At 38.9% G+C, this 232,099-nt stretch overlaps 7 protein-coding genes and 1 long non-coding RNA gene across 10 annotated transcripts; 6 read left to right on the top strand and 2 right to left on the bottom strand.

Annotated features, from left to right (window-relative positions):
• Positions 1–25,260: 25,260 nt before the first annotated feature.
• ier3 (immediate early response 3) lies at positions 25,261–26,456 on the bottom strand. Its single transcript, XM_063490399.1, has one exon. The coding sequence runs from the start codon at positions 26,276–26,278 to the stop codon at positions 25,691–25,693; it is 588 nt and encodes a 195-aa protein (XP_063346469.1). The 5' UTR covers positions 26,279–26,456; the 3' UTR covers positions 25,261–25,690.
• Positions 26,072–65,482, top strand: LOC134639277 (cilia- and flagella-associated protein 157-like). The gene is made up of 11 exons (XM_063490398.1): positions 26,072–26,180; positions 30,993–31,104; positions 58,338–58,506; positions 60,175–60,446; positions 60,990–61,143; positions 61,251–61,497; positions 61,759–61,847; positions 62,033–62,183; positions 63,690–63,847; positions 64,216–64,308; positions 65,037–65,482. The coding sequence occupies exons 4-11, from the start codon at positions 60,239–60,241 to the stop codon at positions 65,152–65,154; spliced, it is 1,218 nt and encodes a 405-aa protein (XP_063346468.1). The 5' UTR covers positions 26,072–26,180; positions 30,993–31,104; positions 58,338–58,506; positions 60,175–60,238; the 3' UTR covers positions 65,155–65,482.
• Positions 65,483–88,915: 23,433 nt separating this feature from the next.
• On the bottom strand, positions 88,916–134,711 carry LOC134638762 (phospholipid-transporting ATPase ID-like). The gene is made up of 28 exons (XM_063489635.1): positions 134,602–134,711; positions 115,340–115,430; positions 113,802–113,860; positions 110,276–110,389; positions 109,041–109,139; positions 104,232–104,293; positions 101,903–101,975; positions 101,473–101,543; positions 101,275–101,357; positions 100,291–100,449; positions 100,120–100,208; positions 98,618–98,808; positions 98,291–98,499; positions 98,036–98,079; positions 97,393–97,558; positions 96,988–97,176; positions 96,746–96,861; positions 95,586–95,750; positions 95,381–95,492; positions 95,187–95,292; positions 94,978–95,113; positions 94,369–94,552; positions 93,954–94,177; positions 93,315–93,398; positions 92,913–93,158; positions 92,675–92,813; positions 90,632–90,762; positions 88,916–89,996 (listed from the first exon to the last, which is right to left on the bottom strand). Exons 2-28 carry the CDS (start codon positions 115,380–115,382, stop codon positions 89,667–89,669), a joined length of 3,624 nt encoding a protein of 1,207 aa, XP_063345705.1. The 5' UTR covers positions 115,383–115,430; positions 134,602–134,711; the 3' UTR covers positions 88,916–89,666.
• A 6,193-nt stretch (positions 134,712–140,904) lies between these two features.
• On the top strand, positions 140,905–191,292 carry LOC134638551 (metal transporter CNNM4). Of its 2 annotated transcripts, XM_063489264.1 has the most exons (8): positions 140,905–142,317; positions 160,222–160,365; positions 160,590–160,724; positions 162,780–162,949; positions 175,027–175,123; positions 180,108–180,170; positions 184,590–184,768; positions 187,110–191,292. In XM_063489264.1, the coding sequence occupies exons 1-8, from the start codon at positions 140,916–140,918 to the stop codon at positions 187,365–187,367; spliced, it is 2,448 nt and encodes an 815-aa protein (XP_063345334.1). In that variant the 5' UTR covers positions 140,905–140,915; the 3' UTR covers positions 187,368–191,292. The 2 variants fall into 2 exon arrangements, with proteins under 2 accessions (XP_063345334.1, XP_063345335.1); XM_063489265.1 differs by lacking the exon at positions 180,108–180,170.
• Positions 191,293–200,053: 8,761 nt separating this feature from the next.
• On the top strand, positions 200,054–201,822 carry LOC134638668 (interleukin-1 beta-like). Of its 2 annotated transcripts, none has more exons than XM_063489457.1 (5): positions 200,054–200,132; positions 200,428–200,665; positions 200,842–201,003; positions 201,246–201,379; positions 201,527–201,822. In XM_063489457.1, exons 2-5 carry the CDS (start codon positions 200,449–200,451, stop codon positions 201,746–201,748), a joined length of 735 nt encoding a protein of 244 aa, XP_063345527.1. In that variant the 5' UTR covers positions 200,054–200,132; positions 200,428–200,448; the 3' UTR covers positions 201,749–201,822. The 2 variants fall into 2 exon arrangements, with proteins under 2 accessions (XP_063345527.1, XP_063345528.1); XM_063489458.1 differs by having other exon boundaries at positions 200,091–200,132; positions 200,431–200,665.
• Positions 201,823–210,385: 8,563 nt separating this feature from the next.
• On the top strand, positions 210,386–212,002 carry LOC134638627 (interleukin-1 beta-like). Its single transcript, XM_063489391.1, has 5 exons — positions 210,386–210,437; positions 210,648–210,885; positions 211,077–211,238; positions 211,426–211,559; positions 211,707–212,002. The coding sequence occupies exons 2-5, from the start codon at positions 210,669–210,671 to the stop codon at positions 211,926–211,928; spliced, it is 735 nt and encodes a 244-aa protein (XP_063345461.1). The 5' UTR covers positions 210,386–210,437; positions 210,648–210,668; the 3' UTR covers positions 211,929–212,002.
• Positions 212,003–213,691: 1,689 nt separating this feature from the next.
• Positions 213,692–222,794, top strand: ckap2l (cytoskeleton associated protein 2-like). Its single transcript, XM_063490157.1, has 9 exons — positions 213,692–213,790; positions 215,602–215,668; positions 216,748–216,802; positions 216,972–218,158; positions 218,520–218,715; positions 219,083–219,238; positions 219,982–220,042; positions 220,466–220,625; positions 222,021–222,794. Exons 1-9 carry the CDS (start codon positions 213,751–213,753, stop codon positions 222,328–222,330), a joined length of 2,232 nt encoding a protein of 743 aa, XP_063346227.1. The 5' UTR covers positions 213,692–213,750; the 3' UTR covers positions 222,331–222,794.
• Positions 222,795–224,830: 2,036 nt separating this feature from the next.
• LOC134638890 (uncharacterized) lies at positions 224,831–227,536 on the top strand. The gene is made up of 5 exons (XR_010095294.1): positions 224,831–224,931; positions 225,665–225,781; positions 225,955–226,064; positions 226,200–226,409; positions 226,576–227,536. It is a non-coding gene; the product is annotated as an uncharacterized LOC134638890 (long non-coding RNA).
• Positions 227,537–232,099: the final 4,563 nt, after the last annotated feature.

The following is a 232,099-nucleotide window of genomic DNA, read 5'->3' as shown; positions in this document are numbered from 1 at the left end:
AACAGCTGAAACAGGGGATGTGCTGCATGGGATGTTCCCTTCAGGATACTGTGGGCTTTGCTGTTACAGAGCTCCTCTAAGGACAGCAGAAACATCTAGACAGTCTTGTGAGAACAGCAAAGATCATTGTTGCCACCCTTACTTCCATGCTGGAGATCTTTAACCACCACTACATCTGCAGGGCTTCCATCATCATCATCCAGGACACCCTCGCACCCTTATTATAGCCTGTTTTCCTTCCTACCATCAGGGATAAGATATAGAAGACGAACCAAAACCAAAAACCTTGCGGTTCCTCAACAGCTTCATACCTCAAGCTGTGAAGCTGTGAGAATCTTAACCGTTCTTGCCCCCCATTTCCGTTCACAGAAGCATTTTATATCTGAGTGGACTCTGTGACCCACCTGTGCCTCACACCTTTGTAGCACTTAAAAAACAAAGTTGAATCTTTTAGATGTTAAACATGCAAAGTAAGTTGTAATCCTACATAAGGACTGTATTTTAACAAACATATGTAGTTATTCTAAAACCACTGTGTGCATGTGTGTGTGTGTGTGTGTGTGTGTGTGTGTGTGTGTGTGTGTGTGTGTGTGTGTGTGTGTGTGTGTGTGTGTGTGTCTTTTAGCCAGCAGGTGGAAGCAGAGGCCTGCTTATCAGCATCAGCAAACGTACTGAACTTTTAAAATTCTCTGTTACAAGTGGAAGCCTCTCATGGGCAAATATTCTATTCAATCTTGAACAATACACACAGAAAAGGTCAAATGTGCGCACATATCATGAAGCAGGAAAGAGAAACACACAAGGGAAAAAAATGAGTTAAAAATACAGTTAGAAAGATTTTTGTTGAAATGTTTCTGAGAGAAAATAAATATATAATTGGTCTGTGTATCATGTGCTCGCAGGTATATGATGCATGTTTCCATAAAAAAATGACATAATTTACACTAAATCCAGCACATTGGGGAGCTAGGACATTACGTTTTTTCATCATCTTTGCATAAAACAACTTTCATATAAACATTTAATTGTCTGCAAATAGTTTAAGGTTATTCTGAGCTTTTTTGTTGAGTAATTTATCAAAGAATACAACAATTTTTTTTAGGTCTTTATAACTTATGGATACAAAAATCGTCTGTAGGTTATGTTTTATTCTCTGCTTGTCTTTTTTTAAGCAGCACATCCAGCTGGGGGAGCTGCTGCTTGTTTTTCATTATTTTCCTTAAACTTGTGTTTTGCATTACTTCACACATCACTTCCTCCCTGTGACAAGAGTCCCCTCAGTGTGTTGTGACGTAAGAGCTGTGGTCACTACAACAAAGATGGCAATTAGAGGGGAATCCACCACACACACTCACACACAACCTTGTTTCCGTCACTTCAGGGGACATTCGCTTACTTTAAGGTGAATTCTCTTAACCTTTTACCTAAACCTTACAGTCATGCATTTATAATATAACATATTAAATATTAAATGTAATGTCTACGTAACAAAAGTTTGCTATGTAGACATGGTTTTGTCTCTGTAAATATGTCACAATGTGTGACAATGACTGTGAACGTTTTTACCCCAGCGACGGGAGTAGCCTGTGGAGTTTCTGTAACGTCACAGTTAGTGCAAAGTTGCTGGAAAATTCCTGTGAACAATTTTGTTGAATATAATGTACAGGATATAGTCCTGAATATACTCTTCTTGGATCTCAGAGGAGTATATTCAGGACTATATCCTGTACATTATATTCAATTATATATGCTAAACACAAATGTAATATATTTATGAAGCTTGTTTAGCAGAACCACCTACACTGTGAAGTTGCATCAAATCAATATAAAATCTGCAAATACAATATGAAGCATATAAAATAAGTAAGGATTACTTAATTAATTTAATATTACTAATCTACTATTACAGATATACAGACACAGCTTTTTTTAAAATAGTTTGACAGCATTAGTTTTTTCTTCTGATCAAATTCTTAATAAACTAGAAACTAAATTCTCCCCTTTTGGTCTTTACCATTGGATTGATTATATTTCCACCCAGTTCATATTAACAAGGTAATACATATTTAAATTCTTAAAACCCATAACAAACTATGTTCATGATGTAAATTCTTATTCAGAGGAAGTATTCACTGTTATGAGTGACAAAAAACCCCACATTATTCACCGAGGGATGTTTCCTCATAGTGAAGCTCATCCTGATGACACACAGAGTAAGGAGGGCAGATTATTATCTCATCTGTTGATCTCTTAGTTTCACATTCATGAGTTTCCTAGTCTGTGTGCATTACAGTTCATTTCCAACATAAATCTGCTTGTTCTTGTTTATAATGAGTAAAAAAAATTAAATCCAACATATCACTAAAAATCACTGGAAGGATTTTGTGACTTGGGTGCAATAACTGAATGCATGTAAATTACGGACCCAGCTTACATGAAAATGCTTTAATGCTGCGTTCTTTCTAATGGTCAGAGCTGCATGAGTCTTTTGGCTGTACAAGATAGAAGTCTATGAGAAAATGGCCTTACTGCTCACTTGATCTACAACCCCAGCAAACACTTTGCTGATGATGTGAAGGAGGATAAAGCAAGGTGTGATTTATGGAGGGTTCGTCTATGACTTCTTGTCTCAATGCAAGCTGATATAGAATGAATGGGTCTCTCAGGGGCTAGTCCAAAAATGTAAATTTGATTAGGAAAACATTCAGTCGTGTTTTTGATAGAAAGTTGTTATTTTGTTTTGGACATGCCCTCATGATTTGATGTGTGAGGCAACAGCTTCCTGATTTTCAATGCTTCTGCAGCTTCTTTTATGGAAGTTTATGTTTAACTACAATTCCAACATTTGTTGCTGTTGCAATGTTATATGCATATAAAATATTGCAATATTGATATTGTGTTTTGTCTTGCACTACCATATATCTACTTGTAAGAGTGGTAAATGGACTGATTCTTATATAGAGCTTTTCTACTCTCCCGGAGTACTCAAAGCGCTGTATACAACATGCCTCATTCACCATTTACTCCCACTCATACATGCACTTGTAAACTCAAGTGCAATCTAACCAACATTCACACACATTCATACTTTGATTAACGCATCGGAGAGCCACTTGGGGTTAGTAGCTTGCATGCAGACTGGGGAAGTCAAGGATCGAACCACCAACTTTCCAATCAGTAGCTGGTCTGCTCTACCCCTTTAAAACAGTTACGAAATAACAGCTTCCTCATATTTTCTTGGACCCTTAGGCAAGAGACAGACTGAAACCGGAGTCCAGGTGATGACAGAAACTCCTGCAAGTCATCCACAGTGAGCAGGAAATGCCAAACAGCTGTTAATAACCACAACTTAGCAGAGCCGCCTTCATCTTACTGTCTAAACATTTACTTGCTCTGACTCATGCATGTAAACTTTCCCAAATCTGGCTGTAGGAGCAACTCAGTCCTCCATGCAGTAAAACATTATCGTCATTACTTGTTTGTTTCATCATGAGTTTACTCCTCCCCCTCAAATTTAAGAGTCCATCCAGTGTAAGTCATGCTAATGGCCTCAGCTCGGTCTCACAGCTGCAGGCAGGAAACACTCACATTTTCCACAGATAAGACTGATGGGCATGTTTTTTTGCTCCTGTACTTTCTAAGGCAAATTCATATTTGCTGCATTTTGGCTCTTTGCCTTGTTGTGTATCTTATTCTTATCACCATCTTGTTAGCCCAAAAATAATTCCTTAACAGCTATTTTTAATGTATACTCATACATTCCCAAGCGACAGGTTGGGAAAATTAAGTTTATACAGGCATTTTCACATCACTTCATTAAAGGTCAGAATCAGAAATAAAACAATTATTAATTAAATTAATTAAAACAAAAAGTTTTAATTAGAAGGTAATTTTTCATAGAACAAAATTAGTTTTGTGCTTTTTAAACTTTCTTTTGCTCATATATGAACTACAATGAATAAAAAAAACATTACAAGAAAGAAAAGGAAACAAAGTTAGTTGAGCTCTGTTTAACAACAACATTAGAAACTTGTTAAGTATGACCACATGCTGGTTGGAATGAAATGTCTGGTGTCATGCTCGTCAGGTTATCTAACAGATGGTCACAGTCCAGCTCGCTGTCGACTGACACAGTTCTTGTCCTTGTTTCTGGTCCTCGCACAAAGGCAGAATTCATGCTGGAGAGGAACAAATGTTCTCGCTAAATGTACAGTAAAAAAAAAGGTTTGTTTAAGCATCCAGTTTCTCAGTAAAACGGTGTATGAACTTAAAAGTGTATGAATAAATAGACACCATCAGAGGAGGAATACAAGATGTTTTCCACTCATTTGAAGTTATTCTTTAACCCATGTGATTGTCAGACTGGAGGATTGGTCCCCATCTCAGCAAAACTGAAATATCCTAATACAATCAATATTGATGATAACTTTGCTAACTATGTAATTTGGAGGCAGATCAAATCTTAAAGGTTTTGGCACTATGATTTCACCTCAGCACAATTTATATTCTGCAAGAACAGTAAAGATGAATAGTTTTACTGTTGACTTGGGATTGCAGAGTGTGAATAACCATTTATGCATTTTTTAAACTTTTTTTTAGCTACAACAAAACAATTATTTTCTCCCCAAAAAACAAAACTTTTATACAGCGGCCTCCAGACTGTGTAAAATGATGTGCACCAAGAGAATGAAACTAGATAGGCAGGCCAACGTGTTATTTAGTGCCATTTTGTCTAATTCTGCTTGCATGTTACTTTTATGCACAAGCTGTCCTTTCAGTATGGTGCCTTCCTTTAGCAGATTGGTGGCAGTGCTAGTCCAGCAGAATATTGGTCATATCTTCTTTGGACATTTATTTTTTGCACCTGGGTTTGACTTTTTTTTTTTTTTTTAAGTGCACCGATTTGTTTTGTTTTGTTGAATCATAGCAGCTTGAAATACAAATCTATGCTAAATGTTATCTGTCTGTAAGTCCTGGAACAAATTTGTGTATGTGGATATGTTCACTCTAATGATAAAATTAAAATTATTTGGACTCAAGTGGACCCTACTCTTTTAATTCAGTCACATCAGCGCAAACACAGCTATTTAAATTGGTCATCTATATCATTAAAACACTAAATGAGAGAAATGTTGATGGTACTTATGTGTACTTTTTACTATTGTAGGGTCACTACCTTAAAATATAAAGTGCCTGAGTATTGAGTATCTTTCAGTAAAACAAATCCCAACTTTAAAAGTGAGACATAAAAAACGTGATTACATTCACCTTTGGATTTTCCAAGATGCAGCCACCCACATTCTAAAGTGTCTATTTAAAAAAAAATCTGTTTAGTCATCCCCATATCGCCAGATAAAAACAAGGAGGAGGACAGAGTGCTTATTTTTGGGTTATCAGCCAGGAGACTCCGAGCAGTAGTCGTCACTAATGGATGCATGAGAGCTTCCTGTGGTTTCATTGACTGAATTGCCACACACTCTTATCCTCGTGAAAACAAACTTATTGTGATTCATTCAGACAAACAGAAGCAGAGTGGAGGAAGAGTGGGAGGTCAGGCAAAAGCTATCTGGACACATTCCAGTTGGCTGCTGTCACACATGAAGCATGTGGCTGGATAACATCAGATAACATCAAAAGCATAAGATGATCCATAAAACAATGTGATGCATTAGAAATCAACAACAACAACAACAAAAAAATAATACTAAGTTCAAAACTTTTGCATAATTTTGAGTGGGTTTTATCTGTTTTGTAAAACTGATGTATTTCACTTTTTATACCTTTAGAACTTTTCCCCCTAATAACAGTTACGTTCACATGGTTTAAAAAAACAAAACACCCTATTCTCATTTAGGTACAAAAGGTATTATAAAGATTAGATAAACTATTGTCTACAGCCTAATCCATTTCTCTATGCTAAGGCCTGAGAAAGAAACTCTTAAATGACGCTACCTGTGTGAATTAAACCCTAAACCTAGGTGTACCATTAACAATGGGAATACACTTTGCCTCATATCATGTGATGTCACTTTTATGACAGCTAAGCATTCCTATACTATTCTGGGTTTCAGAGTTAGTTTTTTTTGTTTAATTATTTGAGTTTTCTTTATTTGTGGCAATTCTCCCAGAATCCCACACTGTGCGAGTGTCAATGAAAAAGGTGAAAACAGCAACTCCAAAAACTCCCATTTCCAACCTGTGGCTCTGCTCCCGTGAAACACACTCCCGAACACACAAAACACATAATGGTGACTACACAGTCCCTTCCAGAGCGAGGTTTTCAAACTATTGCTATCACGGCAGTACTGACGAGTTTGACTCTAGGATCCAGCGCCGACTGGAGCTCAGCCATACTCTTAAATAGGGCGCTCTGAACGAGGCCATCAGCTGCAGCTGACGATGGCTCATGAGCGCTAGTGATGTGCGGATCGATACTGAAATATCGATTCTTCCGATACCAGTCATTTATGTTCTAGAATCGATTCTCACATTAAAATATCGATATTTGAGTAATTTAGGGTAAATTTGTAGTTTATCATTAACAGGAACACAGTGGAAAGAAACTATATCATTCGGATCGTCTAAACTGGAAGGAACTACTTCCTCTTACGTCTTTCATAGTCATGTGTGAAACACGGCTGTATAAATGTGTCGCAGCCCCTGGTGTGCGCACTCACAACAATGGCTGAGACGCGGTTTGCGATACATGTGGCAAGACAGTGAGGTGTTGTGACAACACCACTGACCTCGTCAAACACCTCAGAGTAAATCATATCACAGAATATGACGAGCGTATGTTGAGGCGAACTGAAGAGGAGGAGAGGGACAGGTGCTGCTAGGGCGAGACAGACGTCTCTCACTGAATCCTTTAGTGCTGCAGGCAGGCAGCATGCTCAAATAGCGCACAACTTCAAGAATTTTTATTTCTATATGATAATTCTGCATTATTAAGTGATAAGAACAAGTAATCTAATGTCCAGTAATCATTATGAAGCTATAATTTGAGATACAATAAAAGAGTAAAGGTTTTGTACAAAGTATCGGTATCGGATCAGTATCGTCGTTACCACCCTGAATTTTACTTGGTATCGGATCGGAAAGGAAATCAGTGGTATCGCACATCACTAATGAGCGCAGGTGTGGCAGCTTCCAGCGCAGGAACACTTCCGGGTCGCAATCCCTCTGCTACCCAAAACATCCGGGAGTACAAACGTAAATAAACACACACAGGGAGACAAGAGGGAAAAGGAGAGAGAACAACCAAAGCACTGCACATGGAACATAAACATAAATACAGAAATACATGAGCCCTCGGTCCCTAGACACAGGCCATGGCAGACCTCTTGGTTTAAACATTTTCTAGGCTGTTGAGTAGATCAGAGACAGATGTAACAGAGGACTGTCAAAATGTCAAAAAAGGGTAAATAAAAAACATCCAAAACATTCATCAGACACGAAAGGCCAAATAGCTTCTGTTATTCTTACACTATAATAAGATCCACACGTGTGAAGAGAGATAAAATGGTAAAGAACACAATTAGAAAATGTGTGTCATTATGTCACCCTGCAGTGCTAAAACAAATGGAAAATAAAATATTGCCTTTGCAGGGGGATGATAAAATTAAAATACAGAAATCATAAGAATAAATTATCAATGTTTGTACAAAGTGTGGTTTGGGTTAGCTAAGGAGATACATGCAGACGCATACATACACTCTTAGAAAGGATGTTTAAAAAATGACACAAAACATGTGTTAATTAATTATTAATGAGTTAATTTAACATATCATGTGCAAAAACACAGTGTAAATATTTAAAATGCGTAAAAAGCTCAACACACTTGATATGTTACACAGTTCGACACATTTCGTGTGTTATTTTCAAAATCTAGCAACAGCAGGACCTAAAAAGCAGTTCAGTATTTATCTGTTGGCCTGTTTTTTGTCAACTAAATTATACAGTAACTATTATATTCTAACTATTTAAACTGAATGAAATAAATATCCAGTTATTGGTCATTTTCACACCCTAACACACATCATTTTTAATTTTACTATAAAATGAAACAAGTTTAAATACACGTGGTGGAAAATGAATCAAATTCTGTTCAGCAACATGAAATACTAGTGGCGGGAAGGTGGCGGTCTTTCTTCGTGGTGCCATGATGGAAGGTGCGTCGCCTGGAATACTCTCAGACCCTACAGTAAGTATTCGTTACTAGCTTAGCTTAATGTAATAAAAATATGTCAGCTTTGTGGAAACATTTGAAACTTGGAGTTTTTAGAAAGATTATTTTTATTTGAGAAGTTCTGAGTTTGAGCACAGTTAAGCTAAATAGCTAGCTAACCTTAAAATAGCAGTCGATGCTAACATACAATATCCTTCTCTTAACTTTTACTCAACTTTTAGCATTTTTGTGCTTACGGTACTTTAAGTGTTTGTTTGAAATGCTTTGTAAAGCCTCTGGCGCAAATTTAATATTCAAATAGCACTGGGTGAACCTTGGAGTGGTTATATGTTAATTGCTGACTGGCAGGCTATTCTATACTTTTCTCTTGGCAAAACTGAGTAAGCCATATTCCTGCAGGTCTCTGTCTGTCTTTGTTGGCCCTGTGGCAGACTGGCAACCTGTTCAGGGTGTGTCCCCTGCATCTCGTCCTGTGAAACTGGGATAGGCTCCAGCTCCACCGCAACCCTGAATTGAATAAAGCAGTAGAAAGTGAATGAACAGATGGATCTGAGTCTGATCTGAACTGTAGTTTCATTTTGAAAGAAACCTGCCTGCTGATGAAACCCATCCCACGTTTGCTTCCAAGAACTGCACCAAAGAGTTTTTCTGTTTTATTGAGTTCTTTGAACTGAACGTCAGATATGTCTGAGCTTGTTTTTATCCTCCTGTCTCCTGAATTTCCGAACCTCCGCACCACTTCTGATGTTATGTCTCTGATCTGATTCCAGTAAGATCCAAATTTTTCTTCAGCGTGTGACATTGCTGACTCCGGCAAACATGCAATAATAATGTCAGTTTAAGCGAGTTACTTGTCTTCCTTGGAACCCTTGAAATCCCCCAAGAGGTCACTTACATTAAAAATAAATCTGACAAAATTAGATAATATAATAAAGGTATTACAAATTGTTATTTACAGATTTACATTTCAACATTTCAACTTCTAAACATGTATTTTACTATGATTCTTCCTTCTTAGTTTAAATAATTTCAAAGCTCTATGACAGTAATCCCTGCCTTGACTCTTACACTGTCAGTTTTTTTAAATTTTAAAATACACAAGATAGGAAAATAATCAAGGACAGTCATATAAAATTTTTTTAATAATTGCAAAAAACAAAACAAAACATATAAGTAGGTTAGGATTTCAAAAACCCATGTACCAAATATGACACCCTTGTCAATAGGGAAACCTGATCATTTCTATTGTGATAACAGAGTCGCCCCCCCCAGCATATTCACTAATAACCTGGGGGGAATTATCTCTGACACAACATTAAATGACATCCTCCGGATTTCCAAATGTTGTGGTTTTAAACCTTTGAACTTCCTTCCTGTAGTTTTCCATTCAGCTGTCTGCTGTTGCTGGTGAATGAAATCATCTCCAGCTTCACATTTTACAGTAAATCCAAAGCTGAATGTTTGACCCTTCAGTCACTGAGTTTATGGTGCTCTACATGTCTACATGTCTGATCGTCTCTCTGAGTCACTGCCAACATTCCTCTGAGTGATGCTTTTTCAGAGGAGCGAAGTTCTTGAAACTTCACAAATAGTCTACCAGGAAGGATAGAAATCTTTATTGTGTTTACAGAAAGTCGTTTGAGCACATGGCAGTTACAGTATGTCTAAAAATAGTTCATTGATGAGAGCCATGATGGTGGCAAAACATACACATAGGACTCTCAGTTGTAAAATTAATTGTTTATTTGGCTTATTTTATAAATCAAATCAATACAGTGGCAAATTTATAATGACAGGTAAAGAATACATTTGTAATAGAGGTTTATACTCCTACTACTACTACTACTACTAATAATAATAATAAGAAGAATATGTTCTGAAATTGCAATGAACCCAAATGATGTCTGATACAAATACACATTTACTGGTTTTATTGGATAGTCATATTTTGGATTCAAATCCAAATTCTACTATCATCAGAAGTTTGGAGAAAATATTAGGATAGTTCAAAACATAAATAAACAGAAACAAATAAATGAAATAATACAGTGATTCACAAATAGACACTTGTTCAAAAGATTTTATTTTATTCCTGTTTTCATTTGTGCTTTCCTTTGTTCGCTAAAGGTGCGCTGGAGGTTAAAAAAAGAGAAGGAAGAGTTGCAGCTGTCTTTATTTCAAAATGTCCTTCCATTACAGAGGGAAGCTCCTCTCTTACCTTGCAAGATTACAGATTGCAGTGTGGAACCACCCATTGCAATGAATACCTTAAATAGTATAAGCATATTTTACATAACAATGAACTGAATAATGTTATCATAGCCATAGCAAGATCAGCGAGTCACATTTCAGCACTTTTCTCCTTACAATAGGTGCTGCCATATGAAAGAAACACTGTAGTGCTCCCCACTGCTCTGAGAAAATGTTAAGGTCATTGTTGGCGTTTTCACCACTGCTTTTTTGGAGTTGCCAATGACCATATTTAGATAAAAAGCTTGACGGCTAAGCTAGCTGCTAATACTAGCAAACTTGTTTGGCAAGACACGTATCTGCTAATTAGTGCTAAGAAACAAACTAAGTGCGCACAGTTTGTTCCTTCTGTGCAGAGAGGGTTAGTCTCCGAGCACTCCAGCTTCCTGCCACAGTTCAAAGAGGTTAAATGATGATGTGAGGCATGAATAGACTGGCGACCTGTCCAGGGTGTGTCGCGTCCTTTGACCTATGACATTTGTGAGAGGCTTTAGCTCCCTGGATTGGATAAGTGATAATAAAAAAGATGGCTGGATTCATCATATTGCCTTCTCTTCATTGGCTCCCTGTTAAACCTGGAACCATATTTAAAATCATTCTCTTCATATACAAGGTGTTAAATAAACTCATCCCATGACTTTTGTTATCTTAAAGACCTTAGAGCTCTTCGCTCTAAGACTGTTGCTTCCTTGTGGTTCCTAGGGTGTTTAAGAGTAGAATGGGAGGCAGAGCCTTCAGATTTTAGGCCCTTCTTCTGTGTACCCAGCTCCCAGTTTGGATTTGGTAGACAGACACCCTCTCTTCATTTAAGATTAGGCTTAAAGTTTCCTTTTTGATAAAGAATATAGTTAGGGCTGGATCAAGAGACACTGAATCCTCCGTTAGTTATGCTTCAATAGGCCTGGGCTGCTAATCGCTTCCCATGATGCACTGAATATTTCTTCACCTTTTTTCAGTCACTATGTATTTATACACTCTCTAGCCTATCTTTTGTCCTGTCTTCCTCCCCTCATATGGCACTTAAAAAAAAAGGATTTATCACAATTTTTAAAAAATGGAGTTTTATTATGGGAAACACATTTTTATTAATTAATTAACTTATTTATTGATTGATTTTTGGCATTGCTTTATTATGCAAATGTTGCTTAGCACAGCTTGTCCAAAACAAAGTTCCCATGTGGGATAATAAAGTTTGTTCTTAATCTTTTATAAATAAAATTTCATTGAATTAAATTGAACTGAACTGGTCGGATGGATGGACCAAAGTCATTTGTTGTTCTACGTGTTAACCACATGCATTTTAACATAAGGTTTTAAAGAAGACATGACCATTTTTGGTACTATACCCTACTGCAGTAGACTGTACATTAGCATGGACATTTTACAGCTAACATTATCATATGATTTGTAGGGATAGTATGAATATTATGATGTTAGGGTTTTGTAATGATTCTATTGATAACAGTGTGTTTTTTGATTTTGTATTTAATGCATGTTATATTCTTTGTACCTTTGTTATCAAATTCTGGTCACTTCTCTGTGGAAGAAAAGAAAGTCTGTACAGGTTTTTGATATCTCTGAACACAGACATGAAAAATTTTATGGCTGAAAACCAGAAAGAAATGGAGCAGATAAAAGGCTTGGATGTGACTCAGGTGTGTGAAAAGATGCATCAGTCTGACGTCATGCTTTTGGAACTGCAACTCCACAAGAAAGATATGGCAGGATAAAGGAATCGAACCACCTGGAAATGCATGATTCACCTGAGCAATTTAGAAAAGCTCTAAACTGGCAGAGTTGTCAGTTCCCATCCCTAACTCTTATGTTTCTGACCTCAGTAAAAATATACAATAACAAAATTATACAGAGGGAATTAATAAAGATACAATGTTACTTCAAGGTAACATGCAGTATATTTTGTAACAACTTTAAATTAAATACAATTAACAATGAAACATTCCTCTTTTCTAAATGTGGATACATTTCTGACAAGTTTTCCTGGAGGAAGATCACAGAGCTGAACTGTGTGAAGAAGACAAAAAAAGAGTCATGTGCCGTGAATCACATGACTGATATTTTTATACAGCACATTTCTACTCTTTTATGTGAATTAAAGGCCATGGGGCTTTGCTTCAATATTACATTATTATTGATCATATAAGACTCAAAAATGATATTTAAAATGTGGGAAACACCGTTAGAGGGATATTTCTTTAAGGAGATGTAATGTCCTTTTTTTCTTTTCCTTTTTTAAATTCCAAGAAGTGTGACTCTCTAGTGCAACACAGAAATGCAAGGGAGTTGGTCGCATGGGATATTCAGATGCACGAAGCTCAAGTTTCAGGATTCCTAACCATGTTGCTAGGTATACCCTACTGTTGTGGTTACTCAGTTTTCAGTACCTAACAATGTATAATTGTGCATCCCGGTCAAAACCATGATGCTTTGGCAGATATCAAGACCAAGCCTGTTTGAGAGGGTGATAAAGCCTGCATAAAGTAGTGGGAGAGGTGGAATAGGTATTCCAAGCTCATTCTAATTCCTGCTGCATCGAATGCTGCGCTTATGTCATAGCTGCTAGAATCTCGCAGACACACCCAAGCTGTCCTTTGATGTCAGCGCAGTGACGCAATACTGAGATGATTTTGTCCCTCATGTTGTTAAAGGATGGCATCACACGTTTTTTTTCAACCACGTAAATTGGAGGCACATTAACTGAAGCATTTTAAATACTAAAGCACAACACACACATGAACTGGTCCTACAGAACAAAAAACAAACCAAAAAAAGCTGCTGTAATCCTGTGAAACCAGTCGCTGTTGCGTTCAGGTGTGTTGCACTGAATGACATCAGGCTGCACCCTCTTTTGTTGTTTCATAAATGCCGCCGCACCGTCATGGTGGCACAGAATGTGCAGCATTGCTACACTCATGACTGAGGTATGACGGTGACATTTCAGATTGAATGGGGCACAGATTAAATCTCTTGCCTGACTGGTCAGTTACACTGTCAAATGATATTGGTGAGAAAGTGGGAGGTGTGGGAAAAATATCAAATTAGCAACATCGCAAAGTCCACAGTACAGGTGTCCGATGTATGACTCTGCACTCTGCAGCCCCACCTCAACCAGGTGGAGCTGCATTTAAGTGCAGAGTCATACTTCCAGAGGCCTTTCAGATGGACTGTGGGTGTTCCCCACCTCGGAAATACCTCAAATTACTTTCTAATCTTGGATTTATGCAGCTCTGAGGCAAAATTAGTTATGAGCTTTTTAAAATAACCAAAGGATTTAAAGGAGCGGTTACTCAACATGAAGGATTGCTGCTTAAGAATACAAAATCAACATGCATAAAACAGTAAAAGTTTTATCTAACAATGACAGAAATTTCCACCAGAAAGAAGAAAAGAAAAATACTTTTTGGATTTAATTTTTCTTCCTGAGATTTTAGAGTAAGCTCTATCATTGTGAGTTAGCCTAGTATTAGTTATTTTGGATCATATCTTTACAAAAGTCAAATTGAAAGAAGGAAAATTGTGAGAAATCATCTTGATGTTCTCCAGAAAATATCACAAACGAATCAGGATTCAGTTCAGAGCATAGTGTCAGGATATCTGCAGTCAGCTGAGACTGAAGAAGTCACTTGGATGAGGGGTGAAACGTTTCTCCCACTGAAAACGCTACGTCCAGATGAACAGAATCAACTTTTGGGGAGAGTGTCAGGATAGTTGTCAGCCTCGGTAAAGATATTTGGTCTCTGTACATAAATACACTCTGTACATAAACAAGCTGTCATCCCTGCTGGACAGCATCTCCCACCCCATGCAGGAGACTCTGACAGCACTGAGCAGCTCCTTCAGCGGCAGGCTGCGGCACCCACGATGTGGGACAGAGAGACTCCGCAGGTCTTTCCTTCCATCTGCTGTCAGACTCCTCAACAAAGTTGACCACACACATCTTATTGTATATAGTATTTTATTCTACTTTATATAGTATGTTATTCTTTTTATCTTATTCTATTCCATTGTGTTCCTTATTTTTGCTGCTGTAACTTTGTATTGTCCACTTTCTGCTGTGACACAACAAATTTCTCACATGTGGGACTAATAAAGGTTTATCTCTTATCTTATTCTTAATACAGCAGGGTCAAATGTACTTGTGAAGCATAATAAATATCACCTAGTAAAACATACATTATCCTCAAAATATAATTAAGAATACAGTTTATTTTTTTAGAGGTGTTTTCTGTTTCTTCTACCTGCAGCTAAATATAACTAGGAATAATTATGGAGGCCTTACTTGCATCAGTAACTATTTATAGCTGAGTGTTTCTTATACCTGTGACATTTACAGGTGAGTGCTTTGAATGCCTGTGAGTCACTCTGGACAATAAACTGAGCTTTGATCACGACAAAGGTTGTGCAGTGACATAAACCCTGACAAAAACCCTGCAAACAAAGACTCGCTGTGAAAGCTCAAAGCACTTTGTGTTGCTCCACACCTTCTCTGCTGTGGAAGTAATTTGCAACCCACTCTCCTCTATTGTCCCCCCTTCATAGTACGTTAACTCCCTCCAAAGGCAAATTATCTGTGACACGCAAGTGAATGAAATTACAGACCTTGCCACCCCTAACCCCCTAGACGTCATGCAAGCAATCATGCAGGGAGCACGTATGCACCAAGGGGCATGCGAGGGTCGCTGCCACCCCACCCCCTACACCCCTACAGCCAACCCCCATCATAACATCATTAAACAAAACACTCCTGTAATGAAAGTACATGTACTTTAGCACGTTCCTAGAAAGGGAAAAAGGTAAATAATAATAAAACAAAACGTGTCCTGATGTATTTGTATCATTTTACAAGTTCTATATTTTGAAAGAATTATTAATCTCTTTGGTTTCTGGTCCCTGTTTTGCCCTTTTAAGTTTACTTGATGATATAACTCTCCTAAGCTCTCCACATAGAGAACTACTTTTGTTTTTACACTGCTGGTGTTGAAGAAACCTTTTGCAATAAAAGAAGTATTAAGGACTTTCCCTTTCATGATGCTTCTTCACCCTAACTCTGACCCATCGCGTGATACTGAAATCTACTTAGGAAGATTTTTCTTTCCGGTTGAAACGTCACTGTTGACCAAAATTTGTTGAGAAATCCTGACTTGGTCTTCTGCTTCTGCTTCCGCTCTGATACAGCCAGGGAATCTCCCACTGAATACTTGTCTTCCCTTTTTTTTTCTTCTTTACCCTACCCTGGCCTTTCCTCCACTCTTCTCTGTCTGTAAGATCTCAGTGCTCATCCTGCCCCTCCTTTCTGCTCCACTCCAGTTTGAACCGGTAGGCTTCTCAATACGTCCTACCACTGTGACTCAGTGTGTTGGTATGGAGGGAAAAAAAAAGGGAAGTGTAGAAGGACAGCCTTCTTTTCTTTAACCCTTGTAATCATGCTCAGCTCCTTCCTTGGAGTAAACAGTAACTCATTCAGAGGGTGAAATTATGACACAAGTCAAGAAAAAATGGCAAAATGAACAAAAGCAAAACAAAATTAATATATTAGAGTTGCAGCAACTGAGGCACAAGTTTCCATTTATGTATATTAGAGTGATTTCTTTGGGAACATTTCTGTAATTGCTAAGTGGTTTCCATCAAGAAGAAATTCTTCTTGGTGGAATCCATTGGATATTACAGGATATTACATAAATTTGGCGGGAAATGCTCTAAATAATGCAAAGTCTTAAGTGAATGGATAGAGTTTCAGCAGTATATCATGAACCATCCTCAGACTGTGTGAAAGCTGTTGTTTTTATGGGGGTATGGGTCTATTTTTTTTCAACAGATTACACCTCAGGAGTATTTCAGAAAGTGCCACGAGACTGTGTTAAACAGCTCAAAACTCTCAAAACTTTAAACATGCTTTTTCCTGCAAATAAAGATTTCCTGTAAAGATTTCTGTAAAAAAAAAGTTTTCAAGCACGAGATGAAACGGTCTCGCTGACTGCCGCTGAAATAAGATGGATAAAGTGTGTTTGGTTGTTTATGGAGTGATCACGCGATGAAGCAGAGTGCAGAGTTTCCACTGAGGCCAATGCTTCATCCATGTGTGTCATTGTATGTATTTGTATGTGTGTGTGTGTGTCTGTGCTGCTGTTTATTGCACATTTATTGCACGTGGGCTGTTGGCAAACGTGTGTGCGTGTGAGCATCTGCTGAGATGTAAACAATAGATTTTGTGGAGACATGCGATGCTATTGAGTTGTTATCTTATGTGGGTGAACCTCAGCAGATACGACCCATTAGTCAGACAGTCCCCAGTCAGAAGAACTGCAATAAGAACCACAGCAGGAGTAACAATACATCACAATGACTCAGCTGAAAATAACAAAACAGCTCTCAGTAGATCCGTTTACATGCAGTTCTTCCATATGCGCTCATTCAGCCGGTCATAGGGATGTCATACGTCATTTGCAAGCATCTCATGGAAAGTTTTAATCTTATTTTTGATATTTACTTTCAGGAATCTTTTCATTTTCATAATTTCTTTCTTGCATCAATGCCCAAAAGTAAACTTTTTTTTTTTTAGTTTTGAGACTTTGTTAGTTTTATAGATATTGCAGTACTAATTTTAATGCAATCTAACTTTTCATAGGATATTAAAAAAACTTTTAAAGGCTTTTCAGTTGTAATTGAATGCTGTACTGGGATGTTGTGGTAGACAGGTGAGAAGGTGTAAATGCCAGCTGATGATTTACCTGCCAACTACACTTCTGTCTGCATCTATGACACAAGCAGCTCTTGGAAAAATGATGAGGAGTTTGGTCATTCATGAAAGGATCAGACAAAACTGTCTCTGTGCTGAATGTATGCCAATACAAAACAATATTTAAGTAATAAACAATGGTTTATATAATGTTGATATTACGGTGCTTCTCACTGAAATGAAGTGCAACCAGCCCCTGGCAGTGTTTCCTTAGCTTTGTCTCCAGATGTTATCATAAGGAAACTTTATTTTTTACCATTTACTGTCTGAAGCACCAGCTGGTAGTGCCTCTTTTTCCTCATACTACATTTTTAGTGATAGTTATTGTAGCTTGTGTTTATGCCCTATATCGAACTGAAGAATATCATCTGGCCAAGAGCAGAGTGATACTGCAGCTGCAGAACTGCTTAAATGTCAACTGTCACAAATCTACAATTGTTTAATTCAGATGATCCTGAGCAGCTTGCATCATGATGTCAGAGACGTAGCATAACTACCCACCACTTCAGGGAAATAAGTCACGCACTCAGACTCATTTATAAATGAGTCTCTGCACTGATTCCAGAGTGCACCTCGTTCAAGGCTATTATTTAGATTTGTCAGATTTAAACAAATATAAAGTACAGAGAATTTAGTTTTATTTATTTAATGTTTAATAAATAACACTTAAAGTTGGACCATCCATCATCCTTCATCATCAATGACTTTAACGGTTTACCAACAGTTAAACAGGGAAAAGAGCTGCTACCAGTAAATGGCAAAACTTGATATGAAACTATGTTAAAAGTCAGTGTCTTATCAGGCTGCAAGTTCAGACATTAAGTCATACTTTGGTGGGTAAACAGAACTGTTCTGACCTTGGCTGCACTTTTCCACAACTATTTTTAGAGCTCAGGTCAAAATTTTTCACTGCACTTTAAAATACAGATGAAACCACACACATTAGCACTACAGTAAAAAATCTGTTTTCATCAATGTCAGCACAGAGTTATAGATGATGGCACGGTTCTGTTATGGGAATCTTGTTTTCCTTGAAGGACTTTTAATGGAAAGACAGTGAAGCCAAAGAATCAGAGCAGGCATTAATGGCAATAGATATACTGAGACACAACACCTAGGAGTGGCAGCTTATAGATACATAGCAGCTGTAGGCAGTCTAAAGCAGTTTATGTAGTACGTTATATGCCAGTAGGGTGTAAATAAATATATCAGCTGGTGCTGAGATAAGCTAATCTGCTGGAATTTCAGTTAGAACTGATTTAGAAATGTTTACTAAATGCTGACCTCAGACATCGAGCCTGTTTTGCAAGCAAATAACTTGAAAAGCTATGTTTTTTTAACAAACACAGGCCAACAGAGTGTAGACAACAAGCCAGAGGAAGCTTGATTACTGACACATGACATAATAATGAGTAAAGTGTTTGTCTTTTCATCTACAGCACTGTGTAAACGTCACGAGCCACACCTCAAGTCCTTATATTTTGAATTAGGTGAAGTAATTTAGTGAAATGTGCTAACATATCTGGACATACAGTATACAGTATGTTCCCTCTAAGCTGCGCGCGTGTGCAATTGCGCACTGCTGGCACGGTCTCTGCGCACAGAAAATCTGTGTTGCGCACAAAAAAAATCTAAATTGAATTGAAATTAAAATGAATACTTTAACAATTCTGTCTTGCAGTGTTAGCCAGTAAGTGACTGGCTGCTCCCGTATGGGATTACAACGATGCCACCTTATCCCACAGTCCAGCCAGTAATGCGATTCACATTCGTATATACGCAGCTAATCAATGTCTTTGACAGGCTATGACAGCGTCCTTGTGTGCCGACATCGGTGTTTTAGCTCGCAAAGCGGCGTGGCTGATGTGGAGTGAAGCCACATTAATGACAACGTGTACAACCGTTGGAGATGTGAGCAGGACAGACGGAACAATTGACGGAAAAAGTGTGGACTTTTGTGCTCGGCAACAGCTTATACAGTTTAAAGTAATAAACAGAGTCCATTTCTCAAAATCCCGTTTAATCTAAAAAATCTAAAAAATTTCCTTCAATTATAGACCAATGTGACAGATGTCACACCTCGCCTTGCAATCTAAGCAATATGTTTTTCTTCTGTCCAAGTTTGAACAAATTTTGGAGTGATTTCTTTTCCGTACTTTCAGGGGATTTTGGAATTCAGATCCGAGAAGACCCTCTAATTGCCATATTTGGAGTTCCAAAGACCCCTCTTAATATAACTCCCCAGCAAACTGAGATCTTGGCTTTTTGTTCCCTTCTTGCTAGATGCTGTATTTTACTTCTTTGGAAATCTCCCACGCCTCCATCTGCATTGCAATGGCTTAATACTGTCCGGACATTCTTGAGGGTGGAGAAGATCTCACTCACAGTGAAAGGTAGTTCTGCAAAATTTATCCACAAAGTGGACACCCTTTGTGGAATATCTCAAATCTTTTCCTTAGAACAATGCAATTTACCCACCCTGCGACTAGATTGAAAAGAATTTGAAATTGACTCTTTTTTTTTTAGGTAGGCGTAGGATTTAAGCACCCCCCCCTCCCTTTCTACTCTTTTATTTTATTTTTTTATTTTATTTATATAGTGTTTAATTTTAAATATATTTTTTAATTTTATTATATTTTTTATTTTTATTTTACTTTATTTTATTTATTTATTGAATATTTTTTTTCTAATTTACTCACTTTTTTTCTTCTTTTGTTCTCAATTTTCTGTTCTTGTGTTGGTATGATGTTTTTTGTATTTTAATTTGTCTTTTGTTTAACAAGAAAAAGTTAAAATGATTGGGAAAGAAATGTTTGAGAAAATATGTCATGTAAGATGCATACAATACAATGTATATAAGTTTGTATAATCTCTTGATAAACAAAAAAAAAAAGAAAAAAGTGTGGACTTTATACCAGTTTTTAAATTGTGTTGATAGGCCATGCAAAATCAGAGTTATGATAAAAATATATGCAGTGTTTTTTTTTCTTCCTGAATACTTTCGTTGTTTATATTTTATATAGTTTATATGTAATTTGATTATTTTAATAAACCATGTAACTTGGGTGGATTCAGTGCTGGCGTGACCACAGTGCACACGTCTGCTGTTGCTCACAGTGGTCCAAGGGGCCGCTCAGGGAGTTTGTGTGTTCGCTCAGACACATGAAAAATTAGAGGGAACATTGTATACAGGTCAAAAACAGAGTTTTTACAATTCTGACCAGATGGAAAGTGAATGTTTGGTATGATCACATGTATTCTTCAGCATAGCCTGAACATCTCTTTCTTTGTTTGCTTGTAAATTCTTGATGTAATCTTCAGGAATTGTTCTCCAGACTTCCTAATGATATTCCAAAGTTCTTCTTTAACTGTTGGCTCCCTTTTGTTTTGTTCTCTGTCAAAAAGATCCCACACTGCTACAATAATATGAAACCTACATAGTGGAACAAACCAAACAAATTCTGGATTAATGTCCTGCTCATTTGTAAAATCTTTCCTGTGATGCAACTTTTGCTTTGTAAAAGGTGAATTATGAAGCAAAGGACTGAAGACTGAAAAAGAGAACTAAGCCATTTGTGGTAACGTTCCACAGCAGCTCTGACTGGGTAAAACCAGATGAGGCAGTGAGATGTGGGCATGTTCACACCGGTCTGGTCTCCAAGCATCTTTTTATTATGGATTACGCAACATTTGAACACAGAGCTGCACATGAAAAAATCTGGAGGAAAGGAGGCTTTGTTGCTTCTTAAGGGTTACTTAGGAAGTCATATATAGCAAGTTGATTAAAAAATGGAAACATCACCAATTATTTCAGTTACATTAGAGAGATTTTTGGGTTAATTTAGGATCAAAGCGTTTGATAAAATGCGTGGATGTGATTGTGAATATTTGGTACAGTCAGTGCAAAAGAAGAGCTTTTTAATATTTTTGACACACTGGATGTTGGCCTGTATGTTTCCATTTGTGGGAGGAGCTTTTTTGGGGAGGAAAATCTTAGCTGAGGAACCTCACTGGTCGAGACACTGGGAGATTGTATTTCACTCTGGTTTGGTTCCACTGAGCAACTTCCAGGAAAGCTGACTGACCTCAGCTTTTACTGCTCTGAAACATTACATCAGAGGTTGTTTTTTTTTCTCTCCAAACAATCTGACCATCCCATTAGAGGATCAGTGAGTAAATCAAAGTTTTTTTCATGTGCAAAACTAAAGAGCCTGAGTTATTGTAAAAAATTGGCTTTATTTCATCCATCCAGCCATAGATTTTAGCTTATCTAGTCGAAGGTCACTTGAGTCCATCCCAGCTGTCATACGGTGAGGGAGGGTGCACCCCGGAGAGATCACCAGTTCATCCCAGGGCAAGCTTTGTTCCAAATAGCCAACATTTGTCTGAGCACAAGAGCCTTTGTTGCATTAAAGTTGTAACTTACATGAACTGTAGAATAATGATGTTTAATTAAGTTAATAAAGGAGAAACTCAGCATGGCAAATACACATAGAAAGGCTTAATGGGAGGCTAAACTTTAAAACTGAAATTATAATCTCAAAGATATTTGTCAAAAACGTGAATTAACTGCATCATTTCTAAACCAGGTCAGCCACTGTCTGGAAAACCATTGGCTGATCTGCTGCCCATGGATTCTGGTCAATCAGAATTATGGATATTGAATATCTGAATTATGGCTTCTTGAGCTGTCCACTAGTTATTGTTTCTAAATGCAAACAAGCTAAAAAAGACTAATTATCCCTCCATCCATTTCATCCACTTATACAGGTTCCGGCAGTAGCAACAGCAGTCTAGGCAGATCTCCTCTCTGTGTTGACACAGACGGATTCTCGGCCCAGCCAAGAGACGGAATTTCTCTAACATGCCCCAGAGGTCTCCTCACATGACCTAACAGTGAAACATCCAGGAAACATCGTAGTCAGATCACCTCAGCTTTCTCCTTCTGATGTAGAGGAGCAGTGACTCTGAATGGCTAAGTTCCCCACCCATCCCTAAAGGAGAGCCTAGAAAACCTTCAGAGAAAACTCAGTTACACTCCACTTTTTCTTTTGGTTAACACCCATGGCTTGAGGTGAAAGTAGGAACATAAACTGACCAGAAAATCAACAGCTTCGCGTTTGTACTCAACTCTCTCTATATACCATGACACAGTGGCAGAATGTCTGCATAATGGTTTTCAATCTCGTACAGTCTCCTGTCTGTAATAAGACCTATAGATATCTGAAATGTTACACTTGGAGGTAGGCAAAGGCATGAACATCCACCTGAGCTCGGGGGTTAAAATAAGATATTTACTGTTTGAGGCTCACCTTCATTGGATTCACTGGGTTCATGGACTATTATACCAAAGTTATGCCATTGTACTGTGCAAACCTAACTTACTGATCAAAACCCCTTGGAACATAAAAACTCACTTTCCCTGAAATATCCACTTTGACTTTCACGGCTTGCTTTCCGTTTGACCAACAACTCTGAACCAGATCAGGCCGTACACTAAACAGGAAGTGAGTCATTGTTTTGCATCTGTGACTGAATATCCTCGCAACTCTATTGTATATGTGGTGTGTTTGGTTGACTTGGCTCGAGGAATCAGTGTTTTTACTGTACATCCATAACGATTCTTCAGTAGATGTTTTTTATCCGGTCTTGCAACTGACTTTTCTCAACATGTGTAAAAACACAGATGGTGCAGGAGGTGCTGTGCAAAATACCGATCTGTTGGAGATAGAAGAAGCAACTTCATAGTTTACATGCTACGCTCTCTGCTTCTTTAGTATTCTTTTTTTTTCTCGTTTTTGAAGCCTCCCAAAATAACTCATTTTGACCACATAGGTTAAACATGGTACAGGCCTTTCATAATTTTTAATCTCTAAATGATTTTGAGAAGACTTTGGAGACAGTGCTGTGGTCAGATGAAACCAAAACTGAGTATTTTGGCATCAGCTCTACCTGCTGTGTTTGGAGGAAGAGAAATGCTGACTATGACCCAAAGAACACCATCCCCACAGTCAGGCACAGAGTTGGAGACATTATGATCAGGGCTTTTTATCTGCTAGGCGTATACGAGGACTTTACCTCGGGTGATGGGCGAAGCTATGTATTGTAAAACCTTGGACGAGAAACTCCTTTCCTCAGCCAGAACACTGAAGATAGCTGGGTCTTCCAGAATGGCAATGACCCAAAACATGCCACCAAAGCAACAAAAGACAGGCTAAATAATTATTTCCACACTTTACAACTTTATAGAATTTTTATATAAACGTTATTTAATCATTGCTTCAGCAGTGGCATTTTGGACGACTCCAGAGTCAGAATTTGACAAGAGTTTCTGTTCTGCCCTGATTACGTTTAATGTGTTAATAAGAAAAATAAGTAGCCATGGGAATTGTATGCAGAGATGTGCCAAAATAAAAAGAAAAAGAGAAAAGGACAAGGACAAGGACAAGAGAGAGTGATGGAACCAGAAGAGAAATATATATTTTATATTAATACACAGATTAAGCCTGAATACTGAAGCTCTTTAAAAACTACTTGGGTTCAGATACATTTAGTTGTACTTATCGTTATCCGATGCTTTAGTTTTGGATGTTAATACACATAGGAATCTGCTCTTTCAGAAATTGTTGAGTCAAAATGGTGATTAAATATACAGTTCTTCAGCTTGAGATTTATAACCAGAAATCAGATCTGTATTACATTTAGTACCCACATTATATCGACTGGCATGAACAACTATCTAACAATTCCAGAGTTAATATGATGGTTTATTTTCACAAAACCGTTTAAAAAGGCCATTTGTTTCACACCTGGAATATTCTTACAGTGTCCTACAGAGTCTCAGGGTCCTCCACCCCGTGCTTGTCATACTTGTCATATTACGATTTTTACCTGTGCGTTACAGAACAGTGTCAACATGGCAACCTCCAATATCAAACATCAACAGATCTTCCCCAGGTGCCTCCGGGCGATGGTTGCCCTAAGCCGGCGGAAGTAGCATGAAGTCATATAAAGTATAACATTATTGAAGCATATCATCAATAAGAATGAATAATCTCAACACTCTACTGTGTGTGCAACTGAAATGCGTTGCGGCATATTAATCATTACAATAACAAAGTGCTGGGAAGGGTTTTCAGACACGACTCATTGTTGCTGTGATGTAACATGAAGCTGGAACTACTCATGACTCAGCAGCCTTCTGAAGGCTCGAAAGATAAAGCATGAAAAAAGGGAAAGTGGGGAAAGCATTTTCTTTTCCCCCTTAAAGTCTGCAGAAATCACTCTGGACTGAATCTAAAATCTCAAACACCCTTTAGTCTCTAACGTATCTGCCCATTAACAGAATTTTAGATGCAGCTGCTGTACAATAAAAATGTGTTGCTCTAACTGTATCTGGTTCTGCAGACACAAGAACATGAATGTGGCACCCATACTGTTGAAAGCTTTGCAAATGTAAGCACACTGTGCTTACAAGTCATGTTCTTCCACACCATACTGGGAAAAGAATTCCTTTATGGGCCTTTGTCTCCTAATTCAGGCAATGACACTCTAGCATTTTAGCATCTATGACGTTAAAACCAAAGCAGCCTTTGTGTTTTAAAGTGTATATGTGCTGATTTTTCTTTTTCTCTTTCGCTTATCCCAGAATCTGGATCACTGTTGACTCGATATTTCTGCATTTGTCTTGGAGCTAAAAAAGGAGAAGATTTTCTACTGAGTGGTTGAATGCACTGCATCCCATGAGTTTGTTATTCATATATAAAGTGCAATGTGATAGAACCTTAAAGGGTTTGAAAAATGACTGACGTTGATGTAGTTTTCAAACTCGATGGGCGTAAATGGACTACACAAATGATGCATATCTGCAGATATGATCCTGTGCAGGCTGTAAGATATTCAACATCTTGTAAACCACACATGCAACACGTGTTTAGAGAAATAAAAATACCCAATAAACAGCATTTAGTGTGCTTCAGTAAAAAGGCAGGAAACAGGAACGTCTTTTAGACATTTTTTTTATTAAAATTATTATTAAATAAATAGCAAATAATATAATAAATAACTAAATAAAACATATAAACAACAACAACAACAACAACAACAACAACAACAACAACAACGTCAGTATCATTTAACTGGCCTATAGTAGTGACAGTTTTCCTTGACAAAATTAAACATGTAAAACATTCACTTTGCCCGCAGGCCTATAATGCCGTTAGAGAAAAGTTCAAGTTTTTCTTAAAATCAAGTTTCAGTTTCTTGTCAGTATTCACAGTTCCTTGATTCTTTCGAGTGTTGTCTCATTTCTTGCTAATAGTCCTGCTCGGCTTTGAGCGAGACTTGTTAGCCGGCGCAGGGAGATCCTTTCCCGGCTACACCGCGCAGGGCGCACCGCTCTTCTCCAAAAACTACTCAGGATCAGCTCCTGCTCGGTTCGGGTTAGGACCCAGTAGCCCTGTCTCGGGCGGTTTACAGTGAAACCAGTCCTGATAGTTTTAGTTGTCGCTGCCCAGCCTGTGGTAGACCAGCAGTGCCACCATGCTTTTCCCGGCGCTCTGCTCGAAGGACCGGCTGGTGTCTGTCTCTTGGCCGGGCTGGGAGCAGGTGGGCTTCGGGATTATCTGCTCGTTGGATGATCCGCCGTCCTCACAGCTGCTCGGTGTGGCTGACATCAGTTCGGGTTTGGCGCACAGGTCTGAGAGCTGGCAAGCCTGCTCCTCCGCTGACTGGAAGGAGAAACCCTGGTAGTCGCCGATCGGGCTCTCCGTGTTTCCCAGCGCCGTCTCTGTGCAAGGATCTTCGGTGTAGATCTGCCACAGCACCACAAGGCACAGGATGACCAGCCAGCGCTTGGCCTGGCTTTTCTCTGGAGGAGGAAGGTGCATGCGGACTTTAGCGGGGTACATGACCCGGGTGCAGCGCTTCTTCGGCCGGATGGGCACGTAGGAGCGCACGGCGGTTGCCTGAGCCGGTATCCGCTCGAAGGTAAAAACCTCCGGCTCCGTGCTTCGGCTCGTCATCCTGCATGAGGCGAATCTCTCCTGCTCAACAGTCAGAGTCGTGCTGTTTGACCGTGTGTACATTTTCTCGTAGTTTTGAGTTGCTTTCTCTAGGCTTTGTCTGTTTCGCTTGCTCGTAGCTTGCTGCAAGTCAGATATACTCCAGGCACCCAAGACCTCGAATTTATATATTCGAAACCCAGGTTGTTCACTTTAACCACGCCTTTCTACACCGCAAGCCACTCCCTGTATTGCACAAGTGAGGAAAAAAAACTTTTAAAAATTTTTATATGTCGTATGTGCCAAGGCTCTGACCGAGCAGGCTGCGGATTGAAGCTGAATCATCAGGGTTTGGTAGAATGACTACATTCTACATTCCCCACATTAAAAGACTATTCAGTATTTGAACCAATCAAATGAGCGAATTTAATCTTACTTGTATTTAAAATCACTTAAAATTATAATATAAATATAATGGTAAATATAAATGTTGATCATTTAATTTGCGGATTTTTTAAATATTGGTTTAATGATAAACCATTAAACTGTCATATATTGTTGTTAGATATAAAATAAAAAGTTTTTTTCCCCCCAGAATTAAAAAAAATCCCATATTTTCATCAACAAGGTCACACATTTTTGATTATTGGACACTTTATAAAAATGTAACCTTCACATGGTATTCACATGATATCCTGAAATCTTTTGGGACGAGCCACAAGGTTTCAGTTTACTCTAAACACTTTACGCTCTACAGTATGTTGTCAGCAACATGCGACAGTTATGTTAGTGGAAACTTCCTTCAAATAAACATGAGGATGTTATTGTTATTGAGCACTCAAACTCAAACCTGAGCAACGGGAATGAATGGCTGAATGTGAAAATGTGAATAATACTATTTTTACGTGTACCATGTAGATTATGAAAAAGGGGGGAAAAAAACAGACTAAAGGGGAAAAAAAACCACTCTTGCAAATGCAACTTCCTTCCCACACCTTGAGTGACACACACACATTTCATGCCAAAGAGTGAAAACATATCCTGCTGTGATTAAAAGTAAACTGTAATTTACGCAAACGTAAATGCCACTTCTCTAACCTATACTTTCAAATAAAAATAAAAAATGATTCACGTTCAGTCAGACAGTTCTTTTTTTTTTTTTTCCTTAGGAAATCCTCCAATTCCCAAATTACAGTGTTACAGCTAAATTACTTCTCCAAATGCTGACCTGGAAACAGTGAGGCTGACTTCAGTAACTTTGCTGTGGCAGCTTATTTGCATGCAGAAGAACAAAGTTTCATACAAACTCAAACAAATAACAACAAATAACAAAGATTTTGGCCTTTTTTTCTGTTTAGTTCCAGCTTAAATTTGAATTCAGGTGAAAGCTGAATGTGACAGAAAGGAAAACCAGAGAGAGGTCACGAACTCCAGTCTGTGATCACTGTGTTCACACATAACATTCACCAGTATGAGCAAAAATTATTGACTGTTGCTTTGCGTAATGCTATGCCCAGCATGCAGTTCACATGAACAAAAATCAATACAAACAAATACAAATATGTAGCCAAAGAGTCTGCCAACACAGGACAGAGTACACAAACGTGAAATACAAAGGCCAGCATGCTTTTTTTTCTCTCTTTGCACACTAGTTACACAGCGTTGTGCACTCCCCAAACTGGCCGGCTGGTGGGAGTGCACACGGGCTTTTTTAGGCCAAGTCAAACATCCACAATAGCCTTCTGCTTGTGCAGACACTCCAAGCTTATGTTGGTGTCTTAACGTAGGCCTTGGTTTCCAGCAGCCTACTGCAGGCAAACCAGGGAGAGTGATTAGCAAACACAAATCTGCTGTGTTAGGCTCATCTCGCTGGCATCCTTCTCTGAAGTAATCACACTACAACAGCTGAGTTCTGAACAAGCCCTGCTGCCACATGATCAAATCATCCTTTGATCTTGTGTTTTCTTCATGTGTTTGAGAGAACTGAAAAAAAGTCAAATCAAAACTAGGATCGGAGCATAAGACACGTTTGAAAACGTCACTCAGAATTTTTATTCTACCCTGTGCTTCCCTAAAACAGATATCAACGGAAGGGAGTTTTGATGTGTTTTCCAACATGTGATTTTTGTCACCCTGAGCTGTGGGTCATTCTAAGTGGTGAAATTATGTTATGCTGTTAGAGGAGATAGATCCAGTGTGTAACTTTGTAAAAGCTGTGTTGTTGTTGTTGTTGAGGCTGAGTTGTTCTGATTGCTGATTTGTGACTATATTTTGAGACTCTGAGAAGTCTGGATATTTATACTACAGATGCAGATATATTCTGTTTTTTCTTATGGCCAGTTCATTAGGTACACATGCTCAATTGTTTGTTAATGCAAATATATAATCAGCCAATCACATTTACCACATAGACATGGTGAAGACAACCTGCTGAACTGCTTGTCTACTGGAATTTTCACATACAACTATATCTTCGGTTTACAGAAAATGGCTCATAAAAGAGAAAATATACAGTTTTTGTGGGAGGAAATGGTCAGAGGAGAATGGCCAAACTGCTTCCACCTTATAAGAGGCAGCAGTAATTGAAATTGTATCCAATTCAGGATCAAAGGGAGGCTGGAGCTTATCCCAGCTGCCACAGGGTGAGAGTGAGGGTACACCAGATCACCAGTCTGTCCCAGAGCTGACACAGAGTGACAGGCAACCATTCACACCTATAGGCAGTTTAGGATAACCAGTTAACCTAACCCCGCTGACGGCATGTCTTTCAACCGTGAGAGGAAGCCAGAGTATCAGAGAACCCACGCAAACATGGGGAGAACATGCAAACTCCACTATTGCCACTTGCTGTGAGGCAACAGTGCAAACCACCAGTGCCACTGACATAACAATTTGCACAATATTGCTAAAATTAGCAACACCCTGAAAAATCCTCTTTTGTTCCAAGACACTGCAGTGAGAGTACTACCTGGATATAGAAAGCATATTTCTACCACGTTAGTTTCTCTTCATTGGCTCCCTGTTAAATTCAGAATTGCACTTAAAAATCATTCTCCTCACATACAATACAGTGATCATCATATCATATCATAGGACCTTTTTATCCTAACAGAGCACTTTCCTCTCAGACTGCAGGTTGATTTGTGTTGAATGGGAGGCAGACACCCTCTCTACTTTTAAGATTAAGCTCAAAACTTTCCTTTTTAATGAAAGCATATGGTTAGGGTTGGATCCCCTGCTGGAGGCTTTGCATTTCTTCTTTAGTGATTTCTTTTCGCCCCTTCCTGAGCCTGGTTCTGCTGAGTTTTTCGTTTCCCCTGTTGCCAAGTGCTTGCTTATAGGGGGTCATCTCATTGTTGGGGTTTCCTTCTAATGTTGTAAGGTCTTTAACTGACATTGTGAAGTGTTATGAGGTGACTATAGTTGTGAATTGGCATTATATAAATAGAATTGAATTGAAATCGAACTGATTAAAATCTCTATTAAGGTATGCAGAAGACAATCTCTGAATGCACGACATGTTGAACCTTGAAGCAGTTGGGTACAGCAACAGAAGACCACACTCCTGTTAGCTAAGAACAGAAAACTGAGGCTGCAGTTTGAATGAAGCCTCAGTTTCCAAAACTCAGGATTCAGCCTACCTTGTACCAACAGTTCAGGCTGCTTGGCGGTGCAACGTGTGGAGCCCCTTAGTATCAGTTAAGCATTGTTTAAATACCGCAGCCTGTTGTTGACCACTTCCACCTCTTTAATATCACAGTGAACCCATATTCAGGTGGCTGATTTCAGCAGGATAACATCCTATGACAGGAAGCTCAAATCATGTATAACTAGTTCCTTGAACATGACAAAGAGTTCACTCTACTCAAATACAGTGTACACAATAATCAGATCTCAATCCATTAGAACAACTTTGGAATATAGAGCAACGGGATATTTGCATGATGAAGATAAATCTGCAGCAACTATGTGAAGCAGTCTTATCAATATGGACCAAAATCTTTGAGGAATGTTTCCAGCAGCTTATGATCTATGTCACAAAGAGTTAAGGTAGTTCTAAAGGCAAAAGGCAACCAACCCGGTACTAACAAGTCATCCAAATCAGCTTCATTTGCTCATTTCATTCAGGGTTTTTCAAGAAAGTCAAAAAAAAAAAAAAAAGCTTAGTTTTTGAGTCAAAGTGTAATGTATAAAACTGTCTTAAATGGTCAATAGAAACTGAAAAAAAAATCAGATAAAATAATTTTCTTTCTTTTTTCCTGCTTTCCTCTACATGATAACTCATGCCTTTTCAAATGAAAACTGTGTATATTTACGCCCTTTGCAAAGTCAGCAGTTCTCTGGAAGTGGATTGCATCAACCTGCAGTTTCACTGTACACTGCCAGATTATCTTTTAGCATAGCTGATCTGCCCTGTAGGGAATTCCACTTTCTTTCACAATCTAATCCAGAAAGATTCAGCTTAACAAAAAGTAAGGGTTTGTAAAATTCAAATGTGAGCTGTTTATTTTCTGTTTGTATTTTCAGATTTGGCTTCTTGTATTTGAAACCTGCAACAAAATCTTTCCTACACTCTGGTTGAGTCTCAGTATTTTAATTTTAAAACTCCTGTAATTCCTGTCCACTGTTACAGAGGTTAGATGCTGATTTGTGCACAGACTGGGGCATTTAACATTAAACACCATGTTTTATTAATAAATTAAGGGAGAGTTTATATTTATAAGGTGTGAGCTTAGCTCTAATGCAGCCTTAAAAATGTATTTTGACCTCAAGGCTAAATCTGTTCTTCTGTTTTCAGGCTTTTCACCAGACTTTTCAACCTACCTGCAGATTAACCACCGATCTTGGCTGATGAAGGACTTCAGCATGTTTGGAAACTGAAATAGAATTTTGGACACTTCAAACAAAGGGTATGTTCAACTACTAAAATGCTGCAAACTACGTCATAGGATGAGCAGCCTGATGTGTTCAATCAATGAAACACCATTAACAGTTGTGCTTCAGCATAAAAAAACAAAAAAACCTTGCTCATCGTCTTCCACAGAACAGTATTAGATGAGCTTTAGCTATTCAGAACAACTACCGTATAAACACTTGGCATTCACAGCGTAGCTTACAGTTGGCAATCCATTTCTTGCCGAAAGTGTTTAATGAGGCTTTGTTCACGGCTCTGTGCAGGCCAGCATTTCTACACAACACTGAAAGTAGCTTGAAAGACAAAGGGGGGAATTGTTCTTACTAACTGGCACTATCAAAATGATGTCAAATTAGCAATTAGCAACGCTTGCTTACAATTTTAACTTTGAAACGTAATAAAACATATCACAATGGAAGAGGCTATCATGTGTGTATAGACCTGACCGGGTTAGGATTTTGAGGAAGAGTGCAGCTTTCTAAGCAAATAGTGGTAAATAGGTCATGAGATCTACAGTAGCAGATTTTTACACCAAATGCAACCAATGCCACTGGGCTTGGAACCAACAGGGGTTGTACAGTAACAAGACAGTGAAAGCTGAGCTGAAAGTCAACAATAACAGGTAAAAGATGAAGAAAGTCAAAACGCGATGGAATCATAGTGCCTTGCTATTTTGACTTTTCTCATCTTTTTCCTTCTTACAGTGTGCAGCTGAATTTGAAACCACAATGTTTAGTAGAAAACCTAAAAATAGTGTGCCTGAGGTACTTCAAAGCACATGCATTCATTTAGGTACTTCAAGGTCATTTCACTCAGGGAGGTGAGGTTGACGATTCAAGGAGACAATCTCTTTGACTTATGATAATAATCATTGTTTGAAGGTTTCTTATTGTTTACAGCTAAACCGCCAACTGTTTACAGGGGGGAAAAAAAAGAAATCTCTTCCTCCACCTACTCCCATGTACAGTTGGCAAAGGACTGAGAGAGATGACTTCAGCCTTTGTTTCACACGGCTGGTTTGTGATATAATGCAGAGATTATCTTTTTCGAAAGAAACTAGACGATGAGGTTTACGTGCATTTTTCACAGGATTTGACATTGCCTCAAAAATGAGGAAGAAAAAAACTGACAACATAATGAAATGAATAACAAGAAGCATTGTGCAACTTTATTCCCATCTGATGAGTGCTTCTAGCTAGGACTATCTATGTGTATTGTTTGAGCAGTTTTATATATAGTTTTCCTGACATTAATGACATTAGCAAACATCCACGGAGGATGTGCAAAAATACTTTAAATGGTGCAGATTTCTTTGCAGATTTCATTTTTATCTTCCTCATTTCCATCAATTTCTCCAGTCCACAGAGTCACAATAGGCATATTATTTCTTCTACTGCAAAAGGAAGTAGTAGGTTAAGGCTGTGACACAGTTTGTGCCCCATGCTGGCGTTTTGCTTTTGTACTTTTTTATTTTTATTCACTCTTTGGGTAGATGTAGAAAAATTTTCAACCTTTTCCTGTTTTAAGACGCCCACTAACAATGCAAAAACTTACAAAAAGGTTGCTAAAGTATTACTCAAATGAGTCCTGCACAATTGTCCCTAACAAGGAACACAAAAAAGCTTTGCTTTTCTAACCTAACCCTTCTTGAATGTAACTGTAACTCTGGTTTTTCAGAATCACCCATTTTAATTAAATAACACTGGACAAAACTGCATTTTTTGTAAAAGATAGAAAGAAGAATTTGATTTATTTTCTGTCTCTGCTTTTAAAGAAGCCAGAATACTAATTTTAAATGCCAAATCAAAATTTTTAAGGCCAGGAAATCGATACCACCAAAAATAAACAAAACCAACTATAAAGCACCTAAACTTGTTTCTTTACTGAGAAGTTTATAGATCTATTTTGACTTTTTTTCTCTTTAATTTAACAGACGTGAACATTGCAGATTTGTGTAATCGTCTTCAGTATAACGTGAACAGTCAGACCACAGTATGATTATGATTAGGTTATCTCTTGCTTTTCACAATCTGACATCATAGTGATTTTTTTCTTGTTTTTTTTTATGTATTTCTTTGATGTTGTGTAACCTGCACATGCAAAGGAAGCCAATGGTGCCCTGTTACTTTGGCTATATCACTCATTGGCTTTATCTTATTTGAATTTGTCTGGCAGCCAAGATGCCTGTCATGTGTTGTAGATAAAACAAAAGCAATGGAAAAACTTGTTATCATGTCTGCTCCCAAGCACACTAGGGCCACCTTTAAGCACCTGAAGATTGCACAACAAAAGAGGCCATGGATGTGTTCCTCAGCCAGAGGACTTTGTTTGTTGGACTTACAGTGGGATGCAAAAGTTTGGGCAACCTTGTTAATAGTCATTATTTTCCTGTATAAATCGTTGGTTGTTACAATAAAAAATGTCAGCTAAATATATCATATAGGAGACACACACAGTGATATTTGAGAAGTGAAATGACGTTTATTGGATTTACAGAAAGTGTGCAATAATTGTTTAAACAAAATCAGGCAGGTGCATAAATTTGGGCACTGTTGTCATTTTATTGATTCCAAAGCCTTTAGAACTAATTATTGGAACTCAAATTGGCTTGGTAAGCTCAGTGACCCCTGACCTACATACACAGGTGAATCCAATAATGAGAAAGAGTATTTAAGGGGGTTAATTATAAGTTTCCCTCCTCTTTTAATTTTCTCTGAAGAGTAGCAACATGGTGTTCCCAAAACAACTCTCAAATGACCTGAAGACAAAGATTGTTCACCATCATGGTTTAGGGGAAGGATACAGAAAGCTGTCTCAGAGATTTAAGCTGTCTGTTTCCACAGTTAGGAACATATTGAGAAAATTAAAGACCACAGGCTCAGTTCAAGTTAAGGCTCGAAGTGGCAGACCAAGAAAAATCTCGGATAGACAGAAACGACGAATGATGAGAACAGTCAGAGTCAACCCACAGACCAGCACCAAAGACCTACAACATCATCTTGCAGCAGATGGAGTCACTGTGCATCGTTCAACCATTCGGCGCACTTTACACAAGGAGATGCTGTATGCGAGAGTGATGCAGAGGAAGCCGTTTCTCCGCCCACAGCACAAACAGAGCCGCTTGAGGTTTGCTAAAGCACATTTAGACAAGTCAGCTTCGTTCTGGAATAAGGTGCTGTGCACTGATGAAACTAAAATTGAGTTATTTGGGCATAACAAGGGGCGTTATGCATGGAGGAAAAAGAACACAGCATTCCAAGAAAAACACCTACAGTGAAATATGGTGCTGGTTCCATCATGCTGTGGGGCTGTGTGGCCAGTGCAGGGACTGGGAATCTTGTCAAAGTTGAGGAACACATGGATTCCACTCAGTATCAGCAGATTCTGGAGACCAATGTCCAGGAATCGGTGGCAAAGCTGAAGCTGCGCCGGGGCTGGATCTTTCAGCAAGACAACGACCCGAAACACTGCTCAAAATCCACTAAGGCATTCATGCAGAGGAACAAGTACAATGTTCTGGAATGGCCATCTCAGTCCCCAGACCTGAATACTATTGAAAATCTGTGGTGTGAGTTAAAGAGAGCTGTCCATGCTCGGAAGCCATCAAACCTGAATGAACTAGAGATGTTTTGTAAAGAGGAATGGTCCAAAATACCTTCAACCACAATCCAGACTCTCATTGGAACCTACAGGAAGCGTTTAGAGGCTGTAATTTCTGCAAAAGGCGGATCTACTAAATATTGATTTCATTTCTTTTTTTTGTGGTGCCCAAATTTATGCACCTGCCTGATGTTATTTAAACAATTATTGCACACTTTCTGGAAATCCAATAAACTTCATTTCACTTCTCAAATATCACTGCGTGTCTCCTATATGATATATTTAACTGACAAACAACCAAAGATTTATACAGGAAAATAATAACTATTAACAAGGTTGCCCAAACTTTTGCATCCCACTGTATATATGTACGTATATATACCTGCAGTCTGTTGAACATGAGAAAGATTTCATCTAAAGTGGCTCATTTTTTGTGCCTAGTTTCTACACAAGGTGAAGAAATCATTGACAGTACGTTTGACCAAGGATGTGAGTGGCTGCATCAGTGACAGACCTGACTGACTCTGCATGTCTGAACAATGGTATGGACACAGGCAACAGCTGCTGGATCTGTAGCTGGATCCCCCACAAAACAGATACTTTAAACACTCGATGGCATGATAAAGCCAATGACCACAGAGGTAATCCCAGCCCAAGTGACCATCACTGAGGGGGTGCCAGTGTAAATGCGAATGTTGTTTCTGGCTGATGGTCACACAGAGCCAAGAATGTACCCTATACTGACTTGTGTCAGCATAACCGCCAGTGTGACAAAGATGATAATTCCCAAGCTGTGATAGACAAAGAGAGGATGATGATCATTGTGATGCGTAGACTGTCTGAAGCAAGAGACTGTTTAACGATAATCATGCTGTGGTCTAAACTTTTACTGTATATGATGCTGAAGATACTTTGGCATTCTAGCTCATTTAGTAGCAGAATTATTACAACATTAATTTAGCATTGGACATTTTGTAACATTCACAATGGCAACTGCACAGGCGTCATGGATAATGGTCTGTTTATACAAAGTAGGTTGATTCTGTCATCTGGATGTAACATTTTTAATGGGAGAAACATTTCACCACTCATCTAAGTGACTTCTTGGAAACGTTTCTCCCATTGAAAACGCTACATCCAGATGAACAGAATCAACCTTTTGGGATGTACTTACCTGGATGATTGAGCATGCATCAAGATTTCAGGTTTCAGCATTGGCTCTGAGTATGTCAGGACTAAAGGACATTTCTGACTCTCTTTTAAGATATTAACTAGCTTGCCATAACAGGCCAATAGTTGGGCCTCTAACTAATCTAACATGACATGTCTAGGACAAACCTCAACCCCAATGTTTATTGGATGTTAAAATAAGTGGTGAAAGTGAGAAGATTTTAGCAGCTAACCAGACCAAACAGGGAATGCAAAAGATATGTTTTTACAGTTAATCATCTAGGTCAAAATTAATATTTGATTGTGCCAGCACTTCTCTACTGTGTCCTAATGTAGACCATCACACTTTTAACTGATTTAATTATGTTATTCCAAAACGTTTACATGAGACATTTTAGATAGTGGCATCTTGGAAAAGACCATATTTAAATCTGGGTTAGAAACTTATGATAGATCCTGAAATATTCTTTATGAACCATCTCACTCTTCTTTTATTTAAAAGGGAAATAGACTGCTATTTCATTTTTGTGTTTTTATGTTTTTACTCCACTATATTAAGCCCATGTGCTTTAATAGAAGTACCTTGTCTTGCCGCGTCTTGAGTACTGGCATTTTTTATTCCTGGATTTGCAAACTGTGTGGGCAGGAAACTATTTGCACCTACACTCCCAACAACCACATTAAAGCTTCCATTCATTACTGCCTGCACTTTCCACGTGCAGTATCAGCATACACGTGGCTGAAGCCAATTAATCATCACAGATTCCCATCAGTATTACCTTGAAGTGGCTGTAACTTCCTCTTCGAAGCTGAAAAAATGCCTGGATTCTCTTCACAGTATTCCTTTCATTGCAATTATGCTGTCATCACCCACATAAAACAAAGCAAGACTAAAAGAAATGTGAGAGTTGTTCAACTGTCAGCGAAATTGACAGTTGCACAACTCAGACATTTAGGTTGGTTGGCGATCTGAGTTGTAAATGCCTTCATATTTAGGGTCAATCTTGGAAACACAAAATTTTTGAAGGTACTTTATGAATTCATGCAGGAACTGCTAAATGGCACGGATAATGATATGGATTTTGATTGCGATATTTTCATAATTCAGTGCTCAAACATGCTCAAAATGCTTTTTGCATTTTTCTTCTGTCACATTTTCTCTGGGTTTCAGTCTCAGCAGACGTCTAAAACTTGTTCTGTACACTTCCTGCATGTTTCAAATACGTTTGACTCCTTTGCTTTTGCTCAACTGTGATCTTTGGTTGGAAAAAATCAAAAGAACTTTATGCATCTTAGGCATCAAAAGCATTAGAAGCATCTGAGGCATTGATCTATCAGAAACTGAGAACACCATTAGTATTATGTCACACCGACATATTTGTACTTACTGCAACCTAAACCTGATTCTGCACCTTCATTTTGCAGTCAGTCCCAAAAAATTCGACTATACTGGGACTAATATATAAGAGGAGCCTGTGCAAGAACTTACTGTTTTACCCATGTCTTTGTGATTTAATGTTAGTTGACTAAAGATGTATAAATATCTTTGGGAGTACAGATATCCACTTATAATTAAATTCTACTGCAGGGTGTGCCTTGATTTTGTGCAAACGACTGAATTAGCAAGAGCCAATAGACAGCTGATGAACCTGAGTCCTTATTGCAAAATGCCTAAACACAAAGGCAAACACTCAGACAAGCAGTGGGAACCTTGACTGAATGTCTGGGTGAATAGAGGATAACATGGCTGAGAGATGTGTCACAACAAGTTTCACCTTTTTCATCAGCAGGGTGTGAGATTCCTGAACACATTCATGCTGTCAGAATCTTTTGGACCAATCTTTCCAAATACGGCATGCGATGAGGCAAACCACTGGTCATCTGATGAACTGTTCACTAACAGCAAAAATGACTGAAATTAGACCTCACACAGAAATATCTTGGTGGCCAGTGGGCTGGTCCAGCTCTCTGCCCCATACTCAGTGTTCTGTGTCCTTGGGTTGGTGGGTTTATCCACAAAGGCAGATTATGTTTAAGAGACATGCAGATCTTAAAGCGTTTGAAAGTGTAGACTGAGACACAGTTTGAGAAAAAGTATTTATTTATGAAAACTCAGGTATTATGTCAGAGAAAATCCTGAAAAACCGTGAACCCGAGCACCCAAAGAGCCACTTTTATGTAGTTAGAATGGAAAAGTAAGATTAAAGTAACATCAAATTTGTTTAATAGGAACTACATGCAAGATCTGATCAAAAGTCTCCTGGACTCAACCCATACAACTCAGCATTATTTCAATTTTGGCTGATCTCCCCTTCAAGGTCATCTTCTTGTGCACCGCTAAGCAGATCCCTCCATGGCTGCTGTTGTTTGTATCCTCCTTGAAAGTCCTGTTATTACCTCTTTTCTTTTAGCTGTGATCTTTACATTGGGTGTCAGCATTGTTTAGTGCTAAAAACCAGGATTATGAACTTCAGATTCATCCTCTAGGATGCAACTGTCCACTTGGAGTTTTGCTGTAACATCACTGAAGTGAGAACATTTAGCTGAAGCAGCCTGAAACCCTGTGCCGCTAACAAGAGTTCCCTTTCCTCCACTTCCAAAGCATGAAATTGAAGTTGAAGGATATGCTCGATGACACAGGTACATTTCAGAGTCATAAAGAGCAGGACTTCTATGTTATATGCTTGTTCTGCTATACTGTGGATTGTTTTTGGTCAGGTGTGATGTCATTTCCTGTCTTTTCAGTAAATTATGGTTTCATCAGTGACTGTTTTTGAAAAAAGTGTCAAATAATTAAATGAACTGAAACATCAAGAACACCCTGGTCAAGAAATGTATGATTAAAAATCATGAATGGCTGTTTAAGTTTTTGTTTTTTAAAGTGAATATACTATCTCTAAATCAATCTTTCTCTATTCTTTCTCTGCGTCAGTATACAAGCCTAGTCACTAGTGTTCTCGGATCAGTGATAAATAAATACAAACATACAGAAGTTCCTTTTTTCACAGTAAAAGTAAACTTTTCTTCATTCATCATGACTTCTTAAGCCAAAGTTGTGTAATAATTGTGTATGTGCAGTTTCATCACTGAAACCAACTCAGATATGAACGATTCTCAAGAACCCGAAAAGGCAACAAAGACAGACAAACTGGCAGAAACATGCAGCATTTCCAGCAAATGCATAGCCCACAGCTAAATCTCATCCACCTGTGGATGCTTCACTCTGTCTTGCTGCATTTGCCGGCTGTACTTTAAAGTGGACACGAAACACTATATCTATAAAGGATGATTTACACCATGGAGCCCTACTCTAAAAAGCTGTGTTCTATATTTAACAGTGCCAAAGGTTGCTGCTAAAAGTGTAAGTATAGTGATTTATGTTAGGAAACTGGTAACAGGTTCAATATCTCAGTGAAAATCAGGGACACTAAAACCTGTGTTTAAGGAATAAAATCAGTTTAATTATCATGTTAAATCTTTTGAACTCCTGGCTCCACCCAGAGCCTGCATCCTCGTTACTGCCTATAAACAAAACCTGTGTGTTAACATGAAGTTCACATTTGAAACTCAGTTTTCCCCGCTGTCCTTCCCTCATTGTGATCCAATCTGTGCTATAAGAAACAAAACTTAAAACAGAACAGTTATCAGTCATGTGCTCTCCTATCAGTACTCTGTGACTTTTGGCACACATTCTAACTCACACGGGCGTTTTCCTACACTGGGCTCTATAAAACAATATAAACAGAAAATAAGCATTAAGAATATATATTTATTTTGTAACAAAATATATATATACTGTCTACTTTCTCTCTCTCTCTTTTTTTAATGCTCACTAGCTGCACTGAAATGGGAGAATACACCTTTTAACTGTAAATCCGGTTTCCAGGGCAGTTTATAAATGAAGACTATGTGGAGGGAAGCCTGTTTGAGTTAGGTGCACTGTTTCACCAGACCAAAAAGCTGAAGTCTATGATGTCTCCTCTGTGTTTAATCCTTCCCCGTTGGGTCGGGTGTAAAGGCCGAGCAATGCAATCAGTTAGCAGACCAGATGTTCACAGGATGCAGTCAGCACTGTTTTATGGATTAAAATATTCTCTTTGCTCAAGCACATCCAAACAGTTACAATATAACAAGTTAATACATGCACATCACATCGCCAACATACCTACTTACCTTCTTATCTCTTACTTAGCTTCTTACAGATGCATGATAGGAAATCCTTACTTCTATCAGCGTTTCTGCAGCGAAAACAAATTAATATCTGCAACAATCAGGAGCCCCCAGTGCCTTATTTTTTTGTAAACTTTATTTCCTCGTTTTTAGTTAGAGATTCTGATCTCACTAAGAGGAGTATCACAATGACAAATCACCAGATTACTGCCTGGTGCTTTCCATCTCTTAAAGCGTGACTGTTCCTGCACCTTACATGGCAGCTCCTTTTGTAAGCGTTTTCTTATATTACGAGGTAAAAAACAAAGACACAATTTTACTGTGTTTCTGAAAACAAATAAGACTCAATCTGTTAGTTCAACAGACTGCTGTAAATTTGCATAAAAATGCACATATCATTATTTTTAGTTAAATGTAATCCAACAATCATGTGAAGAGGTTTTATATTACAAGGCCAAGATGATCAAACACTTGGATAGAAGAACTGTCTTTCAACAGTCAGTGACCTCCACCAGAACCTGGCTTAGTGGGGAGGCGCATCTGCTGAGACCAGGTGAGCAAAAGGTGAAGAGAAAAAACGAGGAACATAGAGACCCAGGTCTTTCCTTGTAAGCAGACAAACAGGACAAACTGCCTGCAAGCTAAAAAAGCTAGATGACATACAATAAGAAAAAGGCACAAAAACACCTGGGTTTTCCTAAGCTCAGCAGAGTCCTGTGCAGCTGTTTACACGGCATTGCAATCACAGAGCTAACAGAGACGTATCGTGTTTTTTCTTTTCTAAGATTTATATGTGCTAAATTGCTAACGTATGAAAGTTAAACCTCAACGATGGCTGACTAAAAACTTGAAAACGTGTTTTAAAGATCATTTCATTGTCTGCTCAGACTATGTGAGGTTGTGGAAAGCCAGACTCGGATAAAATTAAAATAAACTTAAATGCTTTGAAGACAAAATCGCACAAAAGTTCCCGTCTTCACTCAGGTCACTGAAGAAGCGATTACTTTATACTATGTTTTTTATTACATTTGGTAGCCATCTATGCAGTAAATGGGGTTTTGATCCTTTTTTACAATGCAAAAGAGAAAGAGGTGAAAAAAAGTCCAAATATTTTTTCTCCGTAAGCTTCCTTTGACTCAGTAGTGTAATGTCTTTTCCACCCTGACAGTAACACTGCTGTGCAAAACTTCCCACATACTATTCAAATCGTCTGCTGCTCATGTTTTATTTCCGACTGAGATGACCACACAGCTCTGTCTGCTGTCTGAACTCTTTGACAGTGTTTACATATTTCCACTTTTACTGTAAAATATGACCCAGCAAAGCACAAAGTTTTTTCTTCTTTAAACAGTTTTGTTTGCACTGTCGACCACATGTTTCTTTTAATGTCTGCTCGTGCTTTCTCATTGTGTTTTCTTTGTTTCTGACCCTTTAAACCAGGAATCGTGGTCACTCTGCACACACATCACATTATCCGTCATTTTCTCCAATCACATGTCCGTCAGACTGACCATGTGGGTCACTGTGATGCAGTAATGCTGATCAAAGACGCTTCTAATTGACACTGCTCCCCCCGTTACTGGCGTGCTGCCATGTGAACTGGCCTACGTGCCGGACCGAGCAGCGTCCAGGCGACAGCCGGCTGCAGGGGGAGGAGGGAGTGATTTAGCACACAACCCCTTTTTACTGTAGCTCTAACAACAAATTCAAAGGATAAATCCAGTATATTTCAGCCCAGGCTGTTTCCCATGAATGGGTCTATTGTGACTACTGTACTGCTGACTTTGCAATCGTCACCTCCTGTCTAGAAATTTTGGGGATTCCAGCAACAGGGCATCCTACAGCTACCAACACTGCTTCTGTCATCACTTTTGTCTGCTTAATCCCATAAATCCATCTTTTCAGGGCAGCATCGTAGCACGAAGTAAAAATATTTGATCTTTCTTGTACAACTCACCCACCTATGGTTATCTTCTTTCTGAGGATTTGTGTATTGCAAGTTTGCTACGAAATTTTAAATCTGTAAAGAGAGACAAAAATTGCAAGAGAATGCATTTAGTGAAAAGCGTGCACCGATGATAAACTTTATGAAAAAACACTTTAAAATGTATTATTGGTAGTAGTATGAAACAATCTCTCTGTCCCTGAAAGTGTTAAGTTTGGACTATTTTAAAGCCAAAAAGGAAGCATCAAATCTTTTTTGTGTGTTTGGTTGTTTGTTTGCTTTTTTCTCTTGATCTGATTGGATGAGCACGTGTGAGAGGGAGGAAAGACTGGGTCCGGGGGGCCTCAGCGAGCTCTGAGTAACCTGCTCTGACTCTGAGTAACCATCATTAACACAAATACCCAGACTCATCTTAGCTAGAAAAACTATGCTGCTGTGTCACTCATTTTTTCCCCCCTTTTCCTGTAACTGCTGGACTAACATCAGCACCTGGAAAATTTCAGAGGTGTCTACACAGGCAAATTTGATCATACACTGTGACAAAAAGATTCCTTCTAGGAAAATGTAGCTAAATGTAGATGAATTTCTCCCCGTCAGGAAACAAAGACAGTTCAGAAGAAATTATGACTGTAGTCGTTTTAAAATAGAGTTACTGACATCTTTGAAGAGCTATAATATTATTTTGTAGTTGTATGAACAATCTTTCAGTTATCCACAGCAGCTACTTGACTTTCCAGGAAAAACTGCACAAAGCTTTTCAATAGTATAGCAGCTGTATATATATATATATATATATATATATATATATATATATATATATATATATATATATAAGATAGATATAACTGTTGTTGTGATTTGGCACTATATAAATAAAATTTAACTGAATTGAATTGGATTCCAAACCAACAGATCAAATGAGTTTCTCCTTTCGAAAGCTGCAGAGAATAGAAGCAGCCACTCTTCATCACCTTCATAAACCTTACAGCAGGGACAGTCGCTTCTAGAGCCTCTGCAAGATTGGTTGGCAAACCAGCTACTCAACTTCATCAAATGGAAAACTTTAGACAAGTTCGTTATCCACAGTGGAGTGAAAGAGGGCCACGTCTTTGCACCAACAGGACAAACTGGTACAAGGTATATCAACGAAAAAATGACAGACTAATGACAGACTATATCAAGATTGAGTACAAGTATTCTCCTGTAAGACAGCGAAACCTGAACACTGATATGACAGAAACTGAAGTTCAGCACTTTTCATATGTGCTGCTGCAAGCATGTATTGAACATTACAGGGCAGAAAAAATTGCTTAACTACACCGGAGTGTAAGTATTCAGCACCCTGCTGAAACAGAGGTGTGCTGGCTCAGGCATGTAGTGACAATGGATGATGGCTGTACTCCCAAGCATCTCCTCTATGGAGCTGGCATAGACAAAATGTTCCAAAGGCAAACCTCAGATATGTTGCAAAGATTTCTGCAAGGGAGATGTGAAGGTGATGTGCATCTGAACAACTTGGCCAATCAGCTAGGTAGGTAAAATAGAGATAGTACACCACAGACAAATCTCTACAGTAAAGCAGAAAAAGGGACTCGAGTCTGTCTTTAAAGAAGACTCTGTTCTGAGTCTGACTAGTTGGGACATGCTTTGCAACCTGTTTACTTATTTATTATTTGGCTAACAGTGTGTCATCCTGATGCAATTTCCTATTATACAGAAATACTAAAGTTGACTGACTGGCTAAATGAGGGAATATGAGAAGAAAATTTCATTTTGTTATGTTAAAATACCAATTACCCATTTGTACTGTTATGTTTGATTACAGCCCCCTCATGATATTACAAGGCCTTTTAGTAGAATCCTGCAGCTCTTCTTGGCTTTCTGACAAACTCAAATCTGTCCGTCTTGTGTCTATTGCTTAGTTATGATTTCCATCTTACCCTTTACTTACTATCAACATGGTTAATAGGATGGTTGCAGATAGCTTTCATCAAAGGATTTCCCCAACAGGAAAAACATGAGAGTTTATGAGATAATCATGATTATTTCTGAAAAGAGTCATTCATACACAAACGTGCAAAAAAAAAACCCCAGAAAGAAAACCAGGAAGAGGAAAATATGTTTTGCATACATCCTTAATAGAATTACTGTGTGCTTCCATTAGTTCTGGGCATTAGTACACCCACAGGGACACAGGCATTAACATGCGAAACAAATATTTTCCGTAAATAAAGGGCAAACCCCAGAGCTGAAAAACACGGATGCCCCCCCCCCCCCCAAAAAAAAAGTGGCTTATCTAATGGCCACTTGAAGAAGGCTCCTGAGGTGAGTCAGTCGCTACATAATCTCATGTTAAAATGCTCTTTGTTTACTTTACAGTACAAATAAACATGTGTACAGCCGGGTACACAAATGGTTGTGGTCTTAATGGAGATTTTCTCCACTCACAACAAATGTCAGATATATTAATTGAGAACCACACAATGAGAAAAGTTCAGTAAACTAAAGCCAAATCAAGGTTTTAAGTCAACAAATCGGAAATAGAGTCCAGGTTTTACAGAGAAGAGTTACCTGCTGCATTTATTATTATCTCTAGTGTCTAAAAAAACTTCCTGTTCTGATCTGATAACCTTTCTGTGTTTATATGCCTCGTACAATAGGGGTGTTTCCTTCTCTCGGTTAAGGTTGTCTGCCAGACAATGTGAGCAGTGTCATTGCTGGCTGATTGACAGCAAAATCTTCACACAGCCTATTTTTAATTGACGAGCTTGCAAATTTTCCAAGCCGTGTCAAGTTTCTGTCGGTTACAGAGATTAAAAGTTGACAACACTTTCCTGTGTCATGGTGAACTGCCATGGACCCAGTGCACATGGTCTTGTACAATAATCTTTGCACACGTGTGCATTCTTGTTTTCGGTTGCATTTCATGTTAAACTGTTTTATGAGTGCCACTGCACTTTTTGAGCAACGTCTGCAAACTTTGGTAAACTAGATCCAATAAAATTATGTGTCCCACATAATTGTGGGGCATGTGGTTACCCTACTTTGCTGGGTTGGATCAAACTCTGTACACTGGAGTCACCTCCACTTCACATAATGTATATCCTGTCCACAAGAGATGTTCCAGTGGATGACGGAAAAACTTCTGCGTATTGGCTATTGCCTGACTAATGTGTATGTGTGTGTCATATTCCATTTTTCCTGGAGCCATCTGTGATGAGTTGATCCAACCTTGCAATGTTTTAAGTGTTTTGGTTTTTTCATTTCATTCCATCTTTAGTCTGAGAAAATTCCTTGGTGTAAATGTGAATGTGGGTGGTTATCTGTGTCTCTGTGTTAGCTCTATGATCGACTGATGACCTGTCCAGGGTGTATCTTGGAAAAAGATGGATATATGAGCAGATGAATGGACACTCCCTTCCCCCGGGCCTGCATGGTTATTTTATCTAGACTGGATCAGAGGAATGCCCTTCAGGATGCTCTCTCAGGGATTTCCACAAAAAATATGCAAATTTTAAAACACCAAAACCAGAAACCAGGCTCAGCATTGAGATAAGATGCTCCCAAATTTTGCAACCTTACTGAAAAGATAGGGCACTGTGTCAACTCACTGTAATTATCAAAGATTTTACTTTGTTTTTCTTTGATCAAATGGGTAAATAGGGCAAAGGAGAATTGCAATGTTACAACAGTTTCCTTTACCGGAGTCTGACCAACTTACTAAGTGTATGTCATCTGTGCCTTAATGTGACACTGTGGGAACCAAACGAACAAAGACACAGTCATACACCTGTGCACTCACCTGCACACACGTACACACCTGCAGTAAATATTTTATTGCTCTTAAGACATCTGTGAATCATATATACACAACAGTCAACACACACACACACACACACACACAATTCAATTCAATTCAGTTTTATTTATATAGCACCAAATCACAACAGCAGTCGCCTCAAGGCGTTTTATATTGTACAGTAGATCGTACAATAATAGATACAGAGAAAAACCCAACAATCATATGACCCCCTATGAGCAAGCACTTTGGCGACAGCCAGAAGGAAAAACACACACACACACACACACACACACACACACACACACACACACACACACACACACACACACACATTCTTGGAATCCCTGACAGAAACTGACGTTCCAGCTCATCAAACTGTCATCCTGCTCTGAGGTGACACCATGTCTTCTTCTTCTTCTTTTTTTAAAGGCTTTAACTTTTAATCACCTCAGTAGTCACACACAATGCTATAGCTGAATCTATCACCTCAGCCTTTAGCCACATCTCTCTGTGTGTTTGTCTGTCTAAATATGGCTCTGTTTAGCTCAGTCATGCCAGCTGAGTGAGGTTTTATAGCTCCATTGAGGTCATAAGCTAGTGTGCTTTTAAAACACCTATGACAAAAATGTCGCATGTCAATGTTTAATGAGTCTATTGATAGTTACTTACAGCTTGCCATGTTCCTCTTTGTTTCTTCTTTGAGATTACGTCGCATGACCTCATCAATAAGCTTGAGTGTACAATTTGTGAAAGATTTTTTGTCCTCTCTGTAAACATCAAACATGAACACACTACGTAAGCGTATTCTATGATAGTTTATGATGCTTGTGAATTTATTATATGTATGCCCGATCTTATCTAAACAAAGCAAATTGTACTTTTACAATTTCACACAGAGCACTAGACCTGCTCTGCTTTTCCATGTCTTTCATCTATATACCGTTACAATGGTAGGTGTTCATACTCAACCTGACCAAGTTTCACATAACAAGGTCAGTGTATATACAAATGCTCTGTATGAGCCAAAAGCTCAGGCTTCAGATTACATGCCTGGTTTCAGACAGTTTTTTCTTACTCTTCACATCACTGACAGGGGATGACCTTAATATGGGAATCTCAGTCACTTGAACACTATAACATGAAAAAGGTATTTCAACAGGTGACCTTCTTTCACACTTGACAAAGTGATTGGACTCAATGTGTCTGTATTTCCTCAAGGGCTGTTTGGATATCTTACATTTTGTTCCTGTTAAAGGTGCCAAATAAAATCAGCAACAAAACACTTATGCAGCAGTCACACGGGCACACTAACTCACTCGGCTCATCTTGTTTATATGATTTATGGTACATTGTGGTAATAGCTGGCAGACTGGGGTAGATCTGCAGCACAGACTTGATGCGATTATTAGCTCCAGGGGGTTATAAATGCATTTGTGCACTGGTAAACATGCTCCATGATCTGCTACTCCAAACCGACAGAGTGTTGACCTGCTGACGTGAGGTCATGCACATGCTCATATTGCTGAATGACACGATGAGCTCATGCACTCACTAATTTTATGAGATCGAATGCAGAGACATGTAAAACAGCAAGACACAAATGCTAAATATTTCAAATCCATACTGACATCATCTTCTTGAGGCAGATGTCTTCTTTCTGTCTTTTCCTGAGGCCGTCTCTTCTGACTACTAATGTTTTGAATGTCTAGACATTCTGATATGTGACGGTTTATGATGGTTTTTGCGTTAGTTTTGCTGTTAGGTTATCGTTAATGTACCCAGTCACATAGAATCTCTTCTTGGAAAGAAGTTTAATATCATGAAATTACAATTCATTACCTTTTTTAAGCTAAATGATTAAACATAACACATTTGCTTTAATTACACCAATTAGGCTTTTAAAACTCCTTTTTGCACAAAGCTTTGCACAAATATTTGCATTTACGCTCTTTATTTTATTTAATTTTAGCAGTTTTCTCTGTCTCACTGGTCAGTTTTTGTTTCTCTAGCATAATCTTCCAGTCTAAAGTTCAAAAGGTAATCTAAGTTAATGTAGAATATAAATTATATATAATGACATCAACACTGTATCAGAGAAATCAGCTGGTGTTACAACTCAACACAAGTAGACACACCGGGCATGTGCCAACACATCTACTTTCTCACAGTGATACCAGCCAGTCGCGTATTCCACCTGACAATCTCAGACTTGTGTGTGTTTGTTATAGCAGCCTGCGTGGGCTGATTGAGGGATTACCTATGAGTCAGTGACTCAAAGACCCCTGTGCTCACAGTAAACACCCACACAGGCATTGCTCAGTTTACCTCACATAGCAGTTAGAGTGAAGGTTGGTTTGAAAATGCCTCTTGCAACAATGCTCAGTTTCGGAGCAGAGAACAGGTCAAACCAGAAACTTGTCATCATACAAAGAGTTTTTACTGCACACCAGTGGTGAAGCAAGCACTCACATACTTTTAGTCACATACATTGAGTAAAAAATACATAATCTTTTAAGCATAAAACTAACGGAAAAAGGTACTGTAAGGCATGGTCGTATTTATGGAGGCATTTGCATAAACAATTTATTCTTTATTTTAAAAAAGCAGATGATACGTGTTAAAATGAGTGTAGCAAACAAAGTACGGATGGTGCTGCTATATAAAAATACACTCTCTGAATAAATATGTACTTTTTACCACAGGGTTACACACTCAGACAGAAATATTCACAAAATAGTTACATTTATTTGAAATGTTAAAATGTAAGCCTTTGACTGAACATTATTATTTACTGTAGGTCATCCTGTGTTTTTGACGGGCACTACTGATTTGCTTCAAGTCTTTGTGCCACATTGTACACCATGTAAGCTTAGGCCTTTCTCATTTCTGTTTCTCTTCTGATGACATCTATTTCATGCTTTCGTCCTTCTCCACATTTCCTTGTTTGTAATGTGGTCACACCAGTTTAACTTTGAGATCTGCCTGACACATCTTCAGTGGAAAATATTGCCCTTCTTATCAGTTTTGACTGTACTCATTCACGTTTCACTGTCTCACATAACTGCTGTTGTCGAGCTGGAGTGTCATCTCAGTGACGGTGGCAGTGGCAGAACAGGTGGAGCACATTCTTTGGAAACCACCACTGTCTACCTCCAATCAAACTAGCATGTAGAAATGTTTTTAAGAGGAAACCATCTCCACACAGTATTCGAACTTAACCTTGTCTGTGTGGCTATCCCTCTCTTTTACCCTTTTCTCATTCACTCAGTTCGCATTTAGGTTCTTTGTCCTCCATCATGCCACCACACACTCCACCTGTGTCTCTGATCCTCGATCCACTGTTTGAATCCTCCAGGGCTCCTCCCCTGTCCATCCTTGGGATGTGCCTAGGCTCCCATCACCAGCCTCAAGTTGACACACTGCTGGATCTGGGCATTGGCTCTCAATTACTGTAAAATAAGGTTTTTTTCATATAAAGAGAGTTCATTTTATAAAAAATAATGGAGATATTATATTTTGATACATTGGCAATCACAGTAATCTTGGCAAATATTACTCAAGTGATTACTCATGCTTTTTACTAACTAAAGTTCGACACTTTCTATAAATGCATTTAAATTCCCCTTATTTGTGGTTAAAACATATATGGACATCTTGTATAAAATAGCCATTTAGCCATAAGCCCATAACTACCCTTCGCCCAGACACGAGTAAGTGCTCTACACTAATTTTTACTGATCTGCATCAAATTCAGTCATAAAGGAGACTTTGTAGTGACTTCTGAAAGATAAAGATATTAACGTAATGATTCATTTATCAGTGTGTATCAGTATACTCAAACTAACCTGTGCAGGTGTGTGGCTCCTCTGTGTAGATCTGCAGGAAGACAAGCACAGACAGGAACAGAAGACAGCGACAGGCCTTGTCAGGAGCTTCCCTGAGTGGGGGCCTCCTGCTCTGAAAGGCTGGATACAGGACCCGACGGGGACGGCGAAACCGAGTTGGAGAGGGAGGTGGAGAGGAAGAGTAGGATGTTGTTAGGGCACTGGATTCTTCCAGAGGCCCCAGGGCAACAGGCACAGGTTTGCAGCAGGAAGAGGAAGGCATTGTCGACCCTTAAGGTTCTTCTTTGTCCTGCTAGTCTTATGTTTCAGCTTCTCTGTGCTTTGGTATTCTGATCTTAATACCTTTATATCATTATCAGGAAGTCTCTGTTATAAACAGCTCCTGCTTCTCTTTGTCAGACTTCAAATAGTTTTTGCACGCAGCATATGCATCTGTTTTGCCTTATCTATCTTCATCACCAGTCTGGTTCTAGGTCTGAGTTGAAGCACACACTCTTTAAATATGTGCAGAGTAGGTGTTGTCAGTCTGCCTTTGGCCAGTTGGACGCCACCCACCTCGGGAATTATTGTTGTTAGGAGTTAAGATTATTTTTGGATGCACGCAAACTCCTTTCCCCCCCAAGGAAGCTTTTCTGCCTCCTCCCTACAAATCCCTCCTGTAGGGAAAATCCATGGTGCAGCTGCATTACCACCTCAAGTCAGAAGGCAAAGTTGAGGATTGCTGGCTCAGTTAAGTACTCTCCATCATCACCATTCTGCCATGAAGTTTAATGAAATGTGTCTAACAGTGTCTTGTTGATAATATGTTTGACTGAGGCCTTACACGGAACATTTTTACTCACGGACTCAACAGGTCCACGTATAACGCCACAATTCCTTAGAAGGAACTTTATTTTTCAGAAGGATTTCTATTTTTTAATGTTTTTACATATCATCCCAGTCTGATATGCTCCTTCAGTAGCATGAACATAACACCCTCTGGAGCTCCAACTAACTGATTTTTATCAGTTAAAAGTACATTCAAGTCATGTTTTATGATCAGCCTCTGCAATAAAGGTGAATGCCACAGAAAAAAGTTGCACAGTATACAAGGACACAATTCTAGCAAGAGCTCAAAGGGTAAAGCTACAGGTTTCCTCACCTCTCCTTGCGTGTGGGCTTAACTTGTGTCTTCCCTGTCTCTCCTCAGGCTTTGACCACAGAAATTTGCTGAAATTTCTGGAATGTTTTCAGGGTGCTTTGATTAGCTTCTTGTCTGTATTTTTTGCACGCGACACACAGTATATCATCAAATGCATTACAGTAAACCCAAAGTGCTGCATGCAAGAGGCAGTAAGTGGACACCGACTGTCATGCAGAGGTGCCACTAATTTTGACATTATAAGTCACATGCACTTGAAAGGTTGTTGTGAGAAAGACAGACTTTTTGCTTTTCTCTTCATTTCCAGCTTCTTTCGGTGCTGTTAAAACTCGCAAATAGTTAAATCTTAAGTTACCTCACAGAATTCAAACATTTCATAATCCATATATTCTTATTTATCTGCTTCTCCAGTCAAGATTGTATTGATTACTCTTTTCTGTATTATGATGAATCAAACACATTCACAAAGGCTCTGCACAGAAGACTTTGCATTTGCATTTGACATGTATAATAACTAGACAGCAAACCTAATAACTCAATATAAATATGTTTTAAAATCATTACCCCATGCTCTGCAGTGACCTATTGATTAAATCATGCCCGATGTTTCAACTTGTTTCTGTCTTAGTAAATAAATAAATAAATAAATAAATAATAATATAGCTTGGTGGCATGTCATAATAGGTCAAGGTGTTCATCTAAGTGCATGGCTATAATACTAGGACTTGGTGCTCAGAGGTTTAGGGACTGAATTTCTTCATGAGGGGCAACAAGGAAATTATTTAAAACATTTAAAATATCTATCATATAGATGTGCAACTCTTTTCTGCATTGTGTTGGACCATTTGATCCCTTGTTGGGTCACCAAAAAGAAAAATCTACAAGTTTTCAGCTCCTTAATGTGCTGGTCTTCTGTTGGGTTCTTTTGATTAGCTGGTGGTTAAACAAAAAAACATGTTTTGATGTTACTGTTATGGTTTTGAACTGATCGCTCATTTTGAACAAATTGCAATTTTAAATCATAAATTCTTAAAATTACTCAAACCTTGACACGTAATCAATCTCATATTTTGGAGCATTTACTGGAGATTTAATCTGTTTATTAAGTAGGTTAATTATATCTAGTTTGGATTTAGTATGTCAAGTCAAAATCAATGTGTGGTCAACGCATCCTCTTAGTGGCATCCATTGTTTCAACTTTCCAGTTTTAAAATCTCGAGAACACGCTATGCAATCAGGAGAAATACTTTCCAAGCTTGGAAAAAGGGTAAATCCGAGGAGCGCGTGAGCGTAAGCTGTGATTCACTTAGGGAGTGTCAGCGGTTCAAGCCCTGACCAAAGGGAACAAATATTTCACTCAAGTATTGTCCTTTAGCCTATTTATATTAAGACTCATGTAATCTTTCTCTCCCCACCCAAAGCTCATGTTTGATCCACAAAGAAAGTGAAAAGGATATAGAAGACAAAAGAAGAAAAATACTGTTGAAATCCTTTTGCTGTGGTTGCAGTTAGTTGCATCAATTTTAGACTGACAATAAAAAGCAACAAAGATGCAAGATGTTAACACACTCAGCTGATCCCACAAACCACAACTGTTCAATAACTGTTAACATTAGGGTAAAATAATATAAATATTATTTTATAAATATTATTTTACAATAAATACTGTAATAAAACCAGCACCTGTATAAGTAGATTTTTAAAAAAAAACGTAACAGCTTTTGTCGTCAACATTGTTTAGTGTGCGCAGGAATCCTTTGTAACGTAAGACAAAGCTCATTCATGTGCACGCGTTGTGCTTTGGAAGCATTAACGTCACTCTTTTGTTCACATAATATACCAAGTAAAACATTCTACGGTGAATGGTTCACACGTCACACAGTTGTGTGAACACACGGTTGTATGAACACACACTACTGTGACAAATGTAGTGTTTTACTAAAAACAAGAAGCACTCTGAAAACACAAACCTCTACCATAGCAGGTCAACTCTGGACAGTATTTACTTTTAAGCGACTAGTACTACACTTTGTGTGTATACATTTTGTTTTCTTTGTTTTTAAATGTACTTTGTACAGAAAAATCCAATGAGGCTAGCATGGTAGATGTTGAAACATAATTGATAATAGGTATTGATTTGTTAATAAGTGGACATGAATAACTTGCGGTTGTGATATATTATTATAGGCAGCTTGTTCTCTTTTTCTTGAAAACACTTTCCTTAAAGATATAACACATTTTGGGGGTCAACGTGAATGTTAATCATCGCGTTCTCCTAGTTCAGATATAAACTTATACAGAAACCTTACTCAGCACTGTGCAAATGAAAGGAAATGATTCAGACTTTGTAGGACAGGTACTGGCATGGCTTTGCCGAGTCTAGTACACACTGCTCGTCCTCTTGTCTTAAAATGAAAAGGTAAATGGGTGAAATTGATGTTAATTGCAAAGACTCCTTAGTTACATTTTTTGGAAAATTACATATGGGTATAAAACAAAGAGAAAAGCAGAAACCAATACTATAAATGGCATGGAAAACTACAGACTGTATGAACTATGTGAAGACCTGGGTCTTAATCTACAATAATATAAAATGACATTAAATCGAACTTTCTATAGTTCTGTATTCATGTTCTGTTTCTTATGTTATATCGTGGTTTATTTTTTTGTTGTCTGAAAAAATAAAGGGCAAATGTGATTTATTTGTATTTGAAGTTTAAAAGAAAAAAACTTTAAGGGTCAGAGCCACAATAATTTTGATTTAAAAGTAATAGAAATGTAACACACAGCAGGATTAAACGATTTAGAGAATGGGATCTTTATCATAACCTAGTATCTAACAAGGCATAAATTTATTGTGAGTCATTCATTGTTTGTAGAAGGGTTTGGTTTTTTTTCTTCAAATTACTGAAAGTGCCGTGATTCAAGGAGCTTTTTGCTTAAAAAAAAAAAAAAAAAAGCATGTTCTGGTAAAAGCTGCGTTCGTTTTTAACTTTGCAACACTAAAATTCGAAAGGAGGACGACGTGTAGGACATGCCCCTATCGTACGCTCAAATGCTCTTGCCCTCCAGGCTAAACCCACCGGAGGAGATTTAATGCCTCACATCCTTTACCACAAATACATCATTTTTATGATAAAGCACGCTTACTAGTGAATACTAAAACTTGGTTGCCTAATAGCATATTCTTCGGCGCAGGAACACACAGGCACGCATTCCAAAAATTCCACTCCATACAGGTGGTTTACCTAGGAAAGGGGAGTCAATCCTGGTGCGGTGGGATTACCAGAAAGTCTTTGTGTATCAGAGGGGATGTAATTGGCATAGACAACCAATACTTCCTCCCCTTCATTCTTATTTTAATCCTCCATGTTTGTCAGCAGCCCTAATGCTGTGTGATGCTGCAGACTCAGCTACACATCGGTTGTACTGGCATGGAGACAGAATACCTATCTCCTGGTTCATACCTGAGAGGAAAAGGCTCGGCCTTTGGGCTGCAGGAAACAAAAGGTTGAGGCAGGTTAGCGCTTGAAAATCAAAGTTATTACAGCCTAATGTTACAGACAAATGTTTCCCCGAGCAGTAATCACAGCAGCTAACACCCTGCCCAAAGAATTCAGCTTCATTATTTAGGTTTTGTTTCGAAAGAGGGAAATTCCAGTTTCAATTCATCTAAATTGTGAAGTGGGCCTCGTTCCAACTCTTCTTATAATTGGTTTAAAATGTAGGTGGATAATAACTTCATCCAACAATATTATGGTTTGGATATTAGTACATTTCTACCTCCTCTAAATGAAACCCTCTCAATTTAGTGCCAAATTCATTTTAAATTTAACCAATTTGAAATGTATCCTTTAAACCAGCTAAGTTTTATCCCTCAGACCACTGAAGCCATGTAAAACAAAGAGAGGCATCCAAAAAAATAATTATAAAGCACACACAGCCTACTTTGATCTTAAGGGGGGCTGAACCAGTGAAACTCTCCTTTCTGTGAGTATAAAGAAGTTTAACTATGCATTTAGTCCCTGAGATATCTTACAGTATGGTACACCTCAGTGTTTCTGCATGATAAATGTGTAAATTCAATTTAAAAGTTCTGTTTCTCATTGCCCAGTTGTTTATCTGTTACTTAATTACGTTGGTGTGATATGCATGGCCACCAGGGAGGTCTTTTTCAGTAGGAAGAGTTATAAATCATATGCAAATACAGTTAAAATTCCAAGATTTATACCTTTACTCCTTTACATTTTCCAAAGCTGGAAATGTGAGTGGGACAGATTGGAGTCCAGGTCAATTTTGGTCCCGGAGTCTGTTTGACACCCGTTGTCTAAACCCTACTGGTTGTCACAAAGATCACTGCAACATTATTACTGTGATGTGATTAGGCAACATCTGTAAACAGTCGCTACAAATAAAAAAAATGGTTCTCACTCTCCCCAAACATGTAGATTGCATCCTTTTTATAAGCGGGGCATGTGAGAGATGTACCTGCACTACATTCATGCAAGGGCCTACTTTACATGTACAGAGTACACCTTTATTTACAACATTTTCCTGCAGTGAATAACTTGAAAATATTGTAATTATTGTGGGAACATCTAAATGTTTCTGAGCTGAGATAAGCGAGCAGCATTCTAATATCCTAACGACAGCAGCGGTGTTCAGGATGTTGTAAATGGTAAAGGTCAGGTGTAATTTGAGTTGGTAAGTGGTTTCTAAAGGTTTTGTTCTTCTTTGTCATGGCAGTTAAAAGGTATCCGTTCATATTTGTTCCAAAAGCACAACCTGTAATTTGAAGGCTAATAATAATAATCACAGCAGCAAGTGGAATTTATTAGTGAGCACACTGGGTTTCAATTGAACAGCCTGTCCGTGTTTGACTTTATGGTGTTATGACAACTGATGAATGCCCCACCTCCACCACTGCCACCACCTGCCACTCTTTAAATTTGCAAACATCCACCACAATCTTCTACAATTCCTAAAGGTTTTTTAGTTTAAAGTAATTTAATAAAATTCTACTTAAGAGCATTAGATAACCCATGGCCTCATGCTTTAAAGCAGTGTGACTGGATTTACTGACTAAAGGAAAAGTAAACCGAAAACCTAAACGAGCCATGTTATGTTATGTTTGATGGTGCTGACTGTCCATCTGTCGCCAGGTAAAACTGTGTTACTACAGCAAGCAAATGAGCCAGTCTCATGCGCTCCATGTCTTTAAATCTCTTTGTGATATTGTCAGCCAGTCAACACTAACAAAATATGTGAGACTAACTGGAGGAGGAGCAGAAGCTGATTGCTGTGTTCAGCAACACTTGGTGTGCTTTTAGGTTTAATTACCGGCTGCTATGACAACTGGGAAACAAACAGGTAGCATATTCAGAGACAGATTGGTAAAAACATTGTTTAAGCAGCTATTTCGATGTGTGCCTCTCCCGTGCTCTGCAGCCCGAGGCCTGCAGCAGATCACGTTCTCGTCTCTCATTCTTTTTACCTGTTGTTGCTGCAACTAGGACAGAAACTCCAGCTAATGTTGATAGGACAGGGTTAAGGTTTAGGTGCTCTTACTGTGGCAAAGTTCAGGAGTAGTCAAGAATTTAAATATTGGTAATCAAAAGGACAAGGGGAGAGGTATAACGCTGGCTGTTGTAGCCAAAGATGGTTTGGGACCAGCAAATACCAGAAAACAAAAAATCTTTGCATAAACATGGAGACATAACTGTCACTGCAGACAGTCCTGGCTAAAGGTTTTAATATTGTGAGATATGACAAGACATGCAAGGATAATGAAGATTTTTGTATGTTTTCTGTACGTGTGTGTGTTTGCTCGACATTAAGTTTAATATGCAAACAATCAGTGATTATTTGCCAAGAGGAAGAACTCAAAAAGCTTTTTGCTTCTTGGTGGATTAATTGACAACTTATAATTCATTGGAAAAAAATAATGAACCTTTTCTGAGAGTTTGATTTGTCTAAAGTTTCTATGAAATATCTTAGTGCTAAAGTTGGAGTTTTTCACAAAAGGAAAAGATATTTTTAGAAAATGAACTCACGGCTCGTGTCGTGAGAGCTGAATGTCTTAACCTCCACACCCTCACTTTCCACCACAAGCTGTTTTGTCTCTCTGCTCATGTCTTCCACCATCTAATCCTTTCCCAGTGAGGAAACATATCCATCTCACTTTTCGTGCAAAGAGCACATTATTTGTATTTTGAGGGCATCGTCCTCCCAGGGGCAGATGCAACAGAGAAAAACAGACAATAACACAGAGACAGCTGAGTTACAGTATACCGGCCTCGGGCTGAATATCTGTGGGTGGTGGAGGTAGCGTGCAGGACACTTCACAGGTTATGACAATGTGCATCAGAGAAACCTCAGCAATGAAAATGATTGACTGTACCTGAAGGTATGCAAACACAGGTGTATGCTGGGTTTGAACTCCTGTTCGAGTCACACGCAGCTAAACAAACATTTTACTTTTATAAGGTCTGACTGAATATTGGAATTGATATTTTTACTTTGTGCCAAAAGAAAGATCGTGCTCAATCTTCAGAAACTGAAAACACATAATTAGTTATAAATAATATAATTAGATATAATTAGTTTGTCCAGCTGTGGTTGTCATACTGTAACGTAGCTACCGAGGTCTGTTATTTCATTAAACTTTAAGTAGTAGTCTTCACATTAGGATTTTTATGAGACTTCACGCTTCGTTACATAGAAACTTGTAAACATCGCAAATGTACGCCTACCGTTTCCTGCAAAAGACCTTTGTAGATCAAGGTTATTATAGTTTAGCAACTGAAATGATTTTGTAAAACTAACTAAAACAAAATCATATCACCCAAAAACTCAAATACCCTAAGTTTTAGTATTTGTTAATTTTGACTTCGGATGTCTACAAGCTTGTGAGTCAACTGCCAAAAACTAAATGAAGACTAAACATTTTCAAACAATAAAAACTACACTGGAAACATAACCTGAAACCCAGAAATGAAATAAAATTAAACCGAATCAAAATCACAAATTCAAACAAGTGATATAAAAAAAGAATAAAGTAAATGAGTCATTGAGATCAACTTGGTTTTGTGAACTTTGTGTGTCTGTTTGAGACCAAACAGAGTAATTAGAGAAACATTTTGGTTTGGCAGCCACATGTTCAGGGAGCACCTCTATTTGTATGCAGGTATTAATAGATCCGTGGGTTGGACGACTCTCATGGTGCGCCTTTTGTGTTGAGGGAAAGTCGATTTTGTCAGAACTGAAGAAGAGAAAAGAAAAAAAAATCTACTGACTGATTAAAACTTCTGAAGTCTTCGTGTAACCTTTCATCAACCTCTGCTCTCTGTACAAAAGGTGAACAATGCAGTAAAACTGTCAAGGCTAAATTATATGCACACATATTCAGTGGCAGTGAAGTGTTCATAAGTCCTTCCTCTGTTGCGATGCATCTGCTGTGACTGCATAATTTGAAGGTGTAGTTATGCTTTAAAAGCCCACAAATGTAAGCCTCTTGATAGTCAAAGACCATGCATTTGTGTTCTTTACTTCACAGAGCATCACTGAGCTTTTGTCATGGGGAGTAATGAGATCAAACCCAGAGCAGACTGACTGTCAGCCAACAGACAAGCATGTACAGCCCTGCAGCTTGAGAGGCGCTGTGTTTCCTCTGCATATGCAAGGTGGCTCTGTAGATAGATAAGAAGCTCAGCATGAAAACTAAGGTCAGTAAACAGTTACAGTGATTATAAGTGTCTATAAAACCATGCAATTAGTAATTAGGGGCTTCAGGATAATCCCAATACATATAAACACTGATATAAATGACTAAACTAAACTAAAAAAAAACAACAACCCTAAAATATAATATATAAAATAAAACAGTTATTGTTATCACAATAACTGTATAACTGGGGCATTGCTGCTCTAATTGCTAGATTGCCTTTCAGATAATTCATTAATCTCATTAATGTGACTACTAAATTTGTAAACTGAAAATCAACTTTGCAAATAAACAAACAAAAAACAAACTGAAGTCTTAAATGAACCATAACAACCAGCACAGTATATATACATTTGCATTTAGAGCAAATACATGAAGCGCTGAATATTTCAAGCGGTCCCTGAATGCAGCGTTTCCTGGCAACAACTAACATCGTTTCTCTGTGCTATTTGAAAATGTGCTGTTAAAGCAGTGGAGATAAAACACAACACCAACAAGTTTATCGAAAAAAAGGCAGAAAAAAACAGCAACTATGGCAGATGAGACAGTTCCTGCTGACAGAGACAAAGCTTTATATTTGACACAAATTCAATTCTTGGATAAGGAGCTGGAAAGGTAAGAAACTGTTGCACTATATAGCTGCTCCTCTGTTAGGTTAACGACTTTTAATATTATACAAAAATGTCCCAAAATTTTTAAACATGTGATTATAGAACAACTTCATAGGTTACATGTATCTGTGTGTGTCAGCTTTTGGATCAAATCGCAGCTATGTTGTGACTGACTGCTTTTATCTTGAAGGTTTCTACAGTACCGGCTACAAATAACATGGTGCCTAACTGCTATGCAATTCTTCTTACATGTGATTTTTAAAAAAATCTGAAAAACATTAAATTAAATGAAATAGTGACAACAAACAGCCTCAAATCCATAATTTGATTATGAAAGCTAATAAATCTATTTACTGTAAAATATAGAAGAATAACTTTAGCTGACCTGGGTTTGAATCCTCCGTCTGAATCTGAGCCCGTACTTTCCTTATGATCTTTACCTCCTGTGTAAATTAGCAAAGGAAGCAACATTACAATCCTTTTTCAGAAACAGAGTCAAGCACTTGAAACTTTCTTCAGTGTGGCAATGACATAGCATTTATGCATAAAATAACAAGCAAATTTTCTGTATCACCATCTGAATATGATTAGACCTACATGCAAATTCCAATGACAATACAACACATATTTCACAACAACAAAACTTAACAGCTACATTTGCTATAAATGCATTCCATCAGCAGAGACTCTATATCTCTTTCCAGATACTGTAAATAAAAGAATTAGTGTAAACGTGGCGCTCCCAGATGATTTTAAAGCAAAACTCTGAACATGACATGATCCGGACCAGGTTATCTGTTCAGCAGAAGTTACAATGGCAAAAAGATAACCGTCTTTCAGACTCTAGGCTCAACTCACCTCCTTAACCTGTTAACCTCACCTCACCCCTCTGTAAGGACCAAAAATTTATTATTTCCTCCTCAATTATAAAATCTTAAAACTTCCTTTTTCACTATTCTGATGTACCAGCTACAGCCAAGTCTTATTAGCAGTTTCAGCTCAGTATTTCATTTTAGGTTCATAACTTCTAAACCCATATGTCCTTTTTTGTGCTGCAGGTGTCAGCTCAGATGTGACGAGCTGAAGAAACTGATAGATGACCTCAAATTTTGGTATGGAGCAATGGGGAGGGACAGGGACGATATATGTAATTACCTGACAGACTCCTCAAATGCAGTAGCGATAAAGGTTGTGGAGCTGAGTAAGGTGTTGGAGCATCAGCAGCAGGCTGACAAAAAGGAAACCGATGAGCTCAAGCTGCATCTCAACCAGCAGAAGGAGGAGCTACAGAAGGAAGTGGACAGACTCAAGTCAAAGAACACGATGCAAAGTGAGATAGACGCTGAGTCTGACCATTTATTATTTTTCATCATCTTGTGTTTGTTAGTTTCGGTTAAGTCAGCTGGTCTAAACATGGGGCAGAAGTTGGCCAGTCCATCACAGAGAAACACACCACCACATGCCCAATTTAGAATCAGCAGTTAACCTAAGATGCGTATCTTTGGACTGTGGGGTGAAGGTGGAGTAGCTGGACCCACACAGGTACAAGAAGAGCACACAAGGCCCAGCCAATCGGGAGTTTGAAACCAGGAACCTTCTCACTAAGAGGCAACAGTGCTAATGAGCTAGCTGCTGCACCACTGTGCACATTTATAGCCAGACCAGGAGAAAAATATATTAATTTGATTGTGGGTTGAACCTTAAAATTGTTGTTTTAAATTTCTGCCTTTTTGAGAGATTTGCAAAAACATCATAACCACAGTCTCCAAACCATGATTTTTGCAAAACCGTTGTTGAGATTAAACCGTGTGAAGCTTACTCTGGGATGCTTCTTGCTTCCTGTTTTCATTTGCGCCTCCTTTCCACCACTCAGAGGAGAAGCTGGAGCAGCAACAGAAGGAGAGGGAGAGGATGACACAGCGACTGGCCTACGTGGATTTTATTGAGAAGCAGCTATACACTAAGAGGGAAGAATATGAAGCTGCCATTGCCAGACTGCAGAAACAATTGGATTTACAGGGGGCAAAGTAAGGTCTAGTGCAGAGTTAAATTCACAGCTACAGTTATAACTGCAGGAGGAGTTGTTCCCTCTGGATGCTGGGTCGACTTACTGTCCCCTGTTCTCCAACAACAGAGTGTTTCAAGACTGTGAGAAACAAGTGTGGAGCTCCATCAAAAATAAAGTTTCAGCAAATGTTGAGGAGGAGAAGATTCAGCACGCAGAGGTGCTTAAAAAAGTCGAGGAGCTTACAGCAGAGAGCTTTAAACTCTTGAAGGAGAAATCCATCCTGCAATGCCAAGAGAGTGAACTCTGTCTTGAAGCACAAAACATGAAGAGGGACAGCCACGCAGCTAGCCAGGACATCATCCAACTCAAGGAGGTACGATGTCTGCATAGAAGGGACATAAATGTGCCTGAGTAATTTCTAGAGGCTGTGGTAGCTTGTATTGGTACATCTGCCTTCTGTTTAAAAAGTTGATGTTACATTGCTACATGCAACATACAAGTCTTATTACTTTTTCTTATTATATAGAATGAGTCATGTGGATAGATATATATTGCCTTAAAATATTTTAACACTATTTTAACTGATAACTCATTTTCATTTTTCATGTCTCCACATTTATCACTCGATTTACAGAAAGAAGAGCACCTGTCGAAGAAGTGCCAGCAGCTCAAGTTTCAGCTGAATAACTACAGCCTCTTGCTGGCCAAGGAACAGGACCTCAGGTCTTTACTTCTTTACTTTTTATTTATTTCTGTTTCTCCAAGATTATTTTTTTAACTTCCTGATAGTAGCAACATACAAAAGCTTTAATAGAGACTTTAACAGAGACAGCTTCTCTACAGTCAGATGCTCTACCACTGAGCCATACCCACATTGGGTCAACTTTTATTCTGTGTTATAATTTCAGACAGCAGCTGACCTTGGATTCTGAAGTGTGTAGTCAAAAGAAAGCTGAGGCAGCTCAGCTGGAGGCCGAGCTCCAGGACGAGATGAGTAGGAGGAGGCAACTCAAGACAGACATGGAGAAAGCAGCGAACATTCTGAGACCTGCTGTGATGGTAAGAACACAGCCTGACAATGATTATGGCCTTTAGCCATTTGATTGCAGCCACAGCATATCATAATGTTTGTATGGGAGATAGTTCTGTGCTTGGTGGTCCAGTTTGATTAGTATTAATTGAGGAGTGCTGGAAATCCTTCTTATGTTCTGCTATTGAGACAGGCATCCAAGAAACCAGATATCCAGATATTCCACTACAGGTAAAACTCTGGCATAAAGCTATAAACGTTGATTCACAAATGATACAATGGCATCATTAGACATACACAACAATAACGATGGTATTGTGAAACAGTTATTCTGTGTGTGATACATTAGATCAGGAGTGGGGGAACTTCAGGCCTTGAGGGCCGGTGTCCTGCAGGTTTTAGATGTGTCCTTGATCCAACACAGCTGATTTAAATGGCTAAATTACCTCCTCTACATGTCCTGAAGTTCTCCAGAGGCCTGGTAATGAACTAATCATTTGATTCAGGTGTGTTGACCCAGGGTGAGATCTAAAACCTGCAGGACACCGGCCCTTGAGGCCTGGATTTCCTCACCCCTGCATTAGATCATCTAATCATCTATAAATAGATTGTTATTGTTATGCTCCTGAGTCTTTGACCAAGGTTTTTGAGATTGTTGGTATCTGAGTTTTGTTACTAATATTTCTAGTTTTTGGTTCTTTGTCTCATTTCCGTGTTCAGTCTTTAGCATCTCCTGGTGTCGTCTGGCTGATCTCTGTTTTGAGCTTTTGTCTTCTCAGTCTGTCTTATTATTCCCCAGTGTCAAGTTCACGTGTCTTAGTCTGAGTCTCAGTGTGCATTATTTCTTGTTTCATTTTGTTAATTCCTTGTCTCGTGTGTGTATGTTCAGTTCTGCTTCCCGTGTCTCATTAGTTAGATTTTGTTCACCTGTGTTTGCAGTTGTGTTCCAGCACCCTGATTATCTCATGTGTATTTAAGCCCTTAGTTTTATTCAGTTTGTTGTGATTTCTCCTCAAGTGTGTATTCCTGTTTGTCAGTCTTCTCCAGCTCTGCTCTATGTTTGTTAAGTTTGCTACTTGCCTGCTAATAAATCTGAGTTTTCAGATAAGTCCGCCTGCCGAGCCATGCATTTGGGTCCACACTCTGTTTGCCACACATTGGAATATATGACGCGAAAAAAGCCCCTAAAATGGCAAAAGCAAGAAATTGTTGCAAGTTTGTTTACTTCCATTCACATTAACCTCATTCATTTTAGGTGAATGATCATATAAATCTTTCACCTAACTAAGATGTAAGATGCAATTTGCCAACTACTGGTTAGTGCTTTGATTTTTTCTGAACACAAAAAGAAACTCAAAATCACAACACTTTCACAGTAGGTGGCCTAGGATGAAGTGAACACTATTAACTGATTAGCCTTATTGTCTTTTAACGCTACAGTATTATGAGAACAAAATATTATTTTGTGGCTTACCCGCTAATGTGTACACTGTCTCATCCACCGAGATAATGGTTTTGTTCTCTGTCCTCTGAAGGGCTTAGAGAAATTCTCTGAGGCTCAGGGGAAGATCCAAAAGCTGCGTGAGATCCTGGAAAGCAACACATCCCATGGAACAGAGTCCGCTCTTTATAATTCCCCAGAGAAGAGCAGTCGAGGGCAGAAACTGCAGACATCTGGCCCCAGAACAGTCAGGTGCTTGGAAACACTTTGCTCTGGTTTGTGTATGTTAGTGTAATGAGTCGTGAAAATGGTGGTCTGATATCTGCTGAAAGCTGGCAGGTTCTTCACAGCAGCGAAGTGAACTGGATTTTTGCCCGACTGAGGCCCATGAGAGCCAGATTATCTCCCAGCTGGCCTCAAAACAGTCAAAAAACAATGTACGCCTCTATAAATAAGCCTTTGCTTAGTTGCTGTGACTTTTGTTTTGGTTTCAAAAACACCATGATATGTTTTTTTCTCAAAAAGAAAAGAAAAGGTGCTAAGGTAAAGTAGAAAATGATAACACGCAAAAAAATGGTAATTAATAACAACAGTCCTGTCATTCCATTTGTCCTCCTCAGCCCAGAGACTCTGAACCTCAGCGCAGATCCACTGTTTTTGTTGAGCCGCTACAGGCCGGGCGATCTTGGCTTCTTACCTCGACCCAGATGGAGGTACGTCTCTGGTGCAGGACATCAGTCCACCAGCAGCCAGTTGCCACTGGCTTACAGTGTATTAGATGGAGGAGTTGTACAGGGAGATGGCCACAGGCAGGAATGATTTCCTGTGTCGTTCAGTGGTGCTTTTAGGTAATCTCAGTCTCTCACTGAACGTGCTCCTGTGGCTAGCCAACATGTCATGGAGTGGGTGGAAGGTATTGTCCAACATTGTCTTTATCTTGGACAACATTCGACACCACCTTAAGGGAATCCAGCTCCATCCCCACAACATTACTGGCCAATCAGTTTATTGAGTCTTTTTTTGGTATCTGTGACACTCAACCTGCTCACACAGCATGCAACAGCATAGAGAATAGCACTAGCCACGACTCATAGAAAATCCTGAGCATTGTCAGACAGATGTTGAAGGACTTCAGCCGCCTCAGAAAATAGAGACGACTCATCATCATTGTTCAGTTTCATGTTCAGCAGGCAGCCATTTGCTGACAAAAAACTCTTACGAAAGGGAATAAAGTGGAGCATTAGGGAGTTCAATATCCTCAGTATGGTTTTGGAGTGGGTAGAGGACAAAAACAGAAGTAAAAGGAGTGTGAGATTAATTAGGTTGTTGGTTGTGATGTCAGTTCTCAATAATACTTTTGTGCTTCTAAGAATTAGAAGTGCTAAAAAAGAAAATGTGCGGTTGGATTTTGTTTCATTATGCTTATTTATAAATCTCTCAGGATACCCGGCTGTCACAAGGCATCGATCGCAGCCTCTGATGATAGGTCTAACCCATCTGACCTGGCTTCTCAGGACACTCATGCAGAAGCAGGACCCTCCACCTCATCAGTCTGCTGAACCCAAATCCAGCAAGAAAATAAAAAAACCTAGAATTCTGTTCCTGCATTTCCTCTAAATGCTGATGTATTTGTCTAAAAATATACTGACTTGAGAGCACGTTTAAGCACTTAACACGTCCACATCTGTATGTCAGGTCATGTCCACATAAAGAAAAATATCAGCGTTTAAAAATTAGTGTTTGTCTCAGGAATTATTAATGATTAAAGTTTTATTTTCACACGCGTCATAATCTGAAAGGTATAGTCATCATCCAAATCTGGCAATTAAACCTCACTGTTGAAGTTTTAATCATACTGGTATGTATCACGACAGCCCGCATAAGCTGATAGTTCAGACGACAACCTGTCTATGCTATTAAAAAATCTCACATGGTGTACACTGTTTAAGCTATTTTGGCCTGCACACATTTGCTGCTACCTCTGCAAGTACCTCCATTTATTTTTTTCGCCAATGTGCGATTTCACGACTAGATAAGGTGCACACAGCCTCAGATTTCACTATAGAAAATTCCTAGGTGACTCTGAGTACACAGGAAAGCACATTGAATGGTCAGCAGCAGTGAGTGTTGGAGAGTGATGCAGCATGACGTAGCAGCAGTGTTACAGCTGTGGGTGTGAGTCTGTTGACTTAGGTCAAACAGGAAGTTGAGGCCAGTCTGGAATACCCATACTCACACGCACACGCATACACACACACGTACACAAGTCATGAGGCTCTGATACACTTGTGGGTTTTACAAGCTTTTCTGCAGCACACATAGACATAATTAATAGCACAGACATCTGTTTTTAATAAACTGGCTCAACAGTGTTTTTCCTGCAGAGGGTCACTCTCCCCTCACAGTTACATTCACCACTCTGGATCCAAAAGCCAGAGCATTTTAAGCAGTATGAGTTTTTTATGATTCACACACAGTTTTCATGGAAATAGACAGTCATAACTATAATAAAACAGAGTTTAAAAATCTTTAAAAAAACTGGAAAATATATGTGAAATAAAACATATTTCTTCCGGCGCCCCCCATGTGTGGCAGCCTGTTACAGCAGCTCCGCTCATTCTGAGTTATCTTATATATATAATGAGTAAAACCATACATTGCACAAATGTTTGCTTCTGTTACATCAGGGTATTTCTGACAGAGGTCAGAAAAACTTGGGTTAGCTTGAGTAAGGGCAGAATTTTACTTTTTCTGGATTTCAAACCCAAGTTTTCTCTATTTTCACTAATATTGAAACTACACTTGGCTTCAATATGACTGGCACAACCATACCCAAGCATGGATCTTGAACACTCCAAACAACAACAGGTACAGGTGCCTCCATGACTGAAAATTGCTGTTTTTAAATAGCTGATAAAAAATAATGAGAAAACTGCCCAAATAAGCCGCCTGTCTGTGCTTCACCACAGTTTTTCTTTAGCACAAACTCAATGAAATTGAATTCTGTTTTATTATATAGTACCAAATCACAGCAACAGTTGCCTCAAGACAGTTTAAGGTAAAGACCCTCCAATAATACAGAGAAACCCCTAGATTGGAACGATCCACTTTGAGCAAACACTTGGCGACATTGGGAAGGAAAATCTCCCTTTTTAAAGGAAGAAACTGCCTGCAGAACAAGGCTCAGGGAGGGTCAGCCATGTGCAGTGACTGGTTGGGTGGTGGGGGCTCTCAGATTTTAATGAAGATTGTGCACGAGACACAGGGGACTGTAGACACGAGGACAGTCACAACCATGCCTGGTGTCCATATGATCAGGAATGGTTGTGCATTAATCATCAGATGATTAAGGGGACAAATTAGTTTAGAAATTTGAATTAACAACTGACTATGTGGGTTTATTTTGTTACTGTAAGTCAGATCTGATGAAACCACAGCTTTACTCTTTAATAAGACTGATTGTTTAGACTCTAAATGAAAAGCTATCAATGATACCTACTTTTCTTAACCTTAACTTTGAATCCGTATTTGATAATAGTTAATGAAAAAAATCACGTTGCTGAAAACACTTTTCATTTAAGAAATTTCAAAACTGATTTAAATGTTTATGCAATAGAACTCTGATGGATCCAATGCCAAATAATTAGTTAATTGTATCCAATTACACAGAATATTAACTATAACGTAACAAAAGCAGTTTTCTCCTTTGTGGAGCTCCCATTAGTGGCATCAGACCTGTTCTTTCTGAGGAAAACCAGACTAGCTGACCATCCAGTCCCGACTACGTGCCCACGTACACCATGGAATCCTGGGAAAGAGGCAAATCATCATGAGACAATGTGGATGTTCTTTCGTCCTTCGTCAACAACAAGCCTTCTATCATACAAAGAAAATGTGTGTGTGTGTGTGTGTGTTGGGCAGAAAAATGAAAGTGTTCTGAATGAGGTCAACGCACCAAAGAAATGTTGCTGTCCTCTCCTGTCCTCGCTTACAGAAAATGTCAGACTGTTCCAGCAGCGACTGAGTGAAACGGTTATTTCTTTATTATATGGGTCTTCATATTGAAGGCAAACAGTGCATTGTAAAAATATATAAAAGATTCAGAGGGAAATTAGAAAAATATAAATTGTTGAAAAAGGAAACACCTGGAAGAAAAGTGGGGATGAAAAGCTTCTTACTGTATTTTTATTTGTATAACTTTTTTCTCTTTTTTGCACATTTGTGTCTGCTGTACGTACTTGTGTCTGAGGAATGAAAGAGAGAAGTTGGAAAAAATTCAATGTTGGAAGCAAACTGTTACTACAAAGCCTTATATATCAACTTTGTCTCTACAGCTTTTCTCTTAAAAGCTTTTCTATTTGGTTCAAATTGTGTCGACTTGAACCCAACCAAAAACCCTGGCCCTGAACCGACATGGACTGATGGTGACCTGGTTCACTTCCTCCTGCAGTTCCTTTGAAATTCCTTGAGAAAATTGTTACTGGTGATGTCATCACTCTTGGTTGGACAGTCATTAACGAGGTGTTGAAATGTGCATCACAGCAGATATTTCGTGTGGGTCTGATGAAATACGGGCAATCACTTATTATTACTTATTTTGTTTTGTATCTCTGCTTGCGTGGTTTATTACCTTCTCTCCTTTCTGTCTTCTCCTATGTGACCTGAATATGAATCTCAGTGCACTGTCATCAAGGATATCTCATTTCTAGGAAGCATGAAAGAGGAACTAGGAGTGAAGATGCACAGACATATCCTTCACAGAAGTCTACTTACTAAGACTTAGTCTTTTACTAAGAAATTACAACACAGCAGGAACACATGAATGAATATATTTAAATACATAAGAATGATGCCATACAGCAGCACTGCGTCATTTTCTGAACACAATTAAAGATAAATAGTTTAATTGTTTAATTGACATTTCTTAAAAGTGATCGCTACAAAAGCATGGTGTTTAACGTGATTGTACTTGTTGCTTCAGCTCCTCTCTCCTTGTGTCTCCGCATAAGGTAACTATGTAAAGGAAGGACTCAAGGGTGTAGAAACTGAGAAATGTGATGGGCCTGATTATATACCTCTGCATCATGCATTCCAGCTCATCCTCACCACATTTCATGTTATTCCTTTTGTTGTTCTCTTTTTTGATAATAAGTGTTTTGGATCACCATCATCACACGTCACAGGAAAAGTGATAGCGACCTCTGCTGGTTCAGAATAGACCTTTGACCAAACCAAGCTGCTGTGGTGTTGCACTGTGATGCTGGAGAGCTCAGGGTAGCGACAGGGCATGTAGCACCAACCTGGATTTAATCGCTCTTATGTATCTGGGATTTTTTTTCCCCTTCAGATCTTGCGAGACTGACAGGTGGACACTTCCCTCAGATACTTTGAGGCAAATCTGTGCAGGATGACTGGTCTCTATGGCTACAAGGTTGTTTCATTGTTCAAGGTGTTGTTAAGGTGTGTGCACTGATATCAAGTACGAAATCACCTCTTAACACACCTGTGTTCACACACCCACCCACACAGTCATAAAGGAGATATTAAAGACATTGCAGCAGACTCACTGTGAGAAACTACAGACAGTTAGTTTCACATCACGTGTTTGAGTGGAGACTTTTCAAACAATCAACCCTGATAAGACAGCCTGAGCAGGTGATTGCTTCAACTTTCTAAAGCTTTGTTTCAGCTTTAAGCCATTTCAGCCATGAAAGTGTAGCAGTGGAAGAACTGTAAAGCTGATTTTTGCACGTGAACAACATTTTTAATGCTGTGAAGTCTGGATTATTCATTAATTATGTAGAATTTTATGTTATTCAGTCATGGCCAGTTCATCAACAACCACTAATTAAGCTAACATCCCTGCCTTTGGACTGTGGGAGGAAGTCAAAGTACCTAAAGGAGGCACAGGGAAAATACCACAGAAACCCACTACTTTCACGCTGGGTTCATTTCCCAGCCCTGGAGGCACCCTCGTGGTTTGAAGTTACCTCTTTAATTCCAGGCCACACAGGTGATTCTCAGGAAATCTTGTAACATGGAGGGGGTTTACTTTTCAAATATTCCTCTGAAAATTAGAGAGACATAAATTTATTTCTCTTATTCTGAGATGAGTGGGAAAATGAAGTAACAAAGGAAAAATTTCAAAGGAACCAGAGGGGATGACTTCGAATGATTTAGGATGAACAAGACAAATTAATCCTCAGGTGCACAGGACTTCTGTCTCCTCCTGGGGTCAAAGTAGGGTTGCCAACTCCCTGAAAAATAAATAAGGGACACCTCGTGGCCAGGGCCGGGCAACCCAGTTGTCTTCACCCTTCCCAGTGTGGTGAATTTTGTAGCTCTTTTTTTTGTGTGTGAAATTTTTTTTTTAACCATTTAACTTGAATTTGATTTAAGTAGATGCATATTCTTTGTGATATGACCATATGGGAAACAAATGATCATTTAGCCATTTATTTTTAGCTCAAAATGACAACATTAACACAATAAAAAAGGGTCTCTGTCTTAAACAGAAGCCTGTCATGCTTAACTTTTGAGAATATAAGTAAATCTTTCTTTAAAAGAACTCTGTCCTGCTTAACTTAAAATTATATAAATTAATAGAAAACAATAGAACGAAAAACATTCTTGTAACAGTGCACATATAGTGCTTTTAGTACAATTGGCTTCAGTTGAGGTGTTATTTCAGCTTTTCTAATGCTAATCAGCTGCTGCCGTTTGTAAACCCGCTTGTTCCCATGATTACGCATCATAACTCATCATCATTATTCATCTATGTATTACTTTTATGTATTAGTCATCTATTTGTTGTAATCATCTATCCTTGCAGTTGTTTATTACACAAAATAAATTATATTATCACTCTTCTGGCCACATAGCGCTGATATTCACTGCACATGCCCATATTAACCTTAACCAGAGGGTTTAAAAAACAAACCAGTGTTTACATACCATATCTGCTTCTGCCGTGGCCTGGTGGACAAAAAATTGGTTAAGGGTTCCCCGAGCTTTCACGCCCCTCATGTTCTTCATGTGCCCACCATTAGAAGCATGCCTATGGAAAAAGTGCGCCGGCACACAGTGCAGTGCGCTTTATAGGTGTTATCCTGCACTTTTCCAGCCAGGTGTTTTCCTTTTCCCATTCCTCCCTGTACTTTTGCAGCCTTTTTTTCTTTCTCTGAGGGGAACAAACATTGCTGGTCTAATGTTGGGCTTACACTGTGCGATTTTTGGCCCATTTTGTGCCGATTTTTGAGTCGTGCGACTGATTTGGTGATCGGCCCGATTTTGGCCTTCATCGTGCATCGTGTAGTACACGTGGGGTAACAAGAAGCGATTAACACCTCACGACCAGCTCCCGATCATCAATCGCTCGTGAGGGTGTCACCTCAGCCGCTCACACTGCTCACGCGCAAACACGTAAACGTCGGTGAAAAAGACGGAGCAGCACGGCTGTGCAGCGTGTGATCTGGACACAAGCGATGGAGGCACAACATGTAGAACTTTGGAAAGCTCATCCGAGCCTTTTCGATGTGGCCTCACAAAATTATCACGACCACAACAACCGTGAAAATAGTTGGATTTACATTGCTGCTCAATCACAGCTGCCTGATCAATGTTTTTCTTTAGCAATTTAGCAAAGTTGATGGTGGTGTTGTGTGTCTGTGTGAGTGAAAGACACAGAGGGAGAGCGAGCGACAGAATTTCTGTTATAACCTTCATTTTATGGAGGCACAGTGTGAGCACTCAGGTCGCATCAGAGCATCGGGCGGTATAGTGTGAGACCCTGCATCGTGACCTACCAACTTATAACCCCTGCGAGTCAATCGTGCAGTTTGAAAATCGCACAGTGTATGCCCAGCTTTAGGTGTACTGACACTGCACCGCAGTGTCGGCGTTTGTTTCCCTGTTGGCCATGCTTCTTGTTGTGGTCATCTGTTGTCTTCCGGTATTTTCTCCGTAAGCGACCTTTCCTCGACCAATGAGATAAGCGATAATCTGAATTGTCATACTCGAATTGTCATAAGTGTGCCGTCAGCTCATTGGTCACAAAGCAGGAGAGGGGCTGGGAATTATGTTTTCAAACAAAGCGTTAATTCCATTAACATTTATAGACTACTTTTGATTCTCACTGTATTACGGGACAAAGTGCGTCCCTTATCAGCTCAATACGGGACGATTCCGTTTTTTAAGGGACGGTTGGCAACCCTAGGTTAAACAGAAGATCTCTCGCATGTTAGGCAAATGTGTAAACCACAACAATATGGCCCCACTAAGCTACTGAATGAGTAAGATTTGATTACTCCTTTTCCTAAATAAAAAAATAATTTAACTTTTTTACAAGCAATTTATATATATTTTTAGTCTGTAAATAAGGCTGTGTGTACATGGTATCTTTGCCTCTGAGCATATTTAATTAGAGAATCTTTCCCAACCAGGTCATTTTCATCGGTGACCTTATCACTTTTCCACATATGTGGAAACCAACATATCAATGAAACGTGATTCCTTCTCTCTTGTATGTGGCCAGATACATATTGTGTGTTAGTACTACACCTTTGACTTTATAACTGACATATCTGTCCTGTTAGGTAGATTTCTGTTCCAGGTGTTGTGTAAACGCTTCTTCTTTAGGCACAAACTTACTTCATATGTTGGTGCTACAGCTCCACCTGCCGAATCCAACAGGTACAACAATAGAGAGGATAATTAGCATGGGTTATTTTTCATTCAAAATGTGCCAAATATAAATAATAATAATAATACTAATAATTCAGATTTAAAATAAGAAGGCTTGATCCAGGATCACGAGCATCAGATTGGTAGGTTTGATCGATATCTCCCTTGCTAATTTTCACTAAATAACAAACTAATAAAATATCAGACTTGCAAATCAAGAGTGGACACTTACTTCCGATTACAAGTAGAAGAATTATAAAACAGTTCACCCTTAGCAGAGTTTTGAAAATGGAAACTGTCCAAAGAAACCAAAATCGATTTTTGTACCAGAGTGTAAACATGTTTTTTTGTTTGTTTGTTTTTTTGGAAAGAGACTGGAATCCATTGTATTAACTTATTATCAAAAACTAAGCTAGCATGCATGTCTTTGGAGTGTGGGAGGTAAAGTAACCCGAGACACAACAGAGAAAACATGCCAACTCTACACAGCGGTAATTTTTGGTCCTTTGGCAATGGAAGCTCTGCAGGCAGGCGAACCTCATGGTTTGATGTTACCTCTTTAATTTCACTAGCTGGGCCCACGTCCTCATTTTGGGTTTGACAGCATTTTAGTAGGTAATGGTGAATGCTTGGACATGAATTGAGCTGCGGTTTGGGGAAGGCCTCGAAGGGGACTGGCGACGGCTCCCGGGCCTGGCAGATCCCCATGTACTAAATAGGAGTGAAGAAGTTAAAGAATTGAGAACAAGGAGGGAGGGAGGGTGGGGCACGTAAACGAGAATGAACAGTTTGCAGAACTGGGGGAACCTATATAGATGACAACAGGAAGGAGCGTGTTTGGAGGCGTGGTCCCGCTCCTGAAATTCCGATACATAATCTCCAATTCAGCCCACACAGATGATTCTGAGGAAATTGTGCAACATGGTGTAGGTTTACGTTTCAAATATTCCTCTTGAAATTTTAACAACAGAAACTTATACATCTGATATTTCCAGCTGCCCAGTTTTCCAGCCACATAACTGACTACAGATAAAAATATGGACTGCTCTATTTATAAGTGTTTAACACTTTGTTGCCCTGTTCAGAAGTCATCTTTTTTTGTAAAACAACAACCCTTTAGCAGTCTGTTATCCACATTACACTAACTTCTGCATGGACCAAGGCATTGCTGGAACTGTTCCTGGCTTTTTGATGCCGTAAAGTTGTGTCTTTAGTACTTTTATAATCTTACTGATCAGTCAAGTACTTTTAGCAAACCACATTTAACATCCATCCATCCATCCATCCATCCATCCATCCATCCATCCATTTTCTTCCACTTATCCGGGGCCGGGTTGCGGGGGCAGCAGCCCAAGCAGAGAAGCCCAGACCTCCCTCTCCCCAGCCACCTCCTCCAGCTTATCCGGGGGAACACCAAGACGTTCCCAGGCCAGCCGAGAGATATAATCTCTCCAGCGTGTCCTGGGTCTGCTCTGGGGCCTCCTCCCAGTGGGACATGCCAGGAAAACCTCACCCAGGAGGCGCCCAGGGGGCATCCTTGTCAGATGCCCGAATCACCTCAACTGGCTCCTTTCGATGTGGAGGAGCAGTGGCTCTACTCGGAGCCCCTCCCGAATGGCCGAACTTCTCACCCTATCTCTAAGGGAGAGGCCAGCCATCCTTCGGAGGAAACCCATTTCCGCCGCTTGTATTCGTGATCTCGTTCTTTCAGTCACTACCCACAGCTCGTGACCATAGGTGAGGGTAGGGGCATAGATCGACCTGTAAATTGAGAGCTTCGCTTTTATGCTCAGCATACAGTACATATTCATTTTCATTTATTTACACCTTAAGCACTTTACAACTCACATCCGTGGGCAATTTAGCACCAGATACTAGTAAAACTAACATGCATCTTTCTGACTCTGGGACGAAGCCATTAGGAGGGACGTGGAAAACATGTCAACACCAGATAAAGGCTGTTTTTGGCACTTCCAGATCGGGTTGGATGGTTTATAGTTATCTTTTGAAATCCAGCCTACACACATGATTCTAATAAAATCTTTGAACATGGTGTGGGTTTCAGCACATTTTAATATCATTGTAATATTTCCCAGAAAGCTTCAGTTTGTCAACCATATCACTTACTTTGATGGACCGTATAGACCAGGCCTTGAGAGCAGGTGTCCTGCAGGTTTTAGATGTGTCCTTGGTCCAGCACAGCGCGTTGCCCACCCCTGGTGTAGACCCTACATTTTTTCTACATTTAAAAAAAAAAACTGTTCTGGGCATTCAGCCAGAGACGTGTGTAGCGGTTGCTAGGCAACAGTTTAGTTTCTCGTTTTTTCTTTTAGGGTGGGTGAGACTAAACGCACTTTGACGTCACAACCAAGGGATATTATATCTCTCTATCGCTATCTCTCTCTCGCTATATATACATATACATATATATATTTATATATATAGCCTGACACACACCACTTCTGTCTGGTTCAAACACATTTACTTGCGTAACGTCTTCAGAATCGTATTTATAGCTACTAATAGAATTTAAAACTCTACCTTTAACAAACCGAGACTAAATTTTCATGAAACAAAGAGAAATTTAAACACAATGAAAAATAAAACAGCTGGGAGGAATCTGGACTATGCCAGGAATGATGTCACAGCGCTCATAGGCCAATTGTTCAACAACATTACACCTGAGAAGTGGGATGAGTTTCTGTCAGGTAGGCCCAGACGACGTCACCACAGAACAGCTCTCTAATTTTGTAGGAAACATGGTGGACCTGTGCTCGCAGTCGACAGCTGCCGATTTGAGGTCTTCCCAGGGCACCCCTGCACTCGACGTCTCCTCTGTCACTGCCACTGCTGGCAGAAAAACAGTCAAGCCAAGGCAGACGGCTCCTGAAATTGCATGTTGGTTCAAGAATGTTGGTTCAAGATGTTGGTTCAAGAATATACTCAAAAACCTGTGGATGTGCTGCAGGCAACAGTCAAATCCTGCCAGCCCCATAGATGCAGTTGACTGTGCCATAGGATATCCAATCAGTGTACCAACTTGGGAATTTCCTAAGGATTACGCCGTACACTCATACATTGATGGTGTCATTTTACAGGCCAAAGAAAAGCAGTGCTCCTCCCTGGTGAAACTTTCAAGGTACAAATGTTTGACAAACTCTGGCCTGAAGTGGAGTCTAAAGAAATGAAAATCACTGAAGACAATATCGAAAATGTATAAACAGATATCGTAATTACAAAAATCCATAATTATGTGGATATGCATATTAGATAGTTTTTAGTGAAATATAAGTCCTCCAGAAAGGCAGGAAAATCCCTGTAACTTACTTTAAAATGAAATATGTTCCCTAAAACGGTAGACAGAGCTACAGACCCAATGGCATCCTTACCCAGTTAACTAGCAGCTATGACCAGCACTACTTATATTCCCGAATGCTACAGTCTATAGTCTACACTGTATACCCCACTTGATGTTTTTGTTGTATCAGTCTGCGTTTCCCAAATAATTTTTGTTTCTCCTGCACCGCTTAGATGGCAAAAAATGCGCGTGCTCTTTGCGAGCTTGTTCCGGGCTCGTAACCAGCGTCAGGGCGATCATTGGTTAATGGTAGTCATGTGACTGATGCAAGCCAGATCCTTATGTTCAGCAAAACTTTGAATAATAGTTAAATATTATTGTTGAGGGGCACAGGCAGGACTCAACACGCACACACATTAAAGAAAAAAAATTGCCTCAAGAAAAGGGCAGGTGCTCAAGCCCCTTCCTCTTAAAAGGGAGTTTTTCCTCCCCACTGTCGCCTAGTGCTTGCTCAGAGGGGTTTGTCTGTTGGGGTTTTCTTTTTAATACATGTAAGGTAAGATTACTTTACAGTGTATTACTGTAAAGAAACGCCTTAAAAAGACCATTTCATTTTCTTTGGCGCCTTAGAGATTGAAGTGAACTGAATTGAAATGACAACATAAACAATTCAGCGCTTCAAGTTAACATCAGTAAATGTTTTTAAAATTGACACCCTGATTTTTGTTGTCATGGTCTGTGAGTTGAATAAATACATTTTATTTGTTATTCGGTTTAAATCCTGTGCTGTCATGTGACCGGCTCTCCCAACACACATGAGAACAAACTGATTTCAAGGGGAAAAAATGCTCAAATTTTAAAAAGTTATTTTTTTCATGTATTAGCTCCTTAGTCATTTTATGACAAGATGGATGGTGTCATTATATTTTAGTATACTTTTGAACTGAGGAGAATAAAGAATATTTTACTTACCAATGTTGTGTACTAAGCACAAATTAATTTAAAAAGTTTCAATTTGAGTTTCAATTTAAATTTGCTCAAATTTTTGAGCAAATGTTGTATTAGGTCATAATTGTATATTAATGTAGGGTTAAGGATATAAAGAAGTACATTTAGTGAGTTACAGTGAAAGGAATTGCCTGTAATATAAACAGAACTTTTTCTATTAACGGAAAATATCTGTTAATGATACAGAAAATATACTGTGAATAAATGGAATTTTCTGTTTTATAGCTGAAGGAAATGCCCGTAAATAGTACAGAGTATACTGTAAATCTACAGAATTTTCCATTTTATCATTTATGGAAAAGTCTGTCAACTTCCTTAAAACAAACAAACCAAAAGAAAAAAAAAAATGTACTAGTAGAAAATTACCAGGACATTTTGCATTTCCCTACAGAATTATTTTTACAGTGTAGAAATCATTCAAACTTCTGGGGCGTGTGAGTTGTTTTAGCAACACTTTGGTTCACTATTGCATGGTGTTGAAGGCCTTTAATTTTAAGTTTTTGTTTAAATTCAAGCAATTCAAGCATTTAAAAGTGTAAAAAGTGAGCTTAAGTGTGAATCAAAGTAAAATAAAATTTCAGGTCACCAAAAACTGAAAGAAAAAAAAAAAAAAAAAAAAAAAAAAAAAGTTCCTGGGCTAAAACAATTCATCACTGAAATTATGTTCACTGCTGTCTTGGCAAATATCGTTGGAACACACTGTGCTGCTCCACTTCTGATATAAAATTATGAGACACTATTTTTGGGAGGCTACTGGATATTCTGAATAGAAAAGGTGAGAAGAAGTTCCTCCAGCATTCCCTGCCATCTCATTTTCTATATCTGAATATAGTACATCAGAAACATTTAATGTCTTGTCTTGATTTTCATAATTTGAAAGTGGTTTTCCAAATAAGGTTGATACAGTCCACTTACTAATTTCCCCCATATTCTACTTCTTATACAGTATATCACAAAGTGTGATTGATACTTTGTGCTCCGTATACACTTTAATCCAAAATGTTTTCTGAATCTAGTACTAGATTAGAGTTTAACCTAAAAAGTGTGTTCAAATAGCCAAGTATTCATTGATTTAACCCCCCCCCCCCCCAAAAAAAAAACCCACCACTAAAAACAAACCAAGCTAAAAAAAAAAAAATAAAATCCATTGTATTTAAAATAATATAATAAATGCATAATAAGGACAATGGCAAATTAAAAACAAAGACATTTATTTTAGTATCACAAACAAAACAATGATATTGCAAGCTTTCCCTAAACAGTTACATAAAATGTATAAAATTGTTTATTTTTCACTTCACAATTTAATCACAACAGAACCTGAAACAAATAGGAAAAACAGGATGGTAAACTTTGAAATATATTCTCGCTGTCAGTCATAAACAACTGTTCGAATCTGCAGTTAAAACTTGGATTTGGGGTATACATTTTAGAAGGCATGGCCGAAGGAGGGAGAAAAAAAAAAAAAAAAAAAAAAAAAAAAAAAAAAAAAAGCAGCATTTTCATCTTTGATTTGCAAGTCAAAATAGTTTTACAACAGGTTTTGCTTGATGCCAGAGATGTAGATTAATATAATATCAACTGGAGTGAGAATCTGCAGTATTAGAGCAAGTATTTTGTATATTTTGTATAATATTTTGTAAATATTTTGGGGCAACATTCACCAGACATCCCACAGCTCAGCCGCTTGCTGAATGTAACAGAATATGACATGCAAACCCAAAGTTCACACATTTGAAGGCGATTTTACCCACATACCCCCGTTTTGCCTTTTCAAAAACAAGCTGCATATCCTTGGATAATTTATAACAGTTTAGTTCATAGTACTCACAGCATAGAAAAACAAATATGTATTAAAAAAAAAAACAATTCCTTGTCAAAGAGGAGAAGAGCTAACTGGATACAGACCTAAAACTAAATGGATAAGCCTTCAAGTCATTCCATTGTGGCTATGAAGAATTAAGCAGCAGATATTTTGAACCCCAGACACATTAAAGTAAAACTACGTGCACGGAAAACCCTACAGTGGTGATGCTGAAAACACAAAAATGATCCAGCATCTATGAAAATGCAATGTGCGCAAATTGCGGTTCAGGTCATTTGCATGAAACCCAAGCTGCAGCTCCAACTAAATGAAACCTGTTGTTAGCAATACACGTATGAATCAAACGTGCAACATTCACACTTCAGGTTTCACCTTTTTAAAGTGCTCAAAGTTTCCTGAGAGGGGGGAGACTAAAACAACACACATACACAGAGCAGAACAAGGAAGAAGGCAATAGCTTGTGGTAAATTTAAAGAATCTCGTAGTTAAAGTGAGGCAAGCAGACCAAAACTATAGTCTATAATAATGGGTCTCACTTATTAAATGATAGTAACAAAATTGCAAAACAATTCTTATTAGCAGTTAAATGTAAGCCATGAAGACTTTAACATGCATTTTGAACCTGACAACCAGTTTTTGCTCTTAGTGCGTCATCCCTCATCTTTAATATAAAGCTTTTTTTTTTTTAAACATCAAGACAAAGATTTGCAAAAATGGTTTTAAGTGCTACAATGAAAATCAACTGGATCTACTTTCTTTCCCACTACTGCCATTTCTTGACCATTTTATGGCTTGAACAACAAGATGTTATGTTAATCAAGTTATCAACAGCAAGCTGACCATGTACAGCCTTTGGCACAGGGGAGGCAGATAAAAGTCCATTGATAGTTTGTAAAACTAAGGAATAAAACAAGAAGACATACCTGGGCAGTTATTAGAAGCTGAAGTGTTATGTTCACGATTAAAAGTCCACCTTCTTCTAGTTTCTCAGTTGTCTTTATCCAGTTTCCGCAGTTTTGTATTTAAAAAGGAGCTCTTTGCTTTGAAGGCCATTGGCTAGTTATAAGCTGTTTAATCCAACGCAGCCTCAAATAGTGATGTTTATTGCACATCTGGATCAGTTTTTAAATAGCAGCAGGAAAAGCTGTTGCTTCGTGTAATTAAGGAGAATTTTTTTTTTTTTTTAAAGTGACATGACACCAATTTTTATAAGACTTTACAGGACAAGATGTCACTCAGTTATTTGCGGTAGGTGAGGAGGAAGATAATAACACCAGTCAGAAGCACCATCATCATCACCACAGATGTTAGGAGTAAGGCACGACACACCGGGTGGCTCGTCAGTCTGAACACAGTGCCGCGTGACTGACCGTGACCTTCTTCGTTCCCACTGGGAATGCCCACATCCAGAGAGCGGTGGATGGATCTCAGAGACGTCAGCGACTGCCCCCGCCACCTCCGTTGTCCATCAGTTGACCTTAAAAACAAAAATGAAATAAATTCAAACTAAATGTTTTATGCATTCATTCAAATGATTTAGTTCTGCGCAGTCACCAGTGCAAAAATATTTAGAAAAAAAAAAAACAAAAAACACAATCCATCTATACGCACACCTTTTGCTGATTAATAACTGATATATTGCTCCGACCCAATTTCACAGCTCTACTATCACCAGTAAAATACATTTCTGATCTACAGCGTGACTTGTTGATTTCACTCCAAAACAAAATTAAGATTAATATTAGTATTAAAATATTCCTGCTATTCAGTTTTTCCTTTGCAATACTGAGTGAATCCCAGTAAGGAAACATTTGAACTTTCAAAGAACCACTTGAACAAAAAGGCAAGGAGAAGGCTTTCACCCTCACCGACCTTTTGACTTCCAGCTTCCCTTTGCTGCGGAGGAAACGGATGCTGTAGACTCTCTGCATAGCAGTTGGAAGGTAAGACAAAACATTTGGGTCTGTGGCCAGTTTCGGCAGGCCGAGGGAAGGCAAGGGTGTAAAGCTGCGGCACAGTGGACACTGGATGGCGTTGGGCTCAGCCGACTTGACGTTCATGCGAGCCAGGCACTCCAGACAGAACGTATGCTTGCACTGCAGCATCTTGGGGCAGCGGAAGACATTGTTGAATTGACTGAAGCAGATGGCGCACTCCAGGTCTGGACAGTTTTCCTCAGAGCACTGAGTTGGGAGGGGAATGGGATGGAGGTCTGGCGAGGGGATGATCACAGAGACCTGATATGAAGAGGGGGTGCCAAACGCAGAGTAGGGATTTGCTGTGAAACCAGGTTCTGGGGTAGAGACTGAAGCTAGATCAGACTGAGACCTGGCTCCAACACTGAAGTCTGGATTTGAGGCTGGAAGCGGGAATGTAGAACTTGGCGATCGGACCAGGGTTTGGGGACCTTCTTGGTCTGATGAGGCCTCGTGTGGAGGAATGTTGTGGCCTGAAACTGTAGCAGAACTATTATCTGTGTGGATGACTGGAGAAGACTGACCGTACGACGGAGCTAAAGCCAGTTCTTGAGGTGAACTTTGAGAGCAAGATGCTGCGGCACCACTCAAATGAGAGTCAAGATATTCATTTCCGTAGGGATTCATGTCTCATGTGCTGACGCGCTGACAAGCTGACAGCACAGGAACAACAAAGCTGCAACGAGATGAAGCTTGAGCCTTCAGCAGTAACCAGGGACGAGGCGCATCAGTTGTGGATTAACAGACTGGACAGAGGGATGATGCTGCTCCCTAATCTTCAGATCATCACACCCTTTCCACACTCTAAAAAGGAAACACATTGTCAATAACCAAAACTACCACTATTAAATCTTATTGCCTCAATTGAATCTAAACACTGACATTAGCATTTCCCATCTGTGAACCATTAAAATAAAGTTATTCCCAGTTTGATGCCAATATTTCCTGCCCTACACTAATATCTTTTTAATATAATTTATAATAGAAATAACATTTGGACATTTTCTTCAGTGTGGTTCTACCAGCAGAGCAACAGCCAAGGTCAAAGTCAGATACCTGTAATATCGATTGGATATTTTGTAACATAGCAACCAGAGTGTCTCAGCTGACAAGATACTCCAGATTCTGAAGCACTCACAGCTGGCCAAAAAAATGTTTTTGTGTTAATGCCCTCTTAAACTGAAAGACCAACTGTGACCCAAGAAGCGAGGTTAACACAATATTTATGTAAACACAGGTATCGAGGGGCATAAATGTGTACTGGATACTATTGTTTAAATACTGCAATCTGAAGAGGCAGAAGTAGCTTACACGTCATATTTATGGCTGTTGTGGGCACTTAACAATTTTGCTCACCTATATCAGTGCTGCTGCTGGTGAAACAGACACAAGAGTGCTTCTCCTTAAAACATCAGATCTGCATAAAACTACATTCAACTATTTTAAAACTACCAATTTCCAACTGCCTGTGCATAAAAAAAATAATAATAAAAAAAAATACGCCACTTTCTTAGAAACTACAGAAAAGGACAAACTGACAGTTTGTGCAAAAAGCACAAAAGCTTTTCACTGAAGCCATTTCAGCTTTGCAGGCAAAGCACACTTCTACAGTCACATTCATGCTGTCTCAAACACAAAGTCCACATACACTTCTCTACCAAACCTTTGACCACACGTTTGATCTTTAAGACCTCACAGTCTGAAATTGACACAAAGGACTTTAATATATACATATAGGATGCTCAAGATACCTGGAATAGTTTTAATTTTCAAAATTAAGCAGTTCTAGTAGTCAACATTAAAAAACCAAACAAACAAAGCGCTTACCGGTACCACCTCCTGTGGTTCTCTCACATCAGCGCTGTATTAAACTGGCAACATGTTTCCACTGGTTTGCATACCTTTACGTAAAACTGAATTACAGTCTGTGTTTTAATAAACAACATGGTGCTAGAGCCGCGTTCCACAGAGTGTCCAGCTGCACAGAATTTTGCATTGTCCGGTTTATTTACAAAAGGCAAATGTCATGCAAAATTAGATCGGCCTCCTCGCTGTGACAGTGTAAAGCACACCGAGCAGGAATCACCTCAGACGCTCTAACATGTAACTGAACTCCAACAAAAACTCTTACATGAGTCATTCTCTATGAGGTTAGCATTTTTCCTATTTACATAAAGACTGGCATTTCCTAAAAGAGTGGACACAAATATGAATGCGTCACAAAAGTCAGTCTGTGTGGCGTTTTTAAAATTACCCCCATAAGGAGTTCATCACTATGGATACATATAAATAATGGTGCGGCATTTCAGATGTTTTCTTATATTGCAGTAGGCCAAGTTTTCAAGATGGAAAAGATGATCCACAACAAGGTGTTAGGTGAAGAGTTAAGTGGGGCATAAAGCTAGCTCAGAAAACCAAAACAAAACTTGAATCTTCATCAACAACAAAATCAACACAGTAGACTCTTTAACCATAAAGAGGATAAAACGATGACACCATTTACTTCATGTAAAACAGCTGGAATGGGAATTAAAAGACAACAAAGATCAGAAACGATCAGTTCTTGCGTCACAACTTTACACAACACAAAGCCGAATTCGACTTAAACCTCTCTCGATGCGTAAAACCTCTACAAGTCGTTCTGCCCAGTGTATGCGCTGGTGTATAAACAAAAAACGTAAAATTGTTTGATTTATGAGTGAGGTGTGGTGAGCGTGCAGAGAAAACTGCTCTTACCGCTCATAATCATCCCTATTTGCAGCCTTTTCTTGCCCCACGCTTCACCATTATGAGTCGGTGCCTCGGATAAAACGCCCCTTCGGGTTTAACTGTAACTGCCAAAGTTGGTTTTGACTTCTGTCCAGCTCAACTTCTCGCGTTCGTATTTGAATGAAAGGAGGAAACGGCTTTAGTCAAATCACCCACTGGCCCAACACTGCGGCTAGATTATTTAAAAGCTCATACACACCTGAACACAGTGATGCTGATTAAAGGATCAACGGAGAGGAGAAATTTTCCACCTGATTTCACACCAAGTTTCAGCTTACACTCAAACCCATCACTTGGAAATCAGTGTATTTCATTTCCTCCATCGTTTCCAGGTATTCATTAAAGCGATTTTTACTACCCACCTTCGTAAACGTCATCATCTTTATTCACTGTAATATTTAACTTTTGGGTGACGGCACAAAGGCAGAGGGAGGAGGGGAGAGAGCAAAGAAAGACAGAGCAAAAAGAAACGGGTAAGAGTGGACATGTAGTCAAATTCTCCAATTATTATAAAGCCGTAGCTTCTATTTCACCCACATTCAGTTCTGATGATTTCACATAACTTAGCAGTGTTTTGTCCTGTTGTCAACTGTGGATCCCCCACTTGCTCTTATAATCATAAGATTATATTTTTGTTATTTTCCAGTTTGTAGCTGAGTGAGGAGGATGAAGAGAGGGAGAGGACAGAGAGGTTGTACGAGGTGAGGAAGAATGAGGGAGGAAATACTGAAGCTAGCTGGAAAAACAAGAACTATTTTTCACAATGTAGTTTTTCATGTGTTCCATGGATACTTTGGGTGCTTTGCAGTAGCACACTTAAAAAATGCCAGTGGACACTGCAAACAGAGCATATTGATATGGATGGCAACATTTAACAGGATTAACTATAAACATGGCTGCCACTACATTGATGCGACGGACTACAAATCTGTTCTCCATGTGTGAAACTGTGGCACATGATGCTCTGTGCTGAGTCTGTGCAGTAAAGGGAGGGTTTGCATCAATTCAAAAACTTTAATATGAATCAACTCTGTTACCAGTTTGCTTCGTGTGCATGTATGTGGAGTGCCAGGGTGATTTTCCAGTGTCTGTACTGAATAATGCTACTTTAAGTGCTTGATAATTTAGTGGACTGCCTCTGTGTGATCTCATCTCTCGTCTTATCTGCTTTGCCACAAATGGTTCTTTAACTTTTTCCTCTGGTTTGACAACTAAAGGCTCCACCCTAAAACAGGTGGATTAGATTGAAATCTGATTATTCGCTATGAATTATTCTTAGACGCTACGATATCCAACTAATTATGTTGCTTTTCAATGTAACATTGTTATATTTACCCAATTGAATTGAGGTTTGCAAATGTGAAAAGGGTTGATTACATTTGCAAACCACATATTCCATTAGTATTAATGACAAGGTACATAGTGTGGTTGGTGAATGACATAAGGAGAAGGATTCATGTTAGTGTGTGTTTCGCCCTCTATCACAACTCATCTATTCTACTTTAAAACTTTTAGAGAAAGAATTTGAGGGCCACTTTTCAGATTCAATGTACAAAATCTATAATGCTGTTGAATGTTATGGAACTAAGTGACACTGAATGACAATGAGGGGAACCATTATTTTGATTTGGAGAGGGGACTGTCCCTTTGAATGATGCCCTGCAGCTTTAGTTAACTACCTTTGTTTTCAGTTTTTTATTGTAACTTCTCAGACAGTGTATGTTGGCAGGAGCACACTGTGGTAATTTATTACCACATTTATTTATTATTTATTATTATTTATTAACAAACGCAAAACAGGCTGTTAGTAGGTCAACAAGCAAAACCAGAAAGTAGGCAGAGATCAAGGTTCACAAAAATTTCATGACATCAGAACAGGTCAAAAATCAGCAGGTTAAGGAACATTTGAGGCGGTTGTGATAGAGCAGTTGATGTAGACTGAAAGACGAAAAACATCTTCTGCTTTTTCTTATGTTCCAATTATGCGCAAGTATAATTGGTCTAACTGCAGTGGAAGAAAACTCCAGCTATAGTGTCACTTTGCAGCATTTTTATTACTTACTTAACTTACTGAGAAAGTAGTGCAATGTATTAATAACAAAAACAAGTAAAGAGTGTAACGATGAAGTATGTTGATCTTTCATATCTTTTTATTGCAGTAAAAACGTTTTAAGGTACAAAACAATATGAAGGAGATATCAGAAAGAGCAGTGCTAAGCTGATTTTTGTCATGTCTGAGAAACAATTGTCAAAAATCCCTTATGTTACACTCAGTGTTCAAGGCAGCAGATGCAGTAATAATAAAAACAAACTCATAAATGCTGGAATTTATGGCTACCATTCATTTTTTTTAATGTACCACTTGGAAAAGGTGTTTTGGACTGCGACTACCCTTAATTAATTTGTTATGGATCAATAAAACAGACAAAACTCTGTTAAATTATGTTTAACTGTTTATTTAAACAAGATCATTCCCTCTTCCTAATTAAAGATGCTGTCCAAAATAAAAGCCATGCTTGTGACACATGCCCAAGCATCAAAGAGCTCCGGAGGACTTGCATTTTATTTATTTACTAGCTGTCAGAAAAAATGGGAAGTTGGATCTAATGTAATGAAATTAGAAACATCTGACTCAAAGCTCGACTTGCTCTGTTGATTTTGACTTTTGGCTAAAGGTCAATTGCAGTGTCATTTTCCAAAACAACAGAAAATGTTTTTTCCGTTTATACAAACACTGAACTGTTTCTATACAGAATGCCTGTACTGTAAATAATGTAAATTATAACAGTGATATAAACCAGTTTCACCACACTCACTTCCAGCATTAATTTCTGTGTGACTTTGTGACTTTAGATTAAACTACAATGTGCAAAGCCTTAAAAAAAGTATCATTGGGGGTTAAATTTAACAGAGTCAACGTTCACAACTGGAAAAGTATCAAAAAGGGGAAATCGGACATTAAACATCATTAATTTACAAATACCAAACCAGTTTTGGACCACTGTTTAAGCTTTCAGTGATCATTAATATAACAAATAATTGAAAATCACTGTATAAAATAACATTTTTCCTTTTTTAACTTAAAACATCTGCAATCAGCTTTGATTTTGGTTTTTTTTTTTAACAGCTTTATCTTTGATCAAACATTCCTAGTTGCATAAAATAAGAATAATAAGAAAATATAATTTTATCTGAATAGTAAGGCAGCATGTGCGTTTTCTTTTGCTCCAATTTTTAGCAGGCTGATACAACACTTGAAGAATGAGATGGTGATAAAGACAAATGCAGACATACATTACAGCTTAAAGCAAATACATGAAATTCAAATAAACGTGATTACCAATCACGCGATCTGATAAATACAATGAGGTATAAATATTATTATTTATACAGCACAGTCCATAGGAATGATCTGAGCAGTGTTTTTAAACCCTGTTCGCACTCACTGCAGGTTTTAATGCACGAAAAAGACAAAAAACAGAACAGGTGCTCAGTGACATGAAGACAAATGTGAAGCCAAATGTGTCCCTGAATGGATTAAAGGATTTCTTAATCAACTCTGTAGTGTGTGTACATTGTGATAAACCTCCCAAACACAGGTAGATGTTATCAAGTTTCTACAGCATGTCTTACTTGGATTAGATTCTATACAGCCATCAGAGCCCACTTCTCTTGTTCGATGAGACGAACAGGTTCACCTTTAGGTTTTGTTAGTTTAATGGCAGAGGAAAATCGGACATTAGTGAGGATGCACAATCTGCCACAGAAGGTGTGTTTCAGACACACCGGAATGCCCGAACTCAAACGCAGTCTGTTAGAAACAAGCTCCAGACAGGATCTGGATGCATCAGCTGCTGTAACCAAAACGTAAATCAAAACACAACTGAAGGAATATAAAGTTGCACTGCAGAAAATTGAAGACCACTTTGTGGAAACATAAAGAAGAATCTGTCCTTTAATTTTTGGTAAAAAATAATAAGCCGGTAGACCGGAAACCTTTGGGTTGGTATCCCCGTGCTGTTCAAGGAGGATATGCCCTTTAACTTATTTACATTACCACTATGCTCCACATGTTGCACCATTTGATGACTACAGCACAGCCACATAAACATGAAAGGATTGTTATTGTATAACAGCAAAAGTTATTTTTGGTCCACTCTCTTATAATGAGATAAAGTTTGGGTTGATTTTGATTCATAAGATATTGACGTAAAAGCCTTGAACACCATTCCCACATTTGTCACCAAGCTGGGAATGTTTGGAGTCATTCAACCAAGGAGTCATATCTTCTCGTTAATTCTGTTTACACGCTGATGAATACTGATACAAAGTCCAAAATATTTGCATATTCTTTTCACATATCTCTTCAATTATCTCATGAGTTCCTCACATTTATTTTGCAATTTATCCTTAAAAGCAGCAGACTGGGATCATTGAACAGGTGTTTAATATCAATAAAATGTGGCAGAAATCAAAAACAGTCAGTGGGCCGTGGGCTTTCATAAGAAATTGACCTTTACTAATAATTTGCTTTAGGTAAGCAATAACTTACTTGAAGCAAAGAGTATACCTCATTATACTCCAGGATTTATTTTATTATTTAAATATCTAAACAGTTTGGATGTAAATCAAAAATAAGATATTTTTTGCCAAGCTTTCCCCAATTCAGCAAGTTTGGTGAAATGTTTCAGCACACAAGAAAACAATAAACACAAATTAAAAAAAAAAACAAACAAAAAAAAAACCCACACAAAGTGTAAACCTTCGTTAAAAGCGGAATATTATGGCCATATAAACATTGTTATCATTATTGCTTTTTATTTTGGTGTATTATGGGGTATTCACAGTGGTGGGTAGTAACTAATTACATTTACTCAGTTACATTTACTTGAATAAGTTTTTGGAGGAAAAAAATGCTTTCAAGAGGAGTTTTTCTACACTGTACTTTTTACTTTTACTCGAGTAATAATATTATGAAGTCTTGCTACTCTTACTTGAGGAAAAAATTCTTGCTACTCTACTCAGTGTAACTTCATTTAATGAATAATAAACAATAATAAACAAAATAATAACCAAAAATGCATGAGACACAGACACAGACCTACAGTTTATGTCAAAGTGAGGTTTGTTGTTTTAATGTTATTCTATCTGCTGAGCCTGTTGTGCCATTTGGAGAAATGAAGTATCACCATGTATTGTTACTGGAAGTACTTTACCCAATTTTAGCAACATTTATATTACCTTCTCTAAATATTAGTTTCATAATGATTTTGAAAAGATTAGATTTATTATTTTGTAATTATGTTTTTTATATGTAGTATTTTTATTTTGCTTTTCAGTATTAAACTTTATATTTTTGTCTGTCTGATTAGCTCATTTTTAAACATTAAATCTGATGTTATTATCAGTTACTCAGTACTCAAGTAGCCATTTTCACTAAATACTTTTTTACTCTTACTTGAGTAATTTCTTGGACGGCTACTTTTTACTTTTACTTGAGTAAAACTATGTTGAGGTAGTGCTACTATTACTTGAGTACAATTTTTGGCTACTCTACCCACCTCTGGGTATTCAGGGTGCTCAACTTTAATAAAATAAATAAACTCATTATGGGGCAGAGACCTCACAAATTTAAATTTTGTACAAATGTTGCTACAACGGCAACGACATCTCTCTCCATCGAAATGTTTTCATTCATTTTTGGATCAATAAGAGTGTTAAAAAAAGACTCAACTGACTCTATCAACATACCAAAATCTACTTTCTGTGACTTTTTGGTTTTACCAAACCTTAAAGTTAAGTGATGCGATTCCTCGACATTTTTCTTGTAAAGTTTTCTTCTCTAAATATTACACCCCAATCCACCCCTGGGCCCTTAATATGGTATTGTATTAGAAGAAGCAGTTTATGATATGTTTGGTTATTCCTCACTGCCACTGTGACACAGCCAAAGTGCTGACGGCTTGTACAGCTTTCAAATTAAGAAAATAAAATGCTTTAAAAAGATTTTAAAAAGTCAATATCTTGTGCAACATGGCTTTGCTCGTTATGTCCTCTCCAAACACTGCTTTCCAGCTGGACTCCCAGATAGACTGGGTAGCCTGTAAACATGATGACATATTGTTTCCTGTCCTATTTGAAGACAAAGCACCCCGTTGTTATCTATATTGACAGAAAGCTTTCATTAATCACCCTCTCATCCGCTGGCATCTTAAGAAGACGATTCATATACCATCATAAGTGGCTACATTTGTTGCTGTAGTTCCCTTTGATGACACCATTTCAGAGAAAAATGTAAGGAGCTAAAGTCATGTACTCTTCAAACCTCGTCTTCTGTGTCGGGCAGGTATGAAAAATCTTTGACATGAACTTCTCTGGAAAGCCCAAGCAAGCTCTTCATTGCAACAAATAGGACCTTTGAACACTTCTGGCTGCCAACATCATGTAGCTCTCCAGTCAGTAGTTAATTATTTTCTCCCAAATTTCTCCAAAGAGTCCTAAATGTGCTGTCCATCAGGGAGCAGAATCTGTGATTGTCCTATACATCTGCAGGGAAGTCACCTCCACGTCTGGGACCTTGTTATTCTGAGGACGTCCCGTTGGGCTGTAACCGGCCGATCGTCCCATTGGACTGAAGCTAGTAGTGGTGCGGCCTGCGTGGGTGAAACCGGCAGATCGTGTCAGGGCAGGACGCCGCAGGAACCGACCCGATGTCACCAGGTCCCCATAGCCCTGTGCGTGCGAGAAGGCGTAGCCCGAACGGCGGGAGCTGGTGCGACGGATGCGGGCACGTCGAGTTGGTGGAGCAGGTGTTGCTTTGGCCTGCCTCACTTTGAACATAACCTAACATTTGGGGAGGAAATGAGACAGTTATGATGCAGGAGTGGGTGTTTTAAGGAAACATTTAGTTAAATAAGAAGCCAGAAGGTTAATGAGTCCATCTTAAACATATTGTATATGTGAGAAAACCTTTAAAAAGACAAATCCTTTGAGAAACTCCTCAGAGAGCCGTGGGTTTGAATCTCAGGCGTAAACACATCTATACAAATAAACTAGTTAAAGGATGAATCACGTCTTGTATCTCAGGTAGACAGAATTCAGGTTGCACCCTCAAACTGCAATTCAACATACTGACCCTTGAATGAATGATCACATTGATTCTCAATAAGCTCTGCTTTTTAACCTGTACTTGTTTTTGGCAAGTTAGCACTGTTAAAGTAGGATGAATTAGTTTCGAGTAGTTTTCTATGCCATGTTTCTAGATTCTGTTTTTTGACACTTGTTTATTGGCAATTGTTTAAAAAGGACACTGAAGATGATTTCCTCAGAAACCGAAAGTCACACTGAGAGGAGGAAGCGTCTCACTACCCTAAACTAGCTTCCTGTCAGATTCTTAAAAAGTCTAACACCTAAAAATGGAGGTGTGAGTTTTCCATGATAGTCAAGCACAGCAGGTAGAGCTGCATCTCCTCTGCTACCTTATCATTGATGGTAGGGCAGAGCTGAATCATCAGGAAACGGTTGGTGATGACGGGAAGGACACACAGGATGGAAGTGAGGAAGATCGTCAGCCAAACGTTGGGCTGGTTCAGGGAGTTTCGTGCTGTTCCTGAAAAAACACACACACCCATACATAAGCTTTGTATTATTACAGGTGTGAAGAGGTTTTATTTACAGTACTCCTATCTGGCCCAAACTTTTATCCCTATATATGAATTCTGTTCTATTTTATGGATATCAAATTAACCTGTTAACCCTCAGAGCAATGAAAACAAGAAGAATATTGGATTATTCTCCTAACAACAGATGAGTCATTAGAAAGGATAATTAGTATTAGTGGAGTCCACAAGGTGTAATAGCTCCACTTTACTAAAGGTTACAAATGTTCATGTTGAGGCAAAATAATCAAAACAAAAAGAAAATAACTTGGGATGAATATTATTTTAAATGTTTAGACACACGTGAACATTTAGTAAGACCAGGTTGTCCTCACATTGAAATACTCATTTTAAGAGATTGTATTACAGGTGATGTGTTAGAGTGCAGTATCTCTGTTCTCAAATTTATCCTTTCCCCCCAAAGAGGTTTTTTTTTTAATTATCTCTTATAAATATCTTCTTATTAAAATCATTGTAAATCATCTTAAAATTATTTTTCCTAGACAACAAGCCAGGTCGCCACAGATCATTGTGACCCAAAAAGGCTCCATTGCCTTGTCATTTCAGACCTGAAATACTGACACCTCAGTATATGGAGGTATCTACTGTAAAAGACCAGTGTGAAACAGTAAAAGCTCTTAAGCTGGGCATACACTGTGCGATTTTTTTCAGTTGCGTTATTCAGCTCCTGCTCAAACTGTACGATTGACTCGCAGGGGTTAAACGTTCATAGGTCACGATGCTCTGATGTGACCTGAGTGCTCACACTGTGTGTCCATAACATGAAGGTTATAACACAAAATCTGTCTCTCGCTCTCCCTCTCTGTCTTTCACTCACACAGACACGCACACCACCACCATCAACTTTGCTAAATTGCTAATGAAAAACATTGATCAGGCAGCTGTGATTGGGCAGCAATGTCCATCCAACTATTTTCATGGCTGTTGCGGTCGTGATAATTTTGTGAGGCCACATCGAAAAGGCTCAGATGAGCTTGCCAAAGTTCTACAAGTTGTGCTTTCATCGCTTGTGTCCAGATCAAACGCTGCACTGCCGTGCTGCTCCGTCTTTTCACTTTCATTTCTGGGTTTGCGTGTGCGCAGTGTGAGAGGCTGCGGTGACACCCTCACGACGGCCGACAGGATTTCAAACAGGTTTGATTTTCTTACGACCAAACGATTGATGATCGGGAGCTGGTCGTGAGGTGTTAATCACTTCTCGTTACCCCACGTATACTACACGATGCACGACACACGATGAAGGCGAAACTCGGGCCGATCACCAAAACGGTCGCACGACTGAAAAATCAGCTCAAAATGGGCCAAAAATCGCACAGTGCATGCCCAGCGTTAGAGGATTGTGTGTTACTTTAAACGGTGTCTCAGCTTTTCCCAGTCTAAAGACACTCAGACTCAACTATTGTTGCACATTGTGGTAGCCTAAAAAGAAAGACCTTTAAATCAAGAAGGAGATTTTATTTTAAAAAAGTAATGTTTTAACATTTTAAAGTATTAAAACAGAACTGTTTCAATTTAAGAAAAATTGAATGTTGATTAGAATTTTGTATATAGAGAATAAGCGAAAAGAAAAAGTATTTTATCCCAAATTTTACAACTTTCCAAGACTATGTAGATAAATTTAGTGAGAAAAACAAACTATCATGTGACCTCATAAAGCAGACGTTCTGCAAAGATAGCAAACACAATTCAAACAATGTTAGTCTTATTACAATTACTTGAGATTAACTTTAGCCTCATATAGAAGAGTGAGCAGCCGGAGCAGACATGCAGTCAAAAAAACACACCATTACATTTATGGATTGGATACTCAAAGCTGTCAGAGATGGCAAGTTTGCCACTCACCTATGAAAGGGAAGGCTGATGGCAATATGGTGAACATGCCGTTACTGTACATGGTGAATGTGACAGCAAAGTACATCGCCAGGCTTCCCAACACGAAGAACGTGTTAACTGCCGTCCAGTAGGACATCTCAAACCCCAGCTATGGGCAAAGACAGCAAGCAAGTTCTATAGTTATATACGTTTTATAATAAACAAATAAACATTTGAAAAATTATGCAAAAGAAAGGTTTCTGGATACCTGGATGCTGACGGCAAACAGCAGACATGTCTGAGTGAGGAGGGCGAAGGACTGGTAGTCAGCGATGTCCTTCCCATCATCCCTCACTGTGTCATACATAGCAGCATAGGGGATAAAAAAGAGCACCAAGGAGCTGTAGCAGCTGTGGAGGGCACATTTGAAGAAGGACTTCTTGCTGAAGTACAGGTTGAGTTGACCTGGAACATAGAGCTGAGGATGCTGGAAACTCCACACGTCATTCACATCCTAACCAGCAGGGGGAGACAAAGACAGATCCTTTTTTAGTTGGTTTGGGTTTGTTTTGGGGGGGTTTTCTTTTTCTTTTTTTTTGGGCGGGGAGGAATTCATTTGAGCTCAGATTTATGGCCATGATATTTTCATACATACAGATGATCCCATTACCTGATCAAATAGACTCATTCCCAGTACAGGTAGTGCTGTGTACATCAGATTGTAGAGCGTTATAAACCACTCATCATACACAGTCTGAAAAGCAAAAACAGAAGTGGACCTTCAACCAACTTCTTCAATTTTAGACTCAATTGAAATTAAGTACGTTAACAGACTTCACATTATCATTCAAAATGTGCAGCATCGTATTTGAAATTTGTAAACTGATGTTATTTGTGGTATCTCTTATTTTTTTCTTTTCTTTTTCTTATTTACACTGACCTTACCTAGGCACTGGTGTAACTGGTGTTATTCTGCTTCATGTCTCATTTTTTTAATTACTGTATAAACACAAATCATTGATAATATGTCTGCTGTTCAGAGTTTTAGTACAGTTTGGGGGGGTTTCTACCCCTTCCATTCTCATTTACATACTAAAATTCAGATCTCACTATGACTTCTCTAACTGGTTTGTTCTGCCTTTTCATGACACACAATGAAGTGAGTGAGTGTTTATATATAATTATTTACAGATTTAATGTCATATTATGTTTAGTCTAACTTTTAAACCCCACTGACTACAAGAAAAATGCAGGTTAAAGGCATTTCTGCAGTGGCTCGATCATAATTTTGTAACTAATCCTCTCTCACCTGCGCAGAGAAACCACAGAAGAAGGCAAACCAGAAATGGACGAAGGTGAAGGTGAAGTTTTTGTAGAAGAAGTAGCGCAAGAACTTGCACATGCGCAGGTAGGACCAACGGCCGTGCACCAGCAGGAGGCGCTGCAGGAAACGGAACTGGGCAAAGGAGTAATCGCTGGACAGCACAGCCTGCATGCCCTCCTGGCCTGAGATGCCCACACCTATATGAGCCGCTGTGTAGGGAAAAAAATGAGAATGAAGACAGAGTATTTTAGTTTTTCTGAAACAAAATGAAGATACTATATATATGTAAGGGATAATTAGAGTTAATGGTTGAGTATAGGGGAAAAGTTTTCCAAACTTGGGAAAGCATTGGAGAACAAACAGGAGGTTCATATGAAGCAGTTTGAGTTTCTTCTGCTACCTTTGATCATGCTGACATCATTGGCTCCATCTCCAATTGCCAGTGTGACTGCCTTCTTGTACTTCTTGACCAGCTCGACCACCTGAGCTTTCTGCAGAGGAGTCACCCTGCAGCAGATCACTGCTTTGCACATGCACGCCGTCCTCAGGAACTCCAGCTCCAGGCTGTGCTCCAAAGCGTATGCCTGAGGGACAGAGGGGGTAAGAAAAAGGTGAGCTTAGAAGAAGACAGGCAATAAAAACGTGTGACTGTCAGAGCAGCCATGAATGTTAACAAAGACTGGAACATGAGCACAAGAAAAAGGTCGGGCTTTTTTTGCACCGCTGTTTGATGATTTTAAATCATAATGTCTTTCAAAATAAAGTTTCATGGATAGAAAAAAAAGTTCCCCACTGTAGCTACAGTACTTTTATTATATTGGACTTCCAGAAGAGCTTGTTTCATCAAATAAACACATCTTTCATACTCAATAAAAAATTAGGCTCTAAGTAAGAAACTGAGGACAGTATTTGCATACGGCAGCAACTCGCCAGTTACAAAGTAAGCACATCTTTTAAAGTTTGAAAGTGACAGCATGTACATAAACTGAAATTTTATGCATGTATGTACCAAACTGTGTCCATTGATGACCAGGCCATACTCCCCATTCACCACCTCATCTGTGACCACTTTCACACCTTTATCCATTTCGGGTAAAAACACTGAATTCTCAGCTGCATCTGGCTTCATGGAGGTTCGGGCATTTCTAGAAAAAAAATCAACGGTATATGAAAACCTGTCATAATGAGATAGTAAAACATGTTTAGTCTTCCTCTGACCTCAGTTCCTGCCGGACATCCTCAAGTGAGTTGCCCGAGATGATGAAGACATCATTCATCTCTTCCCGTAGCAAGTTGCATGAGTAACCAATGTTCTCTGCGGTTTCTGCAACACAGACAATCAACATCACCGTGTGTGGACTGGAGTCTGTTCCCCATACGCATTAACTTTCATCTTATTCAAAGTTATGTACCTTGCTTGTCACCGGTCAAAACCCAGATTTTAATGTCAGCCTTAGAGAGCTGCTCAATAGTCTGAGGTACTCCATCTTGCAACTTGTCCTCTATGGCTGTTGCTCCAAGCAGCTGAACACACACAGAACACACACATAATCAGAATGCTGTTCATTTTACCACGCAGTTATGTTTTTACAGTATGAGCTGCCTTTATCGTCTTACCAGGAGATCCTTCTCTATCTCCTCATACAACTGGTCCAGTTTGCCCTCTCTATCCTCCAGTGCAGTGTTGGCCTCATGGTGGCGCTGTATCCACTGGTTAAAGTACTCCTCATCCAGATCCTTGTAAGCAAGAGCCAGAGTCCGCAGCCCATCCCCTGCAAATTCCTGCAGAAATTCCACATGCATATACTTATATGGATGAACGCTGGATACTTGAAGGTACACACACACACACACACACAAATTCACAAATGCACACACAAGCTCAAGGCATTTGCACATATAAACAAAGGTCAAACTCTTGCTCAGCTCAAGATTAGAGGAGCAAAAATGACAGCCAGAAATTAATCAGATCTTTCCCAAAACTTCCCTTGGACAAAAAGAACAGACATAGAAGAAGGAGAAATAAAGAAAGGCACTATGAACATGGCAGCTTATTCTGACGTACCTGCACTACAGCTCCACTGTTGTCCAAATACAAATATTTAAAACAAGGCAAATAAAGTCAAATGAAGCTGTGGTGGATATCTCCCCATTTATGATGACCTTGAGAACTGCAATTTATCTTATGTCAAACCCACACAAACAAACTCCTTCCATAAAGCATGAATTTAAATCTTTTATTTCCTTTCCTGTCAGTAAGACAAAGAATGTACCGACACGTTTATTTAAAAAAAAAAATAGTGCTATACTTACAGCACTTTACTTAAAGTATTATGTGAGAGGTTGTGCCAGTTACCTTTACAGCCTTATATTGCTCAAGAATTAATGTGTACTCAACTCCACTTAACAACCCACTAGTTTGAACTGCTGCTTTAAAATTAACTTAAAAACATCTATTATGTTATGTCTCTTTATTCTGTCAGTACTGCCTCAAATTTGGGTCATTAGTGGAGATTGAACCTGGTTATCTTTGCACACGCTCAGACATTTTGGACAGTGCAAAGTATTATACAAATTAAGGTTTTTCATCATGATTATCAGACGTACTTGTATGTAAATTCAATAATTTGTTGCTCCAGGGAAGCAAGTTCATCCCAAATGCAAATGCATGTTGGGATGAACTACGTAAAAATGCAGTTGACATAGACTAGCAGAGTCAAATATCTCTCTTTGAACACACACACATACACGCACACACACACAGAAATACTACTAACATTAAGATGCTCTGTGGTGACATCCATCAGCTTGCTGCAGGACTGGTGCAGCCTTTCGTAGATGATTGTGTCGGCACCTTTGCAGTAAAGAGACAGCTTGCCCTCTGGACTCCTCACTGCATACAAAAATGTACATTCATGAAACAAACAATGTTTCAAATTGCAGTGGAAAAAAGAGCAGTCTGTATGAGAGCTAAATAGGAAAGCATATACAGATATATAGATACATATATAGTATGTACCTATGACTGACATCCTTTTGCGGACATTGTTGAAATCCAGGATGGCCAGGAGTTCATAGTTGCACTGCTTTCCCATTTCCACGATGGAAATACTGTCTGGTGTTCGTGAGCGGAAGACAAATCCAAAGTTTCTGGCTGCGGTCACCAAAGCCCCCTCATCTGGCGACTGGGCCTGATAGAAAAGCTCTCCTGGAGAACAAAAAGTTTATATTTAGCAGGGCAAATATGATTATTTATTAAAGTTCATAATTCTAGCTGCAGCAAAAAATGCTTTCACGCTGATCATTTTCAAGCCAGAGCTTTTTCATTGGAGGACCTCTACAATAAACTACTGAATTAAAAAAGGACTGGAAAACACACATACTGCCTTTTAACTGCTCACTGAAACACTTGTACCGTCCTCACCTTCTTTCTTCTCCTCGGCCATGACAGTGTGGCAGAGAGCCAGCAGCCTGAAGAAGGCGTGGACCTCCGGGTTCTCCAGCTTCACCGCCTCCACCAGAGAATGGTCGTGGAAGACGAACCGAGAGTCGGCTAACGGATTGAAGGAGAAGTCTACTGTGTCTGTATACTGCAGGAGTAAGTGTACAACAAGAAAAAAAGAAGTAAGAAAGAAAGAAGGATAAAACAGAGAGGGAAAGAAATGTAACTGGACCTGCTTAGGCTGATGAGGTGAGGTGAGAGAAGTGCACACTGAGTCTGTTATAAGAACACTAAAATGTGTCAGAAACTTTAACTAATTTAATAATATAATGCTGTGAAATCACTGTAAACCTTGTAAAGAACTAAAGTTGTTTAACTGTCTAAATATAGAAATCACAGAAAGTAAAGGAGCAGCAGTCTAAAAGGAAAACTGTTCAACATACCAGGGACCAGGAATTCTGTCCAATGTTTCTCTTAACTACCTTCCTTAAACCTATCCAAAAATTCTATTTCAGGGAAACCAAACTTTACCACTGCATTGGAGACGCCATCTGTCAGTCAGTCATATGGACCAGTAACCTATTTTTTATTTATTTAATTTTTAAATCTGCACATGTAAACTCACCTCATTAATTTCTAGTCTTTGGCCTGTGTAGTCATAAACATCTCCTGCAGAGCAGAATAACATTTTTAATCAAACTTTATTATACATGAAGAGAATGTATTGAACAAAGCATCAGCTGACGTAAACCTTTGTGTGTGTGAAAAGCCATCCAACTTCTCTGAATAAGGAATCCAAAAATGCATTTTTAGAAAGTCTCAGTAGATTCTTGTTTCAACTTCATTCAACTGAAAAACACTTTATGACTAAAACTCTTACCATAGCATTTGCCGTTAATAGTGCACTTGTTGAAGATCATGATATTCTGGGTGAGTGTTCCTGTTTTGTCACTGAAGACGTATTTGATTTGGCCGAGCTCTTCGTTCAGAGTGGTGGTACGAGCCTCAGCAGGGGTGTCATTGCGGGCATAGTACATTTTCCTGTCCCAGTCGATGTAGAAGCTGTTCCCCAGACGGATGATCTCCACACTTCAAGCAGATATTGAAAAGAGGCACGTGTAGTCATTTTTTTTTTTTGCATTCATTTTGTTAAATTCACTGTAAAAGGTAGCACAAGGTAATAAAAGCATCATTTCAAACTTATTACCTCACATAGAGAGAGATGGGCACCACGGTGTTGAGGATGATGACGTAGGACCAGAATGTGAGGAAGGACGAGAAAGCAGGATCATCCTCCAGCCTTGGCAGGAAGACAGTAAACTGTGAGCCCTCATTTTTTTCCCAGATGTAGTTTCCTATCGCCAGAACAGTGCACATGAAGGCTAGGAAACCAAAAATCTGCAGAAAGAGTAGAAAGAGGCTTTATTTTGTCATTTAGGAATACAAAAAAACCCCTGTGTTGGTGTATAAACTTCAGCTACAACTCAGAAACACAAATGTTGTAGATCCAAAACAGAGACAACCAAGATCTGCTTAAGCTCTCAACATTGAGAGCTTGAAATAAAAAGACGAATGAGTTTGTGATGATCTCATCTGAGAGGAGTTTCAGATCTAAAAACAAATGGTGGAGAGTCCCAGGTACTCTATGACCCCTACTAGAGGTCATCCTGAGGGTCGTTGACCCACTATTGATCATGCGAGTCATCACATGAGCCATGGTGTGAAAAAAAGATGTGGGTCATTACCATCACCAGGAGTTCAAGGGGAAACCACTACGGGACCTTCCTCGACCTCATCATGTGACGTTGCGCATGTACAAGCTTGTATATAGATTTATAACCATCTCTCATTGCCGGTAATGATAAACTACCAAAAACATGATCATTTTTTATTTTAATCAAAAGTTTGGAGTTACTTTGAAATACCATTATTAATTTTTAAAAGAAAAGCTCATTTGTTTCCATTTAATAAGTTTATATTTATCGAACTACCTCAGCACAGATGAAAACTGTTCTGTTGTTTAAAGAAGCATTTGACTAATTAAGCATGTGGAGCATCAGCGTTTGTGGGTAGGATTACAAATTTAAACTGACCGACTTAAAAATAAAAAATGTTTAAGAGGTTAAAGTTATTTCATGCAGATTTTGCACAAATAAAGGGAACATTTCATACAACCATGTACAGAAATAAATACATTTATGGATGCTTTATTGATTCCACAAGGCAAATTGTAGTACTTAATGCAATTTAATTATGCGGTTAAAAAAGGACAGACTGTAGTTTAAAGTTTGGTTTAAAAGTTTTATATTTTTAAGAATGAGCGATACTGATTTATCCATCTAAATTAATGGCTTTGTCTTCCTTTGCTGTGTTAGTAGCTACTCCATTGCACCTTGAAGCTTTAGCAAACTATGCATGTATCCCCTTTACGGTCTCGGATACATCACCAATTTTCTTGCTTTCTCCTGTTTGCGCTGCTCTACTGCATCAGATCTTTTGATTTTAAATAAATCGTTAGTGCTGGTGAGGAGAATGTCCAATAAAAAAAATTGTGGTGCATTAGCAGAAGGGAAATAGTGTAATGAACTGATTTAACTGTAAACTTAGACTTCAGTACCTCAGCAGCAGTCAGCTGATTTCTTCACAAATCTCATTAAAAAACAATAAATTATTGATGACCCTGAGATGTGATAAAACAAATGCACTCACAAAGATGACTAAGATATTCATTAGACGGTCTATACTGGTCCTCTTGAACGTGCTCTTCCCACAGTTTTGCATCAGCTTTGTTTCTGGACCTGCAAAAGAGAAACAGAACGATCTGAAGTCACAAGTTTCATAATTCCCACTACAGTAGTTCCCTATTAATGTGTGTCTGACCTCCAAATAGCACCAGTCCAAAGCACCACTCAGTGTTCCTCAGGGTGCAGCCTCGCAACAGGATTTTCTCATTGTCAAGTGAATATTTCTGACCTGCGAAGGTCAGCACTCCTGTGAAGCGGTCGAGGCGGTTGTTGGGGGGTTCACAGCGGACCTCCCCTTGAGGAAAGGAAAGACACAGCAGGTTTAGATTTAGAAAGAGTATGACCACTACCAACTCTAAAAATCAAAATACCTCCATAACGTTCACAAATTGTCTTCAGATGAATTAAAGTTAAATGAAGGTTAAAAAAAACACATGGGTTAGAAAATACATGAGCCTAACATGAACTTTTTCTTTCTTTGCATTTTCGCTTATTCACTTTGATCTGCTGACCGTTGGTTCATGGAAGCTAATTCTCAGCTTTATTTCTGGCACTTGGTTAATTTTAGCACTTTTTTACTATATAAGACGAGTTGAAGATAAACCTTGATGAGAATAAAGAAACAGTGTAGAATAACTATAACTGTAATGGTAACTGTTACATGCCTTGGCTTTATTTAATTTTTTCTCTGTCTATTGTTTTGGGTATAACTGGTTTAGAAAAATACCAGCGTTAATAAGCGTTAATGGAAAGAGTGGCATTGACTAAATTCATATAAAAAAACGTATTTTGTGTAGTCAAAACATGTAAAACTACAAGGAGGCCATAAACAATAAACAACATTTCCAGATTTCTTTACAGAAATTGTGAATGAGGTTTCACTTATATATTATGTCTTACGTTGAGTATTACAGTAGGTAGGTTGCCATTTATTTATTATATAAATAAAACCTTTTATGTATACTGTGAGGAATAACCTTAACAGGGTAAGTCAATTTTATTTATATAGCACATTTACATTTAACATCAAAGTGAAAAAATTGTATGTGTGTGTGTGTGTGTGCGCGTGCGTGCGTGCGTGTGTGTGTGTGCGCGCATGTGTGCGTGTTTACAGTCTCACCATTAAAATCTGCCAGTTTTTCAATATCATCCCCCAGGTCTCCCGTCACTGGGAGGGCCTGTCTCACCTTTAGGTTAGTCTCTCTGAGGAAGAGAAGCCGAGAAAGTAAAAAAGAGGAAGAAGGAAGACGGCTGCATAAGCGGAAGTGAGAACAGAAGGATGTGGTTAGATGTGAAAAAGGAGGAAAAATAGACTAACCCATCGAGTTCTGCAGTCTCAATGTACACAAGGTTGAGTGGTTCACTGCTGGAGAGCAACAAGAGGTCTGCCTGAAATTACAAAGAATTTATGAATGGTAAAAATGTGTGTGATCAATGACAGAGGATTTTATTACTCAACTAAAAACTTACTTTAGATTTACTGACATTTCTGATTGTTCTTTTGTCTTTTAGAAAACATCACAATTACAATATAAAAAACTTCCCCAAAACCTAATTTGGTTATGCGTCTGTTCCTTTGAACAGACATGCTAAAAGTTCACTGAGTCAACCCACAAGAACAAAATAAAACATCCAGAGGAAGTCAACAATAAACTGTCACACAATGAGGTACAGTTTATATTCTATGTGTTGGGGAAGAGAAAAACGAACGAATAAGAAGTACTTCCACCCTCTAATTCTTTACTTACTGTAACAAACTGGTTGTTTTCTAGTTTGATGATGTCTCCCACTTGGACATTCATCCATTTCTCACTCCGTAGCCTGAGAACAGGGAGAGGTTGGTAAGTGTGTGTGCACAGTATCACTTTCCCTTTTCTTTGAAGACTGTCAGGAAACAAATGCTCTGAGGGCTCACAAATAACCACTGAACACCAAGGTCATCCTAATATTAGTCATTTTCTTTTTGCTGGATGTTCCTGCCAGTTTCCTGTATTATCTCTCTGTGTATTTATCTGCCAATAATAGTGAGAGTTTTTCATAGTTGGCTGGAACTGGATGCTTTTCCAAGTTTCCCATTACATGTTTCTGCTCATGTTGGTGTTTCGGATTCCCACAGCTGACATATTTTTAGGATGATCTCTTTCTAGTTTGTAAGTTTTCTTAATATTTGCAGTAATCTTTAACATGTCAAAACAATGTAAAGGAATACTTTTCACATCAGTTTTTCAAAGATTGTAAATAATTTTCATGTATTTTTTTCCCAGCCAGGCTTTGTTATCATTATATAAACAGTACATTTGCACATAGACTGAAACTAGCCTGCTGAATGAACAACGGGCTGTGAGGTCAGTTCCTTGATCATTAATATGCAAATTGTCATGACCATTGATCAGCAACCAATGATCAGTGGACACCCAGTTTGTACTCCAGTGGATGATGAGTGTTAAAGCTTAAATACTGATACATATGCGTAGGTTTACGATGGGCTAGTTTCAGTCATTGTGCAGATGTACTGTTTATAAGATTGGGGAAACCTGCAGTCAGCTGAGACTGAAGAAGGCACTTAGTGACTGAGTGACGAAACGTTTCTCCCACTGAAAACGCTGCATCCAGATGAACAGAATCAATCTTTTGGGGTTTACTTACCTGGACGATTGAGCATGCATCAAGACATTCTTTCCAAATGTATTACTCAAAATAATATTTATTTATTCCAGTTCTGCTTTTGTTTTTAATCACATTTTAGACAGTGCTGCAATATTTTTGTTATCAGGGTTTTCTGTGTTCTCTGAATTACTGTAGGTCTTTACCTTACAATAAAAAGCACCTTGAGGCTACTGTTTTTGGGATTTGGGAGCACAGATATAAAATTGAATTGATCAAGTTAAAGTCTCTGGAGCAAATGGAATAAAGTAAAAGACCTTGGATCCTCTTTTGAAGCTCTACATTTCTGATAATGATTTATGTATTGAAAAGGTTTCTTGGATACTAATGGCACTATTGAATTTTTTAAACCATTATTACTATTTATTGTATTAATAAAGTGATTATTACAACCCTGTAATCGGCTCTTTTTAATAGTATTTGGCATTTCCTTTTTCTGATAGGATATTCTTCATTTTTCCTAAAAGTTGCAAAAAACTGAAGTACAGGAGCAAATATTAAACACAACTTATAAGAAAATAGAGCTTAGCAAATTACAATAAAATATGACAAGATAAAAATTACTCAGTAATTTACTGATAATTTCTAATTAAACAGAAAAAAGTACACAAAATATAGCAGAGCAAATCTAAATGGAAAAATAGAACAAAATGTAAAACACAATAAATACAGGTACTGTGGTATGAGTTTGGACATTTTTTTCTGAATCTCTTCTTGTAGCAGCACAGCTGCTTCCCCAGTGACTAAACACAGAATAATGAACGGGACAAACTATTTACTCCAGTCCTAAAAATGAAGTGATCTTTATTTTGCGTATTTAGCAGAAGGCTAAATTGTGTCAGCAGGAAGTAAACTTTTTCCTGCAGCTGCTTGTGGACTAAACAGTGAGTACACGCAAGGCAGCCAGGAGGAAATGAAGACATATATGTTAAAATATTTTTATCCACCACACCTTTCCTAAGTAAAAATACAAATGGGGGCTTTATCTCTTCTTTGATTATAACATCATCACATCATGGTATACAGGCCTTGTGATAACATCCCATATGGCAATTCTGAGGCCTTAAAACAATTCGAATCTCACTTGATGTATAATGTTTAATTATTCTGATAATAGCCAAGCGCAGTGGATATTTTTGAACCTGTATTTTCCTTTTTGCGCTCCAATATAGCCACAGGAAGCAGCTGCAGGATGGTGGGCAGCACTTGTTTTGTTGTTGCTCTTATGTCTACTATTTCAAATATGTGAGCTATGCTCTATTTGGGATCCACTTGGGATCTCACGGACACATAAGAGACATTCCACCTTCAGAGCTGAAACATCAAATACTTTGAATCCGTGCATGAGGATATGATTCATAGCACCCACCCACACACACACACACCGCTGTGTCTAAACACACACAAACTTACTTTCTATCAATAAGGACTTGGACTTTTCGGTTGTTAACTCGATTGTCGCTCCTGTGGCGATTCTGGGAAACAAAACAAAATGACAGGACTGAGTCAGAAAAGGTCACAGGAAACTCAAACTCAGTTCACTGATTTGTTAATTTTTTTATGACCAAATTTCCCTTTAAAGGTATCGGTCACCAACTAACAGACAGAGTGTGCGAGAAGCGATGATAATGCAGTGACTGTACAAAATGGAGAGGGTTTTAGCCGAGTTAAACCTCAGACTCTTAAGCAAACGTCTACTTCCCTCCATGACGACACTTCTTTGTTTCGTCTCATAGACTTACTATTTATTTCTGTATGTGAGACAGCGAGTCTGCTACTGAGTTAAAACTGAAGGGTGGCTTCCCTTCTGAAATTATATTCAAATTACAAAAAGGTTAAATGTGGTTTATTGATTGGAAACATTTACTGTTACTTGTTTCAAATATGAATAAGGCCCAGCTCAGATACGGCAAATTCATTGAAGCTTTGCACAGAGCAGAAACTCTCATCTGTACGGCAACACATTAAAGAGATGCTGATCAGGCTGTTGAAGGGAACATGAAGGTTCCAGCCACAATAAAATAAAGTTAATGTTGAACTTGTTCTTTCTGTGTTACAACCTGATGAGGTTATGTCTGGATTTTATGTTCTGCTTTCTGGGAAGTCAAAGACTTTCTTTTTTCACCTTTTACATTCCACCTTGTTATCACCTGACCTTTTTATTCTAATTCTTTGTGAAGAGATCACATCAAGATAGTGGTTATCCAAAACTGTTAACTTCTGTTGTCAATTCTCTGGCAATTACTGATAACTGTTGATGAGTTGAATTTATGACAGTATTTTTTAAACAGAAAAAAACCTGTCATCAATTGTTTTAATGTAAGTCATTTCTAAAACCAACAGTTAGTTTTCTAGCAACAACTCATATGTGAATTATCTCATCTCCAATTATCTCACATTTCCCTTGTGACCATTCATATGGGTAACAAACACCATCAAACCTGTTGGGCTTGAGCAAATAAATGAATAATTTTTTTTTAACAATTTCTTGTGTTATTTGGAGTTCCCGTACTTTCTGCCGTTGTCTGATATTTTTTCCTAATGTCTTGATTATCTTGCTTCCTAACTTTAGCTTTTTTTTCTGCATTTGTAAGTGTTTGCCCTACCTTTAATTAGTTTGTCTTGTGTTTAGTTACTTTTATTGTTCATTTACACGCCTTTGTCCCTTTGCTTTGTCGGTATATCAGTTTTCCCTCCTCTGCTTGGATTGTTTGAACAAGTCTCCCTCAAGTGTCATTCTGTTGGGTCTTTTCCTTTTGTGAAACATTGCATGTCAACTTAAATGATTTAATCTCACCAGTATAAAGCAGGAAGAGCTAGCAATAATTACTCACTATTGGGATGTAGTATTACTTTAAATTCATTCTTACAAAGTTTGAAATCTCTGCAGCTGACTTGAAACTAACTTGTAAAACTCTCCTTTTACAACTGCATTCCAAACACCAGCCATAGTTTGCTTTTGCAAGGTCATCTACCTCACCACACTTGGTCACACCTGGAATGCTGAGATCAAATTAACCCTGAACCAAGTGACCCTGTGAAAGCAGCAGACGTTTACCAGTCAGGATCTCCTCTGCTTAACAAAAAGACTTCTGTTTCGCTTCCTTGAGCCAGTCTTAATGGTTTGGCATTAAGTCCTTTTCCACTCACATGCAAACACCGGCACACATGCACATTTGTCTGGTTGACCTTAACTGCTGAAATCATTGTTTTACAAGTGCTTGTTTTCTGGTTTGCTTCTCACAAATTGATAAAAGAATAAGGAAACATTCTGACAATTAAATAAAAAGCCGTATCCCTTTTGAACTTGCAGCTTTCAGTCATTTGTGTTAAGCACATTGGGTTTCGTTTAATGAAATGTGCTGTCATTGTTTACCTGACTGGTAAACTGTCATTGCCATTTGCAGAGTAGGCGTAGAGAGAGGGGAAGTTATTTCTTAATCAGTTTTAACTCCCAGATGACGAAATTGGCTGAAATTTTCGCAAAAATGTCTGAAGAAATATTCCATTGAGCAACAGTTTGGACACGCGTCCAATCTCTTGATTAAAAGACTGACTTGAGTGCAGACAGCTGAAGGAAGCTGAAATAATGAAAACGAGTTGGCTATGAGAATGTGAAGTATAAACCTAATCTTTTATCTTTCCCTGCTTGTTTATATACAACTTCACAATACAATTTTATTTATATAGCAGGGGTACACCAAAGTGCTTCACAGTAAGAAAACTCTCCCTCCTTCATTAGTCCAAAATGCGGCAGCACGCCTCTTAACCGGCACTAGAAGGCATGAGCACATCACTCCTGTCCTCGCTAACCTACACTGGCTTCCCGTCAAATATCGCTTGATTTCAAAATCCTTCTGCTCACTTTTAAAATTCTAAATAACCTGGCCCCTAGCTACTTAACTGATCTCCTTGATCCGTACAACCCAAAGAGAGCACTAAGATCCTCCAGCCAACTGCTCCTAATGCAACCAAGGTCTCATTTAAAAACCAGAGGTGACCGTGCATTTGCCATCCCTGCCCCTAGAGTCTGGAATAATCTCCCAGTCGAAATCCGTACTTCGGAATCAGTTCAATCATTCAAATGCCGTTTAAAAACACACTTGTTTAACTAAGTTTTTGAAACAAATTAGTTTGACTTTCATTTGGCCTGCACTACGCCATGTAAATGCAATTTTAAGTATAATTGTACTATTTGTTCTGCCCGTGCTGCGGTTTTATTGTGAAGCACTTTGATGAACACTAGTCTTTTAAATGTGCTATGTATATAAACTTTGACTTGACTTTGACTTGAACAAACACTAAAATGATTACACTGAAAAGTCATTAAAACAAAGTAAAATAGAGAAACAAACAAAGGCATTAGTAAGCAGAGATAGGGGGAATTCATGATAATCCAGAGAAATGAGTAACGATACAGCAGTTAGTGAGCGGTGAGAATTAGCAAGTCGGAAAAGCCAGGTTGAATAGGTTGAGTTTTCAAGCGTGCTTTAAAGGATTGAATGGAGTCAGAGGCACAAAGGGTAGCAGGCAGAGGTTTGGTGCTACAGAGGCAAAGGCACGATCACCCCTAGTCTTCAGACGGTGCCTGGGCTGGGCCAAAAGTAACTTAGCAGCTGCAGAACTTTAAAATCAATACAAAATTTAATAGGCAGCCAATGTAAATCAGAGACCACTGGAGTAATGGAGGCAGACTTTCCGGTTAGGAGACGAGCTGCAGCATTCTGAACAAGCTGTAACCGTTGGAGGTGAGCGAGTTGGAGTCCAGAGTAGAGAGAGTTGCAATAATCATATCTACTCTTCTCTCAGCTTCATTGGCAGCTCCCTCTCCTCACTTCTTTATGTTGCTGCCTTTATTCAACATGTTGTTGAATGTATGTCTTTTAGGCAACAGAAGTGCCTGGATAGAGTGGAGGCCACACAATAATGTTAAATTTACCAAATATTAGTTGCTCTAGTCTCACACCAGTACTATCTAATATCACACAGACTATGCACTAGAGAGATGGTAGATTATAGTGTGAAAAAGGTAATTTTCTGGTAGGACATACAGCCACTACAGCAGTATTAAAAGACAAGTTTTAAAAAATCGAGTGAAACACAGATAAATAAGTCTTAGACAATATTTGTTTAATGACAATATGTCAGGTGTCCTTTTTTTGTTAATGATTGATGCAAAGTCTGAAGTGAAGGTGGGGGGTTGAAGGAGATTCCAGTTAAAGTTTGACATTGGGGGGGGGGGCATAATGACTGACTAACAGTTAACATCAGATCCAAAATCCTATTATTAAAAAGACAGTAGCATAAAAGTTGTTACCTGAAGAGGCATTGAGCTTGAGATGGGCTGTTTGATGTTTATATAAATTGACTGAATAGAAAATCCCAATATGATGGTTGTATGGTCTTCTTGTGCTGTGCTCGCTTTTGGGTGTTGGGGTACGTGGGGGATGTGTTTGCATCTTCTGATGCTCTTGTGTTTTTACTCTCTTGGGATAGTTTTTTATATTTTTCTTGGCTTTGAGAGTAACTGAGAAAAACGACATGCCTGTTTTGCATTTGGAAGGTCTATTTACTCCAGAGGAGGCTGTAAAAATTTGTGAACGGAGTCCAATACGAGTGGATGAGTCAGTGAAGCTCACTCCTGTCTGATGACAGTGACAGTGAGGTGAGTTGCTGAGGATTTCGTAAGCTTTATTTTCGGTAAGTGTTGTGCTCAGCCTCTGCTAGCTGCTGTTAGACGGCTTTAGTGAAACTCTCTTTGAAGTGGATCTAACATTGTTGGACTCAGAGGGAAAGTGTGATTTTTAGGACGCTTCAGTCTAGCATTTGCTGCCAAAAGTTAGCTTATAACCAGCTGTTGTCTTTGTTTAGCCACTCGTTGTTAGCTGTCTGGAGAAGGGAGGGTCGCATGTCTAATCTACTGACAATAAGTAACTGTGACAGTTAGAAATGAATTAATTCTAAGTTTATGAGAAGGATAATAACAACTGATAACATGTCTGTACTTGAGGTTTAGCAGGGTGCAGAATTTAAAATGTAAACTGGGAATTGGGAAATTTGTATTGCAAACTTAGAAGATTCGGATACAAACGTAACATTTTTATTAGTTTCTAATTTTTCTAATAGTATAATAAAGGACGTGAATTATTTTGGTTGTAGATGTGGCTTTTTTCAGTGCTATCTAGCCTTAAAAAAGCAGAAGACATTTTCAAATGTGCTCACAATATCATCAGTTCCATCCTTGGCAGCGGTGACCGTCAGCACGAGGATCAGGGGGACGACAGTGGTGAACCAGGACAGCGAGGAAATCTGAGGAATCACCTGAAGAACACAAAATGCAGAGAACAAAAACATTACTTTATTCCAACCTGAGTTTAAATAAAGCACCATGGGCGTATGTTTACTTACATAATGAAAAGAAAGGTGTGTGTAAAAAACACTGTGTGCATTATGCTCATTTTAAACTTGAAAAGAGGATCTTACTTTGTCAAGACAACTTTTTATTAAACAATATTATTGCTATTTTTTTTTTCTGTTTAATTATACAAGTGTTTTGTGTTTGCCGAGTAGTGTCTGAGTTGCCAAAATCTGCTTCCCATTGGAATTTTGTTTCAGTGGGAAATCTAAATAAAGCTATTTTCTGTTTTGTGTACTTTGGTGGATTTATAAGATAAGATAAGATGACCTTTATTAGTCCCACATGTGGGAAATTTGTTATATGCACTTATTAAGAAAAAAAAACTGATTTTAAAAGTGTTGTTTATTAATAAATTTAAACTGCAGTGTCTAAGTTCCTTTGTTATGGTCACAATGGTCACTTTAAACTCTGTCGTGCAACGTGACTGTTTAACACATAATGAGGCAATTTCCTGTTTTTGGATTACTGCACACCCTTAAATATCACTGCAGTGCGAACCGTGGACAAACTTTAAGATTCCTTTGATGTTTTAGGAAGTGATTCTGACAGTAAAAGCAAAACTGAATATATATCAAGTTACTGATTAGACGTAAAGAAGTTGTTTCAGAGGTTTTAATTTTTTTGGTTTCTGGGACAAACTGGGAGAAGAGTTGGAGTCTAAGAACAAAATCCTTTTTCGGGAATAAGTCATTATATCACAGTCTTTGTGTTATCTGCGGTTCTGTTGATTTGTGCGGTTGAATATTGTTTCCTGGACTCTGAATTCTTTGCGTAATTATTCTGTTCCCCTTTATTTGCATCACGCTGTCTCTGTGAGTTTGGTGTTGTTCCCTCTTTCAGTTTTATTTTGGACGTCAGATCCTTATGTGGGTTTTTGCATTTTTAATTCCTTCTGTCTTTCTTTTCCTTCTTTAGTGAAAATTTTAATTCATGTATCCTTCATTTTTTTCTTTGAGAAGTTAAAGATTAAAGTGTCATCCACACTCAGTAATTAATGTGTCAGGCAACTAACAGTGAGACAGGTTTGCTTAAAACTCACCTGGAGCACCAGCAGGAACAGGAAGTAAGCGTTAGCAATCCTCTGGAACTGCTCAAACAAGTTGAGAGGTAGGAAGGTGAAGAAGTTGTACTTGGAGGTTTTGATGGCATTTGTCTGTAAAAGATGGAAAGAAAAGGAGATGTGACGAAAATGTAAGAATAAAACTGACAGCAGAGATACTTTCGAGAAAATGGAGTTTGTTGAATTAAAGTATTTGTTTCATTCTTTAAGGAAGTGCAAACTGTTGAAGTAACATTTATTAAAGTTATTAATACACCTAGGAAACAAAATTAGCTGTCCCTACTGTGAATTTGATGGTGAACCTTCTGTTTAAATGAGGGTTGTAGTTGGAGAATGATGGGTGGAGGTGTCGGGTAACTCTGGACGAATGGTTAAACAGCCAGAGCGTTTTGTGAATCGGGTGAGTTTAGGTGGGCTGATCTTGTAATTCCATATTGGGCTTCCCCGTACTTGCTATGACATTTCTGCTGCATGGGAGCATGAGACTGAAAGTCTTCTGATGTGGTGGTCTACACAAAGTGCAAATGGCTAAAATTATGTTTGGGTGCAAAGACAGGTAGCATAAAGGAGAGTGAGAGTACAGCTTAAATATTCCTGAACAGATTCTCAGTAGTACCAACTAATTTAATAATCAGAGCACTCTGTAATCAGCCTGGGAAAGTAATAAAGTTAGAAAGCACTTGTTCTGAGTGAGACCTTATATCCCTGATGCAGTTCTGTGTCTACTCTTCTCAATAAGATGTTCTCCTATGTTTTATTCAACAAACTAAAAAAATGAGTCAAGCCTCTCTGCCATATTTCAACAAACTTCAATGACACATCGTACCACAGTCGCGACACCAACAGAGAATGTTTGTCATGGATTATCCTGTTACTCTGGATCTTTACTGAAAGAGCAAGTCCGGCAACATCTGCAAACCAATGTGAAACATTATATTGACTTTAAGCATAGTCAGACTTTGGAATTATTGACTAAATTAGTGACTGAAGATGAGATGAACTCATTACAAAAGGGTAAGATTGAGCAAACAGCCAAACACTTTTCTATAAAGGTAAAACATATATTAGCATTCATTAATTTGGGTTGTCTTACTATTCAGTTCAGTTAAGGTTTATTTACATCAGGGGTCTCAAACTTCCGGCCCACGTCACCCCTACTTGCGGCCCGTATATTGACGTGAAGAACTATAAAGTAATTTGGCCCTTGAAGTTACATTTTTGTTAGAGAGGATTTGTTTGTTGCTGAGTGCAACATTAAAATAAGTTCTTTAAAAAGCAAAAAATGATTTATTAGGCAGGCAATATGAGCAGAGAGCAGAAACATGTTGAGGGATTGGCTGTGTTAGTTCAGTGAAAGAGATGTTTGTAAAAAAAAAAAAAAAAAAACATTAAAAAAAACTATTTTCACTAGAAGTCAAAAACTAATGTGTACACTTATGTCTGCATTTTATTTTCTTAAATACGAACAAAATGATAGCAGAATAAACAGTCTTTTTTATTTGGTAGTTCAATGAAAGGCTTTGTGCGTTCACGTTTGCAGTTTTTTCTTGTCATACAATATTTGAAATTTGAAAAAACAATCAAAACACTATATTTTCGGAAATATATGTGGGTGTTTTCTTGTTTGTTTGGTTGGGGTTTTTTGTACTACTTGAACACTAAAGTGGCCTCACGTGAGATGACAGTGCCAGCAGAGGCCCCACAGCTCATTTAAGTTTGAGACCCCTGATTTACATGGTGCCAAATCACAACAACAGTCACCTCAAGGTGGTTTATACTGTAAGGTAAAGTCCCTACAGTATTTAGAAGGAAACCTTAACAATCCAACGACCCCCTATGAGCAAGGACTTTGTGACGGTGGGATAAAAAATCTCCCTTTTAACAGGAAGAAACCTCCAGCAGAACCAGGTTCAGGGAGGGGCGGTCATCTGCTGCTACTGGTTGGAGGGTGATGGGAAAAAGAAAAGGAAAAAAAGAACTTTCAGAAACAGGACAAAACACAGACTAAGGGAAAGAATGTAATTACATGTTTGCAGTGGTATATACAAACACATGGTGAATGGTTCACTGCTTAATGGTTTCCTACCATGTTTTTGTCTATGTGATTACAGTCATCTGTGATTAAGTAGCAGCATACACACAGTAATTTACTTATTAGTAAAAGTGACGTGACTGAGGCTGAAAGCAGAGGTTCTGCAGAAAAATAGATAAACAAATAAAATAGAAAAATGCTTTGCCTCACAAACGCTCGAGCTTCTATCGCTGGTAAAAACAGATTCCATAGCTGCTTAATGGTTATAAACTTTAGTGTATTAAACGATTAATTTTGCAACCTGTTTGTGGCATTAACCCCTTTCAGCGTTGCTCAATTTACATTTTTTTGGTAGATATTTTTAGGTCGTTGTTGGACAATGTCTCACTGATAAATGTGAAAGATGATTCCCCGAAAGTGACTGTACATTTCCTAGGAGCATCTCTCAGATTAAGTAAAATTAACCCATTTAAAAATGTTGAGGTTAATCTGTTTGAACCAAAATACATACACAGGGTTAATACTCTGGGTTAAATATCCTTAGAGAAGTCTTTGTCTACGGTTTAATCAGATCAGAATCTGTAATGAAACTCCTCCTTAAGTATCACAGGGTTTTTCTAATGAATGTTATGTGACTCTTCTGAGGTCCCTACAGATATCTGAAAGAGTGAGCGGCATTTTGTCCGCACCAGGTGGATGTTATCAAGAGGTTGAAAGCCCCACCGCCTAGCCGGACTGCAGCTCACGTGTCACGCTATCTCTGCATTTCTTCCCTAACAGCAACCACCCACACGCTTGAAAGTTTGTTTTGACTGTAAAATGTACAAGTACGCAAACAGAGGAAATGACTGTTTATGTCTGTTTTCATTTATTTGCTAATGGCTGTGTCCTCTTTAAGCCGAATGTTAGCATACAGCTAACACACAGCTTAGCGTTAACAACATCTATTTCAATCTCTAGTGCAATAGCCTTTTGAAAATTTATTTATAAAGAGGATTCTAAATTCTAAAAGAACACATTTTATATTGTGTCTGCTTTGGATACATTTTAATGATTACGTTCACAAGACTAAAAGAACTTCTCCTTGTTCGTATTTTGGTTTTTAAAGCATAACATTTATTGATACACTGGTTTGGCCTTGACAGCAGCAACTCAGAGCAGAAAATGAAGGCATTTACTCAACAGCAACCTCAGCTCTTTGGTTTTGGCTGACAGCCCATATCTTGATAAGATCCAGACACATAAACCTAGACACAGCCCCAAGGAGGTTTTTTTCCTGTTGTTAATATCGAGACTGACAAAAATTGTGTTTAACAGTGTTTTGTCTAAAAGATACGTGGGCGACAACTGTTGTTGATCTCCATCTCTATTTTAGTCACATTTGTAGTGGACAATAGAATTTCACTTTGATGAACTGTGAGTGGAAAACTCTCCATTAACACACACGCAGTGTATCCTCTATTTAGCACTTACCGCATATTTAAAGGAGAGATTGTACTCGCGGTCGTTTGCTCTGATTTTCCTTTCCAGCTCTGTAAAAGAAAAGGCAAAAATGAAAAAACAAAAAGCATGACCATAACTGATTTGTATTTAAATATTTTTTTTAACTGCGAGTAGATTTTTATCTTTTTCTGGCATGAAAAGAATAAAAAATAAAAAACTGTGTAGAAACTATAAATGCTGTAAATCTGTGAAATGCAAATAGCAGTGATTTTTTTTCCCCCACTAGTATTTTGACTTGTCAACAATGCAATAGGTCCTTGTTTAATGATACACTGCTTTAGTGCCAAATTTAGAAATTCTTTCAAATTCAGTTATACAGTATAACTTGTTATAGAAAAACTAACTTTTATGCCCTCTTTTTTTACCCCTGTTCCTTTTGTTATGATGAACGCCTGTAAAATTGGAGGCAGGTGCTTTGGAGTCTGACCTGAACCCCACTGGAACCTATTTTATGCTGAATTGGTGCTTTTGGTGGTGCAACACCAGTTCTGTCCTCATGCCATAATGGAACCAGTCCATTCAACAGGTTTGCAGCATTTTATAGCATCTCCTAATCTTTGCTAATTTAGGAGGGGAAAAAAATTCAAACTGAATCTGTGAGCTGCATCCACCCAGTCTTCTGTATGCTTGTCAATAACCCAGCTTCCTTTCAGCCTGCCCCGAAGCCAAGCTAATTGAATAAACAGTCTCGGGACCTGTTTACCTCCCTCAGAGACTCAATTAGGGTTCACCAGAACGATCTGCTGTAAAGCAAGTTCGACATAGCTGGGCTATTTTTGAGTTTGCTGGCTCGAGTATGCAATAGTAGTTATCAATTTCTTAGTAAATCCAGGCTTTCTGCTTCAGGCTGTGGGCACACTAATGTGGAATATTAATGTCTATATTCCACTTTTGTCCACACAGTCTACCACCTTGTGTCTTCCTTTTATATTTTATTTTCCCTTGCTGTAAGAGCTCTGTAACACCGAAATTTCTCATCCGTGGGATAATAAAGGTTTATTCTATTGTATTCTATTCTATGCCAAAAAAAGTTCTTTGTACTGAAAACATGTAGAGAAATATATTAGTGAAAATACATTTTAAAGTGAAACCTTCAACCTAACTCCAGTATCATTTGTGAGACTGAAATCTCTGGCTTTTGGCTTAACATACCTCACTAACCCGTTACTCTTGCTTCCCTGACACTAACAAAAACAATCCCAGGTCATCAGCTGAAGTTCTGGAGCTTTCACTTACTGCCAAGTTTTTCTCTGCTGATGAAATAAAGTTGCTGTCGAAATGTTGTCAAGCACTGTATATAAAACAACAATAATGTTTAGAACTCTAAATATTAGAATTATTTAAACACTATTATAAAAACACTAAATCTGCAGGGGACGTTCTTCCAAAGCTTTAGGCTGAGACTGTTTTTCATTTTATTTTTTCAGAAATGTCAGTAGTGAAAATACAGACGGTAAATATTATGGCGATCCGCTGATATTAATAAACTAAACCTGCTCAAACCTTACCCCTCTCTTTCTTCCTGACACAGTCCAGCCCAAAGAATGACATCTTCTTTTCCTCTTCTTCCTCCTCCTGCTATCTGCCCATCATACCGATCTGTTAAGATCAAGAGAAAACGTCATAATGTGGCTTACCAAAAGATACAAATGAGTCACTAATTATCTCCCTTACAGGGAAATAAATTCACTCTCGAATATATTACTGCCTTTCTCCTGGAAACTAAGAGTTGAAACGTAAGTGCTGTTAAAGTAGGAATTGCTGCCAGCCGTCATTAGAGCATTTTCCCGTAATGTGCTCTATGAGGTAATCGTTCCTCAAAATGACCTTTAAAAGGCATTTTGTTTCTTACCGGAAACAATTTTCAGGCCAGGGAGAAAAGGTTTAGACATCTAAATGGAAGGTGTGTTAGGAAATGGTTACTACATAGGGGAAAAAACTGAAAAAACACAGCTCTTAGGCTATCTAATCAAGGAAAAGACATCTTTTTTGTGCCAAAACCCCTTGCTCTAGGTCTACATCAGGCCTCTTCATACGTTTCCCATGCTGGGCAGCTTGACTCAGAGGGACACTCCCCTCTTACGCCACAAATCCACTTCTTCTTTTCTCACTCAGGGCAGGAAGAGGGCAGAGCCAGGAGCCACATCTGGACGTAGCATCTGTCTCCGCCAAGTGAGGAACACCATGTGTAGCTGTTAATGCCAAATGCCGAACCTAACCACATGGATTATGTAAGAGGATACGCAAATCCCTTTAAACCAGTAACTTGTCAAAATGGATTTAGTGCAAAATAAATAGAAAGATTTTATATGCAACAAGAATGATATGTCATTACTAAATCATAGAAATTTATGTAGATTTAAAAAGGGTTTGCTGCTATGACAAAAAGGTGTTTGTAATTCTGGTGGGAGCACATGGCACAATTTTAAACTCACTGAAAGAAAATTATTATTAGGATTTAATATTATTTAAGAATTTGATCAACAGCAAATGCGTAAAACTCTAGGAATGTTTCAATAAATTTAACATCCCAAATTGAATTGCAAACTTGTAAGAGAGACCCATGATTACAGAAGTCGAGATTATTACCTCTGCCAAAGAGCTGAGGTTAGGGTTGGTCGGTAGGGTTGGTAGGGTTGGTTGGTTGGTTGGGTTAGGGTATGGGTAAAACACTAAAGATTTTTCAATAAATTTAACATCCCAAAACTAATTGCAAATGTATAAGAGAGAATCATGATTACAGAAGTCAAGATTATTACCTCTACCAAAGAGGTGGGGTAAGGGTTGATTGGTTGGTTGGTTTGAACTAGAGCCTTGGCCCATCTCAGGAATGATTAACTTTTAAAGTCGATCTTGAGCTAGATTCTAGGTCAGGAGCTCTAGATCCCTAGATCCAGGAAGGTTTTGAAAAGTTTTATTACCTTGGCAAGGTAATGGAAAAATTTCCATCAAATCCTCATAAATAAATATTAAATAAAAATAGTAACAAGAGCACAAATTTTAATGGAATAGTATTGCATTTTGTATATATTCATTTTGTTTTCTTTGTTCTTTTGAAACATGCTTAAAAAGTTTATAACGCAGTAAAAATACAGCATTTTGGGGTCAACTTGAAAGAAAAACAGATGTGGAATGCAAAAGTTAGAACTGTGAAATCTGTAAGGTGATATTTAGAGTCCCTTTTTGCAAGTATCGTGTCCCAAATTTTGCCAATACAAACAAATGCAATAGAACTTTAAGTGTGGTTTTAAAGAGAAAAGTTTGACCTTATTTGACTTTAAAGACGCAGTCATAGGTCCAAAGTAGTGTGATATTTAGAACCCCCATTTATCATTTCCTGACATTCCCCGCTAACATTTTTTCTAAATATTGTTTGATGTGACATTTAAACTCTCAAAATGCTGAAACATTCTTAAAAAGACAGGATTTTAAACATACAACTTGATGCAAGTTAAAAAATGTTATGTGGAAACATCTCATACAGTTGAAGAAACCATCATGTCAGTTAGACAGGAAATTATGCAACTTCATTTCTATAAGCAGCAGTAGGAATCATAGAGACAGTCATGATGACTGTTATCAGCTATCTCACAGCCTTGCTTATGGTAGAGCTGGTGTTTGTCAAAAGCAAGGCGGCATTTGCCAGAAAGGTTTTGCTTTTTCTCACTTCTCAATGTGGGACTGCATTGCTGTGAGGATGTTGTGTTTTAATGCACTGAATAAGAAAAAATCTGCTAATGTTAAAAAGCAAATATACAGCTTGTTGTGTAGTGTTGACGTGTGACAGCGACAAGACTGACACACCCACACATACAGTGCACAAAACATTTAGCAGGTTCAAGAAATGTACAAGAACAGAGCATAAATGTGGTTATGAGAGAGAAGCAAGTGTGTGTGTCACAAAAGTAGTTGTGGTTTTTGAATCCGCCTCTCAGCTTTGGTTGCCAAGGTGACGTCAGCATTGGAGCTATAAATATCAACCATATGAGTTTGTCGAAGAATGTGAGGAAAGTCTGGAAATACATACAGAACACACAAACACAGACACACACACACACACACACACACACACACACAAAGACACTAATACAGTCGGGGTTGGGCAATTTAACATGACGAAATACAGTGTTCACATGTTTTTATTTTCTTAGCTAATGTAACATAAAAACCATTTGTAAGCTATTTATTCACTGATTGAATAAAAGCTCTAACACCTCTCTTATTATCACAGGATTTTCTGTACTGTTAACAATCACAAGATTGTGATTGTTGTTGCCAGTAACATTGTCACAGTGTGACCCCTCTGACCACAGTTCTTCACAAATGAAGGTGTCAGGAAGTGACTGATGTGCAAAGCTATCTTGACAAAAATTTACATTTCAGTTTTGATCAGATAGCCGCCCATCATGTTGTATTTTTATACAAAAACAATAATGACATCAGCAGCATGCATGCTGGGAAATATATGAAAAGTTAAGTAAAAAAAAAACATCCACTGGATACTTATGCAATGTATTGTGAAACATATTTTCATCCCCAAGCATCGCACGCTGATGCTTTGTTAGAGGCATCGCAACAAAGAGCATCAGACGTCCTTCGGCTTTGGTGATTCGTAGCATCGTGAGAAGCAATATTTGATGCTGTGAGCTAATGGTCTGTTTTAAGAAGCCAGGGCCTCAGTTTTCACACAGTTTTGGAGTTTTGTGTTCTGACTTTGTTTTAGGATACTTTTAATTTTGCTTTTGCTCGCTGGTTATAGTTATGTGCCTAAAGCGGCTCGGTGTTAGTGCAAAGCAGTCTGGGTTAATCCACTCCCCTTTAACAAGATTACCCTGCAGATTAATGTTGCACATTTTAATTGCGATGTCCTTAAAAGTGTTCATATGTGACAAGACTCATGGCCCTGAGGTGATATCGATAAAACAGAATTATTCAAATGAGAGTAGGGTAGAAAGATGAAATTAGACAATGAAACTATTTGGACGAACTTAAATCTGAATGTTTTCACATGAGGCTGTTTTTCCCACTCTACATTTGGATGGTCTCCTAGGCTGGTTTATTTATTTTTTTCATCCATCTAAGACAAAAACATGGCTGATTTACTACTGGTAAATCCCTTTGCTCTCACTATGAAAATCTGGTCACTGCTGGTCTTCAGTGTCATTCAGCTGTCTTGAGTCTTGAGTCCCAGTGTCTGGCAAACTACCTCCATTAACTTGGACTGTAGCTCATGGTAATAGACCTTGTTCTGCTCTGTAGGTCCACTGCAACCCGGTGGATCACTCTAACCAGAACTTGATTCATCTTAGAAAGAGTAGTTCCTCCTTTTACACACACAACCTTGCTACAACCACAAATGATATATCTAATTCTACGGAAAACACTGTGGGGCGGCACTCCAGCACCTAAATCTGAAAGGTCTGTTAATGCATACTTAGAGATATTTGCAAAATAACAAGAAAACAGTGACATCCCACAGTCCGCTTAAACCAACAAGACATTCTTCTTTCTTCTCATCCTTGTCATGGTGCAGATGTGAATTACTAAATTCGACCTTTCAGATAGTTCGACGAATATCAGCAAACACACAAACTGTTTCTGCACAGTTTGCCACAAAATGTGTCTGCTAGCTAATGCAAAGGTTTAGTATTTCTCCTGGAAAGAAAAAAGCTTTATGAGCAACACAGAGACAGAAAGATGTGAGAAAGACAGAACTGCAGAGGAAAATGAAGGGAAGTGAAGACTTTTCAGCAAAATAATTTTATAGAGTGCATATTTAAATTTACATGCACTGTCCTAATTCATTTGTTCTGAAATCAAATATTAGATCTATACATGATGTGCTGTTTGTTAAAATTTACAGCAAAACAAACTGAAGTACATTCATTTTGTGTTTTTCAAATGTGGCATGAAAATACTGTTCTAGGCAGTCTGGGACGGTTTAATCCAGGCTAAACTTGGTTTATAGCAATGTGGTAATAATGCTCTGTAATGCAGTGGTACAGAGCAAGCTGTGGTTTTCATGGTAGATGTGAGGCACACCAAGGGTAGCAGACATTTATATTTTAGGTGATATTGATTAGACTCGCTCACTGAATTCTATCTGTTATTCTAGCTTTAGGGATATCTGCAGTTTTGGAAATCATCCATGTAGCTTGTGACATATCTGGTCGTATCGTGTGGAAAACTCCACAAAGAGCAGTGAATCTCGGAATAGCAGCACAAGTGAATGGATCACAGCCTGTACACAAAGAACAATCTACTGGAGCTCACAAAATGAATTATGTCACTTATTTATAAATAATTCTTTAACCCCATGGTGGACCAACTTCCAAATCCCACTTTAAACCCTGCTTACAATCTTTTTTAAGAAGAATTTGATAGGAAATTTTATGGTGGAAATGGTGCCCTGGAGCGCTGAAGTAAAAACTGGGTTTGACGCATTGCCCAACTAAAGTCAACAGAGCTTACTTGCTTTGTAATCAATGATAGTGTTGTTTCGTAATCTATCAGGACTCACTTTCACTGAGATAACAGACTAGTTTCATTTGATGGAACAAGTGAGGTTTCTAAGGAAACTTGTTATGTCATTATTTAAGGGAAGCCAGAGTTTCTCCACGTGTGCAGCTGTGGAGAAACACAAACACTTATGTGCACTTATAATGTTCTCCCCTTAAATGTTCTAAAAGGTTGATTCTGCTCATCTGGACGTAACGTTTTCAGGGGGAGAAACATTTTGTCACCCATCCAAGTGACTTCTTCAGTCTCAGGTTTCCCCAACCTTATAAACAGTACATTTGCACAATAACTCAAACCAGCCTACTGAAGGAACAATGTCTGTGAGGTCTGAGAAATGTTTCTCCCACTGAAAACGCTACAGCCAGATGAACAGAGTCAACCTTTTGGGATTTACTTACTTGGATGATTGAGCATGCATCAAGACCCCTTAAATGCTGGGAAACAAACCCCTCATTCATTCACTAAGTGACTCAGTTGAATAAAAAAAAAATCAGTCTATTCTGCAGACAAACACAGAAGTCATGTGGGTCGACAGCGAGAGGCGTGTCCAGCCTGGTGAAAGAGGAAAAAAAGTTTCATTTTATTCCTCTGCAGCCATCAGGACGACTTAACAAGATTTAAAATGTCAAACGGCGTGGATTGTTCAAGTTTCTCTGATCCATGCAATCGGTTTAGCAGACTGTGACTTTGCAAGTTTTACTGCTGCGTTGACACACCACAAAGACCAAACTGATTCCACTGAATAAGTTAAGGATGGTCTGAGAGATTTACCAGCTGTTTTAGCTTAGAATGTCGCTAAGATCTGATAAATTACAACGTACAAGTACTGTTAACAAAATATAATAAAGGTTACTTGTACTCTGTAAACTGTTCATTTTTTAAGGATATTACTGCAGATTTTCTTAATCTAGGCACTGGGAAATGAGTCACAAGATAAATATAAGGGTTTCTCCTACAACTATACACACCTGTATTGAATTAGTGATAAGTTTAGAGTGAATTTTCTTGTGAATTATTTTTTATATTAACTTTTTCTGATCTTTAAAAGAGATCTGGCACCAATATGATGTTTCATAAACTTAATTTTTTATGTAGTGACGCATAATGTTTCTGTATTATTGTGCAGCGATATCAGAAGCATATTCAAGAACTGCAAAGAGCTTCACTGGAATAAAAGTACAAAAACAAATTTTAAGTGTATTTTGACATTGACAGTATCAGCACAGGAGAATGTGATTGTATCGTGTTTGCTTTTAATTTTCAGAGCAGACTTATCAGTATATCCTTATCCTGTGTTAGGTTATATGCAAAGAAACTTGTGCAGCCATCACTGCTGCACAAAAGTCTTTGCATTTAGTTTTGACTATGTCTTGTAAATTCTTAAAGAAAGCCCCAAAGGTATTATATACACACCTCCTTTTTCCAGAGGAGCACAACATTTTCCTACATTCACTTCTTCACAGTTTCATGGAAATATTATAGTGGTTATAGTTTTGCAGAACATTTTTTAATGTAAGTTTGCAGATTTTCCATGTTTTTATGGATCCTGTGAAGCACCTGGCATCCACTTTTGTTATGTGCATTTTGTTATATGACACATAAACAAAACAAAACCAAACATTCTTTTGCGTTTAGTTATGTAATTCAACCTGCAGGCTCATGAAACATGCTCGAGTTGTGTAATCTCTTACTGTAAATATCACATGTTCACTCACTGATAAATCATATCAAGCACAAGAAGAGTCTGATAATTGCTTTTTATACTGTACAGTGCAGATATGGAAGCCAATAGTTTCCTGGTTGCTGAAATTTCAGGTACACGGGGGCATGGATTGCGAAAAGCTTAGCTATGAAAGCAAATTCTTACAAAACCTAATAACACAAATCAAGAACAAATCTTTCAAATCCTTTAAAAATTCATCTGTCAACAAAGCCAACCAAAGAGTCAAAAAGTCAAACATTCTTAAAAACTACATTTCACATTGGAGTGGATGAAGACTTCCTCCAGTTATGGTACTTGTGCTGTTTTAATAATTTTGAGGCACAAGCTGCTTCACGTTTGGCTTTAAAACCAAAGTGGAAAAGAGATAAGTGGGTCAAGGGGAGACTGAATATAAACATACTGTGGTTTAAATAAAACCACTTTCACAGATGAATGGACTACTTATTGTCTGTTTTTTTTTTTATTATCTTCAACGTGCACACACACAGACACAAACACTCAAGAATCAATTACACTTAATCATCATTAACATAACTGCTACCTGCCAAATTTTAATTTACAATAAAACTTTGCTAAACTTAATTTTACCCTAACCTTCATCAGATCTTCCCACTAAAATCTTCCAACATAGATCATACATATATAACGCACAACAGATTTATGCATCTACAACACACAAACACGCGCATGCACACTTTCTCTGTGCAGTTCTCCTCTTTAAAGTGCAACAAACACCATCATCATGCAAACAAAGGTGTGTAAGAGTATCCAAGTTGTCAGAGTCACCTGTGGCCGGTCAGAGGTCACACAAATGAAAGGCTGTCTTGTCCAATCGGTGATCTCTGGTTTCTGAGCTGAACAGAGCTCTATTATCAAAACTGACTGCTTGATTGCAGCTGAAAGAAAGACCCTTTTCCTCTGTGTGCATGAATCCAAATTACAGAAAAGCTCCCTTTGTATTTGTCCAGTCTGAAAAAGGATGGTTTTCTACTACTTAAGGCTAACAAAGCAATCAAATGGCTAATTACAAAAGCGACCTGTGGATTAACAAAGGTGGTGTCTTATTTTAAAACTTCAAAACATACTTTTTAAAGGTTAGAGGAAACCAAAGAATTCCCAAGATAACATACGTCAGGCTTAAAATGCATTTCAGCTTAATTGAAGAGCTGTGGTTATAATATTTATGTTAAATTGATAAAGCTTCAGTAAAAGCGCTCCAACAAGCTATCAACATATCACAAACATCAAATGACACTGCCATCCTGAAATAGACATCAACTCTGCACACAGTGATGCACTGAGATGCAGATGAGAGCTGTTGCAAAACAGTTTCCATAGAAGAGCCAATCAGACGATGACCTGCAGTAACAGATAAGCCAATGAGCACAGCTGCTGTTTTTTCAAAGCCCTAAGCATGTTCCCTCTCTTTGTGTTTTGTCTAATGGCAAACAGAGCTTTGGATAAATGGGCACCGTTTTCACTGTGGAGAAAGGTGTGTGTAGAGAAGAAGGAAACATTTACAAAAGTTTCAGCAGTGGAAAACTCCTAATGGCTATTACCTCTGAGTCGCACAAGGTAGACTTTGGTAGCAGTACGTCACACAACACACTGCTGTTTAAAAGAGCTACAACGTCTCTAAAACAGAGACATTAAAGATTAAATGAAGAATGTTGGACTATTTTGCACTTTGTTCGACTCATTTACATCCAAACTCTTCTTAGCTTTATATACTAGTGTATCTATGTGGTTGAGACGTTTGCCTAATAAGCAGAGGATCCCAGCATCTGGTGTAAAGATCGGCCAAATCAAAAGTGTGGAGTTATGCTATGAAGACCCCATGTGTATGAAGAAGATGTTGAAAGTAGCTGTCAGATTTATACACCAATAAGAAAAGAGTGTGCTTTTGGTTCAAATGCATCCCACTGCAAGAGTAACACTGACTGATGAAAAATGATGCGTTGGAAGTGACAGAGCCTTCTCATGAATATTATAATCCAGTGATACTTTGCCACACCAGTAGTTTGACAACACTGCATTATCTGACACACAGCCCTGAACAATGATGTGTGAGATGCCTGAGCCTTCCTACATCAGCTCCTCTGAACAAACCAAACTTTAGTTAGTTCCCATCAGAAAGCATCGTGTAACTCTTCCTCTAATCGCCACATGGTAGTGGTTTCATTTTAACGCAGTAAAAAAAAAGTGAAACAAAAAAAAAACCCAGCAGACTTTTGATGAGACTGGAGTTCAGGTCTTGTTCTGGGTTATGTTTAAGTTTTGCTTTCACTCACTGTTTTACTCTAGTGACTTCCTACCAAAATAATGCTTAAAGCATAGCTACACATCATAAGAGCAGGATGCACAAAAAAACTTTTGGATTGTTTTCTGGGGGAAGACTAGTTTGCTTCCTACACTGGATGAATTCAGACTTAGTAAAGACACACAAAATGAGTCTGTTGGTTTCTCATATTTGATGCAATTGTTTGCGTGTTTGCGGTTATTTTTTTTTCTCACCTATGTATTTTTTAATCAGTCATCTCTCTGACGTTGTTTTTGTCTCTTTGTGGTTATTTAAATCTTTGAAATGATAGCAGAGATAATGGTGAATTATCTCTGCAGTCATTTCCCACCTCTTTGTATTATCTTCTGGCTATATTTGTAGTAGCTTTGGTGTCATCGTGTTCAGTTTGCATCTCGTTTTACTCTGAGCTCTTTGACTTTGTAAAAGAAAGTCACTGTGAATTATAATCTCAGAATGATTAACAGAAAAACTGTTTCATTGGTGATCCTGGTTTTCAGGGGTCAGCATTCCCAAACCTCCACCCTAGGTTTTCTGCTGTGTCTCTATCAGCAAGTACTTGTGTTATCTGGCTTTTTGCTAATAATAGCTCCCCTACAGTCTGAATGTTTCAGTACACTTCAGCCTTTTGAGGTAAGTAGAGCTGCAATATATAATTGAGTCAAAAATTAGTCAATCATCTAAAACTATTTTGGGGATTAGGAAATTATGTCTGTCTTCTTCTGTTTAGCTTTCATTGTATTCATTCATATATTCAGTGGGTATATTTGTTGGTAGGTAACTTCAGTCATTTTCATGCCATGGTAATACTCTGGATGGCATTACCTCGGCCTCCATTAACATCGTGAGGAATCTTGGAGACATTTTTGACCAGGACATGTCCTTCAGTGTGCATATTAAACAAATATTCATTCCATTTGTGCAATATCGCTGAAATTAGAAGCATCCTGCCTCAAAGTGATGCTGAAAAACGAGTTCATGCATTTATTACTATTACTATTATCAGGATGTCCTAAAAAGTCCTGAAAAGCCTTTAGTTAATTCAAAATGCTGCAGTGAGACTAGAAAGAGACAGCATATTTCTCCTACACCGACTTATCTTCATTGGTTTCCTGTTAAATTCAGAATCAAATTTAATTTTATTGAATAAGCAGAAGCCATCTTATCTTAAAGACCTCATAGTACCATATCGCCCCAATAGAGCACTTCGCTCTCAGACTGCTGGTTTACTTGTGATTCCTAGAGTATTTAAAAGTAGAATGGGAGGCAGAGTCTTGGGCTCCTCTGTTTTCATTTGGAGACAGACACAGTCGCTACTTTTAAGATTAGGCGACCCTGAATCCTCCCTTAGTTACACTACAATGGGTCTCTTCTTCACTAACCTTTTTATGTGTTTATCCACCACTCTGCATTTAATCATTATTTATTATTCATTTCTTCCACAGTGTGTCTTCGTACTGTCTTCCTCCCCTCACCCCAACCAACCACAGCAAATGGCCGCCCCTCCCTGAGCCTGATTCTGGCGCCTGTTTCTTCCTGTTAAAAGGGCATTTTTCCTTTCCAGCGTCGCCAAAGAGCTTGCTCAAGAGCTTTCTTAATTTTTTTGTATTACTGCCGGGTCTTTTCCTTACTATATAAAGCACCTTGAGGCAACTGTTGTTGTGATTTGGCACTATACAAACAAAATTTTATTGAATTGAAGTAAAGCGCTTTACCAAAGCAGAACTATACAGTGTCAACTACGCTGTGCAATCCCATGAAAAACTAAGTACATCCTTACTACTTCTACAGGCATTAAGAGGGGAAGTAGCAGCCAGTGCTGTTAACAAAATGCACTTGATTAACTGATCATCAGCAAGTGTGCACACTTCTATAACAGCCATGTTGGAGAAAACCAAACACAGGATATAAACAAAAACCCACACTGCGAAGCACGGTGGTGGAGGGGTGTTGATGTGCGCTTGTTCCGTAGCCACAGGACCTGGGCACCTCACAGTTATTTGACTTCTAAAGTCAAATGTGAGATGCGATTTACATTTTTAAGAATTCGACCTTCTCTCTGTTTTCTTATTCTGTTCTTATGGCTAGAAGGAAAGGCTCCATAGTATTATGTTTTGTCTTTATAAAATCCTCTGTGTTAAGATATACTCATCTGTACAAGTTGTCATTTGCGTGGAATGTTCTGAGTTCATTCTGTGACCAAGGTTGGTAGATAACTTTGTTATTCTTTGTCAAATACCAGTAGTGCTGCTGTACTCAGTATTGTTATTTGACCCCTTTGCAAAGGTAAATTATAACCTTACAAAGACAAGCCAACTGGTTTCAGCAGATGCCCCACCCTGAGCCTGGTTCTGCCGAAGGTTTCTTCCTGTTAAAAGGGACTTTTTCCTTCCCACTGTTACCAAAGTGCTTGGTCATAGGGAGTCATATGATTGTTGGGTTTTTCCTCTGTATATATTGTAGCCTTGAGGTGACTGTTGTTGTGATTTGGTGCTGTATAAATAAAATGAATTAAATTGAACTTATTTCTGTAGATAGACATATCAGATTTTAAACAGCAAAATCTTTTCCAAAATGATGTCATGCAACAGGGCAACGATCTCACCCCGGCGAATCTACAACAGAATGACTGAAAATGAAAGGAATCAGGGTGTTGCAATGGCCCACTAACAACCCAGACCTCAGACCTCGAAAAGCTGTGGGATGTCAAGAGAACCCTCAAGAGAACTGAAAGAAAGAAGAGTGTGGCAAATTTCCTCCACACAAATAAGAGCCTCATAAAGTCAGACAGAAAACAATTAAAGTTATGGGTGCCAGTGGTGGTGTATTTAAGGGTTGTACTTAGTTTTTCAGATGGAAAAGGAAAGTGTTTTACGGGACTATATGCAGTCCTGTGACAACAACATTCGTTTTCTCCATTTCCAGAAAATGAGTTCAGTAAATTAATTTGGTCATATTTATTTGTTACATTTTACTTCACACAGAGTTAAGGAAGCCATGTATAAATCCAGCCTGATGTTACGCTACACACGAATGATCTTACCCTAGGGTGAAGAATAGTGCTTATTAACTTAGCCCACTACAAGTAAGAGAAGCTGGGGGGTAACTCTGTTGCAGTAACTCAACAATTGCTGGAAGTAGTGCGATCTTGTTAAATGCCCTCAACAGCAGAAGATGAATTCCAGCAAAAGATGACTATAAGCCAAATCAGATAAATTCTGAATAAGTCTTAAAGACCAACACCCTTTCATGCTTCTACACACACTGACAGAGACTGCTATTTGAATCTTTCACTCGTGAAGTTTTTAACAAAGTGATTCAACAAAGAAAACATTTGTGCATTTTTTAGAAGCCAGTCACCTCACAGTGTTTCACACTGGTCATAAAAACCAGGAGATATCAAGAGATTTATCAAAACAAAGGGATGAAGTAGTGATAAAACAATAAGAATTCTAAAATGATTAGCAATCTTTTTTCCCCACTATCACTTTATATCTGCAGGAATCAGCAAGGTTTTTGGTGATTAGATTCTGAACAGTACATTTGAACCCACTTCCTGACAGAATGAAACCAAAAAATGCTCATTAAAATGTATCTAGATCATTGAGTACAGCAGTTTGTAAAACTTTCACTCGGGCTCTGGATGTCACCTGGCCGCAGTTAAACCACAGGTTCAGTGAAACTGACACTGAGTTTGATGACTCTGACGCATGGTGGTCTGGATGGAGTTGTAGAAAACTATTGTTTGCTGAGTGCATTCAAACTGCTGCAGACAACTACTAGGAAAAGTGTGAAATTGCTGTTCTTGTATGTATCAGAATTAGCAGGACCTTTGGTTACGAGTCTGAGTTGTTGAGTGACAAATATTGACCGACTGACCAGCCAAATACAGCATTCACATTCATTTATAGTTTCATTTACAAGGAAAGAGTAAAGAAACTACACAGTGAGTGAAATTAAGTGATCCCCTGCTGAATTTGTAAGAGAAATGAACAATTTTTTATGGCAGCTTATGTTAACATCTCAGGAGAGATTTTGGCCCAATAATCTTTACAGAAACTCTCTAAAGCATTCAGGTTGCTCGTTGACTACTCCAAACTTTTTACAGTGCATGGCACCTAAATGCAGTGAAGTCACTCTGTACCCTTATCACCCCTAAAGCATAATGTTCCACCTCTGTACTTGACTATGGAGATGGTCATACTCACCATTTCTCTTCCTTCAAACATGGCAGGAAGAGCTGATTCCAAAGAGATTGATTTTGGTTTCTCCCAGGTCTTCTCTGAGTCATTTAGATGTTCACTGGCAAACTTAGGCACATGTAAAGGCCTGGTTCTTTTTAGAAAGGGGACCTAGAGGTGCCGCAAGATTTCAGTCCATTACAGCATATTGTGCTGCTAATGGTGTTTTTGACTTCTGGTCCCAGCTGGCTTTAGATCTTTCACAAGCTGCTCTTGTGTAGGTTTGGCTTGATTCACCACTTCCTCGTGGAAGTGCTCTTGTAACCTATTTTAGCTTCTAAAAATCAGTTATGTTTCTGTGGAACAGCTTGTTCCAAAAACTTTATTACTAAAGTTCTTTAGCCCTTTGTTACCTGCATTTCCATCATGGGCTGAAGCCCCGTGAAGATTAAAGACATGAAATAGCTGATCTTTTAAAAAAACGCTAATCTTTTTGGTATTTTATTCATGCAGCAATACAGAACTATTATGGCCAGAGGAAAAAATAATGTAAATGTTAAAACGCTTGGGGAAACCACTACCATAGTGGAAACATTTAGCAATCTCTCGCTTTAATTTCCCTTAGATGCTTATTCCTTAGCTGCAAATGTTAGCTGCAAATGTCTACGAGGGCAAGCGAAACCACAAGTAACCAGACACGTGGAAATAACTGTTGGAAAGATTCACCATTGTAAATATCCAACACCAGCAGATGCATTTCTACTGTAGAAAGCTGTGCATGGTGAGATGGCATGAAGTGTTTAATTGAATGAAATCCATCCATCCATCCTCTTCTGCTTATCCAATTCAGGGTTGCGGGGGGGCTGGAGCCTATCCCAGCTTAGGGCGAGAGCCAGGGCACACCATGGACAGGTCACCAGTCTGTTGCAGGGCTATTGAATAAAATATATGACCTAAAAAAGTTTTTAAAAAAATAAAGAAAATGCATTTTTATGCTATTTTCCTAATAATATGTTTTAATAATATTTTGTGTATTTAATTATCTAGGCTGTATTTGAATTTTTTTTTTTAAAAGAAAAGAAAAAAAGTAACCAGAAGATGCTGAACCAAGATCAACTTCTTGGGTGGTGACTATTGCACCGTTTCCCTGCAACCAAACCACAAACATCTTATCTGAAAATATTGGTGTCTGCAAATTCTGAGAAAATAATAACAATAACGTCAACTTTATACATAGCAAATACTAGAAAATAGCACCTTAACAGTTTTATTTACAAGTCATTTCAATATGGGATATAGAACTTTAAGTTAGTGTTGCTACACAAAAAAAAACTTTTTTTTGTTTTTTACCTGAATTAAAACCCTGTATTTTAATTCTGGAACAGTTCCTTTTTGCAAATAGAATTTTAAAAAAAAGAGAGACTTGTACAGTGCAGCCTGAGTCGGTTCCGGGCTATTGTTTGTTAATTTCCCACTTATCAGATTTCTTTGTTCCTCGTACAGTCAGTCACGATGTGGTCAACAGACCAAAAAAAAGAAAATTCAGTATAACCGGGAAATAGGTTGAATAAACAAATAACAAACTGGGTTATATGTTGGTTTATTCAAGGTTCCTGTCAGTTAATGATTAACATCACTCTGCTCAGTAGCTCTGCATGAATCTGTGATCACATTCTCATGACTGAAAACGATCACATCTCTCTGACTTACATTTTTTCTTTTTAAAAATACAAAAAACCTTTAAACAACATCCCTCCATCTTGAGACAATGATGCCTTTAAAAGCCTTAAAAACTGAACAGATTTGTTGTTTGTTATTTGGATAGAGGTGCATTTACAATGCAAGCGTAAGCAGTGACCTGAAAAAGACCCACTGGTGACAGACATTAACAAAGCAAGAATGGGAAAGTGTTATGACATAAGGACACAATACAGTATCTGTGCTTTGAGCCCTGAGAGCTGCACCAAAAGACCCAAACAATTAACCTCTGAATTATTCACCTGACCTCTCAGGCCACCGAGCCACTCCCCATCTCCTCTTACATGATAAAACACTGACATTATGACTGACCTTTTAAACCTGATAAGATTCTCACTGTACCATTAAGACTCAGATGTTTTAACATTAAAGACCTTCAACATGTGACAAAATGGATTTTCATGCATGATAAATGCATTTGCATAAGGCTGGACATTACTGAGACCTTACGTGACCTCAGTCAAAGTTTAGCCGGGGCAGCTGACGTTCAATCACAAGTTTCACATCTCGTAACATTTTCTGATTAACCAAACAGCTTCAGTTTTCTCTTCACACAGAATCAGTTTGTAAAGTTTTTTTTAAATCACACTTCTGTTCATGACCAGCTTGATTAACTATGTTTTGACACCGATTGCTAGCATCATCAGACTGTTTATAGACACACTTCTTTGGCTCAGACAGAAATTTTTTCAGCAACTTCTAAACATTTCGTGAAATGTTTCAACAACATTTTCTCGTCACTGTGTCAAATATAGACTTTATCCAACATTTTCACACATCATATATTAACAAAACTCACCAAAGCTTCAGATCGGCTTTGTTGATATTCACATGTTCTCATAAAAGTTGTTAAATCGGGCGACTGTGAGGTGGTAATGGCGGGGATGTGATGTAATTTAACATTGCACGCAACATTAACGCTAATTGCTCATTTGTTTTGGGGGAACAGAGAGCACAGCAGACCTGATTTTGTGCACGCATACAAGAGTACGAAAAAAGAGAGCGATGGAGAGTGGAGAGTTTATTTTCCACTTCATTATAATGAGAAAAATGTATTGATACCAACAGGAAAGCATTGACTAATACTTAACCTTGTTTACACACAGCAGTGAATGATTAAGCCTACTTTGCTAAGTAGAGTATCAAAGGATAAAACACATAAAACAGTATGAAACCATAACTTCTGCATGTTCCTTTTTTAATTTTTTTTATAGTTTTTTCCAATATGTTTTATATGTAAAAACAGTTCACATGAACAGTGGACCAGCAGGGCAGTCATCTTAAGTCGTGCATGCCACAAGACAGTTGCAAATATTAGCGTGTCAGCACCATGTATTTGAAAACATAGACAAACAACATTACATCTCTTTATCATCAGCATTTAGCTAAACTACAGAGTCACGCAGTCATGCCATCTTTCCTGTTTCACATTTGAGTCAAAATTGTTATTAGCACCAGAATTAATGGGATCAGTGTGGCCCTCTGGGTTATTTTTCATCTGTAATAAAAAGATGGAGCAAACAAAGCATCGTTGTAGTCTCGTGACATCTGTTTAAGTGAAGAGAGACACTGAATAAAGCCTGCGCCCACTCACTCATTCAAACTGCAAATGGCTAAATGGCTCAACTTTGGTTGATGTCCATGGCTGTATACTTTTCCTACAAAACAGAAGACTAGAGTTAGGACATAAACTAAACGCACTTAACTTGATTACATAAGTAAATTGCAATATAACTGCAACTACAGATGGATTTGGCAACCTGTATGAAAAGAGTAAACATTTAGAATCTGTGACAATTTTTAAGTAGCCAGTCGGAGGATGAACCCGCTGGTTACAAAATAGGCCTGGTTATACAGAAGTAGATGTGAAATTAACCTTAAGTCTCACCACATGTATAACCTTAACAAATCCTTTCCCAATGAAGTCTTATTTGATACAAATGATGTTTGGTTTGTGATTAGTGATTTCATGGAGAGCAAAATAAACAATAAAGCCTGATATGCTTTAAAAGTGTGATCATCTTGTGACTGATTATCATCTCTCTTTTCAAAACACCAAGATGACTATGACTAAAATACTTAGTTCAGAACATTGGGTCAGATAACTGAGGCCAATGCAAAAGACCTTAAACCTGTTTTTTTTTATCTGAACGCCAGCAGTTGGCGATAGCTGTTGTTGCAAAAACACTTCCACCCAACAAAAAATCTGTGAGAAAACGTCTTTCTGTCTTGACCTCCGTAAATACTTTCCTGTTAAGTGTATGGGCTCTGTCACTCATTTTTGGACACAATGTATAAAAAAATAATAATATCCATCCATCTTCTTCCACTTATCTGGGGACGGGTCGCGAGGGCAGCAGCCCAAGCAGAGAAGCCCAGACCTCCCTCTCCCCAGCCACCTCCTCCAGCTTGTCCAAGGGAACATCAAGGCGGTCCCAGGCCAGCAGAGTGATATAATCTCTCCAGCGTGTCCTGGGTCTGCCCTGGGGCCTCCTCTCAGTGGGACATGCCCGGAACACCTCACCCAGGAGGTGCCCAGGAGGCATCCTTGTCAAATGCCTGAACCACCTCAACTGGCTCCTTTTGATGTGGAGGAGCAGCGGCTCTACTCTGAGCCCCTCCTGGATGGAGAAACTTCTCAGAAATTCTGTCCATAAAAATTATGAACAGAATCAGTGACAAAGGGCAGTCCTGGCGGAGCCCATCACCCACCAGGAACAAGTCCAACTTATTGCCGACTATGCGGACCAAGCTCTTGTAATGGTTGTATAGGGCTCGAATGGTCCGTAGCAATAGGCCAGACACCCCATACTCCCCATAACAATATGTCCATCTTATAAATCTTTGTATTACTGTTAGCTGTGGAATGAAACCAGCTCATTTGCTAACAGCTTGTCAATCACAATTCGTTAGCCAATGAGCGTGCAATTTGACAGTCAGGCCCATCCTTCCTTGTCACATTTTTTTTGGTAGCCAATTGAAGCCTTCAAAGATGTCAAAAACCAGTGGATAACATCGCACTAACTACATCCATCTTTTACACCATTTATGGTTTGAAATCAAAATGAAGGCGACATCGACCATTGAACTGAGAAATCAGCCTGTTTTATACAAACACATTTAGCATGAGGCAGCGAGCTTGCCTCATGCTAAGTGCTGATCAAAGCTTTTTTTAAGTTTCCTTTCCATGAAAGTGGTTACACCCTAAAACATCAGACAGGCCTACTGTTCAGTGTTGAAAAGTGTTTAAATGCTTTCGTTTTTATCTTGTATTCAGTATCAATCAAAACCACACTTTAGTTTATCCTAATTCAAAAACTGAGACAGGATGGCTGAAATCCAGACAATCCAACAGTCTATTTCTAAACCAAAACAACAGTCCTGGTACAACGTAAAAAAAAATGTTAATGTGCCTGCTGTAAAAACTCATTTTTAGTTGTTTGTTTTTTTAAATGGGAACTCCATCCATTGAGCCAAATGTTGTTTTTTGCTACGCCTCTGTGTTTTGAACATACACCTCCTCAAAGTCACAATTAACACTTTAAACACCTCAGTGTTTGGCTGGGAATAGAAAAGTAATGCTTCTGCACCGTAAACACAGGATGACTTCGTCGCAGTCTTCCGCTCTAGATGATGAACAAATTAGTCATCACTGACATCAGTGCTAAAACCGCAAAAGGTGCTGACACACAATGTACACCCATATCTTCTCGAATTATCAGTGTCACTACAGTTCCCAAGAACAAGAAACAATTCTTATTATACCAGGTGGTTTCTTTCTGAAACCAAAGAGGACTAAACTCGGGATCTGACAGCTGAGCAGTGCTGCAGTGCTCAGACGCCGTCTACAAAACAACACACTCTTACGAGGAGCGCGCCGATGAAAAGTTGCCTCCTGAAACAATTTTCGGAAACCGCTTTTTGCTAAACCGACACAACACAGAAGTAACCCATTGTTGTGGAAGCTTTCACGATGACTGCTACAGTAGTGAGGAGGGGGAAAGAAAGCGAAGCCGATATTTTCCCTTTCTACACCCAAGAATGCCAAACTTTCCTCTCCCACCAAAATCTTTCCGTTACTTTTTTGGGTTGCTTTTCCCTGGAGAGCGCAAAGGCAGGAAAGACAGTGGAGGGACAGCTCTCGCATGTTCACTGCAGCTTCCCGTTAAGCCATCTCGCCTTTCTTCTCCATCTCTTCCCCCAAATTCATCTCAACACTCTCCCACCCTCCAGCGTCTCCTTGACTCCCAGACAAGGTCAGCAATACTTGAGCAGCGACACGGTACTTACCGTGCGTCCTGGCTTGGTGGAGGTGCAGTCTGAGCTATGGCTTCCCTCCCTCTTCGACAGTGGAAAAAAAGTATCCCAACTACGTGAAGGATTGAGAGATAATGTTTTCCTCCTGTCCACCAACTCGCTCCTGCCTCATTCCCCTCCTTCTCGTACGCTCTCCCCTCCTCTACTTCCTCCTCCCTCCGTCTCCATACAATCCTCTGCGAGGGCGCACTGTTTACTCGCTCAGATTCAACTCACCAAAACACGGAAATTTACTATGACAGAAAGCTCTGAACGGAGCAGAGGCAAAGCAGCAGACTGGTCACGTTGTGTGAAAATTTAGTCAATCGTTGTGGCGCAATTATGACCTCTAGTTGGCGAGCCTGAAACAAAACTTTTAGAAAGGAAACAGGATACTACTTTCCTAAAAACCCACTTCTTCTAGAGGCAAAGGCAATTTAATGGTTTTCTATATGAACCTATAGGCAGCAAAACGGTGTTACACCCCCGAATAAGGGCTAAGGGACCAGGAACCAGGAAAAGAAAAGGCCAAAACACAGTAAAGTGTAAAACAATAAAGTTTTATTGACAATGACTCAACTACTCAAAGAAATACACCGCTATTTCGACCAAACAAGAGAACCACAACCTAAAATATCCTGCTAAACAATAAGGAAATGATTCTCCAAGTAAAAGGGAAACAGTCCTGCTGCAAGAAGAGACTAGCTATTCACTATGCTTGTGTAGTCATGGTAGACTAGCTAGTCACTAGTTTCAGACATGGCCTGTAAGCCAACACTACAAGCTGACCCACTCACTGACTGAGCAGCTTTTCACCAGCTTTTATTCTGCTGGGTGGCTGATGGCTGAATGAAGCCAGCTGTGCACTGGCTCCTCAGGAGAAATGGGTGGCAGCTGTGCTCAGGAAGAGATCCGGTACACCCTCCCAACACACAGGCCTGCCTGCTGGGCTGTAAGAAGCAAAACAAATGAAATTCACCTTTCAAAGAAAAAACAAATATATATCCAAAAATGCTATTTTATATCAGTGTTTATAAGTCAAAAAAAGAAAGAAAGAAATAACACGTCTCTTTAATGCTGTTTAAGGATGAGTGCTCTCATTTTAATCTTTATTGAGATATACTTTGTAAAAATAAATGCTAATAATAATCTCCCCAAACCTGTGCTGACACCTTTCAAATGCTAAAGGGGTTTGAATAACTTTAACTGAAGGAGAGTTCAGTTAAAGTTCAAGAAGGAAGTGGTGGGATGAGCAGCCTCTTAAATCTGCACACCTATGACGCTCATTTCCAGACCTGTTTTTATTCTTGATGTGTGGAGTATCTTTGCCTGATTCAAAGTTCAAAATAATCCTTATTTATCACCTGGCTGCTTCAGACTGCTTTCCGTTTAAGCCAACACTCTGACTTGCTGCAACTTGCAAACACAAGGTTTGAACAGCAGGTGGGTGGAGCTTCACGGCCTGAGATGAAGATTCAAATATCTCCTTCGGTTTATTTACTATGATACAAAGTGAAGAGTAGGAAAACGTGAAACTGAACTTTTAGAGCAGAAACAAAAACATCTTTATTTTATCATATTTGATAAAAGCACCCACATATCTGGCAGGCAATAAGGAACAACATGTCAGATGCATTTTAAATGTTTGTCTTTTTAAGGAAAGCCAAGTTTTCTCACAGTTTGCTAAACTTATCTGACGTGTAGCTCCTGTAGTATAACAGTGACACATTTAACTGTTAAAATACAGCTTTTATTCCAGATTTGCCAGCTTTAACAGTTATTTTACTTTTATTCTACTGCAGCTGTGGTAAAGAATGTTTCATTGTGGTGCTGTACAAAGTAAAAGCTGACCACGTTTTCTATTTGAAAACTCGTATTTGTTAAACTAGTGCCAAACAAATATAGTGTAAAAATGACAAACGCTATCCGAGTAGTTAAATTGGTTGTCTTTCACTTTCTTTAGCTGCTGTACAAATCTGTTTAGTACATTATTGAAATCTTCAGGATCTCTTGACAGTTTCTCAAAGTCTCTTCTTTCTTACACTTTCATTTCCTGAAACTGGCATTTACGACTTTGTTTCCTTTTGTTTTTACACCACTGACATGTTCCTTTCTTTTTCATCTCAGTTTTGTTTGGTTGAAAGTTTCTGCAGCATTTCTCACAGCTCCCTGTCTGAGGTTTCAGTTTCCTGAATACCAAAGGAGGAAACCACTACTGCTTAAACCCTAAAGTCTAACGCAACTCCAGAAAACTCAGAGAAAGGTTGCAATGTTCTTCAGCTGCAAATAAATGATTTTCATCAGTAATTGATTATTATAAAGGTGAAACGTGCCACGGTGATGACTACATAGAGTATATGTACCAGTAGGAAAGGCTGAGGACAGCATTTTATAAGAATGTATAAAACAAAGAAATTAAATGTTGCCATATATTGTAATCTAACAACGTATTAACACTGTTGTGTTCGTGTGTGCTTCTGTGAACTGAGATCTCTACTGTAACACCCTTCTCACATTTTGGCTTTTTATGGAACGAAGGCTTCCAAGTCACTTCTCGTCATAGACCGCCTTGCACAATGCTGTTTTCGAAAGAAGATGTGGCCACAAGGTGTCGCTAAAAACATATTTTTAAAAAGCGCTGTTCAACGTTTCATATGTTTTATTCTTCATTTGTTTTCAGTAATCATCCTTCTCAGATGGCTCGCTTTTACTTTACACGCATAAATTATTGTTAAAAAGATAAATATGCATTTATGCTCAGGAAGCTGATTAAATATGATTAAAGAAATTAATATCTTCATGCAGTCTGTGCATCTGGATTTTTTCTGTAAACCCAATGTTTAGATTAATACAACTCTTTGAATTAAACTTAGAGAATCACCAACAGTCTTTCAGAAAACCTATCTTGTATTTAGGATTTTAGGATTTCAGCTGGTGGGCCGAAATTTCTCTTAGATGCCTTGTTGAATGTTAGCGGCTTATTGAATAGCTGTTATCAGCAGATATAATCCCCAGCAGTCAGTGACTGCAGCAGGGAAATTCTTAACCACTTTGGTCATGGTCTTCCTCTAATTCTTCTTTGTCTTCTTACTCTTTTCCAGGAGTGAACACGTCATTCAAATAAATCATTTGGACAAATTTGAGTGGTTAAATGTCTCTTTAGGTACTTTATTACTAGCAGCTTGCCACAAAAGACAAAATGTGTTCCCATTTCTTTAGTTGAATCTGAACAAAATGCCAAAGATAGTTTGACAGGAATACATTAGTATTCTTACACCACCAAGGTGATTCCCAAATATTCACAGAACATCCTGTGTCCTTGAAAAATATTTGATGAAACATGTGAGGGGCATATTGAAGAAGTGGCAGGTCTAAAAGTATCTGTAGCTGATGAATAGTATCTGAAAGTCAGGTCCTTGAGAAATAGGGAAAAAATCCAACAAGGACAAGTTACAGAACCTGAGAGATGCATCAGGCCTTCAGTCGATTCATGTACAGTTCACTGTAGCATCATCAGAAGGGGTCTCAGTGGAAGTGTGGCTGTGAAGAAGCTATTTCTGAGGAAGGGAAATGGGGGGAAAAGACCGGGGTACACCAAATTATACAAGAACTCAACTGAAAATCAGTTGCAACTCATCTTGTGGGGTGACAAATTGAAACCTTTACTAGATCTTCTTAAAATTGAAAGAATTATGAATGCAGAGAAGTACACTGCAAGGAGACTGGCTATCTCTTGGATTTACGTAAGCATCTTGGGTGTATTCAACACAGTTGCCTTGTGTTTTAAAGTTAAGTGTTAATTTACCTCAGTTGTTTAAGTTGCTGCCAAAGCAAAACATTTGTGCAACCAATGTCCACTAGTGAATTAAGTAAATCCAACGTGTTCTTTTTTCAGTGTATGGTCAGAATTTTAATACTATCAGTACTATCAGGAAAGCAGCTGATGCACCTTACAATGGCTACATTTTCCAGCTTGACACAATGAAAAAATACATAATAAAGGTTTGTGTTGTTCAGCTCCTTGAATAATAGAAGCAGAAACATCTGAGAGCTTCTTTGCAGCCCCGTGAGGAGGTCTAGGTAGTGTTAAATAAAAATTTGAAGGAAGTTTAAATTAATCAAATGAATAATGTGGCTCTTCATGTACTTCCAGGTAAAATTATAAGTGACCAAGACTAGAGAGAGATTTGTGTTACCATTACACATCGTACAGTGGAGAAGATTATAAAAGGATTGGTGACAAAACGCTTAATTTCTTCATCGCGTCCTCTAAAGTCTGGAGAACTTTTGGTTTTTATGTTTAGAGTATGATCCAACATAAAACAGAAATAAGAAAAAAGTGCACACAAACTAAACAAAAAACAAATAAAAGGAAAATCATAATTTAGAATATACTAAACACCTCTAAATTATATATACAAACGTAATTACCATACAATGAAATGAACATCTTGGTTTGTTTTTTTGGGTTTTTTTTGTTGTTTCTCAAATAAATTAAATGTAACAAAGCCAAAGGGGTGTCTTTCCAGTATTTCCATAGATGAATGAGCAATATGTGATTCTCTGTTGAAGACAAGTTTAGCTTACAGTGAGATGCAGAAAATCATGCTTATGTTTTATTGCTAAAACAATACTTGTTTAAAGTTAACATGAGGAAATAAAATGGTGAGATAGTGTACAGGCATCAGTATACAATCCTCTGAAAACAAACTAATGCAAACATCAGCTGATTAAAGGTTGAAAAAAAGGCTACAAGTTACTGTCAGAAAGATGAAGGAAGGCAACAGTTTTAAAAGACGTTCAAGAATTAGAAGACCTGGACCACAGCTTCTGTGAATGCAGAAGCTAAAGGTGGGAAAAGAAGGAGTGCAAAGAGCCTGAAAACAGGTTCAGATAAACTGTCAGATGGGTCAGAAACATTTTCCAGCCTGATTTCAGCGGAGAGAACAAAAAAAGTTTTTCTGTCACTAGTTACAAGTAAATGCCGAGAATTTAATGCTTTCACTGCAGTTTTCATACTTTACAAATCCATCCAGTGAACTGAATTAGACCCTGTATGGGTGTAGCTGCATGCCTGAAGGCCTTTATTATGTATATACACAATTTTGCGCCTCATTTTTACTTAGAATCATTAGATTAGAATCATTCTCATTTCCTTCACCATTTTCACACCAGCAAGTTAGGCTGCATTGACCACGGTTTGACCACTAGATGGTGCTCTGCCCTCAATAATTACATTTACATACAACGTCAACAAAAAAGTAATTCAAGATTAAAGTAATACATTTACACTCGTGATTCTATTTACCAGCATCTTTTCAGTTAAAAAACACAAAAACGTGTAAAAACTACATTTTAAAACGTTTTATTTCTTTTTCTCAAAACGCTAAGAGGCATGGGTGTTTCAGAGATTAATCCTTTCATTGTCTTTGGTGTTGGCATTATCATTCTCTTGTCCATAGCTAAAGATCGGTGAGTGTGCCTAGTTTGGCATTCTATTCACTTGTGACCCAAGGTTTTTCTTCTGGTCTCAAATATTCAGTTCGCACAGCTTACAGCACACAGAGGAGTGTTAATAGCATTACTAGAGACAGTACATAACATAAACATGCATTGTATTTCAAATCAGTGACACTACTTACTCTTTCTAATCTCGTTAAACTGATATCATTAACTGTCACATTGTGCATACTGCGATTACAAAGGTTTTGTAGACTAAATTATTGACTTTAAACACATTTCTTTGTCTTCTACTGATTTTGATACTGCTTCAGCATTTGTATTTTAATTCGACGTGTCATACGGGTAAACACAGTTAAGACAGTTAATACTTTTATGACTCAGTTTGGGTTTTCTGTGCCATATAGTAGCTAAATATACAACTTAACTGGTATTTTCTTCAATAAAAATGAAGTTAAAGACCACGTGAATTACTTTTTAACAGTTTATCTTTTTTCACAATAAATAAATTATATATATATATATATATATATATATATATATATATATATATATATAAAACGTGGTGGGAAAATATTATAAAATGTGATTATTTGATGTCTGTTGTATTTAAAATTTGTTTATCGTGACATCCATTCATGCGTTAATTTTCGTCTGCTGCCACGCGGTCGACCTTTAAAAGAAAATCCGTCAGTCGACCTTAAAAAAATGAAACTGTTGGGGCTCGGCCCAAGTTTTAGTGACGTATACGCTGCCGATTGGCTGATATTTGTATGTAAATTTGGAGGCGGGCTTGTGGAAACGAGTAGGTGACGTCAGTTCGCCTGTTGGCAGAGAGCGAAACAAACATGGCGATGGATTCAAGTGGCTGGGGCTTTACGTTAACTTTATTCGTGTTTTCATATGTTTTTGCGATTAGGCTGGTTGAAGCTTCGGTTTCAGACTCGAGGGAAACCACGCGGATACTCGGCATGAGGCTAGAGAAGAGCGACAAGCCAGCCGAGACCACGGAAGGGGGAGATATTCAGGTGACCGAGGGGAGCGAGATCTCCTTAAGGGTCTACGGGCTCCACTTGTTCCCCAATAGCTCGGATATCATCAGGTTCAGTCAACTGTTCGTCAGTGATAAAGAAGATGCTGATTTCTCAGATAAATGGTTAAACAGGACTTGTCCCAAAGATCTGAAAGATATTGATGTTAGGGGACCCATGAAGGTAAATGACGAAAACACCTCAGGGACAGTCTCCCTCAGCATCAAGCAGCTCCGTAAGAATGAGGTGGTGAAAGTGTTCGGCTTGTGCGTCCTGGACGCCCGGGATCAGAAGTGGTACCTGATGGACGAAGAAGACGGCAGGCTGCGCGTGGTGGAGGCGAAGAAGTCCATGCTGCCCATCTGGCTGCAGATTATCCTCATCTGCTTCCTGCTGGTGCTGTCTGGCATGTTCAGCGGGCTCAACCTGGGACTGATGGCGCTGGATCCGATGGAACTGCGCATCGTGCAGAACTGCGGCACAGAGAAGGAGAAGAAGTACGCGCGGAAGATCGAGCCCATTCGTAGGAAGGGCAACTACCTGTTGTGCTCACTGCTGCTCGGTAATGTCCTGGTCAACACTACGCTCACCATCCTCCTGGACGACCTCACCAAGTCCGGGGTCGGAGCAGTCGTCGCCTCCACTGTCGGCATCGTAATATTTGGCGAGATTGTCCCCCAGGCTCTGTGCTCCCGACACGGATTAGCAGTCGGGGCGAACACGATCGTCCTCACCAAGCTGTTCATGCTTTTGACTTTCCCTCTGTCCTGGCCCATTAGCAAACTCCTGGACTGCGTGCTGGGCCAGGAGATCGGCACCGTGTACAACAGAGAGAAGCTAGTGGAGATGTTAAAAGTCACCGAGCCCTACAATGACCTGGTGAAAGAGGAGCTCAACATGATCCAAGGAGCGCTGGAGCTCCGGACTAAAACAGTGGAGGATGTCATGACGCCAATCAACAACTGCTTCATGATCCACAGCGACGCCGTGTTGGACTTCAACACCATGTCCGAGATCATGGAGAGCGGCTACACCAGGATACCCGTGTACGAAGACGAGCGCTCCAACATCGTGGACATCCTCTTCGTCAAGGATCTGGCCTTCGTGGACCCAGACGACTGCACCACCTTGAAGACCATCACCAAATTCTACAACCATCCGGTCCACTTCGTCTTCCACGACACCAAGCTGGACGCCATGCTGGAGGAGTTCAAAAAAGGTTTGTGGAAATCTTGGTGCTGGTGATATGGTGTGATAACGCAGGAGTGAAACCTGTGATTTGGCTCAGCAGTGTGCGGAGCGAGCAAATGTTTCTGGTACAGCTCCATCCACTTCTTAGGTGCATGGAGGAGACGATGAAGTAATCAGAGCTCCAGCAATGTTTTCGCTTATAAGACCCCTGAAAGCCACATGCTGAAAAATGCAGTAGTCAAGCTGTGTTTTGGCATCTTCAAGTCAAAGTCAGGGGAATCTGTACCCACAGAGTCAGGGGTTAATTTTGCTCTCAAAAATATGACTGGTCATTTTTTCAGCTCTTTTCAGTTGAAGTGTGACACTGGTTCCTCCATCTTTAGTGCATTTGGCCAGGGCCACTATGATTATTTAAACCTTTTCCCTTTATCGAATTTTAATTTAAGAATAAATGAAAGTTTAATTCCTGAGATGTATCCTACCTGCACCACAACTCCTGCAACTAGTCAAGCATTTTGTCTAGAGTTGGTCTCTCAGTGGTAGATGCCCTTTTTCTTTAAAAACATATTCGTTCAAGTTAATTAAACTGTCATCTAAATCATTTGCTATATCTGTCTAACAGAAGGTTGTTGTGAGGTTCCATAATTAGGTTTATTTCTCAAAGTAGTTGTAGTTCTCTTGATCACTTGACAGACAGAAAGTTCTCTGGTGAGAGCTAGGCAGGTTTGTGTTTGGAGATACCATAACACTTCCCAGTTTTACTTCTCTCTTTTGCCTTACACAGACACACACACACACACACAGGCTCACGTGCTCACACTCACTCTCAGGATGATTTACAAACACTGACGCTATCTCCCGCTGCAGTATATTTTTCCTTCCTCAGGCTTCTCATCTGAAGGTCAAAGACACAGACACACACAGATACACACTGCCTTACTGTGTCTAAATCTTGTATCATTAATATCCTGCCATTGGACTTTGTTGGCATGTTGTCTCTTTCACTGTAACAATTCATTTAGCTCTAATCAAGTGTTGGAAATTGAGTTTTGAGTTGCTGTAGTGGTGCATAGTGCTGTGTGATATTTGGCCAAGATGTATCTGCAGCTCATCGAAATGAGCTCGGCTGGCAAGGTGGGAGGCTTTGGCAGTAAACTGCAGTGCATACAAACACACACACACGCTGTAAATCTAGGTGCTTACAGTGTTGAAATCTTGACAGAGAGATTTTCCTTAAGTAAGTTTGACAATATGAGAAGTTTGTGTGTTTAAAGTCTTCAGTTTCAAGGTTACAGCGGAGAAAATGTTCGGGCCCCTCGTTGCTGTTATGAGTCATAGTTGATTCCAGTACCAGTACTTATTATTTTTGCTCTTCTTTATTTCTCCCTCTGTTGTGACAGGAAAAATAACGATACATTAAAATAGAATTCAAAGACTTTCATCTCTTCTCTTTATCACACCGTCTTGCGATTAAAAATTTGAGCCAGAGCAGAACTGATGCAACACAACAGATAAACATCTGTTTATGACATGTGTAAAAGTCGTCCTATATGCTGACAAGCTGATGAGATTTAGCAAGGGCGATATATTTGTGCATCTTTTTCTCTCGCCCCCGCTAGTTTGAGCAGATGGCCACCTTCCTGTTAGAGTTTCATTTTTTCTCCCTGCTCTTGCTAAGTGCTTGCTCATGTGAGGTGGACGGATTGCTGGGGCTTCCGTCCATAACCTTCTATGATCTTCACCTAATCCTAAAAAGTGCCCTGAAATAACTGTTTTTGGGGGGCCTTAACTAAACCTGTGCAGAATTGAATGCTGGAACAAAAGAAACACAGCAGTCTGACCTTAAGGTTAATCATCTTTTTAACACAATTAGAAACACTTATAAATTAACTGGAGTATTGTTTTTTTAACCACATTAAAATGTCAAGTCAGATGTCATAGTCAGTGTAATTTAATTAAGGTTATAATTTGAAAGAATCTCAGCAGAAAGTTAAATCAAGTACTTTCAAATTTTATGCCTTTTATGTAGATTAGCCTGCTGTGAGTAAGACTCAGTGCTAGTCACTGCATTTCTCCTTGATGACATCCTAGTCATGCAATGTGGAGCGGCCAGGATTTGCATGTAGGTTGTTGAGAAAGCGTTTTTTTTTACACAAACTTCAGCCAGTGTAGAGAAAATCAGGGTTAGACATTCTCTGAAGCTGCTTTTTCCCACATGTAACACAAAACCTTCAGGTGCATTCTCACTACTGTTTGGTTTATGCTAGAATGTCTCCTAGAAAGAGCATCTAGGTGGCAGGGCACTTGATGCCCATCATCCTCTTTGTTCTTATATCAGAAGCTGGCCGTATAATGTCTGCTCTGACTAAGCTGAATATTCGGTTCTCACATCTGCTTTTCTGGGAAATGCAGAGAAACTTTCAGGGCTGCGGTCCACCTTGATGTGGTGAGCGATTTGTTCCATTAAACCTAGGGAAATTTGTCTGTAGTCACGAAGAACCATATCATTTCTGTATCTGTACTTTGGGTCGGTTGGAGTGTGGGTTCACAGTGGGATTCACAGAAACAGCTGAAATGCATACCTAGCTGTTCTGTTATGGTTTCAGCTAATTCAAGACAGGCAGCACAAGTAATGTTATTTACAGGAGATGATGTTAATCTGTGGTCTGATAGCTGCTGTTATGTGAGTTGATGTTATCTATTTCCGCTAACACATATTGAATCATGATATCTGTTTGCTTTGATATGACTATTGGTATGAAAGCTGGACACATATAGAAAACCTCAAAAATGTTCTTTAAAAATGTTTTTAACAATAAGGGATGATTTAATATTTGCTATGTCGACATTCTTGCAAATACTGCAAAAACACTTCACAGTCTGAACATACCTCAGAGTATTACCTTTACCATGTCAGCCTTCACGCTGTGACTGAGGAGCCTATGTTCAGGCTGTGGTGGACGGCTTTAACGTGGTTATAGTATGTGCAGGCTTAATTTCCTGTACACCCCCTGCTTCTCCTGTGACCCGGCTCCCTGCCTGCAACTCAAGTTCCTCTCACTGCAGCTCGGCATCAGTTACCACAGCGATGGCATCCTGCAGCTTCGATGTGCGCACACAGATTTTTCACAGGGTTTTGCTCCACATAATCAAAACCACTGAATTTACATTTTGATTTTAGAGTTATGAGTTTGGCTATTAAGTCATAGTAAAGACTGTTTTGAATAGATACCAGCGTCTGTTACACACTCTCACACACCCAGGAAATGAGTGTGTGTGTGTGTGTGTGTGTGTGTGTGTGTGTGTGTGTGTGTGTGTGTGTGTGTGTGTGTGTGTGTGTGTGTGTGTGTGTGTGTGTGTGTGTGTGTGTGTGTGTGTGTGTGTTATTCCCACTAGCCTTTTCTGTCAACATGACGTGACATTTCAGATGGACTATGAAGTGACCTTATTAGATGAGATCAAATTTTAATGACATGCTGGAAATGGCAACAGCAGACATAAAAGGAAACATTAACTTTTTTATTTATACATCCATGATATTCATGGATGTATAAACGCTTATCCACGTTGCGATGGCAGCAGGCTAAGCAGACATTTGTTTCCCGAAAAGCATTTTCCAGTTTCCCGTGGGAGATTTCTGAGGTACTTGCAGGTCGGATGAGATTAATAATCTCTCTAGTGAGTTCTAGATCTACACCGAGGTCTCCTGCCAGCTGAGTGTGCCTGGAAAATCTCCACAGCGGAAGGTGCCCATAAGACATCCTGATTAGATGCTCCAGCCACCTCAGCAGGCTGCTTTTGACACAAAGGAAAGGTGGCTCTCCTCTGAGCTCCTTCTGGATATCTGGAGATCCTGGTATCTCAGGAGACAAGGATTGCACTCACTTATTTTACATAGCCCAGCCGTCCTATAGAGGAAACTAGTTGTTTCTGTGATAATTCAGAATTAACTACTACAGACGAAAGTCCAAACACTCACTGGTAAATTAAAATCTGTCATATAAGTTTATGGAACATGGTTAAAGGCCATACTTCTATTACTCGTTCCTCTATAATTTAATGAAAAGGTGATGGTAAAAATGGCCTTGCTTGTGGCTCTTGTGTATTTGGCTTAGTGCACGCTGGACATCAGGCAAAATTTAGAAAGCACACAAACACAAGTGAACCATGAATTTCCTGGAGGCCCACGTGCACTCTGTCAACAGACTCTCACATGTTGTAATGGCACTGGTCGTGTATTTTATTGGCTTGCATTTTGCCCCTGAGGAGTTTTCTTTTGAAAATGCCATTAGGATTAAGTGACAAATACTTTAGAAAATCTTTATTAGTAATACTAATCTTGTCACAATGAAGGATCACCACAAGCAATATCCGCATGCACAAAGTCGTCATTTTAAGTATGAAAATGAGTTTACTAGTAAAATCATTATATTTTGATACTTGAACTAAGCAAAATGATCGTTATAACCATACAGTGAAGTAATGGCACTGTGGAAGATTGATTGTGTGTAATTTATGACATATAAATTGTTGCCATCTAACCACATACTAAAAGCTCAGTGATGCAAAATCTCCACCCAGTAACCACAGTACTTTGTGGGGGGTTTTCTTGTTTTGTTTGCATGTCTGGAGACATTTTTTTTGTCAATGCAATAGTGTCTAGTAGTCTGTAACTGTGCAATATAACTCGAGAAAAGTTAACCTCCTACAAAAGCACAGACCTGTTTTTCCAGATGTTGTCCAGGGTTCTTGTGTGAAAATGCCTCTGGTCTCAGGTGTGTACAATAGTTCAGATCCAGATAAAGGTTTGAGTTTGAAGATGGGTGTGGCTGGACACACGAATGCAGAGTAAAGGGAACCTGTATGTCCATCCTATGGTCTCTTTACTGTATTTGTAATTCTTTGATGTTTTCTGACTTGTGTATAAACTCATAGTATTTTAACGATGGGTATGATCTGAGAACTTGAGTCTCTGGTGCTTTTGTTGGTGGTTGTCAAGGCCATCCACATTGTCTGCAGTTTATCGGCGTTCGGGCACTTATCTGCCCCTCCCACCCACTCTGTTATTGTGTGCTCTGGTTTAATGACCGTTTGTCTGTTAGGCTGTGGGTATATTTCCAAAACAGATTAAAAATGAGATTTTATGGGCCATGTAGTGGTTAGAGTTTGGTGTAAATGAAGGATTTCTAAAAGAAATTCATAAGATTAGCTTGAAATTCAAACCCTGTGAGGTGAGTACTTTTAGAACAGCTGACAGCTTTCTCCACCTCATTTGGACATAACAAAAAAATCGAAACTTCAGAAATTTGCGATGGTGGGTTTGCACTGTTTATTTACTTTTTTAAAACTCGTGAATTACTCGGGTAACTAAAATAAATAACTGGCAAATTAAGAAATAATTAAGTAAGAAAACTATTGGCAAATAAGGATGTAGTTAAAAGCCACATATGTTTGTATGAGTTTCTAACACCCACTGTATAAAAACATTGGATTTAATATGAAAGGCACTGATAATGTTCCACATGTGCACATAGTTTCAACCACCTGACAGCAGCTCCTGGGATCACTGTGTTTGGGTGAAAGCCATGAAAAAGAAACAAAGTGCTGCCGATAAAAAGAACAGGGCCAAGGACTCGCATTACACTACATTACATTCTCACATGAATACAGTAAACAACATGAATGTCAGGTTCACTTTTCTAGCAGGCGGTTTGTTTGCTTTGCAGACAGCTCAGCGTCAAATTAAGAACTGCACGCTGAGTCCACGCTGACCCTCGTGGTCCCTCACAGAGGGGTGAGGAGGATATTTGTTTAATCTAAACTTAACTGTTGGCTTTGACGTGCCCTGACACATCAGCCTCTTAACTTCTGTGTCTGTGAAGCAAGCACAGATACACTAGTGCTGGTGCTTGTGATACTCCCTGCACATTTGCACAGACATGGATATACAGTTATGATCAAAGACATACACACATCACGGGGTGTTCAACAAATCCTTCTTAAGATGGCAAAGAGAAACTATTAGTTGTAATCAATCATGATCACTAATGAAAAGTGAATAGGTCTTGGCCTTGTAAAGTTAAAAGACCTTGTAGAAGCTTCAGCACCATTTAAAAAGGATTTAAGTGAGTGCATGTATGTAATTGAGCCTGTGTGTATGCTTTTGATGCTGTGTGGATTAGAGAAAATCTGAAATAGCTGTGAACATGAGCCCGGGAACCTGCAATATTTACAGCTTCTATTTGAGCCTCTAAGGAACTGCGTTTTATGACGTTGAGTAAAAGATTACCCAATCTCAACATGATAGGGCTGTCAGAACAAACCTATGTCTCCACTCCTGTTTTTATGGTGGGTGTGTCTCTCGTCTCCCGCTTTCTCACTCTGTGCCCCCCATCACTGCCTCCAGTTCTTTCCAGTTTCCTAGTTTTTGCCTCTGCCCATCTGTCCTTGTTTTTTTTGTTTTGACTTTCTAGAGAGGAAGAGTTTCTGTAACTCCTGGTAGAGATTGGGTTTACTGGAATACAAATAGTGTTATGGTTCAAGAAAAATGTTCAGTTTTGTAGAAAGTGGTTGCCAGGTTGTGCAATGACTGTTAGTTACAACTAAAAGCTGGAAGTATACAGATAACTGAACCTTGTACAGACATTCATACCCCCCCGCCCCCCCCCCCAATAGGTTTTTAATTAAAAGCTGTTTATGAATCACTTTGAAGTTGGACCTACTTACTGCCTTTGCATTCGTTTTGCTTTATGTGTTGTAAAAAAATTATTGTCTTCTCCCACTCTTTTTATAACATAACAAAACATAAACTTTAATCTTGCATTATATTCATATTTTTCTTTTATTGCTAAATGTCGCGTCTATAAATATGTGAATAATCCACTTTAAGACACCTACACATTTTACAGTCGCAGCCAAACGTTTTGAGAATGAGTTTGCTGCTTCAGTGTTTTTAGATCTTTGTGTCGGTTGTTTCTGTGATGTATCGAAGTATAATTACGAGCACTTCATAAGTTTTAAAGGCTTTTATTGACAATTACATCACGTCTATGCAAAGAGTCAATATTTGCAGTGTTGGTCCTTCTTTTTCAAGGCCTCTGCAATTTGCAATGGCATGCTGTCAGTCAGCTTGTGGACCAAATCCTGACTGATGGTAACCCATTCTTTTTTTTTTATAATCAATGGTTGGAGTTTGCCAGAATTATTGGGTTTTTGTTTGTCCACCTGCCTCTTGAGGATTGACCACAAGTTCTCAATTGGATTAAGGTCTGTGGAGTTTCCTGGCCATGGACCTGAAATATCAATGTTTTGTTCCCCAAGCCACTTGGTTATCACTTTAGCCTTATGGCATGGTGCTCCATCATGCTGGAAAAGGCATTGTTCTTCACCAAACTGTTCTTGGATGGTTTGAAGAAGTTGCTGTCGGAGGATGTTTTGGTAGCATTCTGTATTCATGGCTGTGTTCTTTGGTAAAATTGTGAGTGAGCCCACTCCCTTGGATGAGAAGCAGCCCTACAAATGGGATGCTTTACTATTTGCATGAGACAGGATTGATGACAACACTCACCTTTTCTTCTCCGGACAGTCCTTTTTGCAGTTGCCCCAAACGATTGGAAAGGGGCTTCATCAGAGAAAATGACTTCAACCCATTAACAGTCCACTCGCTGTACTTTTTGCAGAGTACTAGTCTTTCCCTGATGTTTCTTTGTTGTTGTTGTTGTTTTGTTTTTTTGAGACAAGTGGCTTCTTTGCTGCCCTCCTTGACACCCGGCCATCTTTCAAAAGTCTTTGCTTCACTGTGCGTGCAGATGCACTCCTACGTGCCTGCTGCCTTTCCTGAGCAAGCTCTGAACTGGTGGCACTCCAATCCTGCAGCTGAATTATCGCTAAGAGACGGTCCTGTTGCTTGCTGGACTTTCTTCGGTGTCCTGAAGCCTTCTTCACAACAATTGAACCTCTTTCCTTGAAGTTCTTGATGATCCAATAAATGGTTGATTTAATTGCAATCTTTGTAGCAACAACATCCAACAGCCCTTGTTATGCAACACAATGAGGGCTGCACGTGTTTCCTTCCAGGTAACCATGGTTAAAAGGAAGAACAATGATTTCAAGCATCACCTTCCTATTAATGCATCCAGTCTCCTATTCTAACTTCGTCAGCATGCGATAATGATCTCCAGCCTCCTGCACGTCAACATTCTCACCTGAGTTAACAAGAAGATTATTGAAATGATCCCAGCAGGTCCTTTTATGGCAGCAATGAAATGCAGTGGAAATGGGAAGACAATTTTCATGGCACAGAGGGACTTTGCAATTCATCTGATCGCCCTTCATAACATTCTGGAGTAAATGCAAATTGCCGTCATAAAAACTGAAGCAGCAAACTTTGTGAAAATCAATATTTGTGTCATTCTCAAAACTTTTGGCCACGACTGTACACTCTGTAGATGGACCTGTTGTACGTTTCCACAGCGGTGGATGCTCACATTAAACGTGGTCAAGGTTTCAAATGATCAGGTCAGCGTTTGTGTCAGCAATCCTAATGAGCCAAAAACTCAGGCTTCAGACTACTCTAATCACTGTTTTAGATTTCAAGCTAGTTTTTTCCCGTACTCCTGTCTCTGTATGATGTCACAGAGAAGAGGATATGCCAGAACTGTCAGTCTCAGACAAACCACAATCTTCCTGTTCAAATCTTCTCTTTGAATCATGCAAGTGATCTGAAAAAAGCCAGCCTAAAAGAAGGGGTGGCCTTAAATGGAGATGAGCTGCAGCACTGTTTGCCTCTTTGCACCTGGTTTCCCCTAGCGGCGGGCTGCGACCTCCAGTAACAACTCGCAAACTTCTCAGGGAATACATTTTTTTTCCATAGAAACCAGTGTTTCATTTACTGGTCTCTAGGCCTTTTTAATGGTTCTCTGACAGGGCTCGTTTTAGGTAGTGAGCGAACAGACCAGTTGCCCCAAATCCATTGAAAATAAAAAATGAAGTCCCCCTAAATAAAGAATTATTTTGAACTGTACCGTGTATTTTGAATTTCCCCTATAAATCTGTAAAGGTCCTGTTATTATTTAGTGGCTGCATATACTATTCTGTCTTTTGTAAGAAAAAGAGCACCTTTTCTTCTTCTGCTAGCCAGAGCTCGCCATAGTATTTTTTTTGTAAGTGTGCTTGCTTGGCGCTTGTCCATGTACACACACAAACCTGATTGCAGTTTGCAAATGGGTATGTGCAAGGTGGTGGTTTCTTGCGGTTGCCCTCTAAATGGGTTCCTTTGGTAAGATAAATATTGTTATTTATCCAGGATTTTGTGTCTTTTTAACATGGCAGTAATGTAGGATTACTGGTGTCGAGGCCAAACAAGTTCACACTCAAGTTCACACTGTAATGCTGAGGTTTACAAAACCATCTTTAGCTTCTGAAGTCTGTATATTTGGCCATGTTAGAGTTTTTGGACAAAATATTTACCTACCAACTAACTACCCAGCTGGCGCTCAACTGCAGTCTCCACTCCTGTCATTTTTTTTTAACAGGTAGTTGTGCCTGTATTCATCTGTCAACAAATATTTGGCTTTCTATTTTTAAGAGACAGACCCTCAGGTGTTCTGCTGAGTCACAGAGCGTAAATGCACATGCACACAAGCACACACAGCGACGCATCAAATTTGACTCACTCACATGCTTGTCAGCTGACTTTACTGCCTACGGTGACTGAATATCATTTATGGGGGATTAAACCCACGTGAATGATGGGTCTACAGCCATTTTTTATGGCTCTCTGCATAAAAGGTTGCTTAATCGAAAAGACAGTCAGCCATCCAGACATGAAAATATTTGATCTGTTAAATGGGTTCAGTGGCAGATGAATTCAAAACCTGTCCTTACATAAAATTTCCTTTTTTTAGGCTATGATGCTAAGCATATTTCTCTCATAGAGCAGTGTTCCCATTATGAAAGAGACCAAGTTCTTACACATCTATAAGGTCAAAATGTCATGTTTCTGAGCACTTTTGAACAAATTCTTGTCTGTGCTGGCTTTAAATTGACATGGAGAGTGCCTTCTTGTACTTGGGAGCAGCAGTCATAACAAACTTACTACAACACGATAAGCGTTATCAATGTGCTGCATTAAAATTGTCACTATTTGCAGCGGGAGACAGAAGTGGCAGGGAATTTGTGGACAGTCCAGGGTGGACCTGGACTGGGGAAACTTTTGTTTTGTCTAATCAGCACTTATGCAATCAACAGAGTTTCTCTGTTCTTATCAGCCGTCTGCTTCTTTCTCTCTTCCTGTCTTGTCCCTGTGGCTGTGGCTTGAGGTGCTGACAGTGTGACTGCAAGTTGGTGTATATGTTTTGTGCACGCGCGCGTTTAAGTGTGTCACATCAACACTTCCCGGCTTAGTGCCAAAATGATATCAGTCAGCACGAAGAAAGAGCAACTCAGCAGAATTGTATTATGTCTCAAATATAGCCACACATAGTTGCTTTGTCTGTCAGTTCAAATTACCTGTAAGTGATATAGCATGTAAAATAAACACTACATTGTCATTCCTGACATGTTTTGGATGAGAAGAGTGAAGGTTTTAGTTTTGGATTACACCGGCTTGTTTGCATTTGGGAGTTTTTTGGCATGTAATAAGGTCATGTACAGATGTGCTTGACTGGATTCATGTGCACAGTCTAGTCCAGGGGTGGGCAACTCCAGGCCTCGAGGGCCGGTGTCCTGCAGGTTTTAGATGTGTGCTTGATCCAACACAGCTGATTTAAATGGCTAAATTAGCTCCTCAACATGTCTTGAAGTTCTCCAGAGGCGTGGTAATGAACTAATCGTTTGATTCAGGTGTGTTGACCCAGGGTGAGATCTAAAACCCGCAGGACACCGGCCCTTGAGGCCTGGAGGTGGCCCACCCCTGGTCTAGTCCCACTCAAGCTGGTTGCTGAGAAGATGCTGTCCAAATCTCTAATCATTTTGGACAAACATTCTCACTCATTACATCACTCTGTGAACACCAAAAGAAGCTGTTTCAGTCACAGACACCTACTTTGTGCCCGCTGTCATTACGCCCACGTATCACGTCCCTGAAGGGGCTTTCAGACTGGACACGTCACTGGAAATGTCACCTTTGCACTCTGAAAATTATTATTTTCAAAGGCTTGTGCCAAGCAAGGTGTAAACATGTTGTTTCATGAGGTTCTGGAACTCATATGGATCAGAATTCGCATAAGTTGAGCTTAGACCACTGAGGAATGAATCCTCCGTGGTCAACAGGAACATCCAGAGGCATCCAGCCAACAGCAGGCAGGGTGGACAAAATATATACATACATGTGCGAGGTGAATTCTCATGTTAAGCACAGCCAAAAATTCAAATGATGAGGTCAACATATGTTCATATAATCCCTATTGTGCTCTAATTTTTGGTTTCAGACAGATGTTGACAGATGTATGATGCTGGAGAAAGGGGTTAATGCATAACACACCTTCAGTTCTGATTTCATTCAGCCAATGAATGAAGTGAGGGGTAGCATCAAGTTCGTGTTTGAGATAAATAGGGGTTATATTTTGAACTGTGAGCCAGGAAAAAAACTACTGAAGTAGAGTCTATGAATAAAAATATCAAGCTTGAAGTGAGCTTAATAGATCTCATTCAAGGCAGGATTGTGGAGAGTGGACAGGAAAACTGGGAAAGAGAGGTGGGGAAAGACATGGAGTAAGTGGACCAGCTCTATAAAGCTATTAAAACGTATTAATTAAGATAATGAGCAGGAGAATTATAGTGCGGTGAGCCCAGTGATGAGTGCGATACATGCTGTATCGTGTCTGAAAGCAGTTAACATGTCATTCTATTTTTTTTTGGCATTGGGTGACCCATAAATAATTAACATGCTTCCTCAGAGCAAGCATTTGTCTCAACACTTATTAAATAATCTTCTACACTACAGTACTTAAAAGCCATTTGTGTTTATTACCAGATTAAATTGTTTTACTGTGCGAAGCACCCTTAATATTTGCTGCATTTCATTGTAATTTTGCTGATTTAAAGTAGAAATGCTCAGGAGAGTGAATAAAGTAGATTCTGTCTCTCTGTCGATGGTTTTGTTTATAAAAGAATCCGCTATGCTCAGCAGCCATTTCAGCCATTACTTTCCAGCCCTGCTGTTCCCTAAGATCACAGTAGCTCTGTCTGCACGGGGTTCCAGTTTTAACTGGAAATACGGGTTTGCAGAGCTTGACCTGTCCCACACAACAAGCGAGTGTGCGCCATTCTCATACAAGTGTGTGCATGTGTGAATGTGCGTACATGCGTCTGCTGCCGTCCGGTTTTGTTTCAGCCTCTCACAGTGGATATGTTTTGAAGTTGTTGGCTGTGGTCCTGCTGATATGTGGTGGGGTGTGTTTTGTGTGTGGGTAGAATAAGTGTGGCATTCCTTTCTCATTGCTCTCCCCCTCATCTCTTTGTCACCAATATTTCATGTCAACAAGCAGGCCCAGTTCACAGGCTAGTGACATAGAAGCCTGAGGGCAGAGAAACAAACTACACGGTCACCTGACCTGCTGGAACTGTGTGTGTGTGTGTGTGTGTGTGTGTGTGTGTGTGTGTGTGAATGCCATTGATACATTCAGTTTAATTAGTGATCTATCATACTGATAAGAGCAAACTAATTTTCAGATGTCGTATGAAAATAGAGCAGTTACATTAAACAGAATGTTTGTGCATGAAAGGTTTTGTCGTTCATTTGGTACTAAATGCTGTGGTGTAGTGCTCCACATAAATGGGAGAAGCTGCAGTTAATAGTTGAGCAGAGCTCAGTTCTTATGATAAAGGTCAGATTGTTTCTCAGTTCCTGTTTTAGCAAGCTCTCCTCCTGTGCTTTCGCATGCTTTGCTTACTTTATCTGCAGTTCTAGCGAATGTCTGTGATTAATGTTTTTTTTTCCCAGGCTCAAAAAGAATTTACACCATCTGGCTGTGGTGGGTTTTTTGGAGGGTACAGATTTACAACAACAACTCCTGCTTTGTAGCCTGCAATCGTCCTACTCAAATGACTGAGGACATATTATGTTCTCGCTGGTTTTTATTGTTGTTTCTCTTTTTTTAATAACGAGGTTCAGTGGTTTAGCACTGCAAGTCAATTGCATTTTCAAAGCCACTGGACAAGCTGAAAATAAAAGCTGCAGACACACTTGTTCTTTGTGAGAAAGAATTCACAGTCTTGTATGTTGGATTATTTTCTTTGAACAGATAAAAATGGCAAGCCAAGAAACCTAAATGAATGGGCCAGTTAGGGGGTGACATTTCCTCACCAGCACTTAACTTTAACCACACAAACCAGGTCTCCACAACACAGCACTGGCTAGATATTTACTTAACTGGATTTTGTAAGCTAACCCTTGTGATTTCTCAGGGTAGGGTCGATCACTAAATTAGCAAAGTTAAAGACAAAACGTCCAGAAAAACCAACCTGGACTGGTAGCTGATATATTTGTACAGTTGTCCAATAAATATTGCATAGATTTGAATAGTATTGATTCTTTTTATCCATATTGCATAAGAAATTACCTTGTTACCTGTAATAGCTGAGTGCTAAATCGGTCACTTGTTAATCACTGAATTCAGAGTTTGTTCTCTGCACCCCATTTTCACATGTCCAAGACTATGAGAAACTCAGTTAACATCAGTTGTTCATGGTGGTAAATTGATTCCCATGGTTGTTGTATTATTTATCCAATTTAATTTAATTTGTATAGTGCCAAATCACAACAACAATTGCTTCAAGGCAGTTTATATTGTAAGGTGCAATATAACCCTAAAATAATACAGGGAAGACTATAACAGTCAGATTAAGAGCATCGCTTGGCAACAGTTGAAAGGAAAAACTCCCTTTTAACAGGAAGAAACTTCTGGCTGTATTTTCAGTTTTACTAAATAAAATAATTTAAGTCGTTTTTTTGAGTCAAAGTCTAAAGTTTTTAAGTTGTCAAAGTCAAGGAGCTCCTAAGGCGTCAACTGTCACTTCAGCTCACAGCATCTCTGTGTAAAACAATGACAGATAGAGGGATGGATTAAAAACACTCTGCTGCCATTTCTGATTCACCATTTGATAAGTGAGATCTGAGTGTTTTTGTGGGAGCCTGAGGTGAGGATGCTGCTCTGTTATCCTCCCCTTTTGTTTGTTTTTTTTAGTGACACATCTCAAAAGAAGATCAGCTGGGCAGACAGATGGTACGGATAGTAGCTACATGTGTTTTTTTTAACTGTAGCCTCAGCTCACACAGCTCAGATAATGAATGCATTAAGCAGCTAGTATTTGGATAAACCTACTTGTGTGCAAAGTTTTTTGTGTCTGTTAATATCTGTACTCTGAGGAGTCAGTAGACTCTCCAGTGACTCTCCAGTAACTGGGGCTAAGTGTATCTCCTGGGGTCCTACTTCCTCTGAAATATTGACTCGCCAATACAGAGTGGGGTCACGCACGCACGAAAGCACACACACACACACTCACTCGGAGTGTCTTTTTCCATTACACAGTGCTTCTGTTTTCATTGCTGCAGTGATCTTCTGTGGAAAGAGCAATAATCAGCTAAAGAATGTATACTTCTCAAATACCCAAACCGCTCTGTTACCAACATTTTTTCCACTCATATTTCTGGATAGTTTCACAGAGAACAGTTATAGATAATATGGTGATCTCTGCAGCTCTGAGTGAGCACAGAAGCCCCGCCCATCACCTCTTCAAATCTTCTGTTTTCAAGGGGCAGCCAGTCAGAAGAGAGTTGATCTAAAAGGGAGGGGGAGGTGTGGAGTACCAAGGTCCACTGTAAGATGGATAAGGACTATACTGAACTGTGAATCATGCAGATCTACTCAAGCAGAGTCCAGTAATGGATACAGGGCTAAAAATAAAGCGGTTAGCTTATCTTTTCTATTGAGGTTTCCTAAAACTATAAAACACTACTGAGTTTGTTATTGTAATTAAAGAGTGGCTAAAATGTTAATTACTAAAGAAAAGATATAACTGAAGTGCTGAAGTAGGTAGCATAGCTACTTTTGAAGTTAAGCTGCTCTCATGTTACCTCAAACTCAAAGTTTTACGGCTTCTTTTTCTTTCAGTCATAACACCTCTTTTTGTTTCATTCATTTTCCCATACAGTTGAGAAAAGGTAATCCCATGAAAGGGAACATATAAAATATTGTGACATTTAAATGATGACTAAAGATGAGATTGTGCCAAGATGAGAACTGCTCGCAGTTTTGTGAGCTGACATTGAACAATGAATGTTGAGCTTCCTCGTGAGCATCCAAACTAAATAGACAGTACATCATCCACCCACCCCTACTTGTTATGTCTTCATATCAATGACTTTTACTGTAAAGCCGGCCTAGTGGGACAAATTCTTCAAAGCTCCTTTATTTTTAATCGTGAGTTAAAACCAGGCAAGGTCAAAGCTGAGACTGTGAAGTGTGTGTCAGTGTGCCAGCACCATCCATTTTGCAGGACAAATGGCAAGGACATCCTCCCGGAGAGGAAAATCCCAGTGCCTTTGGTCTACATTTAATCGCTGGTCATTTGTAAATTCCATTCATCACACGCTTCCCGACAAAGACCACTGATGGACCTGTGTGGTTTCTCGCATTCAGAGCCTCTTCTAGTGTTTCATCCTTTATCACAGCTTAAAAGCTTGTAGTTATGTGAAAAATGTGAATAAATGTTGTATTTATAGTGTAGCAGATGGTTATTTAAACGTTATTTAATTGACCGTGAAGATAGCTCGCCTTTTATTTAGGAATCAAATTGTCAGAGTTGTTGGCCTGCAGCTCAGATCTAATCTCTTAATGGCTTGTGTGTGTATGACTGTGTGAGAGATGGAGTACTGCAAACTAGCAATTTGTATGTCAGTCTCTATGTTATAATTGCAAGAAAAATAAGGATTTGAGTCCGACTTGGACATAACACATCTCTATCCAGTTGTTATTAAACACCTTGGATTTGAAGTTGTTGTGTGGGGTGGAAAAGTAAGTTAAATGGTAAATGGACTGATTCTTATATAGAGCTTTTCTACTCTCCCGGAGTACTCAAAGCGCTCTACATAACATGCCACATTCACCCAATCACACCCATTCTCACAAGCACTTTCTCTATACTTAGTGCTTTCTAAGTACATTCACACACATTCACACTCCGATGGATGCATCTGAGAGCAACTTGGGGTTAGTATCTTGCCCAAGGATACTTGACATGCAGACTGGAGGAGCCAGGGATCGAACCTCCGATCAGTAGACAATTTATGACAATTCACCCCAACAAAATTGTTTCATCAGTATTTATGGGATGTCTTGAGGGCCCTCTTCAGGTTGTTGCGTCACAGCTGGATAAAGTCAGGACTCTAGCTGTTCAAAAACATTTATTGCAGGCTTGGCCAAATCGAGGCTTCAAGGGCCGGTGTCCTGCGGGTTTTAGATCTCACCCTGGGTCAACACACCTGAATCAAATGATTAGTTCATTAACAGGCCTCTGGAGAACTTCAAGATATGTTGAGGAGCTAATTTAGCCATTTAAATGAGCTGTGTTGGATCAAGGACACATCTTAAACCTGCAGGACACCGGCCCTCGAGGCCTGGAGTTCCCCCACCCCAGTTATTGGTTTGTTTATGTGCTTTTTGGCTTGTAGCATTAGCTTCTCCCCCTCTTCATGTTATTGAACTGACCAATCAATGGAAAGAGTAAACTTTGTCAGCCATCAGAGTTTGTATGCCTTTATTTTAATAAAGGCTCGAGTTTGTCAGTCATTGAGCCATTGAGAGTCAAGGAATTTACCCACTTGGGGACCATTGCTACTATTCTCTGATGCTTCTCTGTCAGGGTGGTGAATAATTCAGAGCTTCCCAAGGCTTGTTTGGCACTGCTGCCAACCAGTGACCATCTGCACTGTGACGGGTTCTTTATTTTAAGAGTTGAGCAGGGGACACATGTCTCATTGTGTACGTGTGTTCTTATGTTGTACAGTAACATTCATGACCAAAGTCCGGACCTAACTTTAACTGCAATGACCTGTACACATTAACAGGCTATTTGTGGTGCAAGCAAAAGGTGTGGGTCGAGGAGTTCATGTTAGAAAAAAGTTGTTATCGGATAGGAATACTCCCTGATATGATTGTCTTGATAGAGAGACTATGACGGGCTTTTATGTTGCAAGAAAAAACTTGACGTTGTGTAGCAAATATGTTTTTTTCACCCTCAATAACTATGACTAAAAAAAAAACCTATTAATACAATAATAAAATATTGATATTCTATATTGCATGATCGTTTAAAAGAGCATGAATGAACCAATGAGCATGCACATTTTTTAAGAGGTTAAATAGAGCTGAAACAATATTTAGCTGTTAACCTGAATTTATTATGTCAGCATTACTAAGGCATAACTACATTGTTGACATCATAACTAGATTTTCACTTTATTACCTATCTCTGATTTGATATCGTTCCCTGCTGCTGTTTGTGTAGCGGTGCGGTGCTGACATCATTTAAGGTGCAGTTTATCGAGTGCCAAATCAAACTATCCTGCCTCACCTTTTTTGTAATCTGTTTACAGAAGAAACCAAACATCATGGGATCATAAACAGTGAGAAAGGAATTTAGAGTAAAACATTTGTGGTACTAATACTATAAGTCTGTAATATTTTAAATCATTCCATCATAGGTAAAAGAGCTCCCTGAACCTCTTTGTTGCAACTCTCCTGCTACTCTATAATTAAGTTCATATAAGTTTTTAAACAGTTAGAATAGGACATCTAGAAGATTAATGAGGGAAGACGTTTTATCCCTATTCTTACAACCCTTCTTATTGTGGATTTAATTATAATGCCTTACAGAATGGTTAAACTAATCCTCTGATAATCCAACTAATGAGGCTCATTCTCTGATTTAGGAAAATCCCACCTGGCCATTGTCCAGAAGGTGAACAACGAGGGGGAAGGAGATCCTTTCTACGAAGTGTTGGGGTTGGTCACCCTGGAAGACGTCATAGAGGAGATTATCAAATCAGAAATTCTGGATGAATCTGACCTTTACAGTGAGTTTGATTTTGCTTTTGTTTGTCTTACTTTCTTGCTTTATACTAAGCTTGTCTTAACTTTCAGTTTAAGTAACACTAATAAATCTTTGAAGTATTACTGTTCAACCTTTGGGATGAATACCTGACAAATGTCAGGTTTCTGTTAACTGCATGAAGTGTAAATTTGATCATTAATAAATGCTGCTTCTTTTGTTTTTTGGGGTTTTTTTTGCACTTCTTAGCTGATAATCGCACCAGGAAAAAGGTGGCACCCAACAAAAACAAGAGAGACTTCTCTGCCTTTAAACATGAGAGTGAATCTAAGGTGAAGATCTCTCCTCAGCTGCTGCTGGCTGCCCATCGTTTCCTGGCTACAGGTGAGAAAGGAAGTGTGGAAACATGAAATGACACACATTCACTGTCAGTAATCGGAGCTTTACGTGTACCCAGTAGATTTATGGTAGGCTTCCTTCATTTTGACGGATGTGTTTAAAAAAAAAAAAAAAAAAAAATCCATCATAATGTAACTTTATTTTATTTTATCATATGTAATGCACAAAAAAACAGTTGGGATGTCAGTAAGTGAAGGATTTTGTCATGTGACCATCTGATAGGAAAGACAGGTCTATACATGCAGTGAGGAGATTTCCACTATTTGTTTACTTGTAGGATCTATTAAATCCCATCAACATGTCTGCCTGTGCCCCCCATCGACTCTGGACAGACTCTAGCCAGCTGCATGTAATGCTACAAATGACACACATCTCTTGAGAAGTCATAGGAATGTATCTGCTAAGTGTGCGTTAGCTGATATGAAGCAGTGGCTAACTGCATCTGGCAGTTAGCCACTGCTAGCATGACGTAGCACTTCCTTCCCTGGCACACACTGTGGTATGTGTCTGCTGTGTCTGGAGGCATAACGTCAGTGTCTGCTGACTTAGTTTCTGTTTTCTTTCTGAGGATCTTGGTCTAATGTTGCTTTTTTGATTTATCAAACAGAATAGTTTTTTTGTTGTTCCATTTATATCAGTAATGTGTTAAAGTTTCCATGTTTGTTTGGTCTTTTTTTGTTCTGTTCACATTAATGATTCTTTCCCAGCAGATGTGAGAACATGTCTCTAATGCCTCTGTGCACTGATGCATTCCTGCCGTATGACTGATGGTGGACAGACATATTTCAGACAGTAGAACGTGCATTATCACATAAATGCTTCAGTGTGGGTTTAAGCACTAGTAACTGCTAGCTTCACCAGTCTGACGACTTTGTTTTTTGGGTTTTTTTTAAGGATATTAAAAGCCATTAATAAGTAGACATAAAATGTAAAAGCTACACCTTTGATTTATGAAATCATTGAAAACACTGAATCCCAGCAACAGCAACAATACAGATGAACACTCTGACTTACTATGTAAACCATAGTGAAAGGGGGTTGTTTGCCTTTCCGATGATGAATTCCAACATTGGCAATATATGCCTCATCTGTCAGTGTGCAGTGACCATGGCTTTGTTTGCAGGGTGCACCATTTCTTTGTTTCCAGTTTGGGTGGGGACCAAAGCACTTACAGCTGAGCTCTGATTGCAACAGCCTGACGGTTGAGAAATCCATGTAAACCAAATATATTTCAACAGTTCCTCTTCTTTCTCATTTACTTAAAAAAAAAAAAAAAAAAGGAAAAAAAATGCCATAAAACCCCCAAAACAAACAAGGACACCATGCATTAAACATCTCTACAGCGTTTTTGCTCAATAAACACCTAAACCAAGTGTTTAGTTATCAAAACTGTTTATTATTTTATAACATTTAATTTATTTTTAATTGAAAAAGTGTTTCAATTGTAGTTAATTCAACTATTCAAAAGCTATTTTAAAAAGAATTCTTTAACAAAAATGTGTTGCAAAAGCAAATCTTATTAGATTGTTGGATCATGAAAAAATGTGATTATCAATTCGTCCTTACCTGAATAATCTGTAAACCTTACAGCTGTCACCAGGCGTTAAGAGCCACACGTGGGTAACACAGTAGAGGAAGACAGAATGTCAGTGTTATATTGTGTTTGTTCCTCTGCAGTTTCAGAATTGTTGATTTTCATTTAAGTACATCTGGATCCTTTAATTGAATAGTTTGTGGTCTACCCACTGACAACGTAACATATGATACACCTTAAACTCGGCTTGAGTAACCTGTGTTTTCCTTATGTCCTTGCTGGACTGTAAATTATAGGTTGGCCTAGTGTGTGGATGAAATTAACCAACACTGTTTAATTTCATGTTTACTATTTTAAGAAATGCCTTGGTCAGTTTTGGTCAGCCTATATACTTAAGAGTACTTGCATTAAAAAAAAAAAAAAACATAAAAGACCAATGTGGCTTTTAGTCTTCACTAATAAATGGTGTAAAAATATCTGTTGTTCTGCTTTTTCCCTTTCGGCAGAGGTGAGCTTGTTCAGCCCGTCTCAGATCTCAGACAAGGTGCTGCTGCGAATCCTGCGTCACCCCGATGTGATCCAGGAGATCAAGTTCAATGAGAATGATAAACGGTCGTCCCATCACTACATCTACCAAAGGGGCAAGCCGGCCGACTACTTCATTCTCATCCTACAGGTACTCAGTGATTCAGGGAGCTACATGTGTATTTGACTCCTTTGTTGCTTCAGGCTAGATTTGGAAAAATGGTTGGTCCGAATCCAAAAATCTGTAGCTGCTCACTCTGCTGTCAGATATCTGCTTAGAACTCTTCATTCACAGTGCAGCAGTAGAATTGTTTTGCATTTTTGTTTGTTTAGCTGTTGTGTCAGAAAGACCTTAGAAGTACCTGTTGCTGAAGGAAACTGTGGTTTGTTCTATATCAGCAGTCCCCAACCCCCGAGTCGTTTGGTACCGGGCCGCGAGAGTTGAGGCTCAGGTGTGAAATTTATGGTTTTCAGGGTTTTTATCGTTAATTCGGTTTCCCTGGGTCTTTTCCCGTGTTGTAATTGTGTATCTTATTTTGAAAGAAATATTTACGCGTTACCATAGCGACCAGAGAGCATTAAGGGGCAGAGAGGAGGATGTTGCTCTCAATGTTGTTGGTGCATTTCAGGAGGACGCTGCTAATAAAGTTACACGATTACACAGTGAATTAGTGTTTATTATTATATTTACAAAATACCTCAGTTTTTGTCTTGGCCGTATCATTTTATTTTGTTGTATTTCTCCGCGACACCTTAAAGGCCGGTCCGTGAAAATATTGTCTGACATTAAACCGGTCTGTGGCACAAAAAAGGTTGGGGACCGCTGATCTATATGAAAAGAGTTTTGTCAGCAGATGGCATTTGTTGTATGAAAATATCGTATATGTTTACTTAATTAACAATTAAATTAATGATTGGTGATTATTAATTGAGCTAGATGTAGCATAATAATGTTTTTGTATTTCCAGCTGTTCATTTCTGTAGTTAGGCTTAGAATTTGCCCAAAGCTGTTAATATGCTTTTTCTGCTTTACCATTTACATTTAAACAACATTTTCACATCAGTGGCGGGGAAAAAACCCGCAGCAGAGACATACGATTCACTTACCTAGGCATAAGCTGCTACGTTCATGGCACACCTGCAGTAACAAGAGATGAAACATGAACCGCACAGTTGAAAACTGCACAATTTTTCTGATGCTTTTCGTACAGATTTTTCATGAAATATTTCAGCTCGTGTTTCATGCTCCTATTTATAAACAAAAGACTTGTTACTCTTGTGGCAAAATGTACAGTAGTATAGTGAACAAAAAGAAATTTGCACCCAAAAGTACTGGGCTGCATGACTCTTAGCAATAGCAATTTGTGTTTTCAGTCTCATTGACATAGATCTGTAAAATCAAGCACCTTTTCATTCAGTCTGCTTTTATTAACATTTGTTTCAATTCAAGCTTGGTACTGTAATAAGATGGCACTGTGGCAACAAGGGAGCTTGTGAAATTCCTATTCTCCTAAATAATTTATTGTTGACTACAACTGGTGTGGTTCCAAAGTGGAAGCATTTAGGGGCCAGTGACAGAGCAGGGTTGCCAAATGCTGAGGATTCTTCATTTACACTGCAGAGTCTCAAAGCTCCTCTGGCATTAACATTAGCCCACATGCTTCATTTCTGGATTTTCTGTAGGTGTAATGTTTAGATGACTCTGTACTTTTATCCACAGTGGGAACGTATTGCCATACTACTGTCTGTAATTCAGTAGTAATTATAAATTGTGACCTAATAATCAGGTTTGATTGATTAAAAGGGTGAAAAGAAGATTTCACAGTGCAGTGACCTCAGACAGACAAGCGGTGCCGGTAGTAGGGCTGCATTGGGGTCCTAGACGACATGCATTATATGTCTGAAGGAATTGATTACATCACAAACTCGCTGCTGTCAGATAGCTTCAATACACTAATCCCAAAGCTGACATAGACACACCCATTTCAACTTGAAAACCACCTCCCTCTACACGTCCATGCTGTAGTGCACAAAAAAGTAACTTGCCCTGATTTTGCACATCTGCTGCACTCACTCTGTGTACATATAGACGTGCACTCAAATCCCAAAGGGTGGGAAAACTACGCTTCATTGTCTTAATGTCACTCTTTCACACACACATATTTCCCAGAGATCGTTTATGTCATTGTTCCCAAACAGTCATTAGCAGGGTTCACTAATCCGGAGATCTATTTCAGCTTTCTCCCCTCCATTCTCCTCTGTGAGATTTTCCCGGTGGGAGGCCGGATACTGTAGCTTTTGTGGACCCCACATGTGGAATAAGTCGGTGGCATTTACTGTAAGCATGCAGGGCTTACAATTTTCCACCTCTGGTGTCTGCATAGAAAGATACCACAGAAGCCTCTAACTAGGGACCAAACAGTAATGCTGAACCCACAGTACACAGTACAGTACTTTTCTGATGTGTGCAAACACAAAACAGAGATTTGTGAAGTTTGATGGGTTGCCTCAAGTTACCAAAAAAATGAAAATCCAGGGATATGGATTTGGAAAGAGCTGCGATTACTTGACCTACAACATCCACACTAAAACATGGGCAGGTGCAAGCATAAAGAAAAAAAAATGTCTTGCACTCGTTGGGGTTCCGCTTTAATTTATTTATTGCCCAAATAAAAATGCAACACATTGTGACACATCGGGCTTTCCTGGCTCGAGCCTTCATTAAGCAATACAGAGTACATACCACAGATTCTATAGTGGATCCCATACACACTATAAAAAAGCGGGACATAGGAGATCACCCACCGATCTGTGAAGTCCCATTTTGAAGTCTTGAGTTGCCATAATGGTTTTCTGAAACCAGATGCGGCAAGCGAGGAGTTGGTCTGATTGAGAAACCAAGGATATTACGTGCTCATGTGGTCGTGACTTGCCAGTCTCAGCGTAGGTCTGGCCTAAAGCATGCTGTGCTTTATTGTCTACTTTGCTCTAAACGGGACCAAAGTTTAGAAAATGAACATTGTGCTATACTAAATAAGACTTGCAACTAACATTTGAGACTTTAAACTCATGAAAATGTTTTACTGAGATTATAAAGCAAGTGAGAGACAGTCATTTTCCCTTTTACAATCTGACACGCCTTTGCAACCTGAGGAGGTTAATACGATTCTGCATTTGCTTTTTTTTAAACCCCCTTAAATAATGTGTGCCTTTTAGCTTATTTCAGTCACAAGCTGAACCAAACGGAAACTTATGAGGCTGTAAAATAAAGTTGGAGTGCCAGAAACTGCAGTTCCCTTAATGGCCACTTGAAGTGAGCCCTAAATGCAAGGTCCCATTGACTGCCATATTAAAATAGCCTGATTTAAAGTGGGGGGTTGGTTGATGTATTATTTTAATCATTGAGGTCGTCCATGAAGGTTGCTTTTGTGTGTAAAATTCTACTATTTTATTATTGTTCTTTAGCAGTTGATACGACTTATTGACCAAGCTCACTCGCCTTAGCTGATAACCATCTTCTTATCCAAATATGGTCACTTCTGACTTCAAAATGCAGAGTCCAAAGACAGTTTGTGACGTCTTTAGATAAGGGGAGAAATACTTTCAATAAATCTCTGCTTGTTTTCATAGATTGACTCACTGCACATATTTTGAACTGTGTGTTTATGTGCAGACGTTAAAGTTTTATTTTTATTTTTTTTACTCTTATGTTTACATCAACATCCAGTGTGCGGTTGACTCATGAGAATAAAAAACCTCAGATGTGATGATTCGCTGCACTTGTTCCACTCCTTTTATAGGGTCCACATGATTACTTTGCATATGTGTGTGTTTTCCTGGTAGTGATCCTTGCTGTCAGCAGACAGCCTATTTGTTTATGACCCGAGTGATTTATGCGTCTATAAAGATGCTTAGTGATTCTCACAAAACAGTCAGTATCGCAGCCCGAGTCCGACTTTTGTTGTGTTCACAGGGTTCACTCAGCTTTAGGAGATGTGCAGGCATCATCTGAACATTTTTAGATGGTATTTTATTTCAAGTATAAATTTTCCGGTTATGTTTTGATGTTGTACAAGAGGTTTGATCATTTTTATTTTTGAGAAATCTCTGTTATGCATTTGTTTCACAGACTGGGGCCAACTAGTTTCTGAAGTGGACAGAACAAAGACAAAATGAGATTAAAACAAAAGATAAAATCAGTGTTTTTGACATTATGAAATGTAGACTGGACATGGGTAAGTCATATAAGCACAGTTGCTGTACATTCCAGGGTAATTACATCACATCATTATTAGAGAGAAGCTACTTCCTGTTGTGAACAAGAGATGGAAAAATGGAGTCCTGTGAGAATAAGAAATATTCCTGTACTTAAAAGGAGGCAATCTTTGTGTGTGTGTGCTGTGTGTGTGTGTGAGAGAGCGAGAGATGGAGCCTTACACCATCGACACATTAGGCTGGGGTTGAGCTTGTTATTAGTTGACACTGACTCACACTGTAAATCCCACTGAGGAAATGTTTGTGTGTGTGTTTGTATCACAGTGTAAGTGAGTCAATCAGTTTGCACAAACTGTTGGAGGAAACTGTTCAGTTTGACATCAGCAGTTCATTTTATGACAAACACATGCTCACAAACCACTAAACACAAGAGGCTGGCAGGACACACTAGGCCTCGCACGTGAAAGCTCACAACCACAGTCTCCCTCTTATATATACACACACACACACACACACACACACACACACACACACACACACACACACAAAATTAATGTCAGGTGGTGTGTGTGTGGTTTGAGGCAGAGCCCCTGCAGGCTTTGTTATAAGTTATTAACAAACCCGTGACAGTGAATCCTCAGACCTCTGCAGGGGCTCTACTGAGCTTCACACAAACACAAATGCAACCTACACAGCAGGAAGGATCCTCAGACAGTGTGGGTCCTTATCGCCTCAATGTGCCTCTGAATCTATTTTCCAGAGTTGTAATAGTCACACAGAATGGCATTTACCTTTCTTTGTGACTGTAACACACAATTCCACCCCTCCTCTAAGGGATGCCTTCTTGTTTGTGACTAGATGGCTGCAATATTGTTTATTGGTTGTCTCGCTTGTGGGAGACATTATGTTATCCCAGAGTGTAAAAGTAGGAGTGAGGGTGGAGATGGCAAGAATGATTTTCCTTGACTATAAGAAACAAAAGCAGGTAGTACAAAAATAAGAGCTAATTAGAAATGAACTGTTGATATACTTCATATTAGACTTTAATAAATACTTTGCTCTATGAGGGTTGTCTCCTGTGGAACTGGCTCCAGATTTGGGTTCAGGAGGCCTCTCTACTTTGAAGATTAGGCTTGAAACTTTCATTTTTGATTAAGCTTACAGTTAGAGCTGCAATGGGTGACTTCTGCCATCCCTTAGTTACGCTGCTATAGACTTAGTTGCTGCGGGGCTTCCCCTGATTTCTGACTAAACGCTTCCACTCGCCGTGTGTGTATCTGAAACTGCTTCTCTTTCCTGAACCTTAAATATGTCACAGCAGATGGCTGCCTTTCCCTGAGCCCCTCCTGTCTCTCTGTCCTCTAAGGTCCTCAAAATGTTTCTTTAGTGACATCAGGTCCTCATTTCAACTCTGTGCCAGGACATCCTCTCTCACCTTGCTCTCTTAAACCTCTTAATGCTCTGCTGTCATACTTTCACTGACTCCTCCTTTCTTTTTGAAGTCCTGCTTGCTTGACACTGCCTTTTCTTCTTTCACTGCCATTGCTATGCTTTGTCACTGAAGTAAAAAACTCCTTCCTGTTTAGCAGTCGCAGCGCAACATAAATGATCATTCAAGTTCACAAAGATCGGTTTGATGTATAACCTGTCGTTACTGACAAATATCACAGTGCTGATGAGTCCTAACGCGGCCACTTGAACTTTGGCCAAGACCCACCTACAGTTCAGCAAAAACACACAACCAGAAAACACACCTATGTTGAACTTTAAGCTGAATAGCTGAACAGCTCAAAGTTAGTTAGAAATGAGTACGAGATGTGTTGCTCTGAGGTTTATTACCACCCTCAGAAACTAAAGCAAATTGTGGTGTACTAACACATTGTGTTGTGGGTTTCATTCTTCTGCAGTAAGGCCCATATGATGTGTATGTTTATGAATTATGGCCTGTGAGAGCTCCGTGTAGTGACAATTGTTTCTGTTGTCCTTTTGGAAGGACAGGCTCTGTCTCTGAGACAAAGAGAAGTGTGTAACTGTTATAGGACACTTTTTTTTTTTTTTTTAATTATTCCTTTTATCCTCTCAAGTATCACTCGTCAGTCAGTCATTCAGGGATTGTGTGTGAAGAAAATTTTAATCAAAGTGGTTTCCATGTATGTGGTGAAAGGACAAGGTGGTAAATATTAACTAGAAAACAAATGAATATAAAAATGAATCATTGTTAAAAATTCGCTTTTCACGAATACTGGATCAGACATTCTAAATTCTGAAGATTTGAAAATCCCATTATTCCAAACTTTCCTTGAATGCTGATCTTCAGTGAAGTTCCTTTTAGCCTGAGATGGGGCTTAATTTTCAGCTAGTTTCTAAGAAGCTGGCTGAAAATTTACCAGCTGTTTGAAACTTTAATATTTAGGAGAGAAATATTCAAACCCAATGTTTTCAGCTTTTTCGCAGGTCTGCTAAATATACACGTATTTTATACATAATTCCCTCATCCACAGCTTGACTGCAATTTCCAGTTTGACGTCTACTAGATTTTAAAATAAAGGTTTAAATAATCGTTTGCTTCACACAGTAACTTGGTAATTTTTACAGTGTTGGTTATTTAAAAATAGATGATCGCCATGAAAGTGTTTCTGTGCTGCATTCATTTTTACAGTTAGACTCTTAAATGTTTCCCTTGTGTTTTAAAGCAGTGCACCTGTTTACTCCTTGAGCCTTTCTTAAGAGCCCTCGAGCAATGAAGCAAGTCAGAAAGAAAACATTTTGTGCAACAGGACAGATGAGACTGATTCACCTGTGTCAAAGAATTTGATTTAAGGAAGTCCAGTGAGTATCAAGATATGTAAAAGATAAACAGCAGAGAAAAAATAGTTCCTAATAGTACAGAGAGTGCTCACAACAACATTTAAAGATTTTTTTTTTCTGGAAAAATAATGTTACTGCTCTTAAAATGTATTTTCAGTGGTTTGATCACCACGAGGCTAGTGTCACTTATGGTTCTCACTCACTTTGTTTTTGGGCAGACTAGAGCAGAAAGTCTGAGCTTTTGTCTCATAGAGGAGCTTAAGTGGGTTTCGTAATTAAGGTTTGAGACAGTTTTTACTGCAGATCTGACTGAGACTTTTAAGAAAAACTTTCTTCTCATATCTCAAATCTGAAAAAAATGACTTTGATACCTAATTAACCAGCACTGGTAGACGGCTAATGAAAGTGCTCTGCTTTCATGATGTTTTCATGTCATTACTGTGCTTTTGCTTAACGCCAGCCAGTGCAGATCCAGGAAAACGGGTCTGACCAGAGCACCGGCAAACTTTACACCTCTCGCTTTTGTCCTCTGCCTCCCTCTGTTTCTCTTCTTTCTCTCCTCCCTCCCACGTTAACCTCCATTTAAACACCAACCGTCCAGCAGCGTGTGTGGCTTACGTCGCTCGGAGTCAAGCTTCAGCATGTTTCTATGTGTGTTTGTTTTTTTGTTTTGTTTTGTTTTGTTTTGTTTTTAACGTGCATATGTTTCAAGCTAGCTATTTGACCTTTGCCAGTGCTCACATACAAACAGACATGACTAACATGCCAGGAGATGATTGACATCTTTCACAGCTCTGATATACTTGTAAGAGGCAAAACGCTGGTGGCAGAGCAGGTTTAACAATTTCATTAGTGGCCATAGAAGGAAGTCTCGCTACTGTCAACCTTGTATACTTGTGGGGCAATGGTAGAGGAGTTGTTCGAGAGATGTCGAATCTTCCTGGTGGTTGTTTGTTTTCTTTTCTGCCTTGCCAGTAAAGGAGAACAGTGAGAGGAAGCTTGCAGCAAATGTCTGCTCGTCTTTCAGTAGCCGGTTGTCCTTGATTAAGGCATTCGACCTCCGATTACTCTGCAGGAGCCTGTGGGTGCAGTGAGCAGGTGTGAATGATTCTAACCAGACAAATTTGGACCAGAACATTTTGCCAAAGGGAGTCGTGCCAAGTCAATGTAGCCTTCAAAATAAAGCTAAAATGAAAACCTCGCCCACTGAGAGGAAGGCTTGTCCTGATTTGGGAAATGTAGTTTGACTTTGCCCCAATCCACCCAAAGTATGTTCTTGAAATACAAATTTTAATCTAAAAGGTCAAACAGCATCACATGTTAATGTTGGCTTGTAAACTGTAGCATGCAGGCATGTGGGAGTATCCAGGACAAGCCTGAAGGTGTGACTGTACCTGAATACCAGTCACCAAAACATGTTTAACATTTGCACAACCGTTTTATCTCCTACTGTAGCAGTAACTGGATTTAAGCTACTTTTGACTGCTCCCTTATTCACAAGGAGTCACCACAGCGGGTAGTGCTGCATATTTGATTTTCTGATAATGCAGCCCTAAATAGATTCATGTCTCCTCCTGGGATTGAACACGGGATCTTTCACTTGTTAGATACACTAGTGCAAAACTTTAATTTGTAGTTTTTTTTAATCACAACTCCCACTGGAATACACTCAGACAGGTCACTGTCAGGACACCCCCACTCAAAAATAAACTCTTACAACAAATACAAATACATTTTCTTTAAATGAAACTTTCCCAACACCCTCATTCAGTAAATAGAACAAGCTTAAAGCAAATAAAACGTAATGATCCAAATAACCGTTACGACTGCTGCTCGTCTCTGGCATCCATGAAGTGTCACATTTCTTTTTAAGCCATGTGTTTCTTTTGAGAACCACTTGTACTTTGTTGTTATACTTTCTTATGTGTAGAACTGAAAAATACATGAGTTTGGCAAAAAGGGGGGAAAAGCTGTGGTTTCACACTGTAAAAAGTAGCTCCCCATTCTTAGCTGTGTCCCAATTCCTAGGCCGCATCCTTCGAAGGACCCGTCCTTCGCGGTCTACGTGGGCCGGGTCCTTCGATGAGCAAGAAGGCCGGAAGTGTGAAGCTGTGAAATGGGACGGTCTAGCCTTCAGATTTGCGTCAGCAGCTGTGTCGGTGGAGTTTAATAAACTCAGCCGTCTGCTCCTTGCTCCGTAATATATAACAGGACATTGGAGAAAATTCTCGACCATCTCACACTTCTGTTTAATCAGTTTTCTGTCTGACGTTTATTCAGCTGTGTGAAAACTATCACCTTCATCTCTTTGTGCTCAAATCTGCTAATCTGCAGTTATCCCCAGTAGGATGATAATTGGTTCACTTGTGTATAACATATGATGGCGTGATGGTTAAAAGCTAGACTTCAGAAAAGTGTCTGCCAATTAAAATCGCACATTATCTCTGGGATGGGGAAAAGGATAAAAATGCTGTGCAGTTTCAGATAAAGAGGAACCTCTAGTCACCCTGTGCTGCAGTTAGCAAGCAAACAAAGTGTCAAATAATTAATCACCTGACAGGTCAGCTGATGATTGGTCATTGTTTATTGTCCTTTAGATGTTACCCCCTCTACACCTCAGTTTGTCAGCTCGCTGTATAACACACAGTTTCACAGAAATACACATCAGCACCACATGTAACAAATTTAACCCAGTTAACCTCAAATCATGGTTCGTGTGTGTGTGTGTGTGTGTGTGTGTGTGTGTGTGTGTGTGTGTGTCTTACTGTTACTGTTTTCTTTCACTCTTTCTCTCATCTGTGTTTATGTTAATCAGCATTTTTATCAATTCAGTCACCAGATTAATCATTTAATTATTTGCAGATCAAATAAAGAAGTGGCACAGCAATGATGAAATAATCTTTTTTGAGAGCGAACAGGGTATTTATTTTAGGAAGAGCGAAACCTCAAAAAGATAAACAAGGCTAAATATGGATACACGAATCAGGTTGTATGTGGTTGGTGTCCTAATTGTTTCTAGAGTGTTAGGCGAGCTGTGGTGTAGATTTCTGTTCTGATCACTTTTGACAGCAGCCGTGAAATGCTGCGGGCCGATGTTGTAAGTTTAATTCAGCAGAGAGTTTGTGATTGAAACCGCCCACCTGGTAACTCCAGTGACAGATACACTCTCACTCCCTCTCCCTCTCATCTCTTGAAACAACAAAGCCAGGTTTCTAAATTGGCACGCGCCCTAAAATAGCACAATGGATGGTTATATCAGATTAATTGTGTTTGTTGGCTGCTCTCTGCTGAACCAGGAGGTCTTAAAGGGAAATTCACAGATAATTAAGGTAAAACAATCATTTCTGATTGTTAAGTTTTTATGATTTTGAGTTATTAATCTGTGTCTGCAGGTTTTACATGCTGATGATATGCATTTTTATCCACATAAATACTTAATAAACTCCTGAAACATGACTGCAAACCTACATTTTTAGAGCAGTGCTTACCTTCTGTTTTTGGTAAAGTTGATACTTTATTAATGTCATTTGAACATTAAACTGAAATATTAGCCAAAGACATAACATATTTTATGGCTGCTGTGTTTGGAAGCTTTAAAATCTGCACAAAAATTTCAAATTAGGTTTAATCAACACTTAACAGCAAACTCATTCAGATGTTAGAATTTAAGCTAATTGTCCTGCTGTATTTGTCACTGTTGTAAGCACGGCCCACCCTCTGTCCTGTTTGCCCATCTCTTTCTTTTGTCGTCCTTTTATTTTACCACCTGTTATGTTTTCATCAGCTCAGTCCATTTGCAGCAGGGTGGGAGGATGGAGTGAAGGAGGGATGGCAGCATGGATTAACTGTGCTGTGTTGTTGCTGCAGTTCACACATTCCAGCAGGACGATCCGGGCCAACTGCCTCCAACACAGAGGCCTCCTTAACCCCCTTCTGTCCTGTCCTCTGTCCTCTTATCCCTCCATCTCCCTCTGTGTGCCCCTAATCTCTCTTCCATATCTCTTTACAAAGAAACTTCTGCTACTCTAACTCCCCTTTCTCTCCATTGCATCACATCCTCCCTCTGCAGACAGCAGCATTGCCAGATGTGTATCATGTTTCACAGTGTTTATTTACGTCTGATCAAGGCCAGAGTAAACCTGTTTCTTCCCACAAGTGATGCAAAGCATCTCCTGAGGATGGTCACTAATAACGGCTATACGGTTTTTTTCACCTGTTATTGCACCGCCCTCTAGAGGCCAAATTGTGTCATTTCATAGAAAAGAAAAGTCAGGGCTGCTCAGCAGAAATTGTGATCTTCCAGTGCTTTAGGGCTTAATTAGGAAAAAGGATTGACTGATTAACAGGAAGTAAATAAGTATCTCCATTAATATGCTTAATCAAAGTGGCCGAACATAGCCAGTGAGTCTGTTTTTAAATATCAGGAATTCTTCCTTTTTATTGACATACATGGATAAGGTTTTGAAATACTTGATGGACAAAATCAAAGTAAAATGTATATATTTTTTAACTTTAATGTGCGGTTTTTTTTTTGGTTTTTTTAACCTTTTAAAGTGCGCCACACACACACCACTGCTGTGTCGTTATATAACTAACACTGGGGGTGTAGCGTCTTACCCAAGGACACTACAGCATATGCAGGGACTTGTTAGCCTGTGATTAGCAAGAACAGCGATGTTAATAAATAAATAAATGCCTTTTAAATAAAAACTCTCTCTCCTTCTCTTTCACACATATGTTTAATCAGTTTGCTGAAAGTTTAGTTCTGTCGTGAGGATATGACCTTGTCTGATATGCACAGCCCCAAAGTGTTCACTACAGAACATTTACATGCCTCAAGTCATGTAAATGACTTGAGGCATGTAAATTTTAGAGCCACGTAATGTTTTGCTTCGTTTATGTCAAAATGAGTAAGAACTTGGAGAATTTCTTTTGTATTATTTTGGCACAGAAACACTAGCTTCAGATTAAATGGAGAGCTGGAATCCAAGAACATAAATGTTCCGAAATGCTGCAGTCATTTAAATAGGTATTTTAAATCATCTATTATGTCTGCCTTAATTTTTCATTGGTTCTGAAATATTGCATGTGGCTCAGCACAAGGCTTGAGGATGAGTTTGCAGAGTAAATCCACATAAACAGAATGAATGACACTGTTGCAGCCTTAACTGTTAAAAAACATAAACGTCTGTCTTGATTTTGCAGGGTCGAGTGGAGGTGGAGGCTGGAAATGAGAACATGAAGTTTGAGACTGGACCTTTCTCATACTATGGTATCATGGCACTCAGTGCTCCCACACTGGGTGAGTCCAAAACACATTACTGTATTTAGAATAGAATAGAATAGAATAGAATAATCCTTTAATTGTCCCACAAGGGGAAATTTGGTTGTAACAGCAGCAAAAAGACACATATACAAACAAACAGTACACAGGACACAGAACAGAAACATACACAATTTTTCTTACATATTTACATTAAGGACAAAATTACTATAAACAGAGTACTGTACAGTTATTAAATTAAATAAAAATAACAACAGATAAGAGGCCAACCAGGTTGTAGTGCGAATCGGTTGATTAACTTATTGCAGTTACAGTGCTGATGTAAACATCTATGTTTGTTGGGAGCAGTTCTGATTGTACAGTCTGACAGCTGCAGGGAGGAAGGACCTGCGGAAACGCTCCTTCATGCATCGAGGATGCAGCAGTCTGTCACTGAAGGAGCTCTGCAGTTCAGCAACATTTACATGCATGGGGTGGGAGACTCTGTCCATCAGAGATGTTATTTTGGCCAGAGTCCTTCTGTCTCCCACCACCTGCACTGGGTCCAGGGTGCATCCCAGAACAGAGCTGGCCTTCCTGATGAGTTTATCCAACCTCTTCCTCTCAGCTGCCGATAAACCGCTGCTCCAACATACAACACTGTAAAAAATGACAGATGCCACCACAGAGTCATAGAAGGTCTTTAAAAGCGCTCCCTGTACTCCAAATGACCTCAGCCGCCTCAGCAGGTAGAGTCTGCTCTGACGCTTCCTGTAAAGAGCATCAGTGTTGTGGCTCCAGTCCAGTTTATTATTCAGGTGAACACCCAGGTACCTATAAGAGTCCACTATCTCAATTCAGTTCAATTCAATTCAATTCAAATTTCACACACATACAAAGAGCATTACACCAATATCTCAGCTGGTACAGACGGACAGCTTTGCAATATTATTATGTGGCCCAGGATTTCTTTTTAGTGCTTTGTCTTAGTGCAACACAGCATGTTGCTTATCATATGTAGTATATGATAAATAAATTAAATACATTTAACAGCTGACTACATAAAGTTATATTTTTTTCTATTAGTTATAATTAAAAGCAAGAAGGAACCGCTACAGAGCAAAGTGTAAACTTTTACAGGGACAAAAAAGAAAAAGCATCGAAAAGTACACAAAAGTACACAGTACTCTTCTTTGGCCCGTGTTACAAGTCCCCCAGATTCCTGAAATTAAGTTTTGTTCTTAAAAAAAACAAAACAAAAAAACCCCATACATATAAATGTCACCAATCAGATTCCTGCACTTTATTCCCACCTTGGAGAGGAATTAGAAGTGTTCCAGCCCCACCTGGTGCACAGTTTAAAACATTACAGTTGGCAACTTCAAAGGGCTCGTAAAATACAGTCTGGTGCCAAATTAAAGGAAAAAAATGAACCTGTGAAACTATAGTGAGGAGAGCTTTTTGGTACCGTGGTTTGTGTTACTGCAAATCGCTGACCTTTAACTTACATTGAAACATCTTTAGCTTGATGGGAGTAGTGTCTTCCAGAATCGTAGCACCACCAACATCAGGACACTAGAGGTCACTGAATGTTTTGAGTATGAAAATGATCTCAATCAGTGAATCACCTGCAGGTCCCATACGTCTCAGCAGTCTCAGATTTGAGAGCCTCCTAGAGTCAATAAGGGATGCACCAATGTGTGCTGATACCAGTGTTTAAACATCACACCTTGACCAGTGTTGAATGTTATTCCCACGTGACTTTAAGCTCTTTACCACACAATACTTAAACATAAACAAGCACAACTGATTCAGTAACAGATAAATATGATGGGCTCTCTCATTTGCAGATGCTGACTGATATATCAATAAATATGGTGAATATTGGCCAATAACAATATTCTATTGACATTGGGTGCCTCTGGAATCACTGCCGAAGTCCAGTGAAACTGATTTGGATGCATGAAGACAGTTTAAATTGTTTATTATTCAAAAACAATTAATGCCATTAAAATTGTTGGCTGGCTGGAGAGAACGTGGAAAGCAGCATGTCAACCGTCATGTGTCACAATAGGAAACTGTATGTGTGCGAGTTTCTATTACTGCTTTTTTTTCATGCACACAGTCACAAATGTTTTGTGCTTCAGACATTTTCATCAGATTCACATAATTTGTTCATAAACACTTGGCGCATCTCATAGTTATTTATTGCATGTTTCAAATTTGAAAAACAAATCTGAAAACTCGCTGTTTGTCATACAGCTCAACCCACGTGAACTACTGGTAAATTAGTAGTAACCATAGGTCACGTACTGCATGTAGCTTAGAGTTACAAAAATCTAGTGCACGCTCACGTTTGTCACGTCCCTTCAGCAGGAACTATGTCTTCATTTGTATCACGTGTTATCAAAAGTCGAGTGTTCTGCACGTATTCAGCATTAAAAAAATAATGTTCTGGGTTCACGGAGGCCATTGGATACCACATGTATCTGAAAGGAGAAATGACTGCAACAGTGATTGTGAAACAGCTTTGTTGGTGACTTTTAAACTCTCTCCCTTCTTTAACACAGTGTCTCATAAACTTTCAGTTCATTCAAAACTTCCTTCTTTTCTCTGCCAGTTTTATACACAGTGTCTATTTCTGCTTGTATTCAGTTGTCAGCTTATCTCTCTGCTGTTCAATCGTGCCGCATCAGTCTTTCGGCACATCTGTTCAGTATCTGCGGGGAAAATCTCGGTGTGCTCACCTTCGATGCTGGGGTCAGACAAGATATCAGCCTGATAGCAGCTTGATCTGACAGATGTGGGACGTTGCATCAAAAAGCTTGACAGTTTATTTCATCCTGCTTAGCAGATATCTCCAAAAAAGACAAAATCTCTCTAGACAACTTACCAGAACCCTTTTTACATAATCCAGGGTAAATACACTCAATCTAAAATACTGTGAGGCAAACTGAGCTTTCTCAGTGTGTTTAGGAGAAAAGCAATATAACAAAAAATATACTTTATAAAACTTAGATAAAAGAAATTAGCTGGTAATATGCATTAAGGGCTAAAGAAATAAATTCATTCTGATATGAAATGAATTATCATTTAATGTTATACTTTTTTTTTTCCATAACTCTGTTAATATATTGGGACCCAAATGGAGAGATAACACCAAGTATTGTGTTACTATGATTTAAAAAATCAAGAACTAAAAGTCTTTTGTTTTCATTCCCAACAATAAAAAGTTGTGAGAGAGAGTCAGTCAGCTTTCTAAAATCATCATTCTTGTTCAAATACAGTATCGTGGTTTTTTGTTTGTTTGGTTTTAGCTTGATTATTTGAATTGAATTGAATCTTTATTTTGAACATGTTAAAAAAAGTACAACAACATAGAAATAAAAAGAGACAAACAAAGCAAAAGAAAAGAAAAACAAGCAACCACAAAAAAACAACTTTCATGTTCAAAAAGGAGCATAAGCTTATTTAATCCCCCTTTCCACTATCTAGTAATCAATAGACTACACCTTTTCTACGTGTATATGCCCTGACCATCAGAAATACCTCATTACAATTACATTATATGTTACATGTAATTTTTTATTTATTTTTTAGCTATCTATCTATATATATACATACACAACACCTCAAGGGATACACAACCTACAGATATATATATACCCATTCATACATACCCATGCACCCGCACATACATATACACACACTGGCAATATGAAAATATTGGACCAGAACACCTTATCAAAGCTCTACCTCCTCCCTGTACCCTGCAAAAACCATAGCCTTGATTATTTTGAGTCATGTTTTGAATTTAAGTATATTTATCATGACGCTCAAAAGTATTGACGGCTATTGATAACTGTAAAGTGTCAAATGTGAGCACCAAATTAATGCCAGGTTAGATTTATAATGTTTTATTATTTAGTACTTAGTATTATTTATCAGGTTTAATTATAAACGTTTTAGGAAAAGTTCAAAAACAAAAGATTATGTTCAGACATTAAGAAGCTCTATAAAATAAAAATAAACACTGTCTTCAAACATTGTTGTATTCATTAGTTCTGATCTGATGATCTGACATAAGATTTTCAAGATGACCGTACCCTAACTGATTCTAATAAACAAAAGCTTTTTGGTGCTCAAATTGGCATGTGAATAAAAATTAAGCTCCCCTTCTGTCTGATCACCATTGCAGGGAGACTGTATGGACAAAAGCTAAAGGCCACCTAAACATTACACCTATAGGAAGTGCTCAGCCACTGACTGTCTGACTGACTGTACAGCTTTTGTGCTGATGTTAATACCAGAGAAAGATGAGAACTGTGTGGTTATTGAGTCAGCAGAGCAGCAGCATGTACACACTAATGCTGCTCCGCAGCGTCATGTGGTCTGCCACTTTGTGGCTGATTTGCTGCAGTTCTTTTATCTTCCACTTTGTGGTAATACCACTCACAGCTGAGAGTGAAATACCCAGAAGCATGGCCCAATACTTTCATCCACATAGTGTAGGCTGTGAAAACCCCAGAGCGGTGATTGAGTGTCTAACATTGCCACATTAAATCACAAATTAAATCACAATGAATCAGCATCTAATCTGACATAATCCGATTTCTCTTCTGTATTTCCTTTCAGTTCCATATTCAGAATAAGTGGTTTACTCTCTCAAGTGCCTCGGATGGCGAAACATGTGAAATGCTTGTGTTTTCTTATTTTCCTTCTGTCACTTCTGTCATTTTCTGTCACTCATTTCATCAAATTTCTGATCAATCAGACTTTCAGAAGCAGCTGAGTAACGAGAACCTGAAAATGTCACTTCACCTGCAAACAGTGTAACCTGTTGTGTGGTGATTCTTTCAGTGGAGCAGAGTTTCTCCCGGTTTTGCATGTCCTTGTCCAAACTGGAAGCAGATCTGTCTCTCACTGACTGTCCCTCCCTCGCCTTCATTCCTCTGTCCCCTCTGTCTCTCCTTGTCAATATTACCTCCTCTATCCTTCCTTCCTTCCTTCTCTCCTCTCCCAGTGGCTGCACATCGTCCTCGTCACCTCTCCTTTAAGAGGTTTTCTCTGTTCTCTCGGTTGCCAGGTAAACGCCGGCATGTCTGGGTCCTTTAACTATGAAGGACACATGGGGCACTGGGTGGATGGGTAGAGCTTGAGTAGAGGGGGACACTAGCTTTGACTCTGTTGTACATGTTGGGCGAATTGATGCCGGATCACTAAGAGAAGAGAAATTCTCATGGCAGTGCTCTTTGTGGGTTTAAATGATAGATCACAGATAAGACTTTTATATACAGTCCTGTAAGTTTTGCTCAGTCCTCATCTGTCCTCACATCACCATTTGATTGCCCAAAGGTGCAGCACGTTGAGGTTTCAGCCCACAGATCAGAAGTACAGCGCTAGCTTTCTTCTCTGTGTGATTCAAGGCGGATTTGCCCTTTAAGGAGAGCAAAGATTTAGAGGATAACAGCTACTTTTTCGCAAAGAAACTCTTTGATCAACCAAAACAACCTCCATCACAGCAGATCAAACTACGTCTGCATTTTATTGTTATAATTTTGGACAGCAAATGAGCAGGAGGAAACAAGAAGGTGATAAATCAGTGTTTTCTTACTGTAGGCCAGCATTAATTGAAATTTACTTCATTGTAAACAACTTAATCTCTGTTCAAACTAACCTGTCTTTGCCATTTTGAAAAAAATCTGTTAAATCGAAGCTTGATCATTTTTTTCTCTCTCAGCCTGAACGGCGTTGGTTTTTGTTGTTACCACAGTATTTTTAGAGTGTTATACATGTTTGACCAAGAAGCTTCATTTAAAAAAAACAAAAAAAACAGTTTGAGTTTGAGTACTCAGCTTTGTTTAGTTACAGTCACATATGTAACCAAAATGGCAATAACTTACTTTTTTGACAACCTCTACACCAAATATTAGCCATAGCTCATTTTTAACCCCGAAATGCTTGAATAGGCTCTGCTTTCAAAAAGCAGCATCAGTTATTTTAATTATATGAAGTGTAAAATAATTCCAAATTGCCTTTATTAGTCTCAAAAGTGTCTTTAAGGGTGTTTTCAAAAACCTTTTTGAATAGTTTACATGGATAACAGCCTAAAGCAAAGTGAGTTTAGAGTGTTTAAAACTAGATTGGAGAGACTTGAAGATGTATGATGGAGATATGGAATAATGTGACTTGGTGGTTAGAGAAAAAGAAGGATTTTGGTCTGTACAATAAGCTAATTTTGCACATTCGTTGATTCATAGTAGCACCGAGGAGATGCGAGTGTGAAACTGGCGTCTTTCGAATTTTTTGAAATAATGAAAGTTGATCAAAGAGTTTATCAACCAGAGTGTCAGCACACTTCTTAAACTGGGAGGGAATGCAGGGGAAATAACACGATCACATGGCATGTGTAAAGTAAAACTCAGAAGGACGGGACAACATCATGAGATGCACAGATGGGACATGAATCCCCTCGGGGGTTAAGCTGTCTGCTCTTTGCAGAGGCTGCTCCTGATAGCTTCAGATGGGGTTGTCTTCTGTTGGCATCGCATGAGTTTTTAAGTATAACTGCTAATGCAATTTAAAAACAAAACACAATGAGCTCCCAAAAGATTGATTCTCTTCATCTGGACGTAGTGTTTTCAATGGAGAATTTGGAGCTATTAAGATGCAGCATGTGAGCCTTTTAATTCAGCTCTTTTTGTTGTCCTTGACCTGTCAATGTCATGAAAACACTAGTTTTAAATAGACTAAATAATATTAATAGCTGTAATGGACTGTAGTGTTTTTAAAGCACAGTAAGAAAAAAAATTGTAATAGCTGCATGAATTAAAATGGGTGTACGGTGATTGTTATTTAGAATTTGGTCCAATCACTCGTCTGCCTTACTGTTAAAAGCACCGACTCACTGTGCGAGCACTACATCACAGGTAGAGGGTAGTTCTTTTAAAATTGTCAGAGTTTTGTTCTTAAAGATCCAGTAGGAGACTTTTTGTGACCCAGACAAACAGAAATATATTAAATATACATCAAAAATGAGAAATTCACAAAATGTTTTGATGTAACATTTTTAAAGGAAAAAGAAAAATATGTTCTATAAATCTGAAACCATCAAAGTCCTTCTAGAAGTCTTGAAACTTGAGATCAAACTACAGCAAATCAGGGCGATTGTTTTGCAGCTGCTTTCTAAATGAACAGGAAGGGAGCCATATTTAATGTTCACTAGGACACCGCTGCCAGTTAAATCTGATGATGAGGTTTGACTTTATATCAAAATAAGGTTTAAAACTTTCTTACACCTTTTCTACACGTGGGACGGTTTTTATAACATTAGAGCATCATTAATGACTCAATCCAGACTAAAGAGTCTCTGTCTGTCTCTGTTCATCCTACTACTGAGCAAAAGCCATGCTCCTTCACATTTTGAACACAGTAAGTGAAGAAAAGGGTTAAAAACTACACTTACTTATGTCATTAAATGAGTAATAATGAGTAGAGAGATATCCCTGCCCCCACACCTCTGAAATGGTTGTAAAACTGTACTGCATGTATTTGCTAGGCAAACAGCGTGATTGGTTCATACTTTTCCCATTTAGGCTTTCAATTGTGTCCTTGCAGGGAGGGCCGGGGTATCGCTATCTTTAGCACTCACGTTTTTAGCCAGCAGAGAGCATATGTATGGGGGAGAAACTTATGACCTCATTAAACGCTTTCCTGATGAGCTTCCTGTTTCATTTTCAAGTGTAATTTAACACATCAGGATGACTTTTAGAAAAAAGCATCATGATGTATTTGGAATAAATTAGACAATAAAGCAGGATATGCTTTATGGTGCCTCTCCCTTAAGTCAATCAGATCCACTCCTTCATTGTTTCACAGAACTAAGATGATGCAAGTTGAGGATTCATAATTAGGACATCACAGATCAATGGGATAATGTATTTTTTTAAAAAATGCTTTTATATGTAAAGAAAGATTTGAAATTAAATCAAATTGAGAGCTGAAAATCATCATCACCAGAGTGCTAACTTGTGAGTGGTTGGTTATTGTTTTCAGTTGTTACTGCATAATAAGTTGACAGGATACAACTAAAGAAAGGTTCCCTACTGGATCTTAAAATGATTATTTTAGGCAATTATTGTTTCCTGATGAAGTGACATCTAACCACTAACTTAAAAAGTAGCCATAGACAACCAGGATTAACTTTAGAGCTTAATTTCCTGAAAGCTAACACACTTGACATGTCTAGGTAAAACCGTTTCCTATGACTCACTGAGGCCCCCTACTGGAAGACTCACACCAACTGGTAATAACACACATCTGGTAATGAGCTTGCGTGTGAAGCGCGTGTGTGACACATCCAGGAGTGTCATCAGCTGGATGACGTCCGTGAATGTCATCATTGTGGTTACACTATGAGTGAGCAGAGGGTGAACATAAGTCTGAGGGAAGTGGGAGGTGCATGCTGCCTGTTATGGCCATCTAGAGCTAAACTGAGCTGAACTAATGGCTAAGCTGTACTGGTTACATTATGATTGTTATTATGTGTCACTTTGTAGAGTTCCGTGGAGGTTATTGTATGTAACTCTATATGTCATATGCTCTTAAGTTGAAATAATGTGTCATTTAATCCATTAGTTTATTATTGATTAGCTCTGACTGGGAGTATTTTATGTTTTTCTCAGTTTTATGTCATTCTAAGTCAAATCTTTTACATTTTTCAATAGGACTTAAATTTCTGTGACTCTCAACCAGTTGCTCTTAGAACTGAAGAAGCTTCTTGGATGAACTGTCTTCAACAAAATTAAAGAAGTCCAGTCATTTTTTTTATCCGTCACACAGAAATATTAATTATTCTAAACACAGAAACCTTTCTTCTATCAAAAATTGAATATGGGAAAGTTTTGTCCAGGAAATGTCCATCTGGAAGGTTTTACAATTGTTGACTAACCAGTGTTAGTTTGTTGCAAGTTATCACTTGAAAATGTGACACATATTTAAACATTGACTCACACTCATTTTTAACAGATTACAGTGTCAAATATTGCTTTCAGCTCTCTTAATAAGTCCTTAATAAGTTTGATGGTGCTCTTGGAAAACTTTTAGATGTCGTTGGCTTTGAGCACGGCAGGATGCACGTCTTTGCTTCGGTGCTTAGAGTGGATTAAATACCTAAATATTAACTTTCTTTTTTCTCTTTTACTTTCATAGGTTTAACTTTATTTCTGTTTAGGTGTTACTGCTGCTATTGCTGTGCATCCATTACACATTGTGTGTCACTAATCACTCTCACTCGTTAATTATTCTTTATGTTTAACCTGCATTTGAAGCTACACTGCATCTTGTGCCTCTGAGGTCTCCACCATCAAAGGCTTTGAAACAGTAACGTCAAGCCCAACCAACGGCTTGGTTGGCCCGATAGGTGTTTATCACACAACCCCGTCTTTAAATGCGTAACAGGACCGGGTGCTATTAACCTTTCCTGCATGTGTGTGGGTGTTTGCAGAGTTTCGTTCACCATCCCATATCAGCGGCTTAAACCGAACAGCCTCGATGAGCGGAGCCGACCGGATGGAGTCTCTCTCGGTCAGCGGCAGCAACAGTCAGCTCAACAACAGCATCCCCATGCAGCAGTACATACCAGACTTCTACGTCCGAGCCCTCACTGACCTACAGTTTGCCAAGGTTGTTTTTTGTTTTTTTTCTTACCTCCAAATTAGCAGTCAAGGCCTTTTTTCACCACATGATCTTTCTCCAGGGACTAGAAACCTTTAGGGGAAATCTTTCCGCCATAAGGACCAGAGTCTAAATTATGTTTTAGAATTTATATTCTGAACTTTTTAACCAGTTCATGGGGAGTGGGTGGAGTGGGTTTGAACAAGCCTGTCCAAAGTTTATGCAGGATTTATGGTCCTGTGTTGGTTACTATCTTTGGCTATCTAAATAGTGGTCATTCAACCAATGCAGTAGCTTCAGAACATGATGATGCTATGAATTGTTATCTCTGTGAAGGTTCTCAGTCATTCAGGTCATCGTAGTCTAAGGAGCTTGCAAAGAAAAGCGTCTGGCCTTCTTTAAGTTGCTTGAAGACGTTTCAGCTCTCGTCCGAGAAGCTTCTTCAGTTCTAGGGTCAAATGGTGGAGAGTACCAAAACTCCTAAACACAAACTTAACAATGTGGTGTATGCTGTACAGTGCAGCGAGGAATGCCCAGACCTCTACATTGGAGAGACCAAACAGCCACTTCATAAACGTATGGCACAACGTAGAAGAGCCACCTCCACGGGACAAGACTCAGTGGTCCATCTGCATCTAAAGGACAAAGGTCACTCTTTCGAGGATGCCAATGTTCATATTTTGGACAGAGAAGACAGATGGTTTGAAAGAGGAGTGAAAGAAGCCATTTATGTCCACTGTGAGCGACCATCTTTGAACAGAGGCGGTGGCTTACGACATCAACTGTCTGCCATCTATAATCCAGTTTTGAGATCCCTTCCCAGACGCCTTAACGCCCACTCACATCCTGGGTCATTTGACCTCAGGAAATCTCATGATAGGGTGGGTCCAGGTTTCACAATGAGCTCACCTGAAACCTTGGCTGATTGTGGCCCACACCCATTTTCACACCTTGGCTCGTGATTAGTTAGAGGATCATTAGGGGGTCCATTGTCCCTCTCGGGTCACTCCCACAGAGCTTAAATCTGGGACTCTCCACCATTTGACCCTAGAACTGAAGAAGCTTCTTGTATGAGAGGTGAAACGTTTTCAAGCAACTTAAAGAAGTCCAGGCGCTTTTCTTTCCAAGCTCCTTAGACTATGAATTGTTATCATTCTTACTGGGTGAAAAGCTTGCTGAACAGGAAAAAGGGTTGAAGAGGAAGAAATGCATCAAAATCATACATTAGAAGCAAAGACCGTAACCGCAGTGGACACTTTTAACGGTTGGTTTCGCATCACTGCAAAGAAATATATCATAAATGTTTTCTTCTCTGCAGAACAGACCAAGCTAAAGGACCTACACCAATACAGTGAATAAAATGAGCTCATGTTACCAGTTTTTCTGGAGATTTGTGACACTGCTGACTGGTGACGGTAAACGGCTACAATATGTAGACATGGGTCTATGAAGTTCTCAAAAGTGTAGGAGCTCTGGGAACTAGTGCTACAAATAGTTCTGATTTTATATCAGGTGGCATTTAAAATAAAAATAAGGCTTTGGCCTATCAACGAAGCGTTGCACTTGATTTACACTCGCCATTATTGCCATCACAAACAGATGTGCATGCAACAAGTGACATCACAGCTGCTGGAATGGTGTCTTTGGTGTCGTTTTTTCCTACTTTTACTTCTTGTGCTCCTCTCAGTTCTGGTAACCTGGAGCAACCGACACAAATGCATGATTGTGTGGGTCTTTACCAGCATTTCAATGGAGTTCAGAGATTCCCAGTTGATACAGATGGATTTGAGAGTGCAGCTTTCTTTACAGAAGACTGCAGCAAGTGTGGTGAATGATGGCAGTGCTGTGGTGATGTCCCAGTTGGGGCGCGACACAATCAATATATAGACCATAAAGCAGGTTTTAGGGAAAAAGTGTAGCAGATGGACTGACCAGAAACATACATTTCCTTGCAGCGTCAGGAAAATCCCACATTTTGTCACACGCAGCAAACAAAGGAAATGATTCACTTTAGCCTCTTTGTCAGTAAAGAAGTAGAGTTTCCTGGGTAAATCACGCAGTTACCTGCACTATCCTTACATTGATCCAGTTAGACATCACAGTGATGTTATCCTGTGCCGCATGCTGGACTGAAAGTGAACAATTTCTTGTAAAGTCAGACAGAAATTCTGTTTAAAATGCGGACACACCTTTGGTCTTTAAAATGTACATTTCTAGGACATACAGTTCTGAAAAGTTTTGTTGGCATGCAGTTTTAAAAGTACTCAGTAACTGCTAGAAATACAACTGTGCAGGTGTTTGTTAACATATTAAGAATGATAACTATTCTCATTATCCCTCATTTTTTCAGATCACACGAGCTCAGTACCAGAACGGCCTGATGGCATCTCGCCTGGACAGCACGCCGCAGTCCCCCGAGAGCAGCCACAACACTATTCGTATGGATCAGACGCCTCCCGCCACCATCGGTAACACCACCATTACGGACCTGGGAGCAGACTCCACCCCTACGGAGAATGGCCCGGACGAGACGACGCTTCTCCTCCTCAATGAGCAGAACGCGCCACACACAGGCAACCACCACAACCAGGTGGAGAACAGAATCTGACAGCCTCCACTGGTACCAGCCCTCCATACTACTACATTGGCCCACGTGCACTACTACGCCTGGTTGTATGCCGAGGAGGGGAGGATTGTGTGTGAGTGTGCGTGTTTGTGTGAGTGGGAACGCAGGCACATGCATGGTGTAGCTGATGAGGCCCAAAGAGTCAAGCCACATGCATACTGTGTAAATATGCAAAGATTAAACACACACACAGTCGTGCACACACAGAGCAAACACAGACTGATGAGTCAAAACATTTTGACTGCGCTTAAAGGATGAACAGGATATTTACGGCCATAATGTTTGGGCTCATCGGTGTACACACACATACCAAAGTCTCCACACCTCTACCGATCGATGGAAGTTTAGTGACAGAAACTAGTATCGCGTCAGTGTTTGCACATGCCTCTTGATCTGAAGGACCTGTTTGTCTGGACCAGAAAGCTCCTCCATTTCTCGTTCAGAGGTGTTACCGATTATTTAAGTGTGTGTGGTGTAGTGTGTGTGAGAAAGAGTGTGCGTTGCTTCTAAATCACTGTCCCTAATCAGAGACTCAGGGAGACTCCGCCCTCCTCCTCATTTCCGGATGTACGTAAAAGCAAGTGTGGTCGAAAGCCCCAAACCAGCCCATCGCCGCATGTGTAGCAACCTGCATCCCCCTCCTCCATACAGCTAGAGGACAAAGACAACCCGAGCATGTCTGCGGAGTTCACACAAAGTAATACATGTACCATAGAAATTTATAGTGAGATATTTATTGGGGGGATTTTGTGGTTAAATGAGGATGGGGATGGGGTGGATTTCTATCTATAGAGATATATTTTCTCTTCCTTGTTTCCTGCATAGAAACAGTTGGTAGCCCAGAGCCTTTATCCCAGAGTTGTTAAGAGATTTGCCGCTGATAGACCACCAGTCTGTATTGTGAACAAGACAATCAACATGAATATTTTGAATGTGTTAAATTAAATATGTAGGGTACGTTAACTGTGGCTGCCCTGCTCTCTTGTTTTGTTTCTAAAGACGATGGGTAGTCTGTGTCTGTGCGTGAGTTTGCGTGTACGAGACCAAAACTGGCCATCATCTGACTTGTTGGGAGCAGAAACCAAAAGTGAGAAGCTTGATCACCTCCTGACTGGAAAATACTTTAAGAAATCTGAGAGTTTATTTATTGAGTTTAATGTCTGTGTATGCGTGTATATATTCTTGTTGATTTGAAGGAGAGAAAATGCAATTTTATTTCACCGTTTTGGGAGATTTTACATGTTAAAATGTTTCTTTCCATTCAGTGGTTATGTTCGGGTTTCCTTTTTGTTTTTAATGTAGGAAAAGGGGGTCACTCTAACATAGTTTTTGTATTTGTGTCTCCAAATGCAACATCAGCCAAATTCTGTCAGGTTTTTTTGTTTGTTTGTTTGTTTTTTTGGGCATACACTCCAGTTATATTTTACTGTACACTCAGACAACGTCTTAAAGAAGAATCTGAAAATCTGTTTTCTGGTGGATTTTTCTTTTCCTGAACTCTAACAGGAGCACAGCCGTGTTTCGTGGGTGTTTCTTTATTTTGTGATACTCTGCTGCTTTTAAGACACCCGTTGTAGAATTTTATTTACACACTAACAACTACATGTAACAGAAGTTCACTTTTTGGTACTTTTTATTAGGCTATACTTAAAAGATAGGCATAGCCTTTAGGTTTGAAACATGAACCCAATGTAGAAGTGCCTTAATCCTGTATTCTTTCTAATGGCCAGCAGGGGTGACTTCTCTGGTTGCAAAGAAAATGTAATTATATAAAAGTTTATGAGGAAATGAATCTACTTTAAGACCCCAGCAAAAAGGTTCCTTTTGAGTTTGCAGTCTGAATTGCAAGTTTCACTTTTTTATTTAGTATAATTTGATGTTTGTTTAGTAAAACAAGGTCCCAATTAGTAAAATTGTGAATATCTTTTGATAAACAAGTTGGCAGTCCTTGAGCTCGCAGTTCCTCCAGTTGTCGACAGTAAAAATAAATGCACAACTTCATTGAAGATGAAGATGATGCTACACCCATCTTTTGATATAAAGTTTATGGTTGCACCGCCTTTACTTTTTCTGTCATCTTTCTGTAGCAAAGATTTTTTTACAAGCAACAAGTTTCCAGCTTTGCTCTAAAAGATGTGACCAAGTCTTCTGGGATAGGACACCAGGAGTATGATACGAAGCAAGCTAAAGGAAAGATAATCACAAGCTGGTGTTAATAAAAAAAAATTAGATTTTTCTTTTATTGTTGCGGTTTTTGAGATCGGGAGCATTAACATATCACCCAGCAGCAAAAATGATTTTGAAATTTGAATAAATTAGTATTACTACCTCTACTACTACTTGTTTTCTGGATGAGGAAATCTGAAGCCAAAAGCATTTCCATTATTGCGGAATTTCCTGTCTTGTGAGTGAGATGTCAATGAAAGTGAATTTCAGCTGTGGTGGGAAAGGCCAGAGAGGTCAGTAAATTTCCAAAACTTCAGCAAGTGCAACACATGATTAGAATTTTAGTGTTTTTAGAAAATAAACATTTTTGACGTAGTTACATGTAGTTGATTTAATGTTATGTTTCACAAATTATTATTATTTTATTTTTTTCACCAAATACAAAAGTGATCATCAAACATTTAAATGTTAGATGATGCATTTTATGTCTCAGTTGGCAAACCTGCAACTTTTTGCACCAAACTAGGTGCTTTGTGAGTGTGACTTGTATATTTGAATCATTTATTTGGCAGGTTTAATTCCATGTTACTGCCTACCAAAGACTAAAATACAGCACTGATGCTGCTTATAAAGATGCTGTGGCTGTTGGCTGGCATTTTCTGTGCAAATATTGTAGCTGAACAGTTTTGGGGAAATGCATTTCAAGCAGGCTGTGAATGTATTTGTAAGGAAAAAAGTGCTGCTTGAATGAGATTTTTCATCTTTTTTTTCACACTTAAAATGCCACTAGATAACGCTAATGGGAAAGATTGTCATTAAATGGCAACCGAAGTCATCTATTTAATTATTCACCAATCAACTATCCAGTTTAGTTGACACCAATTTAAATCAAATATTGAAAGTAAACCAGCAGCCCCTCCAAACCTTTAATGACAAACCCCAGTGAGTAAACACTAGTTCTACTTTTGAATTTGCATTAGCTTCATGTGCTCATGTTTTACTCCGTTTCCAAGAAATGTTTCTATTTCTTGTCTTTTAAGCAAGAAGTAAGAATTTTGCAAGTGACAAAGATTCAAAGAGTCCACGGTTTTTGTGGTTTAAAAACAGAAGCAGCACACAACACACAGTTCTGTCACAATGCTGCCGGTATCCCGAATTTCATAATCATATTATCACAGACTTCATCGAGTGACTGCAATAATTTCACTCCCCTGTCTGCAGAGAAGCTAAAGGACTTTCTCACTGCTGTGTTGCCTTCACTACTTTTTAATGACTGTACTTTTTTGTGTGTATTCATTCCTGTTTTCTTTTTCTTTCTTCCTTGTTTTTTACTTAAACACCACAGAGACACGCAAACACACACTCCTGTTTCAAAGGACTGTATTTTTTTCCGTGTTCGTGTTGGAGTGGCCCCCAATCCCACACCCCCTGCTTTAAATTGTTCTGGGTTTGGGTTTATTATGGTGCACGTGAATGTGTTTGTCAGTGCCTATATAATGTTGTTTTTTGGGTTTTTTTGTACCTCAGAACACTGTTAGTGATTGTGGTAATAACTTTTTTTTGTCTCGAGTTAAATTTGGGAACAGAGCGAATGGAGCGGCTGGCATTTGGGAAAAAATACTGATTGTCCTTCATTCTCTCTGGCATGCTTTAACTTAAAAATATAAATAGACAAGGTGTAAATACTGTTTTATAATTTCTGTCTTAATGAGTTTTGAAAATGAAGAAAGTTATTAATAAACCTGAGATATATTTCTCTACAGAGCTTTGTGATTGTCTTCTTTTTTTCTTTTGGGGTGGGGGGGGGGGGGGCTGATCTGACATTTATTTCCCAAGAATGGACACATAAAATACTACGCTTATTAGTCCTCTATACTGTTTACAGCTATAAATATATTTAATAGAAATATAATTTTTCACCACTGACTCACAGATTTTACTTCTTGTTTTTGATAAAGACAAAACATTGCCTCAGCAATGAAAAACACGTGTTCCTCTAGCTATGACTCAGCAATTATTAGCCATGAACCATGAAACAATTGGAAGAAAATTCCATTTTTGGAGGAAAATGGAGAGTTTGGTGTCCCTTTTGATCTTATACAAAAAAAAAATTAAATATGAAATTGCATAAAGAAGTTCACATTTGTATCGTATTTACTACATCAGGCATTTATTGTTTAAAATGAATTGTGCATTTTTTTTAATTAAATTTTTTCAGGAGGAAGAAATCAAACGGATGATGTAGAAGTCTTAAAAGCCTGCATTTCAAATATGATACACTTGGTTTTGAATGGTTGAATTTAAATGGTTAGGATATGGTGCATAATTTTTACAATAATTTCAGCTATAGTTTTCAGAAGCACACAAGTCTGGATTTATCACATCTGCATCTGATGAGTAGAAACCGGAAGAGTAGAGTAAAACCAAAGAGCCATGGCCCTTTGTGGTATTGGTCACCATGTTTTTTTTCTTCTGACTTGGAAAGAAATTAAATTATCATTAACACTCAAAAAAATCATTCTTTTCCATCAAAAACAGAGTTAGACTTTGGTTTGAGTAAAATGCAACTAAAAAATGTAAAAACAACAATTTACTTTAATAATTAATCATTTTACATGAGTGAAACTCCACTTTATGCCAATGTTAAGACATTTAACTACAAGATCCTTGATTGTGTCTCGGACTCTCGAACTCTTAGCCTTTTGTGTGACACCCCTGCTCTAAGCTAAACTCTCAAACTATAACTAATGTAGTCTTAAAATATGAAACAACACAGGGGTTGCAGCTTCAAATTACAGAAAATACTCTGCTTAATAGCAATTTCAATACAGTTCAGACAAAATGAGGTAAAAATAGACAAAATTGCGCCCATGGTGGTCAATCTGTAGACAAACAAAATGAGACAGAAAGACACACACCAGGCTGTCAGGGGGTTATTAATTTATACAGAGTGGCCTACTGTTCCCTCTCACTCCCAACTTCATTCAGGTGTTCGGCTGGAAAAAACTGGTTCTCCCCAGTTTGCTGTTTATTGCTTGTAGCCGCGTCACTCTCAACGGCAACACTTCAGCATCTCACCACATGCCAAAACGTTCCCCTTTGAAGAATGCTGTTCGCTTTGGATGTACCTATACACACCTGATTCACTCAGGCTATGGTGCGTGGACACACACACACACACGCATTCTCGTTTTGCTATCTTAGTGAGGAAATCTAATTGACCATAACCCAATTGGGACCCTGACACTAAAACCAGATTTTGAGTTTCAAAAATGCCTTCAAACTCGACAGGCACTTTTGTCCTCGTAAGTGACTGTTGGTCCCCAAAAGTATAGTAATGTTCCAATTTTTGGTCCCCACAAAGATGTCTAAACAGGTACACACACACACAGATCACCTTTTTTGTGCAGCTCCTTGAACATAAAATCTCAGTCATTTGTTCTCCAAAAACACTATTTGTTGTTCCACTTCTAAATGCATGAATATATAGAAACTAAAATAAAGTGTCCTATATTGCTAATCTCATATAATACTCCAAAATTTAATAGTATTTATTTTATAATGATTTTTCTTCAAGATGATCAGTGATATTTACCGGTCAGAGGTTTTAATGTTGTGACTAACCGGTATTGATGAAAGCATACATTTTCCCCCTTCTTTTTTTTTTTTTTACGACCAATAGAATTACACTGAAACCATACTGAATTGGTGTCTGATGTCTTTTAAACATAACCTTGTTAGGTCAAATCATCCACTCGGGTTTTGTTCCGGTATTCTTAAGTTTCCTAGAAGACTAAGTACTTTGTGGTGAGCCTGTTGAGGCTTGAAATTTTCCTCTTCCGTGTAGTTCAACAGTCATCTGTAGTTTTAATGATTATCTGATGTTTCCTGTTGCACCGGTAGTGGGAGAAAATTTTCCCTTTGGGGTAAGGCTTTGGAAAGGCAGTGATGAAGAAAGAAGGTTTCAGCTGATGAATGAATCAACATACTTTTAATCCCTGTGTGAAAACTTAAAGTCAAGAAATTGAGGTTAAATTTGTTGGAGCATTAAAAAGAGCCCAAGATCGTCTTACAACTAAAGTCTGATGTTGTCAATTCTAATGAAGATGCAGTCACTTTGGAAACATGAGAGAAAAGCTTCTTTTGTTTTAAACTTGATTCATTTGCATAAACACTGATAGGACTTTTTTTTTTTTTAATTTTATAATGTCATTTTTGCAACATTACTTGGTATTGCTGCAATGGAAATACATTAATAAAGTAGTTGGAGCTGTGTCACCTCAAACACTGTTTAAGTAGATTACGTACAGTGGCTGTAGACTAGATTTTACTGCTTATATCTTTTTCTTTCCTCCTTCCTTGTTGGTGTGAAATGATTCTCAGAAGTTGTCTAATACAAGAGAGTATCAGCTGAATCTGATACTGAAGCATGGATTACACACTTGTCTGTACTGTCCATTGTTTGTTATTGCTAGAGCATAGTGTATTAGGTAGGAATGATGTGAATCAGTTCTGAAGGAAGTAGAAGGCGGATTGAATTTCAAACCAGAAAAATTCCAAAGCTACTGGGTGAGTCAACACCAGGGATTTTAATTGTGAAAATAGCCTAAGGGAATAATGTGATCTTGTATAATAGAAACAGTATCAGGTCTGATACATCACCTAGACCTGCTATTAGAAGGTGGAGAAAGGAGAGGATTAATGATAGCTATGGGGCAAACCTCATCGTATTGTTGTTAGCCATAGTGTGCCAACACAGATTTCAGGATGATTGCAGTTTCACTGTGACACAATCAAACCCTGTGTTGCAGTCAAACCCTCAACTGGCTATATCTGGTGTGCTCAGGAAGAGTCTGTGACCAAAAAAGGAGTTTGTGTTGGAAAATGTAGCAACATGTGTAAACATGCCTATTGCCCTATGTAGTTTGAATTATCACTGATAATAAATTACCAGCAGTCTAAATACTTTATATGTTGTCTAGGAGTTAATTTAACAATACCCTACATCAGGGGTGTCAAACATAAGGCCCAGGGGCCAGAATCAGCAGAGCAAACATTCCAGTCCGACCCATTGGAAGGCTGTGGAAAATGTAAAGGATTGCATAGATTTTGAACTTTTTGCTATATTTTAATACATTTTACAGCTTAGAGTGGCTGGAGGGCCACTCTAGTGTTCAAGTAGAAAAAAATTAAAAAAAAAAAACCCAAAAATATTTTTGAAAATGTTGTATTTTTTAAACTACTCTGCCACAGAGGCTTATAGTGTTTGCCGACACAGCAATGCTGTTGAACTACCTCTTTTTTTTTGGACATAGAACATTAACAACGAATAACATGCAGTCTTTCGGAAATTGCCCTTGGGTGAATGGCTTTCCTGCTTTGGCGATTGATTCACTAACTGCATAACTTCCTTCAACAGCAGCATCAGTGTCCTTAATGGCTTTGTGGAAAAGTTCTTGTTTCTTCCTTTTGGTAGCTGCTCAGCTAGTTTTTTCCTGTCATTGATTATATTCCTTCAGTATGGCAAGTTACACATAAGGCAGCTCGCACTTCCACCAAACTGCAATGTCCATCTTTCTTGAAATTTCCGGTGTTGGTCTGTCTGACATGTCTGATTTTGCTGCAGCCTACCTTGATGACATAATCATTTTCAGGTCTACCTGGGAAGAACACCTGCAACACCTGGAGAAGGTATTGGAGCGTCTTCAGTCTGCAGGGTTGACTGTTAATCCAGCTAAGTGTAACATTGCCAAGGCTGAAACTGAGTACCTTGGGTTTGTGATTGAAAATGGAGTGATAAAACCTCAAGTCAATAAAGTCACCGCCATAGAATCCTGTCCCTTGCAAGAGACCAGAAAACAGCTGAGATCATTTTTGGGTATGGCAGGATTCTGTCACTGGTTTATCCATCATTACTCTGCCAGGGCAGCTCTTCTGACAGATCTGACTGGTTCCTGAAGTCCCAATAAGATCCACTGGACGGAGGAGGCTAAGATGGCTTTTCAGGACCTACGACAATCTCTGAATAAGAGCCCAGTCTTGCACAGCCCTGATTTTGAGAGACATTTCACTCTTCAGACAGAAGCCTCCGAGAGAAGTTTGCGAGCTGTTCTGTTACAGGGACTTCTTGGGGAACGTCATCCAGTGGCCTTCATCAGCCGCAAGCTGTTTCTGAGGGAAGTACGATACTCAACCATCGAGATGGAGGCACTGGCCATTAAATGGGCCCTGGATCCCTTTAGGTATTATCTTCTGGGACAGAAGTTCGTATTGGAAACAAACCACAAGGCTCTTCAATGGATAGAGGAGATGAAGGACACAAACGGAAGGATCACGCGATGGTACCTTGCGATCCAGCCACTCCGATTCACCATCAACCACATCCCCAACAAGCATAAATGCACTGCAAACTGTTTCTCTCGCTGTCCCAGTGAGACATCCAAAGAGGGGGAGTGCATGATGGCTGCAGTGACAGCCACACAGTGGTAATATCCACTAAGTATTAGTGTAGAGGCTTATTTAAAACACTACATTCACATTTTTCTTTCTTTAAATATAGGGTTTAATTTACAGGATAATAAATAACTGGTTTTGGTTTAGAATTAATTCACATACTCGCATAACACTGTATTCTAAAATACGTGCGCACATTTTAGTTTATACTGTTATCAGAAATAACAAATATATTTAAAATAATCACTCCAGCTGTTAACACGTTTTTTAAAAGAAAAGAAATAAAAAAAATTAGAAAAGAATGAAGGCAGAAAGAGGCAAGAAAGCTGATTCAGCTGTCTTTTTGATTTTTCTTTTTCTTTATTTAGCAGCCAAATGAAAGGCCAAACAACGTAACTAAGACATCTGGACTGCATCATCCCATTTCCTGCAAATGTTTATGAAGAAAATGTTTGTTTCTGTCTTGATGCGTGGTTTTCAGAGGAGAGAACTGAAATGTTAGGGCGCAGAAGGAAACAGACAGAACAAAAAAACGGTCATTAAGTCCAACCAAAACAAACCCACCTGGTAGAAGTTTGAGGCGCAGTACAGCGAGCTAAACGGACTCTATGAAAAAGACCAAAGAGAAGACAGGACTATACCATATAAACACACTCAGTAGGGAGTCAGTAGGGATGAGATGCAAGACACAGCTTCTAGAGTGGAGAAACAGCCAAACTACACATGATAAACAGTATAAAGAAGACTCACACTAAACATAGCAGAGATAAAAAGGACACTGGGACACGTTGAGTAATAAAAGGATCAAAAACACATATTAAACACAGATAAAACTACAGTTTTATGTGTAATTTAAACTGTTTTCAGCAAATCCATGCATGTCCTCTAGTGATGGGATTTTCAGCTCTTTTTAGAGAACCGGCTCTTTCGGCTCTCCTCCCTAAAAGGAGCCGCCTCTTTCGGCTCCGAACCGGCTTTTTAGGTTGTTTTGTTGCTTTAATTAATTTATTATTAACAACAATATAAAATTATGCACAAAAGGAATTACTAATGTAAAAAAAAGTGGTTTTATTTATATATGTTTATATATAAATATATGCGGTGGCCCCTAGACACAAAGCACGTACAAACTCCAAAAAGCACATACAAACTCCAAAACACATTTCTAGCGTTAACTGAACTTCCAAAACAGAGCTACCTAGATCACTTAAATTACACAGTTGAAAGCATATGTGTATTGTTTGTGTATTTATAGACAAGCACTCATATATATTCAAATAATTCAAAAAAATGTTCATTTACCTGTTACTACCACACACCAAATCCGGTCGTTGGTACTTGCTGGCTTGTGTAGCCACTAGGTAACAAAAGCTCAACACTGCGCCTAGCATCCTGGAGCACTTCTTTTGTCTTTTGTACGTGTTTTGGCGTTTTTACGTGCTTCGGGGTTTGTACGTGTTTTGGAGTTTGTACGTGTTTTGGAGTTTTTACGTGCTTTGAAGTTTGTACGTGCTTTGTCTCTAGGGGCCACCGTAAACATACTTTTATTTATTCACTCCACATAAAATGTAATAAATAAATCATATAATACAAAAACCAACTATTCACATTTCAACTTTTAACTATTTAAATTTTCAGCTTTTTCCTTTTAAACAAATTTAAAGTGAAACAACACAAAACACTGCAAACCACAACACAATTAAATATAAATTAAAATATGAAAACAAAAAGAAGATGCACATTCTCTGTCATATGGGCCTGCATGAATAAACTTTCTGAATCCTTTATCATCCGCAACTGAAAATAGTTGTGGATGATTACTATACCTTTCTAATGTGACGTTGTTGTCCCTGGCTCTCTTTCTCTCTCTCTCCCTCCCGCTCTGTTCCTGTGCTACTGCGAGTGTAACTACCGCCCCTCCCCCCTCTGCCCAGCGCAAAACACAGGCTCGCGTGCGGAGTGAAGCGGAAAAAAAGTGCGAGAGAGAGGGTGAGAGAAAGAAAAAAAAAAACACGGCTGGCGATAAGGAGCCGGCTCGCGATAAGGAGCCGGCTCGTGTCGTTCACGTCAAAGATCCGGCTCTAAGAGCCATTTCGTTCGCGAACGACCCATCACTAATGTCCTCACACCCCACCCCTTCATTTCACCTTCCTATCCCAGCTCACACTGGGTGAGACGCAGGGATAACACCCTGACACAGATAATCATTGACATTTACATCCAGTTTGACCTAACATGGATGTCTTTGCTTTGAACTGTGAGAGGAAACTCCACAGTGAAAGCCCCAGCTGTGCAAAAGGTTTAAAATCAGGATCCTCGAGATATAAACCAGCAATGCTGTCAGCTTCACTGCCTTTCACTTCCTATGTCAAAAAACATTCTAATGAAATCTAATATATTTTTGTGGAAGATACATGTCTGGTTATCAAGGATCATATCCTCAAACTCTGTTTCCCAAAGTTTGTTGTCTCTCTGTGTGTTTCCCTTTGATTTCATCACAAAGGAAATGAAAAAGTAAAGTGAAACTGCCAACCATGCATAATGCTCGTTTGCTATAATTGCTTCCTTTAATTGTATTTATTTATTGCTTAATTTAGTCTCTTCTTCTTGGCTAATGGTACTGACACACAGTGACAGTCAGGATTTGTTTTTGGTTTTCTTGCTTTTTTTCCACCGTGATTTTCCAACAGTGTTTTTGTATGTCTCTGTATGATTGTTTATTTTTATTTTTTTGGTTATGTTCCAGATCACACACGCCGATTCATTTTGTTAGTAAGAAGAACCAGTGAAAATTTCAGGCTTTTACCTTTAATAGTTTTCGAGTGATTCACGTTGCCCCAGACTTTAATGGTCCGGAAAATGGCCTGAAAGCAGGTCAGCTGACCATTTAAAAATCTATATCTTGAAAAATATTTGCTATATGAAGCTAGAATTTCACAGCACTCATTATATGCTTCCAAGCTTTGGACCATAAAATCTTTATTATCTGTCAAACGATACCATTGCCTGTTATAGCTGCAAAACTAGTCACACAATGAAAACTTTTATTTGGAGCTTATCGGCAGATCGTAGCATTTTTAAAGTTTATATGAAGCAACAGGATGTAAATATCATAAACAGTATATTTAAGTGGAGCCCTTCCTCTGCCAGGCACTCATAAATTACTCAAAGCTTTCAACTGTGACAACTTTACCTGACACACCCGGTCAATAAAAAGGCTGTCTAAGAGCCTGTGGCAGCAGGGTGTGGTTTTGGCTCACCTGCAGAGGAAGCACCGGGAAAGTAAACTAAACCACGTTAAACTGTATCTGAGAATTCTTGGTATCAGCTTTGTAACATACCTAACACAAATAGCACCAGTTGCACTACACTTCCTTTTTTTTCCGGTTTTTCCTCAAAAAATAACCGCAAAACCCCACAGAGCGCTGAAATAAGTGAGAAAAAACAACAACTGGCAAACAAGTAAATGTTGGGTTTCATGTGACGAGCCATGTGCTTCATCAGCTTACTGTACTTTCTGTTATTTCCGCTGTGACTCCACATTACTTACACTTTTAAGACGCTGATATTACTCAACCCTTTGTTACTGTTTTAATACAGGGCCAACAAAGAGTTCACAGATGCCAATCCTACACCTTTATTTAAATCTTCAGTATACTTAAATCACCTCCTTAAAAATTCTGTTTTTAAAATCATAAATCTGGAGTCAAATGTAGTAACTAAAAAAAATAAACGTACAGTTCCCAGTATGTTGTTGCTTGTTGATTCTGCTTTGATTTGTGGGAGAGAGCGGTATAGCTTCCTCTTTTCCATATTGCATGTGAGGGTTTTCAGGCTGTTCATTGTAACTCTACTTCAAAAAAGGAAAAACATTGTTTTCCCCTTAAAAATATAAATCACATAATTCAGTGATAGTGATAGTTTATTTATTGCTAGATACTAAGGGTCAGTGTAATTCCAATATTTCATCACTGAAAGCGCCGGAGCTCCACTCCTTGTTTGGCTCTAGAAATTCCCCAATAGGAGGAGAGGAGAGAGCGTATAAAACTCCTGCCAGTCAGGACAGTCAGACAGAACAACTGCTAACAAAGCTCACTGACACTGCTTCTGAACTGCAAGTTTCAACAGGTAAGCTGACTCAGTTTGTTGACAGTGTTAATGTGGAGCAGATTATAAGGAGGATCCTTTGTAGAGTGTAGTTGTTTATAGCTTAGGGTTCATTCATAGATGAAATTTACAAATCAGTGTGACAAATGTCTATATTTCTTTAATGCACTATATAAAAATGTCATGGTTTTTTGGTTCAATAAGAAACAAAAATAAATAAAATAACTGATAAAAAGGTAGAAGACATATTTAGACAATGTGTGAGTGCATGAATGAATGAATGTGAGTATAATAGAAACTGTTTTTTGGGCTTTAGCAGATCTTAACTCAGTAAAAGATGGACTTCAAAATGAGCTACATGGCTGAGGAATGGAGCCTCAAGATGCCCAATGGACTGGACTTGGAGGTTTCACATCATCCAGTGACAATGAAGAGTGTGGTCAACCTCACCATTGCCGTGAACCGGTTAATGACCAGCACTTCAGAGCCAGTACTGAGCACAGACTTCCAGGATGAAAATCTGCTTTCCATCAGGCTGGAGAGGACTGTGGAAGGTAATCACACAGACAAGACTTCATTTAAATACTGGAAAAACACATACTGAACACATATATACTATTGTCTATGTCTTTTCGCTGATCACTGATAAACAGAAATCTAACTAACGCCTTTGGTTTAAAACAGCATAACAGCACGGTATTCAACCATGCACGTCTGTTTTTTTTCCTAGAGGACAGTATAATAGAGAGGACAGGTCCACCACCTCAGTTCACCAGCAGGGGTGAGACTGAGTGCACTGTGACTGACAGCCAAAAGAGGAGCTTAGTTCTGGTCCAAAGCAGCATGGAGCTCCATGCAGTGATGCTGCAGGGAGGCAGTGATGACCGCAAAGGTAACTACATGTGACACTTAGACATTTAAATAGTTGAAAATCATTCTCGGTGCAGAATCAGTGTTTTACATCATCTGTGTTGTTAGAAACATGAAGTAGAAAAGAACTAAAATGCTATAAAGTAGAAAGGATAGGTAGCTTGAATTTATTAAATTGATTCAATTGTGCCTCTAACATTTTCCTGCTTACGTACACGGCCATGATTTATTAAAATGACCCTGTATCCATCACTCTCTCCACAGTGCACCTGAACATGTCGACCTACGCGCACCCTGAACCCATCGCTGAGACCAGGCCTGTCGCTCTGGGCATCAAAGGCACAAACCTCTATCTGTCTTGTCACGAGGATGACGACAAGCCAACCCTCCACTTGGAGGTAAACTTCTTTCAGGAATCTCACATGAAAAGCACACCATTTGTTATAATCTATAAGACACTGTACACATATAGATGAATTAATATGAGATATCAGGCTTAATTTTGTTGACTGAAACTCTCTGACATGGATGTTTGCTCTTCTCAGGAGGTGACGGATAAAAACAGTCTGTCAAGGATAAGCGCTGAAAGCGACATGGTGCGATTTCTCTTCTATAAACGCGACACTGGGCTCAGCATCAGCACTCTCATGTCTGTCCGCTACCCCAACTGGTACATCAGCACAGCGCAGGACGACGACCAGGTGGTGGAAGTGTGTCAGGAGACCGCCCCACGCTACAGAAGCTTCAACATCCAGCGCCAGAGTTAAAACCCATTAAAGATTCCCAAGATGAATTTAGGAGCTCTATTTGTGCTCCAGTTTGACCTTCTTACTGTATGTGCTAAGTACATAAAGTGGAATTAATGATGTAAAGTTACATCACAAGGTAATATCACTGTGCTCTCTGAGCGTCTGGTGTGTAGTTAATAATCAGTAATCTGACACATTGTCAAAGCTTTTATGTATTTATGTATTTATTTTTATTTCCATTTTTATATTTTATGGCTTATTTTTCTTTAGATTTGATTGAAAGGTATTTGATATGTGAGACTGAAACTTCACACCAGTCTTTTTATGTGTTTAAACTGTGTACTATAAAATTTTCATGCAATGAGAAGGCTGTAGATTTAAGATGGAATGACCGTACTGTAATACTCTTGTCTAAAGTAGACACATTGTTTTAAATCTTTTGTTCACCTTGTGTAAAAAAAAGCTGTAATAATTTGTTTCTTACAAAGATCTACAATAAAAAAAATCAATATTTTGACAACTTCTGCTACGACATGATAACTGTTAAATAAGAGGAACTTCTCCTTGTACTATACCTGCCTTTATAAATGTCTAGTACTCCATAGTGTTCACATAATTAACCCAAAACTGATATATTGTCATAAGCCTATACAAATCCTAATTTTTAATTTTAATTAAAAAAAATAATTAATTAAGGAGTGCGTCACTAGAGGTATCTGGATATAGATCTTAAATTCTGTGTTGGAATCTTAACAGTTTGTTTACGACCACAAATCTCATGCTCCTGTTGCTACTAGAACCTCTTTGGGTTTCTCTTCCTAACATAAATAATTGCTGTCCTTTGCTGCCACTTTTGTTAATTCTTCTTGTATTCCGGTTCTTTTCCTTTCATCTTGTCTCTCTGTTTTGTTTTCTGTCTGTATCTTAAGTTCGTATGTCTTAGTCCTGGTCTCAGTCTTCAATATTTCCCGTCTTATGATCTCTTGTCTCATGCGCTTTGGGTTTAGTTCTGCTTCCTTTGTCGCTTTATCTGTTTATCTGGTTAGTTTCAGTTATACTTCCACCTGTTGCCTGTTCCCTTGTTATCCTGTGTGTACATATATTGTCTGAGTCTCCTCTCATCCTTTTGTCACGCTCTCCCTCAGAGCTGGATTCCTCTTGGTTTCGTGTTTCCCTAGAAAATGTATCATTCTGGTTTCCTTCTTTTTGATCTGCATTATTTTTTACCTTGTTTGAGCTCAGCATACTTTTAAGTTAAGTTCTAGTCTTTTTTCTGAGCTCTGCATTTCTGGGTGCAACTACTGCCTGACACACAGCCGACTTCGACTGTTCTTTTATTTTGTGTAGCTTTCTGGGCATCTCCTTATTTGGAAACACCGCTTCACCCATCACCATGGCAACCACCCCTTACCCTCCAGTCAGACCTGCAGAAAGAGAAGAAGAGAAGGGGGGGCTTTTTCTTAACCTGAAATTTACAGCCTTGTCTTCTCTAACAGAGTCAGGCTAACGGTGTGTTCACACCGAACGCGATAGACGCGATAGGCCTCCACTAGTGAGGCAGCCCTCCCCATCGAAATTTCTCTCTCTGGGGCCTCTCTCTGTAATGTCTAATGTTGTCTGTGTGTAGCAATCTACTTCTAAAACTACTCTATAATACTTAACTGTGTGGTAAGTATAAAACATGTGTGTGGTGCTAATTATGATGTAGTTGTGAGATATATAATAATGAGGTATATTTGTATTAAAGATGACTAAATTCCAACATTACGTATGAACATAAAACACAAGGCAAATATGAAAACCAGCCCAAAGACACCTCAAAGCAATCGCAACAGTGATTGAACAGGTAGAAACAGAGCTGCTTTTATTACCTGTTGAAGTTCAGGGTCTGACTGCTGGGCTGGGGTCGGCATTTACTCAGCTTTAACATCACTCTGGGTTCTTGGCTATATTTGTGTGAGCATGCTGCCTGTGCAGATGCTAGCAAAGAGCCCAAGTTGTGGCTGTTTCTGTCCTGGATGAAGTTTGCACTTGACCGTTTCATTTTGTGCAATAGAAATAAAGTTATACAAAGAAGTTATACAAGGAAAAACAGAAACTATTGCTGCACATATTCACAACCCCATTCAACAACAAAATTAACCATGTCTACCTCCATTTTATAATAGGTAAATTGTGTTTTGATATGAGCACACACCAGACCCAAGTTCAACATCTGTAGACCCAATTCCATCCATCTTCTTCTGCTTATCGGGACCGGGTCGTGGGGGCAGCAGCCCAAGCAGAGAAGCCCAGACCTCCTTCTCGCCAGCCACCTCCTCCAGCTTGTCTGGGGGAACACCAAGGCGGTCCCAGGCCAGCCGAGAGATATAATCTCTCCAGCGTGTCCTGGCTCTGCCCTGGGGCCTCCTGCCGGTGGGACATGCCCGGAACACCTCACCCAGGAGGCGCCCAGGAGGATTCCTTATCAGATGCCTGAACCACCTCAACTGGCTCCTTTCGACGTGAAGGTGCAGCGGTTCTACTCTGAGCCCCTCCCAGATGGCTGAACTTCTCACTCTCTCTATCTCTCTCACTCTTCTCAATCTCTACGGCAGAGGCCAGCCACCCTTCACCTCCTGGCCACCACCCGACTCACAATGAACCCGACCCCTACGGTACCTCCTGCGGTGGTGGGCCTGCAGGAAGATGGGCCCATGTCCCTTTTTTGGGTGATGCCCGGCCGGGCCTGGCCACCAGACGCTCACCCTCGGGGACCCTCCCTGGGTCTGGCTCCTGAGTGGGGCCCCGGTAACCCTATCCTGGGCAGGGTAAACTGTTCCCTCGGTGGTCTTCTAATAGGGGTCTTCTGAATGGCTCTTTGTGTGGTCCCCCACCCAGGACCAATTTGCCATGACAGACCCTACCAGGGCAGAAAACATAGCCCCTGGGATCCCTGGGACACACAAAACCCTCCACCATGAGTAGGTAGCAATTTGCGTAGGGGGACCCAATTCCTTTCATCTTATTCCTCCTAGTTAACCATTGTTGCCTGGCCTGTAAGAAAATTGATGGGACAAGTCTGCTTCCGCTGTGCTGCAGAGTTTTAAGGGCCATAAATGAAAACTCTGTCACCCAACACCTGTCCATACCCAGCCAACAACAGTTGAGGTAATGTAAAGAGAGGAGAGTACACAACATGCCAGATAACAGACAACCTTGCCTAATACCTCTCCAGACAGGGAGATGTAAAGAGAGGAACTAGTTTAGGACATCCAAACCACAAATGTTGCAAGGTCTCCTCAGCTTGAAAAAAATACAAGCTTATAATCTTTGGCTATCTGCTCTACCACCTGAGATCATCTCCGGGTCTGAAGTTTGTTGGGTCGATCCCCATCTGCGCCAGTCTGCTTGCCAAATATCCTTGGGAAGGTACTAACCCCAAGTTGCTCTCCAATGCAGCCATCAGAATATGAATATGTGTGAATGTTAGATAGAAACACTTAGACAGAAAGAGTATTTAAAAAAGTGCTGGTGTGAATGAGTCAAGTTGTGTAAATCACTTTGAGAGCTCAGTTAGCGTAGATATAAGAACCAGTCCAATTTTACTGTGACTACGTCCCTTTAAAACCCGAACCATGAAATAACTGCCAGAAATCTTCATTTTTTGATAATGGAGTGTTTGTTGAACCTTAAGACAAAATATATATAAAAATATATCAAATTTTAATCTGCATATGAGTTTTAATTTGTATCACATTTGCTACATTACCCATATTTTTGCAATTTAGTCATTAAAAATGTGTCATGCAATTTTTTTTGAGGGTTACAAAAAGTCATGCTGATGATGTAGAAGTCTCAAAAACTCACAAAAACACATGTATCAAATACAATACACTTGGCTTTAATTAAGCGCCATATGTCTGTTTGTGGTAACTCACCTGTGCGCTATCCTCAACTAGAGATCTAGGGCCCCCTGGATTTTTTTCATAGGGGTGGCCATGGGAGCCACTAAAAATATTGGGGTGGCACACCAAAGCCGAACCGTGCAGGGGGTCAGCGAATGGGAAGAGGTGATGATGGAAATTGTGAATGACATACAAAGTGACTCAATACGAATGAGAAAAATTGTATATGCAAGAATAAATAACAAATTATTGTTTCAACTCACTGTAAAATGTCTTCCTCTCTCTCTTGCGCTCACGTTTATTAAAAATATTATGAACATAGGACAGTCTAGCCAGGGGGCCACTAAGGGGGGGCAGAAAATTTTGGGGTGTGGCTAGTGAGTCTCTGCAAAACCCACAGTCGGCACTTGCCAAACCAATCCAGGAAGGGCAGCCACCACTTCCTCCACCAACTTCCGTAGGACAGACAATGACCTAGGAACTGGCGGAACCGGCTGAAGACAGCAGCAGTTTTCCACTGCTCTCCTGATCTCAACACTGCCAGTTTTGTCAGGTCAGATGTTGCTAGGACTCTTTGCATGGTAACAAATGCTATAATTATTGATGCTAATAGAACCAAGCAAGCTAGACTGAATAAGAGGGTTGAAGAACAGGGGGTCTTCCCTCATGCTGACATAAAACTCAGAGCAGACTCTTTTAAAACGTAACACTTTGGTCCATGCCTTCAGAACAGAGTGGTAGAAGGATGAAATCCCTGAGATGACCGTACCAGTCATCATTTTGATCCACGTTTGTGGTTTGAGGTATAAGAAATGCTGAGCAGTCTGAAGACAAAAAGCCCTAATGCAATTTTTTTATGTCAATCAGTCACTGTCCACCTTCAGACAGAGGTAAGAAAAGCGCTGAAGATTTAACAACCCCCCCCCCCCCCCCCCCCCCCCCCAAAAAAAAGGCAACCAGTCTCTTCTCTATTTCCTGCACCAGTGTATGTGGAGGCTCAAAAACCATTTGATTCAGAGCTCTGAAGCAGCCAGATTATTTACAGTGGGGCAAAAAAGTATTTAGTCAGCCACCGATTGTGCAAGTGCCCCCACCTAAAATGATGACAGAGGCCAGTAATTTGCACCAGAGGTACACGTCAACTGTGAGAGACAGAATGTGAAAAAAAAATCCATGAATACACATGGTAGGATTTGTAAAGAATTTATTCGTAAATCAGGGTGGCAAATAAGTATTTGGTCAATAACAAAAATACAACTCAATACTTTGTAACATAACCTTTGTTGGCAATAACAGAGGTCAAACGTCTACTATAGGTCTTTACCAGGTTTGCACACACAGTAGCTGGTATTTTGGCCCATTCCTCCATGCAGAGCTTCTCCAGAGCAGTGATGTTTCGGGGCTGTCGCCGAGCAACACGGACTTTCAACTCCCGCCACAGATTTTCTATGGGCTTGAGGTCTGGAGACTGGCTAGGCCACTCCAGGACTTTCAGATGCTTCTTACGGAGCCACTCCTTTGTTGCCCGGGCGGTGTGTTTTGGATCATTGTCATGTTGGAAGACCCAGCCGCGTTTCATCTTCAAAGTTCTCACTGATGGAAGGAGGTTTTGGCTCAAAATCTCACGATACATGGCCCCATTCATTCTGTCCTTAACACGGATCAGTCGTCCTGTCCCCTTGGCAGAAAAACAGCCCCACAGCATGATGTTTCCACCCCCATGCTTCACAGTAGGTATGGTGTTCTTGGGATGCAACTCAGTATTCTTCGTCCTCCAAACACGACGAGTTGAGTTTATACCAAAAAGTTCTACTTTGGTTTCATCTGACCACATGACATTCTCCCAATCCTCTGCTGTATCATCCATGTGCTCTCTGGCAAACTTCAGACGGGCCTGGACATGCACTGGCTTCAGCAGCGGAACACGTCTGGCACTGCGGGATCTGATTCCCTGCCGTTTTAGTGTGTTACTGATGGTGACCTTTGTTACTTTGGTCCCAGCTCTCTGCAGGTCATTCACCAGGTCCCCCCGTGTGGTTCTGGGATCTTTGCTCACCGTTCTCATGATCATTTTGACCCCACGGGATGAGATCTTGCGTGGAGCCCCAGATCGTGGGAGATTATCAGTGGTCTTGTAAGTCTTCCATTTCCTGATGATTGCTCCCACAGTTGATTTTTTCACACCAAGCTGCTTGCCTATTGTAGATTCACTCTTCCCAGCCTGGTGCAGGTCTACAATACTTTTCCTGGTGTCCTTCGAGAGCTCTTTGGTCTTGGCCATGGCGGAGTTTGGAGTCTGACTGTTTGAGGCTGTGGACAAGTGTCTTTTATACAGATGATGAGTTCGAACAGGTGCCATTCATACAGGTAACGAGTGGGGGACAGAAAAGCGTCTTACAGAAGACGTTACAGGTCTGTGGGAGCCAGGGATTTTCCATGTTTGAGGTGACCAAATACTTATTTGCCACCCTGATTTACGGATAAATTCTTTACAAATCCTACCATGTGTATTCATGGATTTTTTTTTCACATTCTGTCTCTCACAGTTGACGTGTACCTCTGGTGCAAATTACTGGCCTCTGTCATCATTTTAGGTGGGGGCACTTGCACAATCGGTGGCTGACTAAATACTTTTTTGCCCCACTGTATAACCACTGATCTCCCCAAACAGGACATCTGTGACTAGACAAATGTCCATCCAGACAGTTGGGCACTAATTTTCTCCACTATACTCTCTCAGTTTTTCTGTTGGAAATCATCACTGTCAAGAAAAGCTCCAAGGCATTTCACCACTCTCTCTGCTCCATTGCAGCACAGCTGGAAATAATGGCTCCCACTTGCTTTTCCACTCTCCTAAAAGTAACCCTTCACTCTTGCCAGTTAACACTTGCAGAGAATGCATTCTCATACAGTGATAGCTTTTCTGTAATATGTGAATATCATTTCAATTAGTAATAAACACAGTCAGATCGTCAACATAGGCAGAAAAGATAACTGATATGTTGGCATCTGTAGCAAAAGTCAACCCCGTGAACCCTTTGGTTCAAGAAGGGTTTAAAAGCAAGAGCATACGGCATGCCAGATAACAGACAACCGTCACTAATGCCTCTCCAGACAGGGATTGGTCTGCTGAGTCCCCTCCTATCTTCAACAAAACAGCAGCTCAATGCATGAAATATTTTTTCCCCAAACCTGCATCTTGAAGTGTCCTAAACAAATAATCCACTCTATCAAAAGGTTTTTCTTGATCTAACCAAAAAATCCAGCTTTTGAAGATGAATTTTTAGACTTTAGATCACAGATTTAGACAGATCCAATTTCCCAGCTCGTGACATTTGGATCCATTCACAGCAGCTTATTTTAGATTTACAATCTGTGTTCCTTATCTAAAATATTTCATCCTTTCAAAACTGTACTGAAATATCCAAAATCTGTAAAAGCCATTTGAGAAATTTGCAATATGCTTAAATTTATGATAAATCTTTCCTTTTTTAGTTAAATATAAAACAGTGACTGTCAGGAAGCCCTCATCTATCAGTGAGGGCTGATATAGAAGCTTAAACTGGGAACATTAAAGCAGAGGGTTTTCTGTCTTTTTATTCAGTAATGGCAGAGATGATGAAATTCTTTATTATTATTTTTGGAGTTAAAGTGAAAGTTAAAAACGAAATAGGCAAAAATGGTTGCAAACAGTGGTTTTTTTGTCTTTTGCTTTTTGACGTCAAAACACTGATGTAAACTTTAGCTTGAGCGTGATAAACGTGCCTGACACATCACTCATGTCCCAACAAGGAACGGAAATTTAGAGTTATTTAAGCACTGTTACACAACTCCACCTAGGGAGTGTAATGGAATTTTTTTTTTAATCACATTAAAATACCCACAAAAATGTTTAAAGACGTATGAAGAAATTTTTTTAATTTCATATGATGAGTTTTCACCTGCTTTCTGAATTTTTTGTTATTTCTCAAAGATGAGGCAATTTTTAGTCCTGTGTCATGGTGCTGTCGGTCATTGCTCTATTTTAATAGAAGATAGTCTGTATATAGCAATGGACATATCAATTCAGTTAAATTTTATCTATAAAGCACAAATCACGACAGCATTTACCTTAAAGCGCAGCTGTTTTGATGATCTGGGAATGATGGCTGCTCATGTATGAATCTGACTGAGAAATCAAGAGACACTCAATGCTCACAGAGCAGTGACTTGTTACTCCTTGCATCCATCGCATGCAATGCAGCGAAGCGTGTTCGGACCACCACTCAATAAATGCATGGCAAACCCCACTAGGGTTTAAATACCTGGGACTCTTCAACAGTTGGTTTTTAGAACTGAGAAAGCCTCTGGGATAAGAGGTGAAAGCGCTTCACAAAACTTAAACAAGGCCAGTTGCTTACTTACTTACTTAGACTATCATGTCCTGGATATTCATCAAACCTACACAGACATTCGTGTGAATGTTTGATCGAGTGAAAGTGCTTTTAATACCTAAAATGAAAATAGAGGTACTTTATAAGTGCCAGTTTATTTATCCTTTACTTATGACTCTTCTGTGCAGATGCTTCAAGCTGTTGCTAATCTTTGGAATCAGTGAAGAGGATTTTGTGTGTGAATCTGCCAGCTCACTTTACTGCCTTGAACCGGTGCAACTCCAAAATTGCATAATGACGGGTGTGTTGTACGCAATATCAAAGTTCCCTGTACTGATGCGCGGATTTAAAAACCCTGCCAGACAGCACAGTCGGGCAGAACAACACTGACAGAACAACTGCGAACACAGCACATTGTCACAGCTTCTGATCTACAAGTTTCAACAGGTAAGCTCACTTACAATGTTCGTTTGGTTTTTTGACAGTGTTCATCTTGAGCAAAGAAGATCCTTGCTTTGTAACAGTAGAGAGCAATTTTTTTAAATGCTATAAAAATGTAAATAGTAACAGAAACAAAATAAAGAAAGTATAAGATGAGTAGAAGTTCTGCTGAAAATCCAGCTGTGAGGATAATACAAATTATTTTCTGTGCTTTAGCAGATCTTAACTCAGTAAAAGATGGACTTCAAAATGAGCTACATGGCTGAGGAATGGAGCCTCAAGATGCCCAATGGACTGGACTTGGAGGTTTCACATCATCCAGTGACAATGAAGAGTGTGGTCAACCTCATCATTGCCATGGAGAGGTTAAAGGCCAGCAATTCAGAGCCAGTGCTGAGCACAGAATTCCAGGATGAAAACCTGCTTTCGATCATGCTGGAGAGCGTTGTGGAAGGTAATCACAAGTTTAATACTGGAAAAACTCATAATCTTTTCTATCATATAATGAATTAGGTTTAGCTATTTTGAATTCTCTTTAGATTAATACACAAATAATGTATCTTTCCATTTTACCATCCTAGTCACAAGTAGACAGAAATCTAGTTTAACACCATATTCAACCATGCATGTCTGTTTTTGTCCCAGAGCATAGTGTGTTCGAGAGGACAGGTGCACCACCTCAGTTCACCAGCAGGGATGAGATTGAGTGCACTGTGACTGACAGCCAAAAGAGGAGCTTAATTCTGGTCCAAAGCAGCATGGAGCTCCATGCAGTGATGCTGCAGGGAGGCAGTGATGACCGCAAAGGTAACTACATGTGACACTTAGACATTTAAATAGTTGAAAATCATTCTCGGTGCAGAATCAGTGTTTTACATCATCTGTGTTGTTAGAAACATGAAGTAGAAAAGAACTAAAATGCTATAAAGTACACGGCCATGATTTATTGCCATGATTTATTAAAATGACCCTGTATCCATCACTCTCTCCACAGTGCACCTGAACATGTCGACCTATGCGCACCCTACACCCATCGCTGAGACCAGGCCTGTCGCTCTGGGCATCAAAGGCACAAACCTCTATCTGTCTTGTCACGAGGATGACGACAAGCCAACCCTCCACTTGGAGGTAAACGTCTTTCAGGAATCTCACATGAAAAGCACACCATTTGTTATAATCTATAAGACACTGCACACATATAGATGAATTAATATGAGATATCAGGCTTAATTTTGTTGACTGAAACTCTCTGACATGGATGTTTGCTCTTCTCAGGAGGTGACGGATAAAAACAGTCTGTCAAGGATAAGCACTGAAAGCGACATGGCGCGATTTCTCTTCTACAAACGTGACACTGGGCTCAGCATCAGCACTCTCATGTCTGTCCGCTACCCCAACTGGTACATCAGCACAGCGCAGGACGACGACCAGGTGGTGGAAGTGTGTCAGGAGACCGCCCCACGCTACAGAAGCTTCAACATCCAGCGCCAGAGTTAAAACCCATTAAAGATTCCCAAGATGAATTTAGGAGCTCTATTTGTGCTCCAGTTTGACCTTCTTACTGTATGTGCTAAGTACATAAAGTGGAATAATTAATGATGTAAAGTTACATCACAAGGTAATATCATTGTGCTCTCTGAGCATCTAAAGTATTTATTAATCAATGATTTAACATACCGTTGATGCTTTTATATATGTATTTATTCATCTATTTATGCTATTGCAAGATGTTAATTATTTGTTTGTTTGTTTGTTTGTTTTTACAAACAAGTATTTAAATGATCTAACAATCTTAAATAAATTTTTATTCCCAATTTATATTTGTGGCTGATATATTCTTTAAATATCTGGTAATCCACTCAAATAGGGATAAATAACAGACAATAACAGTCTCTCACCACATCATACAGCAAAGTTCACAAAATGTTATTTGCGAAAATAGTCAGAAATCAACCACTGTTCCTCAGCTCCGTACAACGTGGTGTTCTGTAATAAACCCCAAGTCAGAATAGAGCTGATGACACCGACAGGCCACACACTGATCAGTACAGCCGGTTCTGTGATTGGCAACTAAACAGACATTAACCATCATAACCCTGATCACCTTCTGCCCAACTTATTGGACAGGCAGATCACTTTATCTATCAGACTCTGCTGATCCAAGCACAGATACCTTGTGCAATAAATCTTTACAATGCAAGATATCTGTTCTGATATGAGTTTATTTAAACTCTGCCCAATCCAACACATTGTGTGCACATTAAGCCACTTTATTGCAGTGTCTCCTACATGTTTCACTCTGTTATGGTGAGAAATTTGTTGGGCTTCTGACATTTATTTTATACATTTAGTAAACTATTTTTATTCTCTTATTTTTCTTAATCTAATTCATTGAGTCATCTGGCTAAACTTACTGAAGTTACTTACTAGAGCCATTTAATTGTATTTTATTCAGTTTTTGCTTTGATATTTTGCTTACTGAGCTCCTTCAATTTTACCATATATCCTGTATTTAATTAAGCATTTTTTTCCTGTTCTGAGATATTTTTTTTTCCTATGTAGTCTACCTTAATAATTTATCTTATCATGTCTTATCTTAGCCTACCTTCTTCTTCCTGTTCATTTTACTTGCGATGGGCAAACAATTCAATGGTACATTGTCGCCACCAAGTGGCAGAGTGTGGACTAAAAGTCACTTAAAAAAAATTCTTACCAAACAAATTAGTCTGTCTAAATCAGTGTATCTTAGTTTTTGTTTATTTGTTTGGTGCCTGGACTTAACTGCTAATTGTCTACACTTGATTATGTATGACTTTGACTTGTAAGGGATACAACGTCTTCCCAGACGCCATTATGTTGTCCTGCCTTTAATTTTTTAAATTTGGATCACTAAGTAATTTAAAATAAAACCTATGTTTCCAAAAAAACCTCATTTTTCACTCTCATTTCAGTCACCACTTTAATGAGTTGTATCGTACCTTCTTATTTATGTCGCATACGGTATTTTGAAGAGTTTTTATACAAATTTTGGTCATAAAATAAAGCACAACTGACACATCATGTCCAGGAAATAGTGCGCCTGCCTATCATTCATTTGCACAGATGATTTCTGCTCTAATCAGCGCAGGAGTTTTGCGCAAGTGCGTTGTTTTCCCCCGAAATTTCAAATCATCCAATCAGAGAAGGGAGGCGTTAACTCCCGGCAATTTCGAAAGCGGATGCGCGAGCGCAGTTATTATGGGCGCCGTTAACGTGTTTGAAACACGTTTGTTTAACTGATTTCTACAAACTTATACGACGAAAACAATTTCTATTAGAAATGGAAGAAGGGGAATCCGAGCCAGTGCTTTCCAGAAAAGGTTAGCGAGTTTATTAAGTTCCATAAAAGCTAGCAAAGTTTAAACGGTTAACAAGACGTTATGGCTGCGAGTTAGGAAACGTTAACTTACAGTACAGGTATTGTTAGTATTAGCAATTAAGGGTGGAAGAAGACGGATAGAGTTAAGTGGGTGGTAACACTAAAAAGTGACTTTTATCCGCAGCTGAGGTGCCTTTTGAGTATTTTAACCGACCTTCCTAATAGCGGTCTGTCCATGCAGGAGCCTGCTTTGTTTGTTTTGTTTAACACGTACAATTCATGTTCATGCTTTCATAGCATTGTCACGGTCAATTCCCTCATTGTGTCCACAACAAATTACGAACTACATATTCTTTTGCAATGTATAAATAACTGGTCTGACATTAATAAATAGAAGATTGAGTCTTAAATAAAGTTTGAGAGCTTGGATAGTGTAACAGCCAAAATGCATGACTGTGAAAATGGCAAGGAAACTCTAGACCTGTTGGAATTTATTATATAACCAATTTATAACCATACAATCACCCTGTTCTCACTTCTGTATGTATAACAAGCACAAAACTTGCTTATTGCAATCTTGCCTGTATTCAAAACAGTGGTCGAAGACGTACATGTGTGGGACTCACAATGATTTCCCTCACTCACTGAAACGGCACCTTAGGCACCTTTATAATCTTATTATGATCCACAATCCCACTTTTGATTTCTGTTTTATTCTCAGTTAGCTCAGAATAAGTGGATTGGAACATTTTTATTGTTTAATTTTCACGCATTGTGGGTACTTGTTCTTGCAGGAGCAAAGCACAGGGAGCGCCACATGTAATGTACTCACATTAATAAAGCACATTTCTAGTCTTACTGACCACTCAAAGAGCTTCTAAGTCCTACTTTAATTCTACATTCATACAGCACTTATCTGTACACTTTCAAGCACTTTAACATCCACAGCAAATTTAGAATCACCAATTAACCTAACATGAATGTCTTTGGGAGATAGCCAGAGCACCTAGAGAAAATAAAGAGGACTGAGGACCAACTGCTTGTTCTGAGTGTTTACATCTCTACAAACCTATGACCTCTGTTCCGTATGTGAACCACATATAGTTATACTACTATGCTCCTACACTGTTTGGAGATTTTCCCATGATCCTTCAAAGACCAGCAGGTGTCAGCCTCTGCTTGAACCTGCACAAATGTGGTGGGAACATAGATGTTTCGTATTACAATTTCAAGATCCCCCTTGAACTCTCTCCCATAAAATATACACACATATATGACATGTACAATTTCAACTGTCCCCAAAACCACTATTTTAATTGATTTGACCCAGAATAGCATCAAAGTACAAAACTTTTTTATCACCTGCCCATTCAAGTAAAATATTCCTATGTATTTGTATATTGGCTCAGTTTAGAAAAAGGCATTAAATTTCAGGATAAAATCTGGTCTGGGTTGACCAGATTGTTTAGAGAGGCAAACCTGAGATGGTTTTGAAAAGTACAGGGGGTGGTAGGGATATATTGGGTAAAGGATGTCGACTATGGTGCATCCAGGCAGCAGAAAAAGAGGAAGAGCACAGACAAGATTTATGGATATAGTGAAAGAGGACATGCAGTGGACCTGCTGTGGCAACCCCTACAGCGAGCAGCCAAACCAAGAACAACACAAACAAATACATAATGTTGCTTCGTACTAATCCTTTAGGATTTTCAGCTCAGGCATTTCATGAATATCAAGTTTGGAGTTTACATGTGAGTATAGTGAAAAATCTTTATTTGATAGTGCTTAATTCCTGTATGTTTTCTGTCACAGAGATCCGTAAGCAGAAGCTAATGGAATATCTGGCAGCAAAAGGAAAGCTGAAGCTACCTGATGCAAGGTAAGAATAAAACTGCATGTGGAAAAATATGTTTTATGAAATGTTGCTGGGTGTTGAAAGGAGACAGCATATCACCAGGAATTTATTATCTGGGACTGTGCCAGGTTTAGAACTGAAGAGGCCTCTTGGATGCAGTGTTGATTTTGAGAGCTAATTCTGATTACGTTTTAGTCAAGGTGTTTTGAGTAAAACATCATTTAGTTTTAGCCATAAATTAAGTTATAGTTGTCTAAATATAAGATTAAAGTAGACTAAATCTAAAGTTGAATCTGGTGAATAAAATATAAAGCATAAAAAGTTAATCATGTTTTTACTGGTGAGAGTTGCTCCACACGGTTTACAACGAGTCTTATTGTCCTTGACATCAAATGCCTAACATTGTTTGACTGATTGGATCACTTCCAAACTCATTCCACTTTTCATTTTGTTATTAATTATCATCAAGTGTCAGTACATTTCATTTTAGTTTTTGTCCTCGTGCATGAGTTTTTATTTAGTTATCATTGTTTTCTCTTGCATTAGAATCAAAATCTCAAAAAAAAAAAAAAGCCCAGTTAACTTCTTTTCAAACACCAAAGAAAATGTGAAAATGAAACAGTCCCCTGTGGGTATATATGGTAATCCATATAACAAATCAGACTGATTTTTTTCTGGGATTTAAATCCCCTACAAAGTCTCAAATCTTTCATATTTTTAAAGTATAAAAATAAATAAAACATCTAAACAATGAACATTGCATCTATCTATGTAGATATATCATAAACCTATTGACCTATATTTGCATATACTTATTTACAAATCCACATTCCATTTAATAAAACAAAAAAGAGGTCCATTGGGTTCATGGATTTTATGTGCACTGACCATGATTCAATGACACCAAATAATTGTAATTATTTTTGCGTTGTATGAACAGATGAATGACAAACATAGGGAGAAAATAAATTCTTACCACAGACTTTAACAAAAATAAAATCAGTTAATGATCAGCTCTAAAAAGATATCTGGTCATCATTTGGAAATTGTTGAAGCTCATTTTCTGTTTTGATAAATTAAGTAACTGGCGTTTCACTCCTTAGGTCAAACCTAAGTGGGAACTCTGTGAGTAAGAAGCCTGTGACATCTACACAAAAGGTACAGCTTGAATGCATGAACTGTTACTCACAAATCTGACAACAAAATCTTTAAATAATTCAGTGTCAGCGAAGGAATCTGAAACAGTTTGTTGGCTGGACAGGGATGCTGTTTGGAATCAGGCTAGTGTTGATTCCCTTTTTGTTAATTCGTAGTTTTTCTTTCACAGGTTGTTGCAGGAAAAGAAAACAAAGCTCCAGTTGACGGATTCAAGCGTAATATCTCAAGAGATCAAAGCGTGACAGCTCAGGCCAGTCGAGGCCCTGAAAAGAAAGCATTTGGTGTCAGTGACAAAGGAAATGTAAACGGCAATATACTGACGGCACAGCAGAACAACAGTCGTCCAGCACAGCCAAAACCTAATCGAAACCCTTCGCTCACCAGAACATACAATGTTGTGTCCTTCAAACCTCACCTGAATGGAGCCGGCCATGTCAACAAGCAGGCAAATGCAGGAATTCAAACTTCAGGCAAAGCCCCTTTAAACACAGCCCATACAGTCAGAGTCAAATCAAAAAGCAAATTCAGCTTTGGCCCAAGTTCTGCCGTATCAGGTCCAACGATGACGGTCAGTACCAGGATTAGTCTTGGCCCCCTTGTCAAAACAAAAACAGGACTTACTCCTGCAGTGATCCAGTCAAGAGCCACAAAGCCAAACCTAACACATACCTCTGTCACTGCAGCTAGTACAACTACCACAAATCAAATTGCTAAGAAGGTGCAATCCAGCAGCAAGTCAACAACGTCTGTTTCGCAGAGGTTTGCTGCAAATATTTCTTCAACTATGGGAGCTAAGAATAAAGTTCAGGGTCAAAACAAACTTAACTCTAAACCTGTTCTGGGCAGTCATTCTCAGCCATCTAAAAGTCAGTTATCAAGTGGACTGAAATCAACATACACATCTCTCAAGTGCACGGTTGCGTCTTTTAAGCCAGAGGGAAGAGTAGCAGCAAAAAAATCAACTGGTCAGCCTGCAAACAAGTCCACAAAGCCAAGAACTGAACCTAAAGGGGAGAAGAGCCAGCCATGCAAAGCTGCCTTCCAAACATTCTCAAGGCCGGCTAACAGATGCAACTCTCGACCTGTCGGTGAGACTGCTGTGACTGATACGGGAAGGAAAACCAAGATAACTAAAGAGACAGCTGGCAAGACAGAAAATCGTGCTTCAAATGCTCCTCCGCTCAAATCTGGTGTAAAAAGTAGAGTCGCTCCACTGATTTCACAGACAGTCCCGCCACCTTCCAGGACCGTCCGTCTCACAGGCCAAGCCACAAACACGAAGACCCCAAAAGTCCAGAGTAAGGTCATTCCTCAGACTGAGGGAAAGAAACTGACTGCTGCCCAGGTGGAAAGAATGTAAGTAGAACAGTACAGGTAACTGTACTACAAAATTATGACATGGTACAGTTAGTTTGCTAGATTTCCAATGTAGTTCACAGTGGGATTAAGTTTGCCTTGTGACTTCGGCCCCGGTAAACTTCAGTTCTTTCTGTATGTGATGAACACCAAAAGATATTTGTAGGACGAGATAACTTTTCAGTATTAGTATTTACTGACTTTATTTGGCTTAAGCAGATCCAAATATAAAAACTATTTGCTCGTCACGGATCGATTTCTAGATCAGTTTGTCACTGTAGACATTCCAAGCTCTGTTTTCATAGTTACATGTAATATTTGGTAATTGCTCCGTAATAACTCACCTCATTTTGACATAAAGGAAAAGACTGCAGGAATGGCGGGAGTCCAAAGGCATTACCTACAAACGTCCTCCAATGCAAGTCAAACCTCAGGTCAGGCGCACGGTCTCAGTGCCTCAGCCTTTCTGGGCCTCCATGACGGAAGAAGATGAGGCCTACTCCCTCATCTGTGCTGTAGATAGATCCCTGGCTGACTGCCTCAAGTTACTCAGAGAGGTGTGTGTTGTATTTGGTTTGATTCAGTGTCACTTTTCATTTAACTGCTCACCTGAAGTTGTGTAGTAAACACAGAGAACAGACTTTGTCGTCTCTGTGTAGTCATTAGATAAAGTGAGAAAAATGTATTTGACACAGAAAATGTTGTCTCACCTTGTTTGAAAGCAGATGTGCTTTTACCTGTTAAAACTTACAAGAAGAATATAACAGGACATCAGAGAATTTCAAACCCTACATTTAACTTTTTCTCACACCGGGTTAGTCATTACGTAATGGTAGTGTAAAAAAGTTATGACTAAAGATAAACATAAAATAAACTCTTTGGAGTATCCTGCCACTTACTTCAACACATGTTTCACATCTGCAGGGTTGCCGAGACCAGGTGAAGGAGGTTCTCTCCCGCCTGCCTGCCGTTTCCCAGAAATTTGCGAAATACTGGATCTGTCAAGTCCGCCTCATGGAGCAAGAAGGAAACTTCGATGTCCTACCCATGTTCGAAGAGGCTGTTCGTATTGTGTTGGAGGTAAGGCAACAGTGATATTCAGACTCTCAAGGTCTTTTATGTATTAAAAAAACATCTTCCTCTTCCATCTGTAGTCTTGTGCACACCCACATAAACAAAACAGGACTCACTCAGAGAAAAGGAAACCTTATAATTATAGCAGAGGTCAAAAATAGCATAGCAAATCTTAACTTAGATGACTCTGTTGTTGATGCATCAATGTGGGGTTTTCAGCATTTTTTTGGGGGGGGTTATGTCATGCATCCTGTTTGTCTTTAGTGCAGTATTCCAGATAACTCAGAGGCCAGAATTAAGTGAGTTCCAGTATCAGTGTCAGAAAGAAAAAAACAACCAGGTTTTTGTTCGGCTTCTTAGCTAGGTAGAGCAGTTCAAAAACAACACTGCTGCAGCATGTTCATGGATAGAGGCTGATCAGTGGTCTGCGTAGCTTATTTAGCGAGTCACAAATACACATTCCAACTAGTAACTTGGAAATTCTGACTGCATTTGGAAAACTGTCTTTCTCTTTAATCAAGTTTTCCTTTTATAGAAACGTTTGTATATGTCAGTCCTTCTCTGTTGATCTGTCACTTTTCATTTTTAATTGGTCTAGGATGAAATTGTGCCATACAAACAAATTTGAACTTGATACGCATATAGTTAACTTTAGCTCAGAGCAGGATGTGAAGAGTTTGTCGTCTCTGGGGAAAGCTTTCCAGTAATGTACAATAATCCTGTTTTCCTGTAATTGTATTTTGTTGTAGCCAGTGGATGAGCTGCGGATCGTGGTATTTGACATTCTGAAGAAAAAGGACGAGATCCAAGGTAACTCAGCTTCATGACCTGGGTGGGGGCAGCGGCAGTGTTAAGATTTACAATAGATAACTTTGGAATAGTTCTTAGATAAGGGGTGTCAAACTCATTTAATTCATGGGAAACATACAGCCTAATATGAAATTAAAACCATTGCATAATAATATGTTTTCCTTCCTTTTAAACAAAAATACAACCACGAATGTTATTTAAAATATGCACATTTAATAAGATGCACATTTTTAGAGTATATGATTACCAGTCTGAGGTACTGGTGTGGTATCCAAAGCCTGGGTATTGTCTTTGTCATTGGAAGTGTAAATGTGCAGCTACTAAATGCACACATTTTCTACATCAAATCAAGTCCTGTTAATTCTTGCAGGATATTTTCCCCAATTAAATTTAGTAAAACTCACATTTTCATGTTGTTTTCAGCTAAAGAACAGGACAAAAAGGTCGAACATATTCCAACACCTGAAAACACTCCAGACTGTGGCAGCAATCCATTGATGACCCCCAAACCTGTCAGAGCGCTCATTTATGGGGAGAGAGGAGACTCGTCTGTGGTCAAGTACAAGATCACAGCAACCCCTGGGTATGTTCGAGTCATCGTTTCATTTTCTCCATGTTACCGTTCTCTGATGTATTTGTTTGGTCGCTCAAGAAAATTTAGCATTAGTTCAGCTCTAATCTGTTTGATGACAGACCCATGAGTTGTAAGCTACAGAGGTTACGAGCCATCGACTTTTCATGATAACAACGCCAACGGCTCGTTTCCTTTTTTGCATTCACACGTTAATAAAAACATTGCATAGTTAATAATGGGGGGAATTTCTGCATCAGTTTGCAAAGAGCATGAAGAAAAGAAAAAAATGTGGGGAAAATGGGACACTGTCAGTCAATCCCATTTATTAAGGCACATTCTAAATTATGTGTGCCAAGTTTACTGTGTTCTGTAGATACTGTGAGTAATGTAAATTTATATAAAGAGTGTTTGTCGTGCTCCTTTGAACACTGTCCCACAGACAACTCTTAAGAGATCACTCACTAAAATCACTGCTGGATGCACAGTTTGAGAAAGGCTAAGTTGTTGTGTTGCTTTGTCATTTGAGTGTAAACATTTAAATGAGCTACATCCAGGCTCTGTGCCCTCAGCTAGAAAAGCTGCTTTGCTCCTGCCGTGTGTCTCTGGCATTAAGATATTTCCTCATTGTTTTTTATTCGCGTAGGGAAGCATTCTTCACAATACTGAGCTGTTCTCTTCATATAAATTAAATCCAGTTTTCTTAGTCGTCCTTTCGTTGACCTTGAGTTGTCTCCCATGACTTACCGGAGTCTTTCAGCCCTGCTCTGACACATTGAAATGACATGTTTGAACCATTCAAACATGTTTTTGTTTGTTGTTTTTTTTATTCTCGGCCCGTTTTTTGCAGCTAGGTAACTTCTTCGTGCAAGATATAGATTTGTTCTTATGGTCCTTATGCTATTATTTTATTTCTTCAAATAATACAGTGTACATAGTGATGTAAAATTTGCCTTTAAAACCTATGTATGTTGCGTGTATGGTGCTGCGGTAATCTGTGCATATATTTAGAACTAAACAACAGCATTTACCAAAAGAGGTCCAAAAGCAAACGCTCCACTAAAACAGGGTCAGATAATTTTTTAAGTGATGTTGATATTATAATAATGATACTGTTAATTTGTGTTCAGGCTGCTGTATGAAACACATGTTAAACACAGTAAACTGTAATGTTAGAACCTTTTTCACTGATCTGTGTGCTTTATTTGGTTTCACCTTTTTCCTTATTCTGTTTGAAGTATGCTTTTTGTTTTAATCACAAGTCAGAAGCAATAAGAAAGAAAAAATATGCACAATGAGAATCATATTCAAGCAGCTTAACAAAGAAATGATGAGTTACTTACAGTTTTTACAGCAAGATGTTTTTTTTCTGTGGATTATAATTAATTATGTTTTATCTTCACTTAGTGGCCCTCCAAGTCAACGGAGAGAGTCAGTAAAGGTCAACGGCCAGGAGGTTCGCTTCTTCACCCCGGTTAGGCGGTCAGTGCGAATCGAGAGAGCCTCGCTCCGATACCCCTCTCCCCTTCAGGACCACGACCTGTGCGTGAACTCGTACAATGACGTGCTCTGTGAGGATGAGAAAGAAAGAAGCGAAGAGCAAACGGATTGGGAACCCAGCCCGTCTGAAAGTAGTGCACCAGTGTATGTTTACAGAGAAAACGAGGCGCTCAAAGACAAAGTGGTTGTCCAGCTAGTCTGTGACGACGATGATTAGCTTCACTGGTTTATCAATATTACACCATTTGTTACTTTTAACGTGGAAGGGAGGGTGAAAAAACCATTAGTCTGCATGCTTCGATGCTTTCACCCTTCTGTGATTTGAGAATATGAGTTTCCTTGTAAATATATTGGCTGATATTTTGGGGAGATTGTTGTTTTTTTCATAATTTGGTGTTTGACACTTCTTTATGGAAAACCTGTTGTGTTTATTTGGCTGCTCTGCACACTGTTTATTCACATACACGCCCTCCTGTTCATATACGCAACACACTTCTCACTACCTAAGTACACATTCTCTTGATGCCGTTTCTTTTCAGTTATGACCTCCTGTTGTCGCTCGTTCCTTTTAGTTACGCCTGTGACTCAATGACATGACACATTTGAGCTTTTCTAAACAGTCTGTTTTCCTTTTTTTCCTTTTTGGATATTTTTAATATTTCAAGTATTTGATATACTCCCTTATGGAGAAGCTGTTGAGTTTATTGTCCTGACTTTGTTATTTTTTATTTTTCGAAGAATGCAATGTAAATAGTAATTTAAAATAAATATTTCCCTTTAAAGCCTATAAATCTGTATGTGTATATGTTGCATGTATAGTTCTGCAGCACTTCTTGCATAACTTGGGGACTAAAATAAACAGCGATGGATCAAAAACTGCTGTGGCTGTTGGAGCTGGAAGTATAGAACTAAGTTGCTCTGCACAGCAGGTCTGCATCATAAATATGTACAAATATGGTATTAATACGGAATAACAGAAACTGAGAACGTGTTTTGCCACATTTTCTCAATTTAAATGAATAAAAATACAAGTGGAAAGCCTTTACTGAAAGTCTGGGTGACTCATTCAGGTATTGGGTGTGAGAACAACTTTAAAATTGCTATTTAAGAAGCATCAGTCAAAAAAAGATTTGCAGACTACATTCAATAAGAAATAAATTTAGTTTACGCCTGTTTGATACTCAGTCGGACCCTCTTTTGTCTTCAGAACGTCCTTAATTCTTCGTGGCATAGATTTAGCATTCCTCCAAAATTTAATTCATATTTACTGGCAGCACAGAGGCGGTTTCTTGGCTCAGATTTTTTTCTGTGTGTGTGTTATTCTAAACAATAGCTCAGTGTTTAATAAAGTTTATAATAAAATGAGATAACCTTATCAATACAGCGCTAATCATTTTCCGGTGTTTCTAAAAGAACTCATTGTGTTCCTAAGTGAGTAATGCTCACTAAACCTACTCCCACGTTCAATTCAATTGTATTTTTGTAATATCAAACTGAATTTTAAAACCTCACAGTTTGCAAACCAGCCACTAAGAGTTCACTGTTAAGTCAATGTTACATACCGTCTGCACAACAAGCTGTTGATGTCTTAGAAATGTGCAGCTATAGAAAAACCCTCATTTGGTGCCACATAAAGGAACTTGTGTGATTTTTTATAGTTGGCACGTAGTCTTTGCTCCCTATGAGTAGGCTACACTCACAGTGGAACTGACTCACTGCTCTTTCTGTTTATAGTAGCTATAAAAAGATTTATACTCAGTGCTTGTCGTTAATGAGTGAGGGGAACTAGTGAGCCAAAGCAATTTCTGTGGTGACACATCATTGATAGTATTAAAATCTCTGTAGTGATTCACTTCAGTGCTCTTCAACTGGAAATCCTTGGCTCAAATGGACCTGTAGCAGTAAAACACCAGGACAAAAGTATAAAGTTTAAAGGTCTTTTGAAAATCAAATCCCCTCAAAATGTATACAGTACTTTGAAAAAGTGTTGCTTCCCCCCATTTCTTTACATTTTTCTTCCAAAGAACCAGAATTTCTTGTAAATTTTTCTTTAATTAAAGTAGTGTTAAGCAATAGTTTTAATTATTTTTTTTAAGTTTTGGCTTCTTATTACAAGTTTCTCCCAACTGGAAGCATAACAGTCACACTCGACACAGAAAGAGCGATTTGCCATTTTGGCCAGTAGAGGGAGTGCTACATGCTTCTACTATTTTGGATCATTTCAAATTGTCACACGCGTTTTTGTGTTTGTTTTAAACGAACATTTTGCATCAGAAGGAATTCGTTACATCCTAAACATCAGTCTTCTCCTCTTTTTAAATCACCATCCATTTCACCTGTTCTGGGTTTTCTGAATGTTCACATTTATCGTGAACTTATTTGAGATTACAATAAAGAGGGGTACACTCTCTCAGAAAATTGCACTCTAAACTCAAGCTGAGGTAGTTGAGCAGACTGCTTATCTATATATAGAGAGATAGATAGATATAGATTTATAGAGAGATATTATTATTTATTTTTATTTTATGTAATTTTAGTATTTTTATTTGTTTTATTTTTCGTTTTATTTTATTTTTTAGCATTCGGCCATGCCAGCTAATAAAAAAACATGTATTATTATTAATTATTAAAACACCATGGTCAGGTCGCCAGTCTAGAATAACAGAAATGATAAACCCACGTCCAACACTCCCACGTCACAAGCTTGCGCAGTGACCCACAGATTACTCGCCTCCTATTTAAGTCTCCTTTCCGCCACTGCAGTCTAAAGTTACAAACTGCACGCGCTGCACTTCCAATTCAGACATCATCACAGCCGGTAAGTCACAGGTGCTTTGATTTGTGCATGCGCAACAGCGTTCTTTAGCTCTTGTAACAGCAGTAAAGTGGTTTAAAAATAAGGCAGGCTGCACTGCACTCTCCGATAGCGGTGTGAAAGCAGCCTGCAGCAGTCGCTGCAAAAAATATCTGAAAGTTTATTTGTCATGCGCTCGAGATTTTCTCCGTGAAATAGCTGTTGTTTACAAATGGCTTCATAACTCAAGACTCCAACTTGGTAATAGTTCAATAAAAGCTAAAATCTGTTATTTTAGCTACGCAGACTCCAGAAGTAGCTGAATAAGTAGATAAATGTTACATTAAACGTATTATTTATTTATTTATTTATTTAAGAGTGCTATTATGTGTTTTTGCAAAATTCAAATGATCATTATGCTGAAATGTCCCCCTGCATCATATTTTATTTTGCTCTTTTTTGTTTGTTTGTTTGTTTGTTTCATTCCCCATAAGAAATTTATTCAAGAAAGGCATTTTCTTTTTAATCTCTTATCCTCTAATTTTTAAAGATGGATTTATCACTAATCACAGAAATAAATCACAAGCTGGAAACCTTCAAAGCTGCAAGGAACTTAAGATCATTTCCAGAAAGCATTCATGCACTAGGAACAAAAATTGAATCCCATCAAGTCAAATTACTGAACAAGGAGACCAGTCTGTGTACCTCCTACTGTTTAAGATCTCTGCTGGTCTTAACGTTCTCCTCCTCATGCCAGAACCTCTCTGAGCCGACAGGATGAGTTCACGTGTTCTGAAGATTAAAGATGGGAGGTTGGTGAAAGCCTTGAAATTTGAAGATGGATTCAAGCTGTGTGCTGTTGACTCCCAAACAAGTAAGAATTTTATCAGCAAAATCATTCAGATTTGCCTAAGTGGCAATCCAAAAACAGGAAACAACATTGTTTACACTGATAGCTTTATATATGCACTGATTTATTGCATGAAATGGGTTATTGTGTCATTAATAAAGAAGTAAAGTTAATGTTATTTTTTGGGGGGGTTTTAGATGATGATATGGTCTACATAGAGAAACACCGCTCAAACAACTGGATAGCTTTTAAATTCAATCTGATGGGGGAAGACTATTTCCTAAAGGGGAATAAACACTCCCTTGAGGTAAATAGAACTTCAAATAGAACAATGCATTTTCTCTCTCTCTGTCTCCCTGTCGATCATTCAATCTAAAATTACAGAAGTAGACTTGTATCAGTTACTTTTTTACATCTCTACGTCTGCTACATCTGTTTACAGCTGGTTCCGCTGGATCAGCTGGATAGTGACTCAGTGGAGTACTGGTTTCAGAAGCACAACTATGGAGGCAGCGAACACTACAGTCTCAAAACTGTGCGTCAACCGCAAAAATACGTCTGCATATCTCAGAAAGGCAGACGATGGTTTTTCAGCCTCAGTGACACCAAGCGGGGTTTGGCTGAAGTCAAAGATGAGGCAAAGTAGATGTATGTAAGTTAGTTTGTTTCTTTTTATGTTTAGTTTGTTATTTTATGTTCCCTTTAAAATGCTCCCAGTGTTAAAATGGTGCAGGTTCACTATATGTGTCTCAATAGGAAATCACATTCTTTGCAGCAGCCTTCCCTAATTATTCCTCTGTGTGCTCTTTGTCCTGCAGGCATTCGCCAACAGCCTTTTGCACACATTTACTGCAGTCTGTTCTGTCTACAAACTAAAGAGGAAGACAGTTTATCTTTAGCTGAATCCAAGCAGAACTCTCTCTTCCTGCTGTGCTTTGATAAAGTAGCTGGACTAACTAGAGCTACAAACTGGAGATTAGTCTGGCTGGCTAATTTTGTATTCTTGGTATAGGGGGAAAAATGCTTTGGTAGTTGGGTTGGGTGGTAAAAGCACAAAATAAAACTTTGCTCTTTTTTTCATATTGTAAACTACAGGTGGTGCAAAGCGATGAGACTACTGGCCAATCTCAAAGAAACTGTACAAACATTGTCCATATGTTTTTTTAAAAAGAATTTATTACAAATCCCAATTCTTTAGATTTTTGTATTCATCGTTCCCCTGTGATTGCAATATACACTCTCTGTTTGTTTCACATGCCACGCTCAGCGACAAAAGTTTGTTCTTGGCACCACAACAAACATAGTGAAGAATTCGGAAAAAGCAGGTTTTTGTACGATATGAGTTTTTAGCCCCTAATATGATCAGACACTGTGGCGCCCGAAATTGGTGTGAAACTTGTTTTTGTTCTATGGAAAAGTTCACAGCTACACACCTAAAATGAATTTCCTGGTCTCACACTTTGAAATGTTTGGCTTGAATAACAAAGGAAACAACTGCAGCAGAATTTATCATGATAAGAAATGAAGGGGGGCAAAAGCATGCAGAGTGGCTGCAGTACACGAGGTTTTTTAGAGGTTTGACGACCCTGGCAAAAAGTTCTTAGTTATTACTGCCGTCAGTAATATGTGGCGCACCAAGGAATGTGGTCTACTGTTGGTTTGTGTTGTGTTGGGTCTTTTTCCTTCGCTCCTGCATTTTGTCTTGAGAAGACAAGAATCATAAAAGATAAACAACTTCTGTTTTGTAAGGTGGAAAATAAAGTGTAAAAACGCCCCTGCTGCCATGTGTCTGCTTCTCATTTGTGTTATTTTAGAACTTTATTATCTTACTAGTTTTAAGCAGTTCTTGCCAAAGTGAGTAAAGTGCTCATTCATCTTTTTTTTTTAATGTTTATTTATAAGATTTTAAGTTCGAAGTTGCATAAAATCACACCAGACAAAGGACATAAGATTCAAAAACAATAACATTCAAGCACAAGAAAAAAACAAACAAACAGGAAAGAATAGAAAAAATACACCGATTAGCCAGTACAAATCAAAAGTTCAAAAGAAATACCAGTGTCCAAAGAAGATGATCTTCTGTGTGAGGTTAGACAGGGCAACAGAGAGTTCACCAAGTCCAGAAGATGTGGGGAACAAGTCCAGGAAGGAATCAGGGTCTGGCAGAAGTGCAGTTTCACACAAACACAAAGTGCAGTCAAATGGGTTAAAGTTATGTTGAATCCCCGTTAATATGATTGAGAAAAGGGCCCCAGATTTCGACAAACTTAAAATGAGTGTCAGCCAGACGATAATGAACCTCTTCAATACACAAACATGCAACCATCTCACGTAGCCAAACCCTAAACAATGGAGGAGCTGGTGATTTCCAGGCTCTAAGAATAAGTCTTTTAAGTGCTCATTCATCTTCAGGATTATCTTACCTTCTCTCTCTTCATGATGAATTCTGCTGTCATTCATTTTCTTGTTCAGGTGGCTTTTCCATCCAAGCCGACTGTGTCACTGAGCATAGCACAACCTGCAGTAAGTATCTGGAAGACAAATAGAGCTCCCAAAAAATACCTCATAATTTTTTCCATATCCAAAGAGCTGCAGGAACAGACACAAACTCTGCAATACAAATCTGGATCAACACAGTACTGCGCTGGGACCTTTATGCTTCGTTTCCTGTTTCCCTGGTTGCAGTACAGGCACAGTGTCGCAGTCTCTGGTCCATGAGTGGTCTGTATATATGTAACATGCTCAGTGTGACGAATAGCAGAGGTCATCAGGCTAGGGGTTTCTTTTTAAAGTTGAAATGTCACACTGGCAGTAAATAGACCTTTTTTTCATGGCAGCAGAGTTTCCCTTGAATGTGAAAATGTTCCTCAAATGCTCTTTGCATGTGTCAACAGTAGATATCTAGGCTAAAGAGTATTTTCTTACATTTGTGTAACTAGTAAGTACATTGTTGCAAAACTGTTGGGCGGCTGTTATGTTGCAAAACTATTGAGGCGGCTGTTATTTTTGTTTGTTTTTCCACAAAAATGTCTACGATGACTTTTTTGAGAATATTTAGTGATGTCCAGCTATAGTGAAACTTGCTTAATACTTCAATATATCCACCCAAACCCAAAAGAATGAATGCATTTCACAACACTTACTCCTGAAGGTTCTTGTCTTAATAAACAGACATTTCTTCTTAATGGAGTCCTTTACACAGGAAGTTAGGTAAGAAGTTATTTATGTGTAGTGAGTAAGGTTAGAATCCAGTCGGGTTTCCTCTCTCTGGTGTTGCCACTATGCTTTTGTGTAGCTGTCAGTGGAAACCTTTTAGTCTCTTTAACGTAACAAACATCCTAAAACAAAACATACACAATTACATTTATTGTTAAACAAATATGAGAAATTCAAAGTGCATAAAAAATGGCCATAAAAGTAAAGGCAGAGTTTACAGTTTCTATCTTTTATTGTTTTATAGCCATTCAAACCTGACAATAATCCTGGACGTATACAAAAACTTTCATACGTATTCGGACAGTGACAATGGTAAAAAGAGAGTGTGCGCTCTTTCAGCTTTAAGGTTTTACATTCCAGGACACAAAACCAGCTGGATCTCGCCAGGTCCTCAGATGAACAACACACTGCCAAGTCAGCACACGACGCTAAGCAGAAAGAAATGCAAAAAACACGACCGAGGCTACAGGGCTCAGTTACAGTGTTTAATGTCAAAATTCTTGACAGCAATTTTAGATGGTTTGATTTACCTTCCTAATATTAACTGGAAGGTGACTGACTGTCCAAAAAATGTTTTTGTGAGTCATATGGATTACAGCAAAAATAATTCATTTGAAAGCATGAGTGAAAACTCTGCTGCAAGATAAAAAAAATACTTTATTCATTCTATATGTGGGAAATCCTTTTGTTATAGGGCCTGAAATTACATTATTACACCAGTAAAGGGATCTGCCTCTGTGTGGAGTTTGCACGTTCTGCTAGTGTTTGCACCTTTAATTAAAGTTTAACTAAAGCTTTTAGGATTTATCCTCTCCATTTATTTCTTCCCATTATTTCATTTACCCACACAATAGGTGCTCAGACATAGCAGTCGGGCCCACAAAGAGATGAGTACGAGAAATATCAACTAATTCTGATTGGTTGGTCTGGAGCCATAAACCGTTTTAAAGGCACTAAATGGTTCTTGTAAAGCTGTAAAATGAGATCTTAGATGCCAGCGCTCTGTTATATGCAAGAAGCAACCTTTCATCTGCACCTATATATTGTAAAACAGTCTGGTATCTGCAGCCTGCATTGGGTCCTACACACTGTGAGATTATTATACTATCTTATGCCACATTATACCTCTAATTAAAGATTGTGAAATCATTATGTAGTTTTAGTTTGCATTATATTCCTGACTTAGAAGAAGGTGACAACCATTAGATTTATTAGACTGATTTGTTTTACATTAGACTGCTGATTTATTGTGAATGAATGACATTGTTGTATGATGCATTGTACTGCTGATTTATAAGAAATACTGTTTTCAGAGAATCATGGCCTTATTTGTCTGATTAGAAAGAACAGAACATACTGCATAGGAAGCCAAGGTCGTAACCTAGGCTGCCTGAGAGAGAAAGAATGTGGCTGTTTAGGTTTTATGACTTTGGGGGGGCTGAAGCTATAGGAATGTTAGAAACGGTCAGACACTTCGAGATCTGCTGTGACCCTCTTTGTGCAAATCTCCCATCCGGATGATTCACAATGCTCATTGTGTTTGTATGGATTAATAAGATTTGTATGGATTAAAGTGATTGTTGATTGAGCATTTATACACCGAGTGTTGTTCTTCCTTCAGCCCAAAGATCAAAGAATTGGGATATTTAACAACGCCATGTAACTTGACATGTTGAGGGTGGCTTTGAAACTGGCACAATCTGCATGCAGCTGTATTGGGTAGCTGTCTGCTATAGGCTTCACCTCCACTCATGTGAGTGACTGCTAAGTCTTTGTCTTCAACATGGGTCTGATTTTGGTTACTTTTAAAGCATTTTAATGCAATAATTTGACAAATAATATTGCATTCTCTGCAGTTAACTGTGCTAAGAGCCCATCCAAGAAGTCTGTACTTTAATTCTGTTCAGTGAAATTCTAGTATTTATGCTTAACATTGTTTACCTCCATTTAGCATGTATCTATATCAATGCATCGTGGCCCAATAGTGTATGAAAGAAACCTTGCTGACCAACCTTACTAGTGTCTAGGCATGGGAATTGAGAACCGATTCCTAGTAGTTTAATACTTTGAAATTGTCAGTCTGACTCCCTTATCTCACTTAGTGGTTCCACTTACACTACAGTCAGCAGATTTCAGTTCATGTGTGGGAGGAGAACAATAGTAGTACAGTCTGCAGAATGGATAAAGAGATTACTTTTAACCCTTTAGGACCTACCATAGAACCAAGTCCGCCAGAGCTTACTTTATATTTTTACATGCTGTAGTGCCATGTTTGGGAGCATTTCACGTTGCTATACATCAATACAACTGTTATAGCCCAAATTTTAAGTCCATAGTAACTACATAAATTGCAAAAAAAGTGCAATAAACTACAAAAAAAATTGAAAATCATTTTTGTTTTTTTACATATATTTCTACTTAGAGAAATTTAAGAGGTTTATCCCTCAAAACTTTAAATACAAAAAAGTTGCTAAAAATAGTTGACAGCAACAGCAAATTTATTTTGAGTGTCTTCATAGTTTTATTTTTGAGATACACCAATTTTTATATACTGCAGAAAAAATGAAAATAAATATTATAATGCAAATTTGCAAAAAAAAAACCCCAGCATGTGCATCAAAATAAACCTTTTAAAGCAGTGCAATATGAGTTCTAAGCATCCCAGAAACTATTCAGAAAAGCATGAAGTCAAACATGACTTTTAAAAACACCAGTACAGGCTTATAAGGCCTATAAGTAAAAAACTACATTTTCCGCGAAAATGACGTCACTTCCGGTTTCGGGCAGGTAATGGCGGACATGCGATAGTTCGCGCTGACCTTTATAGGGCTTTGGAGCGTGATGTCACGGGGGCGGGCGTGGAAAGGATTTTGGCCTGATGCGCCATTTTCGGGGTCAAAACAAAGCGCAAGCGAAAAAGGAGCGAAGGCACACACAACAGCCATGGTTCGTATTTGGTGTGTGGTCGGCTGCAATGTTCGATCGCACGACCGGCAAGAGAATAAGCTTGAAAATGGTTTATCTTTTCATTTTTTCCCAACCTGGAAGCAACATGAGGCAGCTCGTGTATCGGATGTTACCAAAGGAAGGCGTCTAACCTGGATAGCAGCTGTGAGACGACCTGAT

Source organism: Pelmatolapia mariae, linkage group LG12, assembly GCF_036321145.2.
Source record: "Pelmatolapia mariae isolate MD_Pm_ZW linkage group LG12, Pm_UMD_F_2, whole genome shotgun sequence".
NCBI lineage: Eukaryota > Metazoa > Chordata > Actinopteri > Cichliformes > Cichlidae > Pelmatolapia > Pelmatolapia mariae.
Note: the sequence above shows the minus strand (reverse complement) of the source record. Positions and strands in the feature narration are given on the sequence as shown.

Coding starts and splice junctions, on each gene's coding strand:
- ier3 (XM_063490399.1), bottom strand. CDS start 26,278: ATGTACACACGGTCAAACAGCACGACTCTGACTGTTGAGCAGGAGAGA.
- LOC134639277 (XM_063490398.1), top strand. CDS start 60,239: ATGGGGAGGGACAGGGACGATATATGTAATTACCTGACAGACTCCTCA. Junction 60,447..60,989: donor GTCAAAGAACACGATGCAAA/GTGAGATAGACG, acceptor TCCACCACTCAG/AGGAGAAGCTGGAGCAGCAA. Junction 61,848..62,032: donor GCCAAGGAACAGGACCTCAG/GTCTTTACTTCT, acceptor TTATAATTTCAG/ACAGCAGCTGACCTTGGATT.
- LOC134638762 (XM_063489635.1), bottom strand. CDS start 115,382: ATGTCATTCTTTGGGCTGGACTGTGTCAGGAAGAAAGAGAGGG. Junction 97,559..98,035: donor AAAGACTAGAAATTAATGAG/GTGAGTTTACAT, acceptor TTACTCCTGCAG/TATACAGACACAGTAGACTT. Junction 93,159..93,314: donor GAATGAGTCTATTTGATCAG/GTAATGGGATCA, acceptor CCTGCTGGTTAG/GATGTGAATGACGTGTGGAG.
- LOC134638551 (XM_063489264.1), top strand. CDS start 140,916: ATGGCGATGGATTCAAGTGGCTGGGGCTTTACGTTAACTTTATTCGTG. Junction 160,366..160,589: donor GGATGAATCTGACCTTTACA/GTGAGTTTGATT, acceptor TGCACTTCTTAG/CTGATAATCGCACCAGGAAA. Junction 162,950..175,026: donor ACTTCATTCTCATCCTACAG/GTACTCAGTGAT, acceptor TTGATTTTGCAG/GGTCGAGTGGAGGTGGAGGC.
- LOC134638668 (XM_063489457.1), top strand. CDS start 200,449: ATGGACTTCAAAATGAGCTACATGGCTGAGGAATGGAGCCTCAAGATG. Junction 200,666..200,841: donor GCTGGAGAGGACTGTGGAAG/GTAATCACACAG, acceptor TTTTTTTCCTAG/AGGACAGTATAATAGAGAGG. Junction 201,380..201,526: donor AGCCAACCCTCCACTTGGAG/GTAAACTTCTTT, acceptor TGCTCTTCTCAG/GAGGTGACGGATAAAAACAG.
- LOC134638627 (XM_063489391.1), top strand. CDS start 210,669: ATGGACTTCAAAATGAGCTACATGGCTGAGGAATGGAGCCTCAAGATG. Junction 210,886..211,076: donor GCTGGAGAGCGTTGTGGAAG/GTAATCACAAGT, acceptor TTTTTGTCCCAG/AGCATAGTGTGTTCGAGAGG. Junction 211,560..211,706: donor AGCCAACCCTCCACTTGGAG/GTAAACGTCTTT, acceptor TGCTCTTCTCAG/GAGGTGACGGATAAAAACAG.
- ckap2l (XM_063490157.1), top strand. CDS start 213,751: ATGGAAGAAGGGGAATCCGAGCCAGTGCTTTCCAGAAAAG. Junction 218,716..219,082: donor GCCTCAAGTTACTCAGAGAG/GTGTGTGTTGTA, acceptor TCACATCTGCAG/GGTTGCCGAGACCAGGTGAA. Junction 220,043..220,465: donor GAAAAAGGACGAGATCCAAG/GTAACTCAGCTT, acceptor TGTTGTTTTCAG/CTAAAGAACAGGACAAAAAG.